At 47.8% G+C, this 288,358-nt stretch overlaps 3 protein-coding genes across 5 annotated transcripts; 1 reads left to right on the forward strand and 2 right to left on the reverse strand.

The window, feature by feature from the left end:
* The first annotated feature begins 38,691 nt into the window (after window positions 1-38,691).
* On the forward strand, window positions 38,692-83,521 carry ZRANB1 (zinc finger RANBP2-type containing 1). 2 transcript variants are annotated; one of them, XM_084264935.1, is made up of 11 exons: window positions 38,692-38,900; window positions 51,698-51,795; window positions 52,555-53,405; window positions 65,121-65,308; window positions 66,886-67,039; window positions 68,414-68,485; window positions 69,073-69,271; window positions 73,345-73,465; window positions 74,328-74,457; window positions 79,321-79,550; window positions 80,516-83,521. In XM_084264935.1, the coding sequence occupies exons 3-11, from the start codon at window positions 52,589-52,591 to the stop codon at window positions 80,732-80,734; spliced, it is 2,130 nt and encodes a 709-aa protein (XP_084121061.1). In that variant the 5' UTR covers window positions 38,692-38,900; window positions 51,698-51,795; window positions 52,555-52,588; the 3' UTR covers window positions 80,735-83,521. The 2 variants fall into 2 exon arrangements, with proteins under 2 accessions (XP_084121061.1, XP_084121062.1); XM_084264936.1 differs by lacking the exon at window positions 38,692-38,900 and having other exon boundaries at window positions 51,712-51,795; window positions 52,507-53,405.
* A 1,558-nt stretch (window positions 83,522-85,079) lies between these two features.
* LOC311192892 (C-terminal-binding protein 2) lies at window positions 85,080-223,284 on the reverse strand. 2 transcript variants are annotated; one of them, XM_084265561.1, is made up of 10 exons: window positions 223,158-223,284; window positions 148,116-148,275; window positions 97,787-97,941; window positions 96,684-96,828; window positions 93,299-93,505; window positions 91,976-92,190; window positions 91,404-91,534; window positions 90,439-90,566; window positions 89,561-89,678; window positions 85,080-86,716 (listed from the first exon to the last, which is right to left on the reverse strand). In XM_084265561.1, exons 2-10 carry the CDS (start codon window positions 148,171-148,173, stop codon window positions 86,536-86,538), a joined length of 1,338 nt encoding a protein of 445 aa, XP_084121687.1. In that variant the 5' UTR covers window positions 148,174-148,275; window positions 223,158-223,284; the 3' UTR covers window positions 85,080-86,535. The 2 variants fall into 2 exon arrangements, with proteins under 2 accessions (XP_084121687.1, XP_084121688.1); XM_084265562.1 differs by lacking the exons at window positions 148,116-148,275; window positions 223,158-223,284 and adding an exon at window positions 129,551-129,788.
* LOC311192963 (uncharacterized protein) lies at window positions 129,824-131,246 on the reverse strand (the record flags this gene model as incomplete). Its single annotated transcript, XM_084265655.1, has 2 exons — window positions 129,824-129,838; window positions 130,098-131,246. The coding sequence occupies 2 exons, from the start codon at window positions 131,244-131,246 to the stop codon at window positions 129,824-129,826; spliced, it is 1,164 nt and encodes a 387-aa protein (XP_084121781.1).
* Window positions 223,285-288,358: the final 65,074 nt, after the last annotated feature.

Below are 288,358 nucleotides of genomic sequence, written 5' to 3' on the forward strand. Positions count from 1 at the left end.
AACTACCCATTTTTATTTCGTTTTTATTCAGCACAGAAACCTGCAAAAATGTACATCTCTGACAAAGCAGTTAAATGTGACAATAAAATCTTATTTAATCCTGTAAACTTACATTTTTCATCTTTCTCAGGTTCTCCCTCTCCATGCCATAACTTGCCAGAAAACAAGGAGTGGTTTGTGGAAGCTCATCTGTTTGTAGGACCAAGAGGGGATGTGAGGGGTGGTGGGGAGAGAAGGTAACACTGTACCATGAGCATTGTGTCCCTGCTGGGTGTTCTCATGATTATATTGCTACAAAGATCCTTCTAACCACAGAAGATGGCTTAAGTTCTGCTTGGTTTTGCACACACCATGTAGGTGATTGGAGGTGGAGAGAACATGAGGATGTAACCTCTGCCTGTCTGCAGGTACTTTGATTTACTCATCTCCCTTACCCCAGAGAACAAAGGGGGAGTGTTCATTTATTTCAAATTCAGATCATATTCTGGTAAAAATACATGTGACTGGACTTTGCAGTTCTCATTCCAGCCCTGTTAAAACTCATGGTGTTGGGTTGTGATCTGTCTGAAGGGCAACAGAGAGCAGCTTTAATTGTAAAACTGGAGCTTCACACCCATGAAGTGCCAGGTTTCCACATCTGACTCTGGAAAGAGGTTCTTCTGGTGATTCTCAGGAGCACAAAACCCAGCAGCAAGGCAGGTAGCAAAGTCTGCTCACCAACAGGTAGGCAAAAATGAGGAAAAGCCACTAAAAACTGCAGTTTGTGCCTTTTAGTCCCAAATCCTGTAGCTTCCTCTGGTACAAAGTCTTTTCTGTTTTCCTGTTGTGAGAAACCCAGAATTCCTGTTGCCTTTATTTCCAAATTTAGTTGGGTTTTTCTCCCCCTGATTGTTTCTAGCTAGAAGAACAGGCATGTACCATATGGGAAGTCTCACCAAGAACTCTCACATATGCTCACAAAAGAGAGCATCCCCAAATAGTTCTGAAATCAGCTAGGATTCACACTGCAGGAGTCTCCAAGTCCTCTCCTTGCTTATGGAGCAGTGTGTGTTGGCAGAAGGCAGTGTGAGTATCTTTAAGTTTGACATACTCATGGCTACACAGGTTTTGGGGAGATCTCACCAGCTCTGACCTGTCCTGAGTTAAAATGTAAAGAGCTGTTCCTGCTTCATGTAGCAGCAAAAAATAAGATATGCAGGTGAAGACTGATTAGGTTTCCTCTTAAATGGAAAGAAAGGTCCTTCAGACTGTAGTTAAGGTGACTAGTATCAGCTCATACACTTACAATTTCTGTTGTTCACCTCCTTTTATTTGGGTTTAATGCTTTTGGATATAGCAGAAAGTGTTTAGAGACATCAGTGTTACCTCAGGTCAGAGCAGACAGCAGCATCTTCTCATATCCACCGCCCTCTGTTTATAATACCATGGAGGAGAAGTCCTCTGGGTGGAAGTTTCAGTTGCAGGTGCCCCTCTGCAGAGGGATGTGTCTGCTGACACAGTTGTTGGTGCTTTTCCTACCTTTAGCCTGGGTTGCCTGGTGAGCAGGGACACCTTGGGGCTGGGTCAGTGTCTCAGTCTGTAACCTTGCTTTTCTCAGTGCTGCACACACCTGAGGTTTGCTGCAAGCCTTCTGACAGCAGGTGTGCTTTGCTTGGTGGGTCTATGGCTGCCTCTCAGCAGCCTGTAGATCACCTCAGAAGGTGTCCATCTCGGCTTCCTCTGAGAAGAATCTCCCCCCAGCTTTCTCTTGGGGAATAAAATCCTGGTGGTTTCCCACACACGTTTCTCTGCCATATGCTTGTGTGTGTTTGCATGTACACACACCTTTGTACTGCTCACTGCTGTAGCTTACAGGCTAAGGAAGGAAACAGGAGCTGAATTAGCAATTTACTAATGAAACTACTTGGACCCATGTGGTCTGGGAGTGACCCCACATTTGGCACCTCTGAAGGACTCCTGCAAAGCTCTCACCTGCTTCATGTCTCACACCTCCCTTAAAGTGTCAGGGTTGTTAGGTGTTGGTCCAGGGAGGTGATTGGGTCACCATCCCTGGAGGGGTTTAGAAGAAGAGTAGGTGTTGTGCTTGGTGACATGGTCTGGTGTTGGACCTCACAGCGCTGGATGAACAGTTGGACTGGGTATCTTTTCCACCTGAAACCATCCTATGCTTCTTTAAGCTGCCCCCCGTGGTTTGTTACTCTCGACCCTTGCTTACCTGGAAATAACACCCTTCTGTCACCTAGGAACTCCAGCTGAGACTCTGCTAATAGGAGGGAAAAGGAGAGCTGCCCTTGCTGTCCCCAAAACCAGCTGCAGGCTCCTCACTGGGAACGGCTGGTGCTATTCCAGCTGGTGGAAGCAGAGGGGGCTGTCTCTTGTGTTACCAGCCTCCAGCAGAACTGGGGAGGAGGGGAGGCTCTTCCTGAGGCACAGAGGGGTTAGAATGGGTGAAAATCTCGGTGGGGTTGGGAAACAGCTGCGATGCTCAGATCTTGCAGCTGAGAGTGTGCAGGAAGCGACGGCTTGGCCCAGAGACGTAGCAGCTCCTGCTGGGGAGCTGGTTTGTTCTGTTCCTCCCTGGGATGAACTAGGACTGGTACCTGTGTCCAGCAGCAGGGACCTCCTGCCCAAGGGCTGCCAGCTCAGCTTAGAGAGGACTCTGGCTTTTCAGACACCTTGGACAAAGACCTTTGTTTCCTACTTAGATCTAGAACAGCTCAAGGATGGTCCTTGCACCTTCACAGCAGGCATGGCTGCTGATTTTGATGCTTGGGGCATATCATAGTGGGGGGTTTATAGTTTCCCTGTCAGATCTGCCAGCTCTTTCCCTGCTCTTGTTCTTGTGCAGTTGGTTTCAGGTGTAATCACTTCTCAGGCTTTTTTAATTTCTATTTTTTTAGAAGCTAAGCTTCTCCCCTTTCCCATACATCTGATGGTAATTTAACCTTAATTACATCCAAAGCTTCTGAATCCTCCTGAACACAGATTGCTTCTCTGGAATGGCCAGGAGCACTTCCCAATCCCCTTGGAGAGCAGAGCACCCTCAAGGCAGATCGACGGTGTGTGCAGGCGTGGGGGTAACCCTCCTGCTGCCTTACACTGCCAAAGGGAACCTTCCTGCCTTCCATGGGTTTCTGCAAGGCAGAGAGAGCAGAGGCACAGCAGAGCTGGCTTTGTAAGAGCTTCAGCTTCTGTGCAGGGTGCACTAGAGGCTCAATCTTCTTTATTTTGAGTGACCAGCAGGTTCAGCTTCCTGGGAGAAGTCCTGCAAAGGAAGGTGGATGTTAAAGCAGGTTGCTTGGATGCCTTTATGGAAGAGGGGACTGGGATGTCAATCCCATCAGCATCTCTTGGCACCCAACACCTGATCCAGGTGGGTTGGGGTTAAATCCTGCAGTAGGCTGTGTGCCAGTGGAAACCTGGGAAGCTAGAAAGAGGAAATCCCTGACCTTGAAATGAGATGTTAATGCATCCCTTAACCTTTCCCCCCACCCCATGCATTCTCCAGTGAAAATAAAATGCCATGTTGCCTTTCCCAGGTTTATCAGGGAAAGGATGCCCACTGAGCTTTGCAGAAGTACCTCAAGGCTACTGAGGCTGGGAAAGCTGCTGCTTCTGTGGGGTTTTGTGTTAATTATCTCCAGCTCTCCTGAGGCCCTGTGGTGCACAAGGCTCTGCCAGCAGCAGGGCTCTCTGTATTCACCTGGTACCAAAGAGAGCAGTTGGTTGGCTCCTTAATGTGGATTTGTGTCACTTACTTATTTCCTCTGGCTCTGTTGGAGGTGTTGGGCAAGAAAAATCTGAAAACCCTCAAATGAAATCAGTACTAGAACAGACAGACAAGTGTTTCCAAGGTCTTCCATTATAAGGAAGTTCTTTTAAGCTTTTACTGGAGTTATTTTCCTGCTCAGCATTTTTCCTTGGGCAAATGTTTTTTCCAAAGGAGGGAAAATAGTACTGCTGAGGGTTTTCCCTTCAGAAAGCCTATTTCCACTGTGGAGATTGTTCCAATGAATATTTCTGTGCTGGTTTGTGATTTCTAACATATTCTCAAGACTGAGAGGCTGCTAGAGTTGCTGCCTTGAAGCTGTGAGCAGAGATCTGTGGGGGTCTGTAGTACTAATATAAAGAATAGTTAATTTTAGCCATAAATGGACCCTCCTTAAATCAAATGTTTTTACTCAAGGCTTGTGGGAAAAGCTCATTAAGCAGAATTACATCACTCCAATGCTGAGGCTGTAATTTTCTAGTCTGAGCAGCAGGAGTTCCTGGTTGAAAGGCAGCTCCAAGGGCACTGCTTGCTCTTTGACTAGTTTGTGTCTGAAGTAAACCAGTAGTAAGGTTCCAATCTACTCCTGCAAGAAGTGGTGGGTCACTGTGAGGGTGTCTGGTCCCCCTGTACACCATGTGAAATGCAAATGCTCACTGGGAGAATCTGTATGTTTATCTCTTAAGCAATTGCTGCTTAAATCCATCCCATTGGGGGGTAACTCTGATGCTGGGTGTTAGCTGTAGCTGGGCTTGGGCTTTTTAGGTTTTTTATTTTGTAAAATCCATATAAATGTCTGGTGAAAGTTTTGGGACTGGTGATGTTGGTGTTGGACTTGTCTGTCCCTGGGCAGCTGGTGCTGGGCAAGCCAACGTGAGGATGACTCTTCTCAGGCTGTGGTCTGCTGCTGAGGAAAGGCAAAACCCATGGATGACACCTTGAGCTATGAAAGCAGGTAACTTCCCAAGCACAGGTTACTCTTGGTGCTGGCTGTGGATTGGGAAACAAGTGTCTGTAGTGGATTTTTATTCTGGCAGCACCGTTCTCTTATTGGCTATGAGATTTGGGCAGGTTTGTTATTAGTCTGGAAGCATCACTTTGTGAGCAGCTGGTGTTACTGTGAACCTGCACATGTGGCTGTCACAGAATCATAAGGGTTGGAAGGGACCTCCAGAGATCATCAGGTCCAACCCCCTGCCCAAGCAGGGTCCCTAGGACAGGGCACACAGGTCGGTGTCCAGACAGGGCTGGAATCTCTCCAGAGAAGGAGACTCCACACCCCCTGGGCAGCCTGTCCCAGGGCTCCCTCACCCTCACTGGGGAAAAGTTCTTCCCCATGTTGGTGCAGAACTTCCTGAGCTCCAACTTGCAGCCATTGCCCCTTGTCCTGTCCCCACAGACACTGAAAAGGGGCTGCCCATTTCCCCCTGCATCCCATACTTAAGATATTTATAAACATTAATAAGATCCCCCCTTAGTCTTCTTCTCTCCAGGCTGAACAGCCCCAGCTCACTCAGTCTTTCCTCACCAGGGAGATGCTCCAGGCCCTTAATCAGCTCCATAACCCCCTCTGGACTCTTTCCAGGACATCCCTGTCTCTTTTTATACCAGGGAACCCAGAATTGGACACAAAACACTGTCACAGCCCTTGGATGCTACACAGCACCTCAACTGAAAGGCAAGATCACAGAATATTAGGGACTGGAAGGAACCTCAAAAGATCCAACCCCCTTCCAGAGCAGGACCACCTAGCCTGGGTCACACAACACAAAGTTAGTCAATTTGGCCATCAGAACTACTATCTTTGGACAGAGCTGCTAGCCCAAAAGTATTTCCCTAAGCATGATGTGGATTAAGCAAGCTGTGGCTTATTTTTGAGACCTTTCTTCACCTACCAAGTAGATCTGTCTGGCCTGGAAGACTAGATTAGGGAACAGCTTATTTTTTTCCCCCTCACTGTCAGTTTGAAGAGGCTGCCAAGGTGTGATGGTGAGACTCTGCAGGGGCAGAGGAGAAAGGAGTGTTCTTGCTCAGAGAAATAAATCCAAGGACTTAGAGAAGAGAGTGAGTGGGTCCAGTGTACGTGGTGATTTCCTGAACACTGTTGAGTTCTTGCTGGGGTCCTTGTGCAGAAACGTGGCAGAAGTGCAGGGAGCCATTCAGGGACTGTATGGGAGATGGGTGCTTCAGGGACTGTATGGGAGATGGGTGCTTCAGGGACTGTATGGGAGATGGGTGCTTCAGGGACAAGGCAGCTCGATCCTAGGGAGACCTCAGAGGAGTGGGAATATAAGCTGGGAACCCAAACCCAACAGCTTGTTGGGCATGCAGAAAAGGGAGCAAGAGTAGGGCTGTGGCCTCCCCAAATTCAGCAGTAAACTCATACAGGCAGCTCTTGGTTTGGAGCAGGTGGCAGCTGCCAAACAAACCCCTCAGCCTTGGTCTCCCTGAGCCCTTGCAGGTCTGCACCAGTCACTGCCTGGCTGGCACGCCGGTGGAATAATACAAGGCTTTGGTGTGCAGCAAGACTAATGCTTGGCTGGCTTAGAGTATATTAAACTAGCTTTTGCTTGCTAATAATAGCTCTTAACATGGTGACATTACATTTAATACAGCCTTCAAAGAAGGGAAAGCTCAGCTTCCAAGGCGCACCGGTGTGCGTCAGCTCTAGAGCTGAGGGTGGGAGTCTGGATTCTTGTGCTGCTAATTGAACACAGGGTGAGTCCTCCCACGGTCTCTCCTTACAGTCTGTCTCTTGCATCTTCTAACACGCTGGGGGACATCATTTCCAATTGTGCCCTTCCACCTGAGGGCCTCAGACACTGTACCACAGACAGCTTTGATGTCCACCTGCAGCACAGAACCCTCATTGCCACGGTGTGGGAGGTGGGGGCTGACGCTTGAAGACCCCTGTGTGGTGGATGGGATGAACCTGAACCTGCCCATGCCTCCAACTAAACTGCCTGTGCCTCTTGTTCAGGTAAGAACTGTAATTGTCCCCAGATTTGAAGAGATTCTGCCTGTCTGTCCTGGTAACACTGGACTCCTCAGGCCTTTGTTTCAGCAAGCACTGTGGGTCATGTGCTTTTTCCCTAATGTTGGAAACACTCAGGTGCCCTTTGTATCCACAGAGACCTCATATACTCTCAGAAAGCATGAGAAATGCAGTGTCCCTGCTGCCAAGGATGGTTGGGTAATGTGAGGAGCCCAGAGAAACCATGGGGAGTTCTTTGAGCAGTGAGTTTAGAAGTCCAAGACAGTTGCATCAACAGTGTCGCAGCTGCTGAGTGGGAATTTGCTCCTCTGTGCAGACAGGACTGTGAGAATTTGGACAAAGGCTGGAGAACACTACTCCACCTGCTTATCCTGAAATGCCTGATCCAGGTGCTTCACTGGGATTAAGGGTGTTATTTTAGCCACAGGTTTGTCACCAGCTCCTAGTCCATCCCTTGGCTGCTCAGTGGCTGAGGGCAGGGGTGGCTTTCCCTCTGCCACTTACACCTGGTGGCTAATTGTCCAAACCCAGATGAGTTGTTGGCTTTGGCACATTTCAGGGACCTGAAAAATGGTGCCTTTCCCTAGGAAATAAAAGCAGGTACATTGTTGTGGATGCACAGAGCCCAGTGCTGCTCTTCCCAGGGAAATGTCCCTTTGCATCCAGCTGAGCTGATGATTTTGGCCTAAAAATCTTTAATTCAATCTTTTATACCCAAATTCAATCTCTGCCTGTTGAGCTCATATCCAAAACCATACCCATGCCTCAGCACTGGAAGAGCTGGCAAGTCTGCAAGAATAAGTGAGCAGGTTCTGAGCTGCCACCCTGGGAAAGGCTGAGATGCTTCTGGAGCGATTCAGCCAGCGTCGCCCTGAAACATCACCCTGCAGTGCTGGTACTTCATACCAAGCTACTCACCCATGCAGCACAGGAGCAGGGGAACCCCTCAGTTCATTTATCACACTGCTTGTGATTCCAAGCAGATGGAGCACTAAGGAAACACTGAGCAGCCAGAGATCATTTCTAGGGGGTGTGTAGGTGCTTTGTGCCCCATGGATGGGGACAGGGAGGGGATTTATTGAGGTCATTTACCTCTTTGCTGGTGTTCCTGTGGAAGGAGGTTGATTTGGCAAGGAATCACCTCCTACAAAGCTCTGAGTTTTCATTCCCTTTCCCATTTAAAATACTTCCATAACTTAATTTGAAATTTGGGGTAACAAAACCCAGTGGCATCTCCAGATGGAAAGAAACATGTTGTGTGTGAGTCAGGGAGGGACTCCTGCTTGTGGAGCGATGGCTTTGCTGCTGTCAGGTGCACCTCTGCCAGGAGACCTTACAATTTAGGGGGGCTTGGACATGTCTGTGTCTGATGGAACAGCAGCTGAGCCTCAGGGATCTGGAGACTTTTATCCACCACTGAGGTGAGCCAAGCAGGAGCTCAGTGGGATGCTGGTGCTGAAGCACCTTGCTTGTGACTTGAAACGCCTGGCAACTGATGGCAACAGCCTGAGCTCTTAGTGACAGTGAGAAGGGCTTTCCTTGCACTTTCCTTTGGAAAGACATCACTCATCCCATCTTTTTTAGCCTCTCATAGTCTGAGTTGTATTTGCTGCAAAACTTGTGGTTTTTTTTCTTGGCTTTTTGTGAGTACCAGCTATTTTTGCAAGAGACAAGTCTCTGCTCTGAGTAACAAAGTCCACCAGATCTCCCCAGAGCAACCTCCACTTCTCAGCTCTGCTGCTCTTCAAGGATGAGCCATCTGGCTACCAGTGCCAGGGTGTGTGCATGGATTTTTCCTCCTGCTCTCAGCACAGGTGATAGAAGGGAGCTCTAGGCAAGAGCCTTGTGGTGCCAACATCCACCCTGCATGTGGGAGCTGAAAAGACACGTTCCTGGGAGCCCTGCCCCTGTGCCCTGAGCCAGGCAAGCTGAAACTCCAGTGTCCTCATATTCCAACTTCAGTTTTGGCTTCCTAATCCTTGGAGATGCTAGGGAGACGCCCAAGGGGATGTGGTGGGATGACCAAGGAGACATTGTGGGATGTCTTTCTGGAGCCTTCTCATGTAGGGTTGGCTGAGATCACCAACAGCTGCTCTCAAGACAGTTTTCTGCATCAAAAACCCCATCACCAGCCTCGCTGGTCCCACACAGTGAGGGAAGGAGGGAGCACTGCTTGCAGCAGCAGGTTGGTATCAGGCTATTTCTCTTTAATAATCACTGTGGGGGTATCACCGGTGCTCTGGGGTACAAGGTGGTGGTAGCAGAGAAGCTTTAAAGCCAACTCAGGATGTGCTGGCAGCTCTCAAACTGCTTTCTGGAGAAGTTTTACAACCAGCAAGTTGGATGACCCTCAGGAATGCACCAGAGGAAAGTTCCTTGATTTTTAACTTTGGGGGTTTGGGCTAATGATCAATCTAGAGGGGGATCAGAGGTGCCAAACTGCCTTCAGGACAGTTTCTAGCAGGGAGGGGGAATTTTGTGATAACCTCAGCTGCTGTTGCATTTGTTCTAGGACCGTGGGTCCATGGGACTGCTTGGATGGATGGCTTCTGTAGACAGGAGTGATGTCTGAGAAGAGCATTTAGGCTTTTATCTGTCTCCAAGATGGGCTACAGCAGACACTGTGGCTGCAGCAGCGGGCTTGTATCAGGCTGCTTCTTCCCAAGCACTTACCCTGACGGTGTGTGCTGTGTCTCCAGGGGCATATGTGATGTTTAGCATAAGAGGCTTGGAGCAAATAGGGGTCTCTTTTCCAGTGTTGAGCACAGAGCAATTTAGCCTTCCACCTCCATCCCCACAGAAGTGTGAGAGGGGTCACACCAGGTCTGCTGAGGACCTGGCTGTCAACCCTGTCTCTGGCCATGATGCTGCTGCTGGGCAGGAGGAACACTCTGGCTTCTTACCCTGGGATTAGCATCTCTTATGTGTGCTGTCCTGCTAATCGTGTCTCACCTTCCAGCACGGTCACCTCACCCAGGGGGTCAGTCCTGGCCTCACACAGCCTCACCACGATGTTCTGTTCCTGCTGCAGCAGCAAGAGGCAGCAGGTCTGGGGAACAAGGCCACGAAATGGGGAATCCCCATGGTGGCAGGAGTGATGCTGAGGACCAGGGGAGCATCCTGCTGTAGTTACCATGACAGTGCTGGCATCTTCTGCTCTTGTGTCAGTGGTCTGGGTACCATAGCGCGGTCATATGGGGCAGGCAGCGGCCCCAGTGCCCTGCTGCTGGTTTAAAAGATGCCTTGCTCTCTTCTCCATGACCCCCTTGTATTCCTAGGCATATTTCTCCTTGCAGGACAGTCCTGTGCATGCTTTCCCATGGGATAAATCACAAAGCAGACCCAAGTCAGGCTCCATCCCACTGGGCACTCTGCCAGCACAGAAGTGGCAGCAGAGTTTGCATCTCCAGCTCAGCCCGTGCAGTCTGGGCTCATGCCTCTTGTTCCTCTGCTAACAGCTCTGAGCTGCTTTCCAGGGGTGCTGTGAGAAGCTTGAGCAGGCTTGGCTTGGAGGTTTATGGGGTGGCTTTTGTTTTGTTTGATGCACAATAGATATTGAAGCAGGAGACTTACTGAAATACCTGGGGGGATGTTCCTGATGGCACAGGCACAGGGACCCAGTCCAAAACACTGGGTATCAGGCATTTAAAAGAAAAGAAATTAAATTATTTTCTTTAAAATTCCTCCTGTGGGATTTGAGAGCACATGTGGGGAACTGGGGCAAACCCTGACTTTCTGGGAGCCCCGTTCTCCAGACAGCCACCTCCTGCTGCCAGGCAATCCTTGCTTTTCCCAGTTCATGATTTTTAAAACTCCTGCTTTGAGTGCCCACAGCAGTGCTCACCTCCATTTAAAAAGAAACAAATAAATAGACAACTGTGCTCTCCCTTATCATCCCCCCAAGGCTGTTTGGAGGCCCCTACATGCTTCTGGGCTGGTTTTCCAGGGCCACCCTGGCAGTGACTCCCTGCATCGCAGGGGAAATGCCCTCGTGGTGGGGAGCTCACCTCTGGAGAGGGGGAAGCTGTGGTTGGGGTATAGAGTAAGAAATGTCTCTCTTGACATGCCTGGGTGGTACACCAGTGCTCCCAGTGAGGGAAGACAGAAGGGCATCCAGGCTGGGGAAGGGGCTGGAGGGCAAATCCTCTGAGGAGCACCTGAGGGAGCTGGGGGTGTTCAGCCTGGAGAACAGGAGGCTGAGGGGAGACCTTATCACCACCTCCACTGACCTGACAGGAGGGTGCAGAGAGGTGGGCGATGGTCTCTTCAGCCAGGGGACAGGAGATGGGACAAGGGGCAATGGGCTCAAGCTGCCCCAGGGCAGGGTCAGCTCAGCTGGGAGGGGAAAGTTCTTCCCTGGCAGAGTTGTGGGGCTGTGGCACAGGCTGCCCAGGGAGGGGGTTGAGTCCCCACCCCTGGGTGTGTTTAACAGAGGGGAGATGAGGTGCTCAGGGATCTGGTTTAGCACAGGACAGGGATGGTTGGACTCGATGATCTTAAAGCTCTTTTCCAGCCTTGTGACTCTGTGAGGAGGCAGGATTGCTGCTGTGATGGAGCCCAGCTCCTCCACACACCCCTCTCTGCACCTGCTCCCCTGAGCCAAGGGGGTAGTTGTGCACATTACACTGAAAATAAGGAAGGTTTACACTTGTGAGTCTGAGAGATGGCCTCAGGCTATCCATCTTGAGCATTTTTACTGGTGGTGCTATTAGTTTTGCCTTCCCAGCATCAGCTGAGCCATCCCAGTCACTCCTTGGGCAGACATGTGCATCCCCAGTGGGGCTGGCAAACTGAACAGCCTGATGCTCACAAGGATCCCAGGTCAGTTCCACCCCCTCCTGCATACTTATTTACATAATTACATAGGAGAGCAGAAGCAGGGCTGGCATCTCCAGGCTTCACCTTACACCACATACCGTGATGGGACAGTTTGTGTGCTGGAGTGGGGGGAGCACGTGCCAGAGGGTCTCACTGCATCAGCACCTATATTTGGAGATCAGCGTTGGGAGGCTGTAAATAGCTTGTGTGCTTTGAACGTGGACTTGGGATTAAGTGCTCTTCACCCTGGGTGACCCTGAGGCTGAGCTGTCTGGCAGCTTGGCCCTGCTGATCCCTTCAAGGAAGATCTCTTCCCAAAAACAAACCCTGTGCCAATCTCAGGCAGCGGACCAACGTCCTCAAGGAGCAGGAAGAAGTCTCACAGGGCAGTGGATGTTTGTTCCCAGCATGTTTTTAGGAGAGAAAGTGAGTGAATTCATGGAAAAACAGCCTTACTGTGGTCATGCCTTTCAGCTGCAGGATCCAGTTGGGTTTGGGAACCAACACAACCCAGTGATCCAACGTGTTCAAACCTGAATTTGCTCCAGAGAAGTGGGACTGTGCCTTTTCCCCAGCATCCCGCTTGAAGTAGCTCCACAAGAAGGTTTGGGTTTAAATTGGAAGAGTTTGGGGATTTTTGACTGATTTCTCTTTAATAATCCCTGTGGTGGTATCACCAGGGCTCTGGGATATGAGGTGGTGGTAGCAAAGAAGCTTATCACCCCCTCCTCTGCTGGGCAGGGGAGAGAGGACATAGTGAAGGCTGCTGGGCTGGGACAAGGACAGGGAGAGGTTGCTCACTGAGTTGAACACCCCCAGGGACAGGGCATCCACCACCTCCCTGGGCAGCCCATTCCAGCCCCTCACCACTCTCTCTGTACAGAGAGACAACCACAGCCTTCTCCTCTCCAGGCTGAACCAGCCCAGCTCCCTCAGCCTCTCTTCCTAGGGGAGCTGCTCCAGCCCTCTGAGCATCTTTGTGGCTCCTCTGACCCCTCTCCAACAGTCCCACATCTTTCTTGTATTGGGGCCCCAGCTCTGGACACAGGACTCCAGCTGGGGCCTCACAAGGGCAGAGCAGAGAGGGACAATCCCCTCCCTGTCCCTGCTGCCACCCCTCTGCTGATGGAGAGGAAGAGAAGCTTTTCACTTTGAGCAACATGGACATTGCAGCTTTATGTGGCTATGGGCTTAGGCTGTCTTGCAGGCTTTAGAGATGCAGCAGCATCCTTTGCAGTCTCTGTGAAGCCGTATCTCCCACATCTCCCAAATCTCCCACCTGACAGCCACAGGTTGTGCCAGTGCAGGCTGGAGGTGAAGGTGCAGATCTGGAGCTGGGAGGCCAACCTGTGGCTCCGGGCGTGGCTGGGCAAAATCAGGTTAGCCAGGCAGAGAGCTGGATGCAGCTGGCTCTTCTCTAATTTCCCCCACTGAGTGATGATGCAATTCCAGTGAGAAGCAGGCAAGGGAAAGCTCTGTGGAGCTGAGCTAACCCTCTGGTCCTGCTGGGCTTTGCTCACCCAGGACACAGCGCAGACCCCACGCGACTTGCTCCATGCAAACTGCTGCTCTGGAGCACTCCCAGCCTTGAGAAGCTCCTGGAGGAGGTTTGAAGACATCCAGGCAAAGCTGGAAGCGTTTGCAAGGATCATCCTGAGGCAGCAGGTAGTGAGGGCAAAGGAGGCCCTGGCGCGTGGCAGGCGCGCGGAGCTGCGGCCTACAGCACGGCCAGTCCCGCGTGTGCAGGGCTCCTCGTGGGACACCTTTGGGGTGTGTGGGAGTGGGTGCAAGTTGTGTTCATGGGCCTTGCTCACTCTCACCGTGGGCGTGGGTTGTGCTGGAAATGGAGTCTGCTGGTGCTGGAAGTGAGCAACAAGGAGAGTCAGGGAACGGTGGGCCTGCGAGCCGACCAGAGCAGCCGGTCTCCCAGTCCCATCCCTCATCGCCGGCTGTCTCAGGAGGGATGGACCAAGCAGATCTCTGAGGGTGTTTTCTGTACGTGTAACCCCGTTTTGATGCCTTCAGGCTGATGTGCCTTCTGCTTTTTCCTTTACACCAGGGAATTTCGTTGTTAAGAGCATTCCCAGGCGAAGGATTGGGCTGGGTGAGTGTTGTAGCTCCCTTCCCACTGAAAAGGGGACAGGTTTCCCTGACCACCACCCAGAAGCAATCAGAGGGCTGCACTTTGGCAGAGTATAGTGGAAAAAGGGGATTTGGGGTCTACAAGAGGAGCCCAAAGGCAGAGAACCCTTGCATGTTGCCTGGAACAAAGCAGATAAATGCTTTAAGGTAAAAACCCATCTGCATCAAAGTCCAGCCACGTCTGTAGGCGTGGTAGATACGGCATTTCCTGAATACAACGTTGTTATCTCATGGAGGAGGAATCTGGTGGCTTGAGACCTGACCTGACAGGAGGTGCTGGGCTGCCTTAAATTTTCTTTTTCCCTTTTTTCCCCCAGTAATAATTTTGAATACCTCTGGATAATTCTTTGCTGTAACTGCTCAGTCACTGTGGGGGGGGATTATAACCAAGATGTCTCCGATCCGAACGCTCTGTGCTTTTCCCTTTCCCAGAAATACTTCCCCAGACTGACACCTGCTATTGTGCTGATGCTCTTTTTGCTCCATCAAACTTCTCTGCAGATATTTAATCTGCTCCTTTTTTTAGTCACCATTATAAAAGGCACTGACTCAAGTCTTTTGGAGTTGGCATTTCAAAAATGGACTCGGAATAACAACCATAAAAGGTGGTTTTTAGGGGAAGGTGAGAAAACCCAAAAAAGTACTAAATAGCATGAAGTTGAGCCCAACTTTTAGCAGGTGCTGGAAGAACAGATCAGCATGTTTATCGTCCCTTAGGTCTCTGTCTTTCAGGATGCTCTATGCGTAGAGAAAACCTTGAGGAAAACCAACTGGCATTTGGGAAGAGCTGGTGCTGACAGCGCGGCCAGACCAACGGTGCAGCTGATCCATGATGGAAGAACCCCAAAGATGGAGAGCTGGGATACGTGGGATGGATCCCTGTGGAGAAGCAGGCTGGGTCTTTGCCAGGTGCTGAGTCTGGAGGGTGCTCAGAGCTGAGCGTGGCCGTGGTGGTAGTGTGACGTGGCAGCCTGCCCGCTGCTGCCGGCCGTCAGCAGCATCTGCCAGCTTATCTCCCAGTGAAGTGTAATGTGCTGTTTGCCATCTGTAGAGCATTAAATGACCTAGCCCCTGCTTAAATCAGAGACTGGCTTGACAACTGCTGTCTGCAGCAAGGCTTTGGCTGTCTTCCCTTGGGGGGGGAGGCTGGAGGAGTGCGAAGCGTATTCGTGGAGAAGATTCACTGGTAAAAATGGAAGCAGGTTGTTTTTTTAAGGCAGCTTATGTTTTTAAAGATATATAAAGCCCTTAACATCACTTGCTCACTGCAGTTTTCATTTTGGTTTGTAGGTTTTGTGGAAATCTTAGGAAAAGGTTTCACTGGGGGGGAGTAGAGAAGTGCTGTGACCACCGGGGAATGGGATCTACTTGAAGACTGAAGGCTGGCTGGTGGCCATGGCTGGGTGAAGGTGAGGTCCCTGCCTTGTTTGGCTTATGTCTGATGAAAGACAGACGCACATTTGTTTTCGGAATGTGACCTGGGAGTCTCTGGTTTCAGTACTAGAAGGACAGATGAGCTACCCAGTCCTTGGGCAGCTTCGCTCAGGCTCTTCTTGGAGCTGCTTGTTTTTAACAGACTGACCTGTGCCATCCCACTTCAGTTGGACTAGATGATCATTGGTGCCATCCAACCGCTTCATCCCCTTCCTGACATCAGGGGCTTGGCTTTGCTGGGGTGCCAGATGAGTGTAGCAGGAAATGCAGTACCCATATGTCTTGTAAAGGTCTCTACCAGCCCTTGGGGGGGGGTCCTGGGAGCTCCCATCACACGTCTGGTGGAAAAGAAAGGACAGCCTGTGAAGGGCAGATCCGTTGGCGATACGCCACGTGCAGCAGGGCCCAGGGAGCAGCTAAAGCAGAGGAGAGAGAGAGAGACTTTCAGACAGGTGAAACGCTCATCGTTACTACTGGCAACATCTCTTGGTTGCAGAGTGTTTGATGAGACGTGGGAAGTTGGGGAGGAGGTTGTTTCATCCATCTCGCGCTACCGTAGGATGTGAGCGCGTCTACCACCCATGCTCTGTTGAGCTCCTTAGAGAATCTAAACTGGTTACTGGTCATAATTTTTCCTATTTAAACTGGTTTTGAGAGAAAAGCCTCCTCAGTCCAAATGGAACCTTTCCTACTGTATATTCAGGTTCACCAACACTCCTCATTCTTTAGGGTAAACAATCATAAAGCACATGGTCCCCCTTTTTAATGCAGGTCTCTCTCACCTTCCCCATCCTTTCTCTTTCCCAAAGGAAAATAATTAAAATCAGAGGTTGATTTGCATCCCAATGTAGCTGTTATTTAATGTTAACTGAAAAAAAAATAGCACAGATCATTTTGCTATGAGAATACCATAATGCACATTTTAATTCTCCTCCCCAAAATGCAGGATAGACATTACACAACCAGCCTATCTGTCTTGTAATGGGTTTGGTCAGCTTTCCCATGTGCTGGGGTGGGATTTGGGCACCTGGATTTGCTCCAGCCCCCTGCTCTGCTCAGCACATCACTGTCCTTCTTTCTCTGCTCAGCACAGGCCAGCGCTGGCACTCTAAGGTGAGGGATTTTCCTCAAAACCCCACTGTAGCACATCACCTCCTGCTCCCTGTGGCTCCCAAAGCTCAGCCCAGCTCCCTGCCACGCTTCCCCCAGCCCCAGAAAGGGGATGATAACGCTGTGTCATGCAGAAGCATTAATATTTTAAAGTGGGTTGAGGTTGAAAGGTGCTGGGCGGATCTGAGCTGTGCTGCTGCAGGTCAGCAGAAGCTGTAGGATGAGGATGGAGCAGTAGTCCTTTTAAACAGTAATTATGGTTCATTCTGTTCAAATCCAATTATGTCCCAGAGGAGCAGAAGTCGTTTCGGGGTAACGGCCACGGACGTCGGTCCCCGGACACACGGACCCTGCGCGACTCCCGGCGTTTCTCTCTCAGTGCTGAGGTGTCTCTTTGCAGAGTTGTTCATAGGAAGCTCTGCACTGCATCAGTATTAAAGCTCAGCTGATGCACAGAATCACAGGGTTGGAAAAGACCTTTAAGATCATCGAGTCCAACCGTTCCTGTCCTGTGCTAAACCAGATCCCTGAGCACCTCATCTCCCCTCTGTTAAACACACCCAGGGGTGGGGACTCAACCCCCTCCCTGGGCAGCCTGTGCCACAGCCCCACAACTCTGCCAGGGAAGAGCTTTTCCCTCCCAGCTGAGCTGACCCTGCCCTGGGGCAGCTTGAGCCCATTGCCCCTTGTCCCATCTCCTGTCCCCTGGCTGAAGAGACCATCACCCACCTCTCTGCACCCTCCTGTCAGGCCAGTGTAGGCAGTGATAAGGTCTCCCCTCAGCCTCCTCTTCTCCAGGCTCAACACCCCCAGCTCCCTCAGCTGCTCCTCACAGGATTTGCCCTCCAGCCCCTTCCCCAGCCTGGTTGCCCTTCTCTGGACTCACTCCAAGACCTCAATGTCCTTCTTATGGTGAGGAGCCCAGAACTGCACCCAGCACTCAAGGTGTGGTCTCACCAATACCGAGTACAGGGGCACAATCACCTCCCCAGACCTGCTAGCCACACTATTTCTGACACAGGCCAGGATGCCATTGGCCTTCCTGGCCACCCAGGCACACTGCTGGCTCATGTTCAGTCAGCAGTCACCAAACACCCCCAGGTCCTTCTCTGCCTGACAGCTCTCCATCCAGTCTCTCCCAAGCCTGTAGTGCTGATTCCCAACGTGCTGCCCTTTCCTTTCACCCACAGGGGATTTCTATTCATGGTGGTGGCTACAGGGTGCCCTGCAGCCAGACCTGCACCCCACAGCCCTGGGCTATCCATCCCATGTAACCCATGGAATGCAGCTTGTGTGTCTCCTCCTGTGTGGCACCCCATCAGCCAGCTGGGAGGTTTTTTTGCTTGTTTTCAGCTAATTTCTCCCATTTTTGGGCCCATGTGCTGTGCTGGGTGGATGTTACCCTTTCTTCCACGGGTGTTTGTGGGACTGTGAGGTGAGATACCCAGGTCAAGCCACCTGGTTGTATGTGAGTGCTATAGATGCCTACCTGGCCAAGTGTGCCAGGCACTGCACGTGTGCAAATCCAACTCCTGTGCAGTGGCTCCATCTCTGCTTTCCCCCTTGGAACAGAGTCCTGAGCCCATGGGCATTGCTGGTACTCGGTCTCAGTTGGTCAGAACACATGGCCCATCATCTCACTGGCTGTGCTGCATTATTCATCAGAGAGACTAAACAATGGAGTAGCTGTTGTTGGTCCCATTTAAACTCCCAGTTCCTGCAGCACTGAAAGGAGCCCCTGTTACCTGCCTCCTCTTTCAGGGCGGATCCAATTTGCTGGGATGCCTGTTTCCCTGGGAAGCTCCACAGGGCTCCTGGGGGCCAGGATGATTTATTTATAGCAGTGACCTTACTGCTGCTTTGAAGACTTTCTGCTGGCATTTGTGCAGTGCACAGGGCTTGTGCTGAGAAACCCTCTGTGCTCCCGATTCCCCTTGCAACTGGCACAGAGTTCCTGCAGCGTGTGTTACGGGGAGTAAACCATCAGCCAGAGTCAGAGTGTGGGTGCCTCTCTGGCTTGCTCAGCTCACTTGTTTTTCCTGCCCATGTTCTCATGTTCCTCATCTGGATACACAGCCCAGCGCTAATTTACAGCCCTGAGCAGCATTGCTGTGTCTACCCACACCCCTGCAGCAGCTCTATAGCATCCTACAAACCCCAAAAGACTTCGAGGTCCTCTACCCCACTGCCCAGTTGTGTTTGAAGGGGTTTTTTTACCTCTTTTATTTGTCTCTGGGGACACCAACACCTCCAAAGCTGCGGTGTCTGATCCAGCTGTGACCTAGGCAGATTAATGAAAGCCCCATTTGAGCTTGGCCACACAAACCTCAGGGGATGTTCTTGATGAGTGAGAGTCTCTCTGCTTCTCTGGCCAACGTGACCATCCTCTTTTTGTGCTCTGTTTATAAACAGCCAGGCTGGGCTGACCTAGAAGGGTTTTGTTTGTACCCGTGGTGTGCCAGCCCGTGAAGGGCTTTAAATAGCTCCTGACAATTAGTTTAGGGGTTTGAACAGGGAAAGAGCTAGTATGTGTCTTTGGAAAAGGTCTGATCAATGTGGAGGGAGCTGGGTGAGGGAGGTGTGGGTGCCACAGGACCTGCAGTTAAATCATGTTTCTGTGTGTTTAGTAGAGACAAACTTTGACCCTATCACTGCCTACACTGCCCTGCCAGGAGGGTGCAGAGAGGTGGGCGATGGTCTCTTCAGCCAGGGGACAGGAGATGGGACAAGGGGCAATGGGCTCAAGCTGCACCAGGGCAGGGTCAGCTCAGATGGGAGGGCAAAGTTCTTCCCTGGCAGAGTTGTGGGGCTGTGGCACAGGCTGCCCAGGGAGGGGGTTGAGTCCCCACCCCTGGGTGTGTTTAACAGAGGGGAGATGAGGTGCTCAGGGATCTGGTTTAGCACAGGACAGGGATGGTTGGACTTGATGATGATCTTAAAGCTCTTTTCCAGCCTAGTGACTCTGTGAGGAGGCAGGATCGCTGCTGTGATGGAGCCCAGCTCCTCCACACACCCCTCTCTGCACCTGCTCCCCTGAGCCAAGGGTCAATGATCTTAAAGGTCTTTTCCAACCTGGTGATTCTGTGATTCTTTCAACTTACAGCAGAAGCACCCGACCAGACCCTGTGCCTGCCTGCCCTTTGCTGATCAGAAATCCAGCCACCACTGCTTCAGCAGAGACACAGAAGAAAACATTAAAATCCCTTGCTGAGGATGGGACAGTTGAGTAGGTGCCAGCCACGGCTCAGTGTGAGTACAGGGTCTGAAGAATGCTTCATCCCATCCACAGGCTTCCCAAGGAGAGAAGGATCCATCTCAGAAAGGTCCCCTTGAAGCATCTGTGGGTACTACGTATCCCACAGCAGAAGCTGGGATGGTCCATGATCGATGCCCTCTCAGGTGTCCGAGTGAGAAATGTCTAAACTGAACATCGATGTCACAGCAGATATTGGCAGTTGGGCTGGAAATCTCATGAAAATGAGGTGAACTAAACAGTTAATGACTTAAAGTGTCACAGTGATGGAAGGATCGTTAAGTCCTGAAAAGATGGGACTGGATCTTGACCTTTGTCTTGGGTTAATTGTCTCCTGAGGAGACAGTACACAGGACCTGGTGCTTTGCACATGGTTGTTCAGATGGTTCATACTAGAGCAAAGGGAGAAAAACTACTGAGCTGCATTTCAGACCCGGGGTGGGAGTTATCTGACAAGCTGTATTCTGGAATCCCTGAAGTCTAGGGGAGAGCAGTCCTTTTAAAGTATGAAAGCCATGGTGGTTCCAGGCTGGGCCATCGTGTCTCATTAGGGAATGGAAATTCAGTTATGCAAAACAGCTAAACATAACAACTGCTGCAAGAGAGCCTGCTCTGTGGAAGAAAACAAGGAGCCTGGTCCTCTAAATCTGTTCTCTGCACGTTCTGTGTGAGGCTTTTCAAAATGCCCCAGCTACCCAAAGAGAAGGTTAACCCCTGAGTGGGAGAACCCCTCAAACTCTGCTCCCCATCTCCCTGGTGCCTCTGTGTTAAGGGTTAAACCCTGAAACCCACCTATTGGTCATGGTGTCTCAACTGGTGTTAAAAGCAGATAAATTGGACTTGGGAAAGGGCCTTAAAGTTCTTCCTCAGGGGATGCTTCCAGCCTAGTTCTGAGAGTCTCTCCTGAAGTATGGGACTGGGGGAAAATCCCATGACTGAAACCCTGAAAGGGAATCTTTTCCCCAGTCTGACTTAGAGAAAGTATCAAGGGATTAGCTGGGGCCTTGGCTAGGCTCATAACCAAGGGGTAAACAAGGGAAGATTATCTCGTGTCTGACCTGCCAGGGGTTGCAGTGACCCACCACAAGGTTTGTTTTAGCATTTTCCTCTTCACACACTGTAATTCTGGGTGTTTCCTTGCAAAGCCTTGTCTGGGCTTCAGAAAACAGGCGTGGAGGCACCCATCCACAAATGTAAGTGTACCCCAGGAACCACCCCGTCTGCAAGCCGTGGTTCCCAGCTTCACCCAGAGCAGACACCTTACAAAGCACAGAATCACAGAACCATAGGGGTTGGAAGGGACACCCAGAGCCCATGGGGTCCAACCCCCTGCCCAAGCAGGGTCCATAGGACAGGGCACACAGGTCGGTGTCCAGATGGGGCTGGAATCTCTCCAGAGAAGGAGACTCCACTTTACTCACCAAGTACAGCCCATCAGCGCTAACTCTCAGCTGCAGAAAAAGTTGTTAATGGGCAAGTTTTGCCATCCTCAGTGCTCTGTGGCTGCTGCCAAACGGGGACTTGGTAGCAGTGCCCTGGGTGCTGAGGCAGTGGACAGCCTTGGGGGGGCTGTGCTGTGGTTCAGGCGTCGAGGTGCATCTGCTGCTCTGAATCTGTGCCAGGGAAACGCACCATATAGCTGGAGATTTTATCACAGACCATTATAACTCAACAACAACAAAGTGATTAGGGTTTGGGCAGGAGCCTACAGCACTTGGAAGGGTGACAGGCCTCGACTTTATGGGGACTAACAGCAAGGTTTGGTTCCTCTGTTGTGGTGCTATCCATCAGTCTCCAAGTGACTTACCCTCCCACAGCCTCTGTAAAGTAACTCTGGGGCTGTTCACCTTCTTCTGAGGCTTGAAATCTTCTCCATCCTCAGTCAGATTTGTGCAGACACAGGGCAGGGGGTTACCGTGCCTTAGTTTCCCTGCTGAGGTTGGTTTTGTACTGTCTGCACCCCCTCAACACCTCCTGGGGTGAGGCAGAGGGTGGTCTGTGGGGTGCAGTGAGCTCTGCCCTCAGGAGATGTGGCTGTGCTCTGGAGTGCCTTGGCACAGCCATGCTGGGGTGCTGCGTGCTCTGGCCAAGCTCATGCTCCAAGACAGGGATGGAGACCACGTCTCTGATATCGATCTGGGGTTAATAGAATGTATTTAGCAATTTAAACAGCAAGCACCTGGCAGTGCTCTGTGGCAGGCAGCCCACGCTCTTGGGAGCATCTTCTCCATTTGCTGTCTTCTGCTGGGCCCAGTCCCCATCTCCCCTCTGCCAGCAGCTCCAGGGAGTGGGATGGAAAGGTGAGGAGGACAGAGAGATCAGGCTGGCAGCAGGGACCCTCCTGCTGAGCCCACCTCCTCAGGCTGCTTTTCTCTGAGCAGGTAGGGGCTGGAAGATGCCTTTTTGGGGGGTTTTGTTGTAGCAAAGTTGCCTTTTCTGGTAAGCTTTCTCCTCTGGGATGGGGTGCAGAGGGACACTGGGGAAGGCTGTATTCATGTGAAGAGATAAGGGAGTGCAGAATCACACAGTCACGGCACGGTCAGGGTTGGGAGGGACCTTCAAGATCAAGTTCCACCCCCCTGCCATGGGCAGGGAAATCCAGAATCCAGGTGAGATTTGGCTTGCTTACAATGTGCACATGTGTATGGCTGGGAGGGTATCAAGGATACACAGTTCTCTGAGTGCAAGGATGGGAGAGAGCAGGTGCTCCCATCTGCCCCATTCGGGATGGTGTCAGGAAGCTTGAAGGCTCCTGACCATGATGGCAGTGATGCTGTCCTCCCAACTCCCCCAGTCCTCTGCTGGCACTGGGTGTGGAGGCAGAAAGCTGGATGAGGTGATGAAATGACTGCTGTTACCTCCTGGTCTGGGTGCTGGTGGCAGAGTGGTCTGCTGTTTGCCAGGAAACCCGGAGTCACCCCGAGGAGTGGTGGCCATGGCTGTGGTTTAGGCAGACCCTAAAGGTTCCCCCATCCGGCTTGACACCTGGGTGAGACAGAAGCATTTGCCTCACTGGGGAGAATTGTTTCTGAACACCCATAGGTGATGGGGAACCCCCAGATTATGTAGGGATGAGCCAAATGGATCCAGGCACCCAAGGGCATCCTGGAAAGGGAGCTGACTGGATTGCTCTCTGGGGCCTCAGGGTCTGAACACCTTCCCAAGTTCCTTTATGAGCAGAATTTACTACTTATTTGTGTCAGTTTTGCTCATGTGTAATCTGTTTGGCCTGCCTGGAGGAGCAGCAGGGCACTAATTAATTAATGATCACAGGGCTGACTCACTTTCCTCGTGTCCTCCTGCGGCACCTTCTTTGTCACAGTAGGAAGCAGGAGTGTGGATCCTGTTCCAGGCTGCTCTGGCCCGGCTCCTAGGGAAGGAGGCCAGCAAAAAGAGGAGGTTTTGGTGGCCGGACAGCATTTGCTGCTTGCCCAGTGCCACCAGAGAAGAGCAGTGTGGGTGTGAGCTTGCTCCAAGAACAGCCATTCTTCCCTCACCCTTCCCGAGGAAAGTTGGAAACGCTGAGATTTTAATAGCATTAGGATTAGTGCTGTCTGCTTTAATGGAGAAGACAATAGCTCTGTAATTAGTGGGGCTTCCTAAACAAAGACAGGGAAGCTGCTTGCCCTGCGACTCAGGGAAACAGCTCAGCCTGAACCGAGGGCACCGCTGCTCCCCCAAAAAAGTCTTGCAGAGGGTCCATCGCTTCCCCAAAGCGAACAGTGCATGAGCCAGCAGTGGCTCTTGCAGCTTGGAAGGGCAATGGGATCCTGGGCTCCATCAGCAGAGGGGTGGCAGCAGGGACAGGGAGGGGATTGTCCCTCTCTGCTTTGCCATCCCCAGCTGGAGTCCTGTGTCCAGAGCTGGGGCCCAACACAAGGAAGATGTGGGACTGGTGGAGAGGGGTCAGAGGAGCCACAGAGATGCTCAAAGGGCTGGAGCAGCTCCCCTATGGAGAGAGGCTGAGGGAGCTGGGCTGGTTCAGCCTGGAGAAGAGAAGGCTGCGGGGGGACCTCATTGCAGCCTGCCAGTCCCTGAAGGGAGCAGAGGAACAGGAGGGGAAGCAGCTTGTTACAAGGGTAAGACAATGGCAGAACAAGGGGGATGGAGGGAAGCTGACGGAGAGAAGGTTTAAATTAGATATTAGGGGGAAGTTTTTTCCAGAGAGAGTGGTGAGGGGCTGGAACAGGCTGCCCAGAGAGGGTGTGGATGCCCCATCCCTGGGGATGTTCAAGGCCAGGTTGGATGGGGCCCTGGGCAACCTTGTGTAGCTCCAGGCCTGGAGGTTGGTGTCCCTGCCTGTGGCAGGGGGGTTGGAACTGTGTGATCCTTGGGGTCCCTTCCAGCTCAGACCAGTCTGTGATTCTATGAAAGCCTGTTGCAGCCCACGTGCAGGTGGGGGAATCCTGAAGGGATCTTGCAAGGGGGTAAAACTCTCCCTGCTGAGGTATAGTGAGAACATGGAGCTTACATCCCATCGAGGGCAAAATAAACCCCAGCCAGTGCTGGCCATGGCCCAGAGCAGGAGAGAGCTGAGGCTGTTCCTGCAAGGATGGTGCTGGCTAAGGCAAAGTTTCAAGTACAGCAGAGAAGGGATGCTGGAGGAAGAGGAAGAAGCCAGGAACATCACCCTGGAAGGGCAAATCGTGTTTGTGGGCGGGCAACAAGCTATTTGTTGTGACCAGATTCCCTTCCCTCTGAGATCATCTCAGCTGACAGTCATCAGACGTGGCTGTATTCTCCAAACAAGGCTTGGTCACATCCTCTTATGACAGCTTAGAGTCTATTATTACTGTTTATTACCAGATTGACACAGGAGAGTGGCCCTGACCTTACTGCTCTGCCTGCAGCCAGCAGAAGTGTGATGAATGTGGGATTCACCTTGCTCCCATGAGAAATCCTATGGGAAACACCCCCTCCAAACCCAGAGCCCACAATCACCCATGTCACTGTGCCAAAACAAAACATTTTTAAAATGTTTTATTTATTTTTTTAACGGAAGGGGAAGATTTCCATGTAGCTACATTGGAAAACAGACTGAGGGGTGGCTGAACAAGCCCCTCAGAGTTCCACTGCGCTGTGCAAACATCAGATTAAACATCACACAACTTGCTTTGGCCCCTGGGCAGGCAAAGGTTAGGAAAGAATTCCTTTTATTACTGAGATCTTTATCCCTCTAGCATATAGCAGTTTAACCAAGAAGGATGTGTGCACTGCAGAGAAACCAATGCCCAGTAAAAGAGAAAAACACTCCACAATGCACTCATTTTCCTAAGGATGTTGTTGAGAAACATTAGATGAAGTAGAAGCAGAGTATGTGATGCAGGTGTTGGTGAAGGCAGTGAGGTGAGAGCTAAACTGGATGTTTACTTTCCTCCTGCTTAACGTTTGTGATCCCTAGCTAGGAAGGGAGATTCAGCTCCCTCTCTGAGATGATAGAATATTTCCTGATGCAGAAGCCTGTGTTCTGCCAACCCACAGCATAAACAGACAAAATATTTCCTGGGGTAAAGAATAGCTGCCCTTTAAGATGCTGTAGGTATCAGAATCACAGACTCACAGAATCACATCTTCCCCTCAGATCCAGTTATTGAGCCTTAAAATGTCCCCACAGAAGAGAGACCCAGTGATTGAAGCAGATGCCACAGGCTCTGGGTGAGGAAGGCCTGAGTTATGGAAATGGGGAAATTGCTACTTTATAGGAAGAGGTGAATTAAATGTTTCCTGTGGAGTGGGAAGTGTTGTCACGGTGATGGAGAGAAACAGAGCACCCAAGGAAATGGGCACCACAGGGAAGGGTACTTAGTGAGTGGCAGGTCCGCACCGTTTTCCTGTGGGATTGCTCAGTACTGACTCTAAAGGATCATTACATGGGACCAGGACTCACCTTTTAAAAATATAAAGGAGAGGGAGAGAACGTGCCTAAATACCTCAAAGTCTTACTTTAACATCCTTTTACCTTGTTTTTTGTTCTCTTAATCTCCTCTCAATCATCATTTTTGTGGCTGAACATTTGAATTTGTCACCAAGAACGCCTCAGGTTTCCATCCATACCAGGTAGCCTGTGTTATCTTTCCAGTTTTAGGGCAATACAGTGGGGTTTTTCTGAACCTATTTATTTAAAACCAGCATTTAAAATGAAGGTGGTTGCGTTCCACATAGCTCCTGAGATAGCTGTCAGGAGTGCAGCACAAATTACAGCCTCTCCTACCAACCATTTAGTGTAAGATGGAAAAAACCAGCATGCAGATGATGATGAGAGGCAAGAGCATTTTTCAAAACTCAAGGTCTTTGCTCTAATAGTGAAAAAAAAAAACCTTGTCTCTGTTGGGGGTGACCTTGTAAAACCCAGCTTGCATGAAAACACCAGGACCAAATTAGGTCTTCATGCTGTGACTGCAGCCTGAACTAGACTCTCTGTATTCCCCCGAGGGGTCAGTGTGCCTGGGATGTAACTTGTTTAGCCTAGTTCAGATGCAGCCAGATGTACTGAGGCGTTTTCAAGTGTGGTGAGCTGCATACGTTGCTTTCTCCTTGCATTTAGGAGATAGGATGTCCTCAGAACAGCTCGTAGGTCATCGGTTGTAGGAGAAGATGTCTGCTAGGTGATAAGCAGGGGACTTCCTTTCAGATGGGAAATATTGCTCACCAGGCAGTTTCCAGAATTGCAGATGTTGTGGTCAGTGGCAGTTGATTGAAACCAAACTGGTTGCCACAAGTTGCATTTTTGTTCATATTTTTGAGCTGATGCTAACGGGGTTGTCAGGAGGACCAGGAGGTGGTCTGGACTTGATGGGAGTGGAGCTCTGGAGAAGACCCTGTGTTGTGACATGGCATCCCCATCACATCAGAGGACATCTCCAGACCAGCCACACTGGTGTGATGTGGTTTCTGGGATCCTGGGATCCCTGGCTTGGACTCTGGAGACCTTGGGAGATCACACAGCTTTGGAAAGCAGTTCCCAGAGTTGCTGGGTAAATTACAAACACCCTAAATTCTGCAATCATTTCCCTTTTTATTTTAAAGAAGATTTTTCTTTTCCTGGCAAGTTTTCTTTTGTAGAATGAAGTATTTTAGAACTCTGGAAAGTCCAGCAGAAAAGAAACACTGGCCTCTATCTGATTCTAGTTACAAACCAGTATGAGGAATATAAATTGAATCAGGACTTTTCTCATGGCCCCTCCAGTATCAGACTGGAAGAAAAAGCAGCCAACGCTTTTCTTGGTGTTCTAGGTGAAAGGCTTGTGTTTCTAATCCAGAACCTGGTTTATTTTGATGCAGCCTCAGCAGACTTGGGACTTCATGATCTCTAGTCATGAAAAACTACTAAATGAATGTTCATACAGGCTTCCAACACTGAGAAGGGACAGAGTGTACAGGTTTTGGAGGCAACTACTGCAAACTTAGACTACATATTGGGAACAAAACCCCCAAAACAATGTCTCAGACACTGGAGCAGGGCTCAGAGAAGCTGAGATCTCCATCCTTGGAGGGTTCCAGACTCAACTGTACAAGGCCCTGAGCAACAAGATTGGACTTTTAATCTGGAGCTAACTTAAAGTTGTCTCTGTTTGGAGCAGGGGGTGAAGCAGAAGACCTCAGGAGATGCCTTCCCCTCAAATCATTCTACCATTCCATGACATCATCTGATACATGCTTAACACCACAGCTCTGTAAAACAGTAGATGGTACCTACAAGTACAAAGAAGTTGTTGTACCTGCATCTACTGGACTTCTGCAGCCACGGAGTCAAGATAGCCTGAGTGACCTCTTGGTGAGAGCAAGTCTGCTCATTTCTCCATACTAAGGTGGGATATTGGTTGAGCCCTGGCACAAAAAGAAATGTCTTCTGTGCTGTGGCACCAGCAGTCAAAAAACAGCAGGGGAAAAAAAAAATCTCAACCAATTTGTCATTCTCAAAACCATCTGAAATATATATTTTTAATAATGAGATTTAAGAACCAATATTTATGTTTCTTTTTTTTTTGTCTTCTAGTTTCTGAACCATCAGATTGCACCGAGGTCACAGTTAGTCCATGGCTTATGCTTTTCTTCACTGCCTTGAGCATTAGAAATCTACTTGGAAAATACAATCTCGGAGGCTGACTTAATCACTTGGCTCTAGAGGCAGGAGGTCTAGGACAGGAAGCAAATATTCCAAGAAAAACATGAAAATACTGAGGGTTGACAGACGTGTGCTTTTTTAACTGAGAAGATGTAACAGGAGCATAGGTTGAGGCAGTCAACAGCTCTAAAGGGAAGTCAAAGTCCAAGGGGCTTTTCTCAAGGGCTTATCAAACTTAAATAAGGTGAAGCTATTTTGATTTTGACCAACACACCAGCGAGACCTTATTTGGAATATTCTCTGATGCAAGAGGAAGACAGCCAAGAAATGAATAAGGTTCAGCTTCAGAGCTGTGTACTCAGAGGGAGGACCAGCTCCACTTGACCACTGAGTGCCTGAGAACAACGTGAAACCTCTTGAAGGCTAATCCATCCGGGCAGGAAGTATGTTCAGGATCAAATTCAAAGCCAGGATGGCAAAGGAAGAGGAACATCACTAGAAGGAAATGGCAGAAATTCTGTTTCTTCTGCAGAATGGTAGGAAAGCACTGATGCAAACAGATTTTTGCTCCATTTCAGACATAAGCTTCCTAATTTGATGCAAATAATCAGCCTCATTCATCTGAACAGCCTTCTTCTGGTTCTGACACGTGCAGCCTGGCTTCCATCTACATCAGCTGTGCAATGAATATTACACATGCACTCAGTATAATATGGTTCTTTCTATACCAATCAAACACCACTTGCAGGTAAAGGTCCAACTCTGAACTTTCTCAGTGGGCCTTGGGTGTTAGCCCAGGCTCCTGGGCTGCAGCAGTTGACTATGGTGGGAAGCCCTGGAGAAACTGGGGCTATGTGAAACCTCTGGCATTGCAAGAAGAGGAGTGCAATGTCCAGGGCAATGCCCCCACTCCCCTCAGTCAAGGATTTCAGTGTTTGTAAAGGTCCAGTCTCCAGCAGAAGAACGTGACCTTCCTGGGACCGAGCAGCTTCACCAATTTCCAGTTATTTCAGTGGGAGCTCAAGATTTTGCCTAATTTTCTAAAATTGGTTTTATTGATTAACTTGAATTGCATTGGGCATACACTGAGTCAATGGCTCGCCCTCTCTGCTTCTGTTTTGCTTGGCCAGTAATGAGATGTACAGACAAATGCTTATACATGGATCTGGCTGGCTTATGACATCCATCATCGAGACAGAAGTTTACCTACTCCTCATTTAAATACACTTCTGAATTCCCCCATACTTAGCCCTTACCCTGACCCCTGTGGTAGATCTTGTCATATTTAAGCAGTTTCAGCTCCACACAACCCCACTATATTGTCCTTTTTGCATTAAAGCCCTGTAAAGTTAATGTTGTCCCTGGACATGGGCAGTTCCAGAGCTGTCTGTCCTATGGAAGCAGAGACTGTTGGAGCTTCCAAGGAGCTCAGGCAAGACAAGCTGCCACACAGTTGAGAAGTGTGGTTGGAACACCAGAGCAACACGTTCCTGAATCACAAAAATCTCTATTTCTCAGGGTGGCAAGGACTATTTGGGAGACAACAAACATGGGGTTTTTTTAATATGAAAGCAGAAATGTGTGCTACAAAGAGGCTATTTATAATGCTGCTTTCCTACGAGATACCCACGTAAGAGCCATCAATGGGAGAGAGTACTGACAACAAGCTAATGAGCTCCTGCTGCTCGATAAATGTCTTAGCTTTGCTTCAGCACTTCTTCATGCAGTGGGAGGGAGACAGTGATCCCAGACAATGTTCTTCTGCAATTATTTTATTCTGCTTCTACCCATCATTTTAGCATCACATCCAAGAAGGGGAGGCACAGCAGCTTCTGTGCTACGAGTCAACAATAGTCGCTCAATGTATAATTACTAAATTCTTTTAAACTTAGGAAGAAAAGCAATCAAAGAACTGTCCTTCCAGGAAAGTAATCAGGTTAGAAAATGATTAATTTTGCTGTTTCCTCTGATTTATTTGCCCCTCGTTGTTATCTGTAAATAAGGCAGAGCATTAGGAGCTATCCTGCTGAATGGCTTTCTCTAAGATTAAAAGTAGGAATAAGATTGAAATCTACTTTTTGTCCTGTTGTTGAAGCTGCCTGTTTGGGCTGAGAAATGCTGGGAGGAGGTATAGATTTTTTGCAGAGCACATCTCTAAAATAAGGTGAGGGTATTAAAGTAATAAGAATTTACAGCTCGGGCTAAGCCTGAATGAAAATACAATTCTATTCTCTTCCCAAATCCAAAGCTTTCCATAGAATTATCCTTTCTGCATTGTGATTCCAGACTTGTGCACTGCTTGGCTTCATCAGCTACCATCCTTATAAGGTCTCCACTAATAGCATTAAACTATCCCTGGTGTCCCTGATAGTTTTCCACTATCTTGCTAAACTGGTAGTGTAGCAACCAGCCCCGCTCCATTAGCTGTGCTCCTCTGAAGTCTCACCCTTACCTGGTTTGTTTTCTAGGGTTTTTTTTACTTGCACTGGACGTGTTTAATCCTAGATCTGCTCATAAAAGGGGTAAGTCTCAATGAATAGGTAAAGCAAAGGCTTCTGAGACACGCCACAAACCTATCCAGACTCCTTAAGCAGTCCATCGGTGGATTACGTCAACTTGGAAGATAGATTTTGCTCCCTCTGGCTCATCAAATAATCTGATTAGCTGGCACTGATTATGCTCAGCATGATGTACTGTGTTCTCTAAACTGAACAGAGAGCGGCCCTTCTCTGGGTAGCCTTCTTCTACAATAAATTCCCTTTCCCTTTCACCAGCAGGGAATGGCTACTAACTTTGGCTCGGATTTGGGGCATATTAATGCCACCTGATGCCTTGCTACCTAGGAGAAGCAGCATGCTCACCTAAGAGATATGGTTTAGCATAGGACAGGAATGGTTGGACTGGATGATCTTTTCTAACCTTGTGATTCTGTGATTAAAGTAGAAAAAATGTGAGTTCCACCAGTTCCTCTCAGTTCCACAGCTGAACTTTAGCATCTATGAAGTTTGGGGAGGGGTGCTGCCATCGGTGGGGGTCACAGGTGCCAGTACTCAGAGGGGGAAGCTACCTAATTTAGGCATCAAACTCCTGGTTGTACGATGGGGTGGTTTTATCTGGCTTCAGGCAGTGGCATCAGAGAAGCCAGTGGTGCGATTACCCAATTATTTTTCTGCTGGCAAATGCATTTTGTGGGGGTCCTGGTGTTTGGTAGGGGTTAAATGCATCATTGTTGAGGATAAAAGAGATGCTGGCTGCTGCACAGAAGAATCCAGCCTCTCTTGGCCTGACATCTCTATACAGCATTTAGTTTATGGATTTTAGTCTGTTTTTCTCATGGATTTTTTTGTCTCAAGTCCTCACAAATGTCTTCCATTCCCCAAAAGGGACCCAGGCTGCTGCTTCCTTTTATAGTTGCATTGCTGCTTGTCACTGTCCTCCCCTCCTGACTTGAGGACAGCGTTCAAAGAGCTCTCTGCAATTCCCTGGTTTTCCTTTTCCCTTTGTTTTTAATATGCTGTTCCACATTTTCCTTCATTCTCTCCCCCTTTTCCTCCTTTCCTCTTTGTCCTCCCCCCTGCATTCTTTTGCTGTGACAAACCTGCTGATGCATGCTCAGAGCGGTGGCAGCAGCCATGCTGTGCTCACCATCTGGGACAGGCAGATCCCACGGCCTCCCTGACGTCTCCAGAACGGCGCTGAACGAGCAGGCTGGACCACAGCCACCCCATCACCTCCCAGTTTCACAGTTTTCTCCGTGCATTTTGCTTTTCTCTTGGTCACCCAACACAGACTCCTTCACCTACCGAGCATCGGTCCAACTCAGGAAAGGCTCTGAGGTTCCCTGATCATAGAATCATAGAATCCCAGACTGGTCTGTGTTGGCAGGGACCCCAAGGGTCACAGAGCTCCAACCCCCCTGCCACAGGCAGGGACACCAACCTCCAGGCCTGGAGCTACACAAGGTTGCCCAGGGCCCCAGCCAACCTGGCCTTGAACACCCCCAGGGATGAGGCATCCACCCCCTCTCTGGGCAGCCTGTTCCAGCCCCTCGCCACTCTCTCTGTAAAACACTTCCCCCTAATATCTCATCTAAACCTTCCCTCCTTCAGCTTCCATCCATCCCCCTTGTCCTGCCATTATCTACCCTTTTAACAAGCTGATTCCCCTCCTGTTTCTCTGCTCCCTTCAGGGACTGGCAGGCTGCAGTGAGGTCCCCCCACAGCCTTCTCTTCTCCAGGCTGACCCAGCCCAGCTCCCTCAGCCTCTCTTCATAGGGGAGCTGCTCCAGCCCTCTGATCATCTTCGTGGCCTCCTCTGAGTTCTACATCTTGGTTCATGGTTCAAACCCTTCAGCTGGGAAGTCCTGTCCTGATGGATTTACTCCTTCACCCCTTTCTTCTGCCACCTGTGGAACCAGAGGAAAACCAAGAAAACGATGGAGCACGATGTAGTTTGCAATAGAAATGCTACCTACCTTTAAGCTTTTTCTTTTTGCTGTTGAAATATATTTTGGGGTGATTGAGGAGATAAGAGCAGCACAATTCTTGTCATACCTCTGGGGAGTGTTTTGCTGTGCAATGAGAGCTGCTCCTACCTCAACATGAGCCTACAATACGTGCTCACAGCCCAGAAGGCCAACTGTGTCCTGGGCTTCATCAAAGGATTGTGGCAGCAGGTCAAGGGAGGGGATTCTGCCCCTCTGCTTTGCTCTCCTGAGACCCCACCTGGAGTGCTGGGTCCAGTTCTGGAGTCCACCACATAAGGACATGGAACTGTTGGGACAGGTCCAGAAGAGGCTGTGAAGATGATCAGAAGGCTGGAGCACCTTTCCTATGAAGACAGGCTGACAGAGTTGGGGTTGTTCAGCCTGGAGAAGAGAAGACTCCTGGGAGACCTTCTAGTGGCCTTCCAGTACTGGAAGGGGCTCCACAGAAGCTGGGGAGGGGCTTTTTAGAAGGGCACATATTGATAGGACAAGGGGGAACGGTTTTAAATTGGAAAAGGGTAGATTTGGGTTGGATATTAGGGAGAAATTCTTCATTCTGAGGGTGGTGAGGCCCTGGCACAGGGTGCCCAGGGAGGTGGTGGCTGCCCCCTCCCTGGAGGTGTTCAAGGCCAGGCTGGGTGGGACCTTGAGAATTCTGGTCTGGTGAGAGGTATCTCTGCCCATTGCAAGTGGGACTTGGTGATCTTTAAGGTCCCTTCCATCCCAAACCATTCTGTGATTCCACCTTCAACTACCTTCTGGGGGAAGATGGCTCTTTCTTCCCAGGCACACAGGGAGTGAGGCAGAAAGGTCTGCTCTCCTCTTGGGTTACTCTTTCCCTGCCCCTTGTGCCCGTGCATTTGGCGGCTCAGGGTATGGGATAAACTCTCACTTTTCTTGTAGTAAAAAAGACCAAGAGGAGAAGGGTTTGATCCACGTGCACGACATCCCTTTTCAGCACAAAGCCCCTGGGGAAGTCAGAAAAAACCTCAGAACTGCAAATATATTTCTGAAGGATGGGGGTTTTTTGAGAAACAGCTAAAACCTGAGCCAACAGAAAGGGCAGAATTAGCAAAGCTGTTTCCCAGTGGGTGCAGGCATGAAGCCAAAGGAGGGCTAGTGTGAGGGCAGTAACTCTCCCATCATGACCAGTAAGGGCAGGGAAGGACCCTGCCTTCCTTCCCTGCCCAGAGGCCAGCTGCAAACATGTGAAGCTCACTTCACCCAACAGCTGGGGCAGAGAAGAACAGATTTGGTCAGGGCATTATGCTCCAACTTCATCCCCATCTGGATGGGGGGAGGAAAGGGATGTAGCTATAGCTTAGCATTTTTGTGTTTCAAACTCAAATGGGAAAAAGAGCCCTGAGACTGAGATTTACTGGGTGTGAAGTCTGAGGCTGACTCAGAGACAGGATGGAAAAATGGGAAGAAATCAGTCAACCAGTTAAAATATCCTGCTCTCAATAGCTTCAAAATCTGTTCTTCCTTCAGATTTTTGTACATTTCTATTCCTCACCCTTTATCTGAGTGTTTCAGTTCAGTCACAAAGTCTTCCTTGATCCCAAAAAGCCTGAAAACACTGAACAAAGCAACAGCAAGAGCAGGATTTGAGGAGCTGGGGTGAGTAAGGGAGTTCTGCGTATTCAAAGTTCAGCTAGTGAGAAATAACCATCTGGTGAGCACGTACAGCTCTGCTCCTGGGTAAGCTGGGGATGAATTGCCTAATGGGAGCAAGCACTCTGCCTGAGAGCGAGTAGTTACCAGGGTAAAGAGAATTACATAAGAGCAAGGTCTGCACTTACACATCACTAACCAGATGTAATCTTTGCACTGGGGCTGAGGCAATTCTGCTGCAGCACAAAAGCACTCCATGCCAGCATAAAATGAGTTGGTGTTTGTCTTTTTGCTTACCTGAAGCATGGTTTTGCCTCACTTGGTCCCCCAGCTATTCCGTGCAACATCTAGAAACATGCTGCTGCACAAGGTTTTGATGCTTTCCTTCTAATTATAGCTTTTGGTATCATTTGCTGGGTTCTAAGCAGGGTGAATCAGAAGAGAAACGTCAGGGAGGAAGCTTTTACTAATGGTGAGCATCAGGGCAGAAGAAACAGGGCGTCTTGTAAGGCAGCGTGGAGCAAAGTGGTCTTGTTTAATAACAGTGATTTGCAGTTCTGGGTTATTCTGGGGGGAAAAAAGAGAAGAAATTTAAAAAATCCTAAATTTATAAATCCTTTGCAGAAAAGGAAAGGAGCTTCCCAGCCATCTGCCTCGCTGGCTGCCAGCAAGGCTCACACCTCAGAGGCACAAAGGGTTCCTGCTTGAGGCAGTCTGTGCTACTGGCTGCTGCACAAGCGCTGCTGGTGCAGCTCTGGGCTGACAAGGGGAGGAACTGGGTGGGTTTCTTACCTGGGTTCCACCAATACTGCTGCAAAATAGCGTGGCTTGTGCACGCCATTCGGATTTGAGCACATCTGTGAGGAGGAAATTTACTCCTAGTTGTTTCCTGAGCAGCTTTTTCTCGTTCTAAAAGGAGAGACTTAGGAAGCTGGGGAGAGAGCAGCGGGTGTTAGAGGAGCAGGGATTTGGGATGCTGGAGAAGTGGTGGTGGGGGGTGGAATAAAAGGAAAGCTGGCAGATAGATGTGTGCAAATGATATTTGTAGATGTGAAAAAGGGAGCACTGTTTTGCTATGGGTTTGCTCTGAGTTACAGAGGGCAGCTGCACGCCCAGTTAGTGAAGGCACATCATCCTCAAGGCAGGAGCCAATGCAGCTCTGCAAAGCAAAGTTCCCAAAATAACACATGAAGCTGTCAAACTAGTATGACTGTTCCAAACTCCTTACTAGGGAGTTAAAATTTGTCCTCAAACTGGTGGAATAAAATTAAAATGTGGGGGGGAAGGAAAGGAAATTAGTACTTGCGTACAACTTCTGCTACCCCAGCAAAAATAGAATCATCTTCCCAACACTCTGAAAAGAGAAAGATGGTGGAATACCAAATCCATCAAGAACTGGGTTATCAAGGCATGATAGATTTAGTCTGAACGCTATCACTGGATAAAATATACATGTAAACATCAGTGCTCAGAGGTCACTGCTATTGTATCTTGTTGTTTTAAGTCTCACACAAGCAGCAAGCTCCAGCAAGATAAACCTGGAGGGAGAAGCCAGCAGGTTTTGAGATAAAGCCAAGGACTTGGCCTCAGGAATATTATCACCAGCATTAAAAATGTCCAGTTATTTGGAGACACGGCCAGGATTCACTTGTGAAACTAACAGCTCTGGTAACTATTTTAATATTTCATTTTACCACGTACTTTTGCCTTCGTATACCACGCAGGTACCTGCTTTGTTTCTTGGAATGCTGCTGTTCTGCAGAAAGAACTATGCAGATGTCAAAATGATTTGTCTCTAGAATTCCTCAGAAATACATATCTATGGTTGTTTTTTTTTTTTTTTTCAGTTGGTCATAACTTCTTCTTGCCTATACAACAAAGGTCTTTGAAATGATACGAGTCCTGCTTCAGTTAAAGCCCTTTCCTCTGCTGTGAAAGGATGTCACACACTCCTCGTGTGCTGCAGTGGTGGGTTTTGGTTAAAACTATGTTTCCATGATCACCGAATGGTGTTCTGACAGGGTAAGGAAATAATCTGGAAGAATTTGAAGCGATGTTTTCCCCAAAATTATATATTCCTTTTATTTTCAGACCTTTTTGTGCTGTCTAACCTAGAGCAATTATTCCTGGAAATATCCCATCGTTGTACAGCAGTGGCAGCAGTTAGGATCCACCCTTACATGACAGCTCTTCCATCATCTTGCCCAGATGACAAGTGCAAGAGATACATCTTCTGAAGTCTTTGTAAGCCCAGAGATGGCACGATTCCTTCAGATAAGGAATCTTTTCCATGACTTAGCCAAGTTCACCGGGATGCTACTCATGGGGGGTGAAAGAAAACACAGTTGCCTCCAACTCTTCTAGATCTAACTGTTGGTATCATTCCCAAAACGCAGAGCAGGGCCTGACTTGCTCACTGGAGTCAGAGAGAGAATTTAGTAAATAACTAGTCTGGGAGAGACAAATCACATTACTCTCCCCCCAACAGTATTTGATGTTTACAGGAAACTAATTTAATTGCAAATGGAGACAAATTTCTGTGTCAGGCTCTGTAAGTAATTACGTTTTACTTGTACTGACTGCAGTTCTGGTTGTTTGTCTGCTGGACAAAGGGATCTTCTCTAGTGCTGCTCTGCCTGAACATCTTGGGTGCTTTGCTTTTATGCTGATTGAGTGAGAAGGGATGGGAGAGAAGAGACGAGCTTCCCAACGTAGCTCCTAGCCTGAGGCATTAACAGACAGAGCCCCCTCCATCGCCTTGGCTGGGAACAGGGGAAGAAGCTGTGGAAATAAAAAGTGCTAGAATTTCTGAGAAAGCCTGATATAAGAAGTAGGGACTGTAGTGGGGGGGAAAAAAAAGAAGTCTGGTGTCAAATGATGCAAAACCCATGAGGGAAGCGTGAGGATGTGGGCAAATACGCTTTGTCTGTCAGTGAGCCTGCAACAGCACCTGAAGGAAGATGCAGACTCGCAATTTTTTAGCAGAAAGCAAAAAAAACCCACCCCATGATTCCATGGCCAGCACGAGGCCTGAAGCCAAGGGCTGGCACAGCAGTTGTTGTTGGTCTTTTACCCCAGAAGAGGGTAAGACCATGTTCTGCACCAGACAAGCGTTACTTGGCTGGAGAGTCCTTCAGGCTGGGAGGAACAGATTCACAGAGGTATTAAGGTTGGAAAAGATGTCCAAGATCATCCAGTCCAACCGTCCCCCTACCACCTGTATCACTCACTAACCCATGTCCCTAAGTACCTCACCCAGCCTTTCCTTGCACACCCCTAGGGACGGTGACTCCACCACCTCCCTGGGGAACCCATCCCAGTGCCCAACTGCTCTTTCAGAGAAGGAATTTCTCCTAATTTCTGACCTGAACCTCCCCAGCACAACTCACAGCCATCCCCTCTTGTCCTGTTGCTGGTCAGCTGTGAGAAAAGGCTGAGCCCCAGCTCCCCACAGCCTCCTGCCAGTTGGAGAGAGCGATGAGGTCTCCCCTGAGCCTCCTCTTCTCCAGGCTGAACAGTCCCAGCTCCCTCAGCCCCTTCCCATCACACTTGTGCCCCAGCCCCTTCCCAAGACTCCAACTCCCACCCCACACTGTGCCGAGCCGGGAACGGCCAGAACCCACCCGTGGGGGACACTGCGGCGCTCAGGGAAATGTTCTGCTGTGGGAGAACAGAAGGGAACTGCGGGGAGTGTACCCGAGCCTGGGGCTGTACCGGGGCTGTGCTGGGGCTGTACCGGGGCTGTGCTGGGGCTGTACCGGGGCTGTACCGGGGCTGTGCTGGGGCTGTACCGGGGCTGTGCTGGGGCTGTACCGGGGCTGTACTGGGGCTGTACCGGGGCTGTACCGGGGCTGTGCTGGGGCTGTACCGGGGCTGTGCTGGGGCTGTACCGGGGCTGTACTGGGGCTGTACCGGGGCTGTGCTGGGGCTGTACTGGAGCCTGGGGCTGTACAGGAGGCTGGGGCTGTACCGGGGCTGTACTAGGTCTGTACTGGACGTTGGGGCTGTACCGGGGCTGTACTGGAGGCTGGGTCTTTACAGGAGGCTGGGGCTGTACCGGGGCTGTACTAGAGGTTGGGGCTGTACCGAGGCTGTACTGGGGCTGTACAGGAGGCTGGGGCTGTACTGGGGCTGTACTGGGTCTGTACTGGAGGCTGGGGCTGTACTGGGTCTGTACAGGAGGCTGGGGCTGTACCGGGGCTGTACTGGGTCTGTACTGGGTCTGTACTGGGTCTGTACAGGAGGCTGGGGCTGTACTGGGTCTGTACTGGGTCTGTACAGGAGGCTGGGGCCGTACTGGGGCTGTACTGGGGCTGTACCGGGGCTGTACTGGGGCTGTACTGGGTCTGTACTGGAGGCTGGTGCCGTACTAGGGCTGTACCGGGGCTGTACTGGGTCTGTACAGGAGGCTGGGGCTGTACTGGGGCTGTGCCGGGGCTGTACCGGGGCTGTACTGGAGGCTGGTGCCGTACGGCCCGGGCCGGAGACCCTCGTCTCCCGTTTTCCCGGTGTTTATCACACGCTTCCTGTCGGGGCGCTGGGGGATCGGTCGCCACAGAGTTTCCGCCGCCGGCCGTGCGCCGTGAGGGATCCCTGCCCCGGCAGCACCCGGGGCCGCAGCTGTCGAGCCGCGGGGACGCTCAGGCAGGGCGGGGGGCGGGGGGCGGGGGCGGGGGAGCGAGCGCGGCGCCGGGCCCGGCGCTGGGGGCGGGCACTGCCCGGGCGGGGGGCGGGGCTCCCCGCGGCGCGCGGGGCGGGGCGGGGCCCGCCTCGGCACCCCCGCGGCGAGGCGCCCCGGCGGCAGGGATGACATCACCCGTTCTTCCCAAAGACGTGCGCTGCGATTGGCGTAGGGGGAGACGCGGCTTCCGCCAATGGGCGGCAGGTAAGGCGGCAGGCCAGGCTGACGTGCGGGCGGCTGGCCGTATGGGGGTTTATTTTGCTTTGGGCCGCTCCGGCCGCCGCCATTAGGAGAGACCGGGGAGCGGGGCAAGAGGTTGTTCCTCCCCCTCCCCCCCCCCGCCGTGTCGAGTGGGACCGTCCGTGCCCGCGGCAGCCCGCCGCGTTGGGAGAGACCATGTCCTGAGCGGGGAGAGGACGCCGCAGCCACGGGCCGGGGGGGGGTGGGGGGGGCGGCGGCGGCGGTGCGGGGCGCAGGCGGCTTCCAGCGCCCGGCGTGTGCCTGAGGGACGGCTCCCGGCGGGCTGCGGTGAGGTAAAGCCCCTCTCCCCCTCCCCGGGCGGCGCTGGCGAGGGAGGGAGGGAGGGAGGCAGGGGCCGCCGGGAGGAACGGCAGGCTGCCCCCCGCACTCCCCCCGCGGGGGCCCGGCGGCGGGGGCGAGCCGAGCCCAGCGGCCCGCCTGGCTTCCCTGGCCGGTGCCCCGCTGGGGTTCAGCCCGCCGGCGGATCGGAGCGGGGCCGGGGGGGGGCCGTAGGGTGAATCGCCCTCTCCGCCCCTCCGTGAGCGGCTCGGGGCCCTCCGGAGTCCCCGTCCCGCGGGGAAAGGGGCTGCTCGCGGGATGCGGCGTTTCTCCCTCCGTCCCGGCAGCCGCCCGCCCTCGAACCGAGTCGGCGTTACGGCTCCGGCAGGCTCGGTACAAAGGCAGGAAACTCTGGTTTATTTATTTTCCTCCTTCTCCGAACGCAGCGGGGCTGCGGTACCCCGGGCTGCTGGGGTGAGATCATGCCTCTCGCTGCCTCCCACTTCTTCCCCCTCCTCTCTCCTCTTTTCTTCTCGTCCTTTCTTGTGGGATGTGCCTGGGTCGGTGTGTGCGCTGCTGTCGGGTGGGAGGTGGGGGGGGGGGGGTGCTACTCGCTTGTACCTGTGTGTTTTGTGTAGCAGAACTGCCGGGGTGCTGCCCGTAGCACGGTGTGACCCACCGCTGAGGCTTCATCGGAAATAAAGCGGGGTGGGGGGTGGGGGTATTTAAAAGTCGAGCTTGGCTTTGTGAAGCGAAGGGTTTTCTTAAAACAAGCCAACCTCCGTTAATGAGCACGGCGAGCTTTGGTCATCCATGCACCCAGCGCCTTCCTGGCTCTACCTTCAGCGTCCCACACTGCGGCAGCTTCCTTCCAGGGATAAGGTAAACTTCTCTGGGGAGGTCATGGATGTGGCTGGGACTCCTTCCTGCGCGGATGTGTCCGAGTCCTTCCTGGGATAGTGACACAAGGCACCACCTCCCAGCCCTCAACCCAAATCTCAAGCGCTCCGTCCCAAGAGTGGGTGGGATAAATGATGGGAGAAGGTGAATCTGGGTCTCCGGCCTGGCACACGCAGCATGAGAACTTTTTGCTGCCACAGTGACTTTCTGTCATCAGCACGGCAACTTTTTCTGGAATTCTTGGGAGTCAGTGTAGTAAACAAATGGTTGGTGGGGTTTGTGCTGTGCTTGGACAGTTCTCTGCTCAGTGACTACCTGCTGTGTCGTAAGTGGCGAAACTGGCACGGGGATTGATGGGTTTGTTGATGCCTAAATGGAAAGGTGAGATGCCTTCTGCGTAACATCTTAACTTTCTCCTTTCTCCTTCTGTATTAAAGCTCATTCTGGTACCAGCAGAACCCTGTAACAATACATCAGGAGAGATTTGCTGCACTTTATTTTGCTTTTCCTTCCGCTAATCTAGCGTTTTGTCCTTGGTGATGCCAGAAGAGATTTGTTTCTTTTTAGGTTGTTTGATTGTTTGGGGTTCCCCCCCTCCATTTTTAGTGGTTATTCAGAGTGTGGGGGGGGGAAAGGGTAAGGAGTAGGAGGTGTTGTGGAACTTCTCTTTGCCTCCTGAAAGCCAGGGTGAATCTGTGTGGAGTCTAGCATGTTGTATATAAAAGATCCCTTCTGATTTAAGTCTGTCATGGCATTGAAAGAGAATAATGCTTTTGGATGTGTTGCATCTTGTAGGGTTTGTGAAACTCTAATTACGTTGTCTCCTCTTGAAGAAAAAAGAAATTATTACCTTTACTTTTCTTAGGCAGCTTAAGTAAGGACAGGCAGATGGGGGTGACCCACAAGGCCATAATCTGTTACTGTGGAGTTGTACCCATTAGCATTTTCTCAGAAGTATAATTAAAAATATTAATTTAATTGGAACACTGCGTGGCATAAAAGCGTCAACGGGATTCATCACAGAAGCATGGCTTAAATTGGAGGCTGGTTAAAAGGCAGAACTGGTCAAGGCATCATTTTCAGTCTTATTTAGCCTTGTGTATGGCCATTCTAATTGTATGTCCTTCCATCTGCAAATTCCTTGGGGACAGGATATCCCATCCATCTTTGGTGTCCTTTGTAGGATGGATCTCTAAGTCAGTCACAAGTCTAAGTAGAAAATACTTTACTGATTGTGTGGGGGGGTTATTTTTAATACAGTCAATCACATAATCAAATGGACTCTCTGGCACTTTAATGTGAGATTTACTGGCTCCTTCGTGTGGTATTTATCAATTTAGATGTTAACATTCCTCTCCTCAGCTTCTCTTTGCCACGTTGGGTTTGCACCGGGTTGAGGTTGTGCAGAACTTCAGATCAATACGATATTTATCATTACATGCCACCTACTAATCAGAGCAAGGCAGCCAGACTGCACTACTAGTCCTGTTGGTAATCTTATGCCCCTTACCCTCCCCACTCCCAGATTCAAAGACTTGTTTTGAGCTCGTTAAAACTGATGTCAACAAGTAACCATCATTTTAACTACATGAATTACAAGCCAGTCTCCTAGTACTAAAATGGAACTAAACTTTAGTTTGGCAGCTGGAAATGGCTGGCTTAACTGTAACAGAGTTCTTTTATAAATATATATATATATATATATCTCAAGTAGTACTACTTAGGAAGAGGGAAATAAGGCAGAGTTTTTTTTTTCCACTGCAGCTGAAGCATTTACCACTTCTCTTGTCAAATGTCATAGCTTGGTAAAATCAGTTAAATAACAGATAATTATAACTCTAATGTCAGTTGAATGGATTTTTGTATTACCTTGAAAAGAAAGCTTCTATCTTCTAATTTAAGATCCCAAACATTTGTAATTCAGGCACTTTGCTGGTGCTTATTCTTCTTCACAGCGCTTTGTGCATAGCTGGCGTGGCTTGAACATGCAGGGAATGGGATTGATTTTGTGACTGTTCGTTTTTGCATCCTCAGTTCCTGAAGCAAGATGTCTCACAGGCACCTCGTTAATGCTTTTGGAATTTTCTTGAAATACAGGATTAATAATAGGACTGACCTCCTTGGCCTCTAACAGCTAACAGACTTTGCAAGAACTGTCCTACTTCATGAATTCTGAGAACACGTTAGTCTGCAATAATATGGATTATTTTGGATTTCCTCCTTTGGAAAGGAGATGGTGTGGGCAGGTTTTGGTAGCTCCATGGGCAAACTGGAGTTACTGGTCAGCTTGGTCTTTTTCACAGCAACTCACAAACTCAGTGTTGGTGAAGACTGGGGAGGAGAGGTGTGGAGGGGGTGGAGTAGGGAATGAGCGCAGTGATGTTTGAAGAAGGAGCTGTGTTCAACAGGATAAGGAGACTTTGGTGCAAGAAAGCAGAAGGAATGAGGGACTTTTTAAATTTGTGGGGTTTTTTATGAGATGCACTGGAAAGAGTGGTAGTTGCTGCTATGAGCAGTGTCTTGCCTATGACGCAGACAAGCTCGCAGTCCTTTTGCATCTTCTGCTGTGCAGCCAATATAATTAAGTTGGTATTTTTCCCCTTGCTTATTTGAATGTATCCTGGTATAATCTGTTCAGCTTGTTCTTAAAACAAGGATGTTATTGCATTATTTTTATGTTTTTGTTCTAGTAAGGTGGATTTTTTCTTTGAGAATGGTGGCTAATTTTCCTTGTATCCACATACACATTTTAAATTAACAAGAGTTATAGTGCTTCTAAGAGAAATGCCAGGGGAGACACAGAATTTTATCTGTCCTTAAGGTTGACTCCAGAGGTGAGCTGAAAATCCTTGAGGAGAGCTGGGTGCAACACAAATACCAGATGTGTTCTGTGCAGGGGATGGGGGGGACTGGAAGGATGGACCCATCTCTGGTTTTGTAGGTGTAAATAGAACTCCTTTCTGAAGCTGTCTCTTGTGAGTAACAAGGCTGCAGGCCTTTTCTCTTTATTACCATTTTAATCTTTTTATTCTCCTTCCTGCCACCATGCTAGGAGCCCATAGGGTGCTGTTTTACTCAGGTTCTGTTTGCCATTATTTTTCTAAAGGGTTAAAAGTCTTCCCTGTGATTCTTTGGCTCAGAGTTGATACAGCATGTAGCCTTGAATAGGTGATGTTAGTGAAACAAAGTCTTGAGTTACTGGTGAGTTTACAGATGTGAACAAACTTCTGTAAGTTACCTTCATGTTTCTCTGTCTTCTGGGTATTCAGCAGTTAGTTTTCCTGAGCTAAAGAATATCATCAGAACCATGGTTTGCCTGACTCTGGAAAGAAAAATAAACTGGAGTGCTCTGGTTTGTTTTCAGTAAATTAGAACTATTGTGATCAAGGCATCTTTTAGTGGCTTTGAAGTTGCATGAGCTTTTGTAGGTCCATTCATCTGAAAACCATGCAGCTCTTGGTGCATACTTGGATGATTAGGAAGATAAATTACTGTCATAAATCTCATAAGTGTGGATAATGCGAGGGGAAAATAGGAAACTGGCTTTATGCAGGTGATTGTTGGTTTGTGAGAGAATCCCATTTCTTGTGGTTGTAGCGACTCTTAAGTGCATTGTCAAGGTGTTGGCTTTTCATTCTTACAGGCTAATGGGCTTGAAAGTATTTCTTCTGTCTCCATTCATCTTCCAAGTATCTAAGCAGGGATTCAGTAGACAACTGACCTATTTATTAGTTGCTGTTATCTCAGTACTCCCCTGGAGCAGCATCAGTCCACAGGTCTGAGTCTTAAGGCTCCTGCAGTTTCAGTGAGTGTTGAGTATGTACCTGTTCTTACCTTAGGCCATTTATTTTATTTTGGGGTTTTTTTTCAGGTTCACACTCCCATGATAACTCCATCGATTTGTACAAGGTGATACAGTGTTGTCTGATTGTCCTTTGTCTTCTGTTGGATGGGTCTGTGGGTTCAGATGTTGCCTACAAAGGCTCCCCCTTTCTCTGCTTGTTGGGAAGCTTTGTTTTTATCTTGCTGAAGGGTTGGGATGGTCTGCTGGACTATTTACTTTATTTTTTTGACCTCTTCATTACTGTTTAACTTGGCAGGGATAAAAATAATTGTCACCTCATGGCTTTTAAATGGTTTATTTAGAGAAGGTCGTTCAGTGTTATCTCCAGTAGAAAGTTGCTCCCACCCCCCCAAAAGCAGGTTTACTGGTTTAGAGCGGTTACTCTGAGAGAGCAGCTCAGAGTACCTTGCAGTGATTCATTTGGAGTATTTGGATGTGTATTGAGAGCAAAGTACAGATTACTAATCCCAAGATTAAAAAAACCCTCCAAAAACCCCAAAGGCAACAAAAAATCTAGTGTCACTCCTCTTGAAGGAGTTTGGATTTGTTTTCCCTGTGATATGTGGTACTAGTATATTAGTTCTCTGCACTGTGTTAAGCAGCAACATAGACAGTAGTGGGTTTTGGGTGCTCATAATTGCATTTTTGCTTCACTTTTTCCTTTGTTTTTTCTTATTTCTCTTTTTTCTTCTTTTTTGATACTTTGCTGTCTAGCCAGTATCTTAAGAGCTGTATAAAATGCCCACAGCTTGTATTGCTCACTTGAACTAGAACTAGCCTTAAATACAGCCCAATTGCAAATTTGTACACCAAAGATGGTCCTTAACTGTATCTGAAAGTGCCTTGCCATTAATTAGGAGGAAACTCCACAACAGTGGATATTGAGTGTGTGTTTCCTTCAGTGGAGGCAGGTGGCTTTTCTCCACCAAATGGTGAATCTGTTCGTATCTAGCTGTGAAGTAATTTATGGCCAGCCAGCATCGAGGAGGTCTGGAGGATAATTACCAGTTCTAATGTAGTGTTCCTTGGTTGTTGGACAGGTTAAAGTGTTTTTAGGGTTTGATTTCTGATTCCACAGTGTGTTTTTACTCAGGGCACGACATCTGGTTTTCCTCATCTTCTGCGAGGATGGCTGAGATGTAAACAAAAACGAGCCTCATGCTTGAGGCATATAGTCTAAACACAGATAAACTGTTTTTGTATTTGACCTCCCTTTTTATAAAGAACCCTCTTGTTCAACTTGGGTGCTTTGTCTGATAGAAATGTCCTAAAAGATGAAATTTTAATGGTTTCTGTGTGTTTTAGCACGTATGTTTGTTACTCTAGTGTACATTTCAGCTTGAGTCAGTATTCTGTTGCTGACTGTTCATGGTGATCAGATTCATTAAATGTTGCTGGCTGTACTTATGTGGATGTTCTATCATAGCTCATTATTTTGAGTCACTTTGCTTGGATTTTGATTAGTATCGTGTGGGAGATGCTTTGTATTATGTAAGTGCTGATCTGCTTACTCTCTCATTTTCCCAAATGGTCCTGGTTTCTAAGTAAGCAGTCATATTCAGTGCATCCTAATGTGTAGTAACATCTCATCTAAATAGTTGCTCACTCTTAATGAAGCTTAAACCCAAACCAAAAAACCTTGAAAAATCCATCTTTCTCCTGAAACAGGAGAGGGGACTGAATGGCAAGCTGTGGCTATTGTTTTTTGTAGGGTTTTTTCAGCAGTTATGTGTTTTTTGTAGCTTCTAGTCACAAATTTAATAGAGCTGTATGTAGTTTGTCCCATTTCAGATGAGTAACAAACACAATGTAAACTTGGGCATTGCAGGTCAGGCAGCAGGATTAACTGGAGTGGTCCCAGAGCACAGCAATGCTTCAAGGGGTAAATGTGAAAATAAAAAAGGCAGCAGAAGGAGCAAATGCTTTGTCTTGTCAGATATCTGTTAATTCTGTAATGAGTATTCAGCTTTTGCAGAAGAGTCTGCCTAGGTTAGGATGGAGACCAAACCGTCAAGTTCATTGTCAGTTCTGGTATTTCAGATGTCTCTGTAACCTCCTGTATGTTTGACTTCTTCCTGCGTACAATGTGTGCAGAATTAGGCATCCTCTTGCATTAAAACTGCTTATAAATTCTCTCTCTTCTGCAAAGTCAGGCTTTAAGGTTTATTTGAATTGATAGGAGTTGGATTAGAAGAGTGAATAATGAAAAGGAAGCAGAAGCCAAGTTGGTGGGATTTTTCTGAATAAAGTAGAGTTAAGATGCACTGAAATGAGATGTGAATCCATAAAGCAAAAGGAAAGCCGTTTTTTAATGAATTGTACACAAGGGAAGCCCATCAGAATTCACCCAGTGAACAGGCTTCTAATGTTTTCAACAGTTACTACTCACTTTCTTAGGGGTTTTTCTTTTAGGTTGAGAACTGCATTTCTTGCAGCGCGTTCATTTGTGGGAGATCAAGTCTTTTGGATTTTAACTAACTGCCCACTTATGAAAGAAGATGAAAAGTTGTATTTAAGGAAAGAGGTCATGCCTGAAAGACAGCCTAGGCTGTAAAAACTTGAAGAAAAAAGTTAAAACTCATTTAACATAGTAGTTTATGCATATGTAACTAAGTTTATAGCTAAAACATTTTTCCATTAATGTCATAGTGGTGATTTATGTAGGAACGATTTGTTCTTGAACAGAGCTGAGATTTGAGCTGATCTGAACTCGTGGTGCCTCTCTCAAGACAGCAACATTCTTCCTGTTATCCTTGTTACTGGAAGCAAAGCAACAGCTCTGCTACTTGGAGGAGCAGAGATGATCCTTGTGTGTTTGGAGTGCAGAGCTCCTCCTGGGCTGAGGATGGGAAGGATAACGTAGTTTGAATACGTAGCTCTTGCTTTGTGTCTGTAGTGCAGAGGGTTCTGCGTTCTGTAGTGAGTGCTGCAGCCTGACCCCAGTTCCTTCTGCCTGTGCTGCAAATAGCCAGCTAGTGTCTGTTAAAGACATAGAAATTGCATAAGCAAAACCCCCACTTCATACAGCAGCTCGTGGAAAATTATTCCAACGCTCTTTAGTGAGCTGTTGCAGTGTTTTCTCCTTTTCTCTGACCTGTTTGGGACGGTTCCTTTTAAAGAACTGTCCTAATAACCAAAGCAAACTGTGCTTACTTGTTCAATTCCTCACTTTGGTGTATTCAGGCTCACACAGAAAATACCTCTGCATTTGTGCCTTTGCAGTGATTTATTTTAATACACGGTTGTTGCCCTTAATGTGAAGCTTGGAGGTTCAGCACTGCTCCGATTTGGATGTCCCATTGACAAGGTCAATGTTCTTTAATGTTTTTTGAACCAAGTTGTAGAGACAACAATGGAATTTGTTAGTTCCCTTCAAACCCTTGAAGGTTAGGTTCAAGTTTTAGGCTTTTAATATTCTCATCTGTTGAGGTTTATCCTGAGTTCTTGAGGGAGAAGTCATGCAAGAGTAGTTGAAGGTGGAGTGAGTAAGTAAGTTTAGTAAGTTAAGAGCAGAAATTGTCAGTAAAATTCCACCTCAGAAAACCAGCTGAAGGCAAATTTAATGTGAAAATCAATTCTTAATACTTGGCAATGGATTTCAAATAGGTTATTTAAGAATAGAAGTTGTTTTTGTTGAAGTGAATTGACAGTGTGATACACTACACAAAGGTTCTGGGACCCTGGTAAAAAGTGAATTTGAGGCAGTTAAATACCAAGGTCTTTTATGTAAGAGATGACTGAGGAGGTTTTCAGAGAGTTACCAAGTTTGGAAGAAGCTAACTGGCCTTTTTGGTTTAAGGTTGTGTACATGTTATCCTCTAGGTCATTCTACTGGCTCTATTGAAAAAAATGGCAAATTTTTTGAGTCTCTTGGTATAACTTATATGAGCTATCAAAAGGTGCCATGGGTAGAGTCAGGAAGAGAGTGGGGTGTTTATAAATGTATTTGTTTGGAGACAGAGAAATCGAATGGCTGCAAAATGTTCTGCAGTTTAACAGAGCAAAACCAGCTACAACTGTCTGAATTCAGACTCCTGCATGTTTTATCAGAACTGTTTAAGGTGATAATCCAGATGTGTGACTTCAACAGGTTTCCCTTTTACAGCTTTAATTAGAAAGATTATTTGTGTACAAACTACCTGAGTTTTTGAAGTGTGCTCGTTTTGTGTGTGTAATCAGAAGAGAACTTCAGGTAGTGATGTACAAGGGGGAACGCTTCTGAGAGTGTCTCAAATTATGCAGGGTTAATCATAGGCAAGTCTTTGTCAAAAGCTGTTTGTCCATGGTGTATAAACTTCACAGCAACATTATCCAGCTGTTAGTGAGCAATTACAGCTGTCAGATTGAGACACTTTCCTGGTAGATGTGCATTTAGCTATGCCATCTTTGATCATACATAAAGAAGCCCGTCGGTGAAGTGCTGCTGTTTGATCTCTTGCTTGAGTTGCAGTTTTTCAGAACAAGATGCTTCTGCTTATTTTGTTCCTCTGGAAAGTCACTTCAGTGTTTGAAAATAAAAAGAAATGAGTCTGTCTTTCCTTTGGAGCAGCCTAAGAGGCAGTTACACTGTGAGGAAGGAGACCTTGCCTTGCAGGTCTGGCTGAAACATCAAGTTGATAAGGAAGGAAGGTTTAGATGAGATATTAGGGGGAAGTTCTTTGCAGAGAGAGTGGTGAGGGGCTGGAACAGGCTGCCCAGAGAGGGGGTGGATGCCCCATCCCTGGGGGTGTTCAAGGCCAGGTTGGATGGGGCCCTGGGTAACCTTGTGTAGCTCCAGGCCTGGAGGTTGGTGTCCCTGCCTGTGGCAGGGGGTTGGAGCTCTGTGATCCTTGGGGTCCCTTCCAACCCAGCCCAGTCTGTGATTCTATGACACCAAAATTCCTTTTTTCCCCTCTAAATACAGATGCAATTAGCTTTGTTCAAAAATCTGTACACGTGAGCAAAACAAGGTGGGAGCACTGATTTGATCAGTATAATTACATAAGGTTTCTGCCAGCACAGATGTGCTTCTGACATAACCATCCCAGCAAAAAATCCTACTGTATACTGGTCTAAATCAGCATCTGGCCTGTTTGTGGGGAAGAGCTTCATCGCTTAATGAAATGGAGCTCCATATTGCTCCTTGTTTAAACCAAAGGCAAAAATAACTTCTGGACACAGTGAATAACAAAACTGAGGGGAGTGTAACATGTCCTGACGTACAGACGTTATTTGAGGACCTCATTGTTTCTTCCCTACTCCAGTGTGCCATTTGGTATTTTCCCATGCACCTAGAAGGAGTAAAGCTCTTAAAACAAGTCTAAAGAAAAATCCCTGGTTGTTCTAGGTGACCTTTCTGACTGGTTTTATTTAGTAAAAAGGTAGTCTGATAATGTTTAGATTTTTTTTTTCCCCTTTGATCCTAGATTTGTCAGAATTCAGTATATTCTCTTGAATGTTTACTGTCCAGAAGGTACTTAGTGCCCTGTATAAATTGATCAATAAGAACTTTTTTGGTGTTTTTTGGGTTTTATTCTCTTGTCTGCTCATGCTTTTTGGACATCAGGGTGTGCACCTGAAGCCCAGTTGCTGCTGTGCTGTTTCTTTGAGAGAGGAGCTACTACAACATTCTACTTCTCCTCTGTGAAGAATCTAAAATAGCAAGTTAACCTGGAAGTGCAGTGGCAGGGAAGTAATTCTAAAAAAACCTTACAAGCCTTGAACTGTTGGGTGGCTGGGTGATGGTCCTGTGTCACCAGGACATCAGATGGGTCTGGTGTCCCTGGGATGGTGATCAGACCAAGACCTGAATTAAAAACCAACTCTAATAAGTGAAAGCACTCAATTCCCCCATCTGGCAGTGCTGTAGTGGGTGTTGGCAGAGCTATCAAAGAAGAGAAATTGCATTGCTCCGTTGAGCCTTTTTACACTCTTCATAATAACCTGAGGCCTCGTGTTTGGAGGTAGTGAGCTCATATCTCAGAGGCTCTCAAAGCTGCAGATACTCAGGCTCTCTAAGAATTATGTCTGAAAGCATCTAGCTTTTTAAGGAGCGTAGAGAATAATTGCAGCTAAAAACCTAATCTCGGGATATATGTGAAAGCTTTTCTGTAAGACACATGCACTGTGCTACTTAGTTTCATAAATAGCATCTCGGTGTTTGTTTGGATTGCTTTTGCAGCCAGCAGCTTTCTAACTTGAGCAGCAATCTCCTTTCCCAGTCTTAACATCAATAAAACAGATGATGCTTTGTTTTCTTGCCCCATCCCAAATGTAGGTTGGGATTTGTTCGCAGTGGGAACTGCTGGGTTTAAGGCTTTACGAACTAGGACAGGTAAGAGACCATTTACAGTTACAGATCCCTCTTGGGCTGCATCACACATTGTATGCTGATCTAGCTTTTGATTGAAAGCATTACCTACTTAAAACATGCCAGCTTCTGCTTGGGTAGAAGTGACTCAAGCTTTTATTGGGCACAGAAGTATCTGGACAGCTGCTTTCTGGTTGTCCTTTGTAGAGCAAGTGAAACTGTTCTTGCTGGTTCTGGTGGCTGTTGGCAGGGCACAGATGGTGTGGGATTTCCTTCTCTTTTCTGAAAACTGTCCTTGGGTGTTTTAAGTGCCTAACAAGAATATGTTTATAAAGATAATAAGCTTATTAACAAACATGGAAGTCATTAAAACCCCCTTACTGTAGGGGTGGGAGTGGAAGCTGTGACCGAATGGAATAGATAAATCCAGCATATAGTGTACTTGGGCAGGAGGTGTTTCAGCAAAGCTTTAGTTTGTTTATGGAGTAGAGAAACTGTTTTTCCTCCAAGTTTCTGAAAAGTCTTTATGAAGTCACCTCTAGTAAAATCAAGTTGGCTTTGTATTCTTGTGTATACGTCTGTATTTCTCACTTCCATTTTTACAGACATGGGCACCCTAATGTGATCTCCTCCTCTTTTCCCATTATGCATGGGCTTGGATGTGTATGAGGAGCAGTGGAGGGGAAGCAGTAGGAAGTCTAATTGCCTTCTCAGCACATTCCTCAGTCTGACACAGTTTTATAACGTATAGGTGGGAGTAAAGTGCCCTGCAGGCTGTCCAAACACGTAATATTAGAACCCGGGCTTTATGAGAAAGCTCTATGTGTTCCTGATTGCTCATCTGCTTTCAGGCAGCATAAATATGGATTGCTGCTGAAAAGGATAGTCCTGCCCTCTCCTCTGTCCTGGCCATGCGATAGCCCCTCATTCATGCAGCCACCTGATCTGGTGAATAGATCAGAGTCAGCCTGTTGGAAAAAACCCTACACTCTGTGCTGGAATCCCTGGTTAGTGAGAATAAGGGTGACAGATCAAAGCAGACATTTAGCTGGGCCTTGGGAGAGCAAGGTGTGTGTGTGTGAAGGGATTCTACTGGAGAATGTACCGACTCGCAAATCACTTCCTGACTGGAGAACAGGTATAAGCTAATTTTTAGTTGGATGTGTCTGGTTTTGAATTCAGTCCTGTTGTGTAACCCCTTGAGCTTCTGTTCACTAGACTCGGGGTGGTTCTGTTAGCCAGGAGAGCTGCAGAATGACGAAGGAGGATGAGTCGGTCAGTTGAGATGACAGATTTTTACTTTGGACAGTTCTGCATGCTTAAAAATAGCACCTGATTGAGCCTTGCGTGTTGGGTAAGGCTGCTGGGGGAAGGGAGGAAATAGACTGGATATATTTTTCTACTTGTCCTTTATCTACTTGCCTCACCCTTTCCCTGTATTACGCCCTTTACGCAAACTGGAGGGTATCAAAGCTCTTTTTCCCTTCCCCATCCCAAGTTTCAGATTGCAGTAAGAGTGTTTATAGCAGTGGTGGTGTGAACTTGGCATTGCTTGGATCTAGTTCTTTCACTTCAGCAGAGCAGTAACTTATGTGGCGACTTGTTCTTTATAAATATTGGGTTATTTTAACGAGCCTGTATGTTAGTCTCAGCTGGTCATGATTGAGTTTGAACAAGTAAATTGGGTTCAGAATAGGTGTGGCATTTAATTATTAACTTTCTGATTACTCAGGTCCAGTAGGAGAGCTGTAATGAGTCTGTTTTCATTCTGTTTACAGGAATAGTTATCTGCTTAGGCTCATCCTTCGTATTTGGCAGTCTGAGGAAAAGGTCTGAGCCAGAATGAAGACAGAATCACCTCTTCATTAGAGAAAAAGTGAGTTGAAATCGGATTGAAATCTGGATTGGTAGAATGTAAATACTATGCTAGCTTGTCAACACACACAGCTTGTGCCTGCTTCTAGGTGGTGTTTTAATTTCATGATGCTACTCTTAGGAGTGATGGCCAATCAAGGCCTTCTCTCAGTTAAGCACATGTATAAAATATTCAAATGTATGCATCTGACGTAAACTCCTACACCCTACTTTTCCAAAAGAACTTCTTACTCATTGTGTAACTGCCCAACTACTATGCGCCTTCCTTCCAAATCCTGTGAAGTCTTGCAGTAGACCTCATGGGATCTAGGCTTTGTGTTCCTTCGTGTACTGCTGTATTCATATTGAGTTTTATTTCAATAATTTAATATTTTGTGACTTGTTTCTGTAGCCATACTGGTAGTTTTTCCAGTATTCTCTGTGCTTAAAGTTTATCTGCCTTGTGAACTTGTTTTGGAAGCCTCTGTTCAAATTTAAGAAATTCCAGAAACACAGGACTGAATTTCTGCACTAAGAAATCCAAAATTCTGCATTTCAAATGCTGTTGGCTCAAGTTTTATCCTTTCCAAAGTGTTTTTCTCCAACAAATGTTGGAGTAAAAAGGATTGTGTGATTACTTAGCCTGATTTTTGTATTTGATGTGGTACATATCAACTGGGTTAAATCTCTTTGTTTTTTGTTCTTGTTCTTTTTTTGTTTTGTTTTGAAACAGAGCTCCTATGCAACCATTGTGTACTAATGATGTATTCTGATTACTTAGCTTTCTGCCTGACACAGTTCATTTCAAGAAGTGCATGATGACAGAGCGTGGAATTAAATGGGCTTGTGAGTATTGTACATACGAAAACTGGCCATCTGCAATCAAATGCACCATGTGTCGTGCTCAGAGACCTAGTGGAACGATTATCACAGAAGACCCATTTAAAAGTGGTTCAAGTGATATTGGTAGGGACTGGGATCCTACAAGCACTGAAGGAGGGAGTAGTCCTTTGATATGTCCCGATTCTAGCGCAAGACCAAGGGTTAAATCCTCATACAGTATGGAAAGTGCAAATAAATGGTCGTGCCACATGTGCACGTACTTGAACTGGCCAAGAGCGATAAGATGTACTCAGTGCTTGTCCCAGCGTCGGACCAGGAGTCCCACAGAGTCTCCTCAGTCTTCAGGTTCTGGTTCAAGACCGGTCCCTTTTTCTGTTGATCCGTGTGAGGAGTATAATGACAGAAACAAACTAAACACAAGGGCTCAGCACTGGACTTGTTCTGTTTGTACATACGAAAACTGGGCGAAGGCCAGGAAGTGTGTTGTGTGTGATCATCCCAGACCTAACAACATCGAAGCAATAGAACTGGCAGACACAGAAGAGACTTCTTCCATCATAAACGAGCAAGACCGAGCTCGATGGAGGGGAAGCTGTAGTAGTGGTAATAGCCAAAGAAGATCTCCACCTACCACCAAACGTGAATCCGATGTGAAAATGGACTTCCAAAGAATCGAGTTGGCTGGAGCTGTTGGCAGCAAGGAAGAACTTGAAGTTGACTTCAAAAAACTAAAGCAAATAAAAAACAGAATGAAAAAGACTGACTGGCTGTTTCTAAATGCTTGTGTTGGTAAGTTGTTTGCTGCTACCTTATACTGCTATGCCTGTGGTTGGTTACTTTGGGAGAATGAAGGGTTAAAATGGAAACTTAGAATCATAGAATCATAGAATGGTCTGGGTTGGAAGGGACCCCAAGGATCATAGAGCTCCAACCCCCCTGCCACAGGCAGGGCCACCAACCTCCAGGCCTGGAGCTACACAAGATTTAGGTTTTGAAGATTTCTTTTTGAAAGCTTCTGAAAGTGCTTTTCTTAATCTCTGTGCTTTATTTTTAAAAACTAAACCTAAATGTCGAAGTTCCTGAAATAGCACCTGCTGAGAGAGGGTGCAGGGTTCACCCATGGTCTGAACAGGGTTAGACGTGTTGCCCAACTACTCTTGGACTTTATTGACCTTTTGTAGAAATGGATATCGTTGTAACCAAATCCTCTTGTTCTGTGTGGCTGTTGGAAGGTGGAAAGATTGCAAAAACCAGTCTACAGCACAATGTAATGCTTGTAGTACTGTAAAATATGCTGTGGCTGGGAAATTAATATTACTCTTCCTTTTTGCTATGGCAAGATATGCTAGTAGAATCAGCAGCTGCAGCTTGGGAGTATTTGTAAACACTGTAGAGCTTGCAACAGTACAAGATGCTCTGTCAGATGTTAAAAATAACACCAAAATATGTAGCTCCAAGAAACTGCATGTGTAATACTGACCTTGAAAGTAATAATGTTGTATTAATAGAGTTACTGTGTTGTAAATGTTTACAGGCTTTCTGAAAGTATTTTTGTAGTCAACTGCTTCAAAAAAAAATCAAATACCAATTTTGTTTTGTATTTTAGTGCTTTCCTAAGGAAATTCTGGATAATTCTCCCAATGCTGTTAAAGAACAGAGACATGTGAGAGCAGGGTTTTCTTCAGTTATTGACCTTGTGAGTTAACTTTTGTGCTGTAACTTCCCAGAAGCAGATATCTCGTGCCCTAGCATACAAGCAGGCTAAACACTTGAAATACACAACTATTTATAGAGTAAAACACTTCATTTGAAACTCTAGCACTACTAGTATGTCTCATACTGTTCCTTAACGTCTCCTGCAGTCACTTCATGGTTGTTACTACTGAAAAGCTACTTTGTGGAACTCCTATTTAATATATTTCATCAGGTGTAAATGTTCTTTTTGGGTATTGTGGGTTTGTTTTCCCTGAGCTAATAAGTAGTTTATTTTTGAAAGTAGTTAGATGCCTCAGGATTTCCTGAGACCTTCAGCTCCTTACCTGGTAGCAGATACACTGCTTTTTTCCTTCCAAAATGAAGCAACTGAAATTGTGTGGCACTTTGTAAATTATCAAACACCCCAAGTCAATATTATTGGATGCCATTCCTGTGCCTTACAAGCACCTTACCTTACATTCTCAAAGCAATTGTCTTAAATATTAGGGTATTTTTTTCCCCTCTGCTTTTCAAAAAATGATGATTTTTTTTTTTACTATTCCAGTGTTACTTATAATATTTCACACTTCCAGATTTAATTGTGTGGGAATGGCTGTGTTTATATGTGTGAGTTTTGAAAGTGCTGCTTGTGACTAGATGGTTGTACGTGAAACTCAAAACTGCATTCAAAGAAACTGAAGTCAATAATGATGTTTCTTTTAAAATTAAAGTAGGTTGAAGGTGTATTGGAGGGATTTCAATGAGAAAGCCAGAATGCAAATAGAGTTGTGCACTGATAATTTTATTACTGTTATGCCAAAAAATGTCATGGATTCCTTTCTCTAACTTAAATCACTATAATTCAACATTTTAACCAGGGGAGGGGGGGAATACCAGCAACCCAAAGCTTTTAATTACCAATTCTTCATTTCAGAATTTGTAATACTATTTCCAAATATTCCTTGTGGCAGGAATAACCTTATGAAGATTGATTGAAAACCACCCAGATTCTCATGTGGTTTGTCTCTGGGTGTTTTGCAGAGCCTGTCTGTAGTGGAAAGGTATACCACTTTAACCAGTAATTTTAAAAGCAATAAACCCCACCTGTGCTGGTTGGTTTGTTGTCTTAGTGTGACATTTAAAGCAATTTAACTACCAGTTGGACAATTGTACCCAAAGCATTTGCTCTTAACATTGAGGTCAACTGAGTTCCTGTGATGTAGTGAGTCAACGCTTGAACTTTCAGCTGAGCTGAACACTTGTCAATCCTTAGCCAAACCCAGTTATAAAATGGGACAAGTTCCTGTTAAGTGTCAAGTAAGCTTGTGAAAATTGGTGGAGTAAGAGTTGGTGTGTAGCCTGTTACCATAGGCTGACAGGTGATGGCTTGGTAGGGTTTGGGAGCTTCAGCCTGCACACCTCCAAATCTGAGCTCGGTCGCTTGTGTGGAGGGTCCATTTGCTTTGAGTTGCTGCATCTCTCCCACGTAAGATCAATTTAAAGCTTTTGGATGTACAAAGTGTAGCTTTCCCTGAAGTTAAAAATAAGGATTAGAGGAGTAGGAGTAATTCTTGGCAGACTAGTTATTTTCTTTTCTCCTAGAAGATACTATCTTTCAGAAGGTACCAAGGAAAATGCTTGATGCTTTAGGACATCTGTTTACTTGAACTGCTTCTCATCTCCAGTCTAGTATAAAATATTTCTTACTAGACAATGAAACTCAACAGTAAATGTAAAAACATGTATCAGACTGTTGTTTTCCACTTGTTCTTTTAGCTGAAACACGAAGGTAGATGTGTGTCTTGTGTGGGTTGAGAGGTACCTGTGTGTGCATGTTTGTGGGTGGTTTTGCTTCATTGGAGACACCTGTTAATGCTCTACCCATCTCAGTAAATAAATACTCCATCAAGGGTTCCTCTCAAATCTAGGCTGTACAGACTGTGAGGAGTGCAGCTCTTGCCTTTCAGCATGAATAGTTTCCTTGATGGAGGGTATTCTTCCCAAATCAAGATTAGTGGCATTTCCCCTTTCAAACCCCGCAAGTAAATGTACTTGAGTGTTATTTTTGTTACTTAGCTTTTGCAGCAGTGGATGTATCTGTCAAATGGCACTTTCTCAAAAGGATGGAATTTTAGAACTGATTGAAATAATTTTAAAATTTATTAAAATCGAGGCAGAACAGCCAGAAGTATGGCTGCTGAATAGCATGACTTGCTACAAGCACCAATATGAATTACAGCAAGAAATTATAAACGGCTTCTGCAAGGACACCAGTGCTTTCTGCTGTGCTAGTGCAAGGTTAATGTGAAGTCCAAGGTGATGCCCATTTCTTGGGGGGGTGGGAACTAATACGTATTTAAAATACAGCAGAGCTTGTCTGTAACTCATGGTATCTACGCCAGAGAGGCTGTGAGAGGCTTGGTGGCACGTGGGGCTTCAGGAATTGGATGTGTAAGCAGAGCTGTGCTGCTGTGGGTCCTGGTGAAGCTGGTTATAGCTGACTGTGGGTTGAAGTAGTGCAGACAGGTGAAGGTAGTCAGGGCTATAAAACCTTTCCAGCATTCAGAGTTTGCTCAGGGCTTATGGTTCAGGACTTGCTGAAGCATTCCATCTCCTGACACTTCAGGGCTGGGTTCTGCAGTGGTGCTGGCAGAGCATGGTTGATGCAGGCACTGCCGAGGACTCTTGGGTTGTCTCATCAACTCCTGAGCTTGAACTGTAGCCTACAGGTTGAGTAAACTCTGTTTCTTCTCCACTTTTCTGCTTCAATCCTGCTTATTAACTGCTGCAAGGGATTTTGCTCTGCTTTGGGCTGAGGTCAGTATGCTGCCATCATGGGCCAGACTTCCCAGGCTGGGGATGGTGGCTCCAAAACCAAGTCGACACACACATTCCTCTTAGCTGTGTGAAAGAAACAACTCAGAGTGTGTTTCTTAAACAAATCCAAAATATTTAGAGCAATCTGTAATGAATCTTATTGTGCAGTACATCCTTAAAAGGACTGTTAGTTCATTCCTGGTATTCCTACATATGTGTCTGCTCAGTTTTTTCTTTGTCAACTACTTTATCTCTCTTACAGGGGTTGTTTTTTTTTTCTCCCCCTCTGTCCTTTTCTCCCTTCAGTTTTCTGAAATCTTGCCCAATGTGTTACCCAAATGGTCTGTCCCAGTTTAGGTATGAAGCTGCCTGGGCAGTGTCCCAGAGTGCTCCTCAGCTGCAGGAGGATGGAGGCCACCTCCTCATCTGTGTCTCACAGAACATGTGGCTCTGTGCTGTCAGTAAAGGCAGTCTGAAGGCACTGACAGACCAAGGTGCTTTCAGCTGACACTGCCACCACCACAGCCCTGCTAGCTGCTTGTTTCTGTCCTCCTCATGTGACTGCCTGCCAGTGCACAATGAAATGTGACTGGAAATGAGTGTTGCTAAAAATGAAACTCATTGAGCTCGATTATGGGGTGTTTTGTGGTTAGTGTGTTTGTTTGTTTTGCTGAAACCCTGTCTGGTTTCCTCATCACACCCGTGGTAGAGCTAAACCCTGCTGCTGTGGTTTGTGCTCTAGTAAGGGAGTGGGAAGTGTATGGGTGGGAAAAGCTGCTGGAGGCCCGGAGGGGTCATGCACCCTGCCTTGCTGATGTCAGCTTAGGGTAGCTTGAGCTGTCAGGGGATGTGTAGCAGGAATTGGTTGCTGGCAGGGGATACCTGCCACGCTGGCTTTGGCTAAATGCAGCAGACAGTGCCTGTTGGGATGGATGGGGGGCAGCAGTCCCTGATGAGAGCTGTACAGCCTGGCCTCCTTCCTTTGTCCCTCTGATACTGGGAAGTGTGAGTTGGCATGTCTGTGTGCTATGCCAGGTAAGGATCTAAGCTTACAGCTTTCACCTGGATAAGAAATCTTGTTGTAGTGTTATCTGTGCCCTATACATCCATCCAAAGTCCTTTACATGCATGTACAAATCCTTCAGAGTAGATGACTGTGTGTGTATCTTAACTCCTGAAACATGCTTTTATTTTGGTCTCTTGACTACTTATTTTTAAATGCTGAGCAATATTTGGGGCTAAAAACGATTGAATCAAGGTAAAAAATAGTTAAATTTGATGTGGAAGCACTGATGGCTAGCTTTGTCAGTCATGATTTACCACTGCCCAGCCTCCCTTTAAGAGTGCAACCCTACTGGGTTATCTGGTCATCTGTTAATGTGACAAGGGGTGTGGATACCTCTGAGAGGTGGGACAGGGGATAAGGACATCTTTCAGCAGTTCTTCTTACATGTATGCTGCTTTGTCTTGAAATGGTATCTCAGAAATACACTACATGAACTGTATGTAAGGGTGAGAGCTGCTTGCTTGGGAAGAAGAGTAGGTGGTAGTTGTACAGTCATGTGTTGGATGGCTTCAAGATCAAGGTAAACATTGCCTTTGAAGTCAGCTACATTGTAGGGTGATGCAAGGTGCTGGGTTTGAAGAAAGTAAAAACTTCAGTATTCAGAAGGTTCTGTCTCAGGCTGCCCTTACCTTGAGAGTGATCTGCTGTTAACTGTGTGCTAATACTAACAAGGGAGGTCCTGGAAATGAAAGAGGAGAATGGACTGAAGGGTGTGGTTAGAAGCCCATACAGGTTTTTCAGACAATCATCTTTTGTATTAATTGATGTGTCAGGTTTGCTTGCAGAAGACTTAGACTTCTTCCTCCAAGGAGAAATTCTTCTCAGACTGACAGGTTTTGGTGCTCAGAATGCCAAAATGATACTAAAATGATACTAAAACTTTATGGCCACTTGATGCACCCCTGGTGTATAGTTGGAGGAAAGCAAGGGCTGAGCTCCAGAGAATCCGACTTGTGTGGTCAGACCACAGCTCCTCAGCACTCTTAGTGTTGGAGGACCAGTAGGATTTTTAAGAAGTGTCAGAAATAGGCTTTATGGATCACCTGGTAGTACCTCACTTGCTGAAAGGTCAGCTTGGCACGTAAACCAATCTTGGGATGGGTCTGTAGGTGAGTGCAGGAGAGCATGCATGTGGTGTAGACCACTTGTGATTGTATCTGTAGCAGAAGTGGCCCAGGGCTCCCAAGTTTCTGATCTGGTGGATGTTGGTTGGTTGAGAAATTTGCCTCCTGTTACCCAGCAGCTCAAGGAATAGTGAAGTTGATTATTACAATCGTCCCACATCTGAGGCACAATGACCTCCTTGAGATGAAGTGTTTCCTTTTGTAGTCTACTCAAATCTGAGAACACGTTGTGTACTGTAGCATTTCTACCTCCTTGAATCAAAGAAATCTCAGACCTTTGGCTTGTTCTTTAGCTATTTTGATCTTAACAGCCATCTTTACTAATTTAGCAAAATTGTATTTGTTTTAGCGGGTGTATCACTGAAATGAATTCTCTTTGCTTTTGCTTGTTTCACTTCAGCTTAGTCCTGCTCAGCCTTCCAAGGCTTGGAATGCCTGCCCTGTAGTACATACAGGGCTGTGTCTGTGCCTCTTAACACCGTGATGCTTTGAGAGGGGTTTTGAGGGCCAGAAGCTTACTGCAGGCTGGCTGACCTGCTGCTGCTGCTCTGCAACTGCTCGTTCACCTCCACATCAGGTTAACAGAGGTATCACTGAGGAACCCATAGCTAAATCGACAGCAAATGTGTTTGAAGTGAGGGTTGTTACTGTCCTCACTTGCTTTTAGTCTCTCTGCCTTACTGAAACCTTGCTGCTGTGGGGAGCTGTTTGTGGAGCTGGCGTGCCCGTGTCCTGAGGGGCGAAGGCGATGCTGCTGCCCAGTTTGTCTCCCCCAGCCCGTCTGCTGTCCCAGCAATAAATGGCAGAGCTGTTCAGTCTGTTCAGAAACACTTCCCTAGTTCACTTGAAGGTTGTGCCAGCCAGTGTGCTCCACAGCTATCAGAGAGATTGTGGGGTAAATAAAGGCTGCTGCTACTGTGTTTTCTCTGGGAACTTCTGCATCCGGCTGTCCTGGAGTCACTGAAACCCTGCAGTGAGGGCAAACAGGGTTGTGTTTTCTAGATATGCTTGCAAGGTCCTGGGTGTTTTCCAGGTTTGCTTAGCTACTGAACCTATGAATATTCTTCTGATAACAGAACAAGAATGAATGTTGAATTCAGTAGCATCAGTAGTGTGGTTTTGGTAGCTGGGCTAACTACAGGCTTATTAAATAAAAGCAAAGGTAAGGTCTGATACCTGATGAGGAAGATGCTCCCCGTGCCATGAAAGGCAGTTTTCAGACAGAGCAAATGCCTGAATTGTGGATGGGACACAGTGGAGCCTGTAAACACAGACTGTTAACTTGCACTTGTGTTTTCTCAGGACTGGGGTGCAGCATTTGGTGCTCTGTCCTGTCACTTTGGATGTGTGGCTGTAGTCAGCTGCTTGTGCATTAAGCAATGTGAGACTTATTGAGGGGAGACACACAGGCTGGTGCCTTCAGTCACCACACCAACCTAATGTTTCTGGAGTTGATTTTAAAGCCAAGCTGGTCTTGCTGTGGGTCAGAAGTAGCCACAGAGTCACAAGGATTCTGTTTGTGTCGCTCCTGTAACTCATGGGACCTGTGCCCTCCCAAGAGGTGTAGCTGCTGGAGCGCTGGCAGGCACTGTGGGGACAATCTTCAGGCAAATGCCACTCTTCCTTGTGACATTTTAGCAGTCTGAGGAATGCAGTGGGTGTCAGTGGGGAACCATCCAACTGGCACAGCACCCTCTCAAAACACGATTCAAAGACTGCTTGTGTCAGTAATCAGGCACTTGTGTGGTATGAAATGTAGTGAATTCTAACGTCAGTAAATATTTCTGTGATACTTCTTGTAAATAGTGTTTTGTCATGCTTTGTTTAAATAGGCTTAATGAATTGGAGGCTCTCATTCATTTGTCAGAAATCAGAGCCATTGTAGGCGTGTGCCTCCTATTGTCAATAAAAGATATTAAGACCTCATTTTTGGAGTGGTGATACTGCATTTAGGAATTGTAGGCAGTTGTGTGGAGGCAACCTGACCCCGTAGATTTGGGGCAAGGTTTGTGTCTTCTGGTTCAGATTTCTGGCAGTGTGCCTGTTACTACTATGCTTTTGCTCAGCTTTGGATTGTATTGCCTGGTGCTGCAAGCAGGCTGGCACCTGATGGGCCATAAGGAGTCTTTTTTCCCTGTTCTTTTGAAGCAGCTGAAAACAAGAAAAGAGAAATTGGCAGTTTTACTGGTGTGGCTAAGAGGGGCCAAGGAGGTTTGTAATGATCACAGATTCTGGGGGCTGCAGCAGTGCTTTGGGGTACTCTGGTCACAGGATTTCAGTGCAGTTAGCACCAGATGCTACAGCAGGTTTGCAAGAGGAAGCTTCTTAGAAGGAAATACTTGTCAAGTGCTCTGTGTGCAAAAAAACCAACCCCAAAAAACCCCAAACAAACAACTCTGTATGGTTAACTTTTTTTGGTGTCATGTTTATCTATTGAGACTCAGTTACAAATCAGCTTATGCAGAACTTATCTTGTCTGAACTTGATCTAAAACTTTCCTGATGCTATTTTTAGCTTTCCCCTCACCCCAAGCAGTCACTTGGCTGTTTGGGTCAAGGGATGGAGGGTGACCAGTTATGATGCAAACCCGTGAGCACATCACCACCAATCCATGAGCTGTAACTGCTGGTTTGATGTGTCATTCAGCATACCATCACTGGTTTTTCACTTCCAGATGCAGTGCTGCCAGCCCCATACCTAAAACACATTTACAGTCTCTGTTTTTTTTAAATAAGGCCTGGAGAGCAGGTGTGGTTTGCCTTGTTTTGATGAACATATTGATCTTTAGCTTAAACCTCAGCGAGGTTTAGGAATGTACTTTTTAAATGGCAGCTTATATAATGATTTTAGTAATTAATTCTGGGACATGAGACTTTTTAGGAATGTCAAGTATTGCAAGACGTGGGAATAAACATCAAGAACTGGCAGTACTGCACACAGCACATGTCACTGGTTTGGATCCTTCCTGCAGCTTGTAGTAGTTAGTGCTGGAAGGCATTGCCAAACCTCACGTGACTGCCTCCCAGCATCCGTCCTAGACCTCAGCTCTTGCTTTGCTTAAGAGTGGGATGATGATAATAAGTTGCCTTAGGAGCTGAGAGTGAGGGATTAAAAGAATAATTACAAATATGAATTGACCCTGCGCTGAGTTATGGCTGTAGTAGCATCTGCTGCTTGCAGTGTGTATGGATGGGCTGGCTGACTGGAACTGTGTTATACTGTTCAACTGTGAATACCATTATTTGGGTCTGATTATCTGTCATTGAAAGATTGTTTTTGGGATGTTTTGAAATTGGTCTGGGGTATTTGGGTTGTAAGGGTAGCCACCCCAATTTTGGGTGGGTTTTGGTGTGTTTGCCATTGGGTGATGTGAAGGTACAGATATAGGAACAGGACTCCTTCCTGTATCAACAGAAATGTTTAAGATATAAAAGGGTATGAAGTGGTTATCACTCTTTAAGATGTCTTTCCTAAATTACTATAATAACTAAAAAATCAAGGGTGTCACAAGACAGCAAAGAATCTGCTCTTCTATCATGATATTTCATCCCCTGGGGATTCTTGGGTTTGCTAACAGGTGATGTATTGAAGCTGTCGTATAACTTGTTTTAAGAGGGCAGGTCATGAGACATTGTCTGACTTTGATATCTGTGTGTGCATACATATCTACACCAAAAACCCCTCCAGCAAGTCAGCTGGCTGCGTTGGGTTGGAATGAGGTATCACGAGCAGCCTTGGCATTGCCTTATCAGTGACATAGACGTGATGGTGTGAAAATTCAGTGCCACACTTGGCATTCCTGTTATGGGTACAGCACATATTGACAACACTGTGCCTTTTGCTTCAGCAGGCTTTAGTTCCACCCAGGTGGAAACATTGCAACAGGGGCACAGCTGTGCTGGTCACATCCTCTATTCCTTTGATGGAGAATGTCGTGGAACTTTAATCAATGAATTTCTGATTGTTATTTCCCTTCCTTGAAGTAGCTCTTCTCCATCTCTAGGAGCTCCTTTATTTCAAAGACAGTGGTTTTTCCATCAGTAAAGTTCTAACCCCTATGGAATGAGAGCCAAACCAGAAAGACATCACCCTTGTCTGACTAGTTCTTTAACTCATCTGGGGTGAGCAGACAGGCAGGTACTTAAGTAGAATGAGACATCAATGCTGGAGTGGAATGTGAATGTCTTCCTGTGTGAGCAGGCCAGAAGCATACATCAGAAACCAGAGAGATTGCTGTCCTGTATTGTTTTCATTCCGCCCTGGTAGGACTCTGGAGGCCTCAGTGGATGTGTAGATGTTGTATGACTCAAATGTGCAGTGCAGTTTGTGTTCTGGAACTTCTCTGTTTACACCACTGTTGAAATGAATAATCGTAACTCTGATTTGTAGAGGCTTGTTAAGCAGAGCTGATAACTTCGTAGGCAAATGTCTTGCACTGATAATCCATCCCTTTCCTCCCCCTGTGCTGCTTCTGAAAGCTTTGTAATCTCAGCATTGGAAATGATAAGACTTCTTGGCAGAGCTCAGAATGCTTTCCTAAATCCTGGATTAACCAGCGACCCAGCAGTCACTGTGCTTCCCTGATAGTAGGCAGTTCAGTTTGTGCTGGGTTTTCTGGACTTGGTGGGGATTTTTGTTTGTTTTCTTGTTGTTGTATTTGTATCTTTTAGTCTTTTTTTTTCTGCTGTCTGAATCTTACACCTGAAGAGGAGCGAGTGCCCTGAGCAAGTCTGATCACTTTTGGAGTGTTAGCAAGCAAATTGAGTGAAGGATGGACTTAAGCCTCAGTTTCCAGCCTCGTGGCCTCTGCTCAGCTGCTGACTCCTGGGAGTTGGCAGGAAGGTGTAGCTACAGAAAAACTGGGGAGAGGGTTGTCTTGTCTCTGTGATCTGTGCTCTTCAGCTGCTCCTCAGCAGTCAATTGGAAGTATTCTATTTACTTCTGTTAACGGTGGCTCGGAGATGACTCTTCTCTTTCCTCAGTTTAGCATTACATGGTTCCCTTAGGAAGTGGATGTCTACAATGGATCCTTCAGAATTGAAGGAATTTCTAAATTTAGGAAGTCTTACATTGGAACTGGTACTGTTAAAGATACCACCACCACCACACCTTGTTGGTGGTGTGTTTTGATAGTTGCAGCTGAGGAATGCTTTCATCATGAACAGTCTGGATATGAAACCTGGTACAGAAGTTAGAGATTTCTAGAAGACATTAGTGCTCCCCCACCTTCCTCTAGAAAGTACACACAGCCTATGTGTGTAACTTCTTTAATACAGCACCCTGAATGATAACTCTGTAAGTTTAGTAGCAGAGATGGTGGGCTGAAGAGAACTTTGCTGCTCTGTACCCTCTACAACATTGTTTTAAACCATGTTTGGGGAAAAAAAATTCCAAAACCCTCTTGAGGTCTGTTTCTTAGATTCAGTAGTTTGTTTTCAGATGAACTTAAAGGGAGGATGTAATAATCAAACTCATCTCTGTCCTGTGAATGACTGGCTTTCCCTCAGTACTTCTGATCAAATCAAACACTAGTAAGTAATGCTAGTTATTTCATCAGCATCTCTTTGCAGTTGGCTTTTGATCTGCTGTATCTTCCAACTGGTTTGGCTTTTGGAAATGGTCTAGGAGGTAAGTGTAAATATGTTGTAGTCTTCAGTTTAAATATTGATCTTGGCATCAGTTGATCTTTGTATGTTAGGTCTCTACTGGAATAGAGATGAACTGTGTTAATTACAATAGCTTGATCTAGAATGGCTCGTTCACTAGTGTAAAGGATATTTTTATGTTGTATTTTGCCTTCAGGAGTTGTAGAAGGTGACTTGGCTGCTGTGGAAGCTTACAAGTCATCAGGAGGAGACATTGCCCGCCAGCTTACTGCAGATGAAGTTCGCCTGCTGAATCGCCCTTCGGCTTTTGACGTGGGGTACACGCTGGTGCACCTGGCGATACGCTTTCAGAGACAGGATATGCTGGCCATCCTGCTCACAGAGGTGAGTGCCTTTGGCCCCTGCACAGCCTGAATAGGAACCTTATGTAACTGTACCACGGTCTGCAGCTGGTGACATGCAACTTTATTGGCTAGAAGATAGAGGCTAAAATTGTTCAGATCCATGAGTTGCTGCCTTGTGCCTTTGATGCTCCTCCTTAAGAAGCCAGTCCTTTAAGACTCTGTGTATGGGGTGGTCTTGAGGACGTTTGGTTGCCTCATTAATGAGGAGTTTTGGCACCCGTTCTGACCTTACTGGTGGTGGAAGTAAGCTATTGTGAGCCTTCCTGTGCTTTGGGTGGGGAGAGGAAATGGCCTGAGAGCAAACCACTGCAATTAATGATAGTGTAGACTTTTTTTTCCTGAGTTTTGTTAATGAATAAGTCTACCTGGTCTTTCTTCCCTGGCTTCTGTGGGAGCTTCTCTTCTAGAGACAGGGAAATGTCTTGCTTTGCAAAAGTGCTGCATTTTTTCTGCTCTTAGCCCATGTTATAGACTGGTCGTTTCCTCTCTGTGGTCCCCCTTCTCTTGCCTGTACCACTTCCTTCTGTGTTTTTGTGTGGTGCATCTCAGTTATGGTCATCTTTGCCCTCTTACTAAGTCCCATAAGGTATTCTGTGACCTTTTTTTTGTCTGTTTCTGTCATCTCAGACTTCTGGTTCTTTACCTGACCAGAGTTATATTTTTTTTTAAATTTTGCATCTGCCCCTCCTTTATTCTGCCTCCTTTGCTCTTCTGCGGCTTAATGTGGTTGTGAAAGTGCTTGTTCCTGACAAAAGTAGCATGGAGAAGCCCATAACAATGATGGGAATGCATGGAGTCAAGTGATTAAACAAATGAAGGAAGACAAATGTAGCTAGAGCCTTGAGAAGAGTATCTATTTATACGTGGCTAATACCAGTAGCCGCTTACACAGCTATGGGGTGGATGGAGTTACACATCTAAAAACCAGTTGATTTGCTGAAATACTAACAGATTTATTTTTCTGTTTGGTGATGTTTCAGTTCCTAGGAGTACTTACTCAACATACCGTTTGTGTAAATGCTTAGTAGTGGTACTTCCCCTTGCTAGGATATTAACTAGTGAAAACGCACATCTTTATATATATACACCCAGTGTCATCCCTGCATCACTTGACCTGTACCACAGACAGAGTTCCTTCTGTCAGCAGTGATTTGAATCTGGAAGAATTGAAGTGTCTTAGCTTAGTAGTTTTTGAGAAGATTCTTTGTAGGAAACTCTGATGTGCTGCAGTAATGATGTTCTTTGTTGAATGTAGACTGGGCACATGCATAACTTTTGCAGCATGTTTACTATTGCTACCTGTTACATATATATATATTTTTCCTATTGGAAGTGGTCATGTGTTAATTTACTTACTTGATTTCAAGAATTTTAAACTACCTTTGTTACCAGCTGCATGACCAATGAGAGGCAGGAATTCATTTAACCTTGCAGCATACTAACCGTTACACCTCCTGTGTTACTTGCTATCAAAAGCCTCTCTGCTGGTGGTTATCATTCCTGAGACTTCATGTTTGACTAGAAATGATGCTGAGGGCTGTAACTCTTATGTTACAGGTGTCACAACACGCAGCAAAGTGCATCCCTGCCATGGTGTGCCCAGAGGTCACAGAACAGATTCGTCGTGAAATCGCTGCATCTCTTCATCAGCGGAAGGGAGACTTTGCTTGCTATTTCCTGACTGACCTTGTGACCTTCACGTTACCTGCAGGTAGCTAACAGAAGGCTTCTCACTAAGGGAAGATCCTTCTTTTGTCACCAAGTTGAGGATTGCTCATTTTGGATGTATACTTTGGCTTTCTGGTGGTGGTAGCATCATTTCAGAGGATAGTGGTATAAATCACAGATTCCCATTTAGAAATTACCTATATGATGGGGTTGAGGAATTGGTTTCCACTCAGTATTTCAAACAAATGAGTGGGATTCTCCTGAAGAGCAGAGTGCAAACTTCTGACTTGATTGCTGGCTCCTGTAAACCAGTTTTAGTGTAAAAAAACCCTGATCAGTCATGCAAATAAAGACCCACCCACAGCACCCTGCCTGCACCAAATAGTGTGCTTGAGTCGCAGCTCTTGTGCTGAAGCATGCATTTCACATGTACAAGTCCTGGGGTAAGGGACATCTATCTGAGCAGGACTGGCAGACACTGGAATCAAGAGCAACTTCTGCCCTTGAAATGCCACATAGAGCCCAGTCACTATCCCTTTGCCTGCCTGAAGGAGAGTAGATGTTCCTGGTTAACTAGGTGATTTAGACCCTTAACTTTCACGTGTTTAAACTTCACAGCTGTGCTTTTAGCAGAGTTTTGCTAGTTGCTGGTCTGCTCAGCAACCCTTTCCTCCTTACCCTGCATTGAAAAGCAGCCCATGAACAAATCTTTAGGGTGTAGCAATGTTTGAGTTACCTTAAATTAAAATCTGTGACAGTGTTTGTTTTACATGACAGAGGAGTCATAAAAGTTTTGCCCATTATACTATTTTCTGACTTTGGGGTTTTTTTTAAGATTTTTGGTTTTTTATTTTTCCCTCTGGAGGTAGATCCACAGTTGCAGTTTCTGGCTGTAAGGCTCTTGAAACAATTGGCAGTAGTGGCATTTTCCATGCCATAGCTTCCCTGTTTTTTGTTCTCTGACCTGCAGACTGTGGCCTGCAGACCATTGGGGTTCTCAGCCTGCCTGAAATGCCTAAGCAAGTGGGTGTTCTGTACAGGAACCCTACCTTTCTGCTGGGCAGAGGAGTTAATTCAGATAGGTGGAAAACCACTGCTTAGGATAGTAGATGTGTTAAATCCTGCAGGGTTGAAAATACTGCTCCCCTCTCAACACCACCCCAAAGTGGTTCTCCACTTCTTCCCTCAGAAATCTGTTCACAGCCTATGTATGCTGTGACAATCCTTTCTACATGAAAGGTATGACAGACATACCTACTTCAGTGTGCTCTAGGAAACCTGTGGTCACAAATGACAGATCTGCAGATAATTAGCAGCTTTTCAGAGGAGACCTTGGGGGTGATGGGGTGAAAGCTGTTGTGTAAGTTCTCCTTAGCATCAACTGCTTCAGTGACTTATGTGCTTTTTGTTTTTCAAGATATTGAAGACTTACCACCCACAGTTCAAGAAAAGTTATTTGATGAAGTACTTGATAGAGATGTTCAGAAAGGTAACTGCTCTGAGAATGGCCAGTATCTCTCCTTGCTTTTCTTTAGAAAATATTTCTATTGTTAAAAAATCCCAGTAGAGAATGAGTGTGTGTGTGTGTTTATGGGTTTTTGTTGCCTGAAGTCATTTTATATACAGATTTGATGCTTTCAAATTAAGATTATTTTAATTTTAACCTTTACAGTGCTATTTCAGGCAAAGAGAGAGAGAATGGAGTCTGTAGAAATTCTGTTCTTTGAATTTTAAAGATTTTCAAAGCTTTACAGTCTTTAGTCACCAGCTCTTTAAAGAAAACTCAACAATCTTACCACTTCAGTAACAATCCTCAGAGAAAATGATGTTTTGTTTAAGGCTGAGGTTTGTTGGTGGGTTCTGGGTTCCCCCCCTTTCTGTTCTTGGCAGTATTTTGCCCAAGGAATGCCTTTAGTCATTGATTGTAGATCACCTATTTCTGTAGGATGAAGGCAAACTGAGTTTTATTCAGATAAATGGGTCAGCTGTTGAGCTTATCCCATTAAAGGTGCCGTTCAGATTCTCTGACACTTCAAACGACTTGGGTTTTTAAGAGAGGCTGTTGTGGTGTTGCAGAGCTAGAAGAGGAATCCCCCATTATTAACTGGTCGCTGGAACTGGGTACGCGCTTGGACAGCAGGTTGTACGCACTGTGGAACCGGACGGCAGGGGACTGCCTGCTGGACTCGGTGCTACAGGCCACCTGGGGCATCTACGACAAGGATTCCGTGCTGCGCAAGGCTCTTCACGACAGTTTACATGACTGCTCCCACTGGTAAGCTGGCTTTTGCATCAGCTGTGGGGACTGCTTTCCATGGAACAGAGGAGGTGGTGGCTGCCCAGCATTAACACGAAACACAGCCGCTGCTCCCCGGTTCACGGTGGGTTGTGTGCCTCAAAAGGATGTTGAGTCAGGCTGTGATTCATGGGGTGATCTAGATCTGGTGTGTTTAAAACACAGTGGCTGCTGGAAACTCGGACGTTCAGAACTCTGATGGTATGTGATACTCAGCAAAGAGCATTTAAAGCAGAGGAAAATATTTTCTCCTGCGTTCTTGACAAGAGCACACTGACCACAGCTAAGCCAGGAATTGACTTGCAGTGTAAATGGTGCACATTCCATGCCTTGCTGCCGTTGGAGGAAGCTTTGCAGAAGATTGTTAATAGAAGATAGCCTTTTATTCCTGCATAAACCTTTCAGGATTTTCATTCCATCTGCTTAGTTACAGCTTTGTTGGGTATTGCTCTTTTTGTTCCCATTCTGTCTGCTAAAATGAAGGCAGTAAAGCACGTTTAACTAGTGCTGTCCTATGGCCATAGAATTAATTTATCATTCTGTAAAACAACTTTTGTTGGTTTATGCTGGCAACCTCCTTCAGTCTGACACTGGGGCTTGCCTCTGCCAGAGGAAAAATTCTCCCAGTTGGACCCCCAGTGGTGTTGCCTGGGACTAAGGGAAAGATAACCCATAAAGACTAATAATTGAAGACAGAGGCAACTAGATGTCTTACGTTCCTGTAGTCGGTGACAACAGAAACATTCCCTTCAGGAATACTTGGGAGAGCAAGGGGACAGGCTCTGTGCTCTATGGGAAGTCGACAGCAAAGGTTAATTTTAGGGGTACCTACATTACCTTCTGTGATGACTGGCCACTGCTAGGAGAAAGCTCCCAAAATGAGCATCCAGAGCTGGATGCAAGGCAGTGGTGCTTCCATAACAGTTCTCCCAAGAATCCGTCTCCGAACGGGTCTGTCGCTGCTCTCAGGGTTGTTTATATGGAGTGTGCATCTCTGCCACGCAGGAATGTCCCTGGCGTCACAAGCAGTTCCCCTGAGGCCAGGACAGAAATTTATGATAGATCAGGTTTTGTTCTTTATGGTAACAAAAACAAGGGCAGTATCCAAAACTCTGCTGCAAGCTGCTGAGCTTTAAACCAGTCTCTCCAAATGTGTTTAAGTGCTCTTGGCTCACTGGTGCCTCTAACATAACACTCGTTATTTAGGGTGTATTAAAGCTGGTTAAGCTTTTCAGCTCTTGTTCATCAACTGACACGTTAGTGGTGATACTACATCAGACTAGAGTCAGAATTCCTTTAAAAATACTCAGATTGAGGGTGTGAGAATCACAGAATCATAGGGGTTGGAAGGGACCTCCAGAGATCGAGTCTGATCCCCTGCCCAAGCAGGGTCCCTAGGACGGGTCACACAGGTCGGTGTCCAGACGGGGCTGGAATCTCTCCAGAGAAGGAGACTCCACACCCCCTGGGCAGCCTGTCCCAGGGCTCCCTCACCATGAAGAAGTCCTTCCACATAATGGTGTGGAACTTCCTGTGCTCCAACTTGAGGCCATCGCCCCTTGTCCTGTCCCCACAGACACTGAGAAGAGGCTGCCCATTTCTTCCTGTGTCCCACACTTGAGATACTGATAACCATTGATCAGATCCCCCCCTTAGTCATCTCTTCTCCAGGCTGAACAGCCCCAGCTCACTCAGCCTTTCCTCACAGGGGAGATGCTCCAGGCCCTTAATCATCTCTGTAGCCTCCTGTGGACTCTCTCCAGGAGATCCCTGTCTTTTTTATCCCAGGGAGCCCAGAACTGGACACAACACTCCAGGTGGGGCCTGACCAGGGCAGAGTAGAGGGGAAGGATCACCCCCTTTGACCTGCTGGCCACACTCCTCCTGATGCCCCCCAGGGTCCCATTGTCTCTCTCAGCCCCCAGGGCACACTGCTGGCTCACAGCCAACCTGTCATCTACCAGGACCCCCAGGTCCTTCTCCACAGAGTTTCTCTCCAGCAGGTCATCCCCCAGCCTTTTTAGTTCAGGTCAGTTATAATTTGATCATCTTGTAATTGCTGTATGGGTTCTATGTGGGAAGATACGTTTAATTTTAATTCTGTGGGCCAGGATATGTAGCAGATTGAAGTGATGTTGTTGTCACTGGCATTAGTAATAGTTGCTGAAGGAATAGGCTCTTAGGTGCAATCACTGAACAACAGTGTGCTTAAATTCCACTAGATACAAGTCTTCTTCAGAGCCTTCAGAAAGACACTTGAACCTGGCTATTTTTATAGTCAGGCACAGAATATTCACACACCTCATCTGGCCTCACTTTGTTTGTTTAGATGCTGAACAAAGAGGAATTGATTTACTAGAGACAGTGTAGTGTCTGGTACTCAGAGCTCAGCAGTGAAGCTCCCAGGGGCTCTGGCCTGCACAGTCTTTCCCAGTCACCTTTGAAACAATTACACTTTTTAGTGAACTCAAAAGTGTGTTCTGATTTGTCCCTTTCTGTATTCCACTGTTAGCTTTTGCTGGAGAACAGGCATACACCCCAGGCTGGCATTCATACTGACTTTTTACTTTTACAGATGCATTCAGCTCTCTTATGTTAAACCAGAAAGTTTTAAATGAGATCAAAGTCTTGAGCCTTGACTTGTGTCCACAAGGCTACCTCCTGTGAACACCTACAGATAACTCTGTGTCTGGCTAACTCAGGGAAGACACCTCTTTAGGAAACACTCTCACAGTAGAGCTCTTCAGGGGGAGAGCTGTTTTTATTATTTGTTCATTATTTTTTTCCCCAACAAAATCTGGTTAAACTTCTTTCAGGAGACCTGGCAGGTTGAGATTTTAGGGGGAAAACAGGCAAAATATCTTACCAGCTTGCACAGATGGAAGCAGTTGATATGTCTGGCTAGAATCTGGAATGTAGACAGATCCAGAAGGTTCCCTGTAGATATATCAGTGAGCACACAGACCTATCAAAATGTCTCACTGATTGGTCTTTCCAGCCACACAAAGGTTTTGGCTGTACTTGGGAAAGCCAACCTGGTTGGGCAGGGCTGCTTTACACACCAAGACTTACTTTTAATACATCTTCACTGAAAGCCTAGGAAAGGTTTCTTCCCCACACACTGTCCATTTTCTCAGATGTTAATTAAATGAGTGCATTTCAATGGCTTCTTTAATAAGCTGAACTTCAGAATGGTTTCCCTGTGTTCATAGTACAGGCCATTGTTTACAAGCTGGCTTAGTGCTCCTCCCTAAAGCCCTGCTCCTGGAGGGATGGTGTGGTGGTGATTGGACTCAGTTTGAAACTCCAAAAAGCCAGCATCTGCTTTTTAAAGGTGTAGGTCATTTTTCTGTGTAGTTGATTAAGAAAGAGAAAGCATTAGGACTAAAAAGCATGCAAAAATGCTAATTTCAACAGAAAAATAGAAATCCTATGCCTTCAAAACTTTCAGTGTAAATCAGATTAATCCCACTTTCTAGCTTCTGTTCTTACCCACGTTGCTTTATCTGCTCCTTGTAATGTGAAATTACCACACTCTGCTCCAAAAGCTGATATAAAACAGATTCTGCCTCTTAACCACCACCTATTTCAGTTGATGCTAAGTGCTTTGTATTTAATTAGCTTGTTATACAGCTAACAATAGGGAATACCTGTAGTGCTTGTGTGAGAAGAATGAGCATCTCCTCTTAGGTGAAATGGAATGTCTTCAGTTATGTTCCCTGACATCAACGCTTAAATAATCCCAAATAAGGCTTCAAAAAACCTATTACAAGAACCATCAGACTAGCCAGGAGCCTGTTAAGAACATACATCTATTACAGCATGTTTGCTGTGGGCATTGTGATCCCAAGTGATTTCTTCAAGGGGGATTACCACGTAGAGTCTCCTGAAGGTTAAAACCAAACTAAAACAGAATCCAGTTTTGCTGCCATGTGTTCTCTTTCTTCTTTGCAGACTTGGGGTGAGGGATTACAAGTGTTGGGTGTTACTTTCATGTGTATGGTAGCTGAGTAAATATTTTGTCTTCTCTCTCTCTCCCCCTCACATTTTAGGTTCTATACACGCTGGAAAGAGTGGGAATCATGGTATTCCCAAAGCTTTGGTTTACATTTCTCACTGCGAGAGGAACAGTGGCAGGAAGATTGGGCATTCATACTCTCTCTTGCAAGCCAGGTATGAAAACTACTCTATCAAAAGGGATGTTTGAATCTCTGAGAAAATAACTTCCAAGAATGCAGAGTTCTTTAGGAATAAGAATTTTCATGTGTAAAGGAAAACATTCCTCTTAAGCCAGCAATCTTGGAAGTATTCCTGGGTGGACTCTTCTGCCACAATGGAAAGGTTCATTTGAAACTGTAACTTTGGAGCTTGCTGGTAAGCAGTGCAGCACAAAACATGTGGTGGCACTCTTGGTGTCAGAGTGAAGTCTGTAGAATAAAGTAATAGGTGTGCATGGGGTTAACGTTTTGCCTCCTGGCTCCTGTAGTGCTGATCTCCTAGAACCCACCTACAAACAAATCTGTGAGCTTACACTGCCTAAACTTCAGCAAGCTGCTCTTGCCAAACCACAATTTACACTACTATAAGCTCACAACTGTAGGAATATTTTTAGCAACAAACCATTCTTCAAAAGAGGAGTTATTTTCTTGTGATTTGTTTTGGATGCACCCTTTTCCTATCATCAGAAGGTATTTACCTTAGCCTGTTCCCAGAGGAGTGAGTTATTTTTAGACTAAAGATTATAGGGTTATGTAGAGTTTCATTTCTAACTGGGAATGAAATATGTTAGATTCAATCTGGGCAACAGGACAAGGAATTATCACTGACAGATTAAGTTCTTGTGCAAGTTGAAAACATTTTTGCTTATTTTTAAACTGATATGTAATAGTCTTTCAGCCCTTTGCTTTTCCTGTCAAAGCTAGATGACTCTTAAAAGCATTTGATATCTCAGTTTGGGGACTGTTTTTCAAATATCAAAGTAGAAAATGGTAAGTTCTCTTTCAAGTAATGTCTGTCTGTCTTCTGTTTGGTTCAGCCTGGAGCGAGTTTGGAGCAGACACACATTTTTGTACTTGCACATATTCTTAGAAGACCAATTATAGTTTATGGAGTAAAATATTATAAGAGTTTCCGAGGAGAAACATTAGGATATACCCGGTTTCAAGGTAAGCCTTCTGCTTTTCAAGCTTTCTTCTAAAAGTGTTCAGCTAGAAATCATAAAGGAAGTTGAAAGGAGAGAGATGTTAAACCACTGGCTGGAAGAGGATGGAGTTTGTCCAGAGAAGCTGGGGCTGCCCCTGGATCCCTGGGAGGGCTCAAGACTGGGTTGGATGGGGCTTTGGGCACCTTGGGCTGGTGGGGGGTGTCCCTGCCCATAGCACTGGGGGGCTTTGAGAGTCCTTCCCACCCAAACCATTCCTGGATTCTATGAATTAGCTTTCTTCAGCTATGAAAAAGAACAAACCATCCCTTCAAAACTTGTGATTTTTCATCGTGTGGTGGGCTTGCTGCCTGTAGCCATGGTAAAAACATCTTCTGACTGACCTCCACACAACGTGCCTTTAGTCTATAATTGATAAGAAATACTCTGGCTGTGAGAAATTACCAGAGGTGTCTGGTGTGTGCTGCTGTAAGACACAGGAGGTTTGATAAACAGAATTTCAAATTCCATTTGCTCGTGGCACTAATGAGTGGAAGTGTTCCTTTTAGGAACTAGGCTGTGTTTAGTGTTTCCTGGAGGAGGCTCATAAAGGTGGGGGCAAGGCAGGCAGACGGTGTTTGTGTTGGCAGAATTCCTCACCAGAGTGACAGTGGAATCTGCTGGATGAGCTTGAGGACAAAGGGATGTGTCCTGTCACTGCCCAGCACTGCAGGGAGGGGGTTTGGGAAGTGACCCTCAGGGACAGTTGGGAAGTAGGGGTCACTTATTTCTCTTCCCTTCTTTGTATACCCCATTAAAGCAGGAGGCAGGGGTGTACACAGAAGGGTAGAGAAACTAAAGTAGGGTGAAGAATGATGGAGTTGAGGGTTTTACTTTTTTAATGTAGTTGATGAGAAGAGGTGGCAGCTTGAGTGTGTGTATATGTACAAGGCTGTGAAAGGGAAGGAGTTCTGTTCAGAAATGTTCTAACAAAGGTTGCTGTCTGAGGTCTGAGATCAGGCACTCCAGTTACCAGCAGTGGTGGACTGGTGATGAAAATCTCACTCTGCCACAGTGAATTCCACGATGGGGTTAAAAGGAAGTTTGAGAATTTATCTGTGTTTCAGTAATTCACACTTTGGAGCGAGTGTGATGTAAACACTGACCTGTTTCTCAAGCAGTACTATAACTTTGCATAGTTTGATCAGGTTCTTTCTGGCTGTTTCCCCTCAGTCTGGGCAAACAGCCTAGCTGTCCTGAAGATAAATACAGAGATGCTCAGCTGACTCAGTCCGGTCTCGCTCGGATCTGTGTGGCTGGAGTTCTGAAGATGCAGATCCTATTCTGCAAGCCAGATACGTGTTTGGGCATTGTGCTCTGTGTTAACAGTTCAGTGTTTGCCTGTCTTGGATTGGGAGCATCTGTACGTGCTCAGCAGTAAACACACCTGGTGTGGAAAGAACTGTTGGATCAGGCTGTCCTACTGCGTGTTGGGCTGCTGGTTCTCTGCGTGGTTCAGCTTCCTGGCCTCTAATAGATCTCCCTGACTACTCCCATACAGTTGTTTTACCCAGTACACAGCTATTTATTATCTATAGCTCAGCACAAGGCTTCCTGAAACATCTCTTTAAAAGTAGTACATTGACTTGGAAGGGTGGGAACCTCGTAATACACAGAAGAGCTCCAGGCTGCAGTGTTGATGTCAAGGATGTAACTTCCTACAACTATTCAGAGCCTTCAGAAAATCTGAGAAGCTGGTGAAGTCCTGTCACTGCTCAAAACTTACGTGAGGAAGTAAAATACTTTTTTGAAGAGTGTAAAATTCAGTGCTGTTTGTAGTGGTGTTGCCTTTTATTTGAGATGATAAAAGGGCAGGCTGGCAAAGAGCAGTTACTGCTGCGATACTGATCTGACACTTCAGGCTTGTGTCACTTCCAACTCCAAGGCTGAGTGGCTTCCACAGTGTTTCCACGTTATAGATTGGGCATTGGAGTAGCCAAGTGTTACCTGGCCTAAATATGCTGAGATGTGTGTTCTTGCTCTCTGAACCAGAAGGTAACCAGGTGTCTGGGCTAACCTTTTGCCACACACACGCTTCCAGGAGTTTGTCACACATGGATTTATGACTGGAGATTTTTCTTGCCATGGCCGCATCTGTCCATGCCTGGGAACAGGCAGCATTGCCAGCAGGTGAATCCAGGAGCCCTGTGTCACTTGTCACACTACCTGCAGTTACTCCAGGCCTTGTCTGACCACATTTTTGTGGTCCCTTTGTGCTGTTGAAGTGCCAGCAGTGAGCTGAGGCCAGGCAGCCCTGCTCAGAGCTGCTCTGGCTGCCAGGAGGGCTCCCCTGTCTGTGGTGGGAGTGTTGCCCAGTGTGTGTCCCTCTGCTGAAGTGCTGAGGAGTGCTCAGGCCTCTGGCTTACTGTGTAGCACCCTGCCTGGGTTTAAGATCACATTCACACACACAGCCCTTCCCCTCCCGCCCTCAAACCTCCAGACAGATCCTGGGTTACCCCAAGGAAAGGTAGCTAGATTGCAGGTTACAATAGCAATGGGGAAATGGATTTTTTTAATCACTTATTTAACATTGTGGTTCACCTTGTAGCAGCTTGGGATGGCCTGTGAATCCCCTGTCACCCCCCACATCATCTCTCTGATCAGAATTATTTTTTCTCCTGGGGTTCCTTGTTCCTACTTGGTGTAACTGCTGTGAATCCCATAACTGACAGCCTCCTTGTTTCCTGGATGGCACTTGGTTGTTAATTCTTCTTTAAATATTAAGGCTTCAACAGTGAAGGATCAGTTTGCTCAGCTTCAAGTGTACTCCTAGTCTAGCTGCATGTGTTCAGTGGCATGATACAGCTTTTAAAATTAAACAGGAAAAAAGGTGACTGAAATGATCATCAGGTCAGGCTGGAGAAACTAAATCCCCTGTGGATGGCTTCCAGGATAGGTGGCAGCCTGTGCTCTGTATTTTCTATGGCCTGTGTGCATGGCAGCTGTTTTTATGCTGCTGTGTTAGTTTCAGATTGACTTTTATAAATCTTGGGAGCACTGGGTGTTCTCCCAGGTAATGCCTGAAGTCCCTGTCTTGTGGAGCTCACCCCAGAACGCTGAGGAGGAATGGGGAGTGTACACAACTGTCTGGCTTGGGGAGTTGGTGGGGCACTTGTTACTGAGGTAAAACAATGTGGAAATAATCACCCAAAGGTTGCTGGATTTCAGTGTAGAGGTGATGCTGAGGTTGGTACGTGCTTGTGTAGGTATCCTGGGGAGGGGGCAGAGTCTGGGATGGAAGGAGGGGAAAATACATCTCTCTGTTCCCAACTTGTTGAAGAAAAGGGGTGTCGATGCTGTTTGGTGTTCAAGGCCAGGTTGGCTGGGGCCCTGGGCAACCTTGTGTAGCTCCAGGCCTGGAGGTTGGTGTCCCTGCCTGTGGCAGGGGGTTGGAGCTCTGTGACCCTTGGGGTCCCTCCCAACCCAGACCAGTCTGGGATTCTATGATCGCTCAGTTTCCAGCCCTCAGTGCTCGATTGTTTTGCTGGTGAGTAAAGACTGGAAAACAGTGTCTGAGGTTGTTTCTCCACTTGTGCATGAAGCATGAGTGAGCTTCCAGGCGCTGAGGGACTCCCTCTGTTACATGTAGTGTTGCTTTCAGTCAGTCTTTGAATCTTGACCAAACAGTTGGCTCTTTCCCTAAACAAAAAGGCTTGAAACTTTTTGGTTAACACTTACACCTTGTTCTGCATCTCCTGTGTTTAGCCTTGAGTTAGTGAGACTTCCTTGTACCAGGGTGGGTTGAAGGGAGTGCTAAGAAGGTGGTGAACAACTTGTTCTTAGATCTGGGTGTTGTAAAAACTCCATTGAGTCTGAATCTCAAAGAAACAGACAGACTTGTGGGTGCAACTCAATTGTGAGTTCAGGAGTGGCAAAAACCAGACCAAACACTGTTACTGGTAGTCCCCACTACCTTTTATACAACAGCAAAGCAAGCTGAGCCCCAAACTTCAGTGAGTAAAACCTCCATCCCCCCGGGGGGTTGCTGTGCTACCTGCCTGCTCAGGGTCAGGCCTGGCTGTTCCTAAACCATCCCAAGGGAGGACACAGCACACACCAAGAACTACACTTCTCTTCCTAGAAGGAAGGAGCTTGAGTTCCACTTTGAGACTTGGTATGTGCCTCAAGCAAGTGACCAACTCTGGTGCTGGAAGTGGTGAGGAGAAAAACCCTGTTTCTTTTGGGACCCATGACAGTGGGGATGTGTGAGCAGCACAGTATTGGCTTCTGGGGGGCTAGGTGTGCTTTGGAGAGTAGATGTGCATAATTGATGTGTGTTAGTTTAGTCTTAGTGCTACATTTATGGGAAGCCCTGTTGTCTCTGGGATGGGTGACATACTTGGGTGCTGGGACACATTTAGTGTGGTAAGTACAGGTTTTGGAAGCAGGTGGTGGAGTTTTTGTTCTGGTAAGAACAAAAACTTTTATTTCTGTGATGCAGAATCTGATTTTTTTTTCTCTTTACAATTTTTTATATCTTTAGGAGGAGTTACCAAAGCTAAAAGGCTGCTTTATCTCACCCCAGGCTTTGTCACTCTATCCTATGGATTGTAGGAGAGGGGCAGTGTGGTATTGGCTGTAACTGGAAGGGGTTTTATGCTGAGCTTGTGCAGCTGCAGAGATACTTGAGTAACCTCCCGTTCACCCAGTAGCAAGCAGTTGTACTGCAGTGTGACTGACACCAGTGCAGACCAAACCACCAGCACGTTCAGATGCTCACTGTGTGCCCCTGTTACTGTGTTCAACCAAAAGCCAAGGTTTGTGTCAGAATTCTGCCTTGCTGAACACCGTCCCTCCGAGTCTCACCCTGTGCTCTCCTTTCTCCTAGGTGTATATTTACCTTTGTTATGGGAACAGAGTTTTTGTTGGAAAAGTCCTATTGCTCTGGGCTACACGAGGGGCCATTTCTCTGCTCTGGTTGCCATGGAGAACGATGGGTATGGCAATCGGGGGGCTGGTGCTAACTTGAACACTGATGATGACGTTACTGTTACCTTCCTACCCCTGGTGGACAGTGAGAGGAAACTATTGCACATTCACTTCCTTTCTGCTCAAGAGGTAAGAAGTACCTGTGGTGCTGACGGTCTGTCAGAGCCACTTCTGAGTGATTCTCAGCCATCTCTGTGGCCCTGTATGTTTTTCCAGTTCAGAGAAGGATAGGGAGTGGTGTACACTCTTCTGTCTGACACTGCTCCCTTTCCCCTGGCTGAGGTGGTTTGGAAAGAGCCATGCCCACAGATTTGGTATCTATAGCTCTCTAAACCCAATGTAACTGCACCAGGCATGTGGATACAAGTGCACCTGGCAGGACCCTGAAATAAGGCTCCTGCCACCAACATGAGAGTGGAATAGGCTTTGTTTTAAAGGATGCAATGTAGATATTGGCCAGTAGTTCCAGCACGCTTCTACCCCTTGTTATAATGAAACTCATCTCACTGTGTCTTAAATATCTCTTGATAAACCCAGGGAGCTACTTCAGTAAGTGTGTATGTGGGGAGGGAGGGTTGGGAAGCCTGAAGCTCACAAAGTCAGCATCCTGTAGGTAGAGGAGATAAAATCCAGACTTAAATCTAGAGAGGGATATCTTTTCAGCAAGCCCCCATGTTTGTTATGCCTTATGAGAAGAAAAGTTTTGTGTCAGGAACTGCTAGACTCCTATAAACTGCTTTGCACAATGCCTTGAAGCTCTTTTAGGGCTTATCCTCCTTACATACTGTGTGCCTGCTGCAAGTCAGTAGTTGCTCAGCAATAACTGAGATGTGGGAAGGCTGTAGTGGAAATACATGTTTGAAAAACTCAAAGGGAAGAACAGCTGGGGAGTGTTCCCAGAGCCTCCGAATTTTGGTTGAAAATGCAGTGTGCATCAGTCTGGCTTTGGAAACTCCCAGCTGTGGGGAAGGAGCCAGAGGAGGAGCAGCACCGCTCCCCGAGCCTGGGCAGCCCAGGGTACAGCTGCTGGCTGGCTTAAGGGTGCTGGGTGTGTTTTGAGACCCACTCTCAGTGCCGTTTCTCTCCCCCCAAAGATCGGCAATGAGGAGCAGCAGGAGAAGCTGCTTCGGGAGTGGCTGGACTGCTGCGTGACAGAGGGAGGGGTTCTGGTGGCCATGCAGAAGAGCTCCCGGCGGCGCAACCACCCGCTGGTCACCCAGATGGTGGAGAAGTGGCTGGATCGCTACCGGCAGATCCGCCCCTGCACGTCCCTTTCTGATGGAGAGGAAGACGAGGACGACGACGATGAGTGAAGATGAGGAGGATGATGCAATGCAAAAGAAAACGACCAGCACAGAGTGTCTGACCCAGAGTTAGCCTTGTGCTCTAGCAGCTCATTGTGCAACGACCTGATTCTGGGGGAAACGTGGCAACAAGGACTTTGCTGAACCAGCGTGGAGAGAGTCTCGCTCCTCACCTGCTGCAGGGAGAGGGTGAAACGGGCAGGACTAGAGTTTGTATAAAAACAAAACAAGAAACTGCTAATTTTATTATCAAGACAGGAAAAAAAAACCCACCTTTTTTTTTCTTTCTGATTGTAAATCTGTCTATAAATGTACCGCATGTGGTTGTGTAAGAGGTTGTGTAATAGGAGAAGTATACCAGCATTTAATTATTGCAGAGAAATTTTTCAAACAAGGGCACTTGTGAAAGCACATGTCAGATGGGTATCTCTTCCCCCCAGGATTCTTTTACAGTCGAACTTGGTATTACTCTGCATCACCGTTTAGATACTCTTGACACGTTTCCCTGCAAGGCCCTTTTAACGTGAAATCTCACTAGTGCCCAGGTCAGATCGTGAGGTTTTTGTTTGCACAGAATATCCACAGCAAGTCCCAAGCAAAAATACATCCATTGTTTTACACAGGGTTTAGTTACTGCTGTCCCCTTGTGATTTAAAATCTAAACTCTACAGAACAAACTGGAAGAGAAGCTGAATTTTCCATCCAGTCAAATGATTTGTTTCCTGAAAAGTCTTTTTTTTCCCTTGCATTTTTTTCCCTTCTAATAGTTAATAGATTCCTTTCAGTATATGTAAGAATATTTATTCAGAGAAGTGACCTAAAAATAGAAGGATTTTATTCCAGTGAGCATACACTAAACAAAATTGTGTGGAATTGAGAACTTGGATACGATTGAGAATTTCCTATTGTCAGAACTTTGTCTTGCTGTGATACAAACTAGATATAATTCTATCATTTATTCCTTCATCGGCTTCAGCAAATGAAAAAAACACCTTCCTAAAGAGAGAGTCACCTTTTTGGTCATTAAATCTAGTGAGAATACACTCAGCAGATCTAATTAAAAAGAAGAATCTATGCTAAAGTTGTTTTTTTTAAAAGCACTGTGTTATATATTTCTTGGTATGTAAACATGGGAATTTCTTGCATGTTGATTGATGTGGCCATACTTAAACTTATGTAAGTTCCTAAGATTGTAAGTTCAGAGTATATTCTCCAGTAGAAATTTTATTATATTTGATAACTTTAGCCATGTAACCTGTAATGGATAAAGTTTATCTAAAAATCTCACTTAAAACACTAAAGGTTAATGCCAGTTTTTACATTTATGGTGCAATTCAGGTTGTCTTGAAAAGCACTTTTGATGGTGTGGTGGTTGAATAAGGAATTTTGCAGTAGGTGAAATCTGTTCTAATTAGAATTTGGAAAGAATCCCCCATAGCACCTATTTTTATGTAGTTCAGAGCTATGGAAAACCCTGAGGAACTTGCTGCTTTTTCTTCCAGATGCTGCTTAGATGGTGTTGAAATGTGCACAACTCCTACATAAACTTGGTGGCAACACCACAAGTCTATAGAAATAATGAAGTACTGTATGAACTTGGCAATTTTCCCATCACAGATCCCACTGAGGTTTATGATGAAGTGTCTTCACCTGTTTTTCCTTTGGCCATTAGACCTCCTCTGATGGGTGCATGTGCAATGTTCAGGTAAAGGAATGCATGCTGATCTGCCATGTACCTACGACTGACCTGAGCCACACAGGCAAAACTAAAGAGGTTCTTCGCAAGCCTGTGGTCCTGTTTCACATTTGCTTTCTGGACTGGCGTTTTCTTTGGTCCCCTCTCTCACCTTACAGTGAAACCCTTTTATTCCCTGTCTAGCTGAGGGCTTAGAGCTCTTCTGTCAGGGGAACTGAACGCAGAGTGAGCTGGGCTGAGGACTTCCCTGATCTGAGCTGGCCTGCACGGTGTGCTTGGCATCACTTACCTGTCGTCGTGTAACCCACTGCACTCCCCCAGGTCCCCCTAGCTCAGGACTCAGTGTGCCAGCTTTGGAAGTTCTGGGTGGGAAACCAGATAGCCAGGAGCCAAGTTCAGAGCATACCTAGGACTGGCCTCTGTGGGCAGGGCACCCCTGGAATGGGTAAGGATAAACTCCTGCCTGCCCTGGGGTGCACAAAAGGCCGGGTGGAATTGTCACACACACCCCCCTGCCCCTCTGCTTCCTGCAGCCCTGTTCCTTAAAGGAAGCACTGACCTAGCTCTGGGATGAGAGGACAGTCCTGGTACTTGGGAGCTCTTGGCTTTCTTGCTCATTACTGTTTGGTTTTGATGTGCTGTGAAATGGTCTGTTCAGGTTAATACTCTTCACGGGTCATTTCAGAACTGGTGAAGTCTCTTCTTTTTTTTTTTTCCCCCAAAAGCAAAGTAAATCCAAACCTGATGTACCTGCAGATTAAAGAGCTGCCACCCCCACCCCCTGCTTCGCGCTAGCCCGGCGGTCAGTGTATGTTAATGGGGTCTCTCCTTTAATTACATACTTGAAACTTTACCAAGACTGAGATCAATTTACAATTTACTTTGCAGCTTGTTGGCAAGTTCTGCTCCCTTAGCCAAGTATATATATATATATATATATATAAAAAAAAATCAGGTTCCTCACTGTTATTTTCCTCATATTACTCTCTCACACTCTCCTAGCAGAGATCTTGGCTTTTCATTGCTACCTCCTTCCACCTGGTTGGTTTTTCTGGTTTTATTTATGAATTCCTCAGTGCAAATTCCCTGTATTTCTTTTGGTTTTAATATATTAAAATTTAGTCTTTCTGGATTCTTCCAAAGTTCTGCTGCATGGCTTCTGGCAAGTACTACTCGATGTTTACTCCACTGGTGTGCATTTAGAGACACTGAACTGCTGCTTTTTTTTTTTCCCCCTATTCTCCTTTTGTTCAGTGATGTCCCTTAACCCCTTTCTTAGGGTTTTTTGTCTGTCATCTTCAAGCTGCTTTGCTTGGTCCCCTGGAGCTATGTCTGTCAGCACCGTCACGGCACAGACCTTCAGCAGGAGCTGTTCATCATCTGCTGCTTTGCCCAGTAATCCATCTCAGAGCCGTGGTGTGCTGCTCCTGGGGTTCAGCCTGTCTCGATTGCGATGATGTTCTTCCCGTTCCTCTCCTGTGGATCTTCTCCCTGCGTTTCACTGGTGTTTGTGCTGCAGGAGCTTGAGCCTTCTAAACTGCAGTGTTACTGACACGTGTCCTCTGGCTTGTAACCCTTGGGATCCCCTGGCTGCTCATGGAGCTTGTAGTAGCAGCTCTCTGCCCGTTTGCATCTGTTCTTGGCCGAGGTTGGGTGTTGGATGAAAGCTGCAGCGTTTGCTGTTCTTGGGGGGTCCCTGCTAAGCCAACGCTGTCCTGGTGTGGGGTCTGCTGGGGGTGGGTACACAAGGACCGTCTGGTGCCTGAGATGCCCTGAGGCAGGAAGGTACTTGCACCCATCTGGCGCAGCACCAGGTGCCCATCCCAGAGCCCAGTGTATCTTTACACCAGGGTTATCTTTACACTAAATCGCAACCCCATTTCTGTGTTTTCCTCTCAGTTTTTACTGTCATTTCAGTATTTCCCAAATAACTTGTCCTGGCTTCTCCTGTTCCCAGACCATCACTGGGGTGCTCCAGCCATGGCAGACAAAGCCCAGTCACTCATTATTAATGGTGACTTCTTTTTTTAACATGCTTAGAGCTGGTAGCCAGTTCTAAGTCTAAACAAGATACGGTTCTGTAACTGAGCCCCTTCTGGGTTTCAGCTTGGTTTAGCCCCTTCCAGGGGAAGCTCTGCCCATCCCAGGCTCTGCCTGCTGCCACATCACAGCTGAGAAGACAGGCTGGTAATGAAGAAACAGGCTTTTTGATGCTGCTCCCCCTCACAGGTGCCTCCAGCCTTTGCCCTAGGACTCACACACACACAAGAAATGAAGCCTTAACAAGAAACACTGGAGGTGCAGCTGCCCCCGTAGCTCAGTGGAAACCAGTGTCCCCTCTTGCCACCTCGACTGCAGGTAACGTCCCACTTGATTTTTAAACACAAGGTACAATCTCACCTCAGCCCAGATTCAGCCAGTGCCTCCCCAGCAGCACAACTGCAACTGCCCCATGTGCAGTGAGCTTGACCTGAGTTCCCACCGTGTCTCTCCAAGCCTGGGCCTGGGACGTGAGGGCAGAGCCCAGCGCTCTCCACACACAACACAAGCCCAGCCCAGAGGCACCAAAGTCAGACTTGAGCCAAACTTACCCACTCTGTCCTCCTGCTCCATTCCCAGCTCTGCAGTCCCAGTCCTGAAGGCAAAGTGTCAGGGGGCAGGGACAGCTCTTCCCTTCCAGAAATTATAGAAATTTTATCACTTTTTATTGAAAACTGCACCGAACGCTAAATGTTCCACCTTTACAAGAAACAAATACAGGAACGGTAACACACTAAAACAAAACATACTTCTGATAGCCATGGGTTTGCTTTTTGTTTTCTTCTGTTTGGGACAGCTTAAGCTTCCTTGTCTTGTCACAGGAACAGGGATGTACCCATACAAAGGCTCTTTTCCAAAACAAAAGGCGATGAGATTCACAAAAGACTATGAATATAACATGTAGCTAGTTGATACAAATCTAATAGGATTTGTTAAAATCAGTCACATCTAATAACACATTTTTTTTTGTTTTGAAGTGTTCTTGTATAAAATATCACGTGAAGAAAAGAAGACTTTTATCAATGTCTAAAAAAGTGGGGTTTTGTTCATAGACAGTCTGACAAGTTACCATAAAAAGTGTTTCCTGAGACATAAGGAAATGCAACATTGTTCTTGAACCCTTTCCAGCTCAAGACTTTTTTTCCACTTGATAAAATAGCTGCAGATTTAAAACTGAGAAAATATATTTGAGTACAAATAGTGTGTGAAACTTAATACTTTCTTCTTTTTTTTGTTTTGCTTTTTTTCCTTTTTTTTTTCCTTTTTTTTTGTTTTTTTTGTTTGTTTTAGATTTTTTTTCTTGCATCATTGCAGGGCGCAGGTGAATGCACAGCTACTTTATTCAGTGTATTGGGTAGAGAAGAGACCAGCAGTTGGGTGGTTATTTTTTTTCCTTAGCCTGGGAGGGCAGGGGGCTGGTGCCAGGAGCCTTCTCTGCCCTCCCCATCCCCTGGATCCCGTCTGGAATGGTTTGAACTTAAACCTGGCAGGAGAACTCCTGTTACACAGCACTGGCCCTGTGACACTGCAAAGGATTAGAGGGGGGGTTGGGTTTTTTTTTTCTGTTTTCTAGGGGTTGTGTTTTTTTTTTCTTCCACTTCTAAACCAGCACAGACAGAAGAGGGAACCAGCCAGCAGAGCAAGGAACAGGCTGAAGCCACACGCTGGTTTCCTCTATGGTAGCTCAGTGCAGGGGTCCGAACGCAGCCCCGTCCTTCCCACGGACCTGAGGGGTGGGGGTGGGGGGGGGAGAAAAACAATCTATTTTTATTCATGTGATTGATGCACAGATGAAGGAAACTTAACACACAACAACAGAAGTCGATCATTAATGTATCATAGCCTAGTTTTCAGCGCTTCAGTAAGCAGGTGACTTCTTCAGGGCTTCTCCCCAGTCTTGGCTGCTCGTTAACACTGGAACATCAATGATGCGTCTGTCCAAAATCCACATTACAAACTTCGTATCAAATTCTTCTCTCAGTTCATGTATAACTTTTTTCAGTGTCTCTTGGTCCCAAGTTTATTGAAGGATTTTTTTTTTTTAATTCTTTTTTTTTTTGTTTTAAATTATCTGCTATTGCTCGTTGGGATGTTCCCTGTTGTCCCCGTGTTTTGTGGGCTGGTTTGGAGATGGAGCTTGGGAAGGATGTGCCACGGTGGGAAGGTTGTGGGTGACGGGGATGCCTCCGGGAATGATGCCCTCCATAGCTGCCGGTATTCCTCCCGGTGCCACGCTGACCATCCCAGGGGGGTACCTGGGAGAGGGGACACAGAGAGGGAGGGTGGTCACCTCAGAGCCTGTCATGGCCTGTGTGAGTGACCCAGCTGCTGTGCAGTGGTTATGGAGGAAACGAGCAGCAGAGCTCTTAACAGAGTACCTGGGTGCTGGCAGTGCTGAGGGGTCAGAGAGGAAACAGCTTTGTTTCTATCGAGTACTTTGTTGTTCATGTAAAACCCTCACCTGCTCCAGAGAGGTGATGAAGGTGACAATGACAGAGTCAATATTTGCTGTTAATTACTGAGGTATTTTAACAAAAAGTGGGATAGCTCTAAGCCTGGACTGCATCGCTTGCCTGAACTCAACACTTTCAATACTAAAAGCACAGCCTGGAGCTGTGATACTGTGACCTGGCCTACCAAGTTCTGGTGCTTAACTGCAGGAGGAGACAAACAGTGGTGCTGCTAACCAAGCTAGTTAACACCTGACCCCTCAGCTTCTGTTTTTTTAACAGGTGTTTGACCAGAAATCACTTCCCCAGAAATGCTGTGCCCCATGCCCCTGAGTTGAGGCAGACTCCAACAAGCCAGTTAATAGACACATGAATTTCCTTTGGCATAACCCAAACGCCCTTGCCAAAAGGACCCAGGTCAGCCTAAAAGCAAGTACAGACCAGAGGGAGGAATCTGCTCAGGGAGTGACCTTGGCTTTTCTGGCTGCTCTGTCACTGGCCAGCAGCAGCAGGGCCTGAGCCCATGTGCTGCCTGAACTCCCTGCTCAGCACTCTTGGGACCCCATCCGTGTGGCGCTGTCTGTAAAGCCCAGGGAGCGCTGGGTGCCTGTCAGCCCTGTGTCCGTACTGCTGCTTTGCCCTCATGACATCGGTTTCTGCTTCCTCTGCTCTTTGGATCCATCCCTGCTCCTTGTCGCTGTCAGGCCTGGCTGTGTCCTTCCAGCAAAGCTCCAGCTTGGCCTTGGCTGGGTAACTCTGTGTCTGCTACAACCATTCCCACACGACCAGGGTGAGGGGTGCAGGCTGGACACAGGTAAGTGTTCTCCACTAAGATACTGGCACTGTGTTGGCTTCTGTACCTTCTCAGGTTGCTGAGGTGTATGAAAGCCCCTTGAAAAACTGGGTAAGGACTCATCTTGGGTGCTCCCAGAAAAGCCAGCTGCTGAACACCTCTGAACACCTACACCTGGTCTGTAAGCTTTCCCTCTTTGGAGGCTGAGCTGCATCGTCCTCATGTACAGCTGAACCCCAGGGTTGGGTCTGTTCCATCTTCCTAAGAGCAGGGTGAGTTATACATACTCCACAAAATTTCACAGAGTTGGAGAAAAGGGAAGAAAGGAGCATTTTTTGAGCTGTCCTCAGGAAGATGTGATGTGGGGGCAACAAGCCCAAGCCCTGCTGGAGGTCTGCTGGCTGGCTGGGGAGTGACAGCCCCAAGTGCCTTAGGGAAAGGCAGAGTAAGAAGCAGGGGGGAGAAGGGAGGTGTTGTTCCCTGTCCCTGAAGGGTGTGTGTGGGGGGGGTGACCTCGGCTTACAGGGTCACAGGGCCATGGCTCCCCAGGATCTTAGCAAGGATGAAGCACACTGCAGGGGCAGAGGTTAAGCCTGGAAGCTGAGGCTCATCCCCGGGTAGGGCACTGCCCCCGTCCTTCAGAGCGGGTGAGGGGTGATGCTGCCGCCAGGTTTGGGTGTTCCACTCCCCAGAGTGAGCAGTGGCTGCACTGTGAGTGTGCAGGGCTGTGATGGCAGGTGGCACACACACTGCTCGGGCCCTTCCCCTCCCAAGGGCTCTGCTGCTGGATGCCCTCCTGTGCCCCACAGGGTGACCTGACGTGCCCCATGGGGGTGTTCTGGTATCTCAGGGTATTTCTGGCATGGTGAGATGATGCAGGCTGCCCCTGCTCCAGATGAGCCCTCATGCCTAATGTGTCTCAATGTCCTTTGAGCCATCCAAAGTGGAGCAGTAAGTAACCCTAATCTCAGGGATTTAGGTGGAAATGAGGCCACCTGCCTATGGACCTATATTTGGAGCTTTTACCCTGGCTTCACCCCACGAGCTGGGCCAGGCTCACAGCCCGAGCAGGCACTGGGCAGACAGGAGCTCAGAGCAATTGCTCCTTCAGTTTAGAAGTCACGTCCTGCTTGCTCCAGGATCCTGCTTAAGCAGAGTCACCTACAGCAGGGTGCACAGGATCCCGTCCAGGAGGGTTTGGGATCTCTCCAGAGAAGGAGACTCCCCAGCCTCTCTGGGCAGCCTGCCCAGAGCTCAGGCACCTTAAACTGAAGACCTTTTTTCTCATATTGAGATGGACCTTCCTGTGATCCAGCCTGTGCCCACTGTCCCTTGTCTGTCACTGGGCACCTGAGAGGAGTCTGGCCCCTCCTCCAGACACCCACCTAGATATTTATAAGCACTGATCAGTCTTCTCCACTTCTGTCACACTAGAAATGCTCCAGGCCCCCCATCATCCTCACAGCCCACCCTGGACTCTCTCCAATAGCTCCCAAAACTGGGGAGCCCACACACCTCCAGCTGTGGCCTCAGCAGGGCAGAGCAGAGAGGGAAAACAACCTCTCTGGACCTGCTGGGAAGGTTCTTCATGTGTCTGGGGTCCTGCCACTTACAAAGCCCCCCCACCAGTGACAGCTGGCCCACCAGAACAGAAGTTTTATACATGGGAGGCTTTCTCAGCCTGAGGTTAAATCAAGCTGGGCTCGTAATCCCAGCGATGTGGCTACTGGTCCCCAAGGAGGGCGACCGCACAGTCCCCGTCCCAGCCGGCGCAGGAGTCCCTTTCCCACTCCCGATCCCGATCCCACCACCTCCGCAGGGACCCGGCCGCTGCGCCGGGCTCTTCCCCCGCTCACCTGTACGTGGCACCATTGAGCTCTGGATGAATTGCTTGCTGGTCTATTACTGACCACGGGGCTGTTGTGACAAAGAATTCCTTGTTCACGCAGTTCCTTAGGCTTTCCGGGATGCGCCCTGCAGTGGGTAAGGAAGGTGAGGGGGTGTCAACTTCATCCCGTTTCACTCTGTCAGTATGGAGGGGAAGGGAGACCCAGAACCCCACAGCCCCTGTTTCAGAGGAGGGCAAGGGAGACCCAGAACCCCACAACCCCTGTTTCAGAGGATGCTTGGGCTGCTGTGAGGTGCAGGGTTGGAGGCTGGTTCCCTACCCTGGGTCCCACCTCTGCTTTCAGGAAAGCTGTTGCTGTGTGCCTGCTCATTTCAAGCAGGGGCTAGGCAGCTGGGAAGCTCTGGCAGCTGGGATAACTGGGAGGGACAAATTTGGGGAGAGAAGAACCTCTCAGTGTTGGGAGTACTGTGCCCACTATTTTGGAGCAAGCTCAGTTACATGGGCTGGACACAGGTGCCCTCCCTGCTTTGGGACTGAGTTCTGGCATGCAGTTGGCTATGGCTGGCACCACCTTTTGGGTTAGTACCTTAAAAGAGGCAGCAATTATTGCATCACTGCCCTCTTCCTCCCAGCCATGGACACTTTGCCATGCTGCACAAGTGCCCTGTTGATTTAAAAAAACCCCAAACAACCCCAAACCCATGAAAAAAAACCCTCAACCAACCCACAAATGCCAGAAAAGTGAAGTTTGATTTCTGAGCTCTTTGGCTGGGAAGAAAATCAGGGTTAGAGCTCTTTCCCAGGGTGAAGACCCATCCCTGCCCCTCCTGGCTCAGGGTCTGGGCAGGCAGCAGAGCTAAGCCCAGCTCTCAGGGGGGTGGGTACCTGTGATGGCACGCCGGATCTCCGTAGCAGCAGCTTCTCTCATCTCTAGTGACGCCTGCTCGCTGTACCAGGCGGTGTGGGGGGTACAGATTAAATTAGGAGCATCTTTCAACGGGCCTTGAGCAAAACTGGGAGTAGGGAGAAACAAGAAACTTCATGTTTAAGAAGTAACTAAACTATGTTATGAACAGCAGAAAGTTTGTGGGCTGCCCTCCGCTTTTGCAAGCAGCAGTCCCCAGCCCCTTGCCTGTGGCACCTGGGCTGGAGGAGCCCATGAGCATCCTGCCAGCCCAAAACAGCCATGGAATGCTGGTGAGGAAGCACAGCTCTGGTGCAGGGCACAAACTGAAAATGCACCCAACAAAGAGCCCACAAGGGCTGAAAACCCAACCTGCTGCCTGGTTGTTCATAGTGTTCCCACAGGAATAAATCCCTGGGGGAGGTTGGACTCGATGATCTCTTGAGGTCCCTTCCAACCCCTACAGTTCTGTGATCTCCACAGCAGCGTGGGGGTGTGGGGACAGCCTGTGGGTCACCCAGCACAGGCTGGGAGCGGGTGGAGAGGAGGGTTCCCCCTTTGTAGGAGCACTCTTTCTATTTTAAAAAAACTGTTTCAGAAAATACAAGCAAACTGCTAGAACTGCCCTGTCCCCAGGCTGTGTAAGAGAAGCCGTACTACCACTTGTAACTGACACTGTCCCAGCTTGCAGTAGCCTGGGGGAAGCCAGTAGTAGCCCAGTAGCAGCAGCTCAGCTCTCATGGACTAGCAAGAGTTTGTTTGTTTGTTTGCCTTCTGAAACCAGCCCACACCCAAGTGATGCTGTGAGGTGCTGCAGCTGCTCCTCAAACTAGCAGGCTGTGTGCCCAGGCTGGGGGTGCTGTGTGCCCAGGCTGGGGGTGCTGTGTGCCCAGGCTGGGGGTGCTCTGCAGCCCTGGACACGCTGCTAGAGGTGGCAGAGCTTTACCTAAACGGTTCCGACTCGTGCACGTCGAGCGCAGCCCCTCGTATCCGTCCCTCCTTCAGGGCTTGAGTTAAGGCCTTCTCGTCCACCAGCCCACCACGCGCCGTGTTCACCAGGAACGCTCCCTGCCTCATCTGCCAGCGGACAGGGAGAGAGAGATGGGAGTCAGCTCAGTGCAGCCACCCAGTCCCTACACCCACCCTGTCCCTACACCCACCCTGCTGCAGCAGCGAGCGCCCTGGGGTGCCTCCAGCCGGGGCTGTACCCCACTTCTCATGCTGGGGGGCTGTGCTTCTGACCCAGAGCAATCCCCATCCGGGTGCATGGGGGTTTTGGGGCTGGTATCAGCAAACAAAACCCCCTTCCCCTGTCGCCTCTGCCCCACAAAGGACCCACTCCCTCCCAGTAAGCACCGTGGGGAGACAGCCAGGCTGTTGGGTGCACCCCGCTCTTTCAGAGGTACCCGTGGGTCCTAAGGTACCAGCTCGCTGTGGCTGTGACCACAGATGCTCGGGGTTTGCCCCCCAAAGAGCAGAGCCCTCTGCTTGGTTGTGCAGGGAAGGGGACTGACTGACCTGCTTGATCGTGAAGTCGTTGATAAGGTGGTGGTTGTGTTCGTTAAGGTTACAGTGCAACGAGACACAGTCGCTCTGGTAGAGCAGGTCCTGGAGCGTGTAGACCCGCTGGACCCCCAGGGACCGCTCGATCCCATCCTGCAGGTACGGGTCGTAGAAGATCACGTTGAAGCCGAAGGCCTTGGCTCGGACAGCGACCGCCTGTGCAGTGCGACCTGTGTGTGAAGGGAAGACAGGTCTCAGTTTAACTGATTCCCACCTCCCTGGCTCCGGGCAGCTGAGCTGTTCCATGGTGGGACCCCAAAGCCTGACCTGGGACTGGTGCTGGGTCCCCTAGGGCCTCCTGGACTCCAAAACACGCTGCAAAGGGATGCTGTTAGGAAGGCAAACCCAAGCCACCTCGCTGTGTGTGGCTCTAACAAATGTGAGATGCTTGTGTTAACCTTTTCTTAAAGAGCAAACAAAATGAGGAGTGAGGCCATTAACATCTGCCAGCTCATGGGTCCCTTCCAACTGCACCTATTCCATGATTCCATAGAATTCTATGATTCTATGGCCACACTCACACCAGCTTACTGCACTAATTAGCCCAGGGCTTTGCAGGACGATGGTGTGAAGCTGCTTGCACAGAATGCAAGTGGGAATACTGCTAACACTGCTGAGGCACTCGTGTGCAGTCCTTGGCCAACACTCCCTCACCAGCAGCTACCCTTGAGCAGCCAGAACCTCACCAGACCTTTCCCACTCATGTTCCTACCACTTCTGGCCACCAAGGACTGGGCAGGTTTCTGCTGCCCAGATGCATCTCTCATACCCTCTAACCATGTCTGGCCTCAGCTCCCAAAAGGAAGGGGTGTCCAAGAGGGCTGTCAGCAGAGGTGCTGATGCTGCTTCTGATGCTCAAAGTCTCTATTCCTACAGGTGAATTGAAGACAGACTGTTTAACACAGCCCTGCCACCATGCAGGGCAGAATGGCTCAGAAGGGCTGGGCTGGTGCAGCTGTGGCTTGGGATGGGATTTTTTGGGGGGGGAGGAGAGCAGCACTACCAGGTGTGGTCCCCCTTGGGGCACCGATGGGTTTCACCAGCACTCCCCCAAGGACTCAGCTGATTCAGTTCATGAACCAGAGCTCCTTCCCCAAAATATCAAGGTCAGTTATTCTCCCTACTCCACACTGACCCACCGTGGTGGTTCACTTTTCAAAGGCTCCTTTTAGCTCCTTCCCAGGACAGGGAAGCAGCGCAGAGTCCTCCTCCAAGGCTGAAGGCTGGGCAGTGCTCCTCCCTGCACTGGCAGCCACAGCTCGCCCTTCACCGACTCACCGAAGCCGATGAGGCCGAGCGTCTCCCCCCGGATGCGGGCGGCGCCGGACGCCACCTCCCGGATCTGCTCCACGCTCTGCACCCGCGTCCCCTCCCGCAGCGCCTGGTACAGCCACGTGTTCCGCCGGTACAGGTTGAGGACGTGGCAGACGGTGGAGTCGGCCGTCTCCTCCACGGCAGCCGAGGGGATGTTGCAGACAGCGATCCCTGCAGAGGCAACACCACAGACCAGAGATTCATCATCACAGAACCTTCAGGGTGGGAAGGGACCTCCAGAGCCCATGGGGTCCAACCCCCTGCCAAAGCAGCTCCCCAGCTCATACTGCACAGACAGGCATCCAGATGGGGCTGGAATCTCTCCAGAGAAGGAGACTCCACACCCCCTGGGCAGCCTGTCCCAGGGCTCCCTCACCCTCACTGGGGAAAAGTTCTTCCCCATGTTGGTGTGGAACTTCCTGTGCTCCAACTTGAGCCCATCACCCCTTGTCCTGTCCCCACAGACACTGAAAAGGGGCTGGCTGATTCCCCCTGCATCCCATACTTAAGATATTTATAAACATTACTAAGGTCCCCCCTTAGTCTTCTTTTCTCCAGGCTGAACAGCCCCAGCTCACTCAGCCTTTCCTCACAGGGGAGATACTCCAGGCCCTTCATCATCTCTGTAGCCTCCTCTGGACTCTTTCCAGGAGATCCCTGTCTTTTTTTATCCCTGTTGTCATCCCTGTCAGTGCTTGTCCCTTTTCTGCTTGCTTTCAGAGCTGGATGGCCCCAGGCTGCCTTTCCTACAAGCTTCTCACAATGTCATTTACTCTTGTGTGCCCAGGAGCAGGAGCTGCTGGCACTGGGGGTTATAAACCCACAGAGGATGGTTTCACACCAGCAGCTCTTTCTGGGGGTATCTTCTAGTGGGTCAAACCCAGTGCTGCCAGCCCAGCCAGCGAGGCACAGGCAGCAGCCAGGCTCTGTGTGTGGACACCGGTCACTTCTTGCCTGCACAGTTTAAAAACCACCTTATGGAAAGCAACACCAATTAAACTTCACACTACATTTGTGGGGAGCCGTTCCATTTTCTACTCCCAAACCACATCATTCAGCCACCCAATTTGCCAGGCACAAAAAGAAGGATTATCCTGCAGTATCCCATTACTTTATTCGTTATATTTCTCCTTTCAAAGCTTCAGAACATTGCTATAATGGATAATAACAATAAGAGCTACAAACATGAAGAAGCCATTACATTGAGGAGACACTGTTCTCCTCTCAAAAAGAAAATAATTCCCTAGATTGAGAATTGCTTTTTTAGGGATGACTATTTGAAAGTCTCTTATCACAATTATCTGTGGGAAATGGCTCAGGTGAAATGGCTGTTATTCTTCACTTCCCCAGAGATAACCTTTAATATGAGGTATCCTAAACACTATTGTAGGACTGCTTGATAGACTGAATCTTGGGATCAGATGGTCAAAAATGGCTCTAACAGCTGTTAAATTCAAGCTCTCCCAGCTGGGGGTGTGCAGGCTGCTAACAGTCTCTGTGACCATCCAAACCAGTATGGAAATTGGGTGGCCCCAGCACTGAGACATGCAACACAGTCTGCACACACCCTGGGTCTGCAGAAAACTCCCACAGTGGGAGGCAGGGGCTCCTCCAGCCCTCTGTATTTTGGCAGCCCATGTAACATGCTCCCACAGGGAATCTCTCTTTCATGCTCCTGCGTCACCTTTTAGAGGCTGAGGGAGCTGGGCTGGTTCAGCCTGGAGAGGAGAAGGCTGTGGGGGGACCTTATTGCAGCCTGCCAGTCCCTGAAGGGAGCAGAGAAACAGGAGGGGAATCAGCTTGTTAAAGGGTAGACAATAGCAGGACAAGGGGGATGGAGTGAAGCTGAAGGAAGGAAGGTTTAGATGAGATATTGGGGGAAGTTTTTTACAGAGAGAGTGGTGAGGGGCTGGAGCAGGCTGCCCAGAGAGGGGGTGGGTGCCCCATCCCTGGGGGTGTTCAAGGGCAGGTTGGATGGGGCCCTGGGCAACCTTGTGTAGCTCCAGGCCTGGAGGTTGGTGTCCCTGCCTGTGGCAGGGGGTTGGAGCTCTGTGATCCTTGGGGTCCCTTCCAACCCAGACCAGGCTGGGATTCTATGAGATGGCAAAGGAAGCAGCAACAACCCAACACACAATTCCTGCTCCACTGTCTGACACGTCACCTTCCCAGCGGGTATGGGCATGACTCCCGAGGACCAGGTCACATCAAGAGCCTAATCTTGCTTAACAGAATATAATACAACACCCTTCCTCCAATTTTTCTAAGAGTAGATCAACTCTCCAGTACCAGAAATAGCACAGCCAGACAAATACCCATCAGTGCAAGGGGGCACCTGGAACTAGGGACAGCAGAGAAGCAAGGGACTCAGACAGGGCCACTGTAACACACAGAATCACAGAGTCACAGGGGTTGGAAGGGGCCTCCAGAGCTCATCGGGTCCAACCCCCTGCCCAAGCAGGGTCCCTAGGACAGGGTGCACAGGGAGGCATCCAGATGGGTCTGGAATCTCTCCAGAGAAGGAGACTCCACACCCCCTGGGCAGCCTGTCCCAGGGCTCCCTCACCCTCACTGGGAAGAAGTTCTTCCCCATGTTGGTGTGGAACTTCCTGTGCTCCAACTTGAGCCCATCACCCCTTGTCCTGTCCCCACAGACACTGAAAAGGGGCTGCCCATTCCCCCTGCATCCCATACTTAAGATATTTATAAACATTACTAAGGTCCCCCCTTAGTCTTCTTTTCTCCAGGCTGAACAGCCCCAGCTCACTCAGCCTTTCCTCACAGGGGAGATGCTCCAGGCCCTTCATCATCTCTGTAGCCTCCTCTGGACTCTCTCCAGGAGATCCCTGTCTTTTTTATCCCAGGGAGCCCAGAACTGGACACAACACTCCAGGTGGGGCCTGACCAGGGCAGAGTAGAGGGGGAGGATCACCTCCTTGGACCTGCTGGCCACACTCTTCCTGATGCCCCCCAGGATCCCATTGTCTCTCTCAGCCCCCAGAGCACACTGCTGGCTCATGGCCAACCCGTCATCTACCAGAACCCCCAGGTCCTTCTCCACAGAGCTCCTCTCCAGCAGGTCATCCCCCAGAATGAGCCTAAAAGGCACCTTCTAAAGCTGCACCACTTTGTTTTTACTTCATGGTCAGGTTTTGTTGTCATAATATTCCCTACATGCAAGAAAACCTGATCTCCACCTGTCATTCCAAGGGCTGGCTCAAGGCCCTTCGGGAAGCCCTGCCTGCAACTCCACTCCGCCAGCGCGCTCCCGGGGGGAAGCAGCAGGTACTTGTGTGGATTTACAACACCTGGAGGGATGTGGGAGGGGACTGGGGGCAGTGCTGAGACATACCAAGCTCCCCTGCAGCTTTGATGTCGATGTTGTCGTAGCCGCTGCCTATTCGGACGATGACCCGCAAGGCCTTGAACTTCTCCAGGTCCTCTCTCGTCAGCGTGATGGTGTGGTACATCATCGCCCCCACGGCTTCATTTAACACCTGCAACGGGACAGCGGCGTCAGCAGCCACCAGGACACACCTGGAGGGGACACCTGCAGCTCCTCCATCTGGAATATTACACTGTAAATCGTTCATTTTCCCCTCTGACCCACTGTCTGACCCAGGCACGGGGCAAGCTGATACTTGCAGGTGTTACCAAAAGCACCACTGGGGGTTTGGCACACCGACACCGAGGCCATTCCCATTAACCTATCCCATATATGCTTTCAAGAGTACCTAAAAAGCTCTGCATGAGGCTGCCTGATCACAAAAGGCTTTATTTTCTCCCCTTCAGTGAAGATCCAGACTTTCATTACTGCTCACCATAAGCTACCCCAGTGCTCTGGAAACCCAAGACCTACTCAGGTTCTCCCAAGACTGGCTCATCTATCAATGTCCCACCAAAAACTCTGAGCTCCTTCACCTGTTTTTAGTATTTGAAACACTCAAAGATGAGCACTGATGCTATCTGTGCTTCTCTTTCCCAGATCCTGGAAGTGATTTCTGACTCACTGAGTTATCTACGTGTGCATAAAGTGTCATTTTAAAAGAGTATTTTCAAGTAATTGAGCTTCCAAGCAGAAACACCCATCCACACAACACCAATCTGCCTGCACACTGCCGCCAGCACCTGAGGAGACCCATCAGCTGCAGCACAGGATGGTGTCAGCAGACCCCAGGAAGCTGCAGAGGGCTCTTATTGCTGCACTGAGCAAATGGGACTTCAAAAAAAAAGGGAAGCATTAATAAAACTGATGTAAAAATCCTGATGCTGAGAGATAAGGTGACTTTTTCCCCCCCTGGCTTTTCTAACACCCCTCACTGAATTTTAACCTGCAGCAGCTTCTGTGGGTGTTGCCTGCTGAGCGACCCAAAGGGCAGTCTGTGGGCTCTTTGCTCCAGAGGTGGCAGAGGAAGCAGAGCACTCTGTCCCTCAGCCCAGCCCGCGCACTGTTACCTTCTCGTGGATCTCCTGAGTTGATTGTGCGTCACAGAATGCCACCGTGGCCAAGTCCTTCAGAATGGGCATCTCCACCGTGCAGTCCCTCCCGTCCAGCAGTGCCACCAGGGGCCGGGGGTGCATGGGGCCGTTCATGATCTGCGGGCGAATACCTGCGAGCAGAAGGAGGGAGGTTTCCATCACACCACTGGCAATGGAAGGGTCCTCCCGGCAGCCGCCGTGCCTGCGCAGGGGTCCTGTGTGGGGCAGGAGAGCAGCAGCACACTGTTTCACCCTGGACAGCACGTTTTGGGGGTGATGGCAAGGTCCATGTTTATCTCTGGGAGTAGGGTGAGGTTTTGTCCTGCTTGGAGAGGAAAAGGCAGCGCGGCTTCCTCCAGGACAGGGATGGGGAACCCCATTTCGGCCGCTTTATGGGGGAAGGAAGGTGGGTTTATATGAGAGATGAGGGGGAAGGTTTTTACAGAGAGAGTGGTGAGGGGCTGGAAGGGGCTGCCCAGAGAGGGGGTGGGTGCCCCATCCCTGGGGGTGTTCAAGGCCAGGTTGGATGGGGCCCTGGGCAACCTTGTGTAGCTCCAGGCCTGGAGGTTGGTGTCCCTGCCTGTGGCAGGGGGTTGGAACTGTGTGATCCTTGGGGTCCCTTTCAACCCAGACCATTCAGTGATTCTATGGGGGTGTATCTCCTCACCCACACAGGCCACGTTTCAAGCACACAGTGTAAACCAGCACTCCAGCCCCCTCAACCATTTTATTTAGCATCTCAGGAGTGAAACCCAAGCCAGCAGTCATTTTTTCCCCTGCTGGAAGGAGAGCTGGGAATTTGTTCCACAGACAAAATGGCACTTGGCACTTGGTCTGTATTTTTATGGAATGACTTTACCATTTTGACCACCTCAGGAAGACAAGCACAAACAGACATTCACTAGAAGAAAAACGTTACTTGGAAAGCACAGCAACAGCAGGACCTCTCAGCACACACACCTATATTCTGTGACCAGCTACCAAAAGGCTTCAAGGTGGGAACAGCAAAGCTCAGCTTACTTCATAAAACCAAACTGGATCTTATCCCTGCCTGCATCCCACAGGATGCTCTGGGATGTGTAGTTGGAGTCAGTGTGAAGGACCTGCAGGATTAAAGGGCTGCAGACCCCTCTCTGCCATGAAAATGTACATATTGAGGGGTCTCTTCAGTCCTGCTGCTTTCTTCTTGTCTCCCAAGGACACGCTCTCCAGGCTGAGGTGAGGAAAGGAACCAAGAGCCACCAAGAGCTGATTTTTATATCCTATTTATAGCTCTGCAATAAATAGGTTCATTTTTGGACAAGTCACTTACTTAGAAATTTCAGTACCTCCCTTTTCTACTCAGTAAGGGCAGTTATTGCACTAGGATCATGCAAAATACCTCAGCTATCTTTCAGCTGCCCAGGTAGTTCCTGGGAAAAGCAGAGGTGGGTGGAATGGGTATTCTGGGCTCAAAGTGGAGGTTGATTTCTGCTGCTGCATCATGGGATGGCCAGACCTGGAGGGTCTGGGTTTGAATCGTTGAACCCCCTGACAAGCAGCCTCAGAGAAGCCCCTCTCCTTATCAGACCCCCTTTTCTGCATAAGAACCTTCCAGGGCTACCAGCCAACTTCTGTACAGCCTTTCAGCACAGCGGTTGAGCCATCTTTTCACTGAGGGGCTAGCAGACAGCAAATCCCTTCACTGCTTCTGGATAACAGCATTCTTCCCTGTTGCTCCACACCACCTGCAGTAAAACTGATGCTGCTGAAGCTGCTGAGCTGGACAAGCAGTGGGCTTGGCTGAGGGAACTCCTGAGAGGATGGTTCTGGGTGTTTTGAGGGGTTAAATACCACACATGAAGAATTACAGAACATAGGCTGCTGTCTGTGGCACTGCTGGAGTAAGGCAGGAAGCATTTACACACAGGGCTGGGTACTGTTCAGCCCTCTGGACTGCAGTCAACACCAGGACCAGTGTCACTGCAGCCCCACATGCCAAAAAAAAAGATGATGAGGGACAGAAACTAATGAGAAAAGCAGTGCACTGATTTTTCAGGGTGTTTTTTAGGGGAAAATTCAATATGCCTCTGTTCAGATTGCTGTTGGGTGAAGTATTAGCAAGATCTCCACCAGCTGATGTGTATGGGACAGGCAGGCACTAAGGGCCAAAGCAACTCCTCCCAGACCAGCACCAAGAGTGTCACCCCAGGGAGGGACCTACCCTGCTGCGTATGAAACACTGGCTAGCACGTAGTTATGTCTCCTTTCCATGGGAAAAATGAACCCCATGGAAGCAGGTGGGATTAACAGAGGGTTTAACGGCTCTCCAGTCCTGTTCTGTTGAACCTGCTTTAAGAAATGAAGAATCAACTGAAGATTTTCAGCACCACACGTGAAGGTTTTTGGAACAGGTTCCTCTCTCTGCCTCTCCACTAACACCTACTGGGAGTAACAGATCACTCCTGCCTGCATTTCACCCAGATGGAAGCACAACTGTGTCGGCAGGCAGGGTAGAGCGCCGAGGCGACCGGGATAACAGAAAGAAGCTTGCCATAAGCAGATAAGCAAGAATAAAACACGTACAAATCTCAGAGCACTTACACAATCCTTACGTGAAGCGCCACACCGCAGCTAGATTATTTTCTCAAGTTAACAAGAGGGTGAATTATAACACTGACTTAAATGCTTCCTAACGCACAGGATCCCCAAGGCTTAGAGCATCACCTGCACCTCACACTGCAGCTGTAAATGAAAGGGAATCCAAGGCAGGGGCAAGCTGGCTTGTGAGGGTTCCCAGCCACGGCGGCCACCAGCCCCACGCTGCGCAGCCGTACGCCTCTGGCTGGGCAAGCTGAGCTCAGAGCTTGGTGCCACCAGCAACCAGGACCATCCTGGGGCAGGGAGGTGGGCAAACAGCAGCTGGAGGTGGCTTCCTGCGAGCACAGCACACGGAAGACAAACCCAGGGATTATCTGAAACTTTGACATTTAATCCGAGCCCCAAAATAACGGGTTTATTATGCTGCCATTACATAAGCCTCTTTGAAACTCAAAGGAAACACAGCTTTTTTTTTTTAGGTTTTTTTTTTTTAAAAAAAAACCCCAGCATCTGTGTCTTTGCTTGGGATTAGGGATGTAATTGTGCATGATGACACAGGCTTCTTAGGCATGTCACCCTCACCCGCACACAAAAGTGCAGTTTGCTGAGGCTGAATGCTGGCTGGAAACTAGGAGAAATTGAGAGGAATGTCTCTCATTTCTCCTACTTCAATGAGGGAATTTACTTCAGCCTGACAAGGAAAGTTTTGAAGCAAATCAATACGAGATGTATTGCATAATGTATGGAAATTACGCTTTAATAAAAACCACTGGCAGGTTTGCAACTTAAACCCTGGTGGATTTTCCTTGCCTGCCTCTCTCCTTGCCTCTCCACCACCCTGCATCTATCCTTCCCCATCCTGGTCCCTACCTCCTGCACAGACAAAACCATTGGAACCGACCCACGGGGGCTCACAAAGCCCAGCTGAACTCGGTCTTTCTACCCCAGCACGTTTGCTCTGCGTGCCACCGGTTCATTAAGAACAAGGTATGCCAGGGACCAGAAAGTAATTAAACAGCCAGGTGCTCTCCCCCCACACCTAAATTCGGATAGAACATCAGAGCCATTAACCCTTTCGCTCCGCTGAGGGAACCCCGCTGTGGATACAGAGCCCATCGCAGCCTCCCCACCACCGGCTGGAGGTGGTGTGGGAAGGAGGCAGAGGACCAGCTCTGCTCCGGGCTGGGGTGGGATCAGTTCTCCCTCCCACCAGCCTCCACAATTTGGAGGCTCCCTCGCCATCTGAAGGGGATTTTGCTGATAACCCCCCAGCTGTTCTTGCAAAGTTGCAGCAAGTATTGTTCAATATATATATATATATATATATTTCTTAAGGCATTTTCAGCTGCCCGCAGACCCTCACCAGCATCACAGGGAGAGCTTGGGAAGGGAGGAGGAGAGGAGGAAGGGTTTCTGGAAAAGAAAAAAAAGGGAAAAAAGGGAAAAAATAAAAAACCCCCAGGTTTTGCAGTCACACCAAGAACTCAAACTCCACCCCGGCTCTCAGGCAGCGCCGCTTGTTGCACGCAGCCCCGCGTATAAAGTGCTTTTGTTTCATTTTTAATACACAAAGCCTGCTTGTCCTCTCCTGCCGCTCCTCCCCTTTGCCACCCACTTGTATCCGATCCCAATGGCACCCCTGCCAAGAGAATTAGGGAGTGCTCCCTGCTAAATGGCAGCCTTTGTGTGACCGCAAGACGGCTGGTACTATCTCATAGAAACAAAAGCAGAAGCCATTTGCCTAATTCTTATTAATCTCAGTTGCCTACGCCACGCAGCATTATGGAAAAAAAAAAGAAAAAGAAGAAAAAAAAAGGCTCTAAACATGTTCACTTGCAGCATATAAAAGTGCATCGAGAAGCCATCCTGACACTCGCCTCAATTCCCCCTTCACAACAAAGTAGCTACAGTTTTACAGTCAACTACACACTTTATTAAACAAACAGAAAAGAAACAGGAAATTTCCCCTTGCCTGGAAAATGTTGCCTCCACATTCTTCTTCTTATTAAAAACCACACATGGCAGTGGAGGAGGAGGAGGAGGGAGGGAGGAGGAAGGGGGGGGAACCCACACACGATAAAATACTACCACTTTTTCAGTGCGTTGTTGTTGTTGCCTCTCCTTTCCTCTACGAAGGGGGTATCTTCAAACAAGCAATCCCGAGGCCCACAGCTGCAACATCTCAAGTACAAATGTCTCTTTGAACACGGAGGGGAAAAAAGAAAAGGCTTTTGTCCTGAGCCACGGAAGAATAGTCTGGAATTGCGAGAGGAGTTACAGTCACCTCTGCGCCGCGGCTCCCAACTCTTCCGAGCACTCCCTCCAGACTTTGCTGAAGCTTTTAACTAATCATAGTTCTTTCCCAGCCCTTGAATAAAAAATCATGTGAGTGCCAGCCAAAAAATCTTATGCTATGCACACTAAAGGGTTTGTATATGTCACAGTTGCTTTCCACCCCCCCCCCCTTTCCACTCCCCTCCTCCTATTGACTTGCACATACCGCCTTTTTTTTTCTTCCCTGAGTCCTCTCAAATGGATTTAATCTGTGCCACGCTGCGTTTTATGTTTGTTTGGGGTTTTTTTGTGTGTGTGTGTTGGTTGGTTGAGGTTTTGTTTTGTTTTTTTTTAAAACTTAAAAAAACCCTGAAAACATGCCTTTTCCATGCGGAGGATATTGAAGGAGGCTCCAGAAACAGGCTGATAGCCTTTAGCAGCAGCAGCAGCACCACAAAAACAAACACAAAGCACTGGAGGAAAGCAAAGCTGTGCTGATCTCATCTAGGACCCAGAAATGGAAGGCCAGATTCTTTCTCCATGTGTAAACTGAGTGGGTTTTTCAGCATCAGAAATTACACTCGCTTGCTGGAAAGACCCACCGTCTTCTCAGGGACACCCCTCTCCTGGTCCTGCTCAGTTTGTCCCAACTAGGTAAAGCAGCACTGTACCACCCTTCTCCCAGTCCCAAACTCCTGCAGAAGTGCTGCTATGGGACAAGGTGGAGGAGGGAGAGTCATACCTGTATCTCCACAGCAAGCAGTGGCTTCCATCTTGGAGCAGTTGTTTTCTTCTCTTTCCAGTCACCGTCATCATTGCCAGTGGCAGCAACAGCAAGAGACAATCCTCACCCAAGAAATAAGGGGGAAAAAGTGCATCTCACTACTTTCAGTGCTGCATCCTACTATTTGTCACTGTCTGCCTAAAGAGCAAGTAAGGGAAGGAAGGATCTGGGTGGCCTTTGTGCAAAGAACCTTGGATCCATCAAACTGATTTTCAGTCATGGAAGCCAGAGCTGGGCACCAGTGGTGCTGGGTACTGTGCTTTACCTGGGTCCAATGCACAGTACATGAGGCAACCTGTCAGCAGTGAGTTTAACCTGTGCAGATCTGCTTTTCTCCATCACCATTTCATCCCCATTCTGCTGGTTCAACATCCCTCCCCTCTGCAGAGCAATGGGGGGGTCTGAACCAGGGGGTCAGCCCAAGGGAGAAATGGACAGCAATTCACTGGCATGTGTAGCCCTCTACTAGGCAAGGGTCCTGCTGACACCCTTGGAAGCTTCTGGATGCCCAGGAGGGTCCTGGAATCAGAGGACAGGATGAGGAATAAGCAGAACAAACATTTATTTCCTGAAGCCAGTCCTAACTTGTAACCTAAGCATCAAAAGACACATCTGCCTCCCTACAATCCAGTCTCCAAGTACAGGACAAGGGGATTTAGGCACATCTTTTTCTTGAACTTACATTGCCATTGCTTGAGAGCTCCAAATCTTCCTGAGATTTACTGTCCCAGCCATCAGTCCCACTTTACAAAGCAGAAAGCTGGGGTCCAGACAGCACGTGGGGTGGGGGTTACAAGCTGTAGCAGTATCACTTGCTATCAGAAAGGTGTGAGTTGACAAAGATGCCGCTGAACAAGTGCTGAAGGAAGGTTTCTGTGCAGGTTGGGATGGTTTTGGAAAGCACTGCAGACGCTGCAGGACCAAGGACCACCCCCTGCCACAGCATACTCACCAGGGATGCTCTGCCTCTCACCTAACTTCCCCTGTTAGTAAATACTTCTCCTAATAAATGCATATGGAAAAATGCAATCAGACACACTCTGTATCTTGCAGTTGTAAGTACTCTGGAGGCACTTGGTACTGTGCTGATAGAAGCCACACAAATACACAGCCAGATTAGAAAATTACATCAAATATCTATTTTTTATAGAGAATCATGGTGGGTTTTTTTAAAGCAAAGCATTTTTGAGACTGCCAGGTTCCTATCTGGAAAAAACTGCCAAATCTTCCTGTTCAGAGAGACCTGGGTGTTTGACCCATCTCTGTGATGCAGCTGGAGCTGACAGGCTCCACGCTCCCAGCCAGGGCTGCTGCAGAGAAGAACGATGGTGAAGCAGAGGTGGCTTCAGCCTGCTAGAAAACCCCCAATGTTCAAGGCAGTCCCCTGCAGTGAGGGAAATGACACTTCAGAGAAACTCCCAAGCTCTGGAAAAATGGGCAAAGAGGCAGCAAGGTCCATCTTACCCCATGAGGGGCAGGAAAGGTAGTAACTCCTACCTGCCATTGGGAAGAGCCTGTGCAAACTCCTGACCTCTCCAGCACGTTTCCTCCCATCAGCACGTCAGAGCTGGCTTTCTGCCAGTTCCCTTTTCAGAAACTATTCAGGGCTTCCTTTAAAAATGCATTTTTAAAAATCCAGAGGAAATTCCCATATAACACGATATCCTTATTACCAGATAGGAACACTGTGATTACAGTCCCCAGCTGAACTACAGCAGCAGACAGCAACCGCAGAGAAATGCTCAGCAAAGACACACGGAGTACATACACGTGCTAGTTCCTTACTCCTCCTTGAATTCCTCTAGATGTGTATGCCAGAAACAGATACACCCCTTCATCTCCTTCTGCCTACCCCCATTAAAGCACAGAGATACATACAACCCACTGCTCAGGGCAGGACCACTGTCTCAGGGCAGGAAAGTGAAGCTCAAGCATTGCAAAACTTTTCTTCTACAAAGTCACCTCTGGACTGACCTAAATCATATCCAGGAGAGCTCTACATACAGCTGCAAGTGTAGAAACTGGTGCAATACAATAAAGAAGTAATATAAAAGTAATATATAGCCTCTGCTGTGTGTTTCTCAGGGTACCAGGTGGGTAAATCTCTGTCTGCAAACACTAACCTGTGACTTTCCGCCCCAGCTCACACGTGGGTTAACAGGAATGACTTCAAGGGGAGCTACACAAGGTCTCAAGGTCTGAAACTCCTACTGGCCATATAAGGGGGTGGGAGATGGGGGTCCCCAAGGGATGTGCTGGCCCCGAGCGTTGGCCAGGGCCAGTGAGAAGCAGGAGTGTGAGCAGGGGATGGACGGATGGGATCGGAGGGGATGGCAAGTCCAGGGAAGCAGTGGGAGCTGCCAGGGCATGTGAGAGAGATGGCAGAGCAGATGGGAGAGGCCATATGGGGCGGCGAGGGATGCTACCAAGACAGCTAAAAGAAGCACCTGGAAGGAACAGTGTTTGCTTAGATGAGCTCTGTTTCTTGTATTATTATTCTTTTTTAAGAAAAGGATGGGTAGAAAAGGGGAAAAGACCCAATGAAGGTTTGTTTGTGGCTACAATTCAGACACCAGATGTACTTGCAAACCATCCCACCATACAGGGGCTGAGCTTTGGAGATCCTATTAAGAACAGTACAGAGGAGGTACCAAAAAGCCAAATACATCCCCCTCCCCCCCAAACACAATCCATTACCAAGCCCCGTGTTGAAAGGAGATTGCATTTATAGTGCTTAGCAGCTGGCTTTCTCAATACTGTCCAGAAACCTGAGAAAATACTCTCTGCAGTACTGCCCCTTCAGCTGCAGTATGTATCCTTTACATTTCATATGTGTCACGTTGACCTCTGAGACACACATCCCAGCCACACGGCATCATGCAGGAGAGATGACACCCCCCACTAGCTCTCTTTTGGGTCTCTTCCTATCCTCTTTATCCATTTATCTTTCCCCTTCTATCCAAATGGAAACAAACTACAGCAGTAAAACCCAAATGAGCTGCTCCAGCTAAGGGACAGCTTTCATTGTTGGCTTTTTTGGTTAAAAAAAAAGATAAAATAAATAAAACCAAGGGGAGCGACGCTGATTCTTTCCACGAGGCCACTGGGGAGAGCTGCTGATATTAGCCATCTGGGCAGGAGGCTGCCTAGCCTTCAGATCCCCCTGAGGGATTCAGAGGCTTTAAAGATATTTTGGAAGATGAGATGCAAAAAATCAAGGCTAAAGATGAGCCTGCTGACTGTCAGCGACAGCCTTGGCACAGGGATAACTCGAAACACCGCTGCCTGAGACCACCACGAGACCAGCAGCAGGGTTGCTGACACTGTACCAGCATTGTTGGGGGGGGGGGGTCAAGATCAGTTTAGTTGTACAAATGGACACCTGACAGCCCTATGGTTCAGACTGGAAATTTCTCTCAAATATAGGTAGAAGTAGTAATCCATCAAAACAAGCACTTGGATTCAGCTTTCAGGAAGCAAGGGGGTTGAATCAGTCTGAGTGCCACTGGTACCTTCTAAACTTGCATTTGTACAGTAATGATGGGCAATTCTGAGTGGAAAACAAAGAAAATGTCATGTTCTGAGATACTTGTAGGAATTAAGTTATGCTGGTGTTACCCACTGACACTAGTCTTTCCCGTTAGGCTGGACAGAAGTGTTATCAATCTTTTAAGCATGATAAACATAAGGCTTTCTACATGCTGCCTGTCACTGCTGGCATTTCTGAGATCTGCTAGAGGCTTTCTGTAGATCCCAAAGGAGGGTCAACATGATGCTGGAGGAGATTCTGTGATGGGGAGGACAGCAGTTGCCATTCACTGCTAGCTTGCAGCGTTCCCTGTGTGTGGTGATGCTCCTACTGCACAGACAGCAAGCTGGGCAGCAGGACCACCTCGCTGGGGTGGGAGCCTGGGCAGCCTCTGGGATGATAAATCCTCCTCTCCACTGTTGTCACTGTGAGTCACTCATTTACAGCAAGGAGAACAAGCCACCCAGGCTCCAGCCCAGGCTTTACCCAACGCCCTTTCCACCAGGGCAATGTGGAGCCTTCAGTGAGAGCTCAGTGTCTTCAAGAGCCTTCCCAAAGCAATCTTTGGCCAAGTGCAAAGTGCCAAAAAGGGCTGGCAGCTGCCTGGGTTCCTCCTGCAAACCCCCACAGGTGGGTGGTGGGCTGCAGCAGGAGCTGTGGCACCCAGGGGGGACCTGAAGCTGTGGCCTGGAGTGAGGGATGGTTTCAGTCCCTCAAGTCAACCTGGACATCTCAAGTGTCTTTGTTCCAAGTGATAAATGACATAAAACTCCCAGGCTGTGGACAGGGAGTGATGCCTTTCACAGTGACACACACCAGCAGACCACGAAGCACGAGGAGCATCCCTGAGCCCTGTGAGACACTCTCTGTGCTCCCAGGGGCTCTTCCACAGCCCGAGTGACACTTGCTAGCTACTAAAGGGAAAAAGACAGTGTGAGCTCACTCCAAAACCCACAGGTCTTGCCAAGGCCTTGTCCCTTGTAAGACCTATTAAAATAGCTCTTGGGCACTTGCCAAGCACACAAGCCCAGCTGGAACCGTCTGTTCAGCGACCCTGCTGCAAGGTCATCCCTTCTGGAGACTGAAAACGGACACTCTCTCACTTAGGAACGTGGAATGTTTCTGTGGAGGGTGCTGGACCTTTGATAACTTTCTCTCTCCCCCTACTGCTGCTCCAGGCCACATCCCTGCTCCCTGATCCCCACCCCTCTTCCACGTCAAAGTTTCTTGTTTCACCTTCTTCCCCATTTCTTTCCCCATCTCGTGGGGTTTGTACCTGGACACTGCTGGGCTCTCACTGCTCTTTGAAGAATTTGAGGCCAGTCCTGGCAGAATGGAAATACACAAGTGAAGGAATAACCCTGGAAGGTCCTGAGAGGTGCTGAATGCCTGCAAATCCCACTCATTTCCCCAAGATAAACACCCTCACTTCCTCCCAGGGCTGGATCATAACTAAGCAAGAAAAAAAACAACCCTAAATACTAACATTCAAAAGCACTTAACTACAACCTACTTGCTCTTAAAGTTGATTTACTGTTACAACTAATGCTTTACAAGTATATTGTAGGATTTTTATCGCAGCTACACTGAAAAAAGGGCACGTGTTGAGTTCTTGTTGACATTTAGAACAGCCCAGAACCATAAAAACACTGCAAACAAAACTTTGGGCTTGGCAGCAACCACCAAACCCAACCTGCTCCCCAGGGGTTGGCCAACAAAATCTGTACTCCACCATTACTGCAGTTGCTGAGAGCGGCCCCAGCCTAGGCAGGAGGTCCCCTGAAGGTATCCTCAAGCTCCTGGCCTTTCTGCTCTCACCCAAGGAAGTTATTTAGGCCACCAGGAAACCCACCATGGTGGAGGACAACCTTCAAGCTCACCACTCAGCACATAGCGCAGTGTCCTCAACAGAAATGCTTTCTCTGACCAGGCTGATATCCCCTCAAGGTGTGTTATCAATTGCCTGCCAGGTGAGAAGGCACACTCTCATGGGAGCCAAGAGATGACTGCACCACACCACACAGTGAGGATGTACATGAGAACTGACTTTATCCTTCAGAGGAACAGTTTATGGGGGCTGTTTGTCTTGTGGGCCTTGCCAGCCACAGAGGGCAAGCGAAGCAGCTCATCTGGGAGCATCATTCCCTGGATACCTCAGCCCAGCAGCTCTGCCTGGGCACAAGTCTGTGGGCAGCAGTAACACTGGGGAACAACCAACCAGCTGTGACCTGCCCCTTCTGTTATATGGTCTCAATCTTGCAGAACATCAGTGTTTTCTGGGGTTCTTAACTACGTATCAGAAAAGACTGGTTCTACCTCTGGCAGGATTTACTGGTCGTGGCCGCGTTAAGAAGACAGAGCTCTATATGTAAAGTCCTAGGAAAAGTACTGAAAACAAACTCAATCCTGCTCCTTAAATAACATATCCTATTATTTTTAGTATCACTGTAAAGCTGTCTCTCCAGGAGAAGGATCCCACACTGTGCTTGCAGCCACCTTCCCAGAGGAAAAAGCTTCGCCGGAGAGTTCAATGGGAACGGGGCTACACGAGGCGCAGCAGCATCTCCCACCCTGACATCCTCCTCTGACTCACCTGCAAGGCTGCTCACTCAGCTGGGAAAAACACCCAACAAAGTAGCATAACCCCCCCCAAGAAACATCTATTTCTTTAACCAAGTCCTCTGAAAAAAAAAGAGATTTTAGAGCTGTCACACAATACCACCCTTTTCAGCTATTTGTGCCTTCCAGCCATGCATTAATACAGCTGAGACTAAGCTGGATTGAGGGAATCTGAAATTGCTGTACTGGGGGATGTGGAAGGCTATCAGAAAAGAGAAAAAGCACTCCAGGAGGGGGAAAAAAAAAACCAAAGGAAAAACTCAACACAAAACTGGATTGTAAGCTGAAGATTTCATGAGGTCAGAGTGAACGTACAAAACCTTTCACTGGAAATGTTATTAATAATAGCATCTTATCTCCTGGAACACAGAAAGCACACTGATTAATAACAATACCCTGATTAGTAGCAAACTCCCAAACCCTAGAATATCATTTAATCGCTTTTTTTTTTAGACTGATGGAAAAAAAGTGATGGTCAGAGCAGAGACCTGTGTGCTTTAAGCTCACCCTTCTAAAGCCTTCTGACTTTGCACCTCTGCAGAGCTTTATGAGCTGCTCCCTACTAATGACTGTATGCTGAGAGCATCCTGAAGTCACAGAAGGGCAATTTAAGTATCTCAGAAGGAAATAAGAGCACGTCCATACACTTGTGCAGACTTCTCAGGCACATAAAATAACCCACTTTGGAGGCTGCGTGTGGAAATGTTGACTCTGTGTGTAGAGTCTTCTCTTCTACTGGCAAACTTCAAATAAAAAACCCCAGTCTTTTGTAATTCAGGAGTAATAAATCAAAATCAAATGAGAGATTTTTTTTTTTCCTGAGTTGCTTTTAAATTCAGTTATTCCAAATTTCCATGAAACCTCCTGAAAATGGAATGGGTTTTATTTTTAAGGTAACGTGCAGCTGTGGAGCTCTGAAGAAAAGCCTGTGGTCCCAAAAGCACGTGTGTTTTTCTAACTACACAAGTTGGTCTAATAAAAGATACTATCTCTCTCTGCAAACCTTGTCTAGCTTCAGTTTTCCTGGCTGAACAAAGATAACAGAAGAAGTTTAATGATTAACTTTCATGTTCTCCATTTCCCCCCTTTATCAGGCTTTTCCTGGCCGATAGCATTCCTGCCTCACTGCACAACAGGGGCTGTGTCCCTGGGGGCTCCATGCTCCCCCCCAGCCAGCAGCACCAGGGACCTCAGTCCCAGCCAACACACATCACAGAATCACAGACTGGTCTGGGTTGGAAGGGACCCCAAGGATCACAGAGTTCCAACCCCCTGCCACAGGCAGGGACACCAACCTCCAGGCCTGGAGCTACACAAGGTTGCCCAGGGCCCCATCCAACCTGGCCTTGAACACCCCCAGGGATGGGGCATCCACCCCCTCTCTGGGCAGCCTGTTCCAGCCCCTCACCACTCCTCTCCTGATTCATCACTGCAACAGCCTCTAGACCTGAACGTGGCCAAACAACCCAAAACTCTCTCAAAAAGATCTTGATTCATGGCAGAGACCTGCTTTCTTGTGCTACAGTGAAAGGAAGCTCCGTGGTGTGGAAGCTGTGGTGCCTTTGGCCATTCCTTTTCACCTTCCTGGTCCTCTCAAGGCTCTTGGAGGCTGAAACAAGCCCCTGTGGAGTCTTCCAGCCACGCCATTCCCAAGCCCTGGATGAGCAGCACACACTAGGAATGGGTGAACACATACCTAACATTTTTTCTCATCCCTGACTCAAGGAACAGTCTCCTCTGATTGATGATAATCCATGACCACACATTTCACACCAGAAAGGGAGGCAGTGGACTGAGCAATGCCTACTCAACACCAGCACCAACTCTGGTACCACAAGTACCTGCTCACCTCAGAAGACCTCTCAGCACGAGCGACAACCACCCTGTGAAGACTTTCCACATGGGATTTTCCTGCAGGCCCTGGGTGGGCTAGAGTCACAGCTAGGTTAAACTCATCATTTTCCAAATCCTACCCTTGCAGCCACTTCATCTCCACCTCTCCTGCACCAGCTGCAGGGCATTCAGCCTGGAAGAGCATTCTGGTTTATGGAAACCACGTTCAATGTCCAAATATTGCACAGTTCCTTGAATAATAGAGCTCACAACCTCCCTAATTCATCATCAGTGTTTAAAATAGCATCACAACCCCCCACTGGTAACGACAGATGCAAAATTTATCTTAAACCAGAACTATTAAAGCTACAATAATCTAGAAGAATCTTTGCTAATCTGCTACGTCTTTAAGCAAAAGAAATACACCCTCCCTGGGTTTCATAATAAAACAAAAATGAACATTGGCAGAGCAAGCAAAATCATCTACAAATACAAATCAACCTTTTCTCCTTGTGAGCCAGAGTAGCCCAAGGGATAACAGCACAACCACGCTTCTGATGTATTTATACAGCACATTTCATCTTCATTAATCTAGATAACATGCTGGCAGATCCTTATTTTTCTATTCCAAGAATGATGAGATATTCCTGTGCTGCAGCAGTTCAACACCCACCTCTCCCCTCACCACACAGGGCCCCATGGAGGTCTCTGACCAACACCTTGGAGCACCATGGGTGCCCACCCTCTCACTGCCTTGGGAAGGAGCCATAGTGCTGCAGCTTGTCCCAGCTCCAGCCTGAGTCCCAGCAGTCCCCACAGTTCACCAGACTCATTTGGTCACAGTGTGGGGCACACAGGACCTCATCAAAGCATGGGGCAGCGCAGTCCTGGCCTGCCCTGGCTCTGCTGCATGGCTTTTCTGATGGTGGCAACCTCAGCAGTGCAGCAAGAGGAAGCTCCCCTCCCTGGAGGTGTTCAAGGCCAGGCTGGATGGGGCTCTGGGCAACCTGGGCTAGTGCAGGGTGTCCCTGCCCATGGCAGGGAGTTGGAACTGGGTGGATATATGAGGTCCCTTCCCACCCAAACCATTCCTGGACTTATTCTATGATGAAGAGCTCAAGGAGGGAGATCAGGATGTTGGAAGATCACCTTTTTTTGTGCGTGTGAGCTGATATTTTGGTCAATAATCTTCATATTTAAAGCACCTTCTTTTCCTGTGCACGCAGAGGTTTGCTACACTGCAACTCCCTCACCTGCCAGGAGGCATCTCCTGCAGACACCCTCAGTGCATGAAGTGATGAAGAAATACCCAAGCTGTAGAGAAACTGCTCTGGAAACCACGTTAAGCTCTAATGGGCTGAGAATGTCTTCATTTTTATGTCTCTCCACTATCACAGAGAGGCAAATCGATGCTGGTGCAGGTAAGCACAGCCTATGGGTTTATCTAATAACCTATACTGAAGAGAGTGAAAAATATTCCAAATTTGCCTACAGTTATAAAGCTGTAAATCTCACTGAACGATACCTCTGCAGAAGCCCTTTTCCTCTAACACTTTTCTATATTTTATTGGTTCAATAAAGCCAATCACCACCTATCACCTGAAAAGCTGTAGCTGTACACCCAGTGGTTATTCACAATTAATTGATTTTTCTTTTTTTTTTTAAATTTCAAAATTGGGCCACAAACCTCTCAGAAGAGAGAGGCACAGCAAAAATGAACTACCCAGCTTCATTTTTTTCATGGGAAGGATGTAGGGGAGGGGAAGGGAAAGGGAGAATCCTGCCCTGAAGGTTCAGGAAGGTGACAAAGTTTTCTGCCTTGCAGCAGAAAGCAGTAGGCAAAGATGGATGCTGATGCATCCTACCCCTGCCTGCACATCTGTAAGCTTCATGACATCATACAGATTACACAAGGTATCAAATGAGCTGAGTGGGCTGAGAAAACTCCTTGGGATCATGAAAAACAAGGTTCCTGCCACAACAATGATCTTAGGTAGTGCCTGTGTCCTAGGGGATCCCAAAGCCCTTCACACATTAGCTGGCACTGACATGAAACCACCCCACTGCTCTAATCAATAGGTGCTGACTATGTGGCAAAGAGCTGGACCAAAACGTGGTACTCCTCAAGAAACCCAGCTAAACAAGCACTGTGCAGTCTCACACATGTTTTCATGTCTATGTTTTCATGGTTCATTCCACAAATACCCCAGAGGTACACCCTACAATGCTCAGAGTCACCTATTCCTCTAATTAGTATCTTTGATAGCACAAGGAAAAACCCAGTATTGTGAAAAAAATCTATAACACACAGCCAGCTGGCTTTCTGAAGAACACTCAAGAGGAAAGAGGTGGCTCTGTAATTACCCCAACCCCCTTTCCATTTCATGGCATTACTTTCAGCAAGAGTTTTCCCACACCACTCCCTGGTTCTTGGCCCAACAAATGGGTCACCTTCCTTCACCTGTTGTCCTCTCTCTGCAAGCAGAAAAATTCTGTGCCCAACTGTTTCCCCAATACCCTCGTCCACCAGAAGGAAGAAGGCAATTCTTCTGCAGAAGCTTGTTAGAAGTTCCTTTCAACAGAGGGATCACCTGAAAGATCTCACAGTCACAGGGCTCAGAAATTATTTTGAGTTTTCTAAAACAAGCTATTTTGTTGCTCCTCAAAAGAAGGAGGCCTTGAGAGAGGTGCATTGAAGCAGATCCCTCTCAGTGCCTTGTTCAAGGTCTAGCCAACAGACACTGATGGGCTTCAAGATTCTTTTGTCACTTTGAATGCAATGCAAGGGTCACAGTTCTTGAAGGAGTTCTGGCTCAATGACCACGATGGATCTTCTGCTGCTGTGCAGTGCCCTGGGGCCCTGCAGGAAGCACTGGAGAGGATGTCCCACAGACCCCCATGACAGAAACACATCTTGCTCTCTTCTACCTTCTTGCTTTGGGTTTTGCAGGTGAACCACACTTGCTGCTGTATGTGCACATCAGGTCTTTTCCCTGGCACGTGCCTGGCTTCAAGCATTCAGGAATTGGGATTGCTTCGGTGCTTCTGCCCCTGTCAGGCACATCAATAAAAAAGCAGTTGCTACTTCCTTGTGATTCACATGAGGAGTGCCTGGAGTCAATGGCTTCAGTGTGGGGATCATTCAAACCAGCTGCAGCCAGTGAAAAGAATCCATTCTTCATTCCTGGGACCAGGCTTGCTAGAAAGTAGGGAGCAAATGTTCCACCCGAAATAGTTTTGGTCTGAGCACAAGAGAAGCTATTGGCAACAACAACGTTGAAAGGAAGAATGTCTCAGCATCAGGCTCAGATGCCTTGCAAATGGATTTTGTATCCTCTGCCCCAAATCGTATTTCTTCCTGCCTGTAACAGCCTACATGCTGTAACTGGCTTTGGCAGCTTGCTGAGTGGCTTTATTTTGGCTAGTGGAGAGCTCCCTTCCATATGGGAGCTATCCAGGATGGAAAGCAGATCTACTGCCATGGCAAGCCCAACCCCAGCTGCTCACTAGGCCACCATGGCCCTCTGCAGTGAAGCCAAGTCGTGCAGAAGTCCTGGACAAAGGGTGCCAGTCTGGCAGCTCCTCAGCTGCTCACCTTTCCCCAGAGCCACAAGGCCAGGCAGGGGTGCAGGTGTATTCCCCCCCCAAACCATACAGTACCTACACTATGCATGTATCTGCTGGGTGTGCTCTCCTGCCCCAGCTTCCCAGTCCACCCCCAGGCTGATGGTGCAAAGCAAGCTCGGGGCAAATCCTCCTCCATGTCCCACCCATCACCATCCCTCCTTGCACCCAGTTTTACCATCAGGATGCTCTGATAGTTATTGCAACAAATGCTGCTTTACTCCAAGAGCTGTGAACTACCACAGCAACCAGGTGTAAACAGCTGGTTTATTTTTAACCTACAACAAACCTGAAAAGCAGAAGGTGCTGCTGTTGCCAAGGACCCAAAGGTAGAGCAGCAGACACACGGCGAGTTCTCTCCAGGTGAATGACCAGGCCTGAGCTGAGCGTTTCCTCTGAGTTCACTGGCAAGAGCCATTAATCCTGACACAGTGCATATGTTCCACATTTTGTGTACTTCAGAAAAAAAAGAAGTTATTGTGCTTCTCTGTGAAATATCAAAAGCAGTGAACTGTGATGCAGTAACATGGCATTGTCTTCAGGATGCTCGCCCAACTCCAGGCTGACAAGAGGAGCTGGCACACAGACAGTAAGTGCCCACACTCCTTCCTTGCACACCCAGGTACCCCTGCACAGCACAATGTGTCTCCATCCTCTTCATACAGTTACCAGGGCAGCAGAAAGAAAGGACACTGCCCGTTAGCAGGAGAGGGTAACAACTAAGATGATAAAGATTTGCATTTACCAATGTCACAATATAAAGGAAATGATAAACCCTTGCCAAGTTTCTAATTTGGTCTTAAGATCACTGGGTGTAGCTGCCCCTTGGCTCAGTCCCACTCTTCCCCTTTCACTGGTCAGGACAAGCCTTTTCCCAAATCACAACAGCTGGCTGGAGCACCGCTGCACCTCCTCTCCTACACTACAACTTTCCCTTCGAGCGTGATGGCTTTTAAATCCTTTCAGGCTCCAAGCCCAGTAAGCAGTAAAGCCCAGCACAAAGTGGTATTTATTTCTCATAACTATTTTTTTTTCATATAAGAACCCAATAGAAAAATAACCTCTGCAGTATTTGTCATAGCCAGAGGTGGATTTGAAGCTCTTACAAAGTGAATGTGCTGGACCCAGTGGTGCTTAGCGTAGCACGCCTGCTTCTTAACAGAGTTAAAGGAAAAGCCTGCCCAAAGACAAAGCTCCTATCTTCTTCCTTCAGTAAGGACTGACTTCAAATCTTCTGGGGAGGTGGAAACTTTGGTATAGACAAAGAAGTCAAATGAACAGCCACAATGGCTGCAGAGTGATTTCCTTAATTAGAAAGTTGGCAGCGTTGGTAAGGAAGAGGAAAACAATGTTAGAGACAGCCAAGGCAAAGAGCAAGTAAAAAACTGTAGCACATGTAGCTCTGGAGGAAACAGAAACCGGCTCTATCAGCCCCCCAGATCCTCCAAAACCACTTGTAATTATTAGGCAGAAAATCAAGCACAGTCCTGCCTCTGAATCAGAGCAATACAAGCTTGTGAAAATGACTTGGCCTTAATTAATTCATTTTGACAAGGCTCAAAACACTCCCCAGGCGATTTAAGACACCATAAAAAATCAAGGAACTGACAGTTTTTGACCTCAACATGTCAAATATAGAACTGCTGTCGAGTTTTGATGAGCCATCACTCTATGCCCTGGACATCCCCACTGCAGATAAGCATTTCATGTCATGGGCTGCAACCATGCAACCTTGTCCATGAGACTACTGAGCATCAATCCACCCAGCTTCCACAGCATCCGAGAACCCCAGCTGATAGAGCAGCAGTGGTGGTGGTCTCAGCCCTCTGCCCCACTCCAGCAGTTGGCCCTAGCAGCAGGAGAGCAGCTGGGAGAGCACAGAGACATCCAACTGCACAACCAGCTGTAAGGAAGTCAGGGAAACCCACACCTTGCTCCTAGCTTGCTGGCCAGGTTTGGCTGGTTGTCCTCTTGCAGACCTGTGTGCTGTTGCAGAACTAGCCAGCCGTGCAGCAAACAGAAAACACTAACCAGGAGGGTGGTGTGCTTCTTTTTGAAACAGCAGACCAAATCTCATCATGAAAGCAGAATAAACTCTAAGAAGAGACATTTCAGACCGTGTGCATCTCTCAAGTCAGCACAGGGTACATCTTGACAGAGAGATGGGCAACTGTAAAGAAAACTGAAGGGAACTGCAGCTTTCCCCTGTGCTGGTTCCATGTGGGTCTGTCAATCCAACCAGCACCTGACACCTGCGATCGGAGAGAAGCTGATACCTGTCATGCTGAGACAATCGAGCACCCCGCTATGGAAATTCAAGTGGTCGGTGCCAAAACAGCACTCCCAGGGAAGATGCAGCTGTGCTGTGTGTCTGGGGAAACCGGGGAGGCAAGAGGAGAAAACACTTCTTGGCTGCAGCAGAAAACCAACATACTGATGCCTCCCCTAAGCACAGACTCTGGCCAAGGAGAAACACGGGTCATGGCCCGTTTCCAAGGGTGCACTTGAGATGCTCTTACTGTAATTGAACATGAAGCTGTGGCCTCCCAGGGCTGTGCACACTCCTCACCGTAGCAGGCTGCCACCCTGTGTGCCTGAGCATGGGCTGCTCATGTTCTTCTGCAGGCAGATGATTGGGGAGCGATGGCAGCAGGAAGGCTGAGAGTTTGGGAGAGTGGCTCCAAAAAGGAGATCTCAGAGGACACCCTTGCGATCCTCTTCCATGCAGGAGATAGAAAAAGAATCATCCCAAAACAGACAGGGAGAGGTGCTCCTCGGAGGGTCTGTCCAGAAGAATTCTGCAGCAGGAATATGCCCATCATCACCCCAAGAGACCTGCAAAACTGCCTCACCTCTGCCAGCCAGCAGCTCTGCGTGGCTTGATACAAAGCAGCAAAGCACAGGTTACACGTTGTGTTTACGAATGAGGGAATTAATCTTAAGTGACGTGGAATGAAATCTTGGATCTGAGAATCAATTTAAAAAAAAAAAAACCACAAAACCCTCCCAATTTTAGCTTGCTGTTTTGCCAAGTTCTCATTAAAAATCATTGCTCAGCCCCCAGGGGCTCAGGATGCACTTACCGAAATGACGGCACCGCTGTGTTTGGATGGACCCGAATCAGAGGATTTCTAACTCTGGGAAGGGTAGAAGCTGGAGGCAACCACTCAAAGCATGGCAGCTACGCCAACTTGAGAGGAGGAGCACACAAAAAATGTGAAACACAAACATTTTGTGAATGTTACCAGCAGCGCTGCTCCCAGGCATGGAATAGTTTCCTAGAAACTGGCTACCTTTAGGGCACCGTCTGTCCTGCTGCGGTGTTTTGGTTGGCTTATTGTTGCTGATTCCGGTATTTCCCCCTTTCTTCTGCTCTCCCACTTTCTTCCTTCCTCTCCCACTTCTCCAGATGTGTTTGCACCGAAGGAAAGCTGCTCCCTTTGGCTGTTTCCAGCCTTGCCTAAGCTCAGCGGTGCTCGCAGCCTGGCTGCTGGCTGGCTGTCCAGCATTTCTTAGGACGCACTTCTTGTTCAGTCCTGCAGTGCTTTGGCTGCGTGCCTTGTGAACGGATTAAACAAACAAATAGGTAAGAGGCATATTAACTCAGCCTGCCTAATAACTTCCCAGAGTGGGAGTAAAGGAAATTGGAGATTCCCCAGGAAACTGTCCCAGTATGCAGAGTACAGCCAGATTCTCCCCATTACAGGGGGCATCACAGAGACGAACTGGGTACTCTTGGCACCTGGTGAAGGCAATCCACGACCATAAACCCACCAAAAGCTAAAGAGGAATTGCATTGCAAACCGCTTATCTTCTCCAGTCCAGCTGCTGCTCTGGAGCCTGAGGGCTCTGGCAGGAGTGAAGGCTTTTCAGAAGGAGTTAAAGCAGTGTTTTCCCTTACTGGCATCTGATGTCTCTTCCTTCCTGGAGCAAAACCAGCTCACTATCCCAGGGGAGAATGGTGGAGCATCTCCTTTGGCTCTCACTAAGTGCTCTGCAACTTCCCGTACGGTAAACTGGTTGCACAACACAGATCTGTGCTATGCAACAACCTCTTGAGCACCGAGCCTTGTAGGAGCCAATGTTGGTTTTCCCAACCCTTCTGTGAGATCTGCTTTCCATGTGTGTCTGACAACGTGCTTGCCTTCTTCACCACTGCAACAGGCCAGTGTCCCTCTTCCACACCTCTTACAGCTGCAAATCCTCTACAAGGTGCTTTTCCTTAGCACAGCACCTGTTTGCCACCCTGAGCACTACCTTCCCTCTGACAATTATCTCTGTTTACAGTTTGGAACTTCATAATATTGAACCACGACTGGATTCATTACCTTCAGACACTCCTGTGGGTCAATATCACACAACTGCCACTTCTCTTTCTCCTCCTCAACAGCTACCATGGTTCATGCTATGAGCTTCCACAAGTGACATGCTTTGGCTTTGGTTTATTGTAGGTCACAGTGTCGCTAATCCCAAAATTATCCCATAATATATATGGCAGATATGCCAGTTCTGTATCACCTTCTGCCATTCCTGAGGATCTTCTTCAAACCTCTGTTAAACAGCCAGCTCTGCCCTTTCCATGAGACCCCATCCTTCCTTCTCCAGGGACGAGCCACCACTCCCTGCCCACTGCTCATGCTTTTGAGACAGAGAAGCCAAGTCACCCCCTTCCTCCCAAACCCAGCTCCACTGCACTACTGTCACAGTGTGTCCCACTCCTGCTGCCACAGCACATCCCATCCCCTCATCTGGGGTCCTTTTGCCCAGGGCAGCCTGGGGGCTCATCCTGCTCTCAGACCTCCCACAACTCTCCCATGACTTCCCAGCCAGAAATCCTTTCCTGCTTCATTCACAGAAATGCCTCTGGGTTTGATCCTTTCTGCTTTAATCACCTCCAACTCTGAAGCACTGTTTCTGTTTCAAGAGACCTGGATGCTGCCTCCAGCCACCTCCCAGCTCTCCATGCACTTCCAGATTTCCTCACTGAAGCTCCAGACCTGGCTGTTTATCACGGTCAAAAGGTGTTTGTACAGCACCCTCTCTAGAGCAGAGCCCATGGGGTCCATACCTAGGAATGCTTTTCATCTTCTGAGCTGTGGGGTGTTTTTTTCTGGAGAGCATCTCAGTGAGCTGGTTGGACTGGTTTATCTGTTCCTTAACAGGAGCAGAAGCCAGCCTGACACACGGCCAGTTTTAAGCCAAGTTTGAAAAAATAACTAACTAATGTGGTAAGTTGCCTAATCAGAGGAGGAATATTATGATTTCACATAAAACTAAAATACCAGAAATGAAGAAAATAGAAACACTTGACCATCTGCACAACTAGAACACGTTTAAATGCCAAACATCCCAACCAGCACACCAGTTCTTAACACCTCCAAGTCAAGGTTGATGATGCCAAAATAACCAAAGCCAAACCAGTCACCATCAGTGCAGACCAGTAACACATTTAAAAACAAGCTGAGCTTGAATAATTCAGCAGAATTTAATTTGCTGGCAGTAAGGAAGATGATTTTCTTTTTTTCCAAAGCATGATGTGGATGGATATCCTATCTCTGTAAGGTACACCCCAGTTTGTACCAAGTGCTGGGCTTAAGGCCAAATACACACACAGACACATGGACACACAGACACGCAGCCTCAGCATCCTCTGGATCAGGCCCATAAACCACAGAAACAGAGATCAAGCAAGGAATCCTCAAACAGCTCTAACACACATCACTTGAAACCAAGCAGTTTACCTCCATTAGAATTTTGTTTGGGAAATTTTCAATTGCAAACTTGCAAGTGTTGGGTGAAATCCCTATTTATGTCTTGCTCCAGACTGTTAATAACAGCTCCAGTGCTAATGACCCAACTCCTGAACATAGAGGGAAAACAGCACTTCATGAAATATTGATACACACTTGGAAATTTGACAATTATCTCCAGAGCTCCTTGGTAAAATCTGAAAGCAAATAAATAGCAAACATTTGCTGTACTCATTAAAATACTGAAAAACAGAGAAAGAAACCTACTCATTATCCATTTGACAAATATAACCTATTATTTTTAATAATGCACAGGCATTCAATGCATGAAATTTACAGCTTCTGTTGCTTAAAGAAACCATTGGTTTTGTAGATCTAATTTTAAGAAAAGCAATAAAAATAAGTTATGTGGAGCTGGTTGCTTTTGCAGGAGAGGGTAAAATCCTTCTTCTCCTGAAATCAATGGCAAAACTATCATTTTTCAAATGGAAGTACAACTCACTGCCCTATTTTGGAAGCTGCCTGTCCAGAATGAAATTCTCCCAAAACTAGGAATGCTAATTTTTTGTTGGTTGTTCTCAGGCAAGCTTTGGGAACTGAAAACCAGAGTAAAAAAACAAGAACTGATGAGCCAAAGGATGTGGGTGCAAGTCCACATGATGTAGCTCTGTATCTTGCTCATCGTAGCAAAATGAGACCAGCCAGAGGGGAGCTGCCACACTGCTGCTCCAGAGCACATGCTTTTAGGATGGGTGGCAAGTATAGAGAGCACCTTTCCTGGCTCAATAAAATATGAACTGTAAGAGGAGAACTGCCAAGCCAGAGCACAGTAGGTTGCTCAGCGTTGCATTCCAGCAAAATCGTAGAATCCCAGACTGGTCTGGGTTGGAAGGGACCCCAAGGGTCACACAGTTCCAACCCCCCTGCCACAGGCAGGGCCACCAACCTCCAGGCCTGGAGCTACACAAGGTTTCCCAGGGCCCCATCCAACCTGGCCTTGAACACCCCCAGGGATGGGGCATCCACCCCCTCTGGGCAGGTGCTCCAGCCCTCTGATCATCTTCATGGCCCTAACCATTGGTGTTATTACTGTAATTCCACTTTCTGTCCCTTTTAGCCCCGACTGTGGATGAAACAGAACCACAAACAAGAATGAAATGGAAATTTCAGATCCTTAAGCCAAACAATTCAGGCAGTGAGATAACAACTTCCACTCTCACTCAGGCACACTCAACCTGAGCAAGAATTCAAAGACAAGGAGAGGCTGAGATCAGGAGGAATTGCAACTGCTGGCCAGTGGGATAACTAAAGCTGTATTTGGGCTTTACTGATTACTTCAGTGTCCCAACAGGATGGTCTAGAGACAGATAAGCTCTCTGCTGTCCACACTGACTGCTCTCCTTTCTCTCTGATAATACACACTAATCAAGGTTCCTTTTATCGACAACGCAAAATCTATGCACTTGCTTGAACTTCTTGAATAGTCATTTAAAACTTTATTATAAAGCATTCAGAGGAAGGCAGAGAACGTGCCATTTCCATTCCTGGGTTTTTTCACTCTGTGGGTAACAGTGACAGACTTCAATAAGAGACTGGACCATCTTAAGAACAGGCTGGTAATCTATGGAGTGGGTAAAGGAGAGCGTAGGAGGCAGCCTGAAACCACTCAGGGATTGGCAGGGTTAGAACAAGCATCAGGAAACATGTTGGGGTTAAGAAAACAAGTAAGGAAGCCAAGGGGGCATCGTCAGGTTCTTGCATCCCACCACCCTACGACCCCTGACGTGGCTCCTTGGCATGGAGGTGACCCACCCAGAGATACCACCTTCACATCTGGAAAACACACGCCAAACGTTTCAGCAGGACCTCAGTTCTGACCTTCTTCTTCCGACTTTTTTCATTGAAAAAATATCCTAAATAATGACTTATCATTGTGTTTGCTGTCTAAGCAAGGTCCCTTCTGCTTATTTACTTGCCAAGTTAGCACGACAGCCTAGGAAATAATAAATTGCTTCATACCCAAAACAAGTCACTTCTGGCAAGCAGTGAAGACTCCGCAGCAGTGCTGATCCAAATGGATACTGACTGATACACCGATTCTATTTTGGAGAGTTTTTCTCCCCGTTTTCATGCATATATCTAGCTGCATATATAAATAAAATATAGGAGTGCCACCTTGGCTGTTTGTATCTGTATTTACCAAGGATCTCACTGACTCCAACCTTGCAGGTAAGCCCTGCTGGTCTCCTCCTTACAGTGACAACCTGCTTACCTCGCGGATTACAGAGCCTAACCCACCCTGCTCCTGGGGACTACGACGCTTTCAGAAGCTCCAGGAAGAGCACTGTACTCTCACTCTTCTCCCAGCCTCTCCCTGGCTGGCTCCTCTTCCATGTGCAAGACGTGGTGAGAGGCCATTTCCCTCAGCCACCCTGTGTTAGGTGATTGAGATGTGTCCCCAGGGCTTGGGGTACTCCTGGGAAGGGACCACAAGTCTCCATGGCTGACCCCACGCTGGCAGTGGGGTCTGCAGACATTCTTTTGCTAACAAAGCATGACTTTTATGAGTTTATGCCCAGCAAACAAGGCTAAGCTAAGGTCTTCCAAACTACCTGAGACCTGCAGACATCACACTGAGGGACTAAACCACAGCAACTTCACAGGGGTGCTGTGCCACACGGAAAGGGGCACAGGGTGGCCCTGCAGAGGCAGGGCTTGGGCTGTGTTACGTGGTGCCATGGGACCCACGTATTAAGCCGATTGTTGGCCTTGACACCCTTTGCACGGGGCGAGAGGGCGGAGGAAGGGAAGCCAGGTACTAATCCGCTCCATCTGCTCCGGAGCAGCTAATTGGATTGTGAATGCAGAAGGCAAGGCCCCAGCACAAGGTGCTGGCAGTCACGCCAGCCAGGCACAGGCACTCAGAAACCTCCCAGTTTCTTAAACAAGGCTCCTCTAGCGCAGAGGGTGAGGGTCCCACCACACCACCAAGCTCACCTCTGGCCAAACCCTGCCTAAGGACGCACGCGGTTGCACCGAGGCAGGGCCAGGCTGCCCAGCTCTTACAGAGGTGGAACTACATCACCTTGGAAAATAACATATGTGACCCCCTTACTGCCAAGTAACATTTCATCTTTAACAAGACACTAGAAAACACAGACAGAAGAGATGAAATATTAGCTTTCTTTACCAAAAGCCAGTGGAAAGCTGTCAGTGTCAGGTTGTATTTAGGTGCAGATGTCAAAAACTCATCTCTAAGTTGCTATCCATAAACCTTTGTCCTATGTCTGCAACATTTATTCTAAATCAGAGGCTTAATGATTTTGGTCTTCTGCTTTCTCAGGATTCAGCTCAGCACCTACTTCACTTTAAAAAATAACAGACAATTCAGTTGTGCAGCATTTTCATTAAACCAGTCTGCAGCCTAACACTATGAGAAAGACAAGGAGAAGAAACATGACAAATATTTAATGATCAGAAACCTTTAAATTTTTTTCCCCTCTGTGAACACTAAGTTTGTAGCTATGGAAACTACTTATGAGAAAGCTTAAAAGAAGTCAGCAAATATAGTCAGAAAATCATCTGGATATATGGGTCCTAACAGTGATAGAGAACTCCAGACACGGGGTAAAAGGGAAGTGTAAATTGGAGATGACAACACTTGTGCATCTGACAACATGTTCTCCTCCGACAGACCCAAATCATCTTTATTGCCACGGCACTAAAGTCAATGAATTGCAACTGGAATGAGTTTGACACTTTATATTACTTTTGATAAAACCATTATAAAAAAGCATCTCTCGACCTTTAAGAAAGTCTTTTAAGAGCACATCCTCTGCAGGCAGGGACTCGTGGGCACATATTGGCCAAGACAGCCAATATTTTATCCAGGTAGTTCCCAGCACATCTCTCACACGCTCTGCTCTCCAGCTCTTTACCCTACTAACGCAGGCAGTTCTGATGACTTCAATTTTCAGATCCACACGTGTGATACCCCCATCTGCACAGTGATCTACCGAACTGAGGCTGGTGAGACTCTGCACATGGTAGTAACACACAGCTGGGTCCTTTAGGAGCCTTTTAAAGGCTTTCCCAACACTCATTCTGAGTATTTCCAGCTAACACCTTTATCACACTGCATGTTAATGCCCTGCAAATGGCATTGGGGCCATCAGGACAGTAGAGATGCTAGCAAGACACGTGTGCTTATTCCAATCAAGTATTTTTGTACAGAAGTTACACTCCCAGTTAAAACCACCAGTCTGTGGTTTTGACAGCAAACAGGGTGCAGACTTACTTTACCTGGAGTAACACACTAGCTGGGAATGGCTCCAAGGACTTGCTATGGTCTGTCAGGTCAATGTGCAAATTCGATCAGATTTATTCAGTACACTGAGCTTCCTTTGGTGCTGTTTCAGTCTGGACTGTTAATTGAGCTCCCTTACATGTATGCATTGTGATTACAGGCTAAATCTGTACAGGAAACATCATGAGGTAAAACTGAAGTTGATTTCTGATGGTACATTGGAGAAGGACTAAACCAACCTCAACAAATGCTCGTGGGATTTACCTTGTGTGTGAAATAGCACCACTCAACTCTCTCTGCCCATAAAAACCTGTGACAATTTCAGTGGGGTATTCTTAAAAGAGTGGGCACAATCCTTGAACAACTGGCAAGGCTCTTGCTCCTGTCTATGCCCTCTGCACTTTGGCAGCTGCCCACATGAAGAGCTTCAGCTCATGTGCAGCTAATGCCATTTTTATCTGTCACAGGGTGGAAAATGCCAGTAAAAGGAATTGCAATCAAGTGTTAAACAGTATAAGCAGAGCTGAGCTAATCACAGTGAGAGGCATTTCTAACTGGGCTCTAAGCTGATAAAAGATGAGTCCCCTTCACGCTGGAACTACGTGTCCAAGGAAAGCACCTACCCTCAGCCTGGCTTTCCCTGCTCAGGAGAAGGTCAGGCTTTCAACCAAAGCTTACAGCCAAGACATTTTGCTCCTCCTTCCTTATGATACCTGCCTGACTTGTACAGAGCAGCCCTGCTCCTCATCCCTCTGGGAATGATCTCCCCTTCTGTGACCATTTGCTTGCCTATCTTCATACATAAACTAGGGTTCCAAAAGGTATCCAAGACCTTATTTATTACTGAATTGCCATTCCTCACTGGAGCCCCCCACATCCATCATCAGAAACAGAAACCTAGACAGACTCCTCACTCAGGAGATGTCTAGAAATCAAAATAAAAGCCTCTTATCAGCAAACTTCTTTAAGACTGAAAATCTGGATACTAAAATACAAAGTGAGTCATTAAAAATATGTCCAAACGTAACCATGTGAAGACACAACAATCTGAAGATACATCTGGAGATATTTCGGAGGTGGAGCTCCCATAATCTGATCAGTGCCCATTAGAGCAGTTTGTCCTTACCAGCTTTGCTGCCCTCCACTATTTATTTCCCCGCATTACCACCCACTCCAGCACGAGGCAGGCCACAGCCTGCTCTGGCAGCAGATCAGAACCCAACAGCCTTTTGTCACTCAGACTTTGCTGGTTTATTTTCCCCACTTGCCACTGAGGTGAGTTGGTACGTTCACTACATGTGGTGGTATGGACAGCAAGGCTGCAGGAGCAGCCAGCTCCAAGGATGTGTCTTCCCAGGGAAGCTGTTCCTGACAGCTTCACACACAAGGTTTTGATCACAGAATCACAAGGTTGGGAAAGACCTTTAAGATGATCAAGTCCGACTGTTCCCATCCTGTGCTAAACCAGATCCCTACGTACCTCATTTACCCTTTTTTGAAACACATGATGGTGTTGATGCATCTTGATGATGCAGAGCTGCAGCTTTGCCCAAGCCATGGTTCTGGAGCTCCTGGGATAGGAAGCTGATTTGGCTCTGGAGATGTCACTTGGCTCCTGCACCATGGTGCTCACACATACAACTCTCTGCTTCATACAACTCTGCAATTCCTGAAAGGGGCAATTTATCTAACTTCTTAATAATTATTTTACAAGATGCAAATTGCAGCAGTAAATCTTGTCCAGATGTTCCCTTGTCTGACCGAAGCAAAGGGCCCATCAGCATGTGGTGTGTGCCTGTATCCCTGCTCGGGACGCTGCCTCTACCATCAGAAGCACCAGGCAGAAGACATCTCCCTCTCACTACCCTCTGCCCAAACTCCCAAGTAAACAGTAGCTGTGCAAAACCCTCATGGAGTGACAAAGCTCTACACAAAACCACAAACTGGGTATCTAGAAACAACTCATCGTAGAAAGACTACAACAGATAGTCCAGCAAGACTTCAAAACTAACCAAAAGCAGCTTTTATAAACCCCTGCTTATATAACAAGCTTCAAAACATCAACAGATTAAAATATACATTTTATAACCCTCTGCTGACTGAGAAGACATTAGCCTACACCAACAGAAAATATTTAGAGACACTGAGCTTGCTTTCACCTTGCAACTCAAGTATCCACAGCCAAAGCTACAGCCAGGAGAAGGCTCGTTGCTCTTAAAAACACATCCTGCCTCTTCCTGCTGGCAAATATGATTTTCCTGGATTTAGTCAAGTTTCTGCCACCTGCTCAAGGCTTGACAAACATCCTAAGATATCTGTAATATTCACTTAGCACCACATGTGTAAGTCCCCTTAGCAATGGTTCCTTAAAGGGTAATTCCTCAACTCGGCTCCAACACCCACAGACCGCCACGCCTTCCATTTTTGATCCGCATCCTTCCATTTGCTGTGGGTCTTACCTTGGCTTCTACTTTTAAAAAAATACAGTTTAACAGGAAGAAAACCTCTCAGGCTATTTGGAAAATAAAAAAAAAAGGGGAAACAAATAAAAATGAAGACAATTTTACAGGTCCTACTTCAGCTAAACCTTTCAGGGACTTCAATGAGAAGATAATCTTTCTGTGATTATGGCCAAACCCTCCCGTTGCTTAGCAACACATAATTAAGGAATATGTTTTCAGATCCGCTTTGCAAGCTGGCCATTATCAGATGAAATTACTGGAGCAACAAATGTCATCCTCATGCAAATGAGTTGGTCGCAGGCACAAAAAAAAGAGAGAAGGCTGAGTAGTGAGGGAGCTCGGCGGCACAGAAACGCTGCTGGCTTCCCCTCGCTGCACACCGGTAATTCTTTTGGAGGGAAGGGTCATGTCTGGATTTTTAGAGAACTGGGTTTGTAGTTTATGTATGAAGGAAGGGTCTGCTTCTTGTGGTGGAGGAGACCGCTCCCAACGCGTGGTCTCCAGCCATCCCTCACCCCAGGGTTTTCATGGTATCGGTACTGACCGGCTCAATCTGACGTACTGGGAATAAATGAACATATTTCTGTTCCCCACATCGTGCTGGTTTGCTTTCTTTTCCAGGCTTGGGGAAGTCATTTGTTTAAAAATATTGCCTGGATGCACTACTTTCACATCTGATCCTTGTCAACACAGCAAGCGTCGCCTAATATCGAGGCGCTTTTTAGCAATCAATAAATCACAGCAGCTTCATAAAGGATACATAAAGCGTGAAAGGAACAGCATCTACTTCCTAGCCGTGTAATTACAGTGAGCCAGGGAAAGGGGTGCGCCCTGCGTCTGCATTTTGACAACTTTATCATTTCCCCTCCCCAAAATCACTCTTTATTTAGATTCCTGTGGAATGGCATCACGGGTTTGGCACCGTCCCTATGCCTATAAATGGTATCCTTTTATTAAAGCTTTGCGCCTCTACGTCGGTACGGCACATTGTTCCCAGACTTGTTCGCATGGGAGTTCAGCTGAACTGCACGGGGAGACAATTCCCAGCTCCCAGTCTCTCCCAGTAAAACCATTTCAAGGGATTGCTTTCCTGATTTTTTTTTTCACACATGTCAAGCCACAAATGAATGGGTTTGTCAAATTTCCTCCTACTTAGCAATGTGGTTTTGGGGGTTAGTTTCTGTCAGGCTCAGAGCATTATCATCAACGTACATCTCTGGAGAGGAGGAGCAGAGCCTGCTCAGTTTAGCCAGCTTTACATCCCAGCAGCCAAGGGCCCCAGCACTTCTCCAAGGGGAAGGGAAGACGAGGAGTCACCACTCATTTTTATTGTTCTACTACTTAATGACAGGCTTTTAGTTTTAAGCACAGACCTATTACTTTAACAGCTATATCACTTCACTTACAGGCATCTCGAGAAGAAAATCAAGGGTATTATTTTGAATGCCTGATAAAACAGCAAATTAATAATAAGAAGAAAAGACTTAGGTAATGGCCAAAGGTAAGTCGATTCTCGAGTAACACCATTAGCTATCTGATGAATTTAGTCAAAACAATGCTAACCATTTCCTCAGAGGAACACATTTGTGCCTGATAACAGCAGTAAAAAGTCAATCTGCAGCAAACCCTGTAGTCCTAATTGCTCAGCCAGTGCAGTATCTAATCTCCCATTCTTTACAAACAACAGGAACGACAAGATTAACCCTGGAAGCAATATCTGAGACACCGCTCACTTTTAACTGAAGTTGGTTAAACAAATAAAATCCCTGGAATTTAAAGGCAGAGTGAGAACCAGCATCTTTAGCCAGCACAGCCCTGCAAAGAAATCCAACTCACCTCCTTTTCTAAATAGGAAAGTGTCTAATTATTTAGGTGTGAAACCCCAAAATACTTGACGGTGAGGTTTTTTGGGGGGATAAGGTAAGAAACAACAAGGTGGATCTAAACTACTGTAAAGGTGAAGACCCTTTGGAAATTACTTGGTTCAGGTGATGCCATGGTGGAGACGATGACAGGGGGCCCCGTACGCCTGCTGAGCTTCGGGTATGGGGAGAGCTGGGCAGCAAAACCAGGTCCTGTGGGTGCCAGGCTGCCTTCTCCCGGTGCTCCTGGCCGGCGGAGGAGCTGTGGGCTGCCGTGCGGGCTGGGCGCTGGTGATGCTGCTGCTGTCCGCTCCCTCTTCATCAGCTCCATGGGCACTGTGTAGGTGGTGGGATAGGCTGTTTTGGGGCTGGCATGCGGGTTGGCTGTGGTCATGGGCATGCCGACTGGAGCAGAGTAGGCGGAGGCTGGACGTGGGTGCGTGTTGCAAGGCAGGGGGGTGTTGTATCCAGAACCAGGGAGGAAGTGCGGCCCCTGAGGAGCCCCAGCAGAGGCAGGGTAGGCAGTGGTCTCCAGCAGGTGCTGGGTTGGGGCGCTGGATGGCCGGCGGTGCATCTCCCCCCCTCTCGGGGAGAGAGGTGGCAGCGGAGGTGGGGGCTGTGTGGCAGCTGGGCCATCTGTGGTGGGCCCTGAGCTGAGGGGCACCCCATAGTCACCTGGCAGCTCGCTGCGGTGGCTGAAGCTGTTGGAGCGGGTCCTGGGGCGCAGTGTCCCGCTCCTCCTCTCCTGCCTCTGCAGCTGCATTTCTGCCTTGTAGTTGTGGGCGATGCGGGAGAGCACACGGGCCTGCCCCAGGTTTGGAGCCACGGACTTGATGTCATTCTCCTCCATCATGGCCAGCAGGTTTGGGGAGTCAAAGCCCTGCTGCAGCAGTGCGGCAAAGGTGCTCTCCGAGACGCCCTCTGCGCGCAGCAGTGCTACAAACTCAGGGTCGAAGCTCCTCTTCCCCTCTGTCCCAGGGAAGGCAGAGGGTCCTGGTGGGTGGGAAGGGGTCACCACTGCTGCCTCGTAGCTGTCGTAGGGCCCCTTGGTGCTGGTGCTCTCCCGGCCTGGCCCATAGCTGCTGCCAGCACCGCTGGTGGGGTCCACCACCAGGCAGGTGGGGGCTGCCTGCCTGCTCCCCGCCGGCTCAGGGGGCCGCTCTGCCCCATCGCCATAGGCCTGCCGGCCAGGGAAGACAGGTGGCTCTGCTGCGTACCGCGGGCCGAGGGGCTCTGCGCCGTACCGTGCTGGGGAGACGTCTCTGCCGCGCATACGCTGCCCGTCCAGGGCCAGCTTGGGGTCCCTGTAGAGGCGCGCAGCCTCCGGTGGGGCGGGTGGGCGCCCCAGGGCCTGGTCCCAGGACAGCCGGCTGCCGGGCGCCCCGTAGCTCGCCAGCGGCCTGCTCACCACAGGCTCTCGGTAGCAGCGGGGGTCCTTGGGCGATCTAGCTGCCAGGGACGGGTCGCTGTAGTAATCCTGGGGTGGCAGAGAACCCCGGCCCGCCATGGCTGCCTGCCGGTCGCAGTAGGTAAAGTCAGGGACGGAGCCTTTCCTGAGGGGCCCTGGGGCAAAGGTGGCATCCTGGTACGGGTACGCCTCTTGCTTCAGCTCCACGCCGCCCTGCAAGATGATATCATTTGCTCTTGGTGGCTCATACCAGCCGCCCTCGCCGCCGTAGGTCAGGGAGCTCCTCCGGCCCGGGGGCCTTTGGTAGTCAAAGCTGTTCTCACTCTCCCAGTTGCCTTCATACCAGCCGGCAGCATCCCAGCTCTGCGAGCGGCCGATGTTGGGGTGCTTGCTGGGGATGGGCATCTCCAGACGGCCGCTTGCTCCTGCCGAAACGAAGAGGAGGTGCCTTCCTTCTCAGTGCTTCTCTGGCACGCATCAAAACCAGACCGCGCTCCACCTGAGCCCTCCTGGGACTTCAGAAACCACCGACCGGCGGTTTTACCTTTCAAAGCGTTGCCTGAATTATTAATTCTTCGAAACCTTATCAGGCAAAGCATGCAGCAGCCCCTGCCGCCCGCTCCCACTCCAGGTCAGCGGAGGGAGAGAGCCTTCCGTGCAGTGCAGCCGCCAAAGAGGGCGGCCGCCCTCAGCCCAGATGCTTTATCCTCTGCCGCTGGGGACGGCGCGCGGCACATGGACAACTGGCCGAGCTGTGTGGGGATTAGGAGCTAAATAAAACCCCTAAAGCCCTCGCTCCATGTGACATCATTTTAGCCCGATGAAATCTCCCAGCCAGCAGCCTCAATGCAATTTCCCCTCAGGGAATGATTTATTAGGGGTTGGGGTTTTTTTTTTTTAATGTTGGGTTTTTTAACACCCATTTCATCCGTTTCACTTCTCTCCTTCCCCGTTAGCTCAGGGCTCCTGGCTGCACCAGCACCCACCAGGAATCGGTGGTGAGATAACGGGCACGCATCCGCCCGTCCACACACACACACACACACACACTCACATGTCAAAATAAAAAAGCAAGCTTCAGTGTCAGCTCAATCTTAATCCACCCTGATGAAATGCTAATCCACTGCACACAGCTAAAGACAAATTAAATGGGAGCAAGCAGGCAGGCCTAGAAAAAAAAAAAGGCCAATGCAAGATAGGCAAGAATACAAGAGCGATTAGAAATTAGTTAGGTATCTGTTTAACACTTTATGAATATTGTAATTTGCTTTGGAAATGACATTTTTTGTTATAGTTTCAAATTAGCTGTACTAACTAGGCTCTGTGAGGATTCTTTACATTATTATCATAATACGCAAATCCTTTCATCATCCCAGGACAGAAAATTGTGGAGGTGTAATCGGGAATGTGTAATTTTAAGACCCCAGCAGAGGTCACAGAAAAGGAGGGGAGGATCAAAGGATCTAAAAGCCCGGTCTTACAAAGCAAAAAGGAATAGTAGACTTTTGCCTATTATCCCTGGCTTCCTTTGGAAGGAAAAACTACACGTTTCTGAGATGGGAAAACACTCAGAAACATCAGACACAACTCAATTTGTATCTAGTGGGATTTCAATATTCATATGGATTAAGAGTTTTTTTGCACTTAAGAGTAGGCAAAAGGATTTAGATGGACTCACACCACAGAAAATTATTATTTGGAAATGTAATAAAAAATTCCATAAATAGTGATCATTTTCAGAGGAGAGACTAAACTGGCTCCTGGAAACACTTGTCTACGTTATCACACGCTGCTCACACACAAATATTCCCTTTTCAAAGAAGAAGAGGTCAACCCTCACTTATTTTGCTCACCACTGCAAGTGAAGCCACATTTTCCTTTTAATTAAATAAAAATTTCAGACATTATTTTGCCTTTCTCTGCTCCACTCACAAATGTCCTCACCTCCAACATGCCCCATCCAGGTCAGACCCAGTCAAATGAGTAACAGTCACCTTCCCTGGTCTGTTTGCCAGAGAGCTTGAGTGTTTTTTCCTGGCTAATCCACAATCAATGTTTAGTGCACCAGCCATCCCATGATAGACTATTGTGCTATTATGATAGCTAAATCACTAATACAGTCTAATGCTTAGACTTGCCTATCATACTAATACCTCTGGGCTATATTTCTGACCCAAATACTGACAGGATCTTTGAGTAATCCTGAAATTTCTTTATTGCAGTAAATATTATAAATCCTCTTCAAACATCCTCTCCTCCAATTCCATCCCCAAGAACCACAGTCTTTAAAATGATGTTGGATATTACAGAGACATGCAAAACACGGGCCCCAAAAGATTATTTATGCAATTCTCTTAGAATATCTGATTGGCATCATATTGAATTAACTAACAAACTTAAGGCACATTGGAAAATTTCTTCTTTTGTGAGAGTCAAAATGGGAAGACACATTTGTGGCTTATAAATAAAGCAGAGAACATTCTAACAAACAAACCCATTTTATTACAACAACATTTTGCTAAAGAATAAAATGTATTCCCAACTGGATACTGGGAGATCTCTGCCATTTGCTTGTTCTGAAGCAGCAGAAGAAAGCGACCAAAAATGTATATGAAAAAACCAGTAAGATTCCAGTCTACACATGAAGGGCATCTTGAACCATCATCTCCAAAGAGATCACTAATGAACCACTAATGAATCACCACGTTAAGCCCTGGCTGACAATGGAAAAAAACATGGCAGAGAGATCAAATATCAGAAATGCTGATCTTGACCAACTGTGAGGGAAGTCAGAAGGGAGCTTTGAGCTTTTACTACCTCTGAAAAAGACAAAAGCTTTAGTAAGCCCTTGGGTGGCATGAGGGACAGACAAAGAGACCTCGCCCAAACCAACAGATCTGTAACTGGGGGCTGTGCCCTGCCTGGCTCCAGCACACATGGGCGACAGCAGGACCAGAAGACCCGACTCCTTCCAGCCCAACCGCAGGAGCAGCCGCACGCCTGGGCTCTGGAAACCACCCACACATCACCCCACCAGCCGGCCCTTGCACTGGTACAGCCCTGCGACCCTCAGGCAGAAGGACCTGCCCTTCTCACGCCTGCCCCACTCCACAGGAGCCAGGAAACTTTAACTTCAGACCTGCCACAGGAACACTCATGCATATGGATGATTTATCCCATACCCACTGACCTCAGTGGAACAAATTAACTATTCCTGTGCTCCAAGCTAAGCACAGGTAGGTGCTTGCAGGGATGGGGCTGCAGGACTTGTACTTTTCCCTGCAGCCATGGGGCAGACGTTCTCTTTGGAAGGCTCTGCTGGTCCTTCCTCTTGCTGACCCAAGAGCCACTACTAGCCCTGAAGCTGGTGGAGATGTGCCCAGGAGCCATGGAGCTGGGCAGCCTCCCATGCCACCACGGCAGCAAAGGAAACATTACACCCCCAGTGAATCCAAAAATTAGTAAGAAATGATGGGAATGAAATATGGATGGATGGATGGATGGATGGATGGATGGATGGATGGATGGATGGATAGTAAGGGTCTTCTACATTTCTTTTCTAGGGCACTTTTAAAAGCAGCACCTGAGCAAATTCCCCTCACTCCAGAGCTACTCCTGAATTGGGACCCAGGCAGCAATGACCAAGAGAGGATGTGGAGGCACCAGGGCACAACCCAACATAAGCGATCTCTGTTGTGCTTCTCGGGACACTGGCACCCACATTCCTGACATGAGGGGGAGAGGAAGCACTGCAGGAAAGGCAGGAGATTTATTCTCCATTTATCTTTTAATTCTAGAGGCATTTGGGGGGGAAAAAACCACACAAAGGTTAAAAAAAAAGGGGTGGGGGGCAAAAAAAGCACTGATCAAGAGCTTAAATGCTCTGGTATTTCAGATCATGTGTTGGTTGTCTAATACCTGGTAAACTTTGGTATGATACAGCCACCACAGCAGAAGCCTAGCCTGAAATAAAGGTAAAGACAAGAGTAGAGGAAAGGTGGGCCCATCATTTAACACCACATTCAAAAGGGGTTGGCATGAATCTGCTTCTGGAAACCAGTCACAGTGGATTATGAAACAAGTTATCTCCCGCAGAGCTAGAAAGTGCTGTTTCCTTCCCCTGAAAAGAATGAAACCTGTGATAAGCAATCAGGATGCTCCATCTGCAACACAACTGTGTAAACAATGTTTTTTGGTGTCTGCAGCACTAACTCAGGGGAGGTTGGATGTGGAATTTTGTTCACATCGATCTAAACTATTTAATTTCAAGTTCTGAAAGCACGTTGCTGGAGAAAGAACTGTCTGCAAGAGCATAGCACAGATTGGTTTAGGTTTGGGGTTTACTATTTTAAAATGCTTTTCAATTACAAGTTTAAACCTTGTTTTTATGGGGGAAAATGACTTTAAATGTAGCAAAATGTTGATGTTTTCTCCCAAATTATTTCCTTCTGGGAGAAAGCGGAACTGAAGCAATGCAGTGAACATGCCAAATGTCATTTCTGGCAAAAACTCTGAGGTGCACCAACAGTGGAAAGGCTATTTCTTTTTTGAAAGGCAAAGGAATCCTACCCCTGGTAGTGAAAAATCCTCTGGAGGACAAATACAGCTTGTATTAATGGAGAGAGCAGGTATCAGGACACCCAGCCTTTATACTTGGCTCTGCCACTGTCAGTGAGTAAATTGCTTTATTTCTTACACCACAGATTCCCCTTCCATCAAGGGGGATATAATAATATACACCTATCACATTCAGATGGTGTTAAGATTAATCAGTGTTTGTCATATGTTTTCAGGTGACAAGGTACAAAGCTATGGGTAGGATAAATGCTTCTGCCCTCGCTGCCTGGGCTTTCAAGGACTGTGTGTGATTGTGCCTAATGACCCCCAAAGCTTGGGAAGGCTTTTCTGACATCATCCTCCTACGTTCAAGCTTGTGGGATGCTGGGGAAGCAGAAATGAGCTGGTGTGAAACTATACTGTGGCATACAATGGATGCTATGGGGAGGGAAAGGAATAGCACGTAGCATAAAGGATGCAAATGCCTGTATACAAATTAGGGAAAAAAAAATAAATTGGGAGAAGAAAAACAGGAAGAAAGTGTTCCAAATCCTTGGAAATTACTGCGTTTGCTAAAATTTGGCTCTGCAAAAATCCCTCTCGCAGTGGCAATAAGCACTCTGCTTAGATGGACTTTCTAACAGTCTCCTGAAATTAGAGGAGTACAAAGAGAAAATTAGCAGGATTGTGCCCGAATAATTTTCAATAATCAAAGGAACAGAACAGCATCTGAAAGCACTCAGCGCTTGAAGCCATGCCACATGCTTTTACCAATTTCCAAACCCAAAGCATGGAGGCTTTGTAACTTCAACAAAACACTCTCAAATACCAACTTGGTGCGTTACAACAAAACACTCTTAAGATCAGCCGATGATTAAACAATCACTGCCTCATGGAACTCTGTATTTTGATGACTTTAAAGCAGAGGAAACAAAAGCTTACGTCCATTTGTAGCTCAACCCCCTGGCGCTGGGAGAGATGTGTGCTGTAAGCCTTGGCTCACATGAGTTACAAGCTACAGGAATGCACTACCAGCACAGGCTGCCTCGAAATGTTACGCACAAACTGGGATCTAACTGGGTTCAACCGACGTTCCCACTGGTTACACACAAATGGGCCCGAGCATATGGAAAATAAAAGGTCACTATCGTATCTAAATAGCCGTGGAGGCGCAGCAAAGCAGCCTGCCTCCCCTGCCAAATAAAGCAGGCGTTTACTCTCAGAACTGATGACACAGTATCTCAGGGCTGCTCTGAGTAATTTCCCAAGAATTCCCCCCCCCCTAAACCCCACATGTCAACGTGAGGAGAGAGGATGCAAAGCCTCTTCCACTCGCACCAGCTGGCGCCGTGCTGAGAAGGCTCACAGAGGCATTTCACATAATGAAGCTACAGTGACCTTTTACTTTATCACTGCGGACCTGACCGCTTGCCTCTCCGCTGGTTCTCTGTACCGATCCCTGCTGGGAAGGAGTTTGGTGTGGGAGGCAGGCTCCTTCCCAGCCAGCGCTGCATTTCAAACCCCTGCCACATGCCAACATCTCTCTGGTTGGAGGCACTTCACCCATCTTTTGTCAGAGGGTACCCCACCTGCAGTTACCTTGTGTTTATTGCAGAGCAAGGTTGTGTGCCAAACACACCTCGATGAGCACGCGGTAACTCATCACACCTCATGCTATCCCACTCACCCTGGTGCTCTGCCATCTGGGATGAAAATCAAATTGCAGGTAGGGAATGTGGGAAGCTAGCAATCATCTGAAATCCACTTGCAGTGAAAAACAAGAAGCCCAGCTGTACGACACACCGAGCCATCAGAGGGAGCGCTACGAGCTCTTGAAACTTCAAGCAGTAACAGTTTAGCCCTCAAGTATGGGGAGACTAACAATAAAAGTTAGCAGAAACAGCACTGTCACGTTCCTGCATCAACAAAGGGCTAATAAAAATATCAGATGTGTCCCCAACACCACAAAACTACACACTTTCAAGGACTACAAAACAGAAATCAATCTGGATGCTGAACTGCAGTCTAAAAGCCAGCGGACAAGGTTCAATGGGCACATCCCTCAACTGTTTGCAAAGATCTAATCTACGAATGCTCTTAAAAATAATCCTCCAGAAATCACATCAAGCACCTTGTCTCCAAAACTGGGTATTAGACCTCGAGGTCAAATCTCATCATTTTTAATAAGAATTCTGGATCAAGATTTAAATAGCATGTGTAATGAAAAGCATGGGAATTATATCCGTCCCAGAAAGCAGTAGAGAAATCCATTGTTAAATGAATATATATTGTAAGTCTGAACTCTGCCATGCATGTCTGGGTTTTGCATAAAAAATAATTAATTACTAGATTGTAACACGGTCCTGAGGAGATAAACATGCTGAGGTTCAGGGTGTCACTCTGCCTTACTTCCTCTGATGATGCCAACAGCTTGAAACACACACTTCTCTGGCAGACCCAATGCAGATAAAAAACCCCACGAACTCAAACCAAACCAAAACAGGAGGAAGTATTGCTTTAGCTAAAAAATATTTATTATGCACTGCTTTGTGACAAGGTTGGCATTCTCTATTGAAATAATCCCATCAAAGTGTTAGATGTGGAGGGACCACATCTGTGGCTAAGTCCTACTGGGGTCCCTCACCATCCATGGGGACGGCTGGTGGGGTGGCTGCTCCCCCATGGGGATGACCCAAGGCCAAAGCTGCCAGCCCCATGGCCCTTCCTTAGCTTCATCTGCATATTCAGCCAAGTATCATTAGCAGGCAGTGATACTCTTGTCTCTCAAAAATGCATGTCAATCAATAACTATAGGCTATTTTGTAAGCTGAAGCTGTTTATTCCTAAGTTTTGGGGTGCTAGATGGCAGCAGAGTGTTGGGTTTTTTTAATTCTAAAAAGACAATCTAAAAAAGAAGACAAATTAATAGCATTAAGCTAATGGGCTATATAAAAGTGTCAGTAAGAAGTGATCAATGCTGTGTAATGTTAAGGCAACAAAAATGCACAACCAACTCTAGCAAACTTGCTCTTTGAAGAAAGCTCTCAGATATGTCATGAAAACCTTCACTGTTTTGGCACTTCGATCCCTTACATCTGTTTGTGGATAGCAAAAAAAAGAAAGAAAAGAAAAGTTGTGTAACACGTTTCTCTGCAGCTTTATTTTAGTACAGCCAGATGTCCCACTCCTGTCAAAATATTTACTAGTAAATATTCAGTAAAGGCAGAATCAAACCTACAAATCTGGTTCAGATCCAAACATTGTCAGTCCTTGAAGGATTCTACCTTAGGAGTTGAATATGAGGGGTTTTTTTCTGGTATTTGAAGGAAAATCCATCTTGTTCTCATCTGTCCCTGAGGACTGATCATTTCCCATCACGTATTTGGAAGAGGTAAAGCAGCCAACTTCCACCTCCTGGATTCTGGAGGCGGCTTCTGCAGCGCTCCCAGACTCCAGAGCTTGGGAATAGAGAACAGGGCTGCCCTGAGGGCACTGCTCCAACAGCCCCTAAACGTGGCTTCTCAGTCTGGGGGTTTTAGAATTTTTCTTAGTAATCTTTAAATGTGGGAGAAGATTCAGAGTAAGGAGGAAAAACCCCAGATATGATGACAACATGTTAATCCATAAACCAGTTAAGTTAAATGGGAAATGTGGTAAGGATGAAAATTAAGTTGATGGTATTGAAGTCATCAGCTGTAATTGTTTCTTAATTAATGACATGAAGTTATAAAGCATGTTACATGGAACCTCTTAAGGCTGGAGAAGATGGAAAAATACAAGGCAGAATTAAGTTAGACCCACATTAAGTTACCATGACTGTGGGTTTAAACACAAGGAGAACCCAACACAAGCATTTTATTCTATTTCTGTGCATGTGGCACTCAGTCTCCAGGAGCAGGGAGCCCTCCTTGCAACAGCTTGAGTCACACAGCTAGTCCAGAGAAGCTGCATACCAACCTCATGAAATTTCTGTCTGCAACCTTATCTCAGTGTGTCTCACTCTGTACCGGATGCCTGGGGGATTTTGTCAGGCTGGCTTCAGATCTGGCTCAGGTCCTACCTCTTGTCATGTACATCCTCCCTGTGACATGTCCCAGGGGATAGACTGCATGGAAGTCAATATATAGAAAGACTGCTTGAGCAGCCTATGCTTCCCTGCTGCCAGGACACGTACCTGTACACAGGAGGGACACTGCACCTCTGTCACAAAGCAGTGGACATCCACTTGTAATACAGAGAGCTCTTGATTCAGCACAGCAAAAGGGTTGAAGATCATGGAATAAGGTCAATGAGCTTGAATAATGTCTGTGAACCCACTGAGGTTGCTTGAACTCTCTTCATCCATAGGTTTCTAAATGTGTTTTAATTTTATAGTTTTAAAAAAAAAAAAAAACATTAATGGTAAGTATTCCCTAAACTTGCTATGCCTCTATCAGTGAATGGGTAATGAAGAGCACTGCTGGATGCCCTTCACTCCAATACCCACATTGGTAAAATCAGGTGCAAAACAGCTTTCCTGTGAATTTGAAGTGATTTGGTGAAACCTCCATAAAGCCCAAAGAATTTCCTATGGGCTCTCAGAAGAACAAAACATCAGGAGCAGCCAGACTGTTCTTCAGCTACCATAAATCAGCAGAGGATACAACAGGGGAGGATCTGACAAGCTAACTTTGCCTTTTCTTTAGGCAAAATGTGGTAAGCAACCCCTCCTTAAAAGCCTGATGGTTTATGTGCTTTGAAGCGGAAACTTTAAGAAATATATAAATATCTCTCTCTATATAAAAAGCTTTAGGGGTGGGGGAGGAGTGGTGGAAACCCTTGCACTGTGTTTTATATTCACAGAACAAAGAAACTCAAATCCACTAGGAAAGAAAAGGTCTATGTTTAGTCTAAATAAGCCACTTTTACTCAGGACAAGCAGTTTCTTCCATGCTTGATACCATCTTTAACTCATTGTTTCTCATCCAATGACTAGTGGCGATAAGAATTTCCTGAGATAATAGGATTCTATTTCCAAGCAGTAATAATAAGTATTATCAGATGCTACTTGGCATTCAAATTTGCAAGAATGGAAGAAAATTCCCCCACCCAAATATCAAACGTACTCACTCTGGCCACTGTTACATTACATGAAGGGACAGGAACTGGAGGCAGCCCCTTTCCAGAGCTGCCCCATCACTCCAGACCCTCAGATGTTCACTCATCTGGAAGGGACATGCTGAGCACTGAAACAATTCATTTTCTGGCATTACATGTGCCACGATGTTTTATAACTGGTTATTTCCTACCTAATGCCATGTGAACAAAACACTGAGGACTGGAGAATGGGAGAATGTCCAAATTCAGGTTGCTTGTACAACTTTCACTCTGACTGCCCTGGAGTTTTCCTGTCTGCTTCCATGGGCAGCATTCTTCTGTTTTTTAGGGCAAGTGGACTGTAGCTGTTGAATGAGAACCTATTCTGTATTCTGCTGTTAGTGGTGTGTGAGCCCAGACTTCAAGGACACACTGTTCAAATACTGCTGAAAAGCCAGAACCATTACAATTCTTCAGGGGCACTTCTATGGAGGGTGGTTGTTTTTTATTTAATGATAAGATTTTAATGATATGAAAGTGCACCACAAGCAGTAATTGACAGTGTGAGTATTAAATCCACTTTATGGATGAGACACTGAAATAAAAAGCAGGTAAAAAGCACCCTGCCATAGATCCAGGCTTGTATTTAGCAGAGTACCTAGTGTTGTGCAGTGTTTTAGTCAACTATTACTGGGTATGGTCTGCACTGACTTTGATCACATGAAAACATGGAATACAGAGTTTCTGTCCACCCTTGAAATGACCTAACCAGTCTCAAGCAGCCACAGCCAGAGAGCTTTGCTGACAATGAAACCCTCCTTTCCTTGCTCTAATCCCCTCCCTCATTTCACAGACTGTTTCACACCTTTGCAAAACGATGAGCCAGCTTCAGGTTCCCACTAGTGCTACCAACCTTCACTCATCTCCTCCGCCCCCTGTTCCACTCACATCCTGCTCCCCAGCACCTTCCCCACATCCTGCTGGACCTTCAACAGATCCCTAACCCAACAGAAAATTCTCCAGGTTTTGGGTTATCTCTGGACAGTTCAGCAACTGCAGCTGAGAAACCTCCCCAGCTCAGTGATTCAGATCCATGACCTGCATGGACCACCCTGTTTCCTAACCACTGCAGGATGTGTGGATTTTGCTCTGAGCAGCAGCTACTGACATCAGCTCCTTTTCAGACCATATGTACTTTGTTTCAGCCATCAGGTGCCCTACACTGTGAGCTCTTCAGAGCAGACACACTCCTTAATGAGGGCTTGCTCAAAATCCATCCAACAGCAGACACCACCACAAACAAATAGTGAGCAATCAACCCAACTGGCTGCTGGAGGAACAAAGGCCTTTCCTAGATCATCTCAGGTTTCCTGCTTCAGCCTGAAAATGCAAGTGCATTGCTCAAGTGCTCCTGTTTCTTTTCCTTTGAATGGCCACTAAATCAATGGGGAAACATGAGAACAGAGAGACAACCACCATCCCAACTGGCTGGTGTACCACGGGACGGTGCTTACTCAAGCATTCCAAGACTGCAGCATCAGAGGACTCAGACCTATCCAAGAGCCATCAGTATCACAGGATCTTGGAATCCAGGAATGGTTTGGGTGGGAACAGACCTCAAAGCCCACTCAGTGCCACCCCCTACCATGGGCAGGGACACCCCCACCAGCCCAGGGTGCCCAAAGCCCCATCCAACCTGGCCTTGAACCCTGCCAGGGATCCAGGGGCAGCCCCAGCTTCTCTGGGCACCCTGTGCCAGGGTCTTCCCACTCTGGCAGGGAAGGATTTCTGCCTCAGATCTCATCTAAATCTCCCCTCCTTCAGCTTAAAGCCATTACCCCTTGTCTAATTACTTATGGGTAGCCCCAGAGAAGCCTCATCCGAAGAGGACACTAGAGTCCAAGTACGTCAGCAAGTCAAAGAGCTGAGAGATTAATGCATTAAGCACTGAAAAGTCTTATGTGACTGTGCTGGCATTTATTAGCCACTAGACATATCAAAGGACCTGAAAGAAAAACAAAGAATCTGAATGGCTTGTTTGGCACTGCAAACAGCTCTGCTATTTTGCAAAGCACAGCCAGCTTTGGTGGCACAAAGTGACACCTAAGGACACGATTTCCCACTGGATAATGACAAATCCCCCAGTAAAAACTCTATCAGAAAATGCCTGGGCTCACTTGGCCTTATAATTATTTTTGCTTTTTGCTTCTTGTTCATCTCAGGGCTGCCACTTTTGGGGCGTGTGTTGAAAGCTTAACTGACTCATAAATGTCAATGCAAACTTAAACCTATAAAGCCAGGCATTAGAATTTCACAGCACTGGTGTTGAAGCTGGCAGTAGAGCACAGCTGCAGTGGTATGGGGCAGAGGCAGGGCTTGGGAGCATCAGAGAGGAACCCAGTGGGGTTGGGAAACCCCTGGTTCACACACAAGCAAGACAATTCCATCCCACATCCCGGATTTTCCACTGCTTGTCCCTGTTAAGTTCCTACATTTCAGGAGGAGATGACAATGCAACCTTGCATGCTGCCACAGCACCTTCTCCTCTGCCTTCCCAGCCAGGCTGTTCCCAAAGCCACTGCCAGCAACCACAGACGGCTGCTCCTCATTACCTGTTTAGCTCCTAGTATTATTCAACATTTTTTAAAGCCATATTCACAGACACACAGGATAAAGAAGAGCTGAGCAAGCAGCAGGATGGGCAGCAAGTGATGTTTCCAGTTCTTCCCCTGCACAGGAGTGCCTCGTGTGGGCACCAGAGCCCCATGGGAACAATGGATGCTGTGTGACAGCAGTGCCAGGGTCCTCTCAGCTTGGGGTTTCTTGGAGGCATTGCTCCACACCTTGTTCTGCCACAGGGAGCACAGGAAAAAATTGCACCTAATTTCTCCCTGTTGCTGGTTCCCAGATGAAAGGTGGGTGAGCTTCTGCCCTGAGGGTTAGTGCTGCACAGGGTTTGAAGTAGCTGCTGTGAGTCACACATCACAAGAAGCCACCTTGACCAGGGCACCACAGAGCCAGCCACACAACTGTCTGCATCCAGAATCTGTGGCTGAACCTCCCCTCCAGCAACCCAGCAAGGAAAATAGGCTATCAATGGTACTGCACATCCTGCCATCTCAGCAGGGCTTGCCACCACTCCTCCTCAACCTGGAGCTTCACTCTCTTCCTGCTGCCCAGAGGGAGGCAGAGGAGGCTGAGCAGAGCCAAGACAGACCCTGGAGAGCCCCTGAAGAGAAGAGCAGGAGGAAACTATCTGACATACAGCACTGGGAGAAATGACACACACCTGTAGGATCACACAATTCAGGATGGCCATAACAACTTGAAATCAAGGTGTCCATGAAGGCTTGAAAGGTAACCTTACTTCTGGCATTGCCTGAGGGCCAGTTGCTTGAGCCAGTCTCACCTTCACTGCACAGACCGTCCTGCCTCCCTGCTCCCATTCACTCTGCCCTCATCTCCACCTAAACCTGCCTCCCCCTTTGCAGCCCCAAACTCTGGCAGAGGTCCTGCCTTGCACCCATCACCCCTGTGCCTGGGGGAGAGGGCTACAGAGCATAGGCAAGGCAGTGGAAGGTCATGCCCTGCGCTCACTTCATTTCCTTCAAAGGCTGAGAAATTGCCCCAAATTTGGCACACTCCTGACACCGCTGCAAAATTCAGACCCTTTGTACCCAAAACAGAGTAGGAGGGTATTGTGGATACAGGATTGGGGCTCTGCTTTGTTTCAAGCCCAGCACGAACAACATCCCTCTCCCACTCAGACACAGCTCCACAAGTTTTGCTGGAACTTTTTTATTTTTAATTCACCCCGAGGTAAAAAACTCATCATGGAATGGAAAATTTCAACTCAAACACATTTAAAATGTGGCAAAATGACAAGCTAATGGGAACAGGATTTGAACTAGGGGGGTGCTGGACAAGTCTAACTAAATACAGCACCAGCAGCTCCACCTCTAAAGCATATTTTGACCCGCTATGTAATTAGACACAATTCCACAAACAGGAATTATGTAAACCACTCCACATATATTATTTTCAAAAGCCCCAGCCACTCACTGGATCCATCTTTCCACCCACATGGCTCCAATTACCGAATCGGCACCCAAACTCTCTGGGGCAATCAGGAAAGACATGGGCAAGCCAAGATCACTGTGAGCACACCCTGATTGAGCTTCACTTGGATGGGCATCACAACCCCCCTTAATCCCTAACAGATTGCTCTAAATGTCTTTATACAATTTCTTTATCCCCTCAAGTCAGCACCTTTATCCCACCAGCCTTTTCCTGTAGGGCAAAATCTGTTACCTGGTGCAGAAAGCTCACCTCTTCACAACAGCCTGCTTGGGAGGAAAATCACAGAACCACAGAGCTGTAGGGGTTGGAAGGGACCTCCAGAGCCCATGGGGTCCAACCCCCCTGCCAAAGCAGGGTCCCTAGGACAGGGCACACAGGTCGGTGTCCAGACGGGGCTGTAATCTCTCCAGAGAAGGAGACTCCACACCCCCCGGGCAGCCTGTCCCAGGGCTCCCTCACTGTGTAAAAGTTCTTCCCCAGATTGGTGTGGAACTCCCTGTGCTCCAACTTGAGCCCGTCGTCCCTTGTCCTGTCCCCACAGACACTGAGAAGAGGCTGCCCATGTCCCCCTGTGTCCCACACTTCAGATATTGATAAACATTAATGAAATCCCCTCTCAGCCTTCTTTTCTCCAGGCTGAAGAGCCCCAGTTCTTTCAGCCTCTCCCCCCAGGGGAGATGCTCCAGTCCTTCAGTAACACTGTTGTACAAAGACGTCATAAGTATGTATTAACAAAAAGAGGCCAAGCTGAGTAACGCCACGAGACTGAACTGCTGCTCTTCTTGTAAGACTCATAAACCTGCCTATAAAGGGTGGGAATCAACATTTTCAAGGATACCACCCCCCTGTATGACTTGGGTTATTTTTCCATGCCAGATGCATGTTTAACAGAGCAATACAAACCCTGCAGCTTCCTAATACACCCTTTTAATACTGTGGCAGTCTGTAAGCTACTTCCTTCCACAAGTTATGTTTTCAGGAAGCCCATGTGAAGAAGAATCCTTTGGTGACAGTTCTTACAGCACAATTAAGACCTGAAGTGTTAAGTATTGTCTTCAGGCAGTATGGGTAGTGATTACAACACGTAGCCTGAGGGTATTTCACCTCCAGACCTGTCATCATCCTGCTGTGTGGAATAAAGTCTGCTCCTAGCAAACTCTCCAGAGGTTTGTGCTGTGAGTAGTAAAACGGACAGTACAGTATACACAACTTCATAAAAAAAGCACAGAAATCCACCTCTGTACTAGAAAACATTTAGGTTTTCAACAGGTAAACATAGCACAGGGGCTTCCACTGAATGGGAACTCAATAAAAGTGACTTTTCTGGATCACGCTGCACTTGGCTCAATGGAACAGTGGAGAATGTTCTGACTGACCACCATCCTGTTGGCAAAGACTGCTCTCACTGGTCTGCTGAAGTACTTCCCTGATTTCTCATCATCTTTCACCAATTATTCCATATAGCTTTCAAGAGAAAACCAAGAGAAATGCTCCTTTTTCTAAGTGTGCTTTGACAGCAGCTGGAACGGCCCCTCTTTGGTGCTTGACTACGCTATAATCAAAGATTAGGAGCCCATAATAAAAAATACCCATCAGAGATACCAATACAGTGTTCCACTGTCCTACAAGTCTAGTATTTGGAAAATACTGACCTCTTTTTGCATTTTTCAAGGTAATTTTCACCATGTAGCTTACACTCACTCCTAATCTGTTGCTTATAAATAGAGCACAACGGTGTCTTCGAACGGCGAATCCCATCGGTTCAATCACATCACAAAACAAGTGGCAAACAACAAAGTATACTTTAAAAAGTTATGTCTTCTGCACATTTACAGATTAGAAAAGAATATCTTTTGAGCAAGAAAAGAAGAAAAGAGCTGGTATATCAGAGGAAAATAATCTAAACTTCAATCACATCTAAAGCTCTGTTAGCAGGTTTGTCACAGGATCCTTTTGAATTTCTTGTACACTCAGCAACTAGATCTGATAGTAAACATCAAACCAGGCAGGCAGCTTTTGAAAATCCAGGCTCAGCTGATACAACTCTTTTAAGTCAAGTTCAAAGTCAATTTTGAAGATGAGATAGCCTACTACACCTGAGTGTTTATGACATTCAGGAGGAGAAATGTGCGGCTCCACACCGCTGCCTACCCCTGATGCTCCTTCCTAACTCTCATCTTCTCTGCTTCACCTCCCCCCCCACCTCCAAAATTAAAAGGGCAAAATTAATAGAGCTAAGTAACTCACAGCAAGTTTAAAGCAACAGCAAGGGGGGGTTTTAGTTTGATGTGCTAAAGAAAGCAATACAGAAGACATGAGAATCAAGGCAAAACTCACCCTGTCCCCTTGATCAGCATGGAAACTCCACAAAGCCCCACTGCTTAGACAGACACAGTACAGCACCTTCATCCACAACCAAAACCTATTTCACCTCACTGCCATTCAGCACTGAAAATTGTTACCCTGCAGGCCACTATCCATCTCCTTAAGAGCAGATAAACACTGGAACTCTTAAAGAGATACAGCTTCAGATATTCTTCCAAAAATAACACTCTTCTGCTCTCGCTGCTGCTGGTAAAACATCCACAGGGGTGGGTTTGTATGAGAGAATTATCAGAGCATACACCAACAAAGTCAGAGCTTGGTGGCCATCACTGGATTTCTATCATAAGCAACTTAAACCATGTGAGCTGTAATAGAGAAATGTTTCCTATAGACTTTTTCTGCTGGAAAACTGAATAAATAGAAGGTAAAAGTCACCTGTGCTGTGACACTGTAACATACTATTAATACAGAATGATTTTCAGCAAATCTGCCTTATCACCACATCCCTGGGAAAGAAAAGCTTCTGTTTTCCCAAAATAGTAAGAAATGCTCCAACAATGACTTAACTTTTCCACAGGATGATAGTCAGTATTATGGGAGATGGTCTACTTTCATATCCACTGCGTGAAGAAGCAACTCTGAAGCAGCCAAATGTCTGCCTTTCCCTGAGAACCCATCCAAAGCCTGACCTGGGGAAGGGTGGGAGAGGCTGCATGAAGTGGAGGAGGCTGAGTTTTACCCAAATGCCTCACCCAGAGCTCCCCCAGCCCTGTAGCCAACCTGAAGAGAGCAGCACTGGGGGCTTGTGGCTGAAGTGTGGACACTGGAACTGGCACTGCTAGGAGAGGGGAGGGAGGAAAGTTACAGCACCAGTCTCTGCATCCCAGCTCTTGCTGGTCACAGAGAACCAGAGCACACCACTTTTCTCAAGACAGTGTAAGTTTAAGCTCTGTTTCCAATTGGGACTGGCTAGATCATTTCAGTAAAGATTAGCATAAATGGAAAAAACCCAGTAATTAAACAAAAATCCATTTTACAAGTGACTTTCAAATGAGTAACCACCATATCCCTTGCAAATGGTTCAACATTGGCATTTTAAGCTAATACAGAGACAGGGGATCTAGTCCTGGATTTGGTTCTAGTTATGTGTAAGGGCTGTAAAAAACAAGGAAAAATTAAGTTATCCTACCTTAACCATCCATCAGCTTTTATAGAACAGCTGGAGCATACACTTACCTTCACAGATTCTGTCCAGTCGCTGCCTCTTGACTTTGTGTTTATCCACAAGTGCCATTCTTGAGGGTATTTTGTAACTTTCTGATTCAAACAGCAAAGCAGTCCCCCAGGAACTCAGGAAAATTCACAGGGATTGGCGTGCATACCGCCCCTGCCTGTCCTGCAGAGAGAGGAGAGGGTTCCTTAGGGTTTCCAGCCCATCAGGTGAGACCAGCCTGTCCCCAGCTGCCAGTTTAGTGCTTCCAACGCCAGTTTTCCACTGGTCACACATCTCATGCTGCAAGTCAGACTTACAGCCCCTTTATCTTCCCCACCATCAGTAAAAACAGCACTTTACACCAGAACTGCTGAAGTGCTGGTACAGCCTTCCCAGTTTTATTTCGGTCTTAAAAAATCTATTCCTAGCAGATAAAATCCATTAAGCTATTCTGTAGGCTCACAGACACTGAAAGATTATTAGGGAGTATATAAAAGAAGGAAAGCAGCTTTTGCTCTGCCAGTACTTTCACACACATACACACACACACAAACCAATTTCATGTCTTATTTAAGCCTTGCCCTGTAAAAGTCATCAGTGGACCTTGAATTTGCAACTAGACCTTGATACATGTTCCAGCTGTCACTGGAGCCTGTCCTTACCTTCACACTTGAAGGCCTGACATGAAACTTTGGGTGCCAGAGCTGTGGTTTCTGGCACACACGTTTTTAAACAAAGCCATCCATGAAGCAGCACGTGTGGCTGATTTATAGGACATGCTCTGCAAGGACAGCCACTGGTGGCTCTACTGCATTTTGGGGTGGCCAGCAGGGACAGGGAGGGATTGTCCCTCTCTGCTCTGCCCTTGGGAGGCCCCAGCTGGAGTCCTGTGTCCAGAGCTGGGGCCCCAATACAAGAAAGATGTGGGACTGTTGGAGAGGGGTCAGAGGAGCCACAGAGATGATCAGAGGGCTGGAGCAGCTCCCCTATGGAGAGAGGCTGAGGGAGCTGGGATGGTTCAGCCTGGAGAAGAGAAGGCTGTGGGGGGACCTCATTGCAGCCTGCCGGTCCCTGAAGGGAGCAGAGAAACAGGAGGGGAATCAGCTTGTTAAAAGGGCAGACAATGGCAGGACAAGGGGGATGGACAGAAGCTAAAGGAGGGAAGGTTTAAATTAGGTATTAGGGGGAAGTTCTTTGCAGAGAGAGTGGTGAGGGGCTGGAACAGGCTGCCCAGAGAGGGGATGGATGCCCCATCCCTGGGGGTGTTCAAGGCCAGGTTGGATGGGGCCCTGGGCAACCTTGTGTAGCTCCAGGCCTGGAGGTTGGTGTCCCTGCCTGTGGCAGGGGGTTGGAGCTCTGTGGTCCTTGGGGTCCCTTCCAACCCAGACCAGTCTATGTTGGTGACACCAAGGAAGACCTTAAATGGATCCTCTCAGGTCTGATGCTTTTGTTCCTACAGAGATCCAAAGGTTCATTTTAATACCTGAACATTCCGACCTGAGCTCAGGCTGCAGACCCTGAACGTGCCATCACAGCACTTTTACCCCACAGCTTCATTGTGGAATCCAGGGATGAGCTTTCCAGAGCAAGTTCCACAACAGTATTCAGGAACCAAGACATACAAGAAGAGACCTCACTGAATCCAAACAATCCATCACTGCAACACATTAATTTCACCATCTTAGGCTGCACTTACCAGGGAGTCAATATCCTCCTTTACATTTTAAGGTGAAAACAGAGGACCCCGATATAAACAACTTAATCTCCAGAGATGCATCCTGCCCCAAGGGGCTCCTGTCCCCCCCAAGCCATCTAGCACCCTTTTAAACCTACTGACAGGTGCCAGAAGAGCAGAATTAGTGGGAAACTGTGATTTCTACAAACACAGCAAAACACCACCACGTTTTTGGAGGTCTTGCAAGGCAAGAAGGGGAAGAGGGAGACAGGGATGAGCACAAGCACAGCAAGAAACACTTTCCTCACTGCCAAGTCTCAACCACTCAGGTACAAAGTACTAGAAAGGGTTAAAAATAAAATAAGCAAACTCTGAAAAAACCCATCAGTAATCACAAATTTGGTACCACTTGTTCAACCTGGTCCCCAAGCAGGTCCTCTGTGGCAGGTGAATTTTCACACTGCATCATTTGCAAATGGAATTTTCACAACAAACTAAGAAAACACACAAGGAGACACCACCACAAACCCAGGAATAATCCAGGCTGATGTCCAAAAAGTTGACCCTGGACAATGTTTGTGACCTCAACTTCTGGTTCCCCCCCCTTCTGTAGGGCAGCGATAGCAACATTTAACCCACCCTCTCCAAACACTTCAGGTTCTTCAGATTCACACAGTTCAGCGAGGCGTTTCTACCTTGTGTTTTACTCCTCTGCAACAGCTCAGGGCTCTCCTAAAACCACACCAGTGGAGCAATAAATTCCCAGAAACCAGAGTTAACAAACACCACAGGCAAGGCTGAGCACGCGAGGGGTAAAGGCAGTAACAAAGCTGCTGCATACCACGATGACAATTTCATGGAGATTATTGTTATCATTATAAATGGTTATCAATTATGCATCACATTGATAGTTAATTTATAAAAGGAAAAGGGTTGTGTTGGTACAACTGAATTCTGACTAAGGGAAGATAGGCGATTTCCTGGTAGTTAATGGCCAATTTCCCAGCAGTGCAACTGCAGCATAATCTCTGAGATTTATAGCAATAATTAATTGATTTTTTTTTTTAAACATAGGGATGCTAAAGAGCACGATTCCCACTCACATTAATAATTAATGCAACATTCTAAAAGAAGCAGAAAACTTCCATTCCGGAGGCAGGAGCTTGCTACTGTCAAAATATTTCTTACCATAAAAATTAAACTGTTAGTGTAGCTAAAGCCAGAGTAGCCAACAGCATTTCCAGGATCAACACTTAAAAGTATAGAAGTGAATTTATACCTCTATTGTATCCCACTCCACTTTCAGGGTGAAATAACCAGGGTATAAAAAAAAGTCGTGTCAGGAGGGAGAAAAAGTTGGTATTTTGATCAGAAAAGGTCCAATTGGTTCATTCTGTTGGGGCCACAACTCTTCCCCCTTATTTTCCCAAAGCAAATCAATATGCAAAGTGTATTTAATTTTGACAGAGTGCATTTTCTGATGGACAAATGCTTCCACTGAAGTTCTATTCTCCTGCCATCTCAATTCCCTGCATTACTCCCCAGAGGAAAACTTTCTACACAAGAAACTAGTAACAACCAGAGAAATTACTGCTTCTATTATCAGAACCCCACACAACTTAATGTAACGTCCAGGAATGAGCTTCCTAATGGTGTTAACCATTCCATCTTGGTTTAACAGGTGTCCATGATGATACCCACCAGCTAGAAAAGCCTAACTCTGATAAACTTATTACAAATGTGGCAGGAGCTGCTGAGCAGGACTTGGCAGGGATGGCTGAAACAGAGAAAAGCAGATGTGTGGGGCACAGAAACGAGCAGATACTCCCCCAGCCTTCATATGAAGCCATAATTAAGGAAGCAGTTCTTCCATTCGTGGGATGGGGGACGCAATTAGTTGTGTGTCCAACTTCAATCTATCCTCAACGCTTCCTACAGCCAACCCAACCTCCAAACAATCACAAGGCTAAACGTCCCTTCGCAGGAAAATAAACACAATCAGGCAGGGCAGAACCAAAATCATGGTCAGCAATTAAAATCCAAGAAAACCTCATTGTGTAAGGAAATTTGAGAGAGAGAGAGAGAGGCACACACCAAAACTGTACTTCATCTTCAGCAAGATTAGGAAACAAGTGAAGTGATTTACATACAGTAATTGCATGGCCCTGTTAGCCTCCAACAGTGTCTTTCAAAATGTAAATTTTCTTTAAAACCCTCAGACTCAAGGCTAGCCCAGCAGTTATTTATTTATTTGAAGGAGGAGCGGACTTAAAGACCATGTTTTAAGGGGAAAAAAGAACCCCAACCCCAAACAATCCTGATGTAACACATTGAAATGGCTTCTTAATACCGCCCGTTAAATACCACAATCCATGAGCCAGAAAATGAGAGCAGAGAAAGCTGTATTAGGGCTTATTTTTCCTGCTTTTGAAGGGAAATGAAGAGAAAGAAAAGGCGATTTTCCAAAATAAAATGCGCTTTTTGACAAAAAATAAGAGAAAGGTGACTTTTATTTTAAGCTCTCTCTCTCTCTCTCAACTGGCACTGTTTTATCATCCTTTCACAGCACATGTAGGTAGCTCAGTACCACAAAACGGGCAACATCTATTTTAGAGCATCACCAAACCATGTTGGCATCCCACAAGTGACTAAGAGCCACAGCTCTGGAACAAAACCATGTCTCACACACTCCCTCTCTCCATGCACAGCCCCAGGAAAGTGCTGTGGTGTTTCCTACACCCTTTTTTTATGATAAATTGAAGCACAGAGCCCTGCAAGGCTTTGGAAAGCATGTGAAACCACACCTGTGAGTCCTGCCCAACGTGCAGCTCCTCAGCCTGGATGCAATAAACCCGTGGCTGCTGCCTTTTGAGGTGTGAATGAACAAGTGGTACGAACACACCACTTCTGCCATTGAATACGTGGTCACAGGTTAAGTGGGACTCCTCTTTAACTTCAAATACAAGCATCTTTCTAAACAATCAAAAAACCCCCACGTGCACACTCCCAGACCCTTAGTGGAAATCTGTTGCTTGCAGTCAGAAATCTGTTGCTCACACTCCCTGACTACATTTTCTACCCTCTATGAAACATGGCATCAACAAAATGGAGATTCCCTACTACAGAGAGCTCCCAGCTCCATGAACTGCAAAAGCTCTCACTTCCAAACAGCAAAGGGACATTTCCATTCTTCCTCACATCTAAACTGGGTTTCTGTATGTACAACTCCTTACTTAAACAAGGAAAAATCCAATCCAAATGTTGTGATGATATTGTTGGACATTTCCTAGGCTCTTGGGGAAGGAGAGGTTCCCAGAGAAGGTTTTATACTGGTGCTTACTGCAGGACATCAGTCCGCTGAGGTAGAAGCAGAGCAGGATGCCCAAGCAATCTGTAATCATGAAGTCAGTACCTGCCAGTGCCGAGGGCATCTCTCCCTGCAGCCTCCTTTGTGTTAAGGTCCAGTTTCCCAAAGCTGAATTGAGATTTCAGTGGAAGAACAGCCCTGGGAGCTGTGAAGTGTTTAAGCCTGGCGTCAGTGTCAACTCCTCTGCACGAGCTGCCCGTTTCCACAGCTGATCGTTTCCGACGCCGGCAGCTGCGGTGGGGAGGGCAGCAGGGGCTGAGAAGCAGAGTTTGGCGCAAGAAAGGAAGCGCAGAGAGAAGAAAGGAGACACACAGAGATAATGACAGGGGAGGGGAGCGGACAAAGCAGCCGGTACAATGCAGGAGGATCACTTGGCGAACACTGTGTCATCCTTCCTCCCCGCGCTGGCGGCGGAGCCCTGCGTGCGATACCCCTGCTCAGCCCCCATCACCTTCTCCTTTCTCTACAGCCCTGGCACCAGCGCAGGGGAGGAGGGAAGCACAAGGAAGGGAAGGGATGGATGACACGATCCTTCCTGTGAACCCTCTTTTTCTAAAAAAGATGTTTTCTTTTAAATCACAATAAAACAACATGGGGAACTCACAGTGCCAAGACACCATTAAGCCCAATAGCCCAGCAGGAACCAAAAAATGGATTAAACATTTATATGGTGGTGAGAACAAACATAGATTTTCATTAGCCAAAATAAAAAATAGGGGGGTTGGGTTTGTTTTCCGTTTTTAAATGCTTGAGAGATTTAAATCTTGTGAAGGAGGAATCACACAGTTTCTGTGTGGCCAGGGTTCGGACTTCTTCCACTCCAAAAACAATCTCAGCCATTGCATAGGCTACTAGGGGTGTTAAATAGGATACTGGGGGGGAGGAAAGTCCTTTTACCCAGTTCCTCCGAGAACTACCTTGGCTGCTGTAAATCACTTATCAGTGCCAGGCTCCCAGCAGCCTGCATCCCCCTCACCCCTAGACCCTCTGCACCTTCAAAATGATGAAGGCAGAACTCTCGCTCCAAACCCACTGTTAATTAGGCTTAATGTTTAATGGTTATTTAGTATGATTTTGCTGCCACAGAGCGTTCAGCGATGTTTTGCATTAAGGCCTCTCCATGGGAGTGACTGGACAACACCATGGGTGGCACTAAGCGCTGTTTAGGTGACTCTCTGTCTTACTGCTCAGAAATCTAATGACCAAAATCTTGCACCTTCCCTGCTTACCTGGTGTTTTACCCCTAAAAACTGCTGGGGAAGGTGCAGTCGCTGGGTGCTGCAGCCTGGCAGCGAAGGCAGTACCGCAGCGGGTTAAACGTGCTCCATGGAGAGCCGGCACTCCCACGTTCACACCTGCTGATGGCAAATAAAGAGTTCTGCTGCTCTTCACCGCACGGAGAAGGAGAATAACATGCTGTAGGAGTCTTGTGCTGAAGAACTGGTAACAATTTGGAGGAACTTGCTATTATATGAGTGAACAAAATGTACCATAACGGCATATGAGCCTGCACATCTGTTGCTAAATTAAACACGCTACATAACGATGCAGACCACATCTTAGAGCATTATGCAACGAGATACAGCCTGTGCTAAAATAATAAGGCTTCAAAGACAGCACAGAGGGTCTGATCCTGCATTCCTTTCAGCCCTTGAAAGTCACAGCAAGTGCCCCTCATCAATTCTACTCCACGAAAGCTACTTGTTGAGCCGGTAAAAGAAGAATCACAAATATATATGTATATCACAAAGATATACACGTGTCTTTCCAAGGGGAAAAGGGAAATAAAATCATATGGGTCTGTCACATTTTCCTTCCTCTCCATCTTAGTGATGCCACAATAGCCATGGGACAAGAGAGAGACAGGTTAGTGAGATACTTGTTGTTTTTCAGCTTTTCTTTCCCAACTTTGTTTTCCAACATTAGTGACTATGTTTTCACTTTGAGAAAAAAAGATCCAGGCACCCTCCCTTGTCAGGCAGTAACAGCTCTCTGCAGATCCTCTGGGAGTTTTCAAGTAAAGCTAGAAACGCCAGAACTGGCACTCCTTTCATTCCTAAAGCTAAAATACAAACAAGGATCCCAAACAGACAAGAAGAAAATTGCTTTAAAAGAAAATAACTGTCTTCTCTCTTCCTGGCATCAGAAGTGAAGCAGGTGGATGCTCTGCTCTACCCTGCACTGACAGCCTTCAGGGGCCTGGTGGTGGGCAAAACAATAACCAGGAGCTGAACCCAAATTATCCACTTAGCTTCGAGAGCACCTAATCCATCTGCTAATTAATCATGGGCCTCCTTCAGCCTCTCTTATCTTGTTTTTGTAAGTATCTGACACTGATAATGCACACACTGATATGGCTACAGCACATAACTGGCTGGGAAACTGCCCTTAACTTTTTGAATAAAACAAGAGGAACTGATACATAAATAATCTTACAGCCTCCAAAGATCCCTGCCATACTGAAAAATAAAAACTCAATTTACATTTTCCTAGAGTTCCTTAAATTACGTGGTATTTTTACTAATTACAAAGGCTAATGCTGGGGTGAGGTGAACCTTTGCTGTTTGCACATCTGGGTAGGCAAAAGCTCTACTCTACCTAAGCAGTTATTTGCTCCTGTAGCAGAATCAGCAAGGCCAAGTTAGAAAGCCCGAGAAAAAAAAATGAGTATTTGGTGGTTTGTCGGATGAGTTATGCAGTTACTTGGCCATTAGAGGGCATTTTATACTGCAGAGTGAAGTGCCGGCACACAGCCTGTGAACAGCATCACTAACCCCCATCTGGAGCTGCTGGAGAACAGTTTCTATCTCCTCTCATTTAGTAATTGCCACTTTTCAACCTTTCCATATGCTGTACATACATCAGCAAGCAAAAGCAAGGACAAGAGGAAAAGAAGAGAAAACAACTATGAAAAAAGGCCTGGTTAAATAAACACTTTGGTGTGCAGCTATTGTTGCTTTCAAGGTTTGGTTTTGTTCTGGTCCCTCCTTCACCCTCCCTAACTCCAACACAACAAACTTCACCCTTTTTATTCTCACTATCAGCAGTTCATGTTTTCAGTTTTGAAAATGATTAACCCAGAAAAACTCTAAACTGCACCACAGCACTGCTGCCATCTCCAGAGCTAGCGTGGAGAGCTCATCCATCCCCAGAGCTGAACAAAGGGAAACCCAACTTCCTCACTTGCCAAGGGGCAGGAGATGGGCACTTGCCTTCAGTTGTCTCCTTCTAGTTACTACTGTACTGCTAGATGTGAACTTTAAACCGTTTTCAGCTTCTGCTGGCTAGGAAACCACACAGCCACCCATTTCCCTGCTTCGGTGGTTTTCCTCTCTCCATCTAAATACAAATCAAATTAGGAAAGAGACAGAGATCTTGCTATCCATCTCCCAACATACGTATGTTTGTAATCAGGGTGCCCAAACTTCCTGCGTACCAAAATCTTCATGTGGCCAAGAGCCACATCCTCCCAACCTCCACAACCCCCCTCTCACCACACATGCGCCCTGCTCCCCCCTGCTCCCCTCACATTCCTCCCATCCCCACGACTCTGTGCCGCCAGTCTGGGGAGCCCACTTCCCTCACTGGTCCATGGCCAAAAGCGCCAGGCTGGCAGAAGCAGTGGCTGAGTGTTTCACAGCTTGCCACAGCAGAACCCAGTGCTCCTGCCTTGCAGGATTTATTAAACATCTGCAGGTAGTATATACTTCTACAGTACTCCTGAGTTCCTCCTGAATTCCTCCTTAACCGAAAGTTGGAAACAGCAAGCGGAGCCACTTGTCTCTATGACCCTTCCAACCACCCTTCCAAGTCCTTGGCTCTGTTTGGCTCCTCAATAAAAGAAACAATAAAAGAAGCAACTAGGTGAGTGTGTCCTTACAAGAAAACTCATAGGATACTGAGTGAGTACAGTGCTTCCTTCCTCTGCACCACCTCTGCCTGGCAGTCAGAAGGCCCCTCACTCCTGCAGTGGCACCCGCCTCGTATCCCGAGTTGCGACCAGGCAGGTTGATGGAAGCCAAGAACATGAGGGCACCCTCATCCCAATCAGCACACCCTACAGCCTTACAGGGTGTACAACTGAAGTGTCTCTGAGGCTGGGATACTACCCCTTCACTCCTCGTTTCTTGAATCTTTCACAATGAGGATCAGACAATGAAATGTTACAGGAAGACCCAAGAGGCTCCAGTGATGAGCAGTGACACAGGATGTTCTTCTTGGCTACATACTGTGGAAGGGACCTTGGTGGAAACATCACAGCAGTGCACACCAGCCCACCCCTTCATGTCCCAGTTGAGGGCCAGAGGAGGAACCTGGCAGCAGAGCTCACCAGTCACTCAGGACCCAGCTCAGCTGAAGAGCAGAGGTGAAGCTCCTCATGCCCAAGCTGCACCACGGTGCAGCAGACCAGGAGAGAGACCCCCACTCACACAACAAATTCCCCCATACAGAACAAACTCCCTGTGCTTCTTATTACATCAGAGCTATCTCAAGCTTTCTTCTGTCTAATCTCCCAGAGCCTGTCCTAGCAGCTCTGCCTGGACTGGGAATAGTGGAAAGAAGCAGTGACACTCTTCTCTCTCTAGGAAATCTCTGGAGTTATAATTTGCCCTTATCTTAGTGCTTATATTTACAAGCCACTCTTACATAAAAAGTCTTCATCTGCATTGACTTATTTAGCAACATGAAATAAAACAGCCTGAAGCTATTCATGTTGCTTAACATACTTTTTTTTTAAAATGTAGATGATTCTCTGTGCAAAGCAATATTCAAAAGGGAAATCTGTGTTTTGTTTGTAATACTTATTAGTATAGCTGAAGAAAATACATTCTAACAAGTCTCCAAAGGGGGAAATACATGTAATACCTTGAACAGCTCAGCTAATTCATCTCTTGCCGCCCAACCCGCTGGCAAAATCTCAAATGGAAAGTCACAGAGTGGAAATGTGGAAAACCCCGTTTCTTGTAGTCTGAGATCTGTTCCCACTACACAAGCTCTTTCCAGCGAAGTGAGTCCTGTTTGTTTTCAGCACACAGCAGCTTTACTCTACACACACACAAAAAAGGAGGGTTCAAGAGTTCAAGGCTACGTCTCCATTCAGGCGTACACCCACAATGCAACCGCCTCCCCGGCCTGCTGAAGGCGTTCCTCTCCCCACCACCTACCTACAAAAGGGCCTTGTCTGGGGGAAATGACAAACGAAGGAAGGAGCTGGATGCTAAAAGCCATGGAGGGAAGGAGAGGGCAGACAGGTGTTGGGCACTGAGGAGCAAGAAGGGCTTGGGTGAAGAAATGAGTCAGGGATGAGGATGGTGGGTGGCTTTTGGAGTAAGCGAGGGAATGCTGAGCTGTGGGGCACCCTCCTGTACTTGGGGCTCGCCCTCATGCAGAACTCAAGCTCCAGGCAGCACAGCCCCACAGGGTCAGGCATAAAATGCAGTCAGGAGGGAAATGTGCAAGTATTCCCATAAAATCCTGCAGGAATGAGCTCAGAGGCAGCTCTGGGATGGCTCACCTGTGAAATGCCGCCTTCTCCCCACTCCTCCCATCCCTCCATCACCGTCTCTCCCTCCACATCTCGCCTTTGCTGCTCTTGCAGCATCGCTCACGCAGTTTAATTTCCAGAGGAGTGAAAGGAGAGGGAAGGAGGGAGACAAGCGAGCAGAGAGAGGTTCAGATAACAGTAATAAATAAGATGAAATAATTCTCTCGCCACTAACCTTTAGCACTAAGTCAGAGCATCCTCTGCAACCACCACAGGTTTGCATAATCTACACATCTTTCTTACAAGCCTTGCCAGCTCGCTGTAGCAAGGCTATTTTGGGATTTAACAACACTCAGGTTATTGACCTAAATTTATACAGGCTCATCTGGAGCCATAACGGTCCATTGTGTGCCCAGGCCTGCTCAGGACGCCTTAATACGCAGATTATTGATGCAATGAACTGTGACGGCTCCTATAGAGCTGTTATGGTTTATTGTAGCAACACCTACTCGGGGTCCCTTTAATGCGCAGATCGGTGACACAATGGATAGAAACGGCCACTACTTGGGGATGCATTATCCCACGGATCACTGAAGGGAGAGACCAATGGCTCCAGCCTCCTGCTTTAATGCAGCCAGCAAGCAAACACACCCAACCCCTGAGTTCCCAAATCCTGGGGAGCTGCGAGCAGACAGCTGAGAGGTGCAGGGATGCTGACCTCCCCATCCCACCCAAGCTGGGTGGTTCCACGAGGCAACATTTGCAGAAAGCGACTTGCTACTGAAAGTAAGGATTTATAATGAAAGCTCTGGTGGGACCAAACTTTTAGCAGGAACAGCCACAGGCCTGCATTATAGATCAAGACTAAAAATCCTACATGAGAAATTAGCCAGAAAAAAAATAGGGTCCAATTTTCAGCACAGAAAAGAAAAAAACGGAAAGGAAAACATTTTCTGTTCCAAGAGAATGTGAGTGCAATAGGAAAACACACACAGGTCTGCATTTCTCCCTTCTCCTCTCGAAGAACAAAAATCATGTTGGGCTGAAAGCTAAGCACGGTTTAAAGAAAGTCCCTTGTGGAGGGAGACCTCAGGCTGAGGAAAGGAAAATTAAAACATTAACACTAAGCAAGTGTTTGCAGCCTCCCCACAAACAGCAGCGAGCAGTTCAGAAAGCTGCAGCTGGCTTCCCACTATCGCCTGCATCTTCCCACTATTTACCAGGAGCTTTTTTTAACATCGGTGACACTTCACATTGAAAACTGCAGTTAAAAATAGACCGTTGGTCCTCCCGTTTTAACCCTGCAGATTCCCTCTCCTCCTTTCTGCAAGCCTGATGGTCTTTCTCTCTCTCTCCCACTCCAGCTGCCCCACCATCAGCCAGGGGGTGACACAGGGAGGAGGTGGGAGGATGCCCAGCTGCAGTCTCAAAGTCCCCCCCCCACTGCTGCCCCAGGATCTCACCCCACCCTGGGAGCATCCCTCTCCTATTTCTTTCTAAAGCTGGCAGCAGGCTTTCTTTCAGGAATGAAGGCAATGGGTCTATTCTGTATCCTGATTTCCCTTCCCACCTTCCTTTTGCTGATGACATGAGTCTAAGGCTTTGAAAAAAACGCACCCAACACTAATGTTTTCTCTGTGGCCTTAAACCCTGCAATCAGCAGCTCAAACGGGAGCGTAGAGAAAGAAATTCCTTTGTTATCCTGTAGCTACTTAAATGCTGAACCTTCAAAACCTCCTCAGGAAATAGGCCCGGTGAACGGCTGCTGCTGCTGTTACAAGGAGCCCTGCACAAGAGAGACTCAAAAATCAATATCCTTCACCCAACTTATCAAATTTACTGAGGACATTTATACAGTATAATTAAATAGAAAAGAGATACAAATACAGAAGAGTATTTGCACGGCACTGCATAGCAATTGCATTATCTCTGGAACAGAGGACACTTTGACAAAAAGGAGGGAAAACATCATATATCAACCAAAGAAGCTACAAGGAGCACGGGGAAGGTCTCTGCTCTCATTGCTCACGGGGAATGTTTAACACTTAAGTAAAGACAGCCACAAAATATACATCAATGCATGTATACCTAAGGCATTTCTGCAGGTCCTGTTCAGTCAGCTGAAACGATGCCACAGGAATTACACTGGTGATGATCATCGGTCCGAAACCCTCGGTCTCCTCTCCGACTCGTGGAGGGTCTCCAGCACATGTTGGGGCACTCACCCCTCGCTGGTGTGGAAGCAAGGCAGACGCTATTATGTTGCTTTTCAGCATATGAATGTACCAAGTAAAATCGATTTTGCCCAGTAATCCACTTGGTAAGTCAGTGATGCTTTCCACAACCAGCAGGCTCGCGAGATAAAATCTTGTATGCAAGGTTAAACCTGGGAAAGGCTGACTGCCAGCACAGGGCAAAGGAAAACATCGTGGAAAAGGCAAACTAGATTATCTGGCTATTTGTTGAACAATTCTTCTCACAAGGGTTGTGTTACAAGCGGGCTTTGTCAATGCTCCTTGCTTTCAGGTAGAGCCAAAGAAGCTGGCTCCTCTCTCAAAGTCCCTACAAGCAGCAGGCTGCTGTCGATGGGACATCTCTCTTGCCATGCTGACCTTAAAATTTAGAATAGCTCAGCACGGTGCTGGACACACGCTCAGGTCTGAGCCAGGTGTGTTTGCTAAAGGTGCCCAACAACACACTTTCTTCCATCGCTAGTCTTGATTACTTACAATAATTAGGCTCTGCTTCATTATTCTGACCCTAATAAAAATCAATAAACAAGATAGTCAGAATTCCTGCCTCTCAGGCAGGGATGTTTGGGATGTAATCCTTTAGTCCAGCCAGCCTGCCCAAGAAGATGATGGCAGCTAACTTGCAAGCCAGACTGTACAGGGGCTGACAGACAACATGCAGCACCACAGTGGGGCAGGTGGCACCTGATGCACTGTTCCTATCACATCTCAACCGCCCCAGAAGCAGAGGTGGGACCATTTAGCAACATCCATCCCTGCTCCTTCCCTCCCCACTGCTCCCTTCACTGCCAGGCCCCAGAGTGGAGGGGAAGTCTCAGCCACCCGCTTCACAAAACACTCAGGGGAAGAGCGAGTATCAGGTTAAAGGCATTTTTGTTGCCTCTCTTGTGTCTTGATTTACTAATGTGAATCACACTCCACGGTGTTTTGAGCAATTCTTTGTTAAAAATCCCCATGAGTCATTTTCTCTAAACTTGAAACTATAAAATTGGTGATGTTTGGTTAATACTCAGGAATTTTTACGATTTTATATACTCCTCTTTTTAATTGAGCAGGAAAAAGAGAGTAACCTGACCCATAGAAAAGGGTTGGTTTTTTTTTTTTCCCTTATTTGTCCTGTAGAGACCCACTGCTCTGGATAGAGAGGAAAACTTTTGAACTTCCACTAAATACATATGGAGAGTAGAAGGAAAGGACAAATACAAAAGAAAAAAATCTCATTAGGGAAAGGAAAAATCCCAGGAAGCAACAACTTGGGTATCTCTATCAACCTACACCCAAAATGGTATTAAAACAAAAAAAAGTCTATAAAGTTAATTCCACCGATTATAAAATAACATACATCCCTTTCCAGACATCACAACTCAACAGCTAAAAATCATACTGGTATTTATTTGTACCTCCATGTCCCCCACCTGAAACCAAAACAAGAGCAAAGGATTTGCTCTCTGAACCAAGCACCACTGGCTCAGGAACATAAGCTGTGCACTACAGAGCACAGCACAAAAACCTGGTCCTCCTGCATCACAGTTGTGCTTTTGTCAACCCAGCCACAGGGACACCTTGTCCTGCTTGATGCCACCAGATGAGACACCACCAGAAAGCCAACTTTGAAAAAAACAGGCTTCCACCAACGTGACAAGGTCTTAAAAGAATTGATGCCATGGGCAGCAGCGTGCCTCCATGTTTCTCTCCTCCATTACCTCACTTACGAGCTTGTTCCTGTGGTCTCCAAGCAGGACTGGCAGAAGAAGGCAGCTTCTGACCAGGAGACACATCAGGGAAACTTCCTTTAGCTGTCTCCTGGATGAATTAGGAATCCTTCTACAGACAAGTCACACTCAGACTTGCCTGCCCCTTGTCCCAAAGCAAATTAAAAAGTGGGAGGAATGAGGAAACTTTAAGACTGCTCATTCCTACCACACCTGCTTCCCAAATTGCTTCAGTTCCTGCACAGATTCCCACCCAGCACCATCCACAGCAGCCGACTGAAGAGATGTGACAGGGAAGACCATGTGGCAAAAAAGCAACACCCAGGAGGTCTCCAAGCAGATCAGCATGGGACAGAGCTGAGATCATTTGGGCGGGACTAAGATCCACAGGGCAACACTGACCGAGGCACCAGCAAGTGCCAGGATACCTCCAGCACCGCAGTGAGCAGTGAAGGGAAACCACACTGATGAAAGCCTCAGCTCTGGAACTGCCACTGTTGAGCTTGGAGGTGACTCCAAGATCCATTCCTTTCTGTTCAACAACCACAAACGAGGATGAAGGATGGACTTAACGCTCCAGCCGTGGGGTTGCCAGTCCAACCTGTGTGAGGACTGCTGAGGGAAAACATTAAGAAGGGAAACTCGTTTCCCTCGGGCTGCTTGATAGCGCCCATCAGAGGAAACATCTGCCATCCTCTGTGGAGGACAAAAATGAGGAGGAAGTGGTTGGTCCATCCAGGGAAAAGAAAGTCAGAAACATTAAAGGCACATGTGTCCTGACCAGGCCAGGAGACCCACTTCTGCAGGCAGGTCTCAGCAAAACAGGTTAAAAAAGCAGTTTTATAGACTGCCGAGTATGAAAACGGCAGCAGCCCACTTGATGAGGTCAGGGACTGAAGTGGCCTGCAGTACTTGTAAGAGAAAACATCTGTTTGTGTTAAAAGGTCAGCAGGAAATGAATGCTATTGACTTTGTCCTTATTGGTTAGGCCACCGCTCCTCGAAAGAGAACCACACATGGCTTAACTTAGCAGCGTTCATAAAACAACATAAGCCTCATGGCAGCCATCCCACCGGCTGCCCACCCTCCTGGTCTCTGGGGTGCACCCAGGAGCCCCCCAAGCCATCCTCAGGAGAGGGCCGAGGCCTGCTGGCCCCTCACAGGGCCGCTGCCGGCAGCCCCCCGGGGAGCCTCCCTCCTCACAGGCCACCACCCTGTAACGCTGCAGCGGGAGGGAAAATCCTTCTCTCCGCCTCAGGAACAAGCAGTTAAAATAAATCCGTCAACATAAAAGTGAAAAAAACAAGAAGTTTCTTCTGAAAAACAGGAAGCGTTAGGTACATAGCAGCTTAAAATAGCACCTGCCTGATTTGTTGACAAAACGTGGGTCCCAAGGGGTTGTGCCTTTTTATTTAGTTAGTTGCTTGTTTGGGTTGGGGTTTTTTTTTCCCCCTCAGAGAGCCATGCTCACCTCCCTGGCTGCCCAGTGGCACGGCTGCCCTCCAGCAGCGGCCTGGCACTGTTCCCCATCACTGCTCCACTGGCTGGGCCAGGCCAGCAGCATAAGGTGGATGGCGGCAGGCCCGGCCATGCTTCCTGTGAGCGGTGTGGAGGCTCCCACAGGAAACCCTGACAGAGAACCACCACCGCCATGAATCTGGGCTTGCTGGAATAAACAGGCGGGATATTTAAGGCTGGTGCTTCTTCATTAAAACTCAGCCTGAAGTTTTAAGTGTGTAGGAAATGGGTTTCAAACCTCCCCTCGCTGGCTCCCCCACAGGCTCTTACACACAAGGAAGTGCAGCACTGGCCAGGCAGGACGAGCCACTGATGCCTAAGGACATCCTTAAAATGACAAGGCTCTAATTGCAAACTCCATGTAGACAAAGAGTTCGCAACCAAGAAATTACAGGACACTGCCTTCTGCAGAACATAGGAGTGAGGAGACTTGAGGCTCCAGCTTTCTGCCAGGGTTGTGTGGCAGCCTCCTACTGCTCAGTGCCTCCCCCGGTTTGGACTCTGCCTCCCCTTCCCCTCAGCACACCCTGCCTGCCTGATTCGCTCTGCAGAGGTGGAGAGCAGCACTATTTTCATGGCTTAATGAAAAACTCGACATTAAAAACCCAACATTCTCAGATGATCAAATGTAAACTACAATGAAGTACGTGGAGATACTATCCCTTTCCAGAAACACTGGTCTACAGACAAGAGCTGCCCACGAGTCCTGCCTGCCTTCTCACCCCATGCAACACGTCACACTACACACGAAGGGGCCCCTATCGCGAACAGCTAATTATTGGACCACATTAAATTATTACTCCAATTAAGATTTGTGGGTTTTCCCTCAGCCTAACAATACGCCTTTGACAGCAGCATTGCAAATACACTAGAGCAGGAGCAGCACTCTAGCTCCATGTGCAATTAGGCCAGCATGTGGATCTTATTGCTCCTCAGGACTCTTATTTGATTTCCCACACCACCAACTGGTGAGAAGTTTTCAAGTCTAAATACAGAAGAATTAGATCACTCTTTGGGGTGGTCGCATCTGGGGTTGGAAAACCAGATGGAGCGCGTTTTTCCGAGCCCTTTGTAATTGAACCAGCACACAAAGTTGCTAGGAAGCAGGCAAATACAATCACTGCTTTGGGGCAGCCTGCAGCAGAGTCAGTGCCGTATCTGCCAACACTCGTAGACACCATCTTAAGTGCTAGCAGGGAAGAATGGTCTCATGAGCTGGAGTTTGTAAAATATCGGCGTGAACGTGGACCTACTGCAAGCGTGCAGGAGCTCTGTGACTTCTGAACATAAACACCTACATCCATGGTCTTCTCAGAACGCTGCCCAAGGAACTTGGGAGATGAACAATCTCTACATTTCCCTAAAAATGCAAGGCTTCTATGAATACACTAGGAAACTGGGGAATGAAGGGGAGAGAGGAGGGAGCCATAAAGAAGCTTCATCCTTTCAAAGAGCAGAGAGACAACCAAGTACAGAGATGGCCACACAAGTACCACCATGTCTTACAGGCTGGATGGAGCCTGTGATGGGATAAGCTGTCTCCGGGGTGGGTCACAGCCAGCTATGGTGGGTGCTGCAGGGCTCTGGGAGTGCCTCATACCTGCAAGTGTCCACCCTGGCTCTGCATGATCTCCAGAGCTCCCTTCCAACCTCTGCCATACTGTGAATCTGTGAATCAGATAAACTCACGGCTTGTTCCCAGAGTGAGGACTGAGCTATGAATCCTTTCCTTCCTGGGGGCCAGAAAGATGCATCTCACAGAGCATGGGATGATCGTAAGTCTTTCTTAATCACAACACGCCTTGTAGACTGAAGAGAGCAAGGAACGAAGTGGTTTTAATCAAAGTCTGGCCTGCAGCATTGCATATGCACACAGAGATACACAGCCTAATAGGACGAGTGAATCCCTGTCTCTGCAGCTACCTAGGACCTGTCTGGGAATCCACACCTCCACCACATCCACCAGGATGAACAACTTCTTGCATTGCTCCACCATTCCTAGCAAGGCAAACAGAAAAAGCAGCTAAAGGTGCCCATCCGAATGCTCCGACCCAGCCTGCACTTCATTTCAGCCCCCTAAAAGGTGTCCTGCCCGACTCTGCAGCGATGGCTGAAGGAACATGGAAGCAGACAGCTGTGCTGCAGAGCAGTGTCTGCTGCTTCTAAGTCCTCAGCACTTCTTCACGCCTCCCCCCTGCACAGGGCAGGACTCTGGTGATGCAGCAGCAGCTGTGAATAGCCACATCAGCCCCTTGAGCCAAACATAACGGCATGGACTGTTCTGAAACATCACAGCCTTTGCCAGGGAATGGCTGTTTTAGGATCACAGAATCGTTTTGGTTGGAAAAGACCTTTAAGATCATCAAGTCCAACCGTTAAGAGACAGAAAAGGCATCTATTTTCCTGGTGCTTAACCACGTGCTGGTTTTAAAACCTGTGGGTTTAAAGACCTCCTTATCAACAGCTAGCACAGAGCGCAGTCCCCAAGATGCAGGAAGCATACCAAAACCCTATTTTTCCCTCCCTGCTATTTTTTTTCTCTCTTTGGAACTTGAAACACGCAATAATAAAGTCACAAGTCAAACCATAAAAATGAGGCGAAGAGGAATTTCTCTATCAGATGCTGAGTCTGCAACTGGAGGAGCGGGAGCAACCAGCAGCTGCCCGTGTGTGGCATCCCTTGGGAATGGACGGTGGAAGGAGGACTATGCCTCCTCCTCCAACTGAGTATCCCCAATGCACAGTGATTTGAAAATTAATTAGCATTCCAAGCCTAAGCAGAATACTATTAAATATCAGTTCAGGACTTTTTCAGAGGGAAGCAACAAGTAGAGAAACAAATACGTGTCCAGAGTCAGCACTTCACCACTCAAAAGAATACATAAATGGCTCAGTCTTATGAGCACTCCTGGCATATAAACATTCACCTCCAAACCAATCCTGCCTGCAGTATCGAATCAGGAGAGTGAGGAGGATGGTGGGGAGATCAGAGAGCTTCACCGGTAGAAAGAAGAGGCAACGGGCGGCCAGGGAGCTATCGGGGAAGGAGGCCCTATAGAGAAATTCCCCTTGAAAAGCACACGCCAACACCTGGCTCTGCTCTTTTATCAGGGGTTTTTTTGTTTCCCAGACAGCCCACGGGGTTTCAGCACGAAATCACAGTAATTCTGCCATGGATTCTTCTTTGTGCAAATTGAGACTTGGTGGCATTTTGAATTGGTGTTTGAGGAGTACTTGGCTTTTTAAAAGGGTATTATTTTATAGGCATTTTAATCTTAGAAAAATTAAGAGAATAGTTTCTTTTGAAGCCAGAAAGCTGACACCTGCAGTATCACATTTTTCACATCCAATTCTGCACTGGCCAGGCCTTTTCTTCTCGAGCTGGTTTTAGCCAAGCCAGCCTTCCCTTTCGCATCCACACTTCTGCTGCCTAAATATCTGTGGGTACTGCAACCTACACCAACCCAACTTTCCCAGCTGCGGCTACAACGAACTCCAGGGCTCCAGAGCACCTGGAGCCACTGGGATTTTTTTTTTTGAACTAACATGATGAAATATCTGGGCGACTGCACAGCCAATTTGAAGCAGCCAATTTGAAATTTCTGGTTGGTAGCGCACCAAGGGAGTGCAAGGTTCAAGAGCTGGCCATCACACAACGTGTTTCACAATGAATTCGGACTGTTTTTCTAACCCAGCTGTCTTGTTTAAAAACCAGTGCAACCCTCCAAGGTATACAAATAATTAATTTCAACCCCAGCTCTAAAGCAGCAGCTCCCAAACTTTCTTTCCCGGCTGCGACCTCATTTTACAGACCAGTAACTCCACACAACCCCAAACAGCAGAATAAATATCGCACCAAATGAAATTTCTGTCAGGCTCACGACCTCGCTCATAACTTCCCTGAACCTCATTTCGGGGCCATCACCCCACTTTGGGAACTGACACAGTCGTAACACAAATGATGTTCAGAATGCAGACACATCTACAGGCAACAGCCAGCGGCTCTCATGGAGCCACCAATGCCTCTGAGGTCTTAGAATCATAGACTGGTCTGGGTTGGAAGGGACCCCAAGGATCATACAGTTCCAACCCCTCTGCCACAGGCAGGGACACCAACCTCCAGGCCTGGAGCTACACAAGGTTGCCCAGGGCCCCAGCCAACCTGGCCTTGAACACCCCCAGGGATGGGGCATCCACCCCCTCTCTGGGCAGCCTGTTCCAGCCCCTCACCACTCTCTCTGTAAAACACTTGCCCCTAATATCTCATCTAACCCTTCCCTCCTTCAGCTTCACTCCATCCCCCTTGTCCTGCCATTATCTACCCTTTTAACAAGCTGATTCCCCTCCTGTTCCTCTGCTCCTTTCAGGGACCGGGCAGGCTGCAATGAGGTCCCCCCACAGCCTTCTCTTCTCCAGGCTGAACCAGCCCAGCTCCCTCAGCCTCTCTCTGTAGGGGAGCTGCTCCAGCCCTCTGATCATCTTCATGGCTCCTCTGATCCCTCTCCAACAGTCCTACATCTTCCTTGTACTGGGGCCCCAGCTCTGGACACAGGACTCCAGTTGGGGCCTCATGAGGGCAGAGCAGAGAGGGACAATCCCCTCCCTGTCCCTGCTGCCACCCCTCTGCTGATGGAGCCCAGGATACCATCAGCCTTCCAAGCTGCAAGAGCACACTGCCTGCTCATGTTAAGTTTCTCATCTACCATGACACCCAGGCCCTTCTCAGCAGGGCTGCTCTCAAGGAGCTGAGATGGGAGACCAACACCTGAAATAAAAGGCTCAGGAGCTTATGTGCACCTTCTCTCACTCATCCTTCGTGGTGCTGGGCTTACCTTGCAGAGCTCCCTGCTGCTGCAGTGACAGTGAGGAGGATACCTCAAAACGAACCCCTCATTTACTCTGCAGGTTCAACGATGTCCATGCTGCTTGCCCAGCAATGCCCAAACCCACCCTGCACCCCAGTGCTTTTTCGACCGGTTTCACAAGCAGCAAAAACCAAAATGTGGATGTTACTTAACAGCATCATAAATAAATCCCCTTCAAATTACCTCCCTTGGTATTTTTTACTGCTACAAGACAAATTTTAGCTTTAGGGGAACTACGCTGCTTTTTGTACAGTGCTGAGGATGCAGTCAGTGTTACAGACATAAATTATGAAGTAAAGTGATCTGCTACCACTATGTAAATCTGGTAACAGGAGCTAAGATTAGAATTAAGGCTTTTTCAGTTCCCAAATCAGATCCTACACAATTATAGGCTTGCAGCCAACTGTACAAACGGGACCTTTCTGAGCTGGATATCAGAGACTAGAAAGGGGAAAACAAACAACCGGAATCACTTTACAAAAACTTATTTCCTCATCTCTGGCATCGAGCTCGTGATTTTGGCATCATCCCTGATGCTGGTGACTTACACAATGCAACAGGCAACCGACAAGTTCATGCAGAAGAAAGGGGGTAAATGGACACAGATGCTGGGGAGAGATGGGTTTTGCCACCTGCCATCTTTCTGACATATTTGAAAGGGTGAGAAACCCCCCAAAATGGTTTAGCTGGCAAGTCGGATTGTGAACTGGAGCAGCACAACCATAACACCTATAAAGAGATATATTCCTTGTGATGCCCAGGTCTGCAACCTGGGAATATTAGGATATTCCTCTCCATGTGCAGAAAACCAAGGGTAAAAATCTAGTCCTTTGGCTCCCCATTGCCGTTAAAATTAATTGCCACATAAAACTGCTGATTCCCACCAAATGAAGCCATACAATTTATCAACTCAAGGATAGAGCAAACTCACTAGTGGTTTAAATACATTACCTGAGTTATTACTAAATTTCGCGCCGGTGACAGTTTTATGGATAATGTAGGTTTTACAAATTCATTAGTATGGGACTAACTTTCAAAGTAAACAAAGACATTAAACAAACAGCACAACGCTGTGTTTACAGGCAGAACAGATCTCCCTTTCCTCTCCAAAGCCGTACTGGGATATTCAGAATAGGAAAGCCGCTCTGCCGGAACACTTTGCGCCCGAGTCAGCGAGGGCTGAGCTGGGACCTGTGTTTCTTCCCTGCTGCCGACTTCATACGTGAGCAGGTCACTCCTTGTGATTCTGATTCGGCCTCCCCATGCTCTTCAAATTGTTGAAGCATCATTTCTATACGGCAGAGAGGAGGCTGGACCTGCTCCATAGCCCTTGGCAGCCCATGGCGCCTTTCCATTGATTTCATCGGCCTTGAAATCAACAGCATTATATTGCTTAATTAAAGGCACACTGTCATCTGCAATCTACTCCATCGCAACCCAAGTTTAAAACAGTTTTGAGACCTTTGCCTGGGTGAATTCCCCTGCCCTCTTCCTGTTGATTAAAAGTTTTCCCTCCCAGCTGATATAGGAAATACCCACCAGGCTGACACAGGACCAGAACACATGGAAGAAAGAGAAAATTTCCATGTCACTTGCTGTCAAACCAAAGGACACGCTAAAAAAAGAAAGAGGAAAACCATTTTTTGGTCTTTCTTACAACTTACAAGAGAGATTAGAAACGATTTCAGAAGGAAGTACGAATTTTAAGCTGATCCTGCTTCTTCTGCAAGAAATGGAAGTTGTTTTAACCTATGCTTGCTGGAAGAAATGACTAACATTGCTATGAAAAAATAGAGAGTGTAGGGAAAAAAAAAAAAAAGCTGTTTTTCTCCACTTTTCCATTCTGTTTACTCTGTGCATTTATCACCAGCATGTGTAGAAGCAGTCTCACTCTTTCCCCCGTGCAGGCAGCGAGTTAGTCACACTTTCCCCTGTTGTGTAGCTCCTTTAGTCAGCAGCAGGGAAGTGATAAAGATGAAAAAAAACTAAACAAAAACAGGAAAACACAATTGTAAAAAACACAGAAATTAGCAGGAGGTCCTGGTAAGGAAATGTAATATTCAAATCGATTTCGCTTACTTTAATTGAGGAGATTGCAATCTGGAAAGGAGCTCCATGCCTCTCCAGGCAGCCTTTCCTCCACAGAAAGCACAGGTTGGGAATAGGAGAAGACAAGGGTAGAGGAGAGGCAGCCTATGGATGTGGGAGCGGAGCCAGAGGACACCCTGGTGCAGAGTTCCAGGACTCACAGCCCTGCGAACAGGGGGGGAAGGTCTCTGAGCTCTGGCACCTCTTTACTGGCAGGGTGAGTGGGGGAACCCCTCAGTCCCTCCTCCTCCAGGACAGTGGGAACCAACGTTCAACAATGCTCAGTGAGACTTCTCTAAATGGTCCCTTAACTGGAAGATAACATGATGGTCAATCTGCTTCACCAGACGTGGCTAGAAATGCTTCCTACCTTTCAGATATTGAGAGAGAAATTGCTACCAGAGTAAGTCACAGCTTCCATCCCTAGCCATGCATTCACTCACGCTCACCAGGTGTTAAATAAATAGCCTACAGCAGGAACAGCCCAAGTTTTGTGACCAGTGTAATGTAATTAGGCACCATTGCTTCATTCTTGGGGGTCTACTTATTTAAAATGCATTAAAGGAATAAATCACTGTTGATTGCCCCATCCCCTCTCCCTTTTAAGCCAGGCTGGGGCAATAAATCTATAAAAAGAGCGAGTCCTGTTTTAAATAAAACCAACAAAAGCAGTAACAATGGGAGGCTCCCAAACTTCATTCCCAAAGTCACAGCCTTGCTTATTTTCCATTACATTATTTGCCACAATAGATATATGAAGTGGCAAGAACACCACATGACCCTAATATACCTTTGCACAGTTATCATCCTAAATAAACCACATGGAATCACGGTGTTCTGGCAGCTGAACCGTTTTCCAGTCTTGGGACTTACTCTTGACAGTAAAACAACAGACTGATCACAAGCAGAGCAGGGCGATGCTGAGACTTCACATTCATTGGCTGTGATTCTGCACAGCCATGCCTCTAAATGATGAGGTTGTGTTTTAAGGTGTCCAGGAGATGAGAGAAGAACAGGGATGAAGTTGTGCCCCACTGCACTGTGGTCTTGGGGAGCAGCACAGGGTGCAAGTCCCATCCCTCCAAACCAGGGCTGTCTGCACTCTTGCCTCCCCAGCTCAAAGCACATTACTGGAAAGCATCCTTCAGTCTCCACGAAGGCAAGAATCAGGCTTAAATTATCACCAAATAGTATCTCATTTCTACAGAAAGCCAACAAAACCCAACCCAAGGTACTCCCAGCACAGACCCCAGCCGGCCAGGGTTTGGAATGATTCAGCCCACGCTCGGATACGAACAGTCCTGACCTTCCAGGAAAACCCCAAGTCACCAGCAACACAATCTGGAACCCACTTACAAACATCCTTTGGACAGAAAATTTCTTCTCAGATACTTTTTTTTCCTGCTGTGGTGTTAGTCACCAACCTCCAGAAGTATGTAACACTGGTAGAATTCAGCCTGCACAGGCACTTCCATCAAGTAATTAAATTAAAAATGGCCAGCAAGAGGCTGAGCGATCTCATGTGAGCCTTTCTGTCCCTAACACAGATCTTAATTCTCCAAGGATCATCTTGTGTGCCAATGGGAAGCTCAGTAAGGGATGAGATTTTTAATCTAATCTGCTTTCAAAATAATATTGTTGGCATCGATTGTGCTGAATTGTATCTATGGGAAAGAATTTAAAGTAAGAACAAATACATACATATAGGAGCCAGACAAGTGGGTGTCTCTTATCATCACTGTTAGCTGGTAATAACCAAGAACAACCACCTCAATATCAATATTAGGTAAAATTAAGTGGTCTTTGGAGCCAGCACACAGCTGTGTTTTTAAAAAATTATTCTAATCTATACAATAGTAAGCAAAATTCTCAAAAGCAGCCCGGGTTTAAAATTCTTTTGCTTGAGTCTTCCCCTATTCCCCCAGAAAACAAACCCTAAAGATCTCAGCTGCCTGTAAACCCAGCTGCTTCCTGGCTTTTCTATGCAAATTGTTCTCCCTGGATTTTATTGTGTGCATGTATATGTCTCTTAAAACGCACTCAAATTTGAATTAGGGCCCCTACTTCCATCAAAGGGAATTCTTGTAAAATAAGCTTCATTCTCACAGTATCTGACAGGGAATTATTATCCCATAACTCACGGGTGTCCTGGTGGTTCTGTATTAAACATGGCCCCAAAAACGTCCCAGAGGGAAATGCACATGAAGGGACATGTAAAGTCACTCACATGTAAACCTGCAAAGGAAGGAATTCCCCATCTCCCTGCCAACCCACAAATCTCTTCCAGTGTCTGGGTGAGGACCTGTCTCTCTCTGTACCCCTGCTTTTTTACCTATCAGGATCAACTAAACACCGATCACATTATTGTGTGATTAGGTTAAATTAAAACTTAGCTTAAAGCAGGGAACATTTTCTTTTCAATTCCAATCAAAACCATTTACTTAATTCTCAGTTTGATATTGGCATTTCCCTCCAGTGTGACAAATTTACAACCATTAGTGTATGACAGCAGCAGAAGCAGACAGTAAAGAGTTTCTGTGGTAGCTGCTCAGACACCTCACCAACGATGAGATTTCTGTTGCCAGTTTTCATGCAGGTTCTCTCCCCAGTTTCCCACTGGCTTTCTGGCTTCCTCACGCTGCACCAAAGGTAAAAAATGAAACTCAAACAGTAAAATATTCCCCAAGTTATTTAAATAACTTAAATAAATCCGCTATCAAACTGTTTGAGCCAAACACTGTGCCACCCACACTGGTGTTGGTTCCTGACCATCCATCCACAGTGACCTTTTCTGTTTGGAGAATTTGCTTGAGTTTTATTTCCAACTGAAGTACGTGTGTTGCATGACAAACACCCACAGAACCCCCTGAAACCTAGAAATACTTCCAATTCCTGAAGATTCTTTTACAAGACCAAAGATTCTCTGACCAGCTGCACCTAGGCAGCTCACCCTACAAAACAGCACGTGCCATCACCCCTCTCCTTTGGACAGCCAAGGCTGTGCAGTATTTCCAAGTACATATAATCCTGTATCATCAGCGATGGAATAGCCTAATTCATCTTATTTATCAAATTCCAGCCTGAGGCTAAAGTATTTTTGTGGTAAACAAGAAATACCATTAGATTCACAATCTGCTGCCCCAACGTGCTGCTACGGTGCCAGGCTGAAGAGCTTCCTTACGTGGGGCTTGAATATTCTACACCCAGGCTTTGCAGTACCTGACCCCAATACTGTCCTCGACCCCAGGAACGAACTCCTGTGATAGTCACAGAGCAGGAAACGTGCCGGCACCATCCGAGGGCAGAATCTGCCCCAGCGCCGTTTAGTAACTAAATGATAGTCTGTGGTAATAAAATATTTATTATGCTCTACACAATACTGCAATTGAGTTGATGTACTTCCTCCCCTATCCATCAGAGCACACTGAAAGCCCTCTTTAACTTCTGCTGGAGAACTCTCAGATTACACATCTCTCTCTTTCTTGCAGATTTTCCTATAGGATTGTGTATCTCCAAGGGACCCACAAACACAGACTGGTGCTCACTTTTTGTTCCCTGTTGCCTCAGTTTCTCTGGAAAAGACATCCCTGGCTGAGTGTCCAGAATCAATTTCCTAAATACAATTACAAACCCACAAAAATACACCAAATGGAGCAAAAAGATGCATTGCCCTTAGTTATCCAGTGCTGTACCAGGCTCTGAAAGGATCCATCGCGTGGCAAGAGGGGAAAATAATGACAGACCTGTTTGTTACGACTGCTTCATCCCACTGCCCAGCACAGACCACTGACAGCCTCCTCTTGTCCGCTGTGCCGTGGTGATATTCCTGTTTCAGTGCTCTCAGAAACACCTCAATGAACTGGGAAGCTGCTTGAAATGGCCATAATTCCTGCTGCCACCGCGGCGAGGCCAGGCAATAGCGAGGCGGCACCAGCGGCATCCTTGGCTGGGTCCCCACGAATCGGAAGGGGAACGCAAAGGGATGCTCATCACAGAGCCCGCTGCACTTCGAGTCAGGGACCTTACAGAAAAGCCAAGTAAGAGGGTGGATGGGGCTGCTGGGAGGTGAAGGATCACACCCTGCCCTCCCTCAGTGGGTATGCTGCTGTTGGCACCGAAAGAGAGAGAGACCCGTGGGGGGTGTGAGGAATTGAAATGGCAAAACCAGGAAACAAAACGTACAACGTGTATTGTGAGCAAGTGATTGAAGGAAGTAGCAGAGCCCTTAACAAATTGGTTATTTGTCTGGTTAGCTGATGCAGAAGTGGAACAGGAAATTAATTCAATATGCCACAGACTTACATTCCACTATTATTTTCTAGGTTTTTTCTTCCCCCCTTCCTTTTTTTTTTTTCTTTCCATAAATATATAAAAGCCAAAATGCAAAAGTATTTCTGGGCAAGGCAGTAACTGAAGCTTCGAGACTCCAATTAAAAAGATCTAATCATTATTAGAGCTAGACTAGAGACAGGCTTGGAAACGAAAAGGATAAAATAAGAGCAGTTAAAGAGAAAAGACCCTCTTCAGAAACCATTTGGCTGCCAGCAGTTCTTGATTTGTTGAAAAATATCCCAAACCAATAGGTAATGCCATTACACTCGTATAAACCTTTATGAACAAGTTACCACTCTCTGTGCCTTACAGGATATGGCGGCTTGCCAGTAATTTCACTTTAAATATGAAAATGGCTATCAAATCCAACTTTCTAGATAGAATAATGGCACAGGAGATTGATGGCATCACTACGCTGCACAATGACTATTTAAAACACTTTTGGCTGCACTTACAAAGCTCCAGTGACCTCCAGAACTACAGAAACTGTAGTGCAGTGTTAGGAGGAGATAAAATCAGTGATTCACAATCAAGAACTAAAGCAATTCAGCGTTTTTTCAAAGAGGTACTGACTGCAGTTAACACTCCTGCAGTGACACCGGCACACGGTGGTGTCTTTAGGGAAGGAAGGAAGAACCACCGTATATGAAATCTCTGCTCCTGAGATGGCACTAATGGTACCTGGCCAGGGAAGGGAAACAGAATGGGAATAGATTCCTAGGTACCAGAGAAGTCAAGTTGTCCTAAGCATCACAGGGAAGATCACTCCCCCACTCCGCAGTCACGTCGCAGGAGTGGGCAGTAAGAAGCTTGGCAAAAGGCAGGAAAGAAAGACAAAAGGGAATGAAGCTGGGGGAAGAAAAGAGGAGGAGAAATGAGAAGCTGAGACTAAAGCTGAAGGCAGAGTGAATGGAGGAAGAAAAAGGCAGAGAAAGACAAAGCAGAGGAGGCACCCCCGTCACACCTACTGCTGACTCACACATTTTGGGTTACTTTCATTATTTCTTTGTATTCCGGCAGCATCTGGCATCTGCCACTGAGATCAGAGCCATGTTGTGCCAAGCGTGAATCAAGACCTTTCTGCTCATGAGCTGAAAATCCAAGCAGACAAAGGGGAAAAACAAAGCAAGGGACCTCAGCAGTCCTGTCTGGTGCAGCCAGGAGCCACAGCAGCACCCAACCACCGTCCTGGTCTCGTAGGGACCACGTCAGGTTTTTCTCTACAGCAAAAGCTGATTCTTGCAACTGGTTTTAAAAGCTCTCAGGATTTGCCTGCCCCTGTGGTGTTGTGGTTTGTCAGGCTCCATCTTGGCATCTGCTGCTGTAAGAAAGCAGGAAGGTTTCCCTGTGGTCCCTGTCCCCAAGAGTTCAGTTATTACTGCAGGGGTCCCTGGAGCAGGTCTTCTGGGGACCTACAGAAAAGGAATGTGGTTGAAGGGCACAGCCCAACTTAAACAGGCAGCAGCTACAACCCCCTTAGGTTACCATCAGGCACCAAGCAGGTTCTTCTGAGCATCCACAAGCAGGTTCATGGCCAATATTTATGCCCACCAGGCTATGATAAACCCAGGGCTGAGGCTCCCAGGCTCACCCCTGGGCTGCCTTGTGCCCTCCACGCTCTGTAGTTTCATTTAACTTGTGTCTATTTGAACTCAGAAGAGCATTCCTCTTGTGTTGTACCACACAGCTCTGCAGAACTAATTATTCTGCAAACAAGAGTTCTAAATCATTAACAAAAAAATCTTCATTATAGTATCTGCAATCATTAGTTGGCCCATTACTTAAGAAACTGGATGCAATAAGAAGGATGGGGAATAGCTGGTAGTACGTTTCCAGAGCTCAAGGATACAGGATGTCAGAAAATGAGCCCTACCTGTAGCAGTGAGACTTGGGCTCTGTGAATATGTTCTAATCAAACCACTACAGTAGGTCCTTCATCCCCAAACACACTGCTGGATACCATTAGAAGGGTGAAAATACAGTGTTTTTTTCTCCCAGGCCTTTGTTCTCTCTTCCTATTCTTTGGAACATTCATAAACTGGCATTTTTATATTTCCTCATTAGATTTCTTAGATAACTATTTTAAGTAAGTCAAAATGCCACACCTTGAAATGGGAATGACTTCTATTTGCTTTCTTCTGCACTGCCAGCCAGCTCTGGGTGTTTTTCCCCACATATCCCACTGCTCTCCCCTCCTGTGGGCAGCTGCAGGCACACAGATGAGTCCTACCACCACCTCAGACTCCAGAAGAAGGATTTATAGTGGGATACCATTTGCAAGTGGCCTCCTCCACACCATCTTCAGTGGCACCAGAGTGCAAAGTCAGGCTTGGAAGGTGTCTTCCAATGAGAACCTCGCCGGCATTGCCCCTAACGACAGCTGAGCAAGGCATTCTTGCAGCGATTTTGCTGCTGTCAAAGCGAAGTGCTCATCCTCCACCCTGGATAAACGAGCACATCTCTCAGGCTTTGGCAGCAACGCTGATCTAAAGCCTATCTGGAGTGGCCACGCGCTGAAGCAGCCGGCCGGCGGGAGCTGCTCCCCTGGCTGGCAGCTGATGACAGGGGCGGCAGCGTATCCCTGGCTACTCGCTGCATGGCTACAGGCTAGCTGCTGCTGCAGCACACACAGATGGGATCCACCAAGTCCAACAGAGCTCCATTCAGAGCTCCAGCGTGATGACACTGAGGTTATGGCTGAAATATTACCAAGGTCTCAGTCCCCCAAGGCACACACCCCACAGGATCCCAGGGCTCCGCAGCTGGAAGGGACCTCACCGACCGACTCCTTTGGGCCGTGAAGTTGGAGAAACTTCACTCTTCTGTTGAATATAATCTTTATTTTAAATCCCAGCCTAAATCTCTCAATCTAGCAGCACAGACAGCATGCCAGGCAGGGTGTCCCAGCTCTGCGGAGGCATTAGCAGCACCCCTCCTCTCTGCTGACTCCCCACACATCATGACTCACCCCATGCTGGTGGCTAACTGACATCCTTTCATCAAACATCTCTCCTTTGCCTCCACACCTCAATTACTTCTTCCTCTCACAGCTTTTCCCCAGCCTCACATCCCCACCATGGCCACGTTATCCCTTCCCTTCGTGCCTGATCAGGGGTTCTGTGCTGGCTCCTCTCCAACTCCGCTCTTCAATGTAATCAATTCACTTAAGAGCCTGGCAAGCTGGTTTATGGGTTTTTTATTCCATGTCTGTTTTACACAGTTTCCAAGCAATGAGAACAACAACCAAAAAAAAACCAGACCAAAAAAAGAAAAAAGGTATTTTTTCCAGTATGAAGAATAAAAATCTTACATTGTGGCAGCTTAGCTTGCCCACAAACAGGGCACTTTTTTGGAATAATGGATAAAATAGCTGGTATGGTAAAACTGTGTGTAATGGAGATGCATGGAGAGGAGAGAATGGAAGTACAACTTCCTCACCTGCCTCTCATGGAAGATGTCAAATGAGCCAAAATGAAGTAGAAAGCATGAACTCCTCTGAACTCTCTGAATTTTGATACAGAACGGCAAATTAATTCAATCAAATCTCCTCCTTGTTTTTAAACCTTCATCTTCACTACAGAAAAATGAAGATAAATCGAGCCACCAACAAATACAAGCAGGCAGTGCATAGCTGAAGCCACATGCCCCTGCTCTGCAGTACTGGGTATACTGGTCATCACCAAGGCTGTGTGTCCCAAACTAAAAAAGAACAGAACAAGAGGCCATCCCTGCACTAATTGGATGGTTCTCCAGAACATGACCACACCTCCTTGTGATCACCAAGCTCAGACAGACTCATCTCTGGCTTCCCACTGAGAGGAGATGGCCATGCCCACGTGTGCCACAAGGTCCCTGTGGCCACGCTGGCCACGGGTCCCGAGCGGTGAGTCAGCTCCCCCCTCAGCCGCACGACTCTTCCTACCGCTGGCATAGCCATTGAAAGGGTTTTTTCCTGCAGTTAGTTTATATGCTCCAGCTCATTAACATCTCCTAATACCAGAACTTGAGGCTAATTAGGCATGGCAATCCTGAGGAACATATTCTCCGCTCATCTCCCCAAAGCAGGATGCTCCTTGGCGGCCCAGCTGTAGCTCCACACGCCACCGTGAGGGTATCGCCCTGGAAATAAAAATACTCCAGGATCCCACACATTACACAGCAGGGATCCCGTACTTGTTAGTTGATGGCACAGTTTACAGGCTGTTTTGCTTAAAAAATTGGAAGCATCTCTGTCATCAAGGCAGATTCCTGCTCAGCAGCCTCAGGGAATTTCCCCAATAGTTATCAATACACCAGGGCTTTCATAATAAAAGCTACTGACTTGAGAACGAAGGGGCAAAGCAGCTACAGAACTTAGGAGACTTAAATATAAAGCATTTGACAGAACAATGCTAGTGGGAATCTTCTCCCCGTGGCAACAAACACACAGGAGCAAACAGGCTGTGGGGTCTGAGAAAGGCTTCATGCACATGAGCTACTCCTAGGAGCAGGCTGTCCATCTACACATCACCTAACAGTAACAGCCACTACAGCAACAAGAACACTGAAAGACAAACAATGGGAGCAATGATCAACACCCAACCATTTCTTTAAGCAGAGGAGCCCATGAAACCTCATCTCCTACATCTTCTGGACCACACAAATGCTGACCAAAGCTTGTCTAGAACCTGGACATTTTAAAGCTACCTTTGCCCACTGGATGCCAATGTTGTGGGTTTCTCCTCAGTGCAAACACTTTCGTGGTAGGTTTTCTTTCAGCTGTTTCCAAAGATCACCACCTCCAACCCCTTCACCCTGGGTCTGCTTAAAGCGGCTCCAAGGGCTCACCAGTTGTGAAGGAAGAAGGCAGTAACAATCTGTCTGGTCATCACTGGTAATTCCCACAGCCTTCAATCCAACATCTGCTTTTTGTAACTACAGGCAGCCCTACTTAAAAAGCATCTGTTAAAAAACGGCAGCAAAGGCTACATACAGATACCTGGTTTTCATCCCACAAGTACACAACTGCCTATCACCAGAAAACAGGAGTTCTATGGAATCAAAATGCAGCTACAGGCAGCACGACAGATGACTTCATGCCTTCCTGCTCCTGCAAAAAAGCTGTAGCATCTTTACTGGTGATGAGAAGAGCAAATGGAGGAGCAGTGTCCACGCCACCGTGAGAGAGGGGCGACAGAGCTGACAGAACAGCAGCATTCCCCTCTGAATCCCCAGCAGCTAATCCCTCTGCTGTGGGGTGTTTTTTTCTCCTCCTTTTCAAATTCTTCCTTCAAGAACAGAGTGAGCCTCCACACTGGGAACAAGAGCCAATTTCACTGCCCGAGGCAGCAGAGACCTGGCTGTACTGGACTGCAGATTACGCGATGGAAATGGGAAAAAGCCTGGACAGAGATGAAGCGTAGACCAAAGCCCCCTAATTTGAAGGCAGCCTAAATGCAAACTTTCCCTCACTAGACACCTTGACATCAAAATGTTTATCCACTCTTCCTCTGGAGCTATTTGACATCATCCACACGCAGCTCCAGCCAACTATAAAACTTCATGTGGGGAAAAAGTGCCCCAAACTGCAGGGGGAAAAACAAAACAAAGCATTTTGTCTGGGCCAGCTCAGTCCAAGCTGGAATTCTGTTTGTTTTGAACTGACCAAGCCGTTGGCACGTCAGAGCCCAGCGAGGCATTAACCCACTTTACCAAGCAACCCACCCCATCCAGCTCCCAGGCACAAAAGCATTTGGCTTGGCACCGAAATTAAGGTCGGGGCTGTGCAGCTTGGCTCTACGCACGTACCACGAGCTGCAGCGTGGGTCCCCCACACCTCCACAGGCTCCCAAGGAGGAGCAGGGCTTTCGGAGGAGCAGAAGACAAAGCAGCCTGTCATCTGCAGAGGTGCCAGGGTTTTGTTTACCTCCGAGCAAAGCCGGCGGCGTGGGCCAAGCGTCATACTTCTGCTCTCCGTGTTCCGGTGTGTGATCCTTGGCAAAGCCGTCTGCTCAGTGCGTAAGCCCTGAAACATACAGCCTGGATTCTGCAGCGATACGGGGTTAATACTAATTAGACTGTGCTGGAGGAGCAGAGTTTTGTTCCCATGCTCTCGCAGGGGATTAGCTGTTGGCAGAGTGGCGATGCCGGCAGGAGACTCCACCATCCGAGCTGTTTCCCGGCACTGGGCTGGTTTGCTGGAGCCACTCCTGACTCTTCAGAGAAGTAGTTGTGTGGGGTTTTTTTTTAAAAAATCATTTCTGAATCCTTGCAATCCAGCAGCCCTTGTCCCCCAAGAGCCCTCCACCATCTCACACACAGAGCACAGAGCTGCGTCAGGCTTGGTGGTGATGGCTAACACACATGCACTTAGCACCTAATGGGACAGGGACCCTTTTTTGTGTCTTCCAGCCAGAACTGTGCTCACTGGGACAGACCAGTGAAGATGTGACATATCTACCTGGGCCACAAGACGTGACCTACCTGGCATAGCTCTCACCAGTGTCCTAAATGAAGCCCTCCAGTCCACCAGAGACCTCCGCTTCTACAGTTTTTATATGGATTAGGTGACTTTAATTAATCTTTTACTGATTAAGGCTCAGATGTAATTATATAGCTGGTATTCAACATCTGCCCTCTCTTCGACAGCTCCCAGACCACATCTCCAACTCATGCCCAGAAAACAAGCCCCAGCCACTCCATTACAGGGGCACACTGCTGGACCTCTTAAATACCTGCAACTATTTAAAAATAAACAAGCTCACCAATTTCTACACCACATGCAAAACACAGCTATGGAAGCCATCTCTGCAGAGAGGCACACTTGCTCCCACCAGCATGCTCGCATTAAAGCTCTGGTGATGCCGCCCCTAAACTGAGCTGGTGCTTCTCTCCATCTGCACTTTAAACAGGATGGTGCTGTTCCAGTATTGTCCCAGTGAACTTGTAGCGACCCTGCAAGTGTTTCTCCTGAGGTAACGCTGTTTTAAATATATCCATTTAGTATCCTTATTTGAGAACATTCATCATCCCTCCCCACTTCAAGAACTGTTGTGGAGTTCAAAGGATAAAGTACAAGGAAGAGGCTGGAGCCTAACCATCCTGTATGGCCCTACATGATCTTACCACATCCTCCATACCAACTGGGGATCCCCCACCAGCTGAGTGAGGGTTCCCTATTGCTTGCATCCAGACCAGACTGCAAGAAGCCTTTCTCCACGACAAAGGGAAGCTGTGAAGCTGGTGAAAATGCTCCCAAGCGAAGCTCTGTGCTCCAGAAGAAGTCACATTCAATTAATGTGACTTCAAAACATTTCAGATTCTCAGCAAGGATTTGGTAGCAGAGGAGAACATGCTGTGATGGACCGTATTTCCAGCGTGGTATGAAAAACAGTGTGAGTACACACTGCCAGAAAGTGTCAAACAGGCTAAAATATGCTTGTCCATAGATAAGCAGATGATGCTTCCGATGGCAGGAGCAGGGAAGAGGGAGAGGGCTGGCTGTGGCCACAGCCAGGGTGGGGGCTGCCCAACGGCCCCACATGAGCAGCGTCACCTCGCAGAGTGCCCGATGCACGCCTCTGGTTTTACTGGATTTTCCTCTGCTCTTGTATTTTGAGAGGGGTTAAATATGTCAAGCGCTAGTTTACAAAACCTCTCCGAGGAATCCTCTTACTCACATGATCTTTCAGAACAGCCCCAATCTTTTCTAGCCACACTGCAGAAGCGACTCTATGAGCTCTGACCGTTTCAGCTGCTGCTTCTCAAAACCCCCGGGCTCCCGTGCCTACGGAGCGAGGGGCCGACCTCCACACAATGCCCAGATCAGGGCACAAGGGACACCCACATCACAGCAGGATCATATTTTCCGTATTTTCTCACCCATTCTTCATAAGGCCTAACGTCTTGTTTGATCTTTTGTGACCATGGCTGCACACTGAGCAGATGTCTTCATCGAGCTGTCCGCACCGACCCTCGGGTCTTCCTCCCCGGTGGTTACAGTTCATTTGAAGAGCAGCAACGTGTACCAGGAGCTCAGGTCACCCGTCCTGGCTGCCTAACCTTGTGTTTGGCAGGGGTGACTTTCATCTGTCCCTGTGGTCTTCCTCTGCTTAACTTCAGCTCTGAGATCATCTTCACCAGGCTGCCTCCCAGCAGTGATGCTGTGCCGTCTCCCACTGCCTCCACACCACCAGCTCACTGTCCACCTCTTTTTTCCAGGTTATTAATGAAAATATTCAGACATGCAGTCATGATGTGGCTACTCAGAGCAGTTCAGCATCATTTTCCATGAAAAAAAAAAGCTTTACTTGGTTTCTGTTTCTAACCCACAGCAAGCTTTTTTACCCCCAAAATACTTGCTCTTGGGGCTCTTCAAAAGCCCCAAGCTGTGTGTGCTGGTTCTGAGCTTTACCACTGTGCTGATGTAGTACTACTTAATAAATAAATACACATAAGTGATTTTTCTTGTTTTCTCTTATCACATCCTTGTCACATAGGTATCTTTAACTGTGATTTTGTCAGACAACCTGGTACACAGGTAAGGCAGCTGACTTCTCCCCTCTTTTCTTCTGTAATGCACCCCCAAGCAGGTAAATTGTGTGGCTCCACACGTTTGCAGACCCAGGCAGGAAACACCCTGGTTAGCCATGTGTACTGGGGGTAGAAAACCACCAAGAAAAGGAGATGCTGTGTCAGGATGAGAGGCCACAGGGTAGGAAAGGACAGAGCCACACCAGCAGTACCTGAGGAGCAACACCCACTGCCACAAAATGCAAAAAACCTAAAGATGTGTTACTTTTTTTAACCTGTAGTACATTATTTTCATGCTACGACATGTTTTTTGCTGTGTTTCTAGAGAAGGTTGATGAAGGCACCCTGCACTCCACAAGCTCCTGCCCCCCAGGAACAGGACAGCAGCACGTCACAGCAGCAGACACTGACCCATGGGAGATGCCACCAAGCGTGGCAGCCCAGCACTCTGCCTCTCTGGCACCCTGCTCCCCTGTACTGTCACTCTCACTGGTGTGTCCCCCGCACGCCCACCCCCCACGCCGCTGCCTGAAAGCGGCTGACGTGGTCCAGAGAGGAAGGGGCCCAGCCTGTGTAAAACGCTGACACAGAAGCTGCACGTCTCATCTCCAGCATGATTCAGGGCTGTCGTTAGCCCCCAGAAGCCCACCCGAGCGGACAGCCTCTCCCTACAGCTTTGTGCTCCTGGGTTTTCTTTCCCTTTCCTGCATCTTCCTACAGAACCCTCTTCCCCCTCAGCCCCCCTATTTCCCCAGCAGGTTTTGCCAGCCCACCTAGACCACATTCCATTTCCTGGAGTACGGTGGGTTTGCTGTAACCCACTTTCAGCCCCTCTTACCTCCCCCAGGAGCAGCACCAGCCTGCTCTCCCCAGCACCTCCCAACCCATCCCATTTTGGCCAGCAACCCAACAACAAAGTGGAGCAAGAGCCGGCAACGCCCTGGCGTTACGATCTACTTAATAAGTTGTCAGCCAGGTCCCCTGTATCCATTCTTGCGGGCACAGAGATCTCTGTCAGCAGTCAAAACACGGATTTACACTCCCAGCACAATTCCTAGCAGCATTTAAAGATTTTTAACGACCATCCCTTTGTCCCAGGGAGTTAAGCGCTGATCGAATGTCACAACGTGACACATGAATGCACAACACAAGGAAGGTTTGACAGGCAGCAACATTGTAATATGATAATTCCTCTTTGTCCCTTAATCGCCTCTGTTTTTTGCAGACTTGATTCACTTACCAACATGTGATCAATCACTGCCTTTTTCAGTGAGATAATTTTTTGCCCTCTATCTAAATGGCTCCTGTCAAAGGGAATCCAGTACTAAATTAAAGCTGATATGCTTGTCTCTGCCCTTTTGTTTGTTGACTTCTTCTCGCACACAATTGATTTTAAATAGATTTTTTTTTATGGGTTCCATCACCATTTAAGTGTATGTATTTTTAAAAATCTGGCTCCTTGAAATTAACACTGGATACATAACACATTTAAAACGGTCTTGAGCATATAATTTAATGGAGAGGAATAAATACAGGAGTACACACTGGCAAGCGTAGCAAGTCCCCACTAGACACGAAGTTGCCTGTTTAGATCTTCCCACGTGCTCTATTTAAAACTGGAAGATGACAGTCAACTCTCAAGTTTTGTGAATATAACAAAAAGAGGACGGTGCAACTGAACCTGAAAGGAAGCAAGGCAAAGATCACTTGTTCTGAGCCTGTGGGAAATCAGGATTTAGCTGAAGACCAAGACAGAACTTCTCAGACCTATCTCATTCGCACACCCTGAAGGAGCACCTCCATAACACCAGGTAAGAGGTCTTTAGTGGCACGAACACCGAGGAAATGGGGATCTATCTTTGTGAATAAAGCAGAGGTGTATTTGTGCAGCTCTCAGGGAATCATCAGACATGCCCCGTGCAGCTCTGCACAGTCCAGGGCAGAGGCAGAACAGCCACGACTGCCCCAGCAAGCTCCTTCAAAGCAGAGCCACATGGCAGCAAACCACCCTCAAACTCTGCCTCGCTGCCTGGCTCTTCCACCTGATTTCCTCCAGCACCTCCACATTCCAAACCTCCAAAAAAGTTATGTTCTGCCCTTTCCCTCCAGCTCCTCTTTCCCCACACCTGCCTCTTCAGAGTCGGGTCCTCTGCACCTTCTCCTCACGCAAACCTTCATCCCGGTGCTGCTGAAGCCAACAGCACAGTGCCCACAGACCCAAACACAAGTGGGAACCTGCTCCTTTGTCATCCTAACTCCTCTCCCCGCATCTGTGTGGCGACTGCTCTCAGCAGAAGTCCCAGGTGCACCTTCATCCCTCCCATCCCCAGCAGATGCCTGTGCAGCACCTTCCTGGCTGGCATCATTCCTCATCACTGTACATACAGGTAACCTGTGATAACGAAACAGGGGGATTTCAAAGCTAAGCAGGATGATGCTTATTTCAGTCACTGAGTGAATGACTGTAGATTTTTGGCTGTGCCAGGCATTATAAATTATTCTACACCATTTCAGCACTTGTCCTGGTTATGCACACAAGGCATCTAAGACTTTGCCAAGATCATCTAATAGACACATCATCATCAACCCTGAAATATAAAGAATCATCTCTTTTTATACTATTTTTTTCTTCTTTTTTGAGGAAAACACCTCAACAAAATGCTGGACTGAGGGCTCGTTCTAAGGCAGGCACTTTCCCTGAAGAAAAGAAAAATAATTAATGTTTTCATCTTGTGGTTCTTGCCATATTCTCCTTCTGCACAGAGGGAAAAGGGAAAGCAAACAGCTCTGCGACAGAGGCATCACCCCTGGGCGAGGGCGAGCAGCGTTCCAGATAGACGCATCCATCCACAAAGGGCGGCGGGAGCCAAGGAATTCAAACCATACCAATGAATGGGAGAGGGGGAGGACCAGCTCAGGGAAAAAAAAAAAACAAAACCAAAAAAAAGCTCATTTTTCAAAACAAATTATTATCACACAGAACATAGTTTAACGTATTTTCAGCAAGGCATCCAGTACCCCCAGTATCTGCTTTGTGTCTCTTGGCAGTTCAAGAATGCCAAGAGGACGGGGCGCCAGAACCAATCTGTTGCCAAGAGACACAAAACTGATATCAGGGGGGTATAAAGCCGTCTTTGGAAACGTGGGGAATAGCGAACGACCTCGTGTTCGGGGTTTGACTTAGTCAGCAAGACGTCAAGGAAGAAAAATTAACCTTTTGTTAGGAGGTTTAAAGCTGACCGTTCGTATCCTTCGCCCGGGGAGAATCAGCCCTTCTGAAGCAGAAACGTGCTTGCCCTTGGTGTTGAGTTTCAAGGGAACATCCTGATATAAATATATGTGTTTTTTAATGTTTTTCTTTTGTTTGGGGAGGAAAAAAATAAAACCCGTGTGAGACAGAGACAGAGCGCTCAGGGGAACGGAGATGCCGTGACTTGGGGCAGCATTTCTAAGGTCACATCTTTGGGGGACACCCAGATGCCGCAGCTGGACCTTCACATTAAGCTCTCAGGTGGCTTTGTGGTGACACTACTAGCTGAGAATGAGTTTTGGGCACCAATGAATCACAGAATTATAAGGTTGGAAAAGACCTTTAAGATCATCAAGTCCAACCATCCCTGTCCTGTGCTAAACCAGATCCCTGAGCACCTCATCTACCCGTCTGTTAAACACACCCAGGGGTGGGGACTCAGCCCCCTCCCTGGGCAGCCTGTGCCACAGCCCCACAACTCTGCCAGGGAAGAACTTTCCCCTCACATCTGAGCTGACCCTGCCCTGGGGCAGCTTGAGCCCATTGCCCCTTGTCCCATCTCCTGTCCCCTGGCTGAAGAGACCATCACCCACCTCTCTGCACCCTCCTGTCAGGTCAGTGTAGGCAGTGATAAGGTGATAAATATCCAAAATGATTTCTGCATTTAAAAAACATGGTCACCAGCAATTTCTTCTAACATTTATTACTCCAACCAGTGAGGAACCAACTGGAGATGCTGCAGGTTCATCCTCAGCAAACGTTTCCCTGCCTAAAGTTCTAGGCACTTCTCTCCTACCTGCAAACTGGATGTAAATCCATCCAAACAGAGTATTTCCCCCCTCCCAATTTCCCCACTGCGATTACCACCCAAGTTTGCTGCTTTTCCCAGTTACAGAAATAAAATTCAGTGCGTTCAGTGTTCCCTCAAAATACCAAAATATGAAACCTGCTTCTTTCAGATGGGCTCTCTGTGGACTGCTTCTCTTCAGCTTGTTTCACTGAAGTTAAATAGTTGGAAATTAAGACTTTAATTAAGAAATACAGTAATTAACTGTAATTAAGAATTACAGCGAGATTTGTTGGGTTGGGTTTTTTTCCCCCTAATCTGGGGCACCAATTTTTCCATGTTCAATTCAAATCTCCACTTAAAGACCAAAATGTTAGAAGGCTGTGAAGCAACTGGATATTGGTTCAATATTTTTGAGGAAAGGTCACATTTAAATTACAGCACGTGTTTTAAACATTAAGTTGGTATATCATGCCACTTTTCCATTTCCATCTAACATGTAGAAAAACAGGTACCCAGATATGTAAGCACACAGATCCAGAGGTAACCACACCACAGGTACCTGGTATCAAATTACCATCAGAGACAGAAAAAGCAGCACTTTGCATGAAATAATTTGGATTTCCAGGTGGGTTTTGTACCAGAGGCCCAGAAGCATAATAAGCCTTTGCCAGGCCTGAAGAGCAAAGAATCCTGATAGATGGGAGCCATACTATATGCACCTGAAAGTCGGTTAAAAGAAACAGGCTGGGGGGTTTTGGGGGCATATTTTTGGACTGTAAATAGGAGGGTTTGCTGTTACACCAAGAGAAAAATATCTTGTCTTATGAGCCCACCGTTGCAGGAAGCCAAGCGGTGCCACACCAGCGTGGGGGGGCTGCGAGGGGGTGAGGACAGCTCATAAAATTCCTACTGGAAAACAGAAAATGAGATTAAAGGAGACATTTTGGCCATGAGGCCTTCTTTCGGCTGGAGAAGGCCTCAAAGCCAAAGTGTCTCTTCTAATCCTATTTTCTATTTCGAGTGTGCATTTTAATAACCCCTTTGTATATGGTACAATGACTTTAGCAAGTCCTATTTTAAGCAGATTTTCCACACTAGGAAGCAAAACGGGTTAAAATAATTGTACCATACACCTCGCACACGCGACGCTTTGTTTGACCCAGTGTCAGACACCGGCAGGCACAATGCGGTACAAGGCCCGCGTATGCAAGGCCTCGCAGGCCAAGGTATGGTGTGGGGCACACTAGGCTGAAGGCACAGCTCCCTCCCACCCCTGATTGGGCTTTCTGACCTGGATGGGGAATGGGATGATGTCACCAAGCCCCTAGATTCCTCCTCCTTCAGGCAAAAGGCTGGCACCAACCTTTGGTTTGGAGATGGCTGCCAGGAAGGTGTAGGAGAGGACTTGGAGCAAGCATGCCCGGCTCCCCGGGAGAGCTCACCTGCGGCTCCACGGCGGTGCCCCCACAGTCACTGAGTCACCAGACCAGCTCACCTTGATAATTTACCTCCTTGCAGGTGCCTGCACCTAGGAGATGTTTTCTTCACCTCCACGCACACCAAAACCCCCACAAAACTGTGCACCGAAAGCTCAAGGCTGAACGTTTCTCTTGTGCTCACCAAACCCAGCATTGCTTGAATATAAAAGGTGAAAAATCGCTCTCAAGAAGCATGTGCCAACAGCAAGGGGTGTGCTGTGTGGTCAGGGTGTGGGAGCTGAGCTCCTCTGGTCAGCCATGCTGGCTCTCCATCTCCCCACACGTTTACGGAGCTGTGTCAGAACGGCAGCCATGGAGCAGGGGATGTGGGGACAGCACCATGGGTGGCAACGACCCACTCAGCTCCACAGAGAACACAAGCTCCCCAAATCAGCCACGTCCAGCCCAAATCTCCACCATGGGCACAAGCCCTGAGCATACCCGGGGTTCCAGAGAAGCCAGGGTTACAATTCAGCTAGGAAGAGCCAAGATGAAACATCAAAATGATGTCATCTGTTTTACCACACATGTGCCTACAAACTCTACCAAGAAGGTTGCTCTAGCACCTGAAGCAAGAAGGCCAGGAGAGCCCAGTGCTCCTGCTACGGTCCTGGCACCACCCTCACCCTCATCTTACCAGCCTAAGGGGCTGCTGCAAGAGCTGTCATGCCCAGAAACAAAAATGGACTCAAACCAATGGAAACAAGCGCAAGCTACCAGAGAAACTCCTCAAACAAGAAATGTGCAGCACAAAATGGCAGGTTTTGTCCTCTCTGTGCAACATCAGTCAGCAGTACCCAACCTCTGGGCAGCACACAGAAGACCACCAGTCACAACCCACTAAGGAGAAGGTCCAAGCACATCAGCCAGACGCTACCAACCACTCGAGAGCTCCCCGTGCCCTTGCAGCTCCTCAGATGAAGCCCATCGACTACACCTGGTCGGCAAAGACAGCCGAGTCCTGAATACCTTCACCTTCAGGTCCAGCTCTTCTCCCCATCCCTCCGTAGGGTGGTGAACACACGAACCCAAACCCTCTCAAGACAGATTACTAGCATCAACTTGGAAATTTGGGAGGAAAGACCAAAGGGCCTGAACACTACCATGTGTGGTGCAGAAAAGAGTTCTTTCCATTTTCACAACAGCACGTAAAGCCCAACAGAAATCCTTGTGCATCTCAGTGGTGCCTGGTAGTAGCCAAAGCTCGTGGCCAATGGAATAAAGCGAAGCAGGTGAGAAATACAAAAATCTATGTAGCATGAAATATCTCTAAGAGACTTGTTTAGCAAAATTAACTAGTAGTTTAATAGAAAAAAAAAAAAGCTTGATGTATGAGAGTGCTCCAATTTCTTCATAGAAATTAACATTTCAATCCTGTTTTTATCTAGAAGTCATTAAACTGTGCAACATGAATTATTGGAACTGTAGCAGAGAATTAACTCTATTCATCAAGTAAGTCCAAACAGTTTAGAGTGCATCTGTAATGAAAAAATAGCTCCACATTTCTATCTCTTCTCATTAAAGTAAACCAGTTTTCCCTCTCTCAGTATATAAAACTGTCTTCTCCTCATGTAATTTATATTACCATAAGCCAGCTCACATTCTAAACTATTACACGCCTCCAATTAATTTTTGCAGCTTTTGCCTGAAAATTTAATGAGATAGTAGTGTATGAACCTGCTGACTCCAGATTACGTGTGTGCTTCCAATATTAATGTTGGCATAATAAAATAATCTGATACATACTTGATGAGAGCTTTTCACTATTGTGAGAGTAGTTAAGGCAATATGTAAACCAATTCTGCTGATTTTTTTATCCCCCCCCTGCTCCATGCTTGGAATAAAAACCACCCCAAAACCTGGCAAAACTGATCAGTCTGAAATTGAGGAGTCCCACGTTAAGCGCTCACGGGACAGGTAATACCTGCTATTCCCTGGGTGTTTTAAATCAGCTGTTTATTATTCACCTATTAACATTTATTTTAAGGCTTATGGCCATTTCTAATGGCTTTTATTTTTGAACACCAAAGGATGATAGCGACAGGGTGGGATTCATGTCTCCCAAAAAGGCAGGGCATGTTTTAAGCATCTTCTAATGCAGCCCCGAAGGTCTGATGATTGAATGCGGAGCATCCTCCACGCGCAGGAGCAGCCCTTGCACATCCAAACCACCTCACAGCAAATCCCTCCCGGTCCCCCAGTACTTGCAACAATGAAGAAACAAGGAGTTTGTGTTTGTGCTGGGAAAACATAGGTGGGTTTAGAGTCCCAAGCATTTCTTTCCATGGCTTGATTTCTCTTTGCAGCTCATTTTACGGGAATAACCCTTATCTAATTTTGAGAACTCTTCTCCAGTATATTAGACAACCTTCTCCTCAACATTCTTTGAGACTAACATTAAAAGAAAAAAATTGTAATATTACTTTCCATTGCAACTCCCAATTTTACTACACAGATCACGTGGATGATCTGAACATCTACGTGCTTGAGAGAAAAACTGGCCAACGCGATATGCTCCCAGAGATCAAATAATTCTATACACAGACTTAAAGATACACGTTTGGCATTATTTGGTACAGCCCTACATTTATAGTTACAGGAATGTGAAAGCTGCCCGGGGTGAATCAGCCCCTGAAAACACTGGAGTTGGTGGAGCAGAGAAGCAGTGCCCTGGGAGCCAGCACAGCCCCACACGTGTGTGATACAGGGAGAGAGATTCACACTCGGGGAGGTTCTGGGCTGGGATGCAGCTGCAGCACGTCACCAGCAACGCCAAAGCGGTCCAGCACTTATGAGAAGAGGTGTCACACTGTACACATGATGCTGAGGTGCATGGAGCCCCAAAACTAGGGTGTCTCTGAGATGGGATGAGCAACCCAGCCTGATAAAAGCCTGGGAGAAGGGCTGGACAGAGGTGGATGGCAGGAGAAATAACATACAGCGAGTGCGGAGGCCAATGACTGCACACTTTAACGGCTCCCAGTGGCTTCAAATCAATTTACATTTAAAATAAATGAATTAAATCTGATAATCTCTGATACCACTCAACCTATTTGCTCCAGGGCACTGAAATTCAAATATTCCTGAGTTCTGAAAATAGGCTTTCACTCGCACGACATACAAATGAAGACAAAGAGTACCAAACCCCAACTCAACCTCCCCGGCTTTTACACCATCAAACGGCAAAATCAATTCCGCGGTGTTCAAAGCTGTTTGCTACTATGACTTTTGCCCCTTGCAGACCACCTCCAGCTTTTCTAAGATAGCTATAAAAAAAGCCAACATTTTCATTCCAAAAAGTCCCTATCCACCTGGATGACACCAAGCCCTGGGGCACCAGAGAACCCCTCGACTCACACTCCACTGCCACAGCGGACAGTTCCACACCACAAATTAGATTACTGGACCAATACCAGCTAAAAGTAATCTTTCTGGTCTGAGCAAGTAGTTACTTTCAACCAAGACCTGATTTCAAGTCACACAGCCATGGCACTGGGAACCAGACATTGGCACGAGGGATGCAGGAGCCTGCAACATGCACCTGGTTGTGCACGCATACACACACCCACATATATATATATATTTACATCCATAAGATCTCACTAGACTCTGTTTCAAGACCAAAATCACCTTTTCTTTTATAGATTTTTGGTAATTCAACCTTCCCTTTATTTTTTAATAATTCCTGCATGGCCATCCACCTCCCCAGCCCTTCCTGTGCCTCTGCACGTCAAAAGAAACCCCTAATTAAATTAAGAGACGCACTCTCTCTTCCTTGCCTCCTGTCTCTTCTCCTTGAATGCCACGCCAGATAGCAAATCAAAATCTGCATTTAAATAGAATATTTTTAATGTATGAAAGTGGGCGGCCTGAGGGTAAAGAGGTATTGCATTCGCTCGCCATATGCACAAAATTGCATTGAAGATGTGATACTATGTTTTAAAAATTTATTGAGTATTTTTTGTCATTCTAGTACCTTTGTTTTATTATAACGAAATCTTCAGCTCCACGGAGGTTTTTGTATCAGAGCCTGCTAATAAAAATAATGTGATATTACATCATTTTATCAATTTAATCTGGAGAAAAAGGATGATATTCAATCACATCTCATAAGTCACTATCTCTGGTAATTCCGGCCATTATTCAGTGCGAAATTCAAGCAGTCGGAATTCATTAACATAAGGTTGCTCCAAATCTGCATTTTTTAGACTTTGTCAGAAAAACGCAGCAGCCCAAACTCAGTGACCTGAATCTAACAGCCTTTCAGCCCAAATGGCCTCGCTCCCCAGCCCTGGCTCCCTTCCTGCGCTGGGACAAAGCCGCGCTGCCGCCGACCAGGTCACGGCTGCAAAGCCTGAGCTGGCACAAGCTTCGGCAAACGTTCCCCGCCGAGCTCCCGGCGCAGCATCCCTGTGCTGGGTGGGCTTCGTGGGAACACGATGCTCCTGAGGATGGAGTGGGGGTCTAGAGGTGACACCCAGGGAAACAAGCCCCTGCAGCCCCCAAGGAGCAAGAGCATGCTAGCACAGAGTGACATATGTTAGGGACCAAGTGTCACATCACATCGGACAGGCTGCAGGGTGACGGGGACCAACTGGTTTTGATGTTGCATTATCAGGTCAGCACCGTCAGGGAAAGGGGATTTTTTCAGTGATGGATTTTGAACTAAGTGCAGTGGGAGGCTCTTAAAGCCATGGGGAGGTTCATGGACTTGGTGGAGACCCAACCCTGCGCCGCAGAAGCCAACGACAAAGCCCTGCCCAACTCATCGGGGGCAAAACCCAGCTGTAATTTAGCAAAGCTTAACGATGCACAGTATGTCACTGCCACTGATCTCTGTCTCCTGCCCACTTCCCTGAGCCCCTTCCGTGGCAGAGAGATGCTCTTTGTTGCCTGCACAGCCCTTCTGCTGGCCACACAGCAGCTTTTCTGCCCAGCCAGGAGCAGCCTCTCACCTAAACACTCCCAAACCCAGTGTCACAGGACATCCCAAGCAGGAACACACTCTCTTCCAACTATTTTCCAATCTCAGCTGTAAGAGCAGGATGAAAATAAAAACTTACTTCTGGTAAGTAAGGCTGGCATTATTTTGCCAACCAATGACCATGCAGACAGTCTGAGAGACATTAATACCATGGTGCTGGTGTTAACCGCTGTACAAAGTGTATGGTCATGGTACAGAAACAGCACCCCAGCCAACTTTGTTGGCATCAGCCCTGGGTACCAGGGCAGATCTCATCCACACTACCACGTTTCTCAGTATACATAAAAACCACAGCGACATAAGCTCCGTAGCTCCACGGGGATGATGGGGTTTAGGTAACCCCAGTGCTAATTGTGCAGGGGAGTTAAGAGCACTGCACCCCAAACTAACTCTACACATACTGGCAGGCTCTCCTCTACTCTTCCTGAGCCTAGAACATTAAAAACCCACCTTGGTCAGGTAATTTTACACCAGCTTCCCAATAAATAAGACACTTCGGCACGACCATGTATAGTGTATAGAGCTCCTGTGGAGCAGCTTAAGCCTCCAGACCAGTAAAACCCCATCAATGTTCACTGCTGACGGGCTCCCAGCTATTTCTTTTTTTGAAAACGTATTTACAGCCAGGCAGAAACGAATCCAAAATAAAATTCCAGCCTGGCAAAGTGAACGCCAGCATCTGAGATAGCAGAGGAGGCTGTTGCAGCTCCAGAAGAAAATGGTAATGCGCTGTTGGTAGCGAGCGGTACATTGTTTTAACGTGTTGTGATATTTATAAATATATGAAGTTTAAATAATCAGATGACAGAGAGCTCCTTTTCATCTACTGAATGTTTATTATTCTTCGCACATTAGCACTTTTCCCCCCCAAATGTTATATCTTCTGCCATTTATAATTAATTTTAACAGCTTCTGCAACTTATCCCACAGGTTGTTGCTGTTTCTTTTAAACAGCGTGCTGCTGAGAAATTGATTTGTTTGCTCCGTATGCCTACAGAAATCACATTATGAAATATGCATAAATGTCATTTCTTGGGCTGCTTCTGAGGATTAGGGGAGAAGAAAAGCTTGCTGAGGAAAAGGAAGAGACAAACAACAACAAAGCCTAACCTATCGCTTCAACTCGGCCACAGCCCTGGCCAAACGCAGCTCCCTTTCTGCCCCAGCACCAGGGTGGGAAGAGCCGGCAGGAGATCCCAGTGCCGCACAAACCAAATCATCTCCCAGTAAACAAGCCCCTGCTAAGGCAGAGGGGAGTTAATGAAACTAATTAAGGAGCAACAAAGCGCTTGTGAGCCCCGAAAGACCTCTCACACCCGGAGAAGCCCCGAAGCGAGCTGCAGTGGGGGCTGCATGTGCTCCACCACCCCTGAAGGAGGTCTCCCGCCACACACCTCCACGCCAGGCAGGATGGTTGCCCAGGCAGCTGGAGTTGGCTGTTACCGCCGAGCTGAGCTGGACCAAGGCGTGCTGCAAGCCCCTGCCAGGTGGTACAGGAGGACAGGGTGAGAACAGCCCTCCCTCTGATCCCAAACCTCAAGAACCAGACCCGCAGGGTTCTGCGAAGCCCCTGGAGAATGCCCAGCCGTAGCTGCCTCACATCAGCACCACCACACACCTCAGCCTGCTCCCACCTCCACGGACAAGGGAACCCCATCCCATTACACTTCATTTACCTTTTTGGTTGCAGTGTTTAGATACATACAAGTTAGTCAGCGCTCTCCAACAGCCCTCACTGCACAGGCTTGCATGGCCCAGTTGTTTTACAGGAGCTACTTCCATCACCAGCCCCTTTCCCTGTGCAGCTTGTGAACAGGTCCTGCAGGTCCTTCCCTTCCAGCTAAAGGAACCTCAGCTTAAAATCCCCACCGTCCCCAGGGTTAGCACTGAGCTTGTGGACAGCACCCGAGACAGCCAGGCTCACCAAGGAGGTTTTACCACTGAAGGCAAAAAAGAAGGTATTGCAATCGTGCAGCCCAGCATAAGCTGTGATCCCAGACCAACAACACACAGCACTGTACAGACACTCACAAAAAACAAACTTTTCCCAAAAGGTGGGACCCTGTTTGCTGGAACCAGAGTGGGACAGACCCCTCTCCCATCCCGCTGCTCCGGGGAGGCAGCAGCAGCCCTACATATGCTGCATGGATGTGGTGGCAGCCTGAGATGGAAGGCATCTTTCCCATGCTATCTCCTACTGCAAAACATATTGAATGACAAGTTCTGAAATGTAAACCAGATATTTTTCTCCGAGACTTCGTTAGACACATCACTCTCCTATATTATTACAGAGAGCTGTCAAAACAGCCTGGTGGGAAAGCTCTTCCCCAGACATGCAGAAGTATAAATTGTCATAGTATAAAGTAAATTCCATTAACAGCTACATAGTCATTATTTTGCATAATAAAAGTAAAGGCTCTTTGCTTGTGATCTATGTATTTACGACCATCGAACCAACAAGCACTTTCTCTTTTCTGATGCCTTTGTTAGAATTACAAGATAATTGGTTGCTGTTGCAGATATTAATGTCTGATAACAAAGTGCCTAAGGCAGGAAAGCTCAAGCGGTGGCGAAGCAGCAGTACTGACAAAGCTCTAACTCCTGTTCTCCAAGGATTAACCAAACCAAGCTCAAAGAAAATAGTAATTTTTAATTTGCATCATCACAAGACAGCGTTTGAATGGGCAGTATTGGAAGTGCTGGGCAATGCTTCTACAGAACAGATTTGTTTATTCTGGGTATCAAATTAAATAAATCAATCAAATAATCAAGATCAATAATGCATTTTTCAGTGTAAGGTCCTGAGTGGCACCGAAGGATCAGTGAGGAGTCCTAAGATAGCCTGGGCAACTTCTCTGCTCCAGACACAAGTGTATTCCAACAGTAAGGTCTATGGGAGAAAGTGATTTTGAAGTCATGTGAGTTCCTTCTTAATCAGCACCCACCCTTCAGAGGATGGAGCACATCCACCCTGCTCGGACACAGGAACACTGATAAGACACAAACACTCCACTCTCCCAGAGTTTACACACAGTTGTGTTTATGAATAAAATTACAGCTTAAAGTCTCAACCATGATGAGCAATTCGGAAACTCGCTGTTCATAAATACCACGCCAACTGAAGCAAGCTGCTTTGGGGATACTGTATATTATTTATTACAATTCAGTCTGTCGTGGAACCAAGCTCATCGAGCCAATTTCCATACCAGTGGTGGGGGAAGGAGAGATTATGTTCGAATTAACAAAGTTGCCTTTAAAGCAGAACGATGTCATCTGGTTACAGGGTTGAGTTTTTTTTTCCCCGCCCCATGAGTTGGCCCACTGCTGGAAAACATAAATAAATCTGCAATTTCCCACCCTGCACCTCCCCAATCCCTCTGCCCACCTGGTGAGAAACTGGGGCACTTCCTGCATCTCCCCTGGGAGACCTGATGGCAATTGTCACAAGGACAGCGAGTCCCCAAGACACAAATAAGACAACAAACATGTGCATCTCCCATCACACAGGATTCCTCACTGCAGTCATTCACTTTTAGGGTTTTTTTTAATTATTCTTCTGTGATGGACACGATACCACTAATTTAATTTCAACTTGCATCTCCTATTAGTATAATTTACCCAGCTATCTCTAGAGCAGTACCAAAATCACTTTACGGTGAGCTATATCACTTCAGAGTTAATTACATGTATTTTGGGTTTGATAAATGAAAATAGGGGACATGATTAATTGAAGGACAATCAATACAATCCAGCTATTAGACAGCTTGATGAGGTATCCGAAGGACGCATATAATCCATAGTAATCAGCTAATTGAAGACCACAGACTAAAAAGATTTTAGGAAATCCCAGCTCTGGATTGAAAAATATCCCAATAAAGCAGATGAAAGACAAACGCCCACAGAACCTGTGAAGGTTTAAGACCCATTTCTGGTTTGGTTGGTTCTGAGCAAAAAAATTTTGCTTAAAAACCCTCTTAGTGGAATAAAACACAGAAAGCAAAGTGAGTTTGGTAAGTGAAAGCATTTCCTATTTACATCCACCTAAACTCCTTCAATTGTCTCTCTCTAATGCCTGAGGATTTCTGGAGTGGCCAGAGATGGGTGAATAGTTTCATTAGTCACAAACCAGCCCAAATTAGACAGTCAAACAGTTGGGCAAACAAACCTTCTCCATCTCCTCTGACATGAAACCAAGCATTGAGAAAAGCTGTATCCCAGTGTCAGTTCAGCTCCTATTTCCAAAGAAGAGCCCAGGAAGGGAGGGAGCAATCCATAGGTGCAAAGCTGGAGTGTTGTATGTGTTTGGGAAAATATGGGAGCAGTGAGTGCAATCCGTAAGCCCACGGTCTGTAAGGACTATTAGCATAAATGCTGACAACTGTTAATCTACTGTAACCCTGATTAATGGCTGCAGTTGTCCATTAATACCAGGCATTTTAACTTACTACTAAAATTGATTAGTCAGTTAAGGATTCAATCCCATGTTCAATAAAGCTGCACTTTCTCTGCAAATGCAGTATGAGGTGATGCCTTCAGCAGCACTCACACACATCAGGAGGGTGCAGTGGGATGAGGAGAAGCCCAGTGCCATTCCCACCTGGCATGGGAAGTGCACCCACCTCCACCCTCCCTGCAGCCCTCCCGCAGTTGTGCCAGGGGAGGAGGTACCTGGAGTTCAGACGGGCTGGGAAGGGAGCAGCGGCTGGGGCTGGGCTGCACACACCGGGATGGGTGATGGGTGCTGCAGAGGAGGCATCCCAGACTGAGGGGTCTTCTTTAGACAAATGGGTCTGGTGCAATCTCACCAACTACTCCTCCTCCCCCTAAATGCCAACCTGCACTCTTCTCCAATCTGTAATTTCTATTATTAGTATTATTACCACCATCATCATCATCATCACTACTTTGCTGCCTTGCTTTCCGTAGCAGCGCCAGCCCCAGCCCAGCACGTACAGAAGGGACCAGCCACACACCAAGAGGGAAGTGTCAGCTTGCTACACCACCCTTTCTTCCCTAAAACATAATGCAAGGGTACAGTATTTCACACAACATTACAGCAGCTGCAACACCATCGCTGCACATCCCCCCCAGCTCCCGCTGCAAGCCTTTCTTTCCAGGGGGTCCTTTACATGGATGCTTGAAAATACCTGAAGCAAGGATTTTGCAACCAAATACCAAGTCTTGGGCAGCACCTCGAGCCTGGTGGCTACAGGGGATGCTGGAGGAGGAACCCAAGGAGGCAGCACCAGGGCAGGAGAGATGAACACTGACAAAAGACTCATTTGTGTCCAGTTCTGGGCTCCTCACCACAAGAAGGACATTGAGGTCCTGGAGCGAGTCCAGAGAAGGGCAACCAGGCTGGGGAAGGGGCTGGAGGGCAAATCCTCTGAGGAGCAGCTGAGGGAGCTGGGGGTGTTCAGCCTGGAGAAGAGGAGGCTGAGGGGAGACCTTATCACCACCTACACTGACCTGACAGGAGGGTGCAGAGAGGTGGGCAATGGTCTCTTCAGCCAGGGGACAGGACATGGGACAAGGGGAAATGGCCTCAAGCTGCCCCAGGGCAGGGTCAGAGCAGATGGGAGGGAAAAGTTCTTCCCTGGCAGAGTTGTGGGGCTGTGGCACAGGCTGCCCAGGGAGGGGTTGAGTCCCCACCCCTGGGTGTGTTTAACAGAGGGGAGATGAGGTGCTGAGGGATCTGGCTTAGCACAGGACAGGAACAGTTGGACTCGATCTTAGAGGGTTTTTCCAACCCTGTGTGATTCTGTGAATTCCCACCATGCCTGCAGACAGCCACACATGAGATTACACTGAAGGTCCTGTCAACGCTTCATTATAAACTTCCCCCCTTATATTCAGGGAATTAGAAACATCTTTGCCCAGGGGGGTGTTTTCATGAACTGGGCACACAGGGGGCTCGGAACAGGCAGGAATGTTTATGGAAAATCCAAGATGAGAACATCTCAAACTGTCAGGTTTGGAGTTGCACATGTGTAAAGCTATAAATAGCAAGGAAAACGTGGGTATGAGAAGTGAGGAAACAACATGTTGAGCAAAGAAACAACTGTGTCAGGAGGGAGAAGTGAACATTTTTTTCTCTGACCAAAAAAGCTGATTTACCATCGAGCCATTCCTGTTTGTCATTGGATGCTACAACTGTTATCTCCAGGGTCTTCTACCAACAAGGCTGTACTTACAGCCCTCACCACCCAGGGCTCTCGGGGCAGGGAGGGTGGTTTTAGCCCCACAGGTGACTTTCCCCAGAGCAGATATGGGTCACTGCTCACCACCATGGGACGACACCTTGACACACAAGCAGGAATGCAAACATCACCCATGAATTTCCAAGCACTTCAGAACCAGTGAGACCCAGGTGCCGACATCGGGCCACACAGCATCATCCGGACGCACATGCAGAAACACGGCTCTTTGCTTCCCTGCCACCACCACCACAGCCTGAGCTTCCACTCCAGCAGCACAGAGCTGTGCCAGGGAAGCCTGAGCAGGAGCACCATGACTCTGGACTTGACCCACTGCCTCCAAAACTGAGCAGAAATGGGCAGCAGAAGGGGATGACACACAGACGAGGAGCACGCAGCGGGATGCTTCACTGCATGGACCATCGGTGCAGCTACGGGTCATGTCCTGCCACCAGCACAAATGGAGGTCTCATACAGCAGGAATGCAGGCAGCACTCCTGCTGGGGCAACCTACCCAGGTACCCCCCAAGTACTGGTTCTTAAATGGCATTTAAACACACAACCATCTTGGACGTTGCGGTGCTGATGTACAACCTCACTGCTCCCATGGCAGAGCTGCCACAAGGGTTTGGTGGGTGCTTCCTGACCTGTCTCTCTGCAAGGTCAGCCAAGCTTGCCCCATGCACCAACTTCTCAGCCCCTTCAACAGCAATCACAGCACTGGAGTGGATAGGGTGTACTCACCCACATCATATGTCAACTCTGGCCATGGCAACCTCCAGCTGAGCAGGAACATCCGTGACCACAGCAGCACGGTCCAGGAGAGACCACTGCCTACAGCAAAAAGCTCAGCATTTCTACAGCATCCTCAAAGCTCTGAAGATGTTCACACACATTAACCAGAGACACCACAAGCACAACTTCAGCTCGTACTGCACTTCACACAGAAAAACACTCTGGAAACTGAGATCTCCTTGTTTCCTGCATCTCACATGGCTTTATAGTCCAGGCAATGACACAAAGTAAGCCTGAAGTGTGGGACACAGGGGGACATGGGCAGCCTCTTCTCAGTGGGCTGGGGGGACAGGACAAGGGGTGATGGCCTCAAGTTTGAGCACAGGAGGTTCTGCACCAATATGCAGAAGAACTTCTTCCCAGTGAGGGTGAGGGAGCCCTGGGACAGGCTGCCCAGGGGGTGTGGAGTCTCCTTCTCTGGAGAGATTCCAGACCCGTCTGGACACCGACCTGTGTGCCCTGTTCTAGGGACCCTGCTTTGGCAGGGGGTTGGACTAGATCACCTCTGGAGGTCCCTTCCAACCCCTACAGCTCCATGACTCCATAAGATACTCCACATTAGCAAAATAGGCATTTCTGCACATACCTGCCTTGTTTGCACCACATATGACAACTGCAGGATGTTCTCCTCATGGGACAAAGATCACTGATGGCAAAAAGGGGGTGAGCAAGAGCTTGAAAGACAGCAATTAGGACTGATGGGTCCAACATGCATTGCAGCATTTGAAGTAAGTTTGGGCTGACTCAGTCGAGATGATCCTACACCCAACATCATCAAGGCTTTGGCCAGCGTAGAGCATGGACCTGCAATCTCCCAAAATATCCCCAGCTCAGCTGACTAATTCCAGTTTGCCTCCACCTTCTCCTTGTTTCCAGCTCCCTGAGGCAGAGCACACGCAACGGGAAACCGAATTTTCAACCTTACGCCCTGCTGAGCTGCACTGCAAGCTTATTTTCTTTGGGAAGAGGCCAGGTGGGTTATTTTACTCCAAAAAAGGAGCTTTCAGGATGTGAATGTTTCAGGGCAACCTCAGCAGTGCCAAGGAAAGGGTCTGGTGAGCAAAGGCAGCGCCTGAGTGTCGCTGTCACAGGGCTCCTCAGAAAATCCTGCTGACACAGCTTCCTCTTCATCTCTGCCTCCTATCAAGTTAGGAGTCAATGTGTTATTTTAACAGCACGACAACAGCTATACAGAGTGTCAAATAGTTACCTTTTATCTGGAATTTTATTCCTGCCATATATTTCAATGGGAATATACAGCTTAATGTTGGAACATATTTCATACTGAAGCAGGTAATAAAAAACCCATAGGCTTGGCCTTTCCCCTAAAGCATAAAGGAGGAACACACTGGAAATCACTGCCCTTCACTACTCTCCATCTTCCAACATCTCCACACCCATCTACTCTGCTTGAACTGTAAATATTGATAGGAATATTGTCCCTGGTTTTCTTTTCAGAAGTGAAATATAAAATACATCCCAGATCCAGAGTGTTCTGCTCAGCCCAAGTTTCAATTCCAGCCTGGTGTAAGGATGGAGTTGGAGGATAAGCCCTTTGGACCACACTTTGACCCCTCCCCAGATGGGAACTTGGGGGTCTCTCAAACTGAAGAAAGGTTCTTTCAAATCCCAGAGAGGGATCAAGAAACTTTACATGAGCCAATGCCCCTCTCTTATCCCCTGTGCTATTTCAGGATCAGGCCAATGCTGGAGGTACACTGAGTGAGGAGGGCTCAGAAAACATTCGGGAATCTCCCTTTGGAGTGCCTAAAAGGTGATGTCTCCCCACACTTGTTAATGTTTCTAGCTACCTGCAGACCATGAGTTCCCACACATCTTCAGCCAGACACATTTTCCTTTCTAAGGGAACTGCAAACCAGGGAAGAAATATTCCCTGTCCTCTCCAACACACACGACAGCTGGCTAATTACCTAAATTACAGCTTTGTCACTATTACTCCATTCACTCAACACCTCTTTGCTGTTAGCAAAAGGGCTGAAAGACCAAAATTCTTCCAGACCTTTGGATTTACCCATGAAAGTCTTCCTCTTCAAGGGAGGCCCCACAGTCAGAGCTCCCCCAGTCACCACACCTACAGGGAGCAGTCTCCAGGATGGGGTCTTTATGTGCAAGACTCTCATTTAAGTTGCTTTAGCTTGGCCATCTCCTACATGAGTAAGTGTACACAAATATACCTGCTGGGAATACAAACAAGACACAGAAGGTCTAGAAGATCCTGAGAACATGACCTACCTCAGATGCAAGTCTCCTGACACTTTGTCCTGCTAGAGGATTGATCTACCAGAGGACTGGTAGGTTTTGGGGTTTGCTCTCCAGCACTCACTGCTCTGCCCTTGCTGTGCATGCCTGTCTTCTCTGAGAGACTGAGGGTGCCTCTCTCTACCAAACAAACGGCCAAACTCTGCCTTCTGACTCACCCCACACCTCTACATCCCCACTAGTTTGGGCCTGCCCTCAACCAGGATCTGCCTGGCTGTGAACTGCAATAAACTCCCAGTGCTGTAACGCTTCCCTGACCAGCATAGTCACTGATGAGATTAAGAAATGGAAGAGGAAGGTACTGCCAGAGTTTCCAACACCAAAACATTTCTCCAAGGCCCGTGCATGAGCAGGACACTCCGCTGTCAGCCCAGTACCCAGCAGAAGTGCCTGCAGGTCCCGCTCTTCCCTCCTTCAGAGTAACATGACTACACTCTTTGCTGCTTCTTGGCTTTCAGAAGCTGTACAACATCTGCTGGAGCTGACCCACAGCCTGCCTGGTCATCCTGAAACAGGGATGCAAGACAACAGGGCACACTCAAAGCTTTGCAAAGCCCTACTAGAATTGTCCCTGGGTGGGTATGACCTGGCAACTTTAACCTTTTCTGGGACAAGCATGAGTTTGGTGTCTGCATTTGCCCAGCAAATACATGAAGTATCGCTGAATTCCCTGGGTTTGCTGTGTTGACGTTGATTCCTCTTCCTGTCTGAGCAAGAAAGCCCAAGCCCCTAGACACCCATCTGTCTTGAGCCGGGTGACACCTCCCGATGACACTTGTCTGCTTGAAGCAGGCTTTTGCTCTCAGGACTTGCCTGGGATTACTGCTCAATCTCCCTGCTTGAAAAGCAGCCCGTCCTCGAAGGCAGACAGTGCTGGACTTCTGGCTCAGCTGCCTGGAGCTCCAGCCATGAGATCTGGTTGGCAGAGGCAGAGACAAGCGGAGAGCTCGTGCACAGCAGCAGAAGAAAGGCCAGCAGCCCTGCCAGGAGCCAAAGCTCCTTATCTGCTGGGGACCTGCTGGGCCGGTTCAGACAACTACCCCTGATGCACATGCCATGAAAGCTGGAGTCCAGAGCACCAAATCCAAAAGCTTTCCCCTCTCCCCTAGGAGAGGTTTCATGGTTTCATCCTAGCAGCTTCAAAATGACCAGCCAAGGTGATGCTCAGCAGCCCTGACCCTCTGTGATGGCCACAGAGGACAAGAGACCAGCTCAGTGCACAGCAGCAACCCTACAAGTCCTCCACCACCACCCCAACCATCCTGGGAGTTGCACCCTTCACCCCAGCAAGACCTGGCCAAGTCCTTGGCTCTGCCAGAGGCGAAACACAAGTACCTGGGAAGCGGGGAGATCCAACAATAAGCCAACAGCTATTTGGGAAGAACCTGAATAGAAACTGTTGAGCAGTGATTTATTCAAGAGATTCAGCAGTTCACCAAGTTTGTGGAGCTCCAGAGCCACTAAAAATGTAACAAGTGAGTCTCTTGCATGAATAAAAAATGATGTTTTACATAAATTAAATATATAATTTGATTAAACATGTTTATGTCGTCGCGGTGACATTTCGAATAGGAAGTATTCATTTTCTGTTTTGAAAGGGAAAAAACTCTTTCAAATGTAATTTGAAGCTGTCAAACCAATCTTCTTTACAGATCTTTTAAATGTCACATACCTTCGGAAGGGGCTGGCAGATTCCTTTTAAATATGCAATTGCAAACAGTCCAAACCAAATCAAGAATTTATTAAAATATGCCACTGACATTTATACTGATTAAGTATAGCCCTTTCCTCACTCCCTTTCGATAGACTCCCCTACAAAAGACGTGTCACAACAGCTCCCATCAACACCGCGCTCGCTGTAATCCCCCGCCGCGCTCGCTGCGACGCCACCGACACGCAACCAGCCCTTCCCAACCAGGGGTATCCAGGTGCAGAAGAAACTGCTTCATAGAACCACAGACTGGTCTGGGTTGGAAGGGACCCCAAGGATCACAGAGTTCCAATTCCCCAGCCACAGGCAGGGCCACCAACCTCCAGGCCTGGAGCTACACAAGGTTGCCCAGGGCCCCAGCCAACCTGGTCTTGAACACCCCCAGGGATGGGGCATCCACCCCCTCTCTGGGCAGCCTGTTCCAGCCCCTCACCACTCTCTCTGTAAAAAACTTCCCCCTAATATCTAATCTAAGCCTTCCCTCCTCCAGCTTCACTCCATTCCCTTGTCCTGCCATTATCTACCCTTTTAACAAGCTGATTCCCCTCCTGTTTCTCTGCTCCCTTCAGGGACTGGCAGGCTGCAGTGAGGTCCCCCCCCAGCTTGCTCTTCTCCAGGCTGACCCAGCCCAGCTCCCTCAGCCTCTCTCCATAGGGGAGGTTCCTGTCTTCTACAGGGACCAGGAAGAATTTGTGGTCGCTTTACGTGAGGAACCGTCCTACTGTTGGGTGATTTCTCACTGGCATGCCTGAAATTTATTACCCAAAATATTAACTACACTTAGTTTAAATCAAGGGCAGCACTGTACCTAATGGCTTGAAATGGAAGAGTCCATTCATCATCAGCATGAAGAAAACCCATCGCAACTCATTTTGGACAACTTTACGTCAGCGACCTGTAGGTCTTGTTTTATAGTCAGAACACCTAGCCTCAGATTATTCATTTTTCTCCCCAATTAGAAAGCATTTCTGGGGAGATTTGTTTTTTATCCCTTTATCTTTGAAGAAACAGAGAATATGGGCAGAGGGAAACCCTCAACACTATCAGTGAATGGCCAAGAGTGGCCATGATGGCAGCTCACGCTCACATCCCACCGCTGTACTGGATGTTTTAAGGTCATTTTATCGATTATTTGTTTAGAAGATGAAGAATTGAATGATTATTTCTCCTCCCCTGTCACCAGGCCAGTGAAGAAAGAGCACAAGCACAGCGCTTATGAGCATCAACAGAGCTCCCCCACGGTAAATTCTCCCCTGTGCAGCAACATTAGGAGCTGGGCCACCCTGAGCAAGCACCCTTGAACTGGGAAATGAAATACATCTCCCATTCCTTGCTCCCACCATGGGGAAAATGTAATGAAGTGCAGACGATGAAGCCACGATGCCTGTATCAAATCTTCCTCATAGTCTATATACTCAACACAACTGAGGGAGCTGGGGGTGTTCAGCCTGGAGAAGAGGAGGCTGAGGGGAGATGTCTCCCCACCTCCCCTGCCCTGCCAGGAGGGTGCAGAGAGGTGGGCGATGGTCTCTTCAGCCAGGGGACAGGAGATGGGACAAGGGGCAATGGCCTCAAGCTGCACCAGGGCAGGGTCAGCTCAGCTGGGAGGGGAAAGTTCTTCCCTGGCAGAGTTGTGGGGCTGTGGCACAGGCTGCCCAGGGAGGGGGCTGAGTCCCCATCCCTGGGTGTGTTTAACAGACGGGGAGATGAGGTGCTCAGGGATCTGGTTTAGCACAGGACAGGAATGGTTGGACTCGATCTTAAAGGTCTTTTCCAACCTTGTGATTCTGTGCTACAATGGCTACTCCTCGATGGTGAGCATGTGTCACACTGCTGAAAGCCTTTACCCACATACTCTCAACTTTCTGGTGCATAATACAGTGAATTACAGCGCAGCTGCTGTGACATGAATCACCATCACCACCAACTCCAGCTTACTTCAAGCTTACACACAGTATTTAAACATCAGAAAACAGGACTCTTAGTACTGCAGTCTTCTTATAGGTTCTGTCCACACAAATGAGCAGTCTGCACTTCAGGCAGGACTCCTTTCCCTGTCTGCCCTTCCAAAGTAGTGGTGAAGGAACCAACCACCAAACATTTAATATGCAGAACTTGGAAGCAGGTCTCTGCCTGAGGAGAATACCTTCAAAGCCCTGAAGCTTGTACTCATGAAATGAGCCCTCAGCAGTCAGCAGTGGGCTGCTTTCTGGACAGCACTTTTTTCCCAGCCACTGCCAACGCCACCTGGGAAAGGTAGGAAACCTGCCTGATGGGCTTCCTGAAAGCACAGCAAGCCTCAACCACGTCTGAGCTACTCTGAAGGACAATTTTGGAGCACATCACCAGCTGGTGTAAATCAGCATCACTACAGCAGCGCAGCAGAGCGCGGAGCCTGGCCCCCGTCGGCGCTCCGAGGCGCGGGAGCATCCCTGATTCCCTCTGACAGAATCAGCGCACTCCTCACCGACGTTTGCCAGAGCCAGAGCAGGAGGTTTTGCCTTTGTTTCCACTTTGCTGCACCCTGCTGACCCAGGACACGCCACGGGAACACCGAGCAGGGAGTGACATGATTTGATAGCCGAGTGATAAGGCATGCCTGGTGCTGAGAGCCTGCTTCTGGGAGACAGGTATTTAGCAACTCCGCTCCATCACGTGAGCAACCCAGGCAGACGGACACATCAGGAGGCCGGCCTGCAGAAGGGCCATGCCAACCTTCCTCTCCTCTATGACAGCAGCAGAAGACACACTAACTCCACTCAGATTGGCTTCTAAGTCAAGTTTCCACAGGTGAGCTTTCCAAGGCTGGCTGCCAAGCCCTGTCCACAGGAGTCAGACCTGCCCAAACCTGTCCTCACCCTCAAGCAGCCCTTACCTTGAGCATCTGCTGGCTTGTGCCCAGCAGATGCACTTTCAGCTCCATCTGCCTCAGTGCCACCACCCTGAACAGCACCAGCAGATGTCCAGCAGAGACACCACTTCTTCCTCCCTCATCAGGCTATGGAAGGACCATCCCATGAAGGCAGTTACAAGAAAATGATAGACACGTGGCACAAACCCCAGGTAGAGCATGTGAACACATCAGCATTTCCCCTGCTGTACCAAAAGTAACGTGAAGCACATCATAGAATAATAGACTGGTCTGGGTTGGAAAGGACCCCAAGGATCACAGAGCTCCAACCCCCCTGCCACAGGCAGGGACACCAACCTCCAGGCCTGGAGCTACACAAGGTTGCCCAGGTCCCCATCCAACCTGCCCTTGAACACCCCCAGGGATGGGGCACCCACCACCTCTCTGGGCAGCCTGTTCCAGCCCCTCACCACTCTCTGTAAAAAACTTCCCCCTAATATCTAATTTCAACCTTCCCTCCTTCAGGTTCACTCCATTCCCCCTTGTCCTGCCATTATCTACCCTTTTAACAAGTTGATTCCCCTCCTGTTTCTCTGCTCCCTTCAGGGACTGGCAGGCTGCAATGAGGTCCCCCCACAGCCTTCTCTTCTCCAGGCTGAACCAGCCCAGCTCCCTCAGCCTCTCTTCATAGGAGAGCTGCTCCAGCCCCCTGATCACCTTCATGGTCCTCATCAGGACCGTGCTCTTTCCCCAGCACAAGGCGTGCGTTACCTCTGTTGATCTGCCCGGCGGGAGGTTTGAAACCCATTGCTTCCCGCATTCCACACCAGAAACTTCACACCCACAAAACCCAGTATCGTTTCTTTTTATTCTTCCTGCCTTCCTTCCATTTACCTCCCCAGCTATCCGATGTGAAAGGCCATAAATTGTGCTGCTACTTAAGTCACGGGGGGAATTCCTTTAAACAGAACTTAAAACTCATAAATAACTTCCCGCAGCCAACAATGCACTCATTTTCTCCTCTGCTTTCAGACCAATCTCCCAGCTAACAAATCAAATCAAGTACCAAAAAGTAATTACTCCATTGGGATAATTGTCTTCTGAGCATACCTGTGCTTATTTCTCCTCAAATTAAAATTAGCTGAGAGGCTTAGGCGGGCAGGAGGGAGAGGAGGAAAGGTTACCAGGCATTGAGAAACCCAAGGTACAAGGAAACTCGACCAAAGTCCTGCATCTCAAGCAGCAGGAGTGCTAGTGCCAGGCTGGTATGGGAAAAATAAATACATACATACATAAAAATCACACCAAATCCAGTTTAGACTCGTTTGGTATCAGTGGGATTCGTGGTAAGGTTTTTCAAGGCAATGGGGCACATGATGTGAGAGAGAGATGATTGTAATACTGGGATGATTCTCCCAATGCTGCTGAAAATAAAGGCAGGAAGGAACCTGTGACAAAGGCTGTAAAAAAGGCACACTGCACGGTGCAAAATGCCCCCACACAGGACATATGGGGTGCACATTTATTGTACCCTTCCTAAAATTCATCCTGTAATTAACTCTCACCAGGTATGACCCATGGTGGGGACAAGCAAGGGAAACGCTCCGGATAAGCGAACCCACACACAGGCACAGACTGGGGGTGTCACACCACTGCCCGCACCATCGGACTGCAAAGCAGGGCCAGAAGCATTGAGCTAAAAATAAACTGATGGAAATAAAACTTGCCTTAGCTGCCAGGCTCCTGAGGAACCAAACACACAGGACTTGAGGCGAATAAACCCCCCTCCCCAAACCCTGCAGTCAGCAACCTGCATCCAGCACTTCACATCGTGCTGCGCAGCAAAGGGACGGCATCAGAAGTAAAAAGGGAAGAGACCCACAGCTGGCACCAGGGACCAGACATGGGAACGCTGTGGGCGAGCAGCAGCCTGGCCAACAGCATCATCAGAGCATCCTCATCCTCCCCAGAGCGCAGCTGGGAAAGGCAGAGCTGGCACAGTGCACACAGGAAGGTCATCCTGCGAGCCAGGGTCCGGGAGAACGGAGACAGAAGGCAGCTGGTAACTCTGTTCTCTGTCACGCTTATTTTGAGGGGTGTGGGGTTTTTTTTCTGATTTAACTGTTTTATTTTGTCATCTTCAAACTGAACTCTCACCACAAGCTTGTACACGCAAACGCCTTCTGTGCAGATCTGCAGCACTGAAACACCAAGCCCTGCCAGGCGCGCTCCGACTCCAGCATGCAAGACATGAGCCGCTCAGTCCTATTCCTGAGGCTGCAGACACGCCAGCCCAGGGGCGAGCAGAGCCCCCACTCCCCTGGCTCCAGCAGCACTGTTCCCCCCAGCCCCATGCCACACAAACACAGCCACACCTCAGATCCAAACGCCCTGCCAGCCTGGATCACTCCTCAGTCTGATTTACAGGATTGCTGAGCTCGGGGAAGGATGGCAGAGACGTTTGGAAGGTTTGGGATTTATCTCTTTTGAAGCAGCTGGTTTGGGGCGAGATGCACATCATGGGTGAGGATGCTCCGGGGTGAGAATAAAGGGGAATCACACTGTAACCACCCTTTTACCCTTCGGTGCAGATCGCCCTCAGTTCATCGAGCTGCTGAGGCTTTTCTCCACTACACAACCCGCACCGGCATCAGGACTTGAGGAAAGGCAGGAGGGAGCCCAGGAGGGGCCAGGTCCCATGTCCCATGTGTCCCTCAGCTTACGGCGAGGCCGGGATGGCTGCCAGACCACAGCACAGGGAGAAACTGTCTGCAGCTCTTTCCTCCCACCAGACCTCACCTGGAGTGAGGCTTTTTACTGTGGTGTGTGTTTGACACGTTAAAAAGCAAAATATTCCTGATTCTGTGGGATAGAAAGGGGCTTGGAAAGCAGCACCATGGGCTACCAGCAAACACCTGCTTCATGCTTTAGAGGTGAGGACCAGAAGAGATCCCGTATGAGCACAGGCTGCCTCGGCAGGGGGACAGCAAGAACGGCAGGGGGACAGCAAGAACCACAGGGCCCCCTCTCCCCATTTCAGTGCACCCTCTCAGCCAGCTCACCCAACCTACTGATGCACCACAAGGTGTTTTGAAACCCTCAAATAAAAACCTTGCAGCATAATAATAAAAAAGTATCTCCTATCGCTTCCATCAGTGACCTGAACTCCCTAAACCTTGCACTGAGTTTACATTAGGAAGGATAATTAATTAACCGAGCTGATACTGGGCCTGTTCAGTAATTAGCAGTACTTTGGTAACTTCCTTATGACTTTACAGAGTTCCCCGAAATTCCAGGGCAGCCTGACCTGGCCCTGTGCTGCCAGCCAGGCGTTGCCAGGTGTGTTTCCACACAGGTCTTGGTTCACAGGAACGTCACCCACCGACACACCACCAGGCAGTGGGTGCCCACCCCACCGCTGCACATGTGGAGACCTGGACCAAGAGGGAAGCCTGGAGGAGGCTGAGGGAGCTGGGGATCTTCAGCCTGGAGAAGAGGAGGCTGAGGGGAGACCTTATCCCCACCTACACTGACCTGACAGGAGGGTGCAGAGAGGTGGGTGATGGTCTCTTCAGCCAGGGGACAGGAGATGGGACAAGGGGCAATAAGCTCAAGCTGCCCCAGGGCAGAGTCAGCTCAGATGGGAGGGAAAAGTTCTTCCCTGGCAGAGTTGTGGGGCTGTGGCATAGGCTGCCCAGGGAGGGGGCTGAGTCCCCACCCCTGGGTGTGTTTAACAGAGGGGACATGAGGTGCTCAGGGATCTGGTTTAGCACAGGACAGGAATGGTTGGACTTGATGATCTTAAAGGTCTTTTCCAACCTTGTGATTCTGTGAAACAAGTCTGGTTTCCTTTAGGTGTAAGGAAAAGCTTAACTGAGCTCCTCAGAGCAGGAACTCCACCGAAGGCACCCAAGATTCCCAAGGACGGCCACTGAAACCACACACCAACATCCTCTGCTTGACTGCTGATTTCCAGTCCCCCAAAAAACCCCACTACAGGACACAGAGCATCATTACACACACAGCAACCTGAACACAGCAGGAAAGCTTGGAATTTCCCCTCCAACACACGTAGACTTTATTTGATTTACCATGAGGCTTTCCTGCCATCTCTTGAAAGTCATTTTTTTCCTCTAAAGCGTAACTGCTTAATTGGCAAGTGTACAAAATATAATTACACTGCATACAAGTTACAATATTGCTTATGGGAATATCGCTGTTGATGCATTCTGCTTTATTTTGTGTTTAATCTCTATTAAGAGATCTGTATGAAAATAGCTAGGTACTCTTGATTCTATAAACATGACATGCCAGTCAGTCATTTCCCCGCCTAAACAAAGCCCAAACAAACGCAACTGAAAGAGAAAATTCTTGGGCAAGCCTAAGACATCAATGCTGGTCTGATTCTTAGGTTTTCCTCTAAAGAAAGTGCAATGCAGATATTTAAAAATAAAAATAATTGCTGACTTCTCCAGGATTAGGCTTGTCCCATCCAATTAAGTGATGTTAAGGATGCGGCATGTAGGAACACGTGGCTTTTAAGGGCAGTTTTAGGGGGGGTGGTACATTCCCCATGAGGGCTGCTGCAGTTGCATCTCACAGCAGAAGGATAAAGGAGTAATGCAGAGACACTGATGCCTTGTGCAATCCCTACCATTACAGCCCCACCAGCACCCCCAGGGTCACTCCCCATCCCGTTGGCGTTTACACACCCGAGTAACGTTACACACAGGCGTGGAGGCGCCGCCTGGAAACGTGTCTGACAGCTCACTAATATCAGTGTGGTTTAAGTGCCTTAAAGGTTTATTCCATTTGCTGGGGTAATGAGATTAATGCCATGTTTGTTTGTTTAAGCTAAATCATACAAAGCCAAACATCCACACGCCCTTAATTCACAGCATTAGGCCAGGCAGCAGAACCCCACGAGCCCGTCTCACCATCCTGCTTTCAGTACAGACACACAGTGGATCTCAAACACCACTCCTGCAGACAGAAGCACAACACAGCCCAGGGATCCCACAGTGTTTAAGCTCATCTATGAGTGATGGGTAAGACAGACAGCCCGATGTGGCAACTCACCTAAAAGCAGGGTAACTCTGCTGGACACTCCACATGTGCACTCTCACTTCAAAATAAAACACACCCTTGTTGTCCCAAGCACGACACAAACGATGCACAATTAAGTTTTAAATCAGGGTTTGACCCATTTCAATCAGAACACCCTCCTGTATTATTCCACTCAGACATTTCCCACCAGGGCTGGAGCTATTTCTGATGTCCCATGGCCATCAAGAGCTGACTCAAGAGTTTGAATGAATTCTGCATGTGACTATCAAAAGAATTAATCTCCCTCATTTCTTTCCTGCACCTAAATTAACTCACATCTGACTCAGGCATTAGCCCTAAGACTGGCTAGCACGGCCCCTGCTAGCTTCCTACCTCCTGCTAAGTACCTGGTGGCAACACCGGAGGCAACTCAGCCCTGTCCTGGACACAAGGAATGTTTTTGGGGAAGTGATGGGAAATGCCATCTTTCCTGAGCACTAAAGGTCCATCCTGCCATCTCCACCTCCACATACAGGTCCCCTCTCAGCAAATCAGCCTCTTAAAACTTGTGGTGCTGGTGCTTGGGATCTGCAAGTATCTGGATGCTCTCATTTACACGATGGGCTTTCACACAGTTTGCAGTCAGTGTGATTCTCCACCCCAACACGCTGCAGGCTAACTTACCTCAATTCATCCCTGCTCGAGCATCCTTCATTCCAACGAACAAACACCCCTCAATCTGGTGTTTCCAAAGGTGGAGAAATCATCAGCACGTTCAGCAGCCTCTTCCACCATCAGCAGTGCTGAAGCTGTGGACCTCAACTCCAGCTTTCCCTGGCTTCATCTTCCAGCTATGGTGTCTTGTTAAAACTCTGCATCCTGGCCCCAACAGCTCTTGGTTATTCAATTTACTTTCCCCACAACAATGCTAATTGCCTTCATCAATTTACCAGCCAACACTCTCCTGGGTAAGTCAAGCAGACAGAGGTCCTGTGCTCTTCCCATACATCCCTTCCCAAATCCCTCAGCCTTCTGCAGCCCTCCACAGACCCTCCACAACAGGCGCTGGGGACACGGTGGCTGTGACATCCCTCCTGCAGCCTGGCAGGCAAGGAGCACACAAGACCTTTGGCCATAATATCATACTAGCAGCGCTTGCTTGACTCCTCACTGCTCTATAAAGACATGATTTCTCCAGACAGCATCCTGGAGGTACAGCCTGCCTTGTTTGCTCGCAGATAGAGAAATTTACAGTTGGCCATCTGAGAAATATTACCTGCTTGGATCCCAGCAATACAAATTGCTCTTACCAGCGGTCAGTCCTGTTCATTATTTACTGCTCTCCCCATCCTGGTGACATTTCAAGCTGTAGCTCTGGTGACTCTCTTGCCTTATCACAGGTCGCTCACAAACACGCTCAGCGGCGTAAGGACCGAAGCGAGCGCAGAGAGGCTGCTAGAAATAGGTGTTTGGAAAGGATTCCTGGGTTTACAGCTGTATCTTAAGAACTGACACTCTGCTGGGTCTCTGCCAGTTTCTCTTTGCTTATCCCCAGCCAAACCAGCGGCAGCTTCTTGCTGCATTTCAAGTAAAGAAAAATCCCTTCAATTACATTCATCAATCCCAAGGGCGAGCTCTTTAAATGCAAATGTCAGTTCAAAAGAGTGTCCTGCCCCTCAACTCAGGCAGACAGAGACGGGGCACTCACCATCCTTCCCTCCTCCATTGAACGGGACCCTACCACTGGCTGGAACTGAACTGCCTGCCTGGGACCCGCATGGAGCTGCCAGGTCTGTGTGACTCAGCCTGGCCCCTCTACTGCTTTTCTGTACTAATCCATCAGCAGCACTGGGGAAGGCTCCAGTATTCCAAGACACTGTAAAAAAACTCCACATCAGTGGCTCAGTTTACTCCCTAAGCCTCTCCAATGAGCAATGCCAGGGCTGATGTACAGGGGGCTGACTAAAGCAGCCGCTGTTGCCCATTCACTTGCCCCACCATCAGCGCAGGGGTCTGAACACATCATTACTTTCCCCACACAAGGGATGTGTAAACTTTTGTCTCTCCTACAAACTTCATGCAGTAAGCTAGTTTTATTTCTGAAGTTTTACAGCAGCTGCTGGTTGTTCTCATCAGCAGCAGCCACAGCATCTCCCTGCATCCCTTCACTTCGACCCTCAAGCTCTGGTTTCTGTTCTCCGCTGCCGGTTCCCCTGAGGTGCCCAGATGTGCAGACATCATCTGTATCATACAGGCTGCACACCCAACCTGGGTGCCCAGCACCTTAAGCAGCCCAGAGCACAGGCTGGAAGGGTGAGGGATGAAGCAGCTGATCAGAGACCCGCTTGGCTGGACTCTTCCTCCTCACACATCATCCATTCCACTAACATCTTTCCAGAAACAACCACAACAAAAGGAGTCACTGGCCACAACCTGACTGCCTGGGGCTAAGCAAGACTGAGATTCCGTACTCCAAGCAAGGCTGGAGTATTTAGGGAAGCTGGATCAGCTCCAAGAAAGCACAAATTCAAGAAATATGTTGAAATTTTGGCTAGACAAAACTAAAATTGCACTTTGTCTCCCCCCCAAAAAATCCATCTGTGCTGCTTCTTCCTGACCCTCACAACTTCAGGTGGCCACACACAGATAGACACACACTTTCTGCTCTTCAAACATTACAGATGTGAAAAATACATCATCCTGCTGCTTCACTTCAGATTAACATTACAGGGTATTAAGACATCCTGTTTCCTTCCAGGAAGAGAAAATAGGGAGAATGGGTATTTCACCAGAGAAACAGAATCACAGATCATTAGAGGTTGGAAGGGACCTCAGAGGATCATCTAGTCCAAAATTCCCGCCAGAGCAGGAGCACCTAGAGTAAGTCACACAGGAGAAATGCTGGTGTTATCAGCAGAGGCTGAAGTTAGCACAGGTATTTCAGTACTAAGCTTCAGCATACCTGAATTTTAGGTTCAAGCTTTTGTGCTAAGAGAGGTACCAGCTCAGGCAAGCAGCAAATACAAAACCTACCTGAGCTCGTGCTGCAGGACCATGAAACTTCAGGTAGGTGTAAGATCATGAAAGCTGATGAAAAGGTCATTTTTTTCCTCCATCTATTGAATTGAAATGAATTTCATCCACAACTAATCACAGCCAAGCTTGAGTCTCTCAACTTCCAAGCGTAACATCGAGCATCCAGCCTAATTACTGTGCCTAAATTGCTAATTTCTTCCAGCACCCCCCTCTCATACAGAGCCTGGCTTTCAGTATAAAAACAATTAAGAAGATGGCATTTTATGACAGCTCTACAGGTACCATCATTATCATTACTACTGCTGATGGTTGGACTTGATGGTCTCAAAGATCTTTTCCAACCTTGATAACTCTGTGATTATCTCTTCTATTGGGTCTGGGACGTTTTTAAAGAGGAATTGACAGGGATTTCCAGCTAACACAAGTAAAGGTCATCCTCACACACACATAAACCACTGTAAAACTGAAGGGTACGCTGATAAGAGCAAGGAGGAGAGCTGAGGAGGGACATCAGGAGGCAGTTCTTCCAAGGGGACTGCAGAAGAGCTTTTAATGAAACACTGGCCTATCTGGAACAGAAACTATGAGGTCTCCACACCCACAGTGTTCCTAGTGCATCAGGAAGTTTTCTTTTCCGCCCTAATACCGATGCTGGTGGCTCCAGCAGCTGCAGGGCAACTCATGGATTTCCCTCTCCTGCTTCTGCCTCTCCCAGGGCTGACCCATCACTCCTCCCACAGCCCACCAGCATTTCAAAGGAGCTAAACCCCAGTCCCAGCCAGGATCACCTCCATCCTGCAGAGCCGTGCGATAGCTTTAACAGCAACCACCAAAAGCTGGGGTGGTTTTGGAGTATCCCACAATTTTGTGCCAACCTTCTCAGCAGCACAGAAGCTCCTTCTCCACCCCCCCCCAAAGTGAATGGGTTGCTAGAAATAAATAACTAGAAATGACAGGCATCATCCCTTATCTATCAGTTATATTTAGCAACTGAGAATCCATCTGCATTATTCCCAGACTCATTAAAGACTTGGCTCCTTGTAAATATTAAGTCTCTAATCCACATGTTCTCCCCCTGCGCTGTGCTTCAGGGGTCTATTTAAGTAATAACTGGTATGTGTTGTGGCAAAGAAACAGTGGCTGGGTGTGTGACAGCATCACCCACGTTACCGTACACAGGAGCAACCGCAGCGGTCCTCGTACCAGCACCTCCCAGCTGAGGAGGCACCCTGCACCCAGGGCTGAAGAAGGGTGAGAGCTGGTCAACCTCCCTTTGGCCACCATGATGAGAAGGGCCTTCCTAGCTGTTCTGACTGCTGGGGAATGGGGGGATTAAGGAGAGGACCTGGGACAGCGGAGCCCAAAATTCAACCACTGAGCAGGCTGGTGTAACTGTATGAAGCCTGCTTCTGGTGGGAAGGATGGGAAGAAGCCCAGAAGAAAGTAGAGCAGTTTTCATAAGCTTGAGGTAAGTATACATGAAATTGCTGCCAGATAAGGTTAGAGAAACAACTAATTAATAATTAAAATCTACTACTGATCTACTTGGGTAACTTGGGTTTTATCTGCATTTTACTCTGACATCCCAGAACAGATGGGATTTTATGGGTGCCTCTCAAGATGCCAACCTTGATGATGCCACCCAGAAGACCATGTATTTGAAAAACAAGGCTGAATTATCCAAGATAACCACATCATCCAAGCACACACAGCTCCTGTCAGTGGTGGGACAGGGGGCACCCTGAAAAGCAGTGGCATCCCGGGGCTGTCCTCCCCTGCTGAAACCACACAGCAGGATGAGCTGCCTCCGGCATGGCCCACTTCCTGGCTGGAATGCCAGGATGGGCTAAAAACCCCATAAAGATCCCAGAAGTTGACAACCCCACCATGCAGCAGCATCAGTGAGCTCCAAGGGGTTGGTGGGTCCAGGGAAGTCAGCGCTAAGGATGCCGAGCCCTCCCCACGCTGCCGCAGGAGCTGACACCAGCTGCATGCCCAGCCCCAAGGACCTAAATGCTCATCCCCCCAGGATGACATGGCTGTGAAACACTCAAAAATGGGATGCTAAGAGTGGTGACATGGGCACCTCTATGGGGTATCCTCTGTGGCACCACAGCTTCGATGCTCCTCACCACACTTCTCACGCAGGACACGTGGCCAAGCCAAAGCCAACTCCAGCCTGCCAGCACCAACCTCCAGATGCAAACCTCTCTGTCAGGCCACTCTGCTTCCATCCCATATTTTCCTCCTCTGACTATTCCAGCTGCACTTTTTTTTTTCCTAAGAATTCCATGGAAGTTACTAATAGTATAACTCAGGCACCAACAAATCTTAACAGAGCAGAAACCCCACACCACCGGCTGGAGATCTGCCCACACATCATCACCCTGCACCCCCTCACCAACCAAGCACAACAAACCTGGCCAGTCAAAGCAAACCCCAAGGCCCGTGCAAGGGGTTATCCCCCAGTCTTAAAGCAGGAAGTTCAAGCAGGGTGTCAGATCTAGGTGAGACCAGAGTAAGTTTGAACCCAGGCTCCTCCTGCTTTGAAAATAAACATGATAAAATGGGAAATCACCAGGGCTCAGGGTGCAAAAACGGGGAGCACACACACATACAGCATCACTGGTCACTGCAGAACTCAATATATGACAACTGGTTCTTCTCCTGACTTCATGGCATTACCTGGTGCCTTCCCAGCACTCGCTGAATGGCCCAACCATGGTGGGGCTGAGCAGCAGGAGGAGACACACAGGGTGTGATGAGAGGATTTGTTTCCTGTACCCCCACGGAGGCAAAGGACAGTCACGTCCTTTTTCAGCCTTTCACCTAAAGCTTAGCTTTATTTCCTCTGGCAAAGGTGAAGGAGACAAAAAATGAACCCCAGGAAGATGGAAGAAGGAGCCAAGAGTCAGCCCAGGTGTTCCCAGACCATGTATTGGAATTACATCTCCCAGCACTGCATACAGCAGTGGAGAAAACACCAATCCCTGGCTGAAATGCCTGCCTTATCCCAGGTGAGAGTGAAGCCAGACATGACTTGCCAAAGCCTCCCCTCCAAAGTTTCAATGTTCCCTGCTAGAAGGGACCCCAACAACCCTCGTGCAGTCCTGTGAGCCCCAAGGCCATCTCTCCTGTACCAGCCTATCATCTAAATACCCTCCCTGCAAGAATAATTTTCATTCTTAGAGGTAAGTGGGCTGTGCAGAGGAAATAAAAAGTTATTTCAGGGCTTTATCCTTCTTATGACAAAACTGTAGCTCCGATCAGGGCTGGAGAGCAAGTATAAAAACGAGGAAGATCTGTATCAGGTTTCCTTACTCTCTGCTGTACCCAAACCTGAGACTGGCTCAGGGTGCTGCCTCCAGCTCTGTGGGGTAACCAGACATACAAACAGGTGGGATTTTAATGGGGAAGGGAAGGAGGGAGCTGCAAACAGATCCAGGGGGAGGGAAATAGCAGGGGGCAAAGGGTCCATATACTCTGAAATCCCCCAAATTTCTAGGGCAGGTGTTAAAACCCCAGTTTGAAGAGCTCCCCACCAGTTCAAAGAGGCTCCCCACAAGCAGCTCCGCTCTGCGCTTCTGCAGCTTACTACAATATAAAGCCAAGAAAGACTTGCTAGATCTGATGTGAGGAGTAAATACGACACCTATCAGATTTTATGAGACAGCATCATCCACTGGATTTTAACACAACACTTCCAAACTGCCCGTGCTGCGTGTGGAGGAGCTTTTCCATGTCTTCTCCTTAAAGAAAACACCACTCTCAATTCCCACTGCTAACTAAGAGCACTAAAAAACCCCAGCAAAGTTAACCTACCTTTCCCAAAAGGCTGGGCAAACCCAGAATTGGGGGGTTTATTCCTTAAAGTAGAACACACATTCCTGCAAGAGTCAGCTGAAGTGAAGGAGTTTTACTTGTACTACAGCCAGCCCGATGGATAAATCGACTTTTCCAAAGGTTTCAGTATGCTACTTCCAAGTCCTGCCTGGGACCTCATCCTCTGAGCCTGGTGGTTTCCCTGCTAGGAGGATTATTGTCACCAGACCCCTGCGATACGTCTCTGCACTGAAACGACAGCCTTAGAGGCGGCAGCCTGTGCTGGAAGGAAACTCCTAGGAATGTCTGCCATCTAGGAAAAGCACGAGAGGAAAAGGGCCCAATCCTGCCCTTGAAAAGCAGGTTGGGACAAGAGGGAGCTGTCAGCAAACAGGGCTGGGAGCTGCAGCTCTGTGGGGCATCACGCTCCGGAGCTGCCCCATCCAGCCGAACCTCAGGGATCCCCAGATGGGCCAGGGTAGGGAGGAAACTACCTTAAAACACCAGGGAAGCTCACTGCAAGAAAACATCACCTCCGATTTGCAAGCTGTTAAGCTGATGATAAAAGTCTGGACTGAAGAAGCATCTTAGTCTGCAATTCCAGGGAAAAATGAAGCGTCAGAGGCTCCGGCAATCCGCATTTCCCAGCACAGGAGGGGCTCACCGGCTGCTCAGACTAAACCACCCTCCTTTGTATTTAGTTTTAGAAACACTCGGGTTTGACTTTTAAAGGGGAAGATACTCCCTCTGTCCCTGACTGGAAGAGCTGGGGTTGAGCTGGGATGAAGGGAGTCGCTGCCCACAGCCCCCAGATGTGCCTGGTTGGCTGATGGCGAAAGCCAACTCCGTCCGGCTAATAACTAACAGGTGGGTTTCCCAAACCCATCCAAGAAGACAAAAAAGCTCCTTTCTAAAAACACCGACCTGCCTTTGCCACGCCACATTTCCCAGAAAACAAATCAAATACTTAACGACAGCTGATGGGGTGGGTTTTTTTTTTGCTTTCACAGCGACTTCAGGCTGTCCCTGCAGCAGAAAGTTTGGCTAAGAGAAGAATGCAAATCTTTGTTTAAGGTTCAAACCCTGCAGACAAACCCATCCCCTCGGCCAGCTCTGAGCACAAATCAGCTTTATGGTAATAACAGATTAGGGAACCCATCGCCACGAATTTATTATTATTATTTTCTTGGGGGTTTTTTTCCCCTTTTTTTAAACTCCAGGATGCATAATTGCAACGCCTGCGCTCCAACAATCACCTCGGAATTCATAAACACCTCATCGTATTCCGAACACACTCTCCTATAATGAGACCGTCTTCAATTTTCCTTGGTAAAGAGACCTTTAAAGAATGCTAAAGCAGGTCGGCGCCCTCACGCACTGATGGAAACAGGAACAAAAGCATTTTGTCACCAGGCATCTCGTCTATCATGATTTTCTTCACTCTGCTTAAACAAATTGAGAAGTACGTGCCTTTCCACACCCCCCCCTCCCAAATAATATCTGCGGTATCCCTCATCCCCACCGGTAAGGCACCATCTGTATGGAAACAACGGTCCATTATACCCACCCGTCACCGGCTCCCGCTTTTCCATGCTCCCCTAATGTTGTTTAAAACACGGGATTAAAATGTCATCCCAACCCTGCCGTCCTCGGGAGCCGGGTGTGTTCCTCTCCTCCGGTCACGGTACACTTAATCAAGTGTGAATGATTAAAGGGGCTTCAATTAGAGCCACGTACATTCATCGCAGGCAATTCAAAAGCAGCGGAGAAGTGCAGCTGAAAGAAGAAATTACTTCTACTACTTTGAGATCTCCATCTCCCGCTCCCCTCCCTCCCAGCACAGCCAGGCAGGGCCAGGGGACCCGGGGAAGTCCCGAGCACTAAGCCCCAGCCGGATTTACCTTGGGGGCACGTCCCCAGGCAGGACAAAAGGCTTTTCTTCTCCCCCTCAGCAAGTCCAGCAAGTTGTGTGTGTGTGTGCGTGCCTCTCTCCGTGTTATTTTATTATTAATTCTTTAAAAATATATATATATTTTAAAGCAAACCCGCGTAAAATCCGCGTACCCCGCGCAGCTTCTGATTTTTGCTCGGTAGGGACAGCGGCGGAAGGTTTAAAATTTCCAAGCCGGGCGGGCTAAAAATTAGTAAAATCTATAAATATTGAGGAAATGTAGCGGTTTGAACCCTACGGGGTGTGCGAAGGGGGGGAGCGCGGCTCCGGGAGGAAGGAGCGATGCGCGGCCCGCGTAGCGCTCTGCCCGCGGCCACCCGGCACCGCGCACCTCCGCGGGTTTGAGCCCTGAGAGTTGCTAAGTGACTGCCGGGCGAGTCCGATTATCCGTCCAGAAGAATAACACTACTCCGCAATTTAAAAACATTTCCAATATTTCATTTTTAAAATATTTTTTCCATTTAAAAAAAAAAATTAAACCGGAGAACGCGGAAACCCGAAAAAATAATTTCAAATTTGAAAAGAAAAAAAAAACCCTAAACGAACCCGACGGACCGCGGGCGCCGGCTCCGCGTCCCCCTGTGACGGCAGCCGCGGCGGGCGGGGGACCGCGGAGCCGGCGGCCGCGGCGCGCAGCGGGGTTCCCCTCGCCCAAACTTTCCTGCCGCCCCCGCCCCGTTAATCCCCCGGCAGATGTTGTCGGCGGCGCTCGGCACTATAAGTAAACAATGCGGGGCCCGGCACAACAAAAGATTCCCCACTTCATCTCGCTTCTCCGCGGTAGCCCGCCACCCGCGCAACTTGCGCGGTCGCCTCCCACCACCATCACACCCACCAGGATACACACACACCCCCTCTTCCTCCTTCCTTCCTTCCTCCCCCCCCTCTCCACGCGAGCTCTCCTTCTTTTCCTCCTCCATCCCCACCGCGGGCTCGCCCGGGGATATCCAAGCAAAGATGTCCTCGCCTTCCCTTGTCCTTCTCTCCGCGCAGCGCAGCCCAAGCGACAGCACCCGGACGCCGCCGCCTCTTCCCCCCCAACCACCCCTCCTCCTCCTCCTCCTCTTACCTGCTCCCGGCCGCCGCGGCTCGGCTCGGCCCGGCCGCCGGCAGCCCCGCACCTCGCTTCAACGCCGCATCCCTTCCCGCATCCGCCGCCGCCGGGCTCTGCCTGCCGGAGATCCACCTTAAAAACGCCACCCGCTCGCACACCGCACAAAAAAAAAACTTAATCCTTCCCCCCCCCCCCCCCCCCGCCGCCTTTCCCCGCTCCGCTCTCCTGCTCCGCCCGCCGCCGCGCCGGGAGCGGACGGGGGCAGCGGAGCCCCGCCGCGGCGCCCAGCACCAGCGGGGAGGATGCTAATTGCAACTTAGGGGGGAGGGTCGCTGGCTCTTTTTTTATTTCCCCCCCTTCTTTTTTTTTTTTTTTTCTCTCCCCCTTCTCTATTTTTTTTTTTAATTATTATTTTTTTTTTTAAAGCCAGAAAAAAAGGGGGAAAAGTGCCTGGGCGGAGCGGACGCTCCCCCTCCGCGCTGGGGGAGCGAAGGGAGAGGTAGGGGCTCTCAGGCTCTCACTGCTTTTCCCCCCCCCCCGCCCCTTCTTCTCTTTTTTTTTCTTTTTTTTTTTTTTTTTTGGGCAATAGGCGGGGTCTCTCCTTGCAAACCAATGACACAAACCCACATGGACCAGCCTCGCCCCCTATAGATACTCTTCACTACAAATAGGCTCTCTCGGGGGATTAGTGGATCAGCTAAAGTACAAACAGACGCAGAGAGGAAGGGGCGGGGGGGCGGAGGAGGAGGGGGACACACATACAAACGCATATATATATATATATACCGGCCTGGGCCGGGCGCACCCGCGGGGAAGGGGTTCCGCGGGGCGCGGGAGGGTTCCGCGGGGCGCGGTGCCTGTTGCGCTTGGCGGCGGCCCGGAGAGGGGGGGGGGGGTGGCGGCGGGGGGAAGGAGGAGGGTGAGGGGGGGGTACACACACGACGACGGGCAGGGCCGGCGGCCGCCTTTGTTCGGCCACCCGCGCTCAGCGCGCCCGCGGGCTTTCCGCGCCCCCCCCCCTCCCCTATCATCCACCCCCCCTCCATCCCTCCGAGCCTCGCCCGGCCCGGCTGTCCGCACGCAGCCGGCAGCGCCAAGCCCGGGCACCGCTAGCGGAGAGGGGGGCGATGGAGGGGAAAGGGGGGCGGCACCCAGCGGGATCCGGTACCCAAGTCCGGCCTGCGCCCCGCTCCTCTTTGTATCGCCGGCATCCCCGGCCGCGGCCGGCCGCTCGACTGGGCAATTATTCTATCATCGCCCTCCGCGCCCCGGGCTCGCAATTGATGTTGTGAGGCCGGGGAATAAAGGGCCACCGGGCGCGCAGAGCCCGCGCTGTTGACATCTTAAAGGACGGAGGAGGCGGGGGGGGGGGGGTTGGGGGGTGGGGGGGGGTGACGCATCCATCCCCGCCGAGCGCCCAATTTGATGTGACTGTGGTATAATCGCGCCGGGGCGCTGGGCTGAAGGCGAGCTGAGGAGAGCACACTCCACCGTGCCTCTGCCTGTGTCTGTTACCCCGCCTTGCCCCCCTAGATTTGGGAATTGGTGTTTTGACAGACATTCTTCATCTGCTCATCGCCAGGACGTGGGCAGGTGGTGATCCCATCTTTTTGTTGTGTAATCATCAGGCCTTTTGCATTACATGGATGTATATACACATACCCTGTGCTTCTCAGCCAGCCTGGGAAAAAGCACGTTCCTTTTCCAGTCACATAAACCCCTTGAACCAGCCCAATTGTCCCTCTAAATTAATAAGTTGAGCTTTGGGGGTTTTTTTGTGGGCAAAATTCCGTGGTGGAGAGCTTAAAGATCTTGGTTCTTATGTTCTTTTAGACCCTCACTGGATGTTTACACTGTGCCCATCGTTTGTCCTCCAAAGCAGCTGCTGCTGGGAGCTGCTACCTCTGTCCCACGGAAGTTTAAGCCTCGCATAGCCTCAGCTCTCTGGGATTCCCTGTGGGGTGGGCACTGAGATATATCCAGGCTCTGTGGGGTACAGCCAGGCACCTCTGAGTTGATTTGAATAACATTTAGCAGCATTCAGCTGGAAGATGTATCTGATTCTGCCCTTTTCCTGCTGGTAAAAGTCTCTCTCTCACAAGCCCTGCCTGGCTGCAGGAACCCTCACCGTGGAAATCAGGCTCTGCATTACCCAGATTTCTTGGGTTTCCATCATTAGAAACGCTGCTAATTGTCAGAACAGCAATTTGTCCCAACCAAGGACCTGCCCATGGTGTTTTTTAAACCACAACCTCCCCCTCTTCAGCCCCTTGGCTTTGTTACACACCGTGTGCGCCACGTATGGGGGCGTGGGACAGGAAAACAGGAATCACTCCTGATAAATTAGGTTGATGTAAATAAAGTGACATACACGGAGGCCAAAGACACAAATAATCATTTCCTTACCAGAGCAATGGGCTGACAGGTTGTAAAGGAGAAAGTGCTGAAGCAAACCTCCTCGAGTTTAGCAGGGAGCAGTCCTCAGGCACGTGGCTTTTCCTTCCAGCTATCTGGATTGCGATGGAGCGCTCATCACGTGTGAAGCAGCCTTTGTAATTAGATGCTAGGAAAGAAAATTCACCATAGGTTCAGAGTGGGGCATGAAACAAGAGGTTTATAAGTTCTAATTACCGATTTTAAAACTTCCACTTAGCTGCTGCCCAACCTCCAAGGAGCTGAAACTCCTCCAGTACCTCACTGGTTTGTGCAGGAGTTCAACACAGGCTTGGACCAGGGGCATTGTGGCTTCCCAGAGCTGCACAGCACAGGTTTTGGGGCATGGGAGAGACCCAAGAGCCAAAGGAAGAGGATTGTCCTGTGGCCTGGGCAGGCACAGGGCAGAGGTCTCTTCTGCCCTCTTTCCTCTGGATTATTTCTGTATTTTATCCACTTTCTGAACAGATGTTTCAAGCTGTTACCAAAAAGGCGGATTCCCCACATCTCCCCCTTCTCTGACCATATTTTAAAAGACTGTGGCTCACACCCCTAAGGAATAATTCAGGGTGGTTGTGCAGATAGATAAAACTTCGATTCTGAGGGATGCTTGCAAAGCAAAGCAAAACCACACTGTCCTCTCCCTCTTTTGATTTATTTTAACTTATCAGTAGCTGTATTGAAAAGTTCCTTGCACTGTTCAGGAGTGAAGCCCTCCCAGCATGTGTATATATATGTGTGTGTATATATATATATATGGGAGTTTGTGTGTGAAATGAAAGGATCTTTAAAAATACACACTTCTTACGAGTCCTTGCAGTATGGGAACTGGGTGTTTGGGGTGCAGGGTGTGACACTCCTTTTCCCTCTCAGCCAAGCTTCACCTTGCTTGCAGAAACAACACTCCTCCCCGCCGCTGCTAACGCGCTGCCGCACTCGCTGCGCTCGTCCAGCGCTGCAGCTTAACTGCTCACTGAAACACACCGCACAGGCTGTAACCCCTCTGCCTGTAGTAGCAGTGTGGGAGCAGTGTGGCATTATTTTGAGCACGGGATTCTCTGGTGAGGAGGCTTCTGTTGGCAGCGGGTTTGGGAAAGCAGCGATGTTCAGAGGCTGTTTCCTGACCCACATGCTGGCTTCGAGGAGCCGAACGCGCGTCACACGAGGCGCTCCAGCAGCCAGGAGCACAATCACACTTTCCCTCTACACTTACAGCGACACGTCAGCCGGCGTGCAGCTCCTCCTGCCACGCTGGTACCTCTCAGGACCCAGCAAGGAACTACAAAATAAAGATAAAAATAAACTTTACAATGGGGGTTTCTGGAAGACGTTGATTTGCAGACGCAAACGGGCTTGATCCTGCACAGGCTCTTCTGCAGCGTGAGAGTCAGATTGACTTCAGCTGGGTGACTCTCAGTGCATAAATTTGAGCGTGTGCATCTCTCTGCAGATTTAGAGCCAGTAGCTGTTGACTAGAATAGACCAGTTATTTTACTGCTCCCAGCGCTCGTGCAACTCAGTTACTCAGCGCTCCGTAGGAACAGGCAGACACGAGCCCTGCCTAGGTTTGAGAGACTGGCTTTGATGGCTGGAAATTAAACTTCTGTGTTGGGTACTGCCACATACTCAGCACCCAGGTCAACATCCCATGTATGCTTTACCATTTTTTAAAGCATAGCTGGTTTGGATGGACAGGCTGGCTAGGTTATCACAAACATTCAATAAAATACTCACCTGTGGCTAAGGAGGTGCTGGTGCTTTTTATAAATCATCATCAGCAAATATTTGTTTACTACTAGTCCTGTTGATCTAGCACCCTAAGCCTGGAATTTGGTTTAACTGTCTGTAATATAGGTACAATTAGCAGGAATAGGAAAGCATCAAGGAGTTTCCCTTCAAGATTTTTATCTGCATTAATTCAGAGCCTGGAGAAATGGATCAGTTCCCTTCCCTGCATACTCCACTTTTAGTATTAGTACTCCAGTTTAACTTTCAAATGCACTGGGAGAAACACATCCTTCAGCTCCCCGCTGGAATTGATGGAAACCAGGGATGAATCTGTTCCAAAGCATATTTGGCAAACTGCTCTGTAACTAAGCATTTCGAAGGCAGGTTGTTTTTCTTCTAGGTTTGATCTCACACCAAACTGACACGGGTGTGCAGGCACCACGGAGCACGATTCCTTCCAGTGGGAAGTGAAAAACTCCACATTTGGTATCAATCCTGGCAAAGTTAAGTTCATTAAGAGGGAGATTGGGATTGCTTTTCCTATAGTTTTCCATAAGGATGTCATCCAGTGTGAAGGATCACACCAGTAAGAACAAACATCGCTCCTAAAGGCGGTGTATGATCTTTATTAGATCAGCAGCTCCCCTCCCCACCCCTGTTTCAGGCTTGGGCTGTAGAATTTAATTACTGGAGTGCAAGTTTAAGAGGTTTTCACTCTGGAGTTTGATAGCACAACAGTGTGTAAGCTAATATAAACGAAGAGGGCTCGTTTATGCCACAAGTTCTCTGCAGGAACCCAGAGAAAGGAGGGTGCCCAGGCTTGTCTGTATTTCTGGCTGGTTTAATAACATGGGGAATCTTGCTCAGCAGAGAAAAAATGACAACAAACAAAAAGAAAACAAAAAAAAACCATCAAGGCAGCTTGGATTTTGGAGGTCACCAGGAATAATACTCAATATTTTTTCTTCCCCACTTCCATGGGAGTATTTTGAGCAGGTTTTGTAGCAGAGAGAGCCCTGGGTTTCTATCTCACATGGTTGCTCTTTTAGTATTTGAGGTGCTGGGTCCTGCTGGCTCTGATCCCAAACTGGTGTGGGTGGTCATGTGTGCTCTGTGGGGGGCTCTGCAACCCCAAGTCGCATTCCCATGCCCTGCCCTGCCTCTCCAGTGCCTCCAGGAGAAGCTCTGCAGGGAGAGGACTTGCACATCCCAGGTTACGTGCTGCTGCTGTGGGGGAATGGGTGCACTTTGAGCTCCTGGTTGGCGAGGTGGGGGTTATTTGCAGTCTGTGCAGAGGCACCCTCAGGTCTTTCTAAATTTTGAAAGAAAACCAAGCCTATCTTAAAAAAAAAATGCTACAATAGCTGGTCTGCAGCCTTGTGCTCAGCTGCTGCTGCTGTGCCTCAAGAAGCAGTTGGCTCCTCTGGGCCCTGGCCATGAGCTCCCAAGCCCATGATGCTGCCTCCTCCCGCTGCCAGCACGAGCCGTTTGTGCAGCTGCAAGGTGAAGTGGATCAGGGAGCAGATCCAGCTGAACACTAATCCCAGGGAAAGAAAGGAGGGGGGGGGGGGGGAGGGAAATTAAAAATTAAAAAAAAAAAAAAAAAGCAGCACTTCTTTTCAGCTGGATCCTTTCCCCAAGCCAGGGAACCGCACGGGACACGTGCTGGCGTGGGGAGAGGTTCACGTGGGTGGGAACAGGCAGCTGGGGCAGGGAGTGCAGGGCTGGGTTTATGGCAGCGCTGCCTTATGCCGACTTAAAAGCATTTGTCAGGCTACGACCTCGTGTTAATACATTACTGTGCCGCTGCTCTGTGCAGCAGAGGTTACAGAGCAAGAGCTTTCCCTCCCAGAATCGTGACGCTGCGTTTTGCAGGATCCGTGGGAGGGGGGGAAAGACTCCAGTGGAGTTAAATATTTCCCTGGTAAATGCTGGGATGGGGATGGGATGGGAAGACAAGCGTGGGGGCTGCTTGCAGGGAATGGGATACCCACACATCTCATTTCAATACCTGAATACCCTCTGCTTGCATTGCCTGTGGGTTGTAAGACCAGCAAAACACATGGGATGACTCCAATACAACACACAAACTGGTTCAATTCAATAGGGCATCGATCCTAACAGCAACAGTTGTTTTGTGATGTAACTATAGTCTCGGTATCGTATTTTCTTCACGTTAAATTAAATATAGATTCTGACTGATTTTCACAAAGTCGCACAAATTTAGGGTCCGGGTGATGTTTTTCATAATATATTGGTGTTATCCCTTCCTGGGAAATTCATTCCCCTTGAGAAAGAAAAGGAGTTACATGCTGAGAACTCATGAATTGAATCGATGATTAGGAAGAGGCAACACATTTTACTTCTGCCCTGCTACAGACACTGAATTCACCATCGGTGGGAAACCCTCCCATCCATTTCCCTTTGCAAACACGAGCAGAAGGATGCAAACACACAAGAAAATTCCCTTTCAATAATCCTATTGGGTTTTTTCCCCCCCCCTGCGTGAGTGTGAAATCATTATGCAGAAAAGTTGGGGTGTTTTACTTCTTTTTCCCCCTCTCCCTGTTTTATTCAGTTGATATTCTTAAGGCAGGAATGACAGGGAAAGCCTCCCAGAGCACCCACACGCTTCTGTACCCCTTCTATGAAACATCTTAATGTCATCGCCGCGTGAGCAGAATCGTTCTGCTGCTGTAACACATGACTGATGTTTAATCTTTCCAGGAAAGTTTAATGAAAGGTTCTTGAATCAATCTGTCTGCTTTAAAGTTTGAAGGGCATTTGGATACTCTAATTTGACGTATGTGCCAGGTGTTTCTAAACAAATAGCTATTAGATAAAGACACATAGAGCCCTTCCTGCTCCCCCCTCCTTATCTGCTGTGGGCTTCTTCAACGTTCACCTTCCACAAATGTCAGCTTGCTTCAACTGCCCATGCTTTCAGCCTGCTTTAATATCTTAATGGGGGACACAACAGCACCCAGTGCCTAGTTCTGCATTTGTTATTGTTCTGTAAGCCAATTAGCAGGAGGTTTAACACTATAATGTCAATAGAAACAAGTTGGGTAACAAAACGAAAGGGTGAACTGAGCCTGCCAGGTAATTTGCTGTTGACACCAGCAATCGCCCCGCGTGGCACTTACTGGTGGTTGAAGGGAAAGCTGTGGGCTTGTACTCCTTGGTGCCATGTCAGAGGCAAGGCTGGACCTGACTCCTGGCTGCTTTATTCTAGCTGTCACTCGCTGTTTGAATTACAGCTGCGCCTGGGGCATCATCTGAGATCTGGCTGGAAAACAGCTGGCCGAAGGGGGTATGACAGATGTCTGGAAACCCCTGAAGGGTGTGGGAAAGGGAAGGGGGAACGAGCGTTCGCTAATTCTTGGAACAGAAGGATGTATGGAATCAGCACTCTGTGTCAGGTTTTAAACCTGAGAGTGTTTGCTCGAAGTACCAAATGCCATTGTGCAACGTCCTGCCACCGAAACACCGCAGAGCCAAACTACATCGTGCATTAAACGGGGCTGAAATAAGGTCATGGACTACAGGCCCATCAGGGATTACTGCACATGCACTCTGAGTCTGGGGAATCCAGACTTGTTGGAAGCTAGAAGGGAAATTTGCCGTGTCTCAGAGTTCACCCTGAAGCACCCATTGCGGCCCCAGTTAGAGACAAGAGGTGGGGTGAGGCGGACCAGAGCTTCTCTGCACAACAGATCTGACCTTGGCCTTCTTCACTGCCTGTCCTTGGGAAGAGCATCGCAGTCCCCAAGCACCTGCCAGCTAGAGAGGCAAAGGAATCACTGGGGGGAAAAGAGAGATGACGTGACTCCCACACCGTCCCTCAGCAGGTCAGGGAGAAGCCGCCTTGCCGCAGTCCCCAGCCAGCATCCTATTCACCAGGGCACCGGGCTTTCGGCTTCATGCTAATTAGGAAGTTGCTGGCGTAAAACTGATGCAGTGCAGCCTTGAATGAGGTTCCTCCAAGGATTTAAGTGCCTTGAAGGCAAAAGTTGCATTTCATTGATAGTACAATTGTGTCTTAAATCTCCCTGGTCACCAGAGATGCAGCGAGAGCGGTGTCAGCTCAAGGCGGCGCGAGGTAAATGCAGATAAGGCGGCGCCTGCGGATTGCCGGGCGTTCATACGGCGTGGGTGCAGTACAAAGGGGCCTGGGCTGTGTGAGCCTCGTACCTGCTGCTTCTGCAGCCTAAATAACACACAGCAACCAAACACAGCATGCAATCACCAGGCAGGACTGCCACCATCTCTAACTGGGAATTTAAAGAAGAGGACATCATCTCTGCCACTACAGCAGTGATGGCGAATCACAGAATCATAGAATCATAGAATCCCAGACTGGGCTGGGTTGGAAGGGACCCCAAGGATCACAGAGCTCCAACCCCCTGCCACAGGCAGGGACACCAACCTCCAGGCCTGGAGCTACACAAGGTTGCCCAGGGCCCCAGCCAACCTGGCCTTGAACACCCCCAGGGATGGGGCATCCACCCCCTCTCTGGGCAGCCTGTTCCAGCCCCTCACCACTCTCTCTGGAAAGAACTTCCCCCTAATATCTCATCTCACCCTTCCTTCCTTCAGCTTCACTCCACCCCCCTTGTCCTGCCATTATCTACCCTTTTAACAAACTGATTCCCCTCCTGTTTCTCTGCTCCCTTCAGGAGGGAAGGCTGGGATAGGTTTTTTAAGCTGAGAGGGCCATACACTGGAAGCCCTACTGCAAGGTAATTATACTGGTGTAAACACACCCCGCACCATCTTGCTTATTTTCCTTTCCAAACTGGAACAGGCTGCACTGGTTTGTGCATTTCTTTTAGCAATTGAACTGTGTCCCCACAAGGATTTTTGCTCCTTTAAGAGAGATGCTATTAAAGCAACAGACCTTTGCAGGGATGGACTGGTCCTTCGTTTCTAAGTAAGTGTTTTTTATTTTTTTGTTGGCAGTAAATAAGCTGGAGGAATCCAGTCCTATAAAGAGGAAGATGAAAGGCACAGAAAATCTGGTCTCTTCTGTTCCTGTTTCCTGATTAGACTTCAGAAAAGGGCAGGCAAAGAAATATCTTCAACCTGTGCAGTTAAATCCCCAGGAAAGCCCAACACCCAGGATCTGTGGTCAAGAACAAAATCTCCCAACAGACAGAGAGAGGGTGGATGCTCCTGTTTGCACCTTCTCAGAGACAAGTGATGCCACCAACCTTCTGCTGGGTCCTGCACTTTTGTACCTATGCTCTTCTGCCTTGGTTTTAGGGAGGCTGCAGTAGGAGATGTTTCTGATACTCCTATGCATCAGGTTTTGCCAGGCACTGTGTAGTCATGGCACATGAAGCCAGCTTCTAAGCAGTGCTGATTCCCTAGGTGTGGGTCTGTAAAAGGTTATCAAGGCTGCCTGGAGCCTTAGCACGGTCACAGCCTTGGTGCACTTCTCTACTTCAGTAAATGCAAGTTGTTAGGGGGAAAAGAACAAGTTTCTCCCCTTGTTTGTGTCTGGTGCCTCCTCCCAGGTGAGTAAAACCAGACCTGGCAAAGGCATCTGGTGTGGATCTTTGCCCCAGGGTGGGGGCAAGAAGTAGAGTGGAGGCGCTGAGAGAGATGCTGCAGGGGATCTGCTGCCAGCCAACTACTCCTCTGCCATTCCCTTTCTTACCTGCTCCATCCTTCCTGGTCGAGGAGTTTTTCATGGATTCAGCGTGCTAAGAATCGATCCAGGATGCTTTGAGTGTCCTAATGGCTCAGGGGGCTAAATCAGGGACGATTCTTGCCAGGAAAGCTGGTGAGCATCAGGCTTGTCACACGCTTTGCCACTGTCTCAATGCCGGTTTCCTTCCGAGCCCAGCACTGCTGATTCGGCCCCAGCACCCCACACCCAGCCCTCCTCATCCACCCAGCCCTGACGTTTCACAGCACGTGAGAGCAGAGGAGTTTTGGAAAACACCAATGCAATGACAGATTGCCATATTAACTGTTCTCTGGGTCTCTCAGAAGTCTATTGGATATCGATACCGAGCCAGGCAGAAAGCAAGTTGCTCATTACTAGAATTAACCCATCCTCCCCTCAGTTCTGTGCATTATAAGTAAGAAAACAGCTCATGTGAATAACTCAGTCTGTGGACTAAGCTAAAATCCTGGGAAATTGTTTCAGATGGAGCCTAGGTTTTGTTTAAACAAATAAACAGAGAGTAGAGAAAGGAAAGAGCTGCTCCGAGCCAAGCCGGATGGGTTTGTGTCGTGCAACCCAGCGTTTGCTTTCATCCTCTGTAGGGTTTTGTTTCATTTAGATCAATATCTAAATCAAATTTAATTTTCAACATCAAAAATTAAAGAAAAAAAAAGAAGAAGAAGAAAGAGGCACTTCACCTAGAAAATATCAACCTGGAAAACTGTGAAACTTTTTCATTTGCAGCTTTTCTTCTCCACGGGGCTGGTGCCTGAAATGGTGATGAATTTGCAAATAGTTTCAGCTGTCCCAGAATTATACTTCTCAGCAAACAGCTACTTGTCTGATGAAAATCACTCAGCTGTTACCAAGGTCTTGGCTAGCTCTGGCTGTTCTATTTCCAATGGGATTTTTCCACATTTAAGCGGCCTGAGAGTTTAAATATGGATAATTCCCTCCATCCTGTTGCAACTTGAGCTCTTCCCCAGCTCCTGTGTGTGGGTATAGGGATGAGGGCAACTGAGGCAGGATGCTGGAGCATCCCTTTGGGAGGAGACAAAGACAAAACACAGCTGGGGGGATAAAGGCTGAGGGAGACATGGAGTTTAAATGGAGATGGAGGGCCCTTGGTGGAAGCTGGGGAGGGTTCCACTGGGTCAGGACAGGCTGGGGAAGCAGTGGAGGACCTCAATGGGAAAAGCATCCTCCTGGCAGCTCCTGCCTGCGAGCTACTGGAGATAAATGGTATCTAGTGAGGGGGGCTGGGAGAAAGAAAAGGCTCTAAAATCCAGTTTTACACACATTGTGTTTTGAGTAAATATTATTTTAGCTATCTAAAATATTCAAACTAATCACTGCAGTTTCCTTTAATGTCTGCCATTCCAGACACAAGGTTTATTTACTGTAATGTAATACATCTTGAGGGAATGTCGTATGCAGATATTAGCAATTAACTCATTAATCTAAAAATCACAATTCTTGCAATTAATAGAGCGCTGCACAGTCACTCTAATTACAAACTCTGCACAAAAGGCCAGTCTCACAGGGAACATGTAGCCTCCTAATTAGCCAAGATTTCAAAGGCAGACAGAAAATTGAGATGTTGAGGGTCAGGGAGGGAAAAATGTGAATATACTACAGCAGGAGCATATCTGACAGTGGGACTGACAAGCAATACAGTAGGAGTTTACTTTGGCGAAGTCTGGGGGGTCGTGCTCATCTACCCAGGGCAGGTGTCTGCCACTGTCTGCCAGCAATGGTGCAGCTTATTTTGGGGGGAGGCACCAGAGAGACTCACTGGCACGGAGGTGATGGGGTTCTCCTGTAGCTCTGCTGACCACAGGGTTCCCAGAGTTCTCAAGGTGCTCACAAGGTGCTCCTGGGATGCAATGCTGTGGGGTGCATCCAGCATCCCACAGTGTATCTGCCCAGAGACCCACAGCCGGGTGTGGGGTTTGGGGTTGGAGAGCAGCCGCTCAGGATGTGAGGGGGGCAGCACATGCTCCCCAAGCCCTGGCTCCAGTCCAGCAGAGCACCTATGTATGCATTTAACCTTAAGCACAGGAGTGATCCTGCTGAAGGGATCTTCACACACTTCAGGGACTTGGCTGGTTTGGGAAAAGAGAACTCAGCATGAAGCAGAACCGAGTCCTCTACTGCTGGGCACAACCTTGCAAAGCCTCTCAGCATCTCCATTTTCCCAGCTATGAATGGCAGCAGTAAGACCCTCTTCCCTCCACACTCCTGTGCCAGCCAGTGCAGTGGCAGAGCCCAGCAGCCAACACAAGTGGACTGACCCATCTGTCTCCAGATGGACTTTTCTCTTCCTGAGACACGAGACCTGCCCGCTGGTTGCCTGTGTTGCAAATCCCAGCAGGAGCCCCTGGGCACTGCAGGCATGCCTGCCAGGGCTCTGGACAACATCCCAAGAGATGCTGTGGGAAGCGTTTCCTCGCCCAGGCCTCCACCCAGATGCTATTGTAATCTTTATCTTCAAGGAAGAGACAGGGAGTCTGCCAGCACACGGCTGGTGTTGCTAGAAACCGTTGTCATAAGCTGACTTGCAGTGGAAAAAGGCTGCGTAAGACAATGCCTGTTTGACTTACCAAGGAGAACTACGACTGCAGCACGGAGTTCTCTTCCCTCATATTTTGTCTCTCTGCCACAGCCTCCTGAGGAGTTTACAAGCTCATGGTTTGAGTCCCAAAGAGAGTGTTTTGTTCGGCAGAGTTTACTGATCATGTCCCAGAGATAAACTCCTGTGTCAGTAGCAATTATTTTAGGAGACACAGGGTTTTTTAGGGGGCACCTCTCTGTTAGGCTTGCTTGCTGAAAGCACCCTTTCAGCTCAGAGGAAATGGTCCCCAAGGGAGCATCTCCTCATCCAGGAGCTCTGTGGGAAATCTCTATGGCCACGTGCAAGCTCCTGTAACGAAGGTGGAAACATCTCTGTGGGTGGTGGAGGGGGCAGATTGTAGAAGGGAAGCCACTGAGTGTTTAGATGGTGCTGAAGAGAGAGATCATCTCAGCAAGAGGCAGAGAGACTGCAGTTGAGGTGGGTCTAATGGCTCTAGTGTTTGATAGAGCATCCCATGTGGGGACACATCCCATGTGGGGACAGGTCTTCTCAGTGATGGGCCCATTGCAGCCAACTGTTTTGTTTGTAGACCAAACCTGCTAATACCACTTGGAAGACAAATGCTGGTAGCATGGCCCTGAGAACAGACCTGCACACAGGATACTAACTCCACAACTCAGGCTCAGCACGACTGAGGCCATGGGTAGACTGCCACTGAGTTCAGCATAGCAAGCTGAGTTAGAGTGTTCTTGAAGGACACTGAAAGGCCCAGAATCCAAAAAATCTGAGATCTTTTAGAGGCTGAGAATAGCTAAAATATCTTTGGGAGAGAGCTGAGATGGGAGAAGATGCTAGAAGAAATCATACAGGGAAAAAAGATGGCTTTCTACAATGGGGTCCTGGAGAGAGAAGCTGGTCCTTCATCATGCAGAGGGAGCAGGGGTTGGAAATCATGCTAGCTAAGTGCCTGTCTCTGGGGGAAGAGTAGGCAAGAGAGCAAGCTAGGAGATATGTGAGCCTCATGCAGCCTGGGCAAGGGAATACAGGGGCAGGAGAGAAAAACCATGGTGCACGAGCCATTTAACAGCTCCTGCCCTTCCAGCAAGGGGTTTGCTCTGATGAGCCATTCATCTCCCATTCCATAGGGCAGGGGATAACTTTAAAATGAATATTGCTGAGTCAACATTACTAGAAGAGTCGGTAAATGACATTAAGGATTAACTAGGAAAGACTGGAAATAAGAGTTGAGAAGTAACAGCTCCGTTGAGGTCCCTGAACCCTGTGGCACCAAACCTGCGCTCGCAGCTTTTTGGCGTTCCTTGGGGAACACTGCTGGTGCTGTGGTGGGATAGGGACTGGGGGCCATGGTTACCCCTGAAAAGAGGTTGGGAAAGGGGTTCATGTGAGGAGAAATGTTCATTTCTCTGGAAAAAGTGGAGAAAAGGCTTAAGAAAATCAAGTTTTGGTTTAAAATTATTGTCTCCAGCTTATTGTTTGCCGGGAACAGAGTGTGTTCCTGATGTATTTTTTAATAACAAAGATCAACGGATGTGGGAATAAACAGGAGTTATTAATAAACTTCTTGTAAGGATGACCAGAGCGAGAGGTGCCCGGGGTGAAGCAGCACAGCTCCCCGGGGCTCCCGTCTCTCCTCTGCCCTTCCCTCCCTGCCTGAACCTACGTGTGCCCACCGTGCCTCTGCCGCAGCCGGGGCACTCGGACCCGACCTACGGACAGGGCTGTTGGGAAACTCTGATTAATTAACGGCTGGAAAACATTTCTGGGTCTTGGCATGAAAGGCACAAAGGATGTATAAGTACTGGGGAGGAATTGCAGTGATGCTTACGCACAGATAAATGAAAAAGTCAAGTTTTCCTTCTTAAAATGTTCTCCTTTTTTTTGCCTCTGAGAGGCAAAATTGTTGTTGTCAAGTGTTTTGTTGCAGACCTGAGGATGGTTATTCAAAGGGCAGGGAAATCAGTGTAAATCTTCACCCCTCTCCATCGCTGTCACGTAATTAACTTCATGTTTTACCACGATTATCTCCCCAAACGAATGATGAGAATTAATACGGATTCGATACTCCTCATTCAGTAATTAATCTTTGCAGGGAAGAAACTTAATTTGTAGTAAAGTATATGTAAAATATTAATCAGAGTGTTGAACTAACAACAGACCACTGGATGCCATCCAGCAGGGATGAAATGCCACCACTTGCACATGCTTCTCAAAAGCTGGGATTTTATCCAGGCGTTTCTAAACTCCTAGGAAAGCTGGAAGTTACAGATCACAGAATCACAGAGTCACAGTCACTGGGTTGGAAAAGACCTTTAAGATCATCGAGTCCAACCGCTCCTGTCCTGTGCTAAACCAGATCCCTGAGCACCTCATCTCCCCTCTGTTAAACACACCCAGGGGTGGGGACTCAGCTCCTCCCTGGGCAGCCTGTGCCACAGCCCCACAACTCTGCCAGGGAAGAACTTTTCCCTCCCATCTGAGCTGACCCTGCCCTGGGGCAGCTTGAGCCCATTGCCCCTTGTCCCATCTCCTGTCCCCTGGCTGAAGAGACCATCGCCCACCTCTCTGCACCCTCCTGTCAGGTCAGTGTAGGTGGGGAGAAGGTCTCCCCTCAGCCTCCTCTTCTCCAGGCTGAACACCCCCAGCTCCCTCCCTCAGACGCTCCTCACAGGATTTGCCCTCCAGCCCCTTCCCCAGCCTGGTTGCCCTTCTCTGGACTCACTACAGGACCTCAATGTCCTTCTCATGGTGAGGAGCCCAGAACTGGACCCAGGACTCAAGGTGCAGCCTCACCAATGCGCAGTCCAGGGGCACAATCCCCTCCCTCCTCAGATACGCTGAGGGAACTCGGGCTCAGATCTCAGTATTGCCCTGCGCGTTGTGGGAGAGCAACAAAGACGAATAAAACATAAAATACTGCTTGAAGTTCAACTGCAGCAGTCTGTCTTGGGAGAGGAAAAAGATGATAAAAAAAGAATTGGTAAGTCCAAGCTGGCAGTTATTAGAATAGCAAAAACATACCACTTATGTACATAATGGTTTAACTTAGATTAAAACCCATAACTTATCGGAAAGCACTCCTTTTAGTACTTCGGAGGTTAAATATGGTTCCGAGCAGCTCTCACAATTAAATTGTTTTCCCCTTGCTTCAATAAAGTATATTAAAAATCATTTCCTGAAAAGTAACAAAAGATCATTATTTTGGGTGCAAACTGACACTGGGTTATTCCAAGGGAAGAGACGTGAGGCAGCGGCGCTCCCACAGCTGCCACATGGAAAAGCAACAAGCCCTGCACCTCCCCTGGCCGGGGCAAAGGGTTTCATGAGCAGGACCTGAGCTGTGATGCTGGTTGCAGCAAAGGAGCTGATTCCTCCTTGAAATTGCCACATTGGTTGCATCCCTTCCCTGCCTGCAGCCCATCCTGTGCTGGCTCATCCCATGCTGGCTCATCCCGTGCAGGCTCATCCCACGCTGGACCTCATCCCATGCCCCTGCACAGGACACAGGGAGCTCAGTCAGCCCAACATCACTTGGGGTGGTGATAACCTGGGCTTGTGGTTCCCAGATATCAGGGATGATGTAGGGAGGATGCTGAACCTTGGCTACCACAGGACCAAATCCTCCACTATGGTATGGGAATGATCCACCCATCTCTGTTGTGAAGTGTTTCATTGAAGTGGCTACACACTGCCGTGTCGCGCGGTGATGGAGGGGAAGCCTCAAAGCTTCCTCAAAGCCTCCCTCAGTGATGGAGTTGAAGCCTCAAAGCTTCTTCAAAGCCTCCTTGAGTAGGACTGGTCTCTCAGAGGCACCGATCCCCTGGAAGCAGAGGGCAGCTTGTTCCAATTCTGCCTGTTTTGCCAGTGGAGGTTCCTGCAGCATTTCTTTGCTTGTACAGTAGATTTTACTTGTTCACAGTTGATGGGAAGGTCTGAGATGTCCAGTCACCTCTTCCCTCTGGCTGTTCTCATTTGGTACTGGACAGTATTAAAAATATTGCTAGGATAAGAGTAACTCCAATACACAATCCCCAAATGACTTGCAGACTCATCTGCTCGCCAGGAGAGCAGCTGTAAACGTGCAGTTAGATGGAAGACTCGTGTTTCAAAGTCGGAGATCGCATGGGCTTGTCTCCAGCAGGAAGGTGGGTTCCTCCAGCCACGCTCTGCAATCCATCGTGTTGCCCTCCACCTCTTCAACACCCACCTTCTCCCCCTTTCCCAGGATTATTCACCTGGGAATTTCCACCACAGTAGGGAGGGGGGATGTTCCAGCTTCCCTCAGCACTGGAGGAGAGTGGCCTGGGCAGCACCATGTGCTTGTCCCATGCCATGGCCACTGGTTTCTGACCCGGTGTGTGCACTCCCCTGCCTCACCACGAGGACATTGGCATCCTTCTGCAGGATGCAGGCACGTACAGGGTAGCCCAAAGGGGAGCTGAAATGTCTTTTCCCCCACAGCTCCTGCCCTGCACTTCCAGCAGTGTACACCATGCTCAACAGGTCTGGCTGGTGTGGGCTGGTGTGACCCTCTCCTTCATGCAGGGACACCCATGTTGGGTGATACCATCCCAGCTGGCCAGCTTCAGCAGCACACAGGGTGTCATGGGTGAACCAGAGCCCAGACCAACAGTGCTGTAGAAATACAGACTGTGGGAGCCATGCTGATGGGGAGCAGCAATGGGGAACAGGCAAAACCACCAGTGCTTTTCATATAATCCCAGACTGGTTTGGGTTGGAAGGGACCTTAGAGATTATCTTATTCCAGCCCCCTGCCATAGGCAGGGACACCACCACCAGCCCAGGGTGCCCAAAGCCCCATCCAACCCAGCCTTGAACCCTGCCAGGGATCCAGGGGCAGCCCCAGCTTCTCTGGGCACCCTGTGTCAGGGCCTCCTCACCCTTGCAGTGTAAAGCTTCTTCCTTATATCCAGTCTAAATACATCCTCTTCCAGTTTACAGCCATCACCTCTCCTCCTAACGTTACGTGCCCTTGTGAAAAGCCCCTCCCCAGCTTTCCCCCAGCCCTTGTTGTGAAGGTGCCATGAAGTATCTCCATGTGTTACATCACTGCAAGTTGGTGTGAACCACTTGAGTTATTTCCTCCCTAATGGGAGAGTGAGATGAATATCACTGCTCAGCTGCATTAAAAACCTGTATCACATGAACACATTCCTTCTGCTGTCATAGGAGGGACCTGCACTGGCTTCCAGGGACAGGTTGTCCCATGGCCCTCGGTGCCTGCTAGCCTTCAGGAGGAGAGCTCCCTCCATTCTGCAGGACCCATCCATCTCCCCATGGCCTGACCTCTGCTTCAAGGAGGAAGGGAGCAAAGAGGTGCTGGTGATTCCCATCTGGTTCCATCGTGCTGGGAGCTGAGTGGCTTTGTCATGGAGGTGACGAGGTTAAAAAAGATGGGGAGAAATGGGAAAATTCCTCCAGGCTTCATGGTGGATGTAAAGGGCCCTTGAGGGATTAAAATACGAAGATGGAAACTGTCATCTATTTTTGGAAATGTTTTCCTCTCAGGGACTAACTCCAAGGCTATTAATCAGCATAACAAGAAGAGGAAGAGACTCTCAAAGATCAATTGCTCCTCGCTGGAGAAGTAGCTCAAAATAATTGTATATGTGTTGGGGCTCTTTTTGGTGTAATTGAATGGTACCAAAAGAGTCAAGTATATTTAAGGGATAATCTCTCCTGTGCTGTAGTGAACAAAGCAATAAACGCCTATTGAGATTGATTAATCACTGAGGAGGTGCCAAGGAGTTTAATCCATCCCAGAAGTCTTTTACGACAAGGATCCTGCAAAGCAGTGGGGATTATTAGTATTATGCAAGAAAACTGTTAGAAAATAAAATAAATCTGTCATTGAAATAGAAAAAAATGGGATGTTTCTGCCTCCACCTGCAGGAAACCTCCAGGCCAGAGGGCTGGATAAGGATCTACTGGTGAAACTGACTGTGGTCAGGAGAGGTTCATGCACAGTAATTCCTAGAAAAGCATCTCCTTCCTTGTTTGCTCCTCATAGAGACACATAAAGAGGGGGAAAACAGGGAAAAAAGAGTCTTCTAATACAAAAGTTCCCCTCCCTCCCCAGCAAACACAGCCTCCCTCATCACCCAAAGTGGGAGCCTTTCCATTGACTTGGAGCATGTGGGACCAGACCTCCACCTTTGTGTATGGAAACACAAGCAAAGCACCAAAGTGGAGTGAAGGAGAGAAGGTGATGCACAAGGTCTGTGGTTTCCAGCCTTCCTGGACCCAACTCACTCCCTTCTGCAATAAGCTTCTGGCTCAGTGAGGGGTCAGGGTCATGCAGGTCAAAAGGACCCAATTCAACCCATTTTGAGCTACATATTCAAATGAGAAAAGAATCAGTCATCAGGAAAGAATCATCATGAGGATGTGTGGGGGTGTCTTTCCTGATTCGGGGTCTAACGCTGCTCAGAAGGGACAGCCAGCTGGGCTGTATGGAGTATCACACAACACACTGTCTTCAGAAGACTCTCTTCTCAGTGTTTTACTATTTTATGGCCTTTTCTTAATTTGGACTTCAAAAAAACCCCACCAACAACCAACAGAACAAACCTATCCAGACTCTTTTGCAAGCCCTCGTTGCTCCAGTGTTGGAGCACATCAGACTCCACGCTCAGAGCCCCACTTACTCACAATCACTTGCTCACCCTGACACTTTTTAAACTATTGGAGCAGTTGTATTAGGTCTGCCAAAGCTATTTCTAACAAAACTGTGATTTCTGATGCAAATTTAAGGCCCTAGGTTGTCTTTCCCCTTGCTTCCATGCATCTCCACATCACAAGGACCCAGGCTGTGGCTGGTGGGGTTGTTTTTCACTCCATCCTTTGCTTGAATAGAAAGTCATGAATGTAATTACCTACATGCTGCAGCAAAAGCATTCAGCTTCTGGATCAGGTATATCTGATCAATGGTGACCACACTCAAAAGTAAGAACGTGTGGTCTACCACCAAACTAATCACCAACTCTGAACTGAATGCACCAACTCTGGAGTCTGTGGTGGCAGTGGGGTCGATGCAGACTTCTCTACTGTACCTGCACTGAGCATCAGAAGAGTTTCCCAGAGCTCTCTGGGGCACCTCAATCACATATGTCCTGGTTCTGCCCAGGTTCCTGGCTGGTATGGGTGGTATGTTGTCCTGGTTCTGGCCAGGACAGGCCAGAACCAGGACAACATACCACCCATACCAGCCAGGAACTGTTATTTCCCATCCATATGGGGATACTCTGTAGATACAGTAACGCATCCCTACACTGTATTTTGGGAGGGAGCTTCTTTTCTCCCCCAAATTCAGCTTAAAATTTCAGCACCTTCTGCTGTGGTTTGTGATAAATTGTAGCTGAGAAGAAGCTTTTATGAATCACCATAAAAATCTGCGTGTGAAAGCAGATGCTTCTCCTTCCCAAGGTGTAAAGGTGCACTAATAAGTAGAAAGGCAAAGCTATAAACAGGGGCTAGACATGGCCATCACTAGGGCTGTGTGCTAGGAGTCCATTTTCACTGACATCATGCAAAATGCAATGCAAGACACAATTAGCATGAAAGCACCTCAGGGCTTGACCGTTGGCTGTTCAATTCAGCAGGACTTTTGCCATAAGCTTAAAAAAGTGCTGAGTGAGACCCCAGAGGAGACCCCACGGCCTGCTGGTACCATAGCTTGGCAGCTGCTTTGCAGGGGCTGCTACACGTGCATAGATTTTGCTCACACAGGATGTGGCAAGAGCCTTTTCTGGGTAAGGAACTGGACGAGACCCAAGAGATCTGATTTCAGGTTTTATTTCTGCCATAGGCTTCCTGTACCACCCTGGGAAAGTCACTTAACTGTGGGCATCTGTCCCAAGTCATACACCACCATCACTTCATTTCTGGTGCCCAACTAGACTTCTAGCAACAGGGGATCATGGAATCATAGAATCCCAGACTGGTCTGGGTTGGAAGGGTCCCCTAGGGTCACAGAATTCCAACCCCCCTGCCACAGGCAGGGACACCAACCTCCAGGCCTGGAGCTACACAAGGTTGCCCAGGGCCACATCCAACCTGGCCTTGGATGAGGATGTCTTGCTCCAAGTGCCCTCCATCCTTTGCATGGCGTGGGCCCAGCGTTGGCTGACACCTCTGTGATTTCTTTTGGAGCAGGAAAATGGGATAAAAAAATAATCTTTCTTTTTCCTACTTGATTGGAAAGCACCCTGAGTCAGCTCTGCTCAGGAGGGAAGGGTCTCTACCTCTTCTGAGAACACTTCCACCCTGATGAATCTTGTATGAACAGTAACTATTAGTATGAGGAAAAAGTCTGGAAATGGGTCTGGGTTTAAAGTAAAATTCATATTCTCTTCACCTTCTGAACAGGAGCTGGTATTTGATATCAAGAGGGTTTTTTTTTTCCTGTTAAATTAATCAGAACTTGTCAAGTTCTAGGTAACATCTGGGGGGGGGAGTGGGTTTTGGGGGCTAACTTCAGAATTAATACTGGGGAGTTTGAAAAGGGTATACATTTTTCATTATGTCAGATGAAAAGAACATCCTTCCTATTTGTATGATAGTGCAATAAAAGACATCACCAGTGACTTCAGCTCCTGGGTAATTTTTTACTTGTCTATCTGGTTCATTTTTCTTTGATCAAACAAAGACTAAAAACACTCTGGCATTTTACTGCTTCAAAACTCAGATATATACGGACTTTATCTCACTGAGGGAATATTGGAGACTACTGCATATTTGAATTGCCTGAACTCTGATGGTTTTGGCTCAGGACCAATGCACTGAGCATAACAGAGCTGCAGCATCACCCCTCATGGTATTTATTGCAACCCCACCCTGGGCTGCCCACCAGCCAATACACACATGGGGTCGTATCGAATGGTAATGGGGTGGGGGCAGTTGCAATGCCTCAGTTTTACCATCCAAATACTGGAAAATAATCCTAATTTTTATATATCTTTTTTCCTAGCAGAGGAGAAATATTACAGTGCCAAGCCCGGATCGGTCTCCTTGGGTGCTTCGTCACCCCCGGCAGTTGCCCAACCATAATTAATTCTTCCCCCATGCTGCCTGCCCCCCTTTGTCTTTTGCTTTCTACCTTCTTGCCTTGCTTATCTTCAAGCACTTCCCCTAATCCCACTCACTTCTCTATCACACTTAGTTATTTTGCTCCTTTGTCTCCCAAATCAATGGCAAAGTTCTTAACTCTTGCTGCCCGAACATCCTGTCCTTTATCTCGCTTCCTCTCTGCAGCTTTGGTTCCTACTTCTCCTCTCCCCACTGCACACTCATTCAGCACTTTCTGCAACATCTCCTCAGCTTTTCATAGAATCATAGAATGGTCTGAGTTGGAAGGGACCCCAAGGGTCACAGAGCTCCAATCCCCTGCCACAGGCAGGGACACCAACCTCCAGGCCTGGAGCTACACAAGGTTGCCCAGGGCCCCAGCCAACCTGGCCTTGAACACCCCCAGGGATGGGGCATCCACCACCTCTCTGGGCAGCCTGTTCCAGCCCCTCACCACTCTCTCTGGAAAGAACTTCCCCCTAATATCTCATCTAAACCTTCCCTCCTTTAGCTTCACTCCATCCCCTTGTCCTGCCAGTCTCTGCCCTTTAACAAGCTGATTCCCCTCCTGTTCCTCTGCTCCCTTCAGGGACTGGCAGGCTGCAATGAGGTCCCCCCACAGCCTTCTCTTCCCTAGGTTGACCCAGCCCAGCTCCCTCAGCCTCTCTTCATTTTCTTCCCCTCTCCATTGCTGTCTCTCCACCTTTCCCTCAGCTCCCCTGCATACAGCACCTTTCCCAGCTCTCAGGCATCTCCAGCCCTTCGCTGAGGCTCCAGCTTGATGAGCCCACATGCTGAATGTCTTTTGCTCCACATCTTCCTGTCCCCTGGTCCCTCCAGACCTCTCAAGCCTCTCCACAGCCTTCTCATCAATCACTTCACCAGAATCACTCCCTGAACCTCTGCTCCCAGATGTGCCCACATCTGTATTGTCCTTTCAAGACTCTTTTGCCTCAGTCTTCAACTTTTTCCATCCTTGCCTGACAGCCACCTTGATTTCCACGATGATGCTCTCCCTTCTCACAAAGCCTTCCCTGCAACCCGTCCCCTCTCTTCTCACCATTAATAATCCCTGCTCCCTCCCTCATCTAAACTGCTCTCTGTCTCTTGCCTTTTTTAGACTGTAAGTGCTTTGGGACAGGGAACATGGATCAGCTATGTTTATAAAGTGACTGGTAAATTTTGTGACACTGTATAAATATTTCCTTTATTAATTACAGCCTCTAGCATGAGACTTTTTCTTCAAGAAAGGTCTGCAGAGAGGAAATATATGTTTTGGCAGCATCTCGTTGAGTATGTTGACCTGAGTTTCTAATTCCCCTCCCAGCACAGGAAAGCACACACCACAGCGATCGCTATCGCTGCGGCAGCCACGCAGAACCTTCTTCCTCATGCAGGAGATAAAGACCTATCTGTTAACCTCCTGTTTGTCTCCCCATCATTGCAGAGCGATTATGTGATAACGTTGTAAGCAACGGTGACATTTCCTACACCTCAGCTCCTACAATTAGATCTGAGTGCCAGAGAACATCGCGTCGGCGCAGGTAAGGAGAAGGGAGGCATTAATCTTCTCCAGTGGCACCAGTGCTGAGTGTTTCTCAGGGCTGGAGTGAACATTTTGCTTCACTCATTCACTTGGCACAAGACTGTGGTGCTCAAGCTTCCCTGTCTGTGGGCATCAGCTGAGGAACTCAACTGGGAAGTGCATCCTCATCTGGCCAACAACTTTCTGACGTGTTTCTCACCCATATGGTGCATTATGGCACTACTGAATCATAGAATCATAGAATCACAGACTGGGCTGGGTTGGAGGGGACCCCAAGGATCACAGAGCTCCAACCCCCCCTGCCACAGGCAGGGACACCAACCTCCAGGCCTGGAGCTACACAAGGTTGCCCAGGGCCCCATCCAACCTGGCCTTGAACACCCCCAGGGATGGGGCACCCACCCCCTCTCTGGGCAGCCTGTTCCAGCCCCTCACCACTCTGTAAAGAACTTCCCCCTAATACCTAATTTAAACCTTCCCTCCTTCAGCTTCACTCCATCCCCCTTGTCCTGCCATTATCTACCTGAATTTGAGCAAAATCTCTTTTGGGGCAAAAAAGTATCTCTGGACTCTCAGATAAGCAACACCCCTTTTCTCCTTTGAGTCTTCAGGATAAGTGTGAACCCATCAACATGCACAGGCAGCATCCCTTCAATAGACACTGCCCCTCATGTAGAGCTCTTGCAATGAAATGATGCATGGGCTGCATTAGCTGTGTACCAACAGCAAAGAGATTGAGTAGAAGGGAAAAGCAGGGAGGAAATATGTGCCCTTGCCCAAAATACTGTAAATGAATCCTGCCACAGGCAGCACAGCCTGGTCTCCACATCACCTGGGATCTTCAGGTTCAGATTAGATGTTTCAGGGTCAGATTAGATGTTAGCAAAGAATTTTTCACTGAAAGAGTTGTGGGGCTGTGGCACAGGCTGCCCAGGGAGGGGCTGAGTCCCCACCCCTGGGTGTGTTTAACAGAGGGGAGATGAGGTGCTCAGGGATCTGGTTTAGCACAGGACAGGAACAGTTGGACTTGATGATCTTAAAGGTCTTTTCCAACCTTGTGATTCTGTGATTCTTTCAAACTTTCCCTCTCTTCTGTACAGCTCTGTCTACACACCCACACAGCTATAGTATGTATCAATGCATTTAGGTATTTACAATCACTTTTGGGAGCTTTTTTTAGGGAAGTTGAGTACATGTTGCCCATAAAATACTCTTTTTATCATTATAACTGCTCCTGCATTAGGAATTGTACCTGTTATAACTATACCAAGCACCTAAATGCATTTTCAAACCTCATCTGCCTTACCCAAATAGATGCACGTGAACCACGTAGAGACCTCGCTATGGTACTTCATCTGCTCTCTCACAAATGACTTTTAATGAAATATTGACTTAGTGCTGGCACTGTTTCAAGAGGCTGCTTGCACCTTACCCTAACCAGTGGAATATCAAACGCCTAATCAAAGCACAAATCATCACAAACAAACAAACAAACAAACATGTGTGATTGCTCTGCAATAGGAGAGTTTAACAAGGCTTTCCCAACTGGGAACGTACAGGTGAGGTAAACCCAAATTGACAGCTGCTCAGCTGGAAACTGTAATGATCAGGACCCAGCATGAAAAAAGTACACAGGAGCTGCAATTTTAAAGAGCTGCTGATGCCTCAGTAGAAACTCTTATGTTGGAGTGATTGTTCATTCTGAATAGCTATTGAGCCCATCAATACCTGCTCCTCAGTGCAGAAGCAGCACATCTACTAATTCAACCCCTGTGTTTTTTATTCACCTCCTTTTACAAATTTCCTCCAGAAAACAGATGAATAAGGAACTGGCAGCACAAAATGATGCAGAAGCCCAACGTAAAGCCCCCTGAGATCTGCAGAGGGTCTCACAGTGCAGAATGACTCCCCAGCAAACCAGCAGATCGAATTCCATTCTGATAAGCTCAAAGGGAAAGCCCCCAGCCTTCACTAGTGTACTCACCGACGAGCTCTTCTTCAGCTATTACCACTTAGAAAAGAGATCTGAGAGCTACTGCTGATAGTTTGAAGAAACATCAGTGAAACCTCATAGGCAGCCAGAAGGGCAACTAGAATGTTATAGACATGTATGCCTGAAAGCTCATTTAATTCTTCCAGCTCTGTAAGTTGGTGTAACAAAAGGGGTTACGTCTGCCTATCAACTCAGTTCCATCTGTAGCCTCAGACCATCCCAACTGCAGCAAAATACCACTAAACCAGACAACATCATTATGCCACTTGATAAACTCACCTCTGGAATACTGCATGCAGTTCTCCTGTATCCCCCTCAGCTTAGGAAAGAGATGATTGAAGGGGGAATAGGATAAAGATCTGTAATAGCCTGAGTGGCATGGAGGAGGTGTAATGGGAGCGATTATGCGTTACTCAATTTAAGAGTAAGTGAATGTCAAGTGAAACTTTTGAGCAGCAGGTAAAAAAAAAATATCAGGGAGTCTTTTTTTTTTCACATCAAGTCTACTTGAATTGTGGAACTCATTGGCTTTGGGGCATCAACACTAAAAAACACCCCAACAAAATTGTAAAATAATAAAGGGATTAGCCCAGTTGCCATAGGAAAGGTCCAAAGGGTGGGTTGTGCCTCGTTCTTTCTCTTTTTACTCCTCTAGTTACCCCGTGCTGATCTGTAATGACTCATCTCTCCTGTGGTGGTCTCACACTGCCTTCAGTGTCCACACACGCTGATTACTCGATGCTTTTTAATTACTGAGCAGCTTCTACTTTAGGTAGCTTCCTGCGAGCCACTAGAAGAGTATGATCAGATAGGAAGAATATATCATAACACGGCCTTAGCGTGCCTCTGGCTTCTTACAGGGAGCAGGCACAGTGAAGGGGATGTATGGATGAGGACACGTTTGGTGCCACGGTGTTTTATTTAAACCACCTTCTCTTGCCAGGTGGTCCTGGTGTCACAAGCTCATCAGATGTTTGCTTCCTCTCTGTCCTTGTCTGCCTTACAAAATCCCTGGTTTTCCCCCAACTCCAAAGACTAAGCAACCACCCAGAACCCTCACTCCCAGGAAAACAATATTTATCTATTTACATTTATTAACTACCCCCACAGCAAAGCTTTGCCCCCATTTGTTAGTCTCACCCATCTGTTAAGCCTTGACTGATGGGAAGCTGCTTGTAGCTGGGAGTGCTGGAGCCAGGGAGCTCGCGGTGCCGATGCTGGCTGGTTAGCAACGGCGTTAGTTAAAGCAAATCCCTGCCTGTGCAGCTGCTGTGATTTTAGACAAGGAGGAGGGATCTCAGAAGATGGGGAGCGTTCAGCCTCTCCTTGTGTTCAGCCCCTCTGCAGCTGCTGCCCTTATCGGTACCTTTTACGTTTCAGGTTTTGCACGGTGTGGGGGAATAAGCAGCTTTAAGTCATCTGCATGCAACCCCAAACAGGGAGTGTTAAAATCAGGATTAGGACTGGGGTCTTCTTGGCTTCACTCCTGAGCTTACTTAGCCCATGGTTCATTAGCACGGACGAACAGAAATGCTGGCTGTGACCTAGGATTTAGTCTGGAGTCTTAGAGCATGAGATGACAAATCTCTCCCCAAATCATTCCTGGATATTTTCATATCCACAGGTCCCTGTTGCCGCTCAGCTCAGAGGGCAGGGACATACTGACCAGCTCTCCTTCCCTGCCTGGAAACGCTCTCCCTCACTTGGGGCTACCCTGCACGATTCCCGTTCCCGCCAGTGGGAGTTGTGTATGTGTCTGAGAGGAGAATTTGGCTGCAGAACAGTATTTTAACTACTATATTTAACATATTGTATTATGACATTTACAATATTTCCCCCAAAGCTCTTCTCAGATTGAAGAGAAGCGACTCTCTGCATTATGCTGGCCCTTTTTTCCTTGTTGATTGACAGTGAAATTAAATCAGTTCATTGCTTGTATGTTGTATGCAACTAATTCTGCTCAGCATGGTTGAGCAATAGCTTATTCTACTAGACACCCCATCGACTTCCCCAGAGCCTCTTACTGCGAGGGAGGGCTCATCCTGAATAAGGCTGGGGGATCCATCTCTGCATTTGAATGAAGATCTTTGTCACCAGAGAAAGTTGGGGGTTGGGGTTTTGTTTCCTTTTTGGGGGGGGTGGGGGGAGGCTGTCTGGGTTTCTCCGGGTGCTTTCAGTCATTTGAATGTAGTTCCATAAACACCGGGTTGGAGTAACATTTACAGCAAGAATCTGTTTCATTTGATGTTAATTATTTAATACAAATTCAGTTATTATGCCATGCCCCAGTAGCACACAAACTGTTCAGCCATAAACAGATGAAAGACTACTTCAGGGGCAAACCACTAACGTCTGGAGACGTGAGTCAGATAACAGGGTCTTGGAGAGGAGGAGGAGAAATCTATATCCAAGAGGAACCCAACACATCCCTTTTAATCTAGAAATAGGACTATAAATTTCAGGAGATAAATTAGCTTTCTGAAGTTTTTGGTTCTGTGGGCCCCAGAAGGATAAAACAGCGAGCACAATTTTGTAGGGAAGAAGTAGTTCATCGAGACAAAAAAATAAAAATTAACGTCACAACCAACTGCATAGGAGCACATTAATTTCCCTGGAGTCCTCTGGAACAGTTTGGATCCTTCTAGTGTTATTCATACAGCCTTTTAGAGCAAACTTTTACAGCAGGAAACTTCCCCCAATCCAAAGCCCAAGCTGTGTCTTATGTGCACAACTAGAGGCAGATCATAATTCTGCAAATACCTCTCCAGTGTCTTCAAGGACCACAGAGCAGGCAGAAGTGCTGCCTGTGGATGCTCAAAAGGCTCTTCTCTTGAAACTTGGGATTCTGAAGCTCTGCTGTTCTTCCTGATCTAGCCAGGATTTGGGTGGCTTTAAGGATTGGGTCTGCTTCATCTTCGTGTTGCCTCAGACCCAGAGCATGTAACTTCTCATGTCCCTGCCACAACAGCTTCTGGGTCTGTGGAAAACTCAGGTTCACTGTGGTGTACCTGGTATGACCCCATGATGTGGTAATATCTCCAAGTTACTTTGGGATCTACTTCTGAGGATCCTGAGCATCCCCTGCTGAACCTGAATGTAGATCTTGCCTTAGGTACACCGCACAAGGCTTCGAGTGCTTCACCCACGTAGCCCCGTGTCAATATATGCTCAAAGTCGATCTCCCAGAAGTAGCTAGGTGATTTAGAAAACCAGGTGCCATTCTAGAAGGTAATTTAAGCACTTAAGAGTGTAAACCTGATGGAAAGTCAGTGACATCAAGGGTGCAATTCATCTTATCTCCCATAGCTGTCCAGAAGTTGGACGAGGCTTCCTGGGATTTCTGCACAGGCAGCAAAGAGCAACACTCCCGAGCCTGGGGACAGACACAGGGTCACAGTGAGAGCACTGAGGTTTCTCCACCAGCACACAGGCAGCCTCAGCATCCAGCTAAAGTCAGACACCTACATTTTAGGTAATTAGAGAGGCATAAAGCAGGATGTTAAGATTCTAAAAGGTAGGGTGGGGTATAGGTGCTAAAGAAAAAAATTAGATGGTGCATAAATCCCGACTCAAATGATTTCTGAGTTTCCAGGGTCCAAGAAAAACTCATTGATGGGTCTCTGCTAGTTCTAAAGTTCAGCTTTCCAAGGTATCTGGGTGGCACTGTTATGCTAACAGCATGGGCACAAGCATACTCTGGTTCATCCGCTGCAGAATTGGGAATCCAAGCAAATTCATGAATTTAGCTCCCAAATCACATCTGAACATGGGGTTGAAGTGGCACAGCGTTGGATATTTTAAGTTTCCCTTCTGTGCCTTGATTTCCCACCTGCTGAATGGCTCACCCTCCAGAGCTAGCATAAGGATACAGCACCAGCATGTTTGAAGGACAAGAGAGCCCATGGCAGCGCTGTGACATGTGCCCCATGGTGATGGAGACCAGATAGTCATTCCAAGGTAGAACCAAACCCTTCTGGGAGCAGCCAACCCCAAGGCCCAGCAGACTCCTCAGGCACCTGAGAGGCTGTGGGAACTCTTTTAATGTCTCTCCCTGTAGCTGGAATGTCTGTCACTGCAGTTCACCAGAGACAACTAATCAATAACCCTGGAGCCCGATCGGCAAATAACAATCAAAGCCATTAAGATGGCAGAGGTATTTACTCCTCGCGCTTACACCGCGGAGAGCTGCGCTGTCACTCAGCTCTTCCCCTCCGCAAGATAGAAGCAATTTGTGCAGACTGATCCCAGTTTTCTCATTAATATGTAAATGAGGCATGCCAGTTGTTAGGTTAGAAGAAAGCTGTCATGTTTATTGTGACAGATTTAATGGATGTGTTTGGATTGTGCATTCAATGTGTTTTCAAGAGCATGTCTTATCTTTGTTTAGGCAGTAAATCAAACATGTAAACAACAATTCATTAGCATCTGTCAGAAGCTCAAAGCTACATTGTTATAGTTGAAAATCTCCCCAGAGGTGAAAAAAAGTATATCTGACTTATTCCAGATTAGTTGGAATATTTTCCTTCTGTTTACCAACTTGTAAGTAATAATGGAGCCGCAGATTCCACGCACTCGGATGGCACTAGAGGTCAGACAGAGCCAACCAAAGGCTGGGAAACCAGAGCTGGTCCAGAAACCACTGGTCAGGGAGGGGACTGCGGCCCCCAACCATTAGGGACTCGGCCAGTGCCATGCCTGGGTTAGGAGTGGTGGATGTGGGGTGCTTTTTAATGGCTTGGAAGGAGGAATGTCCACCTGGGCTGCTGCAGCTGCGCTCCATGGCTCGCCACCAGCAGCTCAACATCGCCAAGTGGGACAGTTTGGTGTGGGGTGGTTGGAATACACAGGAAAAATAACTGGGATTCAGAGGTCTGGCTGCAAGTGGTCTCCCAGAGAATCAAGACTGGATTTGCTGGAGCAGAATGGGGCTGGAGCAAGAGACTCTCAGGTGGTTCATCCCTCAGTGACATCCCCTTCCTCATCCTGCTCCTTCAAACAGCCTGAAGATGAACATGCTTCATGGGATGCCTCCTTCCAGAGACCTCAGTGTGCTTGACAAACACCAGCCAAAGCTTATCACAGACCCGTGAAAGAGGAAATTTTATATCTATTTAACTGAGGAAGGAGACAGATGAAATAATTTGCCCAAAGACGTGATGATGACACAGCTGGGAGGAGTAAAGGCGAGCATAAAATCCTAGCAGGACTCCAGCTCTTACTCTCATGGGCCTGCATTACTTTTGGTTTCAGCTTATACAAGTTGATGACTAATGCTGGTTTTAAAAGCTCTTTGTGCCTAGATGAGTTTGTTTCTCCAGAGACAAGAAATATCAGCCAGAGCTGGGCATTATGCAGGCAAAACCTCTCTGAATTGTATCACATAGCTCATGACTTCTGTCCTGCTAAGCTTAGGATCACCTGAGCATTGATTTTGCTTTTTGTGAGATAGGTAGGTGGGGAGAAACAAAAGACAATTTCATTTCTGACCTTCCACAAGCCCAGATCTTCAGCAATGAAGAATTACTGAATTAACTCAGTCTTCCATCCCAAGTTTCTGTGCGTTTAATAGAAATAATAATAATTTAGAAAATGATACTTAAGAACCAGTAATTACAGTACATCAAATATTTATGATTTGCAATCAACCTGAAAATGTTCCCTTATCTGCACAGCAAAGTGGGATTTCTTCAGTGAAGTAGCAAAATATCTTTTATAAACTGGCAACAGGGTCCACATATCAGCAGGTTCTTTGAGATGGTCCAGCTCCACCCACGATTTGGGGGTTAACTACTCCAGCAACTGAAATAACTGATGCCCTTTAAACATGAGTGCTGAGTCCTGCTTGGCCATGGAAGCTGAGAAACACCCCGACTCAAAGATCCATAGAATCAGAGAATGGTTTGGGCTGGAAGGACCTTTAAAGGTCGTCTAGTCCAACCCCTCTGCAATGAGCAGGGACATATTCAACCAAGAGATGGAGTGCCACATGGGTGGGGTGGTCTTGCCAGTGGTCAGGCAGAGGAGCTGTGAACATCTGGCTGTATTGCAGTTGTGGGAAGTTTGAGCCCTTGAAGAAGGTCACGATTTGTGCCCCAGTAATTTGGGCAGAAATGGGGCAGTTTGGTTTGGAAGCAGGGTTGGACCTGCTCTGAGGGCTGAGTAAGGTCTCCATGGCTGGTGGGTTTCCCTTCCCTTTCTCCTGCATGGTGAAAGCAACATGGAGACAAAGTGGGGAGCAACCTCCTTGGGGCAAAGGCCATCTCTGGACACACAGAACAAAGTGGTCTCACCCATTCCAGTGCTGGATGCTCCCCAGCCATGCAGGTGATCCAGCCTCTCTCTAAACCCATTCTTCTCCACCCAATTGGGCTATTAAGCACAAACATCTCTCTGACCTTCCACCCTCTTCTGTCAGGTAGGTGATAGATCTGATTTTCAGCTCCCCTTGGCTTGAGGGGGCAGAGGGAACCCGTGAGCCGCTGTTGAACTCTCGCCCATCTAAGCCCACCGGGCCAAAGCCAGACTGTCATTTATCCAACTTCCTTCCTCTGAAGGAACTTACAATTTAATCAGAACTTCTTAATAGTACATGAATTCTAAATTGCAGTCATTTGTTGCAACTAGCCGCGGGCTCTTCTGTCTGTGAGAAATATCTCTGTTATTTCTTTCTTTTAGAGTTTACGTAAATAAAATAAAATAAACTTTTACAAATAATGTTTGCCACTTAATGTGCTCAGCCAAAGTATCTGTCTGAGGAAATAGAAATCCTCCCTTCCAATTCATCTTAAGGATGTAGTTTCGGTTTCTTATAAAGTAATAATGAATGTACAGCAGATAATGTTCCAATAGTGCAAATGAGAGGAGCGTATAATCAAAATGATAATGGCAGGGATTGTATGGCTGGTATAATAAAATCTATCCCAGTATGGAAATCATATCTCAAGGCAACATTCTCTCTGATTTTTGTAATAATTGTACAAGTGAGAACAGGGCACCGGGCAGCAGCAGAAACAAAGGTGATGTGGTGGTTCATTAACCAGGCATGGACCCCACAGCATATCCTGCCCGGTCAAGGGTCTCTGCTGGGTTTTAAGAGAGGAATCAGTCACTCAACATGGAGTAAAAATCCATCCTCGAGCCAGCCCACACCTCAGGCATCGTCAGATTAAGCAAGACAAACGGTGTGTGCTTGTTGGCTCCTGCCAGAGGGGACGTTGCTTTCCTCTGGCAGAGGCGACCAGCCCTGCAAAGCTCCTGCCTGCTTTGGCTCTTTCTTTGAGGTCAGACTTCTCCAAGTGACCTTCCTCATGACAGGGGAACCAGGTGCCTTTCCCAGTTTTGAGTTTTCTCTTCCAGACATCTCTCTCCACCCAGGTTTATTATTCAATTTTCGTCCTTCTCGCGGTGGCTGCTCGGGGACGGTGGCCCGTGTTGCTAACTGTTTGGGGCCCATTAGAAACATTTGTGTACATACATAATTACTGAATTTTAAAACACAAACGACTGCCTTTGGGTCCAACAGGCACAGCAGATACAATCTGTCATGTCAACTCTCATTCTCTTCACAGGATTTTTTTTTTCTTAAAGGAAATTACCATGCCAAAACTGCGCTCGGAGTAGTGACAGCATCACAGCCTCCTCACCAGCCAGAAAAAACAACCCTCTGGGTTAAATATCCTGAGCCAGATCCCCAGATCCAGGGGTATTAGGTCTGGAGAAGAGGAGGTTGAGGGGAGACCTTCTCCCCACCTCCCCTGCCCTGCCAGGAGGGTGCAGAGAGGTGGGCGATGGTCTCTTCAGCCAGGGGACAGGAGATGGGACAAGGGGCAATGGGCTCAAGCTGCCCCAGGGCAGAGTCAGCTCAGATGGGAGGGAAAAGTTCTTCCCTGGCAGAGTTGTGGGGCTGTGGCACAGGCTGCCCAGGGAGGGGCTGAGTCCCCACCCCTGGGTGTGTTTAACAGAGGGGAGATGAGGTGCTCAGGGATCTGGTTTAGCACAGGACAGGAGCGGTTGGACTTGATGATCTTAAAGGTCTTTTCCAACCTTGTAATTCTATGATTCTGTGATTTTTTTTATCCCCTGGTCTACATAGCTTTTCCTTATCTGTCATCTCCAGTGCCTTACACATTTTGCTTGGGCCACTCCAGCGTTCCCAGTGAGCTGCTGCAGTCACTGAGGTCCCGGTGGAATTGGGGCATGAGGGCAGAGCTGATCCCCAGCGGGGTGTGGAAGAGAGTGCAGAGAGAACATCACGTGGATGTAGGATTTCAGCAGCCTGGAGTTATTTGCAAGATTAGGATCTTAATCTGGAAAGGGGATCCAATCTTGTCTGCTGTATTACTTCCATCCGTGGCTGCCGTGCCCCAGCAGCAGGGTTTGTGTTGGGGTTTAAGTGTCACAGAGTAGTCAAGTGACACGTACGTGTATTTACATGTGTGTGCCCTTAAGTGAAGAATCATTTTCATTCTCTTCTCTATATGCTTTTATACTCTGGTAAACACATATTCCTGCTTCCATTACACTCTAGTGCTTGATTGCTGAGCTCAGTTAAAGCATCATTACAATACTTCACTGTCCTTGGATGGGAAGTGTCATTAGCATCTGCTTAACAGCCCTGAATGGCACTCTGCACGTGCACGTCCAGCTTTCCCAAGCTCTCAGGGCTGGGGCAGAAGAAGTTCCAATGTGAGGGAGGGAGAGCAGGGGCAGCTACAGGCTGCACACCACATGTGGGACCTCCCTGGGCCACCTCCAGCAAGGCTCTGGACCCCACGCTACGTGGGACTATGCTTGTGTCAGGGCAGGAGCAGCCAAACCCAACAGAGTCTGGCTGCCCTGGGGCTGTGTGTGTCACCCTGAAGGTTTTATCTGTGAGCTGGAAACAAAGTGCTGTCTCCACAAACAAGACACCACTTCACTGGAAAGGAAGGGCAGCTCAGTAGAAGCAGCAGTGATGGGGAGTGATGACACAAAGGAAGAGTGAGCGTGGTACCAGGGTGAGTGTGGAAATGGGGTGTTACAGCCCCAGCTCCATGCAAAGCCTCTTGCATTTGTTACACACAGAGGGGAAGGGCAACCCACGGGCATACACAGGCTGTACTGGGGAAAAGAAAAGCCTCTGGGCTCCCCTCTTTGTCCCATGCAAAGACCCAAAAGTGGAGAAAAAGCCATCAGAGCTTTTGAAAAGTTCTCACATGGCAAAGCAGTTCATGCTTCCTCACTCCAACACTGCATCTACAGATTAGGTCCATTAGAAAGACCAGTTTCATGGTCCAGAGAACAATTATGGGCTAAATCTAGTGGGAATAAGAGCTTTGTCAGAATAGAACAATTTACAATGAGGATTCCTCAAGCACCTCTTCCCCTAGGCTGGAAAACCCTAATCCCACAACTGCAGGAGAGAAACAGAAACAGCTGGATTTGGAAGAAAAACTGGAGACTATTCTGAAGGTAACAGAACTTAAACACCCCAGAAGCTGAGTGTACCACATGCAAATCAGAAAGTTATAGGAGCTCAGCAAAGCAAAAAGGTGGAATATGTAAATGAAGAAAGTGAGGATTGCTGCAAGGTCTATTAATGAGAAAGCAAAATAAATCAGTTAGTAACCACTGAATCACCAGCATTGATGCAGAAAGTACGAAGCTTTGAATAGATGCTTCATGTCTGTGCTTGGGGAGGCATCCTGATGATGTGCTGGTAAGACAGCTTCTGGATGAAACTTCTTTCCAGCAGTGCTCCAGAATACTCAGATAATCAGAGAATCAGAGAATGTATAAGGTTGGAAGGGACCTTTAGAGCCCATCTAATCCAACCCCTGCAGTGAGCAGGGACATCTTCACTAGATCAGGTTGCTCAGAGCCCCATCAAGCCTGACCTTGAATGTCTCCAGGGATGGGGCCTCCAGCACCTCTCTGGACAACCTGTGCCAGTGATCCACCACCCTCAGAGTGAAGATTTCTTTTCTAATATACAACCTAAATCTCACCTTTTAAAGTTTAAAACCATCACCCCTCATCCTATCACTCCATGCCCCTGGGAGCAGTTCTTCCTCATCTTTCTTACAGGCACCTTTCAGGGACTGGAAGGCTGCTGTAAGGTCCCCCTGGAGCCTTCTCTTCTCCAGGCTGAACAAGCCCAGCTCTCTCTGCCTGTCTTCACAGGAGAGCTCCTCCAGCCCTTGGATCACCTTTGTGGCCTCCTCTGGACACACTCCAACAGGTCCATGTCCTTGTGTTGAGGGCTCCAGAGGTGGACACAGCACTCCAGGTGAGGGGTCCCCAGAGCAGAGGGGTAGAATCCACTCTCTCAATCTGCTGGCCACATTTTTGATGCACATTGCTGGCTCATGTCCAGCTTCGCATCCATGAGTCCCCCCAAGGACATCATCTCCTGACCTGCATGGATAACAGGGACTGTCCCAACCCAGGTGCAGTACAAGGAGGCAGTTTAAAGCTGGCACAGTTTGAAACAGAGCAGAGCAGAGTGTGTTCTACCTGACAAATTTCTTTTCCTCAGCTCACACCCCCCTGCCTCCCCTCCCTGCCACCTGACTTGCAGACCTCTGGCCACCAAGACTTCCCCCCATTGCCTAGAAAACATCAGTGATGCATTTTCTGCTTCTCAATGCTTCCCCTGCTCTGTGTTTCCCCAAGGACACACACAGATCCCCTAGTCTTTCACCTGAATTTCTTGGATCCTCTATGGAATCCTGTTTTCCTGCAGATTTCAGGACACATCTCCAGGAGCTCTGCTGCTCCATCAGCACGGAGCCAGCCTTCCCACCTCCTCCCCACCGCTTGCACACTGGTGGCATGTTTGCACTCACAACTTGTCTGGCATCTCAACATCAGACCAATTCAGAGACAAAAGCTGAATTAGACTTGGTAAAAAGATGACAAGCAAAGGCTCACAGTGAAAGCCACAAAATCAGAGGTATAAAGGGAGAATTAAGTTGTTAATCAGGTTGAATCATTTCAAAAAGAGTGGAGAGAATTTTCCTATGAAAAAAGATGACTCCAGCATATAAATTAATCTTTTGTATAGGAAGAAATGAAAGTCATTAAATGTCATTGTCTTATTTTAAAAGCAGCAATATCCTGTCTGATTGCAAGTACTTAAAGTGGGATGATTAAACAGAAACCTTATCTTCAGTGTTCCAAGGAGAAAATTGGAGAGAAGTTATCCAATTATGGATAATAAAGCACAGGGAAAAATCCAAGCAGCCAGGAACTTGGTTAGGTAAGCTATGGATCATGCTCAGCAATCAATCAGACACATGATACCAGGCACAAAAGGTGATCTGTCTGGTGGTACGTGGAATTTTCACAGCTTCCAGGAGCCTCCAAGCTGTGTGCTTGCTCCTGCTTTTACATTTTTGTGAGGCCTCTCCAGCCCTTTATAAAACGACAGCCTCAGGCACTGGTACATACTAATATTCTGTTAAACATCTGGTTACTGTAAAATGGGATTGTCTTTATTTTCCAACAGGAGTTTACAAGCAGCTTATCAGCTGCTGGCTGGCTGTTAGGTTAAACTCTCCAGCAACCCACGGCGCATCGGCATCCTGCTCTGCCTGAACAGCCGCCTTCCGTATCGCCAGTGAGATTTGAAGCATCTCCTCCACGAGGAAAGGCTGAGTGAGCTGGGGCTGTTCAGCCTGGAGAAAAGACACTGAGAAGGGATCTGATCAATGGTTATCAATATCTGAAGGGTGGGACACAGGGGGAAATGGCCAGACTCTTCTCAGTGTCTGTGAGGACAGGACAAGGGGTGATGGCTGCAAGTTGGAGCTCAGGGAGTTCCACACCAATATGCAGGAGAACTTCTTCCCAGTGAGGGTGAGGGAGCCCTGGGACAGGCTGCCCAGGGGGTGTGGAGTCTCCTTCTCTGGAGAGATTCCAGCCCTGTTTGGACAGTGACCTGTGTGCCCTGTCCTAGGGACCCAGCTTTGGCAGGGGGTTGGACTTGATGATCTCTGGAGGTCCCTTCCAACCCCTACAGCTCTGTGATCCTGTGAAGTACAAACAGTGGCTCCCGTGGCAGAGGGAGCGATCTGATCAGGGTCCTTCTCGTTCTGCTGCCATAAGACCCGTACGTCCGTAGGCTCCGGGTGCCTCGTGTCTTTAATTCCATCATTCCTGCAAGGCCCCTGTGAGCTGGCAGGGGTGACTGTCCCCATTCCCTGCACAGAGGGACTGTGACTGGGGACAATAACAACCAGCCTCTCACAATGTAGCGCAAACAGGCGAGGTTTAGATCTTCGGCCAAGAACCAGGCTTTGCATTCCCAATTCAGGAGAGAGGTTTCCTTCGCTCCGCCAAGGGAACAGGCCCTTTGTCTGGGACAGGCCCTCCTGTTGCTGCCAGGAGAAGGGGGAAGGAAGGAAGGAATCTTGTGGCTGCGGCCACAGCCCCAGCAGGTTTGCAAGCAGAGTGCAGAACGCTATCATGAGTTAAAACTCCAAGTTTCTCTGTTTTCAGGTGGCCTTAATGCTCTTGGGAATGTGACCTGGGTGGAAGGATGGGCTGAGAGAAGCCTGCAAAGGCATGAGGTTGCCAAAAAGGCCAACAGCATCATGGCCTGTACCAGGAATAGTGAGGCCAGCAGGAGTAGGGAAGTGATGGTTCTGTTGTACGCAGCTCTGGTGAGGCTGCACCTCGAGTGCTGTGTCCAGTTTTGGGCCCCTTGTTAAAAGAAGGATGTTGAGATGCTGGAGTGTGTCCAGAGGAGGGTGAAGGGGCTGGAGCACAAGTCCTGTGAGGAGCAGCTGAGGGATCTGGAGCTTTTTAGCCTGGAGAAAAGGAGGCTGAGGGGAGACCTCATTGCTCTCTAAAGCTACCTGCAAGGAGGGTGTAGAGAGATGGGGGTCTGTCTCTTCTCTCGGATAACAAGTGACAGGATGAGAGGAAATGGCTTGAAATTGCACCAGGAGAGATTAGGTCAGACATCAGGAAGAATTTCTCTATTGAAAGGGCTGTCAGGCATCAGAACAGGCTGCCCAGGGAGGTGGTGGAGTCACCATCCCTGGAGGGATTTAGAAAGTGTGTGGATGTTGTGCTAGAGGACATGGTCTAGAGGTGGGCTGGGCAGGGTTAGGCTGTGGCTGGACTTGATGATCTAAAGGGTCTCTTCCAACCCAGGTGATTCTATGAGAGTCAGACATGGTTCCTTACAGACAGCAAGCACAAACCTCTCCCCTTCACACCTTTATTTAACCTTTCAATGATGTTATTTCTTTACTTCTTTCCTTTCACCATAGGGGCTGCTTGGGCTAAACACAGCCTGCAGCACTAGAGGACCCCCCAGAAAGGGGGACCAGCCCCCAGCACGCCCCTGGTGCCACATCCCCTTTTCCATCTCTGACCCACTGCTGTGCACCCTGAAGACGAGCACCAGCTGGGAAAGAGGAAGAGGAAGGTTGAGCTGGATGGTTTTTATCTGTGCAGCTGCTCTCAGGCTCTGTATCCATCTGATGTGTTTGGCAAGTAAATAACTAGACCTGAGAGTGGAACAATGTACCTGTCAGGGGGGTTAGCTTCCGTGGGAAACTCGCCTTTTAGTTTATAAAAGGGAAAATTACTCTTAATGAATTCAAAGACGCTTCAAAACAACCCCCTAAAAAAAGAAATCAGCCTTTAAAGTGCACTTAGTTACGTATAATTGATGTCATTAAAGGGCTCTTCTGCAGAATTGTTATTTATGTAAAGAAATTACCAGGCACAGGACTCTGTGTTTGTCTCTCCCGAGTCAGCGAGCGGGTGAAAAGTACCTTCACAAATTTCAACTCAGAGGCAACCTGGAGCTTAACTCTGGCAGCCTGACTGGCCAGAGATCCTCTGGCTGAGCAGAGAGGATAACACTTCATAATCTGGTATGACTTAAATCTCCTCGGCGCCAGATAAGATAGCGGAGGGAGAAAATCAAATCAGGTTTCAGGGAGAGTTATCACACTTCTTTGTACAAATTTGTATCTAAATCTGCAAACTGAGGAGCCTGTTCAAAACCTCTTAAGAAGGACACATGGGAGGAAAGCTGCTCTCTGGCTTCGCCCCCCACATCAGCCAGACTGCTCCAAAACCACGACACCACATTACACACTGAGTCCCCTCCCTCAGCTGGGGGCCCACAACCTCTGACTTCACCTGCCATTCCCTTCCACACCCCCATGCTCTGTTTGCTGGGACACCAGAGCTGCACCGACAGGCGACAGCTTCTCCCACCCTTCTTTTTCCAACAGCAGCTCCTCCTTGGATACCCCTTTTTGTATCCTGGGCTAAAAGACACCCACAACAGACCTGCTACGCTCACAGATCTTGGGACATCTGCTCTCTAGGCTGCCTTTTTGACTAGGAGGATATGATTTTATGATGGCAGTGTTTCTCCTTTCATTTGCTGGCTGTCACAGCGCAGTGGTGCTGGAGCATTTGCTGGAATAGCCACTGCCTTGATTTTTTACACTGGAACGGAAACATTTTACAGGAGCATGGATGTGTTTCTTCCCCCCAACAGCTGAAGTGCAAGCTTTCATCTTGAGCAGCCCTTCTCCTCTTCCGGACCCTCATCTGAGACAGTCGCTGCTCAGCTCAAGAACAAGCAGATGTTTCTCTTGCTACACAGTATGTTGTTTAATCCCACGTCAGGGAACAGTCTGGTGAGTTCCCATGCAACTGTCAGCTTTGGAAGGTATTTTTCCCTGGATGTGGAAATGCAGCTGATAATAATATTAGGGTTTACAGCAACTCTAACCTGATGGCCTTCAGGGCTGGATTCTCTAGTGTCCTATAGGAAAAGAACTGCAAAGTGCAGAGCCCAAATTGTAGACATGCAGCTGGGAAGAGGAGGTTTCAGATGTGTACATTACCCCATATATTCCTTACAGTGACCTGTGAGTGGAACAACCATGATTTGGACATCAAAGTATCCAGGACAGGCTCGGAAGCTTCACTTCACTGTAATCTGGTGATCATCCATGGTGCAGGAGCAGATTCCTGGTTCAGCCTGGATTGAAAGTCGTGCTGTGCAGGCCCTGTGCAGTGTGTAGCTGCTGGAAGAGCCCAGCCATCGCACAGACATTACCAGGACTCTGTGCACACAGGGTGTGCAGCTGCACCAGGCAAGTCTCTGCTTCACGTGAGGATGGCTCTGCTGGTCCCTGCATTGCCTCAGGAGAAGGTGCTGCCCAAGGCTGACTTCAGGCACATCCCATCTTGGGGACCACTACGGTCCTTGTCAGGTCAGGGCTTTGCACTGATACTCTGGCACGGGGAAGGGTTGTCACTTGTTCCATACTCAGACCCAGAGGAGACACTGAGTGTTTGCCTAAATGCTGTATCAGCAGGATAATTTGCTTTTCCATGAAGTTTCCAAAGCAAATAAACAGGAGGAAAAATGCAGAGCTCTGCTTTGATAGGAAATGAAACAGTAGTCCTCTCTGAAAACAAGTCTTACAGTGTGTGGCAGAACAATGATCTTTCCAAGGGGTTTGCAATGTTTGGGCAGTAAAACAAATGATGTTTCCTGGAAGGATTGGAGGGTCCTTACGACGCTCCTGGGGGATGTCCAGGGACTTGGCCACCAGCTGGAGAGGCACCTTGTGGCCTCAGCCTGCCTGCAGCAATCTTCCCTGCACAGTGTTTGCTACCTCAGCAATGCTTTCTCTGGTCAGTATTCTTCTTTTCTCTGGTCAGTATTCTTCTTTTCTCTGGGCAGTATTCTTCTTTTCACCCACTTACCACAACCTGCCTCTCTTATTGAACCTGGTCATTTAAAACACCAACTCTTCTCCCTGCTGATGGTTGCCTGTTTGGGACAGGAGTTAGGATTCAGCGATGCAAAGCTGCCTCTCCCTTCTCCCCATCCCTGGATGTTGCTTTGGAAACACCCTTGCTCCCTGCCAACCCACTGAATGGCAGCCCATAACCAAGAGTCCAACTCCCCTCTCCTAGCAGCAGAGCCATTAGCATCACACAAACTATTATCAGTAGCCCGACACACTGGTCCCACTAAAATCAATTTATCGCCTGAAGTATTTGGCTCATAAAAGGATAGTTTCCTCTTTTTCTTTTACCTTCATAACCAAGGTTATCTGCTGAAGAATGTACAGAGTAAATGAGGTTGTTCAGCTTATGGATACAAATAGATCTTGCTTTTTTGACTTGCAAAACGAATTCCACTGTGACTTCGATAAAACTTAAGTATGCTAATGTTCAGTCAACCAGTTGTCTATTTATTTCTGTTTATGCCAGCATACCCATTAGCAACTTTTTCTTGTTTTCTTTTAGAATATTAAATGGTTCAAACATATTCTAAAAATTAGTTGATTAGCTTGTTAGGGCACATTTCCACTGCTAGTTCCTTCTGTAGCAAAGAGAAAATGAAGGTAATTTTGTTTGCAAGGAACGTATGATTGGAAGCTGACTGTTGAAAGATGTGCCATGTCAATGTAATGAGGGAGTGTAATATCTTAGTTTGCATCAATATGGAAATAACTGTGCAGTTTGACAGACCTGATGCTAAAGGCAGCACCAGAGCACTCATTATGCATTCAGCCTCTGATTATGAAAAATAGTGTGTTTTCTTTTAAAGAGGAATACACATTATCAATCAAAACCACGCCAATTATTTCCAAAAGGGATCACAGCTAAACAGGCGTGGGGTCTCTTCAAATATAACTGCACCTGAGAAAACAGACAGATATCAAAGTACATGATAGTTTAATTTCATGACAGTTGAATTAATTAGGCAATATAAACCCTGCCTTCTGATTGGCCTGAGCTTTGCCAGGCTGGCGCCTGGAGTTGCACAGACTTTTCTTCACTGAGTAGCATCACTAGTTAGGAGTTGGTGTCACCTGGGGTGCTGCAGTCCTGGCAGCTCAAGGAGAGAAGGGGTGAAGTCCTCTCATGGCTGAAAGGTTGGACATCACAGTGGGTGCTCACGTCCCCAGGTGAGAGGACCGGGGGGATGCCAAGGAGGAGCTGTGCCCTCTCTAACAGCAGAGAGGGACTCACAAGGTCCCTTCTGCTGGCTCAGCCCCTGCCCCAGCAGACTCAGCCCAGGCACACAGGGAACCCTTTGGTTTTATTCTGAGGAAGCTATGGGGTCGCTGCTTTTGGAGGAGGAGGCCCACAGGCCCTGCTGGGAGCTGGTCAAAAACCCCCACCCAACCTGTAAGAAATCAATAACCAGGCAGTGTGGCCGTGCAAATGCTTCCTACATTTTTCATTTGGTCTTGGTTTGCCAGGGGAAATTGAGGCCATGGAGTCACTCTTTGGAGTAAGAGCCCACTTGACTTATGCTGACACCATTTCTTTCCTCATTAACCCTTTCCCTCCTGTGCTGTTTAAAGCCATGTTTGCACGGTCTCTGGATCTCCATGAAATTCAGCTGGGAGTATGCCATGGCATCTCCACCTCCCAGGCAGTGAAAGCCTTGCTCCAGTCTGTTTGCCATTCACCCAGGTGTCACCAAGATCTCAGGCCCATACACACAGTGCCCTGTATTAGTGCTTTTCACTTTGCCTATAGAGCCCAAAGCAGCATGGTTTTGAGCCATGGCCCAAACGACTTCCCAACTGAGCTGGGATCTCTCTTGTCTTATTTTCAGCCAAAAACTCCTTTAAGATACAGCTGCACTCAACTGTCTTAACAGAATGGTCAGCAGGCTGCTATTACAGGTCAAAGAAAGGGAAGAGGATAATTGCAAAGTCCCTGGACAACACATAGTAACAGAATTCTCTGGAAGAAAAGCATGAGCAAGGAGTAAGGCTTCTCTTCTGCAAATGCTTTGGCTTGTTGTGCTTTACACAGGGGGGTTCAGAGAGCAAAGCTGAATGTTAGAGCTGGAGGATGTGGCAGTAACATTTCCAGGTAGCACCTTGCAAGGGACAGTCAGAGCAGGTTGTACCATCCGGATCAGCAGCATCCCCAGCTTCCCCCCATCCCATTTCCATTCCATCAACTTGCTCCCAACGTGAGGACTAAATGGAAGCTGTGTTTTTGTAAATAGGGGGAGGCAGCTGATCATGGAGGATTTCAGGCTGCTTTTGCATTCCAAGGGCTCTAATGTCAAGTTGTCTGTAATTTGTACTGAACCAGAAGCAAAATACTGCTGCGCTGTCACTGGAGTGTCAATGACTTCCCTGCAAAACTGAATCTCTGTGACATTTACACATCCTAAGGACCTGTCTGAGCTTTGCATTCCTCTGAGATGATGCAGGAATAACAGTTTCTTCAGGCTTCAAATTGAAGCTCTTCTGGCATTTTGCAGCTACAGCAAGGGGGAAAAAAAACCCCTTGATAACTTGTAACTGACCTTCTGTTCTGCTCCTTGGGAACAGGACATGCTTCAGAGAGATGGATGGGGCTTGGAGGACTGCAGACTTACTGCAGGTATGGAAGTTGGTGTGGAATTAGAACCGAACCAGCCTCAGTGAAGGCAGTTTCACTAGTCATTTGAAGAGAAGATGGGTGTTTACATGCTAAGGAGGCAAAGCTGGGTGCTGGTTTCCTCAACCACAGGAAAGCAAGCAGATGTATTCTGTCTTTGTTAGCAAGGTACAAATAAACATAAACTTAAGAAACAAGGAATGTAGCCCCCAACTTTCTGTAGGAAATCTCACCAAGAAATCCCAGGAAAAAAAAAAAAACCCTCATTCAAAACTGGACTACACAGATTTGTTTAAAGGAAACAAAGAGCCTCCTGGTTTCTAAGTCTCAGAGGAAAGCATAGCCAAATAAACAAAAGGTTCAATAAACACCGTGATTTTGTTAGCATAAAGATGAATGTCGGAAGGGTTGCTTTGTTGAGAGACTGAATACTTCTTCTCACCAGCCATTGTTGTCGATGGATATACCTGTTTAAAGTGTTCCCCCATCACAGTCCATCTTGATCCCTTGCCATTCAACGAAGTTGCAGTCATTTAGAGTACTTATGTATTGCAATAGTTTCTATGACAACAGATGATGATGTTAAGAGTAAAGAATTTGGAGTTGGGTCTATGAATAGGGAGATAAAGGCACTGAATTGCAGGAGGAAAGCTTTTCTCCCCCAACATTTAGCTTAAACATCTCCACTATTAATATTTACCAGCAAATAATGACAATTGTACAAAAAGCAAATACACTCAGACTTTAAGTTTTAGAGAAGCAAATATTTTCCTAAAGAATCATTGCTCTGCAGGCTTGATTAGTTCCTGTGCTCCCTGCCTGAGCAGGCAGGTTCTCCTGGCACAAACCTCAGGCTGGATTCATGGCAGCAGCCACTGGCCCTTTCTGTCTCATTGAGAGGAAGGCATGAATGCTAAAAGCTCACTATGTGGGACTCAGAGCAGTTGAATATTGCTCCCAAACCCCTTCAAACCAAAAATACGATGCTGCTTAGTGATGATAGCCCCGAAACCCCAAGAATGTAACACATCCACTTGCAGAAAACCTTCCTACTGGTGCCTGAGAAGACAACACTTCTCCTCCAGTCCCTCCCCAGCCCAACCCTGGATAAAACCCATTTGTTCCGTGGTTTCAAGTCCCACTCTCCTGCTGTTAATTCAGTTTGATTCCGGCTTTATCTTCACATAAAGCAACGTTGCAGCTTGCCTGGGGTTGGGACAGTCTCTTCATCTTTATCTTTGGGCATTGCAGGAACAGAAAGGAGCCTTGACCTTCAGCTGGTGACTGATATCTGACCGTACGATGTAAATAACACGTGCCAGGAAAAGTCTTCCCCGGTGGTTACTAAATGTCATGATTGCAATTGGATATCTACTGCACAAGTTCAGGCTGCATAATTAATTTAGTGTTATTTGGACATGGATAATAAATCCTGCTTACCTACAATGGTCCAAAAAGGCCATTAGAAACCCACAGTTAAGAAAGCTTAAAGTTCCTGCCAATCCCAATGGCAGCTGCATGGAGCGAGCGATTTCGTGGCCAAATTCGCTGTAATCAGTAACCAGCAACACCACATCTTGCCAGACCTAATGGACAGCCTGGGAGGTCCCCAGCTCCCACAGCCCAAACCCTGCTGGGAGCAGAGGTTATTCTGAGAGAACACATCCCCCTGGGCTAGGCGGCAGCGGAGCAGCTTGGGTACGGGGTGAGGGGATGGAGGACAGGAGGGATGATGCTGGGGACAACGCTGTCCTGGAGAGGGAACAGTGCTCAGCTCCTCACCTCAGGCTGCACATCAAACACGTTCTCCTTTGGTACAGAAACACAAAGCCACCATAGATCGAGCCACTGAGCTTACAATAGCCAGCCCTGACCTGTTTTATCAGTTCTGGAGTGGAGATGATGGAATAAATCCCAACCCCTTATTTTCTACAGCTGTCGAGTACCATGGCTGCTCTGGCTTCCCACTCTGCTCCCAAGCAGGACAAAATTTACTGACAGAAGGATTTTTTTGAAAGTAAAACTAGATGAGTCCAGTTCTGTTATGGGCTAATCTGGGCTAAAGCATGTGCCAGCTCTTGTAACCTTCTCCTGCCTGCACTTTGTTTTCCACTAAATGTCAGCTCTGATAGACTAGCCTGCTCATCTGAAAGGGCAGGTTTTTGCTTCAATAAAAACAAACCTAGTTAAAAAGATAGACAGTACCTCAATAAAAAAATGCCATGGACACATGAAATGCTCAGTCTTAATTGGTATGGCTGCACCGCGCCGGTTCTTCGCTGGCATATGCTAGAGGAGAATATTTGTTGTCAGGGGATTTTCAAGGTTATAAAGCATCTTAAAGGTGTTGGGGAGCGTGTAAATTAAGCTGCTACAGGTAGGTAATGTTCCCAGGATGTCAGGACTAAATATGCTGGTGCCTCCAGGTAAGAATTTACCACGGTAAGGAGTACACACCAGGGGCCTGATCCTCAGCTAACGCAAATCCTGTTGGCTCCGTTGCCTTTGCTACATCATTACACACCCGCTGCAGTTTGGATCCAGAGGTCCAGCCTTGCAATGAAATGCCTAGAATGCTCTGAAGCACAAGAAGGTTAGAAATTACCCCCCTCCCCAGTAGCTGAGAGTCTCAGCTGGATACTGGATGTCCAGAAGGTGCCAGTCTGGGCTGGGGAGTGAGGACTTTTGGCAGGACAATGGACACACACCCCACTCCAGCACAGCCCCACCTGGAAGCGATGCAGCCAAACTAACAGCGTGTCTGTGGCAATACATTGTCACTGAAGGAAATGTGGGTATTTAAGTGGGACATTATTGACTGGATTGGGGAATGAGGAAGCCAGAGGAAAGAGGAGCCTTATTCACTCTCCTGTTTTGAAAGGGATGAATGAAATGGCAGGAGCCTTCACCTTTTTTTTCACTGGAAATGGAAAGGAAAGTGAAATGTGTGCAGCTCAGCACTGCAAGTCCTGTCCTTCCTCCCTGGAAGGATGGCACTTGCCCAAGCTCTTTGTCTCGGTGGTGAAGTCTCAAGCATCTCCTTCCCCATCTCCTCGTCAAGCCATGTGAGATCAGATGAGCTGATCTATCACCTTCCCCTTGCATCAGACTATCTCTCCAGCTGCCCTGAGTCACCCTGTGCTGGAGTGTGGGACCCCCACAGCTCCCCAGCCCACCAAGGTGTGCGGGTGAGTGGATCTGGACCAGCAATGGTGCTGCTGGGAAGGACATGCACAGGGCCCTCTGGATATCCCTCTGGACTATCTCCACAAGAAGAGCTGCTGGAAAAGTATTTAGGGAAATCTTGCAAGCATTAGCAGCATGATGGAGCTCTGCAGCCTTCATGTAAATGTTATTCTGGGTTAGAAGCATTTGATGAGTATGTTATAAACACAAGTACTTCCATGGGCACTGCTAACTCTTCCTTTGCCAAAGTGATGCCCCGTATTACTGAGCCAGGGAAACTGGCAGGATGAAGCAGAGGGATGTCAGTGGACTGGTACTTGCTGTACTTGGGACGTTAATTGAAACCAGGGGTGAATACAGGGTGGAGGACCTGGTGATGTACCTGTTCCTTCCCAAACTACAAAGTTGGTGTTACAGCACGATGTTAGCCTGAGGAGCAGCCCTAGCGAATCCCGTGGGGCTGCAGCACCTTCTTGGTGGAGGTTCCAGTGTCTTGACCACTCTGGGCAGCCCCTCCAAATGCTTCTGCTGCCCGGTGCAACATGTATCATGCCATGCTTGCCATCAGTGGCTGCCAAGCCTCCACTGCGGGGGCAGAGAGGGTCTGCCTGGACCAGGGACTGAGCCTCTTCCCTTATGGGGAGCCAAGGATCACTTCTCTGAGGGCTCTGACTGGGGCCAGACAAGGTTTGGCTTTAAGCAGCACCAGATCTCACCAAAACAGGGCACATATTGCCACTGCTGGGAGCCTGGTACACATCTGGTCACTTGAAAATACCAGCACAGCTTTAGGAAACAAACACCAAAGAAGTAGAAATGCATCCAAACCCTCCCATGGCCTAAAAGCTCATCCCTGGATGCTGTTTATGCCCGTCAGGAGGACTGTGCTTCCCAGCTTTCAGGGAAGTTGGCTTTGGAAGCAATCAGAGCATTGTACATAAGTCCACGGCGCTGGCATCCCCAGAGCACGGGTGTCTGACGGGCTTGTGGCAGGAGAGACACAGCCACCCAGATTACCTCAGGGGTGGGGGCTGGTGTGAGACTGGCTCCCTTGCTCCCCTCAGGAGATTTGGAAGGTACCAAGAAACATGGATGTGACCCTCTGCCCCTGGTGTGACAGCCCACGCAGCCATGCAGAGCCTGGGGTGGAGGGGAAGGTCACCAGCACATGCTGGGAGAGCATCCTGTGCCCAGGGTGGGGAGGACAGTGGGGAGATCACCTTTGGGGGTTGGGGGGGAGGCATCAGCTCACGTGCCGCTGCCGCGTCTTCCTCCAGCTCGGGGGAAGAAATTACCCTCATACTTCTAACATTAGCAGCCATTTCCATAACCAATTAACCTCTGCATTATACCATCAAGCATCTGAAAAAGGTGTTGTGACACAGTTATTAAAGGATGGAGGGGGCCTGGTGGCTGGCATACATAATAAAGGGCGGCCTGGCTTCCCGGCTTGAATTTCTGAACAGGGGCAGAGGAAACAAAGTCCTTACACACTGGAAATATTTCACACAGGGCTGGGAAGGAATTGTTCCAGGTTTGTAAAGGGTTTGTAATTTGAATTTTTGGTTTCATTCATTTGTTTCTAAGGAAAGATTTATTTTCTAGCACAGCAAATGACTGCAGAAATTGTTTTCCACATTTGTCACTTTCTTTAAAGGAACTACCTGCTTTTTTGGCTTTCATTTTCCCCTCTTATCAGGCTGATGAAGCCTGGTTCAGGACCAAACAGCCCTGAACATCAGTCTGGATTTCTCATCAGAGTGTCCCTTCCCATTTCCCTCCTGGGAGCCACAGCAGAGGGAGAACTTCATTTGTGCTGAAGGACCCTGGGGACCTGCTATGGCTTCTCATCCCCACACTCAGGCAGGACCAGCACAGCAAGGATACCACAGACCAGCTCCCCCCCACCCCAAAATGTATGAACCTTGCTAAGATCATCCACCTTGTTAAAACCTTCCTTGGCTGTCAGTGCAGTGGTGGCACGACGCAGGGGAGGTTTAAGACACTACAGGTTCATTGCTGCTGGGGTAACATGAGTGTAGCTAACTAAAAATAATTGGATGTTGTATTTAATAGTTGAGCTTTAGTAAAACCAAACTGGAACATAGTGGGCAGATGTGCTTGGATTTGGCTGGCCCTGTGTGGAGCCAGGTGTTGGACATGATGATCCTTATGGGTCCCTCCCAAGTCAGGAGATTCGAGGCCCTGGAGCGTGTCCAGAGAGGGGCACAAAGCTGGGGAAGGGGCTGGGACACAACTCTCATGATAAATGGCTGAGGGAGCTGGGACTGTTCAGCCTGGAGAAGAGGAGGCTCAGGGGAGACCTCATCGCTCTCTCCAGCTCCCTGACAGGAGGCTGTGGGGAGCTGGGCTCAGCCTCTTCTCGCAGCTGACCAGCAACAGGACAAGAGGGGATGGCTGTGAGTTGTGCCAGGGGAGGTTCAGGTCAGAAATGGGGAGAAATTCCTTCTCTGAAAGAGTGGTTGGGCATTGGGATGGGTCCCCCAGGGAGGTGGTGGAGTCACCATTCCTTGGGGTGTGCAAGGAAAGGTTGGATGAGGTACTTAGGGATGTGGGTTAGTGAGTGATACAGGTGGAAGGGGGACAGTTGGACTAGATGATCTTGGGGGTCTTTTCCATCCTTACTGACTCTGTGATTCTGTGATTCTAAGATGAGACTATCCAGCCAGAAAACATGAAGAGAGAAAAAAAAGTCTATTTCTTTGGAATGGGCTTTGCAGCTTCTCTTTATAGTCTCCTTTTGTTCTCAGCCAAGGGGCTTCACCCTTGCCAGCCCTGGGAAAGCCAATGAAATCCCCAACCCGTAACAACTTCTAACATGCAAAATGTGACCAGAAATGCCTAAATCCTTACAGGTTCCACAGCCCTTTGTGTTCCTGCTCCATAGTTTTCAGGGGAGTTCATTCTTTTATAGGATTTCTTCTCTCAAAACCCCTTTCCCTTGCCCATACATAGCGCTCTGCACCGAGCCTGCCATCATCCCATCTCCCAAGGAGAGCAGAAAAACAATGAGCTTGCAGCACCTCTGGGACAGGCTACATGAGAATCAAAATATTTCACCAATATCTGGTTTTATGGCCAAAAAAAAAGAAATGTTCAGCTGAAGTGGATGGTAGAAGAGGGAGCATGTTCCAAATAGCTCTACAAGGGTTTTATTTCTTCCCAGTTTCCCCTTTATTTAACACAGATGACAGCATCCTTATGGTTTTCCTTCCCATTTTTGCAGTGGGGAGGACTTGATGGGGAAGGGTGAGGCCAACAACAGCCATACTGTTATTTATTTAGGAGACTACCCTGACACTTTTATTTAAAGATCAAAGCAAGGCAAACACCACGACTCTCAGCCTCCTGTCCTTATTTTTTTCTCCCATCAAAGCAAGCTATGGAGTTTACTTGTGGTGCTACTAATGAGGTAACTTCAGCACCGATTCCACATTATTAGCACTCTATCTAGTAGAAGCTGATGATCTTTGGCCACTGTAAAACACGATTCCCAGGCCAGGTGTTGGGCTCTCAGCCAAAATGTTGTGTTTTTCCCAACACTGCACTACAAAGGGCCTCAAGGATGATAGGAAAGATATACTTCCTTTAGGGATCCCAGATAATTAACTCTTTATAGTTGCTCTTTTATTATTACTGAACCCATGCCAAACTTCTGCATTGCTTTACCTAATAAAAGTACCTCCTGCACTGCTGGTAGTATCCAAATTACTGCTTTCATTCATTAACAGTCAAGCCTTTAACTGCATTTTGAACTTCTCTGTTGTAAAAACCTCTCAAAATTAGTCATTCCTGAGCATTTACACTGCATGCTTCTCTTGAGTTTCCAAACTTGAGGACATAATTGTTCTTACTAAAAGGGAGAAATTTAGAAAATACACAAAGAAGTCAAAAACCCAACAGCATATGTGTCATCCAGCCACCTAAGAACCATATTTAAGGTAGTGAGTGCTATTGTGCTGCCACAGCATTGTAGTAATAGACTTACAGATTCATTAACAATAATAATGCCATCAGTGTTCACTTGCAGATCTCCAAGAACGCTACAAAAGAAGGTAGCTCATCATCCCAGCTCTGCAGATGGGGAACTGAGAAAGAGCAAGTGTCTTGCTCGGTGCTAACAGAGCAGCACCAAGGTCAGGACCAGAGGTTGTCTCTTCTCCATGACTGACCACGCTCTGTCCATTGGCTTCTCCTGCCCTGGCCCAGATGGCACATTGGACCTGATCTGGCTCCAGCTGCATGTTTAAACCTGGGGAGAAGACAGTGGAGCCCATCCCTTGCTTCTGAGCAGTGCCAAAGGAGCTGTTTATTTACAGGGGAAACCACTCACACCAAAAATCCCTTCTTCTCCCTAGGACCTGAACCTCTCCTCTGCCACTCTCTTCCTGGGGAAGAGCACCATACGTGTGACGGCACCACTGTGAGCTGGAGGTTTCTCTAAGGAGCCTGAGGTCAAGTGGTTGAGAGTGAACCCACCCAGCTGTCTTCACAAACTTCCTTCTGATGGAGCCAAAGGCCCTGGTGAGGAGGCACCAACCTCCACAGTGACTAGAGGGGCTGGCATTCAGAGGGGGGGTAAGTGTGCGCGGCCACTTGTCACCATCTCGCACACTCAACTGTTAAATTAACTTGTAGAGGCAAGAACTGCTCTTCTCAGAGGCTGTTTTTAACATTTGCCTCTCAGAAGCCAGAGCACAGCTACGTAGCAGCCCACAGGAAGGAAAGGAAGGAGAAAGCAACCTGAGAACAAGCCCATGGAATGTTTATTTCCCTCAGCTCTGCGACCCCGACCCGAGTGGCACCCAGGGCTGCCCCAGGATTGATGCTCCTGCCTGGGTGCAGCAGAGGAGGAGTACTGCTGTCCCACAGCACTGAATTTACGTGTCCCCAGGAAGGGGACTGTGCCCCAGAGCCAAGCCCATGGCCGAGATCTGCCTGCTCTGCTTGCACAATATTCCTAGGGACATGGATACAGCCGCCACCTCCTCTCCCCACCCCAGGATGGGGACATTTGGAGCTGGGATATGTAAGGAGAAGCGTGCATGCAATATAAATCAGCCTATGAAGGTTCCTGGGGTCCCTTGCACTGAGAAGCTGTAATAACCATCACCTGGACAACCCCATGGCAACTGGGCTGGAGTGCTGGTTTTCCTCCCAGCCTCGCAAAGGCAGCGTGCATCCCTCACCCCGCTGCTATTGTCTGTGCTGGAGCACCTGCCACCCAGGCACCTCTCCTGCTCTCAGAAAGACCAGCTTTCCTCAGAAAAAGCAAGTACTGCCTTCTGAGAAATGCTGCCTGTTGGATCAATATCCATTCTGCTCCACAACTTGGTATTTCCAGGGTTTTATTTATCTAGAGCTTCAGAGTTTTGAACGGAAGAGCAGGTCACTGAGTTTATACCTCCATAAAGATTTGCAGATGTGCTGCTCAATCCTTGTGCTGCACAAGGAAAGGAAGGGAAAGCAAAAGTCATATTCACAGCCTTTGGGATTTGCTTCTCTTTGGAAGCAGCATCTGAACACAGATTAAACCCATCATCTTCCCAGATCCAGGCTCCAGGATTTTAATCTGGATTTCTGGCTGACAGCAATTAAAAGCTGACAGCACAGAAGCATTTTATTTAAAAGAACGATGGGCCTAATGATATTCAACTGCAGCACGGCCTCCAGATTGGAGCTGGTCACACGTTTAAAGTGTGGGGAATAGCTCAGTCTCACAAGATCACAAAGGGAGTTAATAGAACCAGGATCCACATTCAGCGTCTTTTTCATTCTCAGCTCTTTGTTCTACCCATTAGTATACACTGACTCCCTTTGGTAAGATCCTTTGTATTTCCAACTTATCAGGGTCTCATAAATGAAAGTCATGTGCTTTTATCTACTCATTCCCTTTAATAAGTGTCACAAACATTCCGTGTGATTGATTAACTGGTAACAAGAAAGAGACAAAGTAGGAATATGCATATTAGCATATTTTTCTTTGCTCAAAGAAATGCATTTTATCCATCCACGGCACTTCTAATATATTAAGCTGCCAAAAGTGTTAAACAAAGGAGGAACTGAATTACAGTACAAAACACAGCGACAAGGCCAAATTTATCCCTGGTGTAACTCACTGATGTCAGCGGAGTTAAACCAGAGATGAAATAGGCTCGCTACGTGTACATGAAACACCCCAGTAAGCACAGAGGGATAGTCACAGATTTTCGCAGCCAGAAGGGACCGTTATGATCATATCATCTGACTTCCTGCATAAACACAGGCAGGGAAATGTTACCCATGTCCCCATTACGCACACAGATGATCGACCAAGAGATTTGATTCCCTTTCGTGGCGGCAGGGGAGTCGCTTCGGTCCCGCTCCGGGAAGAGGCAGCTTGCTGCTCTAAGGTGCTGAGCATCCTTCCCTTCCCCCCCCCAACGGCACTGGGAGGTTTTGCTCAATGAGTTTCTGCTGGATTTGTCACCACAGGGGTTGAAAGGGCTCGTTGCTGAGAGATTTCACTCGGAGGGGCTTTGCCTGGAACACAAACGTGCTGGCACTCCCGACAGCGGGGCTTGAGGCTGACGGAGGCTGAGGTGTGAAACACTCGGATCCATGCTGGGGGTTGTGGAGGATGAATTCACCTGTCCTGGGTAGGAAGGGTAGAAAAGGGACCTGGCAGCAGGTAGCCTTGTTCCCAAGGAATAATATCTACATATATTAGTCAAGGCAGAAGTGTGTACTCCCCAAGACATCCTTTACACAGCAAAACCAGCAGAGATGGCAGAGCAGCCAAGGACAGGCATCTCCAGGGCAGGTACAGCTCACAGCAACTTCTGCCCAGGGAGAAACCTCACACCTAGCAAATTCACCAGCCCTTCCCTCACCTCCCAGCACCTAGGAAACACGTGCTATCCGTTTGAATGTACCCAAAGGGATTGCCACACTTGCTGATGGGAAGGTGCAGAGCAGAGGGATAAGATGAAGCTCCCAACTCCCACTTGGCATCATGTGGGAAGTGCTTAACCACGAGTGCCATGGTGGTGACCCTCAGCTCTACGTGAGATTCGCTGCACACTCACACCAAGGGCAGCTCTTTGGGTAGGAAATTAAAAGGTGAAACTCACTTGCTAGTTTGTTGTAAGTGAGAAGGAACAAATTCTGTTCCAGGGCATTTACCAGCCTGCTGCCGCTGCACAGATGCATCAGTGCCAGTCACAAACTGCACTTTAACATTTCTTTAACACTGTGCCAGTTGTGTAACTCATTGAGTGTCTCACCTTGACCATTACAGAGCTCCTTGCTCTGCAGACAACCTCTGCCATCACATCTGTGATGTGATTTCTTCACAGTGATGCCCAGTTAGTGCATTCCTACAGCTCCTCCCATACGAGGGCCTCACGCTTCATATTTATTGATGAATTAAGTTCTGTGGGGTCAGCACTACCATCCCTGTACTGATGGGAAGTTGAGTCATGGAGCAGACTTAGTGACCTTTTTAATCTTTGCAAAGCTAGACCAAGAGCTAGAACCTTATCTTGCATCTCTGAAGACTTCTCTTGAACTGGAGGATGTGTCTGGATGATTTCCCACTCCGCTGTTCAAACGCAGCTGAAGAACAAGCCCGTCTTTGCCCTCACACTGCAGTTTGTATTTACAGAGTACTGCACGAGCACAAATCCATTAGCATTCCTATGTATTTCCTAACATATCCAGCAGCTTGTATCTCCTGAACCCTGAGCCTGAACCCCTGGCCATGCTAGGTCTGAGAAGACCTCCACAATAACCGCGCTATGCAGCCCCAGGCCTGGAGTCTCCTCTCAAAGCCAGTCTTTCCAAGGGACGTGTGCATTTGCAAGATTATCTTTTGGCTTCTGGTAGCAGAAATCAGAAACAGATTATTTGAAATGAGGAGCATCTTCCATTTTAGCTCCAGGCCAGGTGGACGTGGATGACCTAAAAGGATATATTTAGCAGCGAACACTTCAGACCGCAGTGCATATGTGTATCCAGTTACTAACTGTTAATCATGTCTCCTTCCCCCAAATTGGCCAACCAAGAGGACACCTGGCAATTCTGGAACATTCCTATTAGATTACTAATATCAATATTAAGTGGAAGAGCTTGAAGAATGTCACATTAGTTTCTGATAGCTCCCTTCCGCCATACTTCTGGCCAGCAAGCTCTGGCAGATGTGACTCCATTCTGTCCAAATGCAATTCAGTGTTTAAGAATGTGCTCACTTTCCTGGGACCATCTGTTTACTTTTCTGCTGAAGGAACTCCAGCCTCTTTGGCAACCTCATTGTATTGTACTCAATAAATCCTGACATGTAGCAAATTTTTTTGGCAGGTCTTGAATCTGAATGCCATCCAAATTGTTCATTATTGATATTAAAACTGATTTGTGCATCACCAACCATTAAAGGAATGTACTAAATATCTCCATGAATGAGAGAGCGAGTCGTCCATCAGAATACATTTATCAACAGTAATGTTACATTCAAAGAAGAGCTCTACGGCTTTCCATCCAACTGCAAAAGCCCACCTTTAAGAGCAGTCTTCCTTTTTCCAGGACCCAAAATGTACAAAGATCTAATGCACAGATTCAAAAGTCCAAAGAAGTGTATCTGTCAAAAGGATAGGGCCCAACATGGGCGGTGCAGAGCAGAAAGGCAGCACCTTGCATCTGTGCCTAGCTCAGCCACAAATCCACTGTCTGACCACAGCAAAGCCTTTCCACCCTCTATGGGTTTGATTTCCTCTTCAAGTAGCTGTCTAGACTGTAGGATCTTCAAGGCAGCATTAGGCTTGGAAAACAGTTCATGGGAATTTTCAGCCCTCTGACTACTCTACTCTGATGCCCACTGTGGATGTCCATAGCACAAGGAACCTTCCAGAGTTATATCCATGAGTATCAAAACCCAGTAGCAATGTGTACTTGCTGTGTGTGGAGTGTATGCCCACATTATCTGTAATTAAAAATGAGTAATTTTCTAGATAAAGAGATTGGTGCAAAATTAAGTTTAGCAGACTAATTTTTAAGGACCCATTTCTGTTGGAGTTTTGCAACTGTGGGATTATTGAGCTCCAGTTGCTGCTGGTGCATCAGTTTCCAGCACTCAGAGGCCATTACACATTTCACATGATTTTTCACAGAACCTTGCAGAAGCTCTGGAAAAATCCAATCAGTTGATCTCCCATAAAGGAATGGACTTTATTTTTTATTAAAAAAAAATAATAAATCAATACTTAGTGAATGTAACAATCTATCCTGACACACCACTCTGAGAACAAGGATTCTGTTGAAAATCCTCTGTCTTTCTTTATTCCTTTCTGCTCCAGTAACTACTAAAAATCCTGACCTGAAGTATTTGCCCTTTATAGAGTGTCTCTCACTGATGAGAAACAGAAGCTGGACAACTGTTGCAACAGCCCCTACATCATACAGTCCCATGTCAGTGCCTGGATCTGAACCGAGGGGTTGACTTCAGGCAGAGCAGCATCATTTCACTTCCTTTTCTCTTTTTCCTTTACAGCAGGTGGCTCAGGAAGGTCTCGTTGCTAAAGAAGCTCTTCTCCTTCTTGATGCACGCTAAACTTTTGAACTTCTCCTATATATTCTCCAGATGCACTCACAGATCCCTTCCCAGTTAATTTAATGCTGCTGAGAGACCGCAGATTGAGAGCTCAGGAGAATGAAGCCTGTTGTTAATTCAGCAGGATAAATGCTTCCTCCCACCACCCCACAGAATCCCAGAATCACATGGGTTGGAAGGGAACTCCAGAGATCATCGGGTCCAACCCCCTGCCAAAGCAGCTCCCTAGGACAGGTCACACAGGTCGGTGTCCAGATGGGTCTGGAATCTCTCCAGAGAAGGAGACTCCACACCCCCTGGGCAGCCTGTCCCAGGGCTCCCTCACCCTCACTGGGAAGAAGTTCTTCCCCAGATTGGTGGGGAACTCCCTGTGCTCCAACTTGAGGCCATCGCCCCTTGTCCTGTCCCCACAGACCACTGAGAAAAGGCTGCTCATTTCCCTGTGTCCCACACTTCACATATTGATAACCATTGATCAGATCCCCTCTCAGGCTTCTTTTCTCCAGGCTGAACAGCCCCAGCTCACTCAGCCTTTCCTCACAGGGGAGATGCTCCAAGCCCTTCATCATCTCTGTAGCCTCCTCTGGACTCTCTCCAGGAGATCCCTGTCTTTTTCACACCAGGGAGCCCAGAACTGGACACAACACTCCAGGTGGTGCCTGACCAGGGCAGAGCAGAGGGGGAGGATCACCATCCTTTTGATGCACCCCAGGATCCCGTCTCGGTGACGGCATCAAGAGCAGCCAGCCGAGGGTTGGGATGGGAGCGCTGCCTCCACACCCCTCCAGAATCTATATCCTCATCCATTTTGGTGCCAGCCAGAGCTCTACCATGGATTTTAGGATGCAGATACCACTCCAGTAGAAAATGGAGGGAAACTGCCAGCATTTCTGGATGTCTCTGCTCACAAACTGGCTCCGTTACAGGAGGCACGCCTGGATCACGGATTCACCACAGCTTTGGATCTCCATATGTAAATCTGGGATACTAATTCCTAACCTGTTCTTGCAATTTGTGAAGCTTAACAGGCAGGAAGTTATACCTAATTAAGCAGAAGTGATTTGGATGGAAGAAGAGAAGGTGCTGGCTCTAATTTGTGCTCCTGCATGCCCACATGATCCTTTCTCAAACTGTTTCTGTGATTCTATGATTCTGTGATTCTGCCAAAGGACTGAGGTTCCAGCGTGACTGGTAACATCCACAACCCCAGGTATTAAACCTTGTGCAAGTCACTACATAATGCTGTGGCAGATAATTCCAACCGCTGGCTCCCCCAGGAAATAACAGCTATCACAAGCCCCAACACCTTCCACTAAAAGTACAAGATGTACTTCTGAACCTGCCTTCTCAGGCATAAAGGCTCAGCAGCATTGTACATTGGAGAGAGAAACAAAGCCTTTCCAAAGGAAACACCCTGTGCTGCTTACACAGGGGAGGACAGGAGAAAGAAAGAGGTTAGTCATCTCCTTTAGCTCACTGCTCTGAAGCACATCAACACGGTGGTGGCGTGAACAGCACAAGGCAAGTGCTGATGGTTTGGTGTGTTGTGATTCTTTCCAAAAATGGGGTCCATAAATGCTTGCTCCCCTGCAAAGACTCCAGTGCTGGTGTCTTAGGAGCAAAGCTGGAGCTGCACCATGCACCAGATGGCACGGGAAGCACGGCAGTTCAATATCACCTCCTATCTGCAAGACACTGTTATTTAGTTGCTCTGCTGTCCTGGAATGTAATAATGAAATGGAAAACATCTTTTTTGCCTGTAGGACATAAAAATAATTAGTTTAGGACTCTAATTTCTAATGGTGGGACTGTGGAAGTCCCTAAAGCTCCCTAGAAACAGGGAGCATGATCCAGTGGATCGATGACTCTGCTGCTGGGAGGATACTGGGCTATGGAACCTCTGGTCAGAAGGGATGAGCCCTACATCTTCATTGTGAAACCTGTGTGTTGGAAGCAGAACAAGCAGTGGCCCAGCAGTGTAAATGCCCACTGACAAACACAGGGACTATGGATAAGAGACAGCTGGTGGCTTTTTCAGGAAGGCCTCTCTTCCCTGCAAGAAGTATTCTCAATGTGCCAGGTGAAAGCACTTGTAAGGGTAAAAATATCATCGTGACCACTCCTGCTCTTTTATTTGAAGCTTTTGGATGTTCTTTCCTCCGGCTCCACTTAATTTATAAATATTTGTAGTGGTTCAGATGTTGAAGTGGAGTAAGATAATCTTACTTTAGAAGTGTTTAATCTATTTCCTCACAAAACAATCGTTGGTATATGACAACACCACATGACCTATCGATGGCTGCAATAACAACCTGGGCTATAGGAGATGTTGTGCACACTTCAGTGCTGGGCCCCTCACCTACAAGAAGGATATTGAGGTCCTGGAGTGTGCCTAGAGAAGGGCAACCAGGCTGGGGAAGGGGCTGGAGGGCAAATCCTCTGAGGAGCAGCTGAGGGAGCTGGGAGTGTTCAGCCTGGAGAAGAGGAGGCTGAGGGGAGACCTTATCCCCACCTCCCCTGCCCTGCCAGGAGGGTGCAGAGAGGTGGGCGATGGTCTCTTCAGCCAGGGGACAGGAGATGGGACAAGGGGCAATGGGCTCAAGCTGCACCAGGGCAGGGTCAGCTCAGATGGCAGGGGAAAGTTCTTCCCTGGCAGAGTTGTGGGGCTGTGGCACAGGCTGCCCAGGGAGGGGTTGAGTCCCCACCCTTGTGTGTGTTTAACAGAGGGGAGATGAGGTGCTCAGGGATCTGGGTTAGTAGTGGACAGGAACAGTTGGGCTCAATGATCTCAAAGATCTTTTCCAACCTAGTGATCCTGTGACTCTGTGTGATTCTCACTGAATGAACACTGTGGCTGAAGACACATGCCTCAACTTCCACCACAGTTCTAGATGAACAAGTCTTATCAGGCTGGATTTCGACCTTAGCAAACCATACACTATTTTCACTCTACATCTAGTGCCACTAGAAGATTATTTGATCAAACCTCAAATGGGGTTTAATTAATTCAGCAAATATTGAATCCACTCCCAACTGTTGCCTAGAAAGTCAATTCCATAGGGCAGGGATAGACATTATCTGGGTGTCAGGTATTACACAAGACACACTGGCTGCTTCCACAGCAAACAGGGAACTAGGCTGCTCATTACTGAACACAGGTAGTGCTCAGAGATTTATCTGTCTGGTCCAAATACATACTGTGAATACTTCAGTAAATATAATTTAGGGAGCAGAGAAACAGGAGGGGAATCAACTTTTTAAAAGGGCAGACAATGGCAGGACAAGGGGGATGGATGGAAGCTGAAGGAGGGAAGGGTTAGATGAGATATTAGGGGAAAGTTCTTTGCAGAGAGAGTGGTGAGGGGCTGGAACAGGCTGGCCAGAGAAGGGGTGGGTGCCCCATCCCTGGGGATGTTCAAGGCCAGGTTGGATGGGGCCCTGGGCAACCTTGTGTAGCTCCAGGCCTGGAGGTGGCCCTACCTGTGGCAGAGGGGTTGGAACTGTGTGATCCTTGGGGTCCCTTCCAACCCAGACCAGTCTGTGATTCTGTGATTAAGCTTCGATGTTCCTGATAGAAAACAAAATCCATTTGAGGGTCTATAGTACTCACTGGTTTTAGTATTCTCCCATCATGTTCTGCCAGTTTGCAAGAGCCACTGGCCTCTGAGAAAGGGTCAGGGCAGCGTGGGCACAGCAGCAGTCATTGCCAGAAGGGAATGACATGCCTAGAAGAAGCAGACAAATGGTTTTGATTCCCCAGGGAGAGCAGTTGGGCTGTTTGGGATGGTCTGGGGCACACGTGACATGTTCATTTCTCTTTAGACCCTGCTGTGTCTCTCTTCTTCCCATCACGTGTGCTGCTGTATGCAAAGGTGCAGATGGTTGGAGGATAGCAAACGAGGTGAAGGTCAGGCTCTGAGAGTGTCTGATGAAACCAAGAGACTGATGGTAACCACCATGTGGAACCTCCTGGCTGGGCTGAAGGCCCCTTGTCCCCAATCCCTGTGTCCATGGAATAGCTTTGTTTGGCTGCCAGCAGCGGTCACTTCTGGATCCTGCCTTTTCTGGGTGTGCCAGTCCTGCCTCAGGAAGGATGCTGATGGTGTTTCTACAGCCCCAAACGCCTGTTCCCTCCCCTGCCAGGGCCACCATTCAGCTGAGAACCTAAACCAGAGCCTAACTTCCACCCTTCCAGCTGACTTCTGCAGAACCTGCCCAAATCACGTGCTGGATCAGAGCTTTTGGAAATACATTCTGGAAGCATTAAAAGAGAGATCTGGGAATTGAGCCACTCATGGGGTCCAGACAGGAGAAATTTTGATTTCCATGACAATTTAACAGTTTATGAGGTGGAGCTCTCATGTGATGGCAGGGCAGAAACCCAACTCTTCCAAGGCAGGAATGATCTCTGGAGGATTTGGGTATATTCAAAGCATTGTGTAAATTCAAGATAGATATTAACAATATTGCTCTGTGTTAACTTTATCCCAGGAATAGTTGCAAACTGAATATAAAGTTAAATATAAATGGGAGTAACTCTTTCTGCATGCTTAAAATATGTAGCTAGTCTCCCATGGTTTCTTCCTTTTACTTATATTAATCCTGAAAACTAATTACTGCAAATTCTTTGATTAGTCAAAATAGAGGAATCAGATTATAAATAGATTTTTTTTTTTTAAAAAACAAGTTACATGAAACCATGATACAGAAGTTCACAGTAATTAGCTCCCTACTAGCAGTTAAATAGAAATGATAGCAAGCATGCTTGGGTTTTTTTTCTTTTATTAAAAACATAATGATGTAACTCTCAGATTTTTATCATACCAGAAAGGTGAGTTGTGTGTATGACACTATCAAAAACGAAACCACCCCAAAATATTGTCATTCAGAGAGCAAAGATGGATCAGGGATTTCAAGGCTTCCACACGAATCTCGCTCTCGACTTTTAAGAAGAAAGTCCAGTTCCTATTAATAATTGAAAGGGTGGAGTGTGTGGGAACACTCTCCCACTGCAAGCACCCTGGCAAAGCATGCTGCATGCAGATGCAGATGCAGCTGTGCTGGGCAGCTCCCTCCAGCCCTGTCGCAGCAGCAGCAGCGCCAGCGCCGTGCGAGAGCTGCCCCCGTGCCTGCAGCTCTCACTGTGGCGTCAGGGCTGGCGTGGGTACCCAGTCCCAAAGCAGGGGCACAGCGTGCTCACAGACAATGATTTCTACGGCTTCTCTCTCTTTAAAAAGGGTAGTAGGAAATAATGCTGAGGTCTGGGGACCCTGCTTTGGCAGGGGGGTTGGACCCGATGATCTCTGGAGGTCCCTTCCAACCCCTACGATTCTGGGATTCTGGGATTCTGTGATACCTGGAGTGAGATGCTGAGTGCAGTCTGCAGTACCAGGAGATGTGCTTGCCAGGACAGAAAAGGGTTTTACACTGAGCTAACTCTTGATAATGCACCAGGACTATAGGAAGTGTGTCTGAGGAGAGGTGCAGGAGGAAGGGGACAGGGACCTCTCCTCACTCTCCAAACAGCGGGGCCGAAGGCGATTAACTGCAGGTAGCTCTGGGGTGAACCGCCTGCACCTGGATGCTCTGGTAGAGCACTGTGTGCCCCTTTCTCAAGGCCCACTTCTGCTACCTTCCCTTCCCACTCCCCTCACTATCACAGGGTCACTAAAGAATCCTTCCCTCTCCTGGAAGTTCAACAAGCATCCAGAAACCCACCCTGGGAACCACTCCTCAGCTGGGGGACCCAGCTCAGGGTAATACTCTTCACCCAAACTCAATGAAACTAAAAGAAGCTGAAACACAAGGTGACAAGCTCCTAGGACAGAGGGTTTTTTAACACCACACTGGTTGGCATGTTAGAGAGGGAAGAGCATACTCCAGCAGCTCTGTGCTGTGGTGAACAACCACATTATCCCAGAGAAGAGCTCCTGACAGGGCTGCAGCGCTATCGCTCTGCGCAGGAAATAGCTTAATCCTATCATCATCTCCCTGCAATTTACCTCTGTATTTTGATGCATATTGTTCCAAAGATACAATTTTATTTGAAATAGAGTTTATTTCAGACTCCAATGTGTCAAATTTAATTTCAAGAGTTTTTATTGGAGGGGAAAATCTTGGGGTTTTTTTTAGTGAGAGATTGGAATTGCAGCAAATAGCCAGCACTGAGTTTCAGCTCCATGCCTGTAACTGTTTCCAAAGCAGATACAGATCAAGAACTGACATTTATTCCCTCACCATTACCTACACTTTATATTTCTCAAATGTTTTTATTCACTATCACCTCTGGACAAGCAACATCAAAACATTATGTCTGGAAAGATCACTCCTGTGGGGACTCCTGCACTGTGGGAGTGCAGCTTTTCAGGCTGCCTGAACGGGTTTGGGATGGAAAGCTTCTGAGAACTCATTCCAGCAGGTGGTTTATGATGCTGTGGAAGTTGTGTTGGAAAAAAAGGGAAGGACTTTGTTAGCTGAAACAAAGTTTAGCGTGGACCTGCGCCAAGGAAGAGGAGCTTTATGAATACAATACTCCTAGTGCACACAAGACATTATATCAGTGGTGAGAAATTTATTGCAATCATCTTCCTATTTCCATTTCTGCCTTCTTTTTGGTGAGATAATAGTGTGAAGAGGAAAGGTCACACCTTGATGCCAAGATGATTCATAACTTTAATACCAGAAGGAACAATTGACCTAAACAATCTTTGGTTAAAGTGCATTTCCAGCAGCGCTTTCAGGCTCGGTCTGAAGCTGAACAAATGCAGAAATATCCACCACAGGATTATTGTGATGTATTCAGAATCACCTGCCCAAGGAAGGAGGCAGAGAGCTAGATGAATGCCTCTGAGAAGCCAAGACGGAGCTATCGAAGACCTAGACATCATCACCTTGCAGCTGCCACCTGTGGAGATGGCTCCGTGGCTTCTCTGCAGACAAGCCTGATGGTTCGTGCACCAGAACTAGTCTGGAAGTAAAGTGAGGATAAAAAACTGTGGATTCACAACAGGGGTGAAGCCAAGCCCAAGGACAACACAATGGTGTTTGCTGCTTCAGAATACCTGCTACTCTGCAGCCTTGTGGATGAGCAAGGTGAACCTCATTAATCTGTTGCTCTCCCTGCTCTTCTTTGGTGTCCACAGCAGCACATTTATAAGATGGGAATGAGAGAGTAGAAACAATGTGGGGATTGGGAAATCTGGGCAATCTGTGTCTGAACTGCAGATCAAGCTCTGAGAAGAGGCCTGAGAGCAGGAGCATGCTACAGACACAGACTGACCGATGGGGAGCAGGCTCACCCTGACTTGGGCGGGTTGGAAGCATTTGCGACTCAGTAGGAAGGTTCTACCTACAGCAAATTGATATTATCCAGAGGACACCGAGCCAAGTTGTCAGAGAAACTACTGCTTTAAAAAGCCCAGGAACTGTGTCACAGCACGATAAACATATGCACAGATTGATTTTGGCTACAAACCAATAAATTCATACAACCAATGAGCCCAGCTTTTAGCTGTAACGAAGGAGACGCAATTAGGGTACGATCCGCTACCGCAACACTCCGGCGAGCAAGGAAGAGCTAACAGCTCTCCAAATACTTTTGCTTGAAGGGAATTTTGGTACCAAGTATGAGAAGAAAAATGTAAAAGGAAAGAAAATAGAAGCAGAGACACGAGCTGCCTTGGTAAAACAGGCATGGTTGGGAATAAATCAGAGCGAGAGAGCCCAAAGAAAGATGGGAATCTTGAAACCAGATGATTCACAAAAGGACAGAGCAAGGTTCAGAAGTTTTTATTGTGTCCAGAAGATCACATTTTAAGAGGCAGATTGTCTCATACTCCTGTGTCACCACTTAAATCCAATTACATCTGGTAGCAATAAAAGCTGACAGACACAGCAGGTGTTATCAATGCAATTTCTGGTAAGCAGCCATCCATACAGAGACCATCACCGGGGCCCAAATGGGCACCTTTGGCAGTCTCAGCGAAGAACCCAAGCGTTGCCTGGATATTGAACTGGAAAGTGTTTTTCTAGCCCAGACCAGAAAGGCTTGCTGAAGGCAACAGAGCACAGAGCCAGGTATTACTCAGATGCTGCTCACTGGTCCCTCAATGACCAAATACATCCCCTCAGACCATTTGACATCTTTTCCCCAAGAAGTCTCCCAGTTTGTTTTTACTCCCTAAGAACTGAGCCAGTTTCTCCCTTTCTCTAATCTTCTTCACATACAGGAGCTAAATAAAATCCTGTGCAAGTCCCCAAAAGACACAATAAAGATAACATCCTGTGTTTAGATTGGAGTGGAAAAAGGGATAGAGGGGATGAACATTCAACCTTCAGGACATAAACTGCCAAAACAGCCGTGGCCTTGGGATGAAAACTTAAGTTTGGATAGAGCTTGCTGTTAATGGACACTTGAGGAGGTTCTTGTACATTCCTTGGAAGGTTTTGGTAGTAACCTGCACTCCAAGTGAAGCACTGCACTCTGGCACGCTGGGGCAGCAGGTCTGCACTGCTTGGGTTCAGCAAGGTTTCCTGGTTTGCACTGGGAATATGGACATACCACGCTCTGCACTCAAAAACTTCACTGTGCTCTCCCTCTTTCATGTGAAGATCTTTTCAATTCACATTCTCCTAACTTCATGCAGTTGACAGCAGAACTAATAGACACAAAAGCTCCCAACCTCTTTGTTCATGACCCCAAAATATGGTTGTCACAATACAAATGAAAGAGATTTCAGATTCTTTTATGATAGCACCACCCTCCCTGCGATTCACACCAATGCCCACCTGAAGGTCCAACTGTGTCTAGTCTCTCCTAACATTTCCCTTAGTTTCCCTGCCCTGCACCCATTGCCCACTGTGTCCAGTTCATGGATGGGGAAGTGAGCCCCACAGAAATTATCAACTTAGCCCAGGTCCCGTGGGAAGCCTGCAGAGGATCCAAGAAGCAAAGCCTCAAAAACCAAGTCTTAACTACAAAACCTG

The sequence above is a fragment of the Gallinula chloropus genome (assembly GCF_964237585.1).
Source record: "Gallinula chloropus genome assembly, chromosome: 5".
Taxonomy (NCBI): Eukaryota; Metazoa; Chordata; class Aves; order Gruiformes; family Rallidae; genus Gallinula; species Gallinula chloropus.

Coding starts and splice junctions, on each gene's coding strand:
- ZRANB1 (XM_084264935.1), top strand. CDS start 52,589: ATGATGACAGAGCGTGGAATTAAATGGGCTTGTGAGTATTGTACATAC. Junction 67,040..68,413: donor GACCTTCACGTTACCTGCAG/GTAGCTAACAGA, acceptor TTGTTTTTCAAG/ATATTGAAGACTTACCACCC. Junction 73,466..74,327: donor TACTCTCTCTTGCAAGCCAG/GTATGAAAACTA, acceptor TGTTTGGTTCAG/CCTGGAGCGAGTTTGGAGCA.
- LOC311192892 (XM_084265562.1), bottom strand. CDS start 129,764: ATGGAGCTGATGAAGAGGGAGCGGACAGCAGCAGCATCACCAGCGCCC. Junction 90,567..91,403: donor CACGAGTCGGAACCGTTTAG/GTAAAGCTCTGC, acceptor CCCTACTCCCAG/TTTTGCTCAAGGCCCGTTGA. Junction 89,679..90,438: donor GATCCGGCGTGCCATCACAG/GTACCCACCCCC, acceptor TACCCACTGCAG/GGCGCATCCCGGAAAGCCTA.